General features: G+C 42.3%; 2 protein-coding genes and 1 pseudogene across 3 annotated transcripts; 2 read left to right on the top strand and 1 right to left on the bottom strand.

Moving 5' to 3' along the window:
• The first annotated feature begins 50,180 nt into the window (after positions 1–50,180).
• tmc2b (transmembrane channel-like 2b) lies at positions 50,181–112,996 on the top strand. Its single transcript, XM_080189790.1, has 19 exons — positions 50,181–50,280; positions 50,323–50,473; positions 56,609–56,755; positions 61,945–62,035; positions 63,432–63,513; positions 67,547–67,653; positions 71,422–71,520; positions 75,034–75,176; positions 75,436–75,583; positions 77,531–77,719; positions 79,583–79,762; positions 84,203–84,346; positions 85,038–85,166; positions 85,728–85,795; positions 95,778–96,017; positions 102,740–102,865; positions 106,010–106,088; positions 110,107–110,218; positions 112,779–112,996. Coding segments are annotated over exons 1-19 (2,454 nt in total). The 5' UTR covers positions 50,181–50,279.
• A 9,930-nt stretch (positions 112,997–122,926) lies between these two features.
• LOC145343078 (retinal dehydrogenase 2-like) lies at positions 122,927–195,858 on the bottom strand. Of its 2 annotated transcripts, XM_080188924.1 has the most exons (13): positions 195,633–195,858; positions 194,783–194,887; positions 179,814–179,954; positions 177,264–177,393; positions 167,268–167,329; positions 164,967–165,095; positions 159,998–160,111; positions 150,396–150,498; positions 147,831–148,015; positions 127,152–127,316; positions 125,712–125,869; positions 125,525–125,599; positions 122,927–123,354 (listed from the first exon to the last, which is right to left on the bottom strand). In XM_080188924.1, exons 1-13 carry the CDS (start codon positions 195,714–195,716, stop codon positions 123,282–123,284), a joined length of 1,524 nt encoding a protein of 507 aa, XP_080045050.1. In that variant the 5' UTR covers positions 195,717–195,858; the 3' UTR covers positions 122,927–123,281. The 2 variants fall into 2 exon arrangements, with proteins under 2 accessions (XP_080045050.1, XP_080045052.1); XM_080188926.1 differs by lacking the exons at positions 194,783–194,887; positions 195,633–195,858 and adding an exon at positions 182,699–183,372.
• Positions 195,859–242,961: 47,103 nt separating this feature from the next.
• Positions 242,962–243,073, top strand: LOC145343596 (U6atac minor spliceosomal RNA; annotated as a pseudogene).
• Positions 243,074–264,743: the final 21,670 nt, after the last annotated feature.

Here is a 264,743-nt window from a genome sequence, read left to right as displayed (position 1 = left end):
GCGTGGGTTTCCTCCGGGCGCTCCGGTTTCCTCCCACACCCCAAAGATGTGCTCTTAGGCTGATTGGTTTTACCAAATTGACACTATTCTCCCCTGAATCTGGCTAAGTTAGGGGTTCCATTCGTAGACATGCAGGGTAGAATAGGTGTAGGGTGATGCGGCGGCGTGGGCTCGTTGGGCCGAAGGGCCTGTTTCCCGTGCTGGGTTGTTCTTTGTTCTTTGTTCTTTGTAAACATACCAATTAAGAAGTAGGCCACTCGCCCCCTCAGCTTCTCCTGCACCATGCAGTAAGATCATGCTGATCTGATTTTAGTCTTAACTTCACATTCCTGCCTACCTGCAGTAACCTTCCACACTCTTGCTTATCAATATGCAAGTGCAAGCTCTTTACATAGAAAGTTGTGTCCGCAGGAAATTTTAACAATAGAAGTAGGTGCGGTGGATAAAAGAACAGAGGATAAATGAAAATAGAAATAGGAAGGGTAATTATGATTAGGTACATTTGCTTGCATGGAAGCAAATATCAAGTTTATTTATTAATGTCACAAGTAGGTTTATATTAACATTGCAATGAAGTTATTGTGAAAATCTCCCAGTTGCCAAATTCCAGATACACCAAGGGAGAATTTAGCATGGCCAATGAACCTAATTAACCTAATCACCATGGACTGGTTGAGCAGAAGGCCTGATTGCATGTTGCAGATTTCTATAAATGTTCAACAAATTCACTGACCACCTCTTTGAGGATTCAAGTCAAAATCCAAGCCAGGATCCAGTGTGGATCCCATTCCTATGATTTCTCTCTTCAGGAAGAAGTGTACCAGTGGTTGTGATTAACAATATGTTGGAAAAGATTCGTTATGTCTATAGCTTGTCAACTGGTTTTGTATTTGTACATCCCTATAGACAATAGAACCAACCATTAAAAGTGTGGTCTTTACCCTGCTTGGACTATTTACTGAATACAAGCACGTTTCTACAGGGCGATTCGTGTATCATCTTGATGGGTTTGATGTTTTTACAAGATTTAACTGCCTTCAGTAACATGGTCCTGTGGCAATGGTGGGGAGTGGAATCCTAGTCCAGGCCGACATGGGCTGCCCCCACTGCTGACTGAAAATCCCAATTGACACAGGATCCTTCTTCAGAACTGAAGAAGGAGAATTCAAAACGTTTGACAGAAATTTCCCAAAACCAGTGTACCATGAAGGGCTGGGGGTCATATGGGGAGCGGGTATCACGAAGAGGGGTGAGTCATGAAGGGGGGGTACATACCTGCATTAATCGGATCAATTTTCCCACATTTATTCATTTTTTTGTGACAGTGGCGAGTTTTGCACTGGTTCTAAGCGAGGCAGGCCCAAAACACTCTGGCAAGCCTGGCTTCACAGAAATCAGGTGACCCAATCTCAAAATGAAATTGATGACTTCCCTTCCCTCCCCCCCATGGACATCAGTGAACGCAAAACCCCCCAACTCCCCTCATTGAAGGTATGCGTATCCACTGCTCTCTCCAACAAAGATTGCTGGTGTTGGGTCAGTGGAGGCCACCTGATGGGTCCCCCTTCATGCCCCCCTTCTTGAACCTCACTTTATGACCTCCCCCTTAATGACCTACCCCTTCAGGCCCCAGCCCCTTGGCACTGCTTTCCCCATCCTGGCTGTGCCCACCTGACAGTGAAAGGGTGACGGTTGGCACTGCCAGGCTGGCACTGCCAGCTGAGAATTGCCTAGTCATGTCTCCAACTTCCCAGGACTTCAGTGATTTCTGCATCCCCCTTGTATGTTCATCATGCCCGGTCTCAGTTTGTGGAGACCAGGGAGACAATTCTCCCATCACGACCCACAACTTTTCTAGCAGGTTGGGGTGGGAGATGCATGTCGTTGGCCTTTTTCTGGGATTTGTGCATGCACCAGGAACGCATGCACCTCCCCCAGAGCCGGAGAACAGTCGGAGACCAGACCACGCTGGAAACTGGCAGGAAGGCAGGGAAGTTAGTTGAATTTATTTTTAATGTAGTTTAAATATGTTTTACATTTCATCATTGGGAACTTGCCGGTGCTAATTGAATCTCCCACCCCGTCAGGAGCGCTTCATTCTGGTGGGGTTCAGACTAGCTCCCCACATTCAGGAACTAGTGGGAGACCCCCTCCAGAATGAAGGGGTTGGACAGCAGGGGGGTGGTGCCCCCTGGGTATGGACACCCTGGCAGTGCCAGCCTGTGTCCCCTGGCACTGCCCAAGGGGCAAAGTGCCCATGCCCAGTGGGCACCTTGGCACTGCCCATTGGGCATTGGGCAAGGCGGTGGAGCGTATTGTGTGTGGGGCCCAGGGGTGATCAGTGGAGGTTGTGGGTCCCGCTGCCACCCTGCAGACAGGATCAGTCTGGGATGGAGGGAGGGCAGCGATTGGGACGGGTTGGGACGGGTGGTCTGCCGGGGGGGGGGGGTGTTTTGCCTTTGGAGGGGTCTGACCCCGGGGAGTTACCCTGCCCTAGATGCCCCGATGTCCAGCCCACTCCCCAGGGGGGTGGGCTGGGCATCGGGGCAATATGGGGCAGGGTGGGGGGCCAGGGCTAGCTTGGGAATTGTTGTGCGTGCCGTGATTGGGCTATGGGGCTGCTGGAGGGCAACACTGTCAGGGTACCAGTTGGCCAGAGATCGAGCTGGCCAGCAAACTGTAGTCTGACAGTTCGGGGCCACTGCACTTGTGCAGAGTTCCAGGACTGTCAGACTTCGGCGTGAATAGGCCCCATCCTCCCCCTGGATTTATAATGAGATTCATGATTGGGATCTCTGCAGTGCAGAGAATGGGGGTATTCGAATGTGAAGTTGAACTGAGAAAACAGTCATGATCTAGAACAGTTTTCCCACCAATTCAGTACTTTTGGAAGAATGCCCCCCCCACCCCCGCAGGATTCATGCCAGGATCCTGCTGCACCTGAGGAAGAACCCAGGGGTGGCACAGCAGTTAGCACTACTGCCTCACAGCACTAGGGATTCCCAGCTCGCGTCGCTGTCTGCGTGGAGTTTGTACATTATCCCCATGTTTCCTCCGAGTGCTCCAGTTTTTTTCTCACAGTCCAAAAGACACTCTGGTCAGGTGCATTGGCCATGTTAAATTCTCCCTCAGTGTACCCGAACAGGCACTGGATTGTGGCGATGAAAGGATTTTCAAAGTAACTTCATTGCAGTATTAATGTAAGTCTACTTGTGACTAATAAATAAACATTAAAAAGGAGCAGGGAAGATCCAGACTTGAATGGATTCATAGGGCAGGATTTTAAGGCCTCATTTGGACGAGATCAGAAATTCCCACCCGAGGCCAACAGAGACTATGTGGAGAGGGTGGACCATGCCAGTGTGGTGGGGGGAAGGGTTGTCTCGGTGTCCGTGGGTGGGAGTGGGGGGGATATATAACTTTACTTTGAGATCAGGGGGCCCCACTCTCTAAATCTGACTGGCAACTGCTAGCAATTTTAGCCCTGCCCCTCCAGCTGGCTGTGTGATTCTCGCCAGCACTTTGAGATTGCACAGAGTGCTGTTTGGACAGGCTAGAAAAGGCAGCTGTGAAAGCAGTCAGTGTCACACAGCTTTTCTTGCCTGCTCCAGCACTCTACAATTTTGGCAAATTGTAGGGCCAGGGAGATGGCATCTGCTGCGGATCTGTTGTGGTGATAGATGAACTGTAATGGATCCAGGCAATTTGGGAGACCGGAGTTGATGCTTTTGAAGCACTTCATAATGATGGATATCAGGTCTACCAGATGGTAGTTATTAATGCATGCTTACTGACTTTTCTTTGGGGGGATGATGGTCACCTTCTTGAAGCAGGTAGTGGCCTCAGATCGGTGTAAGAAGAAGTTAAAGTTATCTACAAATACCCCTGCCAGCTTGTTCGCTCAGGAGCTGAGTGCTTGTCCAGGTACTCCAACCAGGCCAGTCACTTTCTGTGGGTTAACTTTCAGGAAGACCAAACTGACGTCTGAGGTGGTGAGCTCCGATATCGGTTCAGCCGAGGCTTCTTGGGTGTAAGACATCCTCTTGCTGAAAACAGGCATAGAATTTGTTGAGCTAAGTGGGGAGGGTTGCTTTCTTCCCAGCAATTATACAAGCCTTCATCTTATAGTCTGTTACATCGTATAGACCTTGCCATAATTGGTATATGTTTGTACAACTAGCTTGGGACTCTAGCTTGGTCCAGTACTGTCTCTTGACATCTTTGATAGTTCTCCATAGGTTCCTTACATAGGTCAGGGCTGCCTGACTTGAAAGCCTCAAACCTGGACTTCAATAGCAGTGGATATCCCTGTTCATCCATGGTTTCTGGTTGGGAAACAAATGGATTTGCTTCTTAGGCACACAGTCATCTACAAACTTACTAATGAAGACTGTTACTGTTATTCAGGTTGATCACTGAGTTCTTAAATATTGACCAGTCTACAGACTCAAAACAGTCCCATAAGAGATCATCTGATTCCTCAGACCAACATTGCATAGCTTTCTTTATCAGATTTTCCAGCTTCAGTTTTTGCTTGTATGCTGGGAGCAGGAGCACAGCCTTGTGGTTTGATTTGCCAAAGTGTAGACAGGCAACAGAGGGGTAGGCATGTTTGCTGTTTGTGTAGCAATGTTTGAATTGGATGAATTCCTAAGGTAAACTTCCTGTGGACTAATATCCTGTGAATGAATATCCTGGAAATGAGTTCCCTTACAGAATTCTGAAGCTTTAGAAGCTCTGAAAATTCTGCCTTGATTTCTGTGCTGAAGGACAGCTCTCGTGGGAACAATATTTTTAGCTAGTGCTGAAGTATGGGAGTCAATTGACTTTCACCCCTGAAAGTAGATGTTATCAACTCTTTGGTGGAATGATCCAGTGAGGTGCTGTGAAGCTGCAGTACTATCCACTGTGCCACCATGACCTAAACAGCCTGTAGTTATATTATGTCCCCATTTCAAAACAGCATCTGTAGGGTTTGCACATTTAATTATTTTAGCAGTCATGAGTTTTCAAATAAAATTTTTCTTTATTAACAATTAATTGTTTTTAACATTATTAACATCAAACAGATTTATTCTATTTCACTTTCCCTTATAATTTCATAAACTTCAATCCCATATCCAAATGTCAGCTTGACCTTATATTAATTTTGTTTCATTTATTTTAATTTTGCTCTCCACGGGACCCATCTAAAATTGTTGCTTTGGTTATTTCTGTCCACGTTGTGTCATATTCAATTTACAGGGTGATGTTCATATGCATAATTAAGTTTGAAAGAGGGAAAAAAAACCCCACCAGATTTTAGCTTCATTCAATAACATTATGAAACAAGTTGCTGTGATTCTGAAGAGTGAGGGCTATATTTTTTTAAGCAGCAAAGGGCATTTTGTAAAGGGCACTCAGTGCTCACAGGACTCCTAAATAGAATGTCATTCGGAATCAGTATTCCTTTGCAGATAACAGACAGTGACCTGGATTTTCTTTACCACAGAATTTTCAGATGGCATTCTGGGAATTACAAGCCACCAGCAGCTTAAAAGGGTCATGCTAGGAAATAGTGGGGAAGAAATTTAGACCATTTGGTCTCTAATGTCTGAACTAAATTACAGCAGGCCACTCAGGGCTCTGAAGATCAGGTCAATGTTTTGTTTTATCACCACTATTATTATTATTAAAATACTGGCAAAACTGCCACCTTGCACCCTTCTCACCCACATCAGGGTGGCCTGCATCAGGATTTTGCCAACTTTGCATGCATGACTGACTGGTATCACTTATAGATGTTAGGCAGGATTTTCTGCCATCCCTCCCTGTGGTTTGTTTTGCGGCAGCATTGGTGGCCTGCCGTTGGCAGACAGCTGGATCTTCAGTTCCATCACTATCAATGGGGTTTCCTGTTGTTCTCACCCTCTGCTGTCAGGGTACCCCATGGTGGGAGAGGGGAGGGGTGGTCGCTGTCACTGACGTCAGTTCCGGAAGATCCTCCCTGGCGGAAATGGCTGGAAAAACCCTCTCCTGGTTTGAGGCCTAATTTATAGCAAACATCAGGTCTTCATATTTGGGGACATGTTGTAGTCTAATGCTCACTCCGCATAAATTTCTGAGATGAAACCATAAGAACATAAGAAATAAAGTCAGAGTAGACCATTTAACCCCCCCCCCCGAGCCTGCTCTCCATGCAATATCATCATGGCCTGAGAAACTCATGTTCAGGGACTGAGATAATTGACTTCCAATGACTAAAACCATCTTCTCTTGTGCTCAAAGTGATTCCAGCAAGTGGAGAATTTCCTTTATTCCTATTGACTTTAGTTTTACAAGGATTCCTTGATGCTAGACTTGGTCAAATGGTGCCTTGATGTCAAGGGCGGTCACTCTTCCTTCACCTCTGGAATTCATATTCTTTGCCTATGTTTTCGTCAGTGCTGTTTGGTGTCTGGAGCCAACTTGTTCTGACAGAACTCAAATGAGCATCAGTGAGCAGGTCATTGCCATTTGATAACATCTTCTGTCACTTTGATGATGATTGAGATGGGTGGTAACCAGCCAGATTAAACTTGATCTGTTTTTTGTGGGCAGGATATGCCTGGGATGTTTTGTCACGGCCCACAGCCTTTGCAATATCCAGTTCCTTTAATCATTCTTTAATATGATGTACTGAAACAATTTGGTTGAAGGCTGGCATCTGTGATGTTGGGGACCTCAGGAGAAAGCCAAGGTAGATAATCCACTTGACACTTTTGGCGTTAGGTGGTTGCAAATGCTTCAGCTATGCCTTTTGCACTGATGAGCTGGGCTCCCCCATCATTAAGAATGAAAATGTTTGTGGAGATTCCTCCTTCCTCCTATTTAAATTTCTACCACTATTCACAACTAGATATGACAGGGCTGCACAGCCTTAATCTGACCTGTTGTTTGAGGGACTCTTTACCTTCATTGACAGCATCCTACATTCCAATGGAGTTTCTTTTGGCCCTGAATTTTGAAAGACACTCTTGTAATCTCCAAGAGCTCGGGGTTCCCTGACCTGAACAACCCATGCTGGGGCCCACTTGTAATTTTCTAGAGGTCAGTATGCTTCGCCTTACTTTGTCTCCTGGCCTGATTCTTCTGTGCTGGAGAAGCAGGAACTTCCAATGCAGTGTGTCCCTTCCCCTGGCCTTCCCCCTCGCCTTATTCAGTCTCTGGTACACAACCAACTAAGAACTCCCACAGCTGAGTGGGGAGGTGGGGGAAGGGATAGTGGTGGAAGTGCAGAGGGTGCAGCCTCACTGCCAGTGGGACATGGACAAACCTCCACTGGAATTATGGTCCAAGTGCAGGGGAACTGGTGTGGGTATTCAGGACTGACAGAATTTGTTCAATGGAGGCGGAAAAGAACTTTTGGAAAAATAACACTTGACATTAAATGTAAATTCTGCAGTGAATTGGAGATAGCCAGGTAAATTATTAAGAAGCCACTTTCGTTTTCAAGTGACATAAAATCCAACACTTGTTTGTCATCTTGTTTAACTCATTAAAGCTAAATCAGGGTACTGAGAATTGGAATTATATTACAACCAATTGGAAATAAATCTGAAATCTATGGTTTGTTCTGTGCACAGTACTGTCAGCGAGACTTTACACTAGCAGGGAATCGAACTCTTAGGCCAGAAAGGAAAATGAAGACATTTGAACAAATTATTTGCAGGCGTTGAGCAAATTCTAAGGTAAGATGGAATGTTTTGACTTTCACGAGATTGAATAATACAACTACTTAATTGATGACATCCAATCTTTTGGTGATTACTCTAATTCCAAATGACTGTAAATATTTATTGTTTGTTTATTTAATGATCCTGTCCAATTTACGTATTTCAATTCACAGTGAGTTTAGGGAAAGATTACATTTCATGTATTTAAAGGGATTAGAAACGAGTCATGGATCCATTCTGAATTTATACATATATAAATATACATAAATTGAAATAAATGCAAGCTGGTATCTTACAAAATTGAAGGAAGTTGGAAAGGACTCAGACCCTGAACTGATTAAAGGCAATATGAGAAATATTAAAATTAGTAAAATGGAAGTCTTAAAGAAATGAAGTTAAACCAGGAAGTTAAATGGAGGAAGAATTATGTTGGAAATTGATGGGTTATATACAAAGAACTTGATGGAAAACAAGGAAAGAATGTTAGAAGGCCTAGAAATTATAATTCAATGTTCTATTACGATTGTACAATTGATATGTGCCAGATAACGATCAATATAATCAGTTTCTAACAAGATACAGAACTAACTAGGAACATTAGAAATCAGTTAGTAACACCTGTGATCGATAAAATGTTGGAATTTTGGCAGGTGGAATTTGATATTGGTAGTTTTGTAGCGGCATATTTAGCCAATGAAATCGACTGTTAATTATACTCCGAATAGGGGGAGTCTGGGTGATGTGGAATAGCAAAGTGATTATGAGGTTTTGGATCACAAGATCTTAAAAGCGGTACTTTGAGGAAATGGCGAGAAAGAAAATTAATGGAACATTGGGTTTTATGGAATAAAATAAGCAAATGGAGGTATATAATGGTTAATCTATATAAAAACATAGTAACATGGAAGTCGAAGGACTGTGTGCAATTTTAGGTTCCAGGAGGGAGCAGTCATTGAGGGAGTGATGAGGGATGGTTAATGGGGGAGAGGGTCAGTCAGGGAGAGGGTCAATGGTGGGTGTCAGTAGGGTGAAGTTGACCAGTGAGAGGTGGTCAGAATGGGAGGGGATGAGGGTTATAGGGAGCAGTTCATTGGGGTGGTGATCAAAGGGGAAAGGAGAGAGGGTAATGTAAAGGTGATGCAGGAGAGAGGGCAACAGGGATGGGCAATAAATGCTGGCTGGCCAGCAATGCCCATGTCCCACAAGTGAATAAAAAAAAGTACTGTACTCAGTCCCACATTAATCCTATATGTGTCAAACCCTTAGCCTATCCTCTCCCCAAGTCTCTACCCAATGTTTTTCAAATTATTCTAGCTTACCACATTTACATTGTTATTTACATGGTTATTACTACCCAATCCACACCTCCCAATCCCCACCCAGGCCACTTCCAAGTCTCTGAGGCATTTTGGAGGTCTGATAGTCTTGTTTAAGGTTATAATCTTGTACATCTGATATAATCTTGTTTGCAGTGCTGTTGTAGGTGCAATAGGCTCTGTCATTACAAATAAAAACAAAAGGGTGGCACGATGGCACAGTGGTTAGCATTGCTGCTGCTTCACAGTGCCAGGGATATGGGTTCAGTTCCCATCTTGGGTCACTGTCAGTGTGGAGTTTGCATGTTCTCCCCATGTCTGTGTGAGCTTCCTCTGGGAACTCCAGTTGCCTTTCACAATCTGAAGGATGTGCTGGTTAGGTGCATTGGCTATGCTAAATTCTCTCTCAGTGCACTCCAACAGGTGCTGGAGTGTGGCGGCTAGGAGAATTCACAGTAATTCATTGCAGTGTTAATGTAAGCCTTACTTGTAACTAATAAATAAATTTTACTTTAAACCCTGTTTATTTCAAAGTTTATTTATTCGTGTCACAATTAGACTTACATTAACACTGCAATGAAGTTACTGTGAAAATTCCCTAGTTGCCACAAGCCGCCACCTGTTTGGGTACACCAAGGGAGAATTTAGCATGGTTAGTACAGCTAACCAGCATGTCTTTCAGACTGGGGAGAAAACCAGGGCACCCAGAGGAAATCCATGCAGACACGGGGAGAACTGGCAAACTCTGCACAGACTGTGACCCAAGCCTGGAATCAAACCTGGGTGCCTGGTGCTGTGAGGGAACTGTGCTAACCATGATGCCACTCTGAGGTTGTCCTGGCATCTGGGTATTTGGTGTAAGCTGTTGCTGTGTCATAGTTATTCCACCTCTGGATCAGAAAGTTATAAGAACATAAGAACATAAGAAATAGGAGCAGGAGTAGGCCATCTAGCCCTTTGAGCCTGCCCCGCCATTCAATAAGATCATGGCTGATCTGAAGTGGCTCAGTTCCACTTTCCCACTTTCTTCCCATAACCCTTAATTCCCTTGACTGTCAAAAACCTATCTACATGTGACTTAAATATATTTAGTGAGGCAGCCTCCACCACTTCAACGGGCAGAGAATTCCAAAGATTCACCACCCTTTGAGTGAAGAAGTTCCTCCTCAACTCCATTCTAAACTGCACCCCCCTTATCTTGAGGCTGTGGCCTCTAGTCCTGCTGTCCTTTCTGAGCAGGAAGAATCTCTCTACCTCTACCCTATCCATCCCTTTCATTATCTTATATGTCTCTATAAGATCCCCCCTCATCCTTCTAAACTCCAACGAGTACAGACCCAGTCTATTTAGTCTCTCCTCATAGCTCAACCCCCTCATCTCCGGTATCAGCCTAGTGAACCTTCTCTGCACTCCTTCCAAGGCCAAAATATCCTTGTGCAAGTGCGGCGACCAAAACTGTACACAGTACTCCAGCTGCGGCCTCACCAGTGCCCTGTACAGTTGCAGCAAGACCTCCCTGCTTTTATATTCTATCCCCCTCGCTATAAAGGCCAGCATCCCATTCGCCTTCTTGATCACCTGCTGCACCTGCAGACTGGGTTTTTGCGACTCATGCACAAGGACCCCCAGGTCCCTCTGCACCGTAGCATGCTGCAGCTTTTCTCCCTTTAAATAGTAATCCCTCCTACTATTATTCCTGCTAAAGTGGATAACCTCACACTTGCTAACATTGTACTCCATCTGCCAGGTCCTCGCCCACTTGCTCAGCCTATCCAGATCCCTCTGCAGACTTTCCACACCCTCCGCGCAATTTGCTTTTCCACTCATCTTTGTGTCATCAGCAAATTTCGTCACCCTACACTCAGCCCCCTCCTCCAGATCATCTATATAAATGGTAAATAGCTGAGGCCCCAGCATCGATCCCTACGGCACTCCACTAGTCACCGACTGCCAATCAGAATAGCAGATTGTAGATTCAAGTCCCACGTCAGAGTCCTGAGCCCAAAATATAGGCTAACATTCCTGTGTAGTACTGAAGGAAAGCTGCATGGTCAGATGTGCCACCATCTTGCTCATAAAAGGATCAAGAATGAGAACCCACAGTTTTCCAAATTGCAAAACAAGCAAATGTGATGCGAGAAAAATCTTTTTCACACAACAAGTGGTTGGAGTCTGGAATTTGCTGCCTGAAAGTGTGATGGAGGTATGTTCAATCTGGACATTGAAGAAGGTATTAGATAATAATCTGAATAGAAAGAGTCCAGGGAAAAGGCAGGAGGGAATGGCACTAATCATAATACTTGATTGGAGAGCCAGTGTATACACAATGGGCCAAATGGCCTCTTTCTGTGTCATAACAATCTGTGATTTTCATCCTCCTTTTCCATTCCTTACTACTGAACAACTTTGTCGATTCGACAGTTGTGGTTCTTGTTCCATCTGGTGGTGGATGAACATGGTGCTCATCTCCATGTCATTTTTTCCTCTTTTTCCTTCATCGTGTAGGTTGCTGCAATTCCTCCTGTTTAATTATTATTTTCCCGTTTCTGGGAGTGAGCTCAGATGCCACATGTTAGAATGCCACTTGGGGGATTCTGGTTTGCCCGATGAAGTTGTTAAATGGCAATTTCTGACCACTAAATGATTTTAAACTTCCTCAAGTCTTTCTGTATCTTGGGATTAAAAAGCTTTAGATCACCCCTATTAAGTATGCTGACTTTGCACTCCAGGAATTGAAACAAGTCTTCAAAGAACTACTGTGGAGGCTCCTTGTCTTGCAGTGAGAAATTTTAAATTTCCGTTTTCTGCTTCCAAGCCTTTCTTTGGAGCTTCTTCCTGGTGATTTTTCTTTGCGAGTTTGTCTCTAAAGATTTTCTTCAGGTCAGAATGCACAATCTTTCTGTAATCTTGCAGGATTTCATTTTTCTGCGCATATTTTGTAAGGTTTCCAGTTTTTGCACTGGCCACTGTTAGGTTGTAAGCGGATATCGTTGAGTTGGTCTTAATGAAGTCTTACAATTTTAAGTAGGTTAATTTTATGTATTTATTAACTACAAGAACAATGAACATACAGAAAGAGTTCAAGCTAGGAGCTGTCTCCATGTTTGCTTGTGCACACGGTCTGTCACCTAGGGGAATGTCATATGTTATCTGTGCGTGCAATGCTGTATTCAGTCCCACTATAGAATCTCCTATAGTACAGAAGGAGGCCTTTTGGCCCATCGAGGCTGCGCCGACAACTATCCATGTAATGCGATGTATTTACCCTGCTAGTTTCCCTGGCACTAAAGGGCCATTTAGCACAGCCAATCCGCTGTGGGAGGAAAGCAGAGCACCTGGAGGAAACCTGCACAGACACGGGGAGAATATGCAAACTCCACACAGATAGTCACCCAAGGCCAGAATTGAACCTGGGTCTCTGGCACTATGAAGAAACATTGTTAACTGCCGTGCCACCCATGTTAATCTTATTTGTGTTAGACCGTTTATATTATCTATATGTGCATAAATAATTGAAGATGGCAGGACAGGTTGAAAGAGTGGTCAATAAAGCTTGCAGTATTCTAGGCCTTATTAATAGGGACATAGAGTACAATAACAGGAGGTTATTTTGACAGTAGTTCAGCCTCAGCTGGAGTATTGCATGCAGTTCTGTGTGTCACATTTTGGGGAAGATATGAAGACGTCGCAGAATGTGAGAGTATTTCCAGGGATGAGAAACTTCAGTTATGAAGATAGATTGGAAAAATTAGGACTGCTTTCCTTGCAGAAAAGAAGGCTGGGTGGAAGTATGATAGAAGTATTCAAGATTTTGAGGGTTCTGGACAGAATAGATAGGGAGAAACTGTTCCAACTCATTGAAGGATTGAGAACAAGAAGATGCAGCTTTCAAGTAATTGGCAAAAGAAGCAAAAGCAACATGAGTAAAAACTTTTCATGCAGTGAGTGGTTAAAGTCTGGAATGTACTGCCTGAGTGTGAATGGTACCTTCAACACATATTCAAAAGGGAATTAGACAGTTTTTTAAAATTCATTTGGGGGGACATGGATATCACTGGCTGGCCAGCATTTGTTGCCCATCCCTAGTTGCCCTTGAGAATGTAGTGGTGAGCTGCCTTCTTGAATCGCTGCAGTCCATATTCTGTGGGTTGACCCATAATGCCATTAAGAAGGGAATTCCAGGATTTTGACCCAGCAAAGGAACGGCAATATATTTCCAAGTCAGGATACTGAGTGGCTTGGAGGGTTACTTGCAGGTGGTGATGTCCCCTTGTATCTGCTGCCCTTGTCCTTTGAGATGGGTGTGGTCATGGGGTTGGGAGGTGCTGTCTAAGGATCTTTAGTGAATTGCTGCAGTGCATCTCGTAGATCGTACACACTGCTGCTACTGAGTGTCAGTGGTGGAGAGAGTGGATGTAGTGCCGATCAAGCGGGCTGCTTTGTCCTGCATGATGTCAAGCTATCTAGAAAGGAAAAATATGCAGGATTATGGAGAAAAGGTGGGATAATGGCACTTAAATGAATTGCTCATTGGAGGGCCAGTGCAGACATAATGGGCCCTCTTGTGTACTGTAATATTTCTGCATGTTCTGGTGTTTCTGAACATAATTAAGAGGGTTTACACAATGTCAGGATATGTTAATAAGTGCAACAATATAATTTGCAAAATTAACATTTCATTTCAACATTTTATGAATGCAAATGTTTGAAAACTGGTTGAAAAGGGGATGAAATATAAAATGTTGCCACTGGAGGGCACTATTGTTCTCCTGCAAGGTGTTCACGAGGGCAGAAATGAGTCTGGGAGTCTGGGTTGGCTTCAGGTCTAGACTCAGCAATGCAAGCACATTGATTACTGCTATGTTGTAGGCCATTCAGTTGGTCTAAACGAAGTCTTCATAATTTTAATTAGGATAATTGTATATATTACTAGAACTATTCTGTTCAAGCTACGAGCTATCTCCATGTTTGCTTGTGCACATGGATCTGTCTCCTTGGGGAATATGTCTTCTCTTACATAAATGTATGGGCAATGCTATACTCTCTCCCATGTTAATCTTCTTTGTGTTTCAGGCTTTACACTGTATATACATACATAAATAATTGAAGGTAGCAGCACAGATTGCGAGAGTGGGTAATAAAGCCAACATTATCCTAGGCCTTATTAATGAGGATGTAGAGTATATCAGGCCTAGACTCAGCAATGCACAAGCATTGAATACCTGCAACATACCAACATTGTGGGAGATGCAACTTCATCGCAGGAGATGCTGTATCAATATAAAATTAAGCCCCATTAACGAGGGCATTAAAATTTCAGAATTGTTGATAGGTTTTCAAAGTGAATCTTTCATAGTTCCTACTCCTCCCTCAGAAGTATCATGATTTACAGTAAAGCATTATATCTCCAACTGAACACTGAGAGGAATGCTTAATGATAGGAAGCAAAGATCTATACAGGTGAAACAGACATCTTGATTTGGTTTCTTTCAGTTCTGGTGGCCAAAATTAGTCTGGACATTTAATTTTAATGTATCCTCACACATGCACTGTTCTTCCCTTTGGGGAATAGAGGAAGGATTCCTGAGCTGATTATCAGCCCTTTGAACAGCATTAAGAATGCTCCTTCCTTGGCCAACAAGTCCTGGCAGTGGACTTGAACCGAGGGCTTCTGGTTAGAGATAGGGGTGCTACCCATTGTGTCATAAGACCTCCTCCGTATAGACTCACTGAGATTTAGAAATGTAGCAAGATAAATGTAAAGTAAAGGGTTAACTCTAACAATAGCTATGGAGCATGTGCATAAAATATTACATAATAATGTTGCTGCACAGGAGGGAATGAGGAAAATCTGAGAGATGAGCAATGACTCTGTCCCAGTGTTTTGTAATCCTGTACCTTTTTATTCATTTGTGGGACATAGGTGTTGCTGGCTGGCCAGCATTTGTTGCCCATCCCTGGCTGCCAGAGGGCAGTTGAGAGTCAACCATATTGCTGTGGTTCTGGAATCTGGAGGCCAGACCAGGTAAATAAAGGGCATTAGTGAAGTAAAGTATGTACATAAAGGTTATTTTTAAAAAGGATCTTTGCTTCCTGCCAGCGTCTTGCTAAGAGTAAGACACCCAACGTCTTCCAAGAAAACCCAACAACAGCAGACAACAGATGGAGGCAGTGGTGATCATCCCACAGAGAAGAAGCAAAAGAAAAACTGGGACACAGCCTGAGGAGAAACCCAGCAGTAGCAGAGAGCAATGGATGGTAATCAGGCCAGGGAAGGAAAGCATGAGGACAGTCTAGTGATTAAGATGGAAAGCACTGTGGGAAATGGGTACCTCAACCCTGGGTAAGCAACATCTACTTTCCCAGAATCACCCCACAAAGTAGAAGGCTCTGGACAGGCCAAGTAATGGCAACGCTGGAGAAAATGTTTCATTGGCTATTAATGCTCCCGGGCTTGTGAGTAAGATTAATAAGTGCCATCGGTAGCTCTGCAGGAACATGCTGGCCAGGCAGAAGGTGAACAAGGAGACAGCTGCCCACAAGTATGCCACTGGAGCCATTGACTCATATTTTAGCCTTCGTCAAAATATTATCATAAAAAGGGCAAAATTCAACCATCAACTCAAAGAGCTGGTGGAGGAACTGATTCACTTACAAATGACACCTGTCATTTGGCTGATCATTGTGAGTATAATTTAATAAGAGACAGAATAATCATTGGTGTTTTCAAAGAAATGCTGTCAGACTGTCTACAATTTAAAGAAGATCTGATGCTGAGCAAAGCAATGCCTCTAGCTAGGCAGGCCGAAGTGCTAAAGCAAAACTGAGCGTTTGTAAGGGGTGAGTGAGAAATCCCGTGCCATTCAGTTTGTTTGGTGCAAAACTGAAAGCTCATTGCAGCAGCAACCAGGGAAGCATTCTAAAGGAGCACCAACCATCATTTTAGAATTTGTGTTGTGTGAGGAAAGTCCTCATGTGCAAAAATGTCCCATCCAAATCGCAGAACATCATGGATGCGGCAAAGTCAGTCATCTCAAACAGAGTGCAGTTCAAACAACCTGTGCGTGCAAAGCAAACAAAAATCAATCCTTTAAAGGAAAATCTATCAAATAGTACAGGGGCCAGGGGACCAGGATATCACTTTTCCTGATGAAATCAAAAAGTACAAAATGCAATACTGGAGTGCTATCATTGAATCAATGGGCATCATACAGAATTTAAATTAGATACAGGAGCTGGAGTTTCAGTTCTATCTGATGGAGTTGAGTTACTGGAAAAGGCTACTCTGCAATGTTCATCAAACCAATTTCAAACTCCAGAGGGAATCAAATTAAAAGTCGAAGATCAGCTTGATGCAACATTAAGGTTTTGATTTGATTTGATTTATGATACACTGTCTTTTCATTGTTTGATATTCGACTCACTGCCGTGGTGTTGTCAACAAACTTGAAAATCAAATTAGAGGGAAATTTGGCCACACAATTGTAGATGTATAAGGAGTGTAGTAGAGGGTTGAGAACACAGCCTTGTGGGACACAGGTGTTGAGGATGATCGTGGAGGAGGTGTTGTTGCCTCTCCTTACTGATTGTGCTCTGTGAGTTAGGAAATTCAGGATCCAGTCGCAGAGGGAGGAGTTGAGGCCCAGGCCACGAAGTTTGAAGATGAGTCTCATAGGTATAATGGTGTTGAAGGCTGAGTTGTGGTCAATAAATAGGAGTCTGACATAGGTGTTTTTGTTATCTAGGTGTTCCAGGGTTGAGTGCAGGGCCAGGGACATGGCGTTTGCTGTGGACCTGTTGCAGCAGTAGGCAAACTGTAGTGGATCCAGGCAGTCCGAGAGGCTGGAATTGATTCATGCCATGACTAGCGTTTCGAAGCACTTCATAATGACGGATGTCAGAGTCACTGGCCAATAATCATTAAGGCACGCTGCTCTGTTTTTCTTAGGTATCAGGATGATGGTCGTCGTCTTGAAGCAGATAGGGACCTCAGGGCATCGTAAAGAGAGATCGATGATGTCTATGAATACCCCCGCTAGCTGATCCACACAGAATCTGAGTGCCCGCCTGGGTACCCCATCTGAGTCAGTCACTTTCCATGGGTTGACCTTCGAGAAAGCTGCTCTGACATCTGCAATGGTGACCTCAGATGCAGGTTCATCCAGAGCTTCCAGGATATGCTCTTCTTTTGCTTAAATTGGGAGCAGAATGCATTGAGTTCATCAGGGAGGGGTGCACTGGAGCCGACGATTTTATGTGCCTTCACCTTGTAGCCTGTTATGCCTTGCCATAGTCAGTGGGGTCTGCATGTCTAGCCTGGGACTGTAGCTTGGTCCAGTTTTGCCTTTTGATACCTTGGATGGATCTCCTTAGATTATATCTGGTTTTCTTGTATAGATCAGGGTCACTTGACTTGAATGTCTCAGACCTGGACTTCAGCAAGCAGCGGATGTCCCTGTTCATCCATGGTTTCTGGTTGGATTTGCTTCTTTAGCGCACAGTCTTCTACACACTTTCTAACGAAGTCAGTTACTGTAGTGGCGTACTTGTTCAGGCTGGTCACAGAATTTTTAAATACTGACCAGTCTACTAACTCTAAAAAGCCCCATAGGAGATCATCTAATTCCTCAGACCAACATTGCATGATTTTCTTTGACGGATTCTCCTGCTTCAGTTTTTGCTTATAAGCTGGGAGCAGGAACACAGCATTGTGGTCTCATTTGCCAAAGTGTGGGTGGGTAATAGAGCAGTAGGCATGTTAGATGTTTGTGTAGCAATAGTCTTGGATGTTTGGGCCTCTGGTGGAACAGGAGATGTGTTGGTGGTAACTTGGTACCATGCCCTTGAGCTTGGCCTGATTGAAGTCCCTGGCCATGATGAACAAGGCCTCGGGATGTTTCATCCCAAGGCTATTTGTCGTGATGTATATTTCTTCTGGCGTGATCTCCACATCTGGTACAAAGACAGAAAAGATTTGTGAGACAAGGAATGTTCCTTTTTAAGCAGCAAACCAAGAATAGGTCTGAACTTCATTCTAAGAACATAAGAACATAAGAAATAGGAGCAGGAGTAGGCCATCTAGCCCTTCGAGCCTGCCCCGCCATTCAATAAGATCATGGCTGATCTGTCACTGCTCAGTTCCACTTTCCCGCTTTCTCCCCATAACCCTTAATCCCCTCTCTTATCAAAAACCCATCAACCCGCGTCTTAAAAATATTTAGCGAGGCAGCCTCCACCACTTCAACGGGCAGAGAATTCCAGAGATTCACCACCCTTTGAGTGAAGAAGTTCCTCCTCAACTCCGTTTTAAACCGCCCCCCTTTTATCTTGAGGCTGTGCCCCCTAGTCCTACTGTCTTTTTTGAGTGGGAAGAGTCTCTCCACCTCTGTCCTATCCATCCCATTCATCATCTTATACGTCTCAATGAGATCTTCCCTCATTCTTCTAAACTCTAACGAGTACAAGCCCAGTTTATTCAGCCTCTCCTCATAGCTCAACCCCCTCAACTCTGGTATCAGCCTAGTAAACCTCCTCTGCACTCCCTCCAAGGCCAAAATATCTTTGCGCAGGTGCGGCGCCCAAAACTGCACACAGTACTCCAGCTGCGGCCTCACCAATGCCCTATACAGCCGTAGCAAGACCTCCCTACTTTTATATTCAATCCCCCTCGCTATGAAGGCCAGCATCCCATTCGCCTTCCTGACCACCTGCTGCACCTGCAGGCTGGGTTTTTGCGACTCATGCACAAGGACCCCGAGGTCCCTCTGCACCATCGCCTGCTGCAGTTTTCGCCCCGTAAGTAATAGTCCTTCCTACCATTCTTCCTACCAAAGTGGACCACCTCACACTTGCCAACATTAAATTCCATTTGCCATTTCCTGGCCCATTCGCCCAGCCTATCTAGATCCTTCCGCAGACTCTCCACACCCTCCGCACAATTTGCTGTTCCCCCAATCTTGGTGTCATCAGCAAATTTCGACACCCTACACTCGGTTCCCTCCTCCAGATCATCTATATAAATGGTAAAAAGCTGAGGCCCCAGCACCGACCCCTGGGGCACTCCACTAGTCACCATCCGCCAATCCGAATAGCACCCGTTGACCCCCACTCTCTGCCTCCTATTTGACAACCAATCCTCTATCCACGCTAACACCCTACCCCAACTCCATGTCCCTCCTGCGTTGCAACTTTATTACATAGCTCTTTATGCACATGCTCTGTATCTGTTGTTAGAATTGACCCTTTACTCTACCTCCCGCTCAAGTCATTATTTCTACATGCTATGTACACATCCTCCCTGCAGCCCCTCAGCAGTGGATTTTCCTGGAGTGGAGGCAGCTCGCCATCAGCCGCTGACAGAATCTTCTGGGCTGCAAAAGTCGATGGTAATTGCCTTTTTGAATAAATTACTCTAGTTACCCTCCAATCGTTAGAGAAGTTAGAGAACTCAATGACCAAGCACAAGACAATGGATTCAGAAAATAATTTACAATATTCTTCAGAGGTTTGGGAAAATTCAAAATTGTGTGCCAGATCATGCTTAAAGAGAGATGCAAAACCCATTTATCTGTTCACATCCAGGAAAGTCCGATCAGAAAGTAGTGGGCTCTAGAAGTTGTTTATTCCTGTTTGGTGCAAGAATGGTAAGGGAATTGTGGCCAAGCCATGGCTTACAAGGAAAATTAGAAATGGAGAAACAGATTCAAGGAGGAAACATACAAATTGGCAAGAAAAAACAATAGACCTAAGGATTGGGAGCATTTTAAAAGTCAGCAAAGGAGGACCAAGGGATTGATTAAGAAGGGAAATATAGAGTATGAAAGTAAACTAGTGGGGAACATAAAAACTGACTGTCGAAGTTTCTATAGACATGTAAAAAGATTGACAAAATGATTGGAGGATAACTAATGTAAGCCCATTACTCAAAAAGAGGATTGCCATCGACTTTGGCAGACTGGAAGATTCTGCTGGCAGCTGATGGCGAGCTGCCTCCAGTCCAGGAAAATCTACTGCTGGGGGGCTGCAGGAAGGTGTGGGAGGATGTGTACGCAGCGTGTAGAAATAATGGCTTCAGGGCGGAGGTAGAGTAAAGGGTCAATTCTAACAATAGATACAGAATTTGTGCATAAGAAGCTATGTAATAAAGTTGCAACACAGGCGAGAATGAGGGGAATCTGAGAGATGAGCAGTGGCTCTGTCCCAGTGCTTTTTAATCCTGTACATAGTTAAGTGTGCAATTGAAAGTTACTTTGTAAAGGGATCTTTGCCTCTAGCCAGATCTCTTGCTATGAGTAAGACACCCAACATCTTTGAAGATGATACAACAATAACAGATACATGACCACAAAAGTCCCTTTTGTTCACCTGGCTGGGTCCAGGTTTGTGTTGTGAATTTTCAAGTTTAAGATGTTTTAGGGCAGTAATTTATTGCTAATTTCTTGATTTTTGTGTTTGCAAATTGAATATGCAGTACGAAAAGTGTATTTATAATTGGCAGAGAGATTTTTATTGCAAAATTAGAAAAGTCCTGGAATACAGTTAAAGTAACATAAAATTTGATCTGCCTCATCATTTTCCTTTAAAGTTGCCTTTTCTGTATATTGTTCAAGAGGAGGGTTAACTATAAGAAGTATATTGGCTGAAATCACCCCCCCCCGCCCACCTCTTGCCCCACTGTGGTTTTCCTGGCAATGAGGGTACATTCAACGGGAAACCCCAATGACAATAGTGGTTCTATAAGATCCCACTGCCATCGAGAGGTGTGTTGCCTCCTACCGCTGTGAAACATCCCATGATGCGGGAGGAAAATCCTGCCCATTATGGAAAAAATGGTGTGAGGAATCAATCTATAATTGGAAAACATGAATTAGAATGCATTGCTCTGAGGCATAATTCTACTTCCATCATATGAGCCTCCTCGCTTATCCCATTTTATTCGGTTTAACCTTATCAGCATATCCTTCTCTTCATTTCTCTATCATGGATTGGGATTATGAGCTGGAGTGTGCTGCCTGAAAATGTAACAGAAACAGATTCAATGGTAACCTTCAAAAGGGAATTGATGAAATACTTGAAAAGGTAAACTGTCTTTCTAAGCACAAAGTTGGTCCCAAGCTCCCTAACTTCAAGGTGTTATATGTAGTGAGCACTTTATACAAGCAACTCATATAGATTTGAAGTGCTAGAAAGAGAAAGAGAAAAAAACTGAACAGGTTAACCTCCAATTTTGGGACCTATGTTCAAAATCAGAGTTGTCTATCTAGAGCTGCATTGGAAGTTGGTTTGCTTTGCCTTTAGATAGTTACAAACCAATTTCTAATGGACATGAATTCACATCAGTAAACCTCTCAATAACTCAGCACAAATTAGTATGAAACCATGTCTCACTTTGCTGGTCCAAAAAATGGAAACATTCTTTAAAACAATCAGGAGGGCTATCCCGAGATTGGTTTAAATTCTAATTTAGAGTAGAAGTTATTTTGCTCTGTATCTGGCTGTGCTGTGTCAGACTGGGGAGTTTAAAGTCAGCAAGAAACAAAAACAAGCAAGCGTTGGATTTCCCAGGTTAGCAATCTGTATCATGGGCAGCATAACATCTACTCCAATACCAGACCAGCGTTTGACCAACGTTTCACTTGTCACAGCAGCATGTTGTGCTGAGATGGCTAAGAAGGCAGGTGTTTAATGTGCTCCCAGGCCTTTGCCAGCAGCACTCACAGTCTGCAGTAAGAAGGCTCACTAGGCAGGCTGATAATGAACTTGCCTCAATTGTTTCACACCCAGCCATGAAGAAACTCACTGCCTCCCATTGCTAACATTACAAAGGTGGAAAATCACAGTTGTAAACCAATGGCCCAATCTACATTACATTGGGTATAGGAACACCACCATTGCATTTTCTTCTCTTTTCTCTCTTAATCTCATAGGACAGTACAACATAACATCCAATTTCATTTGCAACAATGTGAAATGGTAGGAAACATTAGCTATTTAATTTTAGCAAACCCCGGTGTTGCACTGACACCCAAGTATCAATTTATTAATGTGTGTATTCCCGTAACAGTGCAATAAATTTTGCATGATTAACAGCTATCAATTTTGCAGCACTCATGAAATATTTACGTAAGAAACTCAGCGAAGCAGATCCTATTCTTTTTGATACCAGGTAATTTTCTGCAATTAAAATGTACTGTACCTTAATCTTATTTTGAAACTTGCTGTAAAATATTTCATAAAGTCCTGCCTATAAATTCTGGAACAACCCTCCCTCTTACAAAGTGTTCAGCTTTAGATTTGCATTCATTGGCATTTTGCAGTGTATTTTACAACTGAACTCCTTTTTCTTCTCACGTTCTTTGCTGTTTCAGTTTACAGTGCTGATTATACAGTGCTATTGGAAATTTCAGATTGAGACACAAATTTTCTTTCAATTTAACTTTAGAAAATAATAGAATTACAGTAGAGTAAAACAAAAATTTGCATTGATAGGTTGTTAGATGCGTTAAAAAAACTTGCTAAATCAACAACCTAATGGAACAAACATTTTGGGGCAAATTTTACCATACTGCCCACCAAAGGAATTGGGGCAGGCGAGGGGCAAACCATGGAAAGGTCCGTTGACCTCAGGGGGGATTTTCTGGTTTCAGGCTGAGCGAGGCTGGAAAATCCCACCCTTCTTTTAAAACAGATTAAGGGCACGATTCTCCCAAAAAACAAAGTGTCATAACAATGATAAAACAGGAGTAATCCGAGCTGATCTTTCAAGCATGCTCCGTGCCGTAATTGTTTCATACTCTTATTGCTTTTTTGGGTGAGTGGTGAGTTGCGCACTAGTACTGGGGGGAGTGGGGCCTATACATGTGGGTGAGCCCAGCTTTGAAGCATTTGAGTTTCATTTTGCAAAAGCACCCTGACCTTAGAATGCATGGAAGACCTCCTCCCCCTGTGGATGTCAGGAGGATCCTCACTCATTTGAGACATGTTCCCCCAACCCACCCCTGACACAGGTCACCAACATAGGGACCTTCTTGATGTGTCCCCCATTATGATCCCTATTAGGACCCATGACATGGTCCACCCTTGCATATACACCCCCACATGATCCCTCCCTTGCATAGCCCTCTCGTCATAACGCCCCCTGCAGGGCCCTCTTGTCATAACTCTCCTGCCTAGCTCTCTTATCATAACACCCCTGCATGCCGGGAAACGTTAGATAGATTAAAAGCTAGCCTAACATTTGGATATCTGTACAACTGACCTCCAATCACTTCCCCTAGCTCTGTCTATTGTGTGCTGCTTTTGTTGTTTGAATAGCATGTAGTCCTGTCTTGTAGCCTTACAAAGTTACCATCTTATTTTAGGTATCCTTTGGCTGCACCTGGCATGCCCTCCTACATTCTTCATTGAACCACAGAACTGTCCCAAGTCTCTGAATCTTAACCAGAGCGAGGAACTTTCATTGAGGGCCCCAAGGATTAACGGTTTGCCTAAGGTTTGGGGAATTTCCATATAAGTCCATGTATCAGGACTTCCAAAGTTCCCAACCCACATCTTTAATTGTATGTCTGGTCTCCAACAATCCAGGCCCTGAAGATTTGACTTTTCTGACACAACGTGAATGAACCTGTTCTTGGAAGCCTATTCCCAGGAATCTAATGGATTACTTAACACATAGCCTGGGCAAAAATATAACGATCGCATTATTGGTCCTAAGATCGCAGTGGAAGAAATGTACTCGTCTGACAGTGGTTCAAGAAGGATTATTGAATTTTATAGGACTCACATGCTGCTTCGATTGTGGGGAACAGGTTAGTTCTTCATAGGAGAATATGCATTTTTTCCTTTACTTTTCATTGTTTGTCATTTGCTCACAGAAAATCATAAACATTTGCCCTGAAATTTTCTGATGCAATTATGAAAATTTGCCATAGCGCAGAATTTTCTGGAAACATTAATATGATTGACTCATGCCATTATTAATCTGCGACCAGCCAACTAATTGAGGCAAGGAAGAAATATCCCATGAACAACAATGATTTATTGGTTTATTTGCACTACTTCATTGATAGCTTTGGAAAAATGGTGGGCTGGATTGTCTGACCTCACCTGCAGCTGGGATCCTCCAGTCCCGCTGCAGTGAATGGAGATTTGGCTGAGCGCCAAATTCTCCATCCTTGCTGGCATTGGTGTGAAAGTCTCGAGAGTTCTGGCTGGCATGTCACGCTTCATCTCCACATGATTTTCATGAGCTTGCTGTATTTATTCATTAATTGCAAATTAAATGTGCCAGAAAAAGTTACGTTTAATAATTAACAGGATAAGTACCTTTTCAATGATGTGATATTTATTAATGTCTCTCACTCAACCTCTCTTGCACAGAAAGTGAAGCAATTAAAATACTGAACTCATTCCTTCAGGTGGAGGATTGTTATTGGAAATATAAGAAAGGTCGGATTTCAATTTATTTTATTTTTCTTTCTATCACTTTTTTGCCCCTCTTAATCTTTCTTTCCTTGTCATAAGACTGAATTTTGTTGGCCAGTGTTTCAGTGTGGGCAGCAGGTTAAGAGATCAGAAACTGCTGGCATGTTGAGAAGCTAGGACATACCTCTGTATCTGAATTTAGCAAATTCAACAGCACAGGAGGAAATCTTGTGGTGTAGCTGACATTTACACATACTTGAAGGTCATTAATTGGAATTTTAATCCTTGGAGTTCTAACTCCAAAACTTAAATAGCGTGGCCGAAACAGATTACAGGTAGTCATCATCATGCCCAACTGCCCTAATTGGTTGAGGAACCCAGAAGTCAGGTACAAATGGTGTGGTTCAGTTAAAAAGCCACACTCAATCATGCCATTAAAACATTTGTGTTCCTGATGCACTGCCAGCCATCTTATTGTGAGTGGTTCTGGCAATTAAAATTCAGCCCTTTATGTCTCTTTGTGTGTTTGGCATGACACTGAATTCTCCCACACAACTTCACTTTCCTCCTTAGTGCTCCCACTGGGTGGCACAGTGGCCCAGTGGTTAGCACTGCTGCCTTACAGCTCCAGAGACCTGGGTTCAGTTCCTAGCTTGGGTCATTGTCTGTGCACAGTTTGCACATTCTCTCTGTGTCTGTGTGGGTTTCCACTGGAGCTCTGATTTCCTTTCACAGTCCAAAGACATGCTGGTTAGTTGCATTGACCATGCCAAATTCTCTGTCAGTGTACCTGACCAGGCTTCAGACTGTGCTGACTAGGGGATTTCACAGTAACTTCATTACAGTGTTGATGCATGCCTAATTGTGACTAATACATAAACTTTACTTTGTTTATTTCTCAATTCTTTACCTCATTTATTGAGGAGATATACTGTATACCTTTTGTTCACCAAGACCCCTGATGCTTTATTGTCCTCACTGTGCCACTAGCAGCTTGCATTTTCAGCAACTTTGCAGGCAGTTTTTAAAAAAAGCTTAAATATGCCTGAAGAAGTCTGTATAGTCTATATGCATGCTATGAAATACCGTATCCAGAAATTTCTGGACCAGCCATGGGGATATTTGAAATGAGGAATTTTGGCATGTCAGCTACAACTCTGACCAACTTTTACAGATGCACCATAGAAAGTATTCTTTCTGGTTGTATCACACTTTGGTATGGCTCCTGCTCTGCCCAAGATCGCAAGGAACTACAAAAGGTTGTGAATGTAGCCCAATGTATCACGCAAACCAGCCTTCCATCCATTGACTTTGTCTACACTTCCCACTGCCTCAGCAAAGCAGCCAGCATAATTAAGGACCCCACATACCTAGACGTTCTCTCTCCCACCTTCTTTTGTCAGAAAAAGATACAAAAATCTGAGGTCACGTACCAACTGACTCAAGAACAGCTTCTTCCCTGCTGCTGTCAGACTTTTGAATGGACCTTGCAATAAGTTGATCTTTCTCTACACCTTAGTTGTGACTGTGACAGTACATTCTGCACTCTGTTTCCTTCTCTATGAATGATATGTCTTATCTGTATAGCATGCAAGAAACAATAGTTTTCACTGTATGTTAACGCATGTGACAATAATAAATCAAATCAAAATCAAGTTTGTTCATGTAACACTGCTTCTGGCAGCTGTACAGAGACTTAAGGCAATATCATCAATGAACAATGCACAGACAGCATAAGTAGCTACACGCTGTGCTGCATGATCTGGGGAATTGATGTCATCTACATGGTGCACTCGAAGCGAATATGTCTTCCATATTAAGTCCATCACTTACAGTCAACAAGGCCTGTACAGAACCTATCTGCATAGCCTATGAATCTTCTGGCCTCTGATCCCTAATGAGGGTAACCTGTCTTGGTAAATGCTCTCCTGTATTGTCTGGACGTCATGTTGAAAACTTTGTGGTGAGTTCTGCAACAGATGTTAAACCTCTGCATTTGCAAGTAGAAGTCTTCCTGCCTACTTCAGTCCCAGTGTACAATTGGTCTGGCCTGTATGACGCAGCCAACACGCCTCTCATTGCATCCAGAACCTGCTGGCCTGCATATGGCCTAAGCAGAGTCCTTTACAGAGCTACTGCACAAGGCTACCAAAAAGGTAAGATCAGAAGGTAAAATTTAAATTTTAAAAATGTTTAAAGACAGAGCATGACCTGAATGGTGGGATGTTCAGAAGGAGAAAATTCCCTCCTCATAGGAATCCCACAGTATAGAAGAGGCCCTTCACGTCTGCACCGACCACAATTCCACCCAGGCCCTACCCTCAATCTGTACATATTTTACCCACTAATCCTCACTAACCTATGCATCTACAGTCAATTTAGCATGGCCAATCAACCTAACCCACACTTCTTTGGACTGTGGGAGGAAACCGAGCACCTGGAGGAAATCCACACAGACACGAGGAGAATGTGCAAACTCCACACATACAGTGACCCAAGCTGGGAATTGAACGCAGGTCCCTGGAACTGTGAAGCAGCAGTGCTAACCACTGCAACCATGTCACCCTTGTTTTCTTGTTTTATTTCTTGATAATTCCCATTATATTACAGGGCCTCTAACAGTAGACATGTCCTCCCTGATGTTTTGCCAGAGTGTCTATGACCCATAGCCACTTCATCATTATTACATCACTCCAGAGCCATCAGCAATATTTTTATGCATTGCTGTGGAAATAGTGAAAACCATGTGAAAGCAAGTTTGCAAGTACGTTATAAGGAAGTTAATGAAATACAGAAATTTTAATTTTACAATTCATGACTACGGGTCCTATTTTACCATTTCGATTCTAAGTGCTGGGCGGACTTGAAACTGGGAGTGTTTCAGATCCGACTTTTAGACCTGTTCTCAGGCATCCCCTTATGCACCCTGCCTGCAAAAATATCAGCAATTCTGAATCGTGCTGCACAAGCTTGTGGGCAGGGCTTAATGTACCCGAAACCCTGCAGTTCCGTTGGGGCCTCCAACTGCGCATGTGCAGAAAAAAAATGCTGGAATAATATTGCCCTGCCACATCCTTCCCAGGCCGGAGAATGCCTCCCCTGAACCTCCACAAACATTGCCCCACCCCCACAACATTACTGACCCCCTTAAATTCCCCTACCCACTATTTGGACCAATCATGGGCCCCTCCCCCCCCCCCAACTGATCTCAGGCAGAGTGGCAGTGGACCCCCCTTCACACTCACCTATCTCAGGCAGAGAGAGATGTGCTCCCCTCCACCCTACAGATATCAGGCAGAGTGATTCCCCTCACACCCACCCCAGACCCTTCTGCACAAGGCCCCCATCTCCTCTGGACTCCAAAGGCTGTGTGACACTTCGCTCTCTCTCCCCTGTCCCCAGGCATTCAGGCATTGATCCACTACCTCCCCCCACCCCTCCCCATTAGCACACTTGCAAGTGCTCAGTTGCCTCTCCCTCAATGCTAACATACAAACTGTATGGAACTTGCTGGACTGCTCTGCCAAACTGCTTGCAGCTGATCTGCTCTAACAAGGGACAGCTCCATTAAAAACTCAAGAATGGACAGGCAGGCAGGCATTCCTAGGCAAAATGTGCACACAACCAGCCCCTTGATTTTCTGAGGGCGGCCTGGGGAGGCTACTGGATGCAGCAGTGGAGAGGTGGGACACCCTCTCCCCCCTAGGAGGACGCAGACCCAGAGGTTCTGATGGAAATGCAGTCTGGGAAGACGTTGCCACCTTGGTCAGTGCCAGGGCACTGAGGCCCCCCCCTTCCCCCCCACCCCCACCCCCCGAACTGGGAAGCGGTGCCGGAAAAATGTCAGTGACCTCATCCGTGCAACAAAGGTGAGTGCTGAGCCCCATCTTGCAATCCTTTCCCAAATCCACCCCCCCAAGATCCTCCCATCCCCAGCACCCTGCAGGTTTCCAGCTCCTGACCCGCAAGCATCTCCTTCCTATCCCCGCCATGAGCCTCACTGTGTTTGCCCTCTAAGGGCCACCACCTGATACTCTGCAGAAGTCACATCACCATTTTTTTCATGGCTCCTTCTGTCTGCATAGGAGAAGACTGACTATAGCGCCAGTGAGAGGACGAAGGTGGTGAGCCAGACCTCCAGGTGCTCACCTGCTTTGAGGAGCAGATACTGGAGCTCTTCAGAGAAAGGGAGATGCGGGCTCTCAGCAGCAGCACAGTCAGGCTGCTGTCATGACTTGTCATTCCTCTACTCACTTTGAGCCAACTTTTCATGGGCACGAGTTTTGAGTGCAAGATTTAAAGGAGATGTATGAGGCATGTTTATTTGCACAGAGAGGATAATGGGTGCTTGGAACTCGCTGCTGGGGGAGGTCACAGATAGTGGCATTTAAGGATTGTCTTTACAGCTATGTGAATGGGATGGGAATAGAGGCAAATGGTCCCTGGAAGGAAGGGGGTTACAAATCAGATGGGCAGCCTGGTCATTACAGGTTTGGAGGGCCTAAGGGCCTGTTCTTGTGATGTAATTTTCTTGGTGTTTTGTTCTATGCTCAATGGAGAAATGAGAATCATGTGTTTGGCATCCCGGATTCCTACCCCTCCTTTACACTTAACCATGTGTCGTGTATCGCAGGGACAGATCCGGATGCCCCAGGGCCTTCTCGACTCCAGGCTTGTACTGCAGCTCCCACCCATCCTGGTCCAGACAGCTCGGACGAATCCCCGGAAGATACGGATGAAGGGACCTCTGAGGGTGGCACCGTTTTGGCATCACCTTCCACCCCACAACTCACCATCCTGAATACTGACACGTCGGTGAGTCCAGTTTGTGGTGCTCCTTCTGGGTCACTGTCTGGTGAGCACGACACATCTGATAATGTACATCGGATGGAAGAGGGAATGTCTAAGGCCTCTGGTATACGGGGGCCTGCCAGGGGCAAGGACTCAGCTAGCCCCAGGCTACATGCCGGGCCTCTGAGATAACTTCTCCCTCACTGCTGGAGATTCAGCAACAGAGCCAGGGAATGCAGGAGGGGCTGACAGCCACACTGGACCGACTGCGAGGCTATTGGGAGGAGTCCCAAAGCTTTCAGGTGGACCAGCTATTGCCTGTCTTGCATAGTTCCCAGGTCAACACTACGAGGGTGGCATCTGCAGTGGAAAGCTTGAGGCAGGGAATCCTCCCCATGAGTGGCAGTCTCCAAGCGATGGCCGAGTCACAGAGGGCTGTGGCTGAGTCACAGCGGGCCACAGCTGAGGAACTGAACAGAATTTGTGAGGTTCTGTGGCCATGGCTGAGAGGCTTGAGAGCTTGCAGGAAACCCAACAGGACATCACTGAGACACAGCGGGCTATGGCAGCGGCATTTGAGAATGTGGCCCTCTTGTGAAGGATCACGGCTGAGGGGTTGCAGAGCATGGCCCAGTCTCAGAGGGTCATGGCTGAGGGGTTGCAGAGTGTGGCCCAGTCTCAGAGGGCACTTGCTGCGGCCATTTACAGGTGGCCCCCGACTCAAGTGGCCAGCGCAGAGGGCTCAACCACCATGGATAGGACGCAGGTGGTTCTTCAGGACTGGCAACGCCAGGTGATACTAGAGCTTCTGGAGCTCACCGCAGAAACACCGCCATCCCATGAAGTGACCCAGGAGCCCACGGAAACCCCAAGGGGGGAGGAAGGGTTCGAAGCCATGCCAGGGCCTTCCAGCCAGGAGATTTTGGTTGTGGCAACACCTTCTGATTGCCCCCTTCCTGATACCTGGGCATCTCAGGGGCAGCGGGATGAAGGGGGTGTCATGAAAATATCCCAGACACCTGGAAGCAGGCCAGGGTCCTCAAGATCCAGAGCCTCCAAAGGATGCTCACCACACGCATCACAGGCCACAGGCCGAGGTAGGCAGCTGGCCCCCTCCACCTCCGATGTCACTGAGACATAGTGGGAGGCCATATAAGGTTAGAAGTTGTAGTTGTACTGAGATGGCGCAGGTGAAGGGTTGCATTAGTTAGAAAGATACTTAAGCGCCTTAACGTTTTGTGTTCACAAGTTTTTATGTGAAAATATTTTATTTAAACACCTTTATTGCAATTAAATGTTTTTTCGCCATCCATCTGTGACTAATGTGCCTCAGATTTGTTTTGAATAGCTATCTTCTTCCATTGGTGATCGCTGGAGGGATGTTTCATGTAGGTGTCAGGTGGGGAGGTCCCTCAGTGATGTGTCACTGAGAAAAGGAAGCCATTGGTTCCCCAGACCCCACCAGTGATTCACTCCTGTCCCCCACTCTACCTGCCCAGGGCCCTGTATGGGGGTTTCAGATCCCTTACCCTCTACGCAGACAGGGGCCCAGGTGCCAGTGTGTATGCAAAGCTCAGGGCGGAGTCAGACTAGTTTGCACCAGGGCATCATCATAATGGTGCTTTGTGAGTCATCACCTTCCTGCCTGCTAAAAAAAACTCGCTAACACAGAGTTCCCAGATCCACCAGCCTGGTGTGACAATGTTGCAGGATATAGATGCAATTCTGGGAGGGGGATGGGGAGGGATGGAACCCACAGACACAAACCCCTAGTGAATGAACCATCTGGTGATCAGGGCCTCCCTTGCCACTCTCGCATCCTCATTCGAGCTGCCAAACCTCCAGTATCTGGGTGGTGTTCCTCCATGTGCTCTTCCTCTTCTTCCTCCTCCTCCTCTTCCTCCTCCTCCTGCTGGTCATCCTCCCCAGCGATGCCCGGCTGGTCAGCCTCCACATCCTCCTCCTCCTCCTCGTCCTCCAATATTTCACCTCTCTGTAGAGTCAGATTGTGCAAGGCACAGCATATGACCGCTACGCGGGAAGAGACCATTGGACTGTATTGAAGGGCCCCACCAGATCGGTCCGGGAATCACATTTTAAGGAGCCCAATGCACCTCTTCACAATCGCATAGGTGGCTCCATGGGCCTCACTATAGCAGGTCTCCACCTCAGACACAGGCCTCCGCACAGGCATCATCAGCCATGTCCGAAGAGGGTAACCCACATCACCCACAAGCCACCCCTGCGGCCTGGACTCCTCCTCAAATGCCTCCAGGATGTCCAAGCTCCTGACAATGGAGCTGTCGTGCACAATACCTGGGTGTCTTGCACAGACATGCATAATGTTCATGTTATGGTCGCACACGAGTTGAACATTCAGGGGGTGGAACACCTTTCTGTTGATGAATCTTTGCAGATTCTGACTTGAGGATGACGTGTGTGCTGTTAATGGCCCCCTGTATGTTAGGCATCCCTGCAATGGCTGTGAACCCTGCAGCCCGGGCTTCCTGATGGGTCTGGTCTGGGTTAAATTTGATGTACTGCCCAGCCCGGGCATACAGGGCTTCTGTGACCTGCTTGACACAGGTATGTGCAGCTGATTGGGAGATGCCACTAACACCTCCACTAAGGGTATGGAAGAAGCCAGTCACATAAAAATTCAGAGTGGCCGTCAATTTGACAGCCACTGAGTGTGGTAAAGTTGGACGCGCAGCCCACTAATTCAATTTAAATGCATTCAATTGCATTTAAAGGCTATCGTGCCTATTTCGGGCATGATCCTGATTGCCGCCATTTTCAGGCCTTGGTAAAGGAGGAATAGGCATGGAGGCGGGTGCGGATCACGCCCGACTTTACCAAGTTTTTGTGCCCGAAAATGGGCTCAACTTGATGGTAAAACTGGACTCTACATGTTTAATTCTTCAAATAACACTGAATCTACTCTCTTAGCTCCCTATAAACTGGGTAATGTTTTCTACAAATAATATTGCCAGTGCTTGTATTGTTTTGCTATACTAAGTATGTTTTCTACTGGTAACAGAAAGTAGCTTTATTTAAATTATTACTTAATTTTGACGACTATTCAAAACATGATATGAATAATGCAATTGATTTTGTTATGTTCTTCCTAATGCTTATGATGCACTCTATTGAGAAACGTGCTTGCAACAACAATCATGAAAATATTTGTTTTCTCATTTTAAAATTAGAACAGACCAACAGTTCTATCTCTAAAACATTTTTGAATTATAGAAAAGTTTAAAGACCTTTGTGCTTTGAAAAGTATTCATACAAACCATACAGAGGTTGCAATTTTATAAGCATCGGTTTTTTTTAACTATGATCCAAGCAGTTACATTCAAGAAACATAATCTTACACCTGACAAAAGAAACTTAAAACCTAATTAAAATTTAAAATGATTGCTCCATAATGCCTCTGCTATTTAGTTGCATGTGTCACAGAGGTAAAGTATTACTTAAATCTATGAAGTGTGAACAGTGAAGATGGGTAGGTGAGCAGGACAATGGATGAGACATACATTGCTTGCAGCTCAGTTTTTGAACTCTTAATAGGATCTTGTTTAAAAAAAAACTCTTCATGCAATGATATCCAGATGATCCTAATTGATATAGTTACAATGCACTAAAGGAACTGAGAAAGAATTGATCCCAAATTTGCTTTAGGTTTGGAAAGCAGACTTGTGTTGTCGCCTGCATCACCTGACCTAAGTTCTTTGGACCTAACAAGCTGAAATTGCTCGTTGGTTTTGTGGTGACATTATAACGCACAGCACATTCGTCAGAACATTTAAGTAATGTTTTCAGTGGTGTAAGAAACCTGCTTTAAAATTATTTGTACAAAAACATTTATTTCATGAATCAAGGTCTAATTTTGTATCAGTAAGAGGAGAATGTCTAAATGATGACGCTATTAATTGATGAGATTGTCACGTTACTGCCTTTTACATGATAGCTTGAACAGCCTGATTATATTACCTCCCTGAACCAAAAGCACAGAGACCTTCCTTCTTCACGCTATTATCTGTGATCTGCAGTTTAGAAGTTCAAGTTCTCTGTCTAGTTCATGGCAATTTGATATTACTACCACTAGTCAGTGTTCACATATCTTCTTTAAAGTCATGGTACAGTAGAAACTACATTGTTGCAATATGGAAGTTGGTGCATGAACGTAACTTAAACTGCATCTTTATACATCATTGTTCAATAATAGGCTGGACATTTTTCTCAGCAGTAAATGAACAACACCAGCGTTTCATTTGGCTTTTAATTGCTCATAGACTTTCTATGAAAATTGATGGTGGGACTTCGAGTACATTCAGTTTAGGCAGCCTGATCAGTATGGATGAGTTGGGCCAAAGGGCCTGTTTCCATGCTGTATATCTCAATGACTCAATGGGCAGCATTTTCCCACCACAGGAATTGTAGTGGATGGGACACAGACCATGCAAAGGTCCGTTGACCTCAGGCAGGATTTTCCAGTCGTGGGATAAGCACGGCTGGAGAATCCCATCCTGGGACTCTATGCAATGCCCTCCCCAGGGGATCTGGGACTTGTGCGAACATAGCAAGCAATTGGATTATTCCTTAACTTATGAGATTGAAGCATGGTTACTGAGCTATTTAGAGTCTTAACTAGGAAGTCTCAGTTAGAACATTTAATTCAATGTCACATTAGGTACAGAAAGTGAAATAAAGAGAAGGAAAGAAAGATAGAATAAAGAGAGAAATTAGATTCAGAGAGAGAGAGAAGAAATGAAACACAATGAGAAGTTGAAAAAAAAATACTTTTCATGAGACATGGGAGTTGCTAGCAGGACCATTATATGTTACCCATCCCTAATTGCTCTTAAGAAGGTGAGCCACAGTCTATCTGGTTCAGGTACACCCACAGTGCTGTTTGGAAGGCAGTTTGAATTTCGATCTACCAACAGTGAAGGAACAGTATTATAATTCTAAGTCAGGATAGTGTGTGGATTGGAGGTATCTGCTGCTCTTATCCTTCTAGGTTGTGGTGGTTGCATGTCTGGAAAGTACTGAGGAAGAAGATCTGATGAGTTGCTGCAGTACATCTTATATACAATATACAGTGTGCTGCCAGTGGATGTCAGTCATGGAGGAAGTATAGCGACGGGATAGCAATCAAGTAGGCTGCTTTTTTCTGGAAGTATTGAGCTACTTGAGTGTTTTCAGAGCCAGATTCTTTTAAGCAAGTGGAGAGTGTTTCATCATACTCTTGACTTGTGCTTTGTTGATGGCGGACAAACTTTGGGGAGGCAGGAGGTGACTTACCTGCCACAGCATTCCCAGTCTTGGACCTACCCTTTAAGCCATTGTATTCAAATGGCCAGTCCAGTCCAGTTTCTAGTCAATGATAATCCAGAATGTTGACAATGGGGGAATTTAATAATGGTAATGCCACTGAATGTCAAGGGGAAATGGTTCTATTCTCTCCTGTTGCAAATGTCATTGCCTGGAACTTCTATGGCATGAATGTTATTTGCCACATTTCAGCCTAAGCCTGAATGTTGTCAAGGTCTTGCTGCATATGGATATAGCTTGCTTCAGTGTCTCCCCTTATCCAGTCATTTCCAACCTAAATACGTGACTCCACCAATGCCCTACATCACTTCAACAGTTTCCAGTTTCCTGATTCTAACTTTTTCTCTTCACCATGGATGTCTGAACCCTCTACACCTCCAACCCCAACAGGGTGGTCTGAGTGTTCTCCACTTCTTACTTGACTGGAGACCCAATCAGTCCCATGCAGTACCCTACTCCTGCCTGCTGAACTTGTTCTCACATTGAATAACTTCTGCAGCTTCAATCATTTCCTCCAAACAAAAGGTGTTGATACCCACATTGTTCCTAGCTATGACTGCCTTTCTATGGGATGTGTGGAACATCCTTACCTAAAGACTACTCAGGTGCCCTCCCTCATCACTTTTTCCCATACATTGATGACGGTAACTGTGCCAATTCTTGCTCTCCCCAAAAACTGGGAAATTTCATTGATGTTGTTCCCAATTTCTACTTTTCTCTTACCTTCACCTGTTCCATCTCTGCCTCTTTCCTGCATTTCCTGTACTTCTCTGTCTCCATTTCTGTCAATAGGTTATTAATGTAGGGCAGCATGGTGGTACAGTGGTTAGCACTATTTCCTCACAGTGTCAGGGACTCAAGTTCAGGTGACTGTCCAGGTGACTGTGGAGTTTGCACATTTTCCCCATGTCTGTGTGGATTTCCTCCAGGTGCTATGGTTTCTTCCCATGGTCCAAAGATGTGCAGGTTAGGTGGATTTACCATGCTAAATTGTCCCTTAGTGTCAACAGGATAATCAGGATAAGTATCTGGGGTTGCAGGGATAGGGTAGGATTGTTGTCTGTGCAGACTCGATGGGCCGAATGGTCTCCCTCTGCATTATAGGGATTCTATTAACTAATATTCACTACAAGCCCATGGATTCCCACCACTTCCTTGACTACATAGCCTCTGAAATCCTGTAAGGATTCTGTTCCATTCTCCAATTTCTCCATCTCCATCACATCCTTTCCATGTGCACTCTTATATGTCTTCCCTTTTCCGCAACCTAGGATTCATCTCCCTGCTCCCCCTCCCCACAGCATGTTTCCCTCCAATGTGTCTGCTCTATTTCATATACTTCTGCAGTCACCCCCTCTCTCTCTCTTAGAATCAGAACAGGGTTCCTCAACATCCACCAAATCAGCCTCATATTCAATGGATCATCCTCCACCATTTTGGCCACCACCAAACACATTTTCTCCTGTCTTCCTGTCTCAAGATTCTAATGGGATAGTTCCTTCTGCCATATAATGGTCTACTCACCAGTTACCTCCAATAACCCCCTCCAATACCACCTTCCTTTCCTATTACACCTTTGCATGGAAGCAGAGGAGATACAAAAGCTGTGTCTTTACCCACCTCACTTCTCACCATTTAAGGCCCCAAACACTTTTTCCAAGTGAAGCAGCGATTTACTTGTATACTCTTTGCTGCTCACGATGCGGTCTCCCCTGCCCTGAAGAGACCAAATGCAGACTGGATGAGTGCTTTGTGGAACACCTCCGCGTAGTTTGCAAGTATGATCCTAAGATTCCTGTACTTGTTATTTTGGGTCTCCACCTTATCCCCACACTGACCTTTACTACTTTCCCTGCTGTAACGTTCCACTGAAGTTCAATGCAAGCTTGTGGAAAAAATATCTCGGCAATGATTTTCTGGTCCCCAGTGTGCCCTCCGCAGATTGTGTTGGGGTGGTGCGGGGTCAGAGAATCATGGCTGAGGGGTCTTGTGTGTGTAGTGTGATACAAAACCCCATGAAGGGGGGGGGTGTTCTTTTGGGTGATACAAAACCCTATTGGAAACCTCTCAGCCACTGTGCCCCGATGTAATCTGGTTCCTGCCCAGTGAGTCCTGGAACCAAATTAATTTTTTTTTAAATAAGCATTTGAATATGATTAGTTTGTTTGAAGCCAGATTCTCCTCGCTCCTGGGATTCTCTGACCCTTTGGCACAGCTGTAACCTGACAAGATCACCACTGGGCTCCACAAAAGGAGGCCTGCAAGGCGGCACTTGGAGGCTGTTGAAGCCCCCGGGCGGTTAGAGACATGATTGGGCAGTGCTCATCTGGCAGTGCCAGCCTGGCAATGGCACTTGGCACCTTGGCATTGTCAAGCTGGCACTGCCAGATGAGCATTGCCAGGGTGCTGGAGCAGTGCCAAGGGGGTGGGGCCTGAGGGTGGGGTGGGGCATGTAAGGGGTCATAAAATGGGGGAATGGGGGCCTCACTGGGAGACCTCAATTCTGGTGCTCTATGTTGAGGGTAGGATGTGGAGAAACATACCTTCAATGAGGGGAGAAAAATCCCAGTGAACATGGGGAAGGGAGAGGAGTCTTCAATTTCAATTTGAGATCAGGGCACCCTTTAAAAATAGTGCCTGATCTCTGTGAAGCTGGGCTTGCCAGCATGTTTAGGTCCTGCCTCTGTCAGAACTGATGCAAAATTCACTCCTCTCCCAAAATATTACTAAGTGTGGGAAGATTGCAATGTGATTCATGTCAGCATCACACCACCTTTCTTGCCCAAGATGACTTATTCACCCACATTTGTAGGCTGTCATGTTTACAAACATACAATATTTCAAGGTCATGCTTCCTATATAGTAAAAAATTGAGGTCCAGCATAATCGTGCAGTACCCCATCTCTAAAATGCATTAAACCTCAAAGAGATCACACTTGCATACATGGCATACAAAGAATTGTTGTTGACTCAGATTGTTTTCTTTATTTGTTCTCAGGTTGCATTTATTACCTTGAGAAGTGGGCAGCTCTGCTATCCTTGCTGCAGCATGTTCACTATGGAGTTCAAGAATACTTGCCCAGTAATAATGAATAAACAGCAATATACGTCCAAGACAGGATGGTATATGACTTGGGAAACAAATTCACATGCAACTGTTGCTATTGTCCTTGGTTGTAAAGGCTGCAGGTGAGAATTAGTTTTAATCTATAAGGTGATGTAATTTTTTACATTTACTACATAATTGGCAAATTTGGCTCAGAGTTAGTATTCTTGCCTCAGAGTCCAATGTAATGAGGTCAACACCCCTGCTAGAGATTTAGCCACACAATCTGTCACCTTGGCATATATAGCATTGTTATTGAGACACTGGGCTGAATTTTCACCACCAAGGCAGGATCAGGAGTTGGGACTGTTATCACAACAAAAACTTGTTGCTGGTGGGAAAATAATCAAATTAAGAAATGGAAGTGGGCCAGATGAAGTATAGGACTCATTTAGACTCCCCATGGCAGCCATCACTCAGGCTGCTGTTTGTTCTAAAATCTGATGATTCTAGCAAAGTCTTATATGGTGTCTTAGGACAGCATGGTGGCACAATGGTTAGCATGGTAGCCTCACAGTGCCAGAGACCTGGGTTCAATTCCCAGCCCAGGAGACTGTTGTGTGGAGTTTGCATGTTCTCCCCAAGTCTGTGTGGATTTCTTCCAGGTGCTCCAGTTTCCTCTCACAATCCAAAGATGTGTGGGTTATGTTGATTGGCCATGCTAAAAATTGCCCCTTAACGTCAGGGGGATTAGCAGGGTAAATACATGGAGTTACAGGGGGTAGGGCCTAGGTGGGTTGTTGTCGGTGCAGGCTTCATGGGCTGAATCGCCTCTTTCTGCACTGTAGGGATTCTATGATAGGTAGGCTCCTCATTCAAGGACAAGCCTAGCAGGTGCCAGTGGCTGGCTTGGTCCGGGGGTCCTGTGAAGCCTCCTCCACTGGTAAAGCATTGATCAGTGGAGCACAGGGCTGACAGTCAGCTATCCTATGACGGAGGTTTATGTCCAGAGTGATGAACTGCAGCTGGAGTCTTTTTTTTTAATGCAAACCTCTTTAGAGAGCATCTCATGGTGAAGGGGTCTCTGATTGGGTCTGCAGCCTCAGGATCCTGCCAATCATCCTTAGCTTCACTCTGGAGTCAGAAAATTAATAGGCCACCTCCTGAAAGATTGTGTTAATGAGCACATTACCAGCAAGTGTAGGGGTGGTACCTGGAAATGATTTCTCCTCATTGATTATTTTTAAAGTGGATAAGATTCTACCCCATTAATGCTACATTCCTGGCATCATCAGCTATACATTTCTGTATCAATCCTACTACTTCTTTGTGCTCTGCTCTGCTATCCAGCCCATTACCCAGACCTGCCCCTTCGCCATGTTGGCAATACATTCTTCTGCATCATATGGCAGAAAGCCTGTTGCTGCTAAATCAATCCAACCAATCCTCTTGACAGACCCATTCTTTTCATCTCGCACTAATTTAAAAATAAAATCTGGTCCACTGGATTGGTCCTAGCCCCAGTTTCTAAGCCCATCCCAGTACGATTCTGGAGGCCAAGCATTGACTCTGCTGCCCACGATTGGCCATCCTTCAAGGCTTGTTTCAATTACGATTCCTTTTCAAATTTCTGCTTCGGCATGGCAAAATCACAGAATTGTTACAGCACAGAAGAAGGCCTTCTGGCCCATCGTGTCTGCACTAGCTCTCCAAATGATCACCATGGCTTAGTGCCATCCTCCTGCCTTTTCCTCATACTTCTGCACATTGTTTCTGTTCAAGTAATCATCTAACGCCCTCTTGAATGCCTCCATTAAACCTACCTCCACCACATTTCCAGGCAGTGCATTCTAGAACCGCACCACTCGCTGTGTGAAATGATTTTTTCTCACATTGCATTTTCTTCTTTTGCAAATCATTTTAAATCCGTGCTCTCTCATTCTTGATCGTTTTATGAGTGGGAACAGTTTCTCCCTGTCTACTTGTCCAGCCCCCTCATGATTTTGAACATTTCTAGCAAATCTTCTCTTAGTCTTCCTCCTTCCAAGCAAAATAGTCTCAATCTCTCTGATCTATCTTCATAAATGAAGCTTTTCATCCCTGGAACCATTCATGTAAATCTCTTCTTCACTCTCTCCAATGTGTTCACATTCTTCCTATAGTGTCGCACTAAGAACTGTACACAATATTCCAGCTGAGATCTAACTAGTGTCTTGTATAGGTTCACAATAACCTCCTTGCTCTTGTACTCTGTACTGCTATGAATACAACTCAGAATATTATATGCTTTATTAAGTGTTCTCTCCACCTGCCTTGTCACTTTCAATGATCTATGCACATGTACACCCAGGTCCTGTTATATTCCAACTTTAAGAATTTTACCCCTCATTTTATATTATATACAGAACAACATAATGATCAAAGAATGAACACTGAAACTCAAATTGCCCTATCAAGGCAGAAATCAAGGCATGCCGAAAGGGACCGAAACACCACATGAATAGAACTAAAGGGAAGAAACATTAGCATTGCAGGGTTCCCACAAAGAATGCTTAGCAGGTAATATTCAGGACATCACATTTCTCTTGCTGTCAGTGTAACAAGATAGCGGAACTGGCAGTCAGATGCTGTCTGTGTAATCCATAAAAGACAACATGGTGCACAGGATATCTGTGTTATGGTGTGGACTGTCGACAAGGAACTGACAGTAAAGGCCATTGCTATGCATTAGCAGGTGATAAGAATGTAAAATGATATAATGGGATTTCAGAACAAGGACATTGAACTGTAAGGGATACTTGCCTTACTGAACAATATCAAAGGAGATCCTTTAGCAATTAATATTAATAAATGGAGCCAGACTTGGTCTTTAGGCCCCAATTCCTTTCTTGTGTCAGTCTTGGGGAGCTTTCTGCTGTGTTCCAATATAATATTGGCTAGGATTCAAAGAAAATGAGGAGAACTGTATGAAAGATATAGAGCAGGAGACATACTGAGAAGAGGAAACAAAGACATATGGGCTGGAATTTTACTGCCCCGCTCACCACAAGAATCAGAATGGGCGAGGGACAGACAATGGAATGAAGTGAAAATTGTCAAGAGCTTCAAGTGTCCAGGTGTTCGGATCATGAACAACCTGTCCTGGTGCCTCCATGCTGATGCTATAGTTAAGAAAGCCCATCAGTGCCTCACTATCTGAGGAGACTAAGGAAATTCGGCATGTCTACTACAACTCCTAACACTTTTTACAGATGTACCATAGAAAGCATTCTTTCTGGTTGTATCACAGCTTGGTATGGCTCCTGCTCTGCCCAAGACCACAAAAAACTACAAAGGGTCACAGATGAAGTCCAGTCTATCATGCAAATTAGCCTCCCATCCACTGACTCTGTCTACAGTTCATGCTGCCTCGGAAAAGCAGCAAACATAATCAAGCACCCTATGCACCCACAACATTCTCTCTTCCACCTCTTCCATTGGGAAAATTATACAAAAGTCTGAGCTCAAATACCAGCAGAGACAAGAACAGCTTCTTCCCTGCTGTCATTAAACTTCTGAATAGCCCCATCACATATTAAGCTGATCTTTCTCTATCCCTATCTGCAACGCTACATTTTGCACCCTATCCTTTCCTCCTCCCAGATGCGCGCTATGCGCAGTATGCTTTGCGCAAGAAAGCATACTTTTCACTGTATCCCAAAACATGTGACAATAATAAATCAATCAATCAACTACCGGATTTCTTTTTACTTCACCAACATCCTCGCAGTCCAGAAAACTATGGTCTCCTGTTTTAAAAAGAAAAGATCCATTGCGTGGGAAACGTTACAGATTAACTCAACATGGGGATGCTCAGCAAGAATGAAATATTAACCTAACACGCCTGCTATATGTGTGTGTGTGTCAAACCCAGGAAGATTTGGAGAGCATCCCCTTTGCCTGTTGCCAGGGTCACAGCCGATCCGGCTTGTTACAGAGCGTCAGCAGAACAGCAGGAATCGCCCTCTGATCCACCCCAATCCCATCTGATATTTGTGCAGCCGTCTTCACATCGGACCACACTCTTTTATTGAGAGGCACCTGAAACGTGTTGATCATGGTAAAGAAGACCAAGAGCAAAATTCATGACGATTTGGAAAAGGGTGAGTATTTTGGGCGCTGACAAGGCACATTTCCAAATAGTCTGCTGAGCAATCCTGTAGCGCCAAACGTTTAATTCAATCTTCTTCGGATTTCCTGAACAAGTTAACCTCTTGTTATATGGTTAGGCGATATTTATTCTCACTGTCCCCCGCAAATAGCAATAGTTTAAGCTGTCACTCTGGTAGGCTTGCAGGGATCCTGGCAGTATGGATATAGAGGAAGAGGGAACAAGCATATTTATCAGACTGCAGGGAGCAGTGTGCTGTTTCGCAGCGACGTTTGCAGATGGCAGGAAATAGAGTAAACAATAAGGAGGATAGCACCAGATTTCAGCTGGAATGTAAATTTTTTTTTGGTGCGAAGAATGTGAAGAGGCAGGAGAAATTGAATTATCGAATTTTCAAAAGTGATGCAAGGGTGGAGAGACCTGCGATGTCTGACAAGGTGCAAAAATGTATGGGATACTTGGCTTTGTCAATAGAGTGGATGGGGCTGAATATTCCCTGCCCTTTGGAGATGGACAAGGATGTGGGAGTGCTGGAAACATGGTGGGGAAGGTTTCTTCCCACTGCCTTATTAACAGTGGCGAGAACCTATCACCGTGACTCCCTGCAGTGCAGAAGGAGGCCATTTGGCCCACTGAATCTGCACAACACTCCGCAAGAGCATCTTACTCAGGACCCACCTCCAGCTCTGTGGCGCAAGTGCCCACCATGCAATGGATGAAATTAATTGCCCAATTATGGGCTACTTCTCATCTGATAAAGGGTCATCCAGACTCGAAATGCTGGCTCTATTCTCTCAGCGGATGATGTCAGACTTGCTGAGATGTTGTAGCATTTTCTGTTTTTGTTCCACATTTCACCACTGCTGGAGGAGCCCCCCCCTCCTCCTTCCCTACATTACAATAGTAACTACATGACAAAAATGACTTTATTGGCTGAAAAGCATTTTAAGATGCTCATTGGTTGTGAAAGCACTGAATAAATGCAAATGATCCTTTTTTCTTTTCTCTGAAATGGATAGCAACTTATGAAGTGTACAAATTGTTATAATTCAAGTCAGAAACTCCACAGCGTTTATGAAGTTGGTCTGGATCATAAGTTGTGCAATTTGAATTTGATCAGGGGTGAGCATCAGATGCTTCATTTCATGATTCAACGGACCCACTAGGGAGCTTTTATCAAACAAAGTTTATTTAAGAATACAGTTAACATGTATAAAAAGAAAATTAGCAAACACTTTTACCAAGTACAAACAAGAAACAAAAATAACCATGATATTGTACAATCCTTAACACCTAAATACCATTTCAACTAAACAAATCCCATAAACTAAACCCTTGCCACATGTTTAGCATAGAAAATACAAATGCTCACATGATTCTAGAACTTAGTCCTTTGCTTGGATGCTACAACTCTCTTGATAGATACACAGACAAGTTTGGAGTCAGAACAGCTTCCCAAAACACTAGGGGTGGGGGGGTGAGGGGGTGGGGAGAGAGAGAGAGGGAGAGAAAGGCTCCAGGTACTAACCAGCAAACCACTAACAATAGAATTTTCACTCCAGGAAGGCAAAAAGCCTTGCTTCCAGCTAGCCAGCAGAATTTCCAATATTAGAGAGAGAGAGAGAGAGAGAGACTGCTTTTCAGTCTGATGTCCACACCCCTTCTAACTAAATAGAGCTAGCAGCCAAAGTGAAAATGAAAAACTTGAATTCACTATGAAGAAAAAAGCTGTTCAAAAAAATGGCCTGCAACCCAGTCATAAATTCCAAGTCATTGCATGAGGCCCAGAATAAAAATAAACAAAATCCCAGTGAAACCATTGAAGTAGCAATAAAAAGACTTCTAACTACATCCCTGGGAACAATGAAAAAAATCCAAAACTGCTTAACAGCAGAGAACATGATTTTAAAAAAACCTTAACGGCCAATTGCAGAGGTAATCCAGAAATTACTGTCAGGTAACATCTCTTTAAAGGGTGTGCTTTGAAATTGCCTCAAATTGCAGTTAAGGAGAATTCCGACCAGACAGAATCCCAACTGGACAAAAACTTGTTCCTTTATGCTGTATGTTGTACTGTAAAATCTTTGAAAAAGCTGAACAGCATCACTGACTTGGGAAAAGGAATTTTATGTTTGTAGAATTTTCAAATCATTCTGTTTTCAAAAATATCACATTTAAAAAATAATAATTGTTTTTTAAAGGTTTGTTTTGATATTTCAACTTCTGTTTTAATCCTATGTACATATCCTGATCTTTTAATTCACCCTGTAAAAATTCAAAGGTGAAAAGTTCAGTACCTTTTTCCAAATTAAATGTGATTGGCTGCTTACCCTGCTTGAAGATTTCATTGTTGATGGACAGCTGGGAATGCCTAGATTCAGACTTAAATTGGGAAAGGGGAATCCACATCACAGACACTGCTAGATTTTTGTGAGCATCTTTCAGTGAGGTTAATGGCAAGTGCCCTCACTTTGCCCCCTGATTACAAAATACAGGTCATAATACTCCAAACATGAGACATGATGCCTGCAACCATGTTTTATGTTTAATGTGGGGAGCAGCCATTTTCCAGACTGGTAGAAGCAGCAATATAGAACACAGCTGCATCTTGCATAATTGGAAAACAAGTTCCAGGGTTAGAAGTCAATGAAGTACAGTTAATGAGACATCAACTTCATTTCGTATTGTAATTTGTGAAGAGAGTTGTAAGCATTAACATTTACTAAAGGTATTGCAAACTGTTAGGTTTTCTTCTGACAATGGATTTGGCGCAGCCAACATACTGAGGGGACTTACCCTGCTTTTGAATAGTGCCATTTATAGCGTACAGGTGCACATATAGCAATGCACTTTGGCTGGCTAACTGGGATGGTGACAAGTTCCTGTGCTGTGCCTCTTCTGTGGACTTATAATTGACCCCTTTCTTTCCTGCTAGTGGTCTATTTCCTCTCCATCTTCAATCTTGAGACAAGCTAGTGGAATCCTAAAAGTAATGCTCAGGAATGCTTTGAACAGGTAAGGTGGCTGGATGTTTTGAGATGCATCCTCAGAAAGAAATTATATTTCTGTGTGCCATTGTAGGAGGAATAAAATATTCAAGAACCTCACAAGTTAAAATTATCTGGCAGAATAACAAAATGGACAGAAGATCATCAATGTTGCATGAGGGGACAATGAGCTTATCTTTAAGAGCTCTTGGAAGCTGTGCATTAATAGCCCTCTCTGCTGCACTCTTTTTGGGCCTATCAGAATGGTACTGTGCAAATTCCAAAAAGTAACACCACATCTGAGCACGTAAGGACATCTACCCACTTTTACCCCCCACTGCCTATTCTCTCCAATCTCATCTCCCCCTCACAGTTTATATTCAATGAAACTCGTGCTATGGAGAACCACAAGCTTCTTGCATTCCTGAAGAAGACCTAGTGAAAACACAGTCCGACAGCTGAACAGGCCCAGGAGTGACTTTCCACAATTTCCATTCTGTCTGCGATCTATTGGTGCCACAAAGAAATACAAATTCCAGATACATGTTTGTCAAAGTTTACTTATGTTTTACTTTGCTGTTTATATGGATACAAAATAATAGGAGTTTATTAAAGTAAAGCAAAATTCCGGTAATGTTATGGTTTTGCATAATAATGAAAGCAACAAAAAAGCTTCTCCGAGTAACATCAAAATGTTATTTGCAGTTGGAATTGAGATTGATGCTGTTGAAATGACTGAGACAGAAGAAGAAGATGATGATGATGATGATGACGGTAAGCCAGAAGTAATTACCTTTTTTAATGATTGTCATCAGTATATCAACAATAGGCCTTCTAATCATGTAAAATCATTCTACCTAACAAAAACTTTCAAAAACTTATCTTTGCTCAAACATTGAAACAGTGAATCCCATTAACCTTAAGAAGATATCAGTCCTGGCTCAGTCTCAGTGCTTTTTGCTTCTCAGTCAGGAGGTTGTCATTTCAGATGGCAATCCAGAGACTTCAGTGTGTATTCTTGGCTAGCACTTCTGTGTTTTGGTGAGAGGCTGCTGCATCATTGGAGGTTTTGCCTTTGGAGGAGATCTCACTTTTAGTCATGTAGGTGATTTCACTTTTTTCTTAAATTTGGAGACCAATAATTATGGTTGATACAATTTCACAACTTTATTGAGAATTTGAAACAAAATGAATCATGCAATTCTCCTCCAGATGCTTAATCTGAGATGACAGTAAGTTGCTCAGGAAGGATCTTTGATTGAGATTTTTCACTGGCTATCTTCCCATCAATAAGTATCTTCAAGTTTTTAAGCTTATTTATTAGTGTCACAAGTAGGCTTACATTAACACTGTAATGAAATTACTTTGAAAGCCAGCCTTCATTCTTTCTCTGCTCCATATCAATATGTATCTTCTCTCTTCCTTTCTGAGTTCTCCTGGTATGAGACCTTTTCAGGAGTCTGCATATAGAATGCACTTTTCAAAAGAACTCCTGTGCAATCCTTTTCTGAATGTCGATTGGTTAGTTGGGTACTATTCAGCTGTTAGTTGGTTCACGCATCCTCACGTTGTCCTTAAGTTGGCTTAACCATATAAGAATGTCTGTACTGCTGTGATTGCGTCTGGTTTTAATTAATCTATTTAGCTATGAGGAGAGGCTGGATAAACTAGGCTTGTACTCGTTAGAGTTTAGAAGAATGAGGGGAGATCTCATTGAGATGTATAAGATGATGAATGGGATGGATAGGATAGAGGTGGAGAGACTCTTCCCGCTCAGAAAGGACAGTAGGACTAGAGGGCACAGCCTCAAGATAAAGGGGGGGTGGTTTAGAACGGAGTTGAGGAGGAACTTCTTCACTCAAAGGGTGGTGAATCTCTGGAATTCTCTGCCCGTTGAAGTGGTGGAGGCTACCTCGCTAAATATATTTAAGACGTGGGTAGATAGGTTTTTGGTAGGCAAGGGGATTAAGGGTTATGGGGAGAAAGCGGGAAAGTGGAACTGAGCCACTTCAGATCAGCCATGATCTTATTGAATGGCGGGGCAGGCTCGAGGGGCTAGATGGCCTACTCCTGCTCCTATTTCTTATGTTCTTAATTTCCACTGATTCAACCAGTTTGCTGCGATGAACTGTTCTATTCAATTCAAATTGTTCTATTTAATTCACTGAAAATAACAAGCATCCATGTAATGTCAGACCCATCCAGCTTGCACATAACAAACATTGGCTCTGAACTCATAGCCAGTCCGTTAATCTTTTTCTTACAGTTAAATCTGCCCTCTGTAGAATTATTTGATTAAGAGAAGGAGAGTTTCCCCAGTGCCCTATCCTTCATCCAACATCACTAAAACAAATAATCTGGCTACTTAACCACAAAGTCACTGTTGCACTTCCCTACATTTCAAAAGTACTTTGAAGTGCTTCACACTGCTCTAAGTATATGAAAGATGCTGTAAAAATGTAAATTATTTCTTTGTTCCATTGCATTTGAATTTATTACGCAGAATTTTACTCACTGTCAGATTGCCACTCTGCTCCTATTTTCTTACCTTCCACTGTAACTAATCTGCTAAATATATCAGAACCATCTGAAGTTGCTGGGTGGGATCTTGAGCGTGCACTATCCATCTGCGAGATCGCTGGTGGGGTCTCATGATCCAACAAAACTTGGAAATCATGAATCTCATTGGCGAGATCATGATCTCTGACTTTCATCACTCCTTGCGGGAAACGTAATCAGGCCAGAACCTGATTTCAATGCATTTAAATAAATGTAATTAAACACACCCTCATCAGATTTCCTTCCTCATTAGATTTTTGTAACCCGTGATGTAATGTCGGTGAGTTTTGCAACAGGTTCATCCAGACGTGAACCAGTTGAGGGGATCCTCCGGGGGGTGCAGCGGTCATTGTAGCCCCTGGGGGAGAGGGACTGTGGCAATGACCCTGGTACTGTCCCCTGGCATTTCCCTTGCCACGATTTGGCACTGGGCAGGCCCTAGGGGGAGCCTCTTGCACGGGGATTTGCAGGAGGGAGCCGAGTGTAAGGTGTCAAAATTTGCTGATGACACGAAGATAAGTGGAACAGCAAATTGTGCGGAGGGTGTGGAAAGTCTGCAGAGGGATCTTGGTAGGCTGAGCGAGTGGGCGAGGACCTGGCAGATGGAATACAATGTTGGCAAGTGTGAGGTTATCCACTTTGGCAGGAATAATAGTAGGAAGGACTACTACTTACAGGGCGAAAAGCTGCAGCATGCGACGGTGCAGAGGGACCTGGGGGTCCTTGTGCATGAGTTGCAAAAACCCAGCCTACAGGTGCAGCAGGTGGTCAGGAAGGCAAATGGGATGCTGGCCTTCATAGCGAGGGGGATTGAATATAAAAGTAGGGAGGTCTTGCTGCAATTGTACAGGGCACTGGTGAGGCCGCAGCTGGAGTACTCTGTGCAGTTTTGGTCGCCGCACTAGCGCAAGGATATTTTGGCCTTGGAGGGAGTGCAGAGGAGGTTCACTAGGCTGATACTGGAGTTAAGGGGGTTGAGCTATGAGGAGAGGCTGAATAGACTGGGCTTGTACTCGTTAGAGTTTAGAAGGATGAGGGGGGATCTTATTGAGACGTATAAGATGATGAAATGGATGGATAGGATAGAGGTGGAGAGGTTCTTCCTGCTCAGAAAGGACAGTAGGACTAGAGGGCACAGCCTCAAGATAAGGGGGGGTGCGGTTTAGAATGGAGTTGAGGAGGAACTTCTTCACTCAAAGGGTGGTGAATCTCTGGAATTCTCTGCCCGTTGAAGTGGTGGAGGCTACCTCGCTAAATATATGTAAGACGCGGGTAGATAGGTTTTTGGTAGACAAGGGAATTAAGGGTTATGGGGAGAAAGCGGGAAAGTGGAACTGAGCCACTTCAGATCAGCCATGATCTTATTGAATGGCGGGGCAGGCTCGAAGGGCTAGATGGCCTACTCCTGCTCCTATTTCTTATGTTCTTATGGATTCATCTATTTGTGGTGGGTGGTGGGGGGAGGGGTGTGGGGAGAGCAGAAACAGAGAGCAATGAGATGTCAGTGAAGATCAGTGGGAAAGTGGGGGCAATGCTGGTGGTGATCAGGGGCAGTGGGTGAAAGGAGGGTGATGCCAGCGATAATCACGGGGGTAGGGGGCAAAGGTCACAGATACATCCGTAGTGAAGTGGGGAAGGGAGTGCAGGCTGATTAATTTTTGTTTCAGCTATCTGGAGTCAGTTTCCGGTTCTAAAAGGCTCCGCTTCACCATACTGACAGCTCAAACTTTGTTGATTCCTTTTTCTTAGCCGTTAAAGTGACAAGACCTGGAGAGAAAACTGCCAGTGGATCTGGAGAGTTACATGCTAGTTTTCTCACCAGGACTGACAGTCTGCCAAATTCTCATAAGGTTTCACCCCCTGACTTTAAATCAGTGTTTCAGAAGATTGCAGAAGCAGGGTAATTGTCCAATATAAATTGAAACTTCCTGGGCAACTCCCATGCAATCCTTGCATGGGGAATACCGTGCGTGTCTTCTGGGGTATGACCATCCGTAGAGTGGAAGATCTGGGCCAAAATGTCTTGTGGTAAATATATATTCATTCAGAAAAAATAACTAAAATCATTTGCACATTACAGTTCAAAATTATTCGTCCCAAATAATCAAGCTGAAAAAAATTCATTCAAATCCATCATATTTACTTAAACTATGCTTCGGATATGAAACACAAATTGCGGTTTGAAATTTCACTAACATTATAGTTGCAGTAAAATATGGCCTTTTATCATTTTTTAAATTGTTTTAACATTTTGCAAAAAATGTGTTCATAATAAGTGTTCCTTTTGATTATTTTTGGGCTAATTATTTTTGCCTATAGGTGATTGGGCATCTTGTTCAAGCAGCTTTACCTCATCAGTAAACCTAGATACTGATTTGTTCCACTATGGAGCACATAACAGTGAAAACTGATATGGCACTCCCTGACATCTGCATGGCCACAAGTCCTATTGGGTAAGGCTGGATTGTGATCAGAAGAGGGAACCCTGGTTGATTTTCTGCTCTTTAACCCCAGGGAACTGAGGCAATTATAGCAACCAATATAGCCACCTTGATTGAAATCTGTTATTGTAGCACAGGTTGCAATCAAACTTGGGACTATGTGGTATGTATTTCTCAGTTACTCTGTCATTTCAGTCATTCGAGGAGTTTCAAAGTTTACATTTAATGTAATTTTCCTGTCAATTCAGAGAAAGAAGAAGATACAAAACAACCAGTGAAGAGTAGAAAGCAACAAAATACTCGAAAACCATCTCAAGCATCTAAGGATGTCGAGGATAGCTCGGAAGAAGATGCGAAACTCAAACGAAGGAACAACAGGAGGAGACCACGGGGTCAGAATGGGATAAGAAAGAACAACATGAATGATGAAGACGATGATGAAAGTGAAGAAGAAGCCAAAGGAACGACTAAAAATTCAAGAACCAGAACAAAAAGCGAAAAGAATCAAGAAGAAGAGGAAAGTGAGGATGACAGTGAAATCGGGGGAGAAAATAAGAAAAGAACAAAGAGCACAGTGCATAATAATAATAGAAATAATAGAGCCAATGCAAACAAAAAACTGAAGGATGAAGAAAATAAAAAGCAGAAACAAGCAAGTAATAAAAGTAACAAGAAAACTGAAAAGGGCAATAGTAAGGACCAGAGGAAGAGAGGAAAATCCTCCAGGTATTTAGTTTCTCTTTACTGTGCATGGTCATTTCCCAAGTATTATAGTAGGTATTGTGTTAATGCAAAAGAATCACTTGAACGTAAATGAGAGAGGTAAATGCTAACTGCCTGTGTTGTATTTGTTAAGCCAGAAAGATATGTGTAGGTGTGTTCTGTGTACTTACAGAAGGTTATTGCTTCTGTGAGATATCCCATCACTCTGTACATAGGGCATGACTGAGTATTTAATCAGAAGTGAATCAAACTAGAAGGATAGTGTATTCTATCTTTGGAGAAGGGAATGGGGAAATAAGAAGGAGGAGAACAAGTTGGCATATCTTGCGCTTTGCATTAAGCACTCAATTTGAGTATAAGGAGTCAGTCAATCAACAAAGTGTAAGTGATCTCCAACATCAAAGAGCAAAATATAAATCCTGTGACTTGCTTGCTTCCTGTACACATGTTAAGATAATCCCAATGTGGTGTATTTTTAGGGAGAGGCATTAGAGAGAGGGAACAGAAATTGGTTTTTACTCAATGATAGGAGTACAATTTTAAAATACATTAAGCAAAAATAGAAAATGTTGGAAATACACTCAAGGGGCAAATTCTCCCAACCATCCTGGGTTTAGTGGTTGCTGGGCATGGTGAATCTGGCAGGAACTTAAAGTCAGAAATCCACCAGAGTACAATCACGTTGCAACTCTCCCTGTGATTGGGGGGGTGGGGGGAAGGGGGTGTTAATGGTGGATCATCCTTCCCACTGGCAGGTTTCGCAAATGCTATTTACATTCATTTGCATCTCATGAATGCTGATTAAAACAGCTGCCGCCAGCATCCCATCAGGTCTTTCGATCTTGCTTCATGCAAGGGAATTTATGTTGGCGTCAAACGAATTGCTAATGAGTGGTATAAACAATGTGGTCCTCAGTTCACCAGAGACTTCAAGGTAAGTGCAACAACTTTCTGTCATAGTGCGATCCTGGTCTTGATGCGCTGTACACTACTCTGCAGGGGCAATTGATTCCTGCCCTCCATCTCCATGCTGAACTGGTCTTCATGGATAGCATCTTGCTGCTGGACCCATGAATCCTCCTGTGACAGAGAGTCAGATCAGTATTGCGCTGGGGTTGATGAATAAGATGAATGATGGAAGGCAGAAGGAAAACCAGATGTAGGGAAGCTGGATCCCAGCAAGGTTACATGAAAATCTGTCAAACAAGGGAGTCAAAAGGATACCACATCATTCACTGGAAGGGGTTGGATGCATACTCCAGATGTGATAGGTAGAAATCTAAGTGGGGCATAGATGCCTTGACAGGTGATAGGTTCATAGGGAGGGTAGTTGATTCAAGGAACAGATTTCCTTTGAGGCTGCTAGCTTTTTTCCTCTGGATTGCTGACATCCTGCGCAATCTGGTGAAGACAGGTGAGCTGATGGAGACAGTGATATTAGTGTGCTAGACTGGTATTTAAATATGGTGCTAGGACCTTTAAACTCGTCTACTGAGAGCAGGCGATGAATCAGCTGGTGGTTCACCAGTACTCACTGACTCTCACTAATGCTTAATTAAAGAACTTTGAAGTGTAGAATCTGGGGTAGGATCCTTCTATTCAGTCTGGCAGGACAGGTGCTGTCAGAGCTGCCTGCCACTGTACTTAGTCTCAAACTGGGGAAATTCTGCCCAATATCTGTCAATAACTGTTGTTTTGGATGTAACTTTTCATTAGCACTTTGGACAGTATTTTTAGTTCTTGCCTGCCCAGAGACTGGAAATTTCTGCCCGATGCCAATGGACTTTAAATGGTCCACACAATTTTCAGTCTCGCCTGCAATAATTCCCAAGGTGGGTAGGATCAAAATGATTACTCCATTGTAATCTGATTAAAGATCTTGATTCAGAGTATTAGACTGTTTTTCACTTTTCAAATGTTGACAGAAGTACTGTGAGTTTCCATTGTTTCCTATTTTTATTCCTGTTGTCCAGCAAATGTCTCAAAGGTTTAATTAATGAAAGGTATTTGTTTGCAACATATTGTTCATTTGAACTAGTCAATATTGCAAAACATTTTTGAATCAAGTGTTATAATGAAGGTGATGAAACTCCCAAGTGTTTTATGAAGTCTGCCTGGATCATAGGTTTTGCAATTTGAATTTGACTATGGTAAGCATGAGATGTTTCACTTCAGGTATGATTCAACTGACCCACTAGACAGCTTTTACCAAACAAAGTTTATTAAAGAGTACAGTTAACATGCATAGAAAGAAAATTAGCAATAACTTTTACCAGTTACAAACAAGAAACAAAACAACCATGATATTGTATAAACCTTAACAAGTATGAAATGTTTTCTTAAACAACACCCTTGTCACAGATTTAGCACAGAAATTACAAATGCTCATATGATGCTGGAACTTAGTCCTTTGGTTGCATGCTGCAATTCTCTTGAGACACACATACACAAGCTTGAAGTCAGATCAGCTTCCTAAAACACCAGGGAGAGAGGCTCTTTGTAGCAAAACCACCAATAACAGAGTTTTCACTCCAGGAAGGCAAGAAGCCTTGCTTCCAGCTAGCCAGCTGAATTTCCAATACCGGGGGAGAGAGTGAAAACTGCTTTTCAATCTGATGGCCATACTCCTTCTAACTAAACAGCAGCTAGCAGCCAAACTGAAAGAGAAACCTTGAATTCAGTGTGAAAAAAAACTGTCCAAAACACATGACCTGCCAACCAGTCTTCCTCCTAACAATGCAGGGTCAGAAAAACAAATCCCAGAAAGTACCTGAGGTCCAGAGTAAAAATAAACACAACTCCAATTAAACCATTGAAACAGCAATAAAAGAAGTTCTAGCCAGATAGCCCGGCAACAATGAAACCAAAAGGCCGGCTTACAACTGCAGAGAACACGATTTTAAAAAAAAATACATTTCTTAAAGGTCATATGAGATAGACTGCAAGAACACAACTGTTAAGTTTAAATAGTTTAATTGTAAGATACCCTGCATTTGAAAGGAATGGAAAGTACTTGCATTTGTATAACATCTTACAACCTCAGGCCATCCCAAAGGGCTGGCACGGTGGCACAGTGATTAGCACTGCTGCCTCACAATGCCAGGGACCCGGGTTCGATTCCTGGCTTGGGACACTGTGCGGAATCTGCATGTTCTCCCCATGTCTGCGTGGGTTTCTTCCCACAGTCCGAAAGATGTGCTGGTTAGGTGTACTGGCCATGCTAAATTCTCCCTCAATGTACTCAAACAGGTGCCGGAGTGAGACGAGTAGGGGATTTTCATTGCAGTGTTAAGGTAAGCCTTCTTGTGACACCAATAAATAAATTTTAAACTAAACAAAGCAGTTGATATCCAATGGAGTAATATGAAGTGTATATACACCATTCTGCTGTAGGGAAACAAAGCAGTCAATTTTCACACAGCAGGCCCCCACAAACAACAGTTTTTTTTTCAGTTACTTTTGCTGAGGATTAAAATTGGTTAAGAATTTGAGGAGTGTCTTGGGAACTATTACATCCATCTGAGTGGGCAGTCAGGACCTCAGTTCAATGTCTCATGAAAGACAGCATTCCTGATAGTGCAACCCATCCACTGACCTGTCAATATTAACCAGTGGAATAGGTAGAATTTTATGGCTTCGCTTGTCCTGAATCTGTAAAATGGTCCATCGTCTATCCCTCACCTGCTCCTAATCCCGTGGTGAGCGGGATGGTAAAATTCCAGCCTCTGTGCTCAAATTTCTTAGGGGTTTCTTGGGATTTATTCACTGAGCTAAGGCTGACCAGTCTTTAAAAAGTCTCACTTGTGACTTATATTTTCTTTGTTTTGACCGTTTCTCAGGTTGGTGCAGCTAGGAAAGTAATCATATATCAGACTGTCTTATATGAGTAGGTTGACAGTCTAGCCTGCCTGCAGTGAGGAAAATGATTGGCTTCAGCATTCAGCAAGTACCCATTTCTATTTGCCACTGGCACCACCACTTGCCACCTCACAGTTCTATTCTAGCAGTTTATTTTAATTCAAAAATACTTGGGAATATTGACTGGTTCAAGTTGTTACCCCACAGCAAGAAAGAAGAAAAATCACTTCCGGGAGTTTGGTGAGATATGTATGTCGCCTTATTTATATCATGGGATGTTACTAGGGGCACAGAAGTATGTAAGTTCTCTCAGTTTTTCACGGATTAATTTTACATTATCTTTTGTTGTCTGATTTAAGTATTGAAATTCTTGGTCCTGTGGAAAAGAAATGAGTGGTAAAAACCTGCCCTGTCTGACCTAGAAAGCTCATCAGTTTCCTATGTTATAGGCCGGTTAGTTTAACGTCTGTGGTAGGTAAAATGTTAGAATCTGTCATTAAGGAGGAAATTGCGAGGCATCTTGAAGGGAATTGCTTGATAGAGCAGACGTAGCACGGTTTCATTAAAGGGAAGTCGTGTCTGACAAATTTACTGGAGTTCTATGAGGATGTGTCTAGGGCGGTGGATAGAGGAGAGCCGGTGGATGTGGTCTTTCTAGATTTTCAGAAGGCGTTTGACAAAGTGCCTCACAAGAGGTTATTGCAGAAGGTCGAGGGACATGGAGTTGGGGGTAGGGTGTTAGCGTGGATAGAGGATTGGTTGTCAAATAGGAGGCAGAGAGTGGGGGTCAACGGGTGCTATTCGTATTGGCGGATGGTGACTAGTGGAGTGCCCCAGGGGTCGGTGCTGGGGCCTCAGCTTTTTACCATTTATATAGATGATCTGGAGGAGGGAACCGAGTGTAGAGTGTCGAAATTTGCTGATGACACCAAGATTGGGGGAACGGCAAATTGTGCGGAGGGTGTGGAGAGTCTGCAGAAGGATCTAGATAGGCTGGGCGAATGGGCCAGGAAATGGCAAATGGAATTTAATGTTGGCAAGTGTGAGGTGGTCCACTTTGGTAGGAATAATGGTAGGAAGGACTATTACTTACGGGGCGAAAAACTGCAGCAGGCGACGGTGCAGAGGGACCTCGGGGTCCTTGTGCATGAGTCGCAAAAACCCAGCTTGCAGGTGCAGCAGGTGGTCAGGAAGGCGAATGGGATGCTGGCCTTCATAGCGAAGGGGATTGAATATAAAAGTGGGGAGGTCTTGCTGCAGCTGTATAGGGCATTGGTGAGGCCGCAACTGGAGTACTGTGTGCATTTTTGGGCGCCGCATCTGCGCAAAGATATTTTGGCCTTGGAGGGAGTGCAGAGGAGGTTTACTAGGCTGATACCGGAGTTGAGGGGGTTGAGCTATGAGGAGAGGCTGAATAAACTGGGCTTGTACTCGTTAGAGTTTAGAAGAATGAGAGGAGATCTCATTGAGACGTATAAGATGATGAATGGGATGGATAGGATAGAGGTGGAAAGACTCTTCCCGCTCAAAAAAGACAATAGGACTAGGGGGCACAGCTTCAAGATAAAAGGGGGGCGGTTTAGAACGGAGTTGAGGAGGAACTTCTTCACTCAAAGGGTGGTGAATCTCTGGAATTCTCTGCCCGTTGAAGTGGTGGAGGCTGCCTCGATAAATATTTTTAAGACGCGGGTTGATGGGTTTTTGATAGGAGAGGGGATTAAGGGTTATGCGGAGAGGGCGGGAAAGTGGAACTGAGCAGCGACAGATCAGCCATGATCTTATTGAATGGCGGGGCAGGCTCGAAGGGCTGGATGGCCTACTCCTGCTCCTATTTCTTATGTTCTTATTATGTTCTTATGTTCACTGGATTATGCTTCATAACCTAAACAATGGTGAAATATTTAATTTATTACTAAATAAAAGTTTGTGTGATATTATTTAGACAATAGCCTACATAAAACCTGTGCACATTCTTTTCAGCAAATATAATGTCAAATTCTTACACCCATTTAATCAAATCAAAAATTATTTTATGCATGTGTGTCAGCAGTGGTTTCTTATAAGCTCTGATTTGTTGAAACGAATGGAAAGATAATGCAGCACATGATGTAAAAAGCATGTATAACTCTCAATCAGAGTTTCCTTCCTGTGGTCCACCCAGGTGATACTTTACACTCAGATAGTAAAGGTAAAAATCTACCCCAATAATTGGCCTGAGCTGCATCCAGGATGTGAGTTTCTTATAACTGGCACATCTATTTTCCTTGTATTTTGCAACAGCTCCTTCTCAGATTCATCAAACAGCGAAGATTCTTTGTCAGAGGGTGAACTTGCCAAGGTTTTGGAAGAAGTGGAAGAAAAGAAGAAACTAGTGGCAATCTTAAGGACCAAAGCCTGGCGTATGAAAAGGAAGCTTGCGACATTAAAGTAATTGATCTGTCATTTCTGCACAATCTTTCAGAGTTTTCTTCTTCACTTAAGTAATCTATGCACCAAAAACTACCTTTCAATGAATTTGAGATAATACAATCCATGTTTATTTAAAAAAAACACTACAAGGCAAAATCAGTTGCATCAATACGATCTCTCCTTAAGATTCCCTGAAGATCAATTCAACTTTCTATTTAGCCAAACCTTTTCATCAGACATACTTTGTGGCATTAACATATTTTTCAAGAAATAAATCTTGAAATTGCACTCAGTGAATTTTAGGGTATAATCAATGTGTGCAACATTCTTTTGTCCATTATTTTATACTTACTGAGAAATGAACCCTTTTTTTATAGGTTTATGCACTAACTAAAATAGCAGACTAAGGTATTTCATACAAACACGATCATATTTTGTATGCTAATATTTCTGCAATATAACAAAAATAATATTCAGAAAAAAATGTCACACTGCTGAAAATTACAACGGTTAAGCAGTCCACTGATTCATTCAGTTAGCAAAGGCATGAGGACACATTCATCATGTAAAGTACAGTTCAGCACTTTGGCTTCAAGAGATTGAATTTCCATGCTTGCATGCTGTTTTTGTCTCTCGGTAGCAATTAACTATTTTTGTCTTAAGTGTGGTCCATAGTCTAGTTGAGCTCAAAGTTCTCATCAACAACCTGAAGTTGTCCTACTATATCAGTTATTTTTAACTGAGTCCTTCGGAGCTGTATTACAATTCTCTGAGCTAGCTGTATTTCTGGCTAAGACTAGCTAGTATATGCATGACAGAGGAGTTAACTGCATTAGGGTTTCTGTTCATGGAGTTACAGATCATAAATTGATTACAATACAGAAGGAGGTCATTGAGTAGATTGTGTTCATGTCATCTTCCCATAAGAATAGCTCAGCTAGACTCACTCCCTCACCCCTTTTTCATAGCAGTATTTTCCTTCAGACAAAACACGGTTTTGTGAAGGGTAGGTCGTGCCTTACTAACCTTATTGAGTTTTTTGAGAAAGTGACCAAAGAGGTGGATGGGGGTAAGGCAGTTGACGTGGTATATATGGACTTTAGTAAGGCGTTTGATAAGGTTCACCATGGAAGGCTTCTGCAGAAAATGCAGATGTATGGGATTGAGGGTGATTTAGTTAATTGGATCAGGAATTGGCTAGCAGATAGGAGACAGAGGGTGGTGGTTGATGGTAAGTATTCGTCATGGAGTTCGGTTACAAGTGGTGTGCCTCAGGGATCTGTTTTGGGGCCACTGCTGTTTGTAATTTTTATAAATGATCTGGATGAGGGTATAGTTGGGTGGATCAGTAAATTTGCTGATGACACCAAAGTCGGAGGAGTGGTAGATAGTGAAGAGGGGTGTCATAGTTTACAGAGAGACTTGGACAAGTTGCAGAGCTGGGCCGAGAGGTGGCGGATGGAGTTTAATGCGGAAAAGTGTGAGGTAATTCACTTTGGCAGGAATAACAGATGTGTAGAGTTTAGGGCTAACGGTAGGACTCTGAATAGTGTTGATGAACAGAGGGATCTAGGTGTATGTGTACATAGATCCCTGAAAGTTGGGAATCAAGTAGATAAGGTTGTTAGGAAGGCATACGGTGGCTTGGCGTTTATTGGTAGGGGGATTGAATTTAGGAGCCGCAACGTCATGTTGCAACTGTACAAAACTCTGGTGCGTCTGCACTTGGAGTATTGTGTGCAGTTCTGGTCCCCACATTATAGGAAGGATGTGGAGGCATTGGAGAGGGTGCACAGGAGGTTTACCAGGATGTTGCCTGGTATGGAGGGAAGGTCCTATGAGGAGAGACTGAGGGATTTGAGGTTGTTTTCGTTTGAAAGAAGGCGGCTAAGAGGGGACCTTATTGAAACATACAAGATGATTAGAGGTTTAGATAGGGTGGACAGTGATAGCCTTTTTCCTCGGATGGAGAAAGCTAGCACGAGGGGGCATAGCTTTAAATTAAGGGGTGGTATTTATAGGACGGATGTCAGAGGTAGGTTCTTTACCCAGAGGGTGGTGAGGGATTGGAATGCCCTGCCTGCTGCAGTTGTAAATGCGCCTAGTTTGGGGGCGTTTAAGAGATCCGTGGATAGGTTTACGGATGGAAAGGGATTAGTTTAGGTTAGAGGGTCATTGCTTTTTTAATTGATCGGCGCAACATCATGGGCCGAAGGGCCTGTTCTGCGCTGTAATGTTCTATGTTCTATGTTCAGATGTTTATCCAATTGCACAGGTGTGGTGCAAAAACACAAACTTGCTGGGCCATTTGAAAACAGTGCTGCATTCAAACAAACCCCATTTTCGCTGTTCCAAGGGTCTTAACCCGCTGTGTGGGAACCATGGTTTTAAACATTTGTGAAGGACTGATTAAGGCTTGTGTAATTGCCATGAGCTGAAGTGGTTTAACTCTAAGAATGCCAAATTTCAAGCAATCACATTGATTTATACTACAGAAGAAAAAGGTGCTGATTTTTGACAAGTTGACTCTGATTGGCTGAGGACATTGCAATGAAGAAAGCAGTAGGGAACCATAGGCTCCCCAGACTCTTGGGGAATTCAGAAAGTGTACAAGGTTTGAAAATGTTGCTTTTGTTTGCAGAGAATGGGTCTCTGCATATGAATGTATGTTTTTTCTAGCAAGTGTAAATGTTATAAGTTTGACTGATTATTTTAAATTGGGTTTGTTCAGCAAGTGCTGTTCAGTTGCAGAGTCACAACTAACAGTAGATGTCTTGCACTGGGCTTTGCAGGTGTGGGCTGGTTGAACACAATCTGGACTCAACCCATTGCAAACAACCAAAGAACACGCTGTTTGATTGGTTAACTAATTGTTGAGGCATATAGCCTATGTACCTGACATCATGCCAGCACTTAAATCATACATGACGTTGCTATGTAGTAGGCAGAATGTCTTTTTGGACTGACAGCAGAATCCTGTTAGTTGAAAATACCAGACATGTAACCATTGTATAGTAGCAGCATGAACTAGCTTGCTTAACTCATTGTTCATATTTCTGAGCTACTTTGGCTTTCTGGGGTAAGTTGAAGTAGACCAGTTAATTTTCAGATCTGAAAATGGCAGTTGTGACTTATTTATAAATGTGCACAATATGCAGTGAACAATGAGCTGATCAGATCGTCACTGTTCCACAGCATAGTCTTGGTGCATTGCCAGGTACACATCCGAATGACTGACTGATCAAATCAGCACTATGTTCATTTAATTATTCACAATAGGCAGAGTACAGACCATATTCAAGCAGCCTGCACTTGAAAAGCCCCAAAACAAATGTCTACTGTTAGAAGTGATGCCATGATTGGGCAATACTTGCTGAATAACCCTGAGTGTGCAGATATGTACACTAACAGCCAATTTAAAATAATCAGTCAAGCTCATAACATGGTTCATTTATGCTTTTTAGAAATGGGATACATTCATACACAGGGATCTGTTTTCCACAAACAAAAGGGATATGTTCAAGTCCTGCACCTTTTCTGAATTATTTAGCTACCCTATAGTTCCCCATTGCTTTCTCCATGGAAATGGAGATGTAGGATGGGAATAGAGGGATATGGTCCTGGAAGGGTAGGGGGCTTTAGTTCAGTTGGGCAGCATGGTCAGTGCAGGCTTGGAGGGCCGAAGGGCCTGTTCTGTGCTTATAATTTTCTTTGCTCTTTGAAATGCCTTGGCTAATTACAGGTGATGCCAGAGTGTTACCCATAATTGATTCTGGTGAGATTTACCCATCCTGCTGCAGTGATCAGGGATTTAGCTTGGCACCAAATTCTCTGACCTCACTACAGCGGAAGTGTGGTGTGAACAGCCGGTTAGATTGCGCCAGACTTTCCAATCAATTGACATCCTTTTCTCCTGTAGTATAAATTGTTGTAGTCATCTGAATTTTGCCATTGTTGTTTGTTCTGATGAGTGCAAGATGAAAGGCTTTGGCACCATGTCACTCTTTTCAGCAATAGTTAAGTTCTGTACCACTAAGTGATTGTTTGATTTAAGTCTTTAGGAATATTATGGAATACTCTCCACCTGCCTGGATGAGGGCAGCACCAATACCATCCAGGACAAAACAGTCTGCTTTATTGGTATCCTATCCACTATCTTAACATTCACTTCCTCCATCACCAACTCACAGTGGCAGCATTATGTACCATCTACAAGATGCACTGCAGCAACTTGCCAAAGCTCCTTTGACAGCACTTTCCAAACCTGCAACCTCCAAAGAATGAAGAACAAAGAAACTTACAGCATAGGAACAGGCCCTTCAGCCCTCCAAATCTGCATCGACCATGCTGTCCAGCTAAACTAAAACCTCTTACTCTTCTGGGGACCATATCCCTCCATTCCTATCCTATTCATGTATTTGTAAAGATGGCCCTTAAAAGTTACTATTGTATCTGCTTCCACTACCTCCCCCAACAGCGAATTCCAGGTACCCACCACCCTCTGTGTGAACAAACTTGCCTCATACATCTACTTTAAATCTTGTCCCTCTCACCTTAAACCTATGCCCCCGTGTAATTGACCCTTCCAATCTGGGAAAAAGGTTCTGACTATCCACTCTGTCCATGCCTCTCATTATCTTTTAATTGACAGTTTATGAAGTTCTGAAGTGATTAGCTGAATTTGATGTGGCTAACAAAATCGATGTTTGTTTCTTTGACCATTTGAGAGGGTTTACACTTTTTGAATGAGTTTGAATGAATAGGAATTTTTTTTCTATAGCAACTGTGTTTGTGTGAGACCTCTATTAGATTGTTAGAAGTGTAAAATTTGTCACCACACTGTTCCTGAGCCCATAGTGGATATTGCGTGATGAGCTATGGAGAATACATGGGAGTTACGAAAGGAGCAAGAGGGTATTTGGACATGAAGGATGCATGTGGATATCAGGGGGTATGTTCTGTGTGAAAATTATGGCTAAGTGGTTAGTTCTGAGTGAAAATGAAACCGAATGACAGCAGGATGATTGCTTGTGAATGGAAGTGATATCAAATGATGGCAAAATGATTGCAATTGAGAACAGTTGCCACCAAATGATATTAAATATTTCAGGTAGAGTAGTGTTGAATAATCCCAGCCTCCTGAACATATAAAATGATTTGACAGGAGTTGCTGTTTTATTAACTCAGTTTTAACTTTTACTTATTAGGGAATCTCAGGCATTTATAGAGAAATTTGAAGGTGCTCTAGGGAAGGGAAAAGGTAGAAAGTTTTACGCCTACAAAGTGATGATGACAAAGGTTAGTATCTGCCATTCATCTTATTTTCACCAGAATTTATACATATTATTATGTGCTCTTTGTGCATTGGTACTGACCAGTAGCATATGTGATTGTGCCCTGCACCAGTGATTTGCAAAGATCTGTAATAGATGTTGTTGTATCCCCTAATGGTGACTGTATGTTCTCAGCTTCTTTAAGCCTTTTGTAGTTCCAGACCTGGATCTAGCTCCCCTCCACAATATAAGAAAATGGCAACTAGAATTGGGAGACTTGGGGGCAGAATTTTCGTGTGCATACGAGTTACCTCAGTTTGTGAAGACTCCAGAAGAATCTTTCCAGCCACCAACCTCACAACCTTTCGTAACTCAAGACACACCTTAAATTATTAACAGATTAGGAGGTAGAACAATTAAAGTAGCTAGCTTAAAGGGTAGACACAGTAAAAAGTCTGACAACACCAGGTTTAAGTCCAACCGATTTATTTGATAGTAAACTCATAAGCTTTTGGGGTTAGTCCCTTCGTCAGGTGAATGGAGAGTTCTGGCCTCAGACAGAGCATATAAAGCACAGACAGTTTACAGATCTTACTATCAGAGTTTACTATCAAATAAATCGGTTGGACTTAAACCTGGTGTTGTCAGACTTTTTACTGTGTTTACCTCAGTCCAACGCCGGCATATCCACATCATGACTTAAAGGGTAGATACAGTGGTAAGAAGCAATTGCAGTAATGATGACAGGATTAATCATAAATGTTTGGTGAATTTTGTTCTAAAAAGTAAACATGTTTGATCACATAGACCTCAGACTTAATTTCAACTCATCTTGGCTGATGAGCTGAGAGTGTGACTACTGTTTATGGCTATAATTTTCAGAATGCGCGTAATAGCAGAATCCTTTGGCTAGGATTTTCCATCCCCTCTCACACAGTGTGTTTGCTGGTGGTGGAGGTGATTTGCCTTTGGTTACTGATGGGAACTTCCGACGAGCTGACACCTATAATATTTTGCTTCGCATGACTGCCCCGCGACCACAGAGGATCACCTTCGGCTAGGCCAGAGGATCCCATCAGTGGGAAGGATTGTAAAATCCAACCATCATAGCATAACATATGGAAGCAACAAAGCAGTTTGCCACCATGCTGTGCTAACTAGAAACAGGATGAAGCAATTAAAGAAATATATAGGATGGTAAATCAGCTCTTAATTCATAATGACTTTGAAAACATCATAAAGTATTACTTTGATTTTACTGATATTTTATTTTCTGAAAGATTTATGCATAAAATAGAAGACACAAGTCTTAGTTTTTTGAAGAGAGGAGGATGGCTTAAAAGAACATTTGAGTACTTATTTATACAATTTTAGGACTAAGAAAGGCCAGCTATCATTTGAATATTTATTTAATATTTCAGAAATGGATCAAATTTAAGAGGGACTTTGAAAATTTTAAAACTTCCTGCATACCTTGGGAGATGAAAATAAAAGAGATTGAGAGTAAGTATGCCGCAGTAAATGAATCTATTGAAGACAAAATTCAGTTGTTGTGGTGTTTATCCCTTTAAGGATTCATCTGCAGACTACGAATATACATTCAGGCATCGGCCTGGAATGCATATTACGAATGCAGATCTGCTTAGTCACCTGCCTTTACCAGAGAGCGTAGTACTTCCCCCAGTACCACAGGAAATTGTTATGATGTTGAATTTTTTGGACACATTGCCTGTTTTGGTGCAGCAAATCAAGTATTGAACCAAGTATCGAGGGATCTGCTGTTGTCCACAATGCAGCACAGGATATTAATGGATTGGGCTGGTGAACCAATTTCTGAAGAGATTAAACTATTATTATAGATGGAAATATGTATTGAGTTGTGAAAATGTCCAGAGTAATTGTCCCTTTACCAGGATGGGAATTCCTCCTAGGCAAATTGTATAGTGCCCATCCAGGTACATTTAAGATGAAGAAGCTCACCAGGGTAATCCCCCATCTTGCTCCCCAACTGATTTGCCAAGTCATGTGACTCTTGTTCTGCAAGTGCATCCTTAAAGGGACAGTCACCAGAGGTGTGTAACCTCCAACCTAGAAGTTGTATTTCTGAATTAAAATGTTACATCCTAAAACATGAATTATGAACCAGATATGTGCAGTAGTTGCAAGTACTGTCTGCTCTTGACCAGAAGGAGGCTGATATGTAAAACTTCATAAGTGCATCCACCCTCAAAACCACTTACAAATCCTTCCTCTGCTCTGAGGTTGCAGTTTCAGTGAACATAGAACATAGAACATTACAATGCAGTACAGGCCCTTCGGCCCTCGATGTTGTGCCGACCTGTGAAGCCAATCTAAAGCCTATCTAACCTACACTATTCCAATATCATCCATATGTTTATCCAATGATATTTAAATGCCCTTACAGCCTTATAGTGAGGACATACTTAATGATGAAGAGGCATGTAACCCACCGATCCTCACTTCGGTTCCGGTAGAAGAATTGCCACTTGAATGGGTGGATAGGGCATCCTGCTGAAAACCCTCTCACCCGTCTCCTCCCTTTTCCAGCTGCTCTGCGTCACCTCTACTCATTCTCCCTGTCATGCTGAAGTTTATGTTGGATGCAAACTACTGGACTCATGTCTGAGAGCAACTGGCTTATGCAGAATTCTTGAAATCAGGCCAAAGTCCTGTAACACATGTCACCACTCACTGCAGACTTCAACAACTTTAAACAATGCTGGGAACAAACAAACAAATCTACAAATGTAGCAAGTGCCAGGAGAAATTAATCAACCCCTAACAGGAACGTAGCTGATGATTCCTTGAATAGTAAGGTTCTATTGGTCTTTCCTGCTGTGCGAGGTTACGGCTGTGATTTTCCAGCCCAACCTCGGCGCTAGGGGTTCCGCTGAAAGTCAGTGGACCTTTGACTGGGTCACTGAATCTCCTGGAGAGGATCCCGCCATGAGGTAAATGGAAATTCCTGACCTAAGACAGAGTTTCAGCGGCAAGTTCCAAAATGGCAGTGATGCCATCAAATCATGCTGATTGTTGCCAAGATCCGCCTACTGTGCATTTTTATGTTAAGTGCTCCCAATATCTGTGTTCATGCCTTCATCAAAATAGCATCTAATATGGCCAGCTACAGACATGTGAGTACTATAGTGGATGTGAAAGGCACCAAAATGAAGGGACACTATGGACCAAAGTATCACAGCAGATAACTTATATTAACATATATACTGCAGGATATATAAAATAATTGACATCTGTAAACTGTGAAACAATTAGTAAATGCTACAATAAGATCTTTCTCACTTAATTCAATGAAGACATGAACAAGATTTTCATACGTAATTATTAATTTCAATATTCAAGATCAGCTTGAAGCTGAATTCTTCAGCCTCCTTAAATTCTCCCACTCAACAGCATGATGTGAATCCCTCAAGAATCACTATTGGTGTTCAGTAATGGAGACCAGCTGTGATGACCATGCTGAGGGCTTATGAGGCCATTGTTGGTCAGGAACGTGGCTGGACAATACCCTGGCAGGGTCCCTGGCATCCTAGCAGTGCCAACTGGCAGTGCCAATCTGGGGCAGCAAATATATGGGAACACGCCATTGGTTAGTGGAGCGGCACGGTGCTTAGTACTGCTGCCTCACAGTGCCACGGATCCAGGTTTGATTCCCAGCTCGGGTCACTGTCTGGTGGAGTTTGCATGTTCTCCCCGTGTCTGCGTGGGTTTCCTCCCAGAATCCAAAAATGTGCTGGTTAGATGCATTGGCTATAGTAAATTCTCCCTCAGTGTACCTGAAGTGGTGTCGGAATGTGGCAACTAGGGGATTTCCACAGTAACTTAATTACAGTGTAAGCCTATTTGTGACACTAATAAATGAACTTTAACTTTAGTTCCTTTGAAGTCACCCACCATCCTGCCTTGACAATATATTACTTCACCATCCATCGGGTAAAAGTCCTGGAACCCCGCCCTCTCCAAAAGCGCCCAGGGTGTATGTGCATGAATTGCAGTGCTTCAAAAAAGCAGCTAACAATAACCTTGTCAATGTCAGTTGGGGTGGACAATAAATGCTGGCCCTGCTAATGATGCTCAGATCCCATGAATAATAAAAAGCAAACGTTGCAGGTAACAAGACAATACTTGATTCACCGTCTGCTGGGCAAGCTTAAAATCTTCTTTCACCAGAAATTCATTCTGATTGCTTCCTCAAACTAGACCAGAAAGTGCACAACCTTAATGCCATCCATGTCCTGAGCTGAGCCCTCATTCCCCATCTTTATAACATTGCCCACCTCTTCTGTAACTCAGCCACACTGCCACAGAAATCCTCACCTCAGCAATCATCACTCACACACTGCATTTCTCTAGTGTTGGTTTCACCTTACCTCAGGCTCGACGCTAAATGACCAGTAAGTCAATCAAACCTTCATTGTCAACACTCCCATCCACACTTTGTCCCATTTATGCATCACCAATTTATGCCTGAATTGATAGTTGTTCATTTCCTGCCTCTCAGTATGCTGGATTCAAAGTCCACCTCCTTACACCCTCATCCAGCTTATAAAGTCCAGTTTTTCGCACTCATTTCTTTTCTATATTCCCTCCTTTTCCTGTCTTCACAGAAGTGACCACTGCATTCTGGAATCATGTTCAAAAACTCCTCTGACTGACCAGGGCTGGAATTCGCGTAAAATGTGGAGTAACTCTCGTTGGTATTTTTAGTGGGATTTTCAAAATGAATCTCCCACACTCTGTGCACTGCAAAGTGCCTTAGGGAGCTTCACACTGAAAATCAGGGGACAGGGCCTATTTGTGTTGGAGAGGCTGGCAGCATAGTGCTGAGTGGGCCAGTGTGAATGTGCCAATCTGTCATAATGGAGATCAGCACATGCACAGCAGCCCTACACTGCTGGCTTCCCGATCGCCGGCCAGCTCAATCACTGACCAGCCCCACGACCCTGTATCATTAGCTGTGCGATATCTGCACCCCCCCCCGATCGCTGGCCTCTCGGACGTCTCCCGATGCCTCCAGCTCCCCTCGCCAGTCCTGATTTCCACGACTAACCCCCCCCAACTCCCACCTGTGAGTCCCAGCAGGGAGCCTGCTAAACGGCCTGCGCTGATGTCTCCTGGCCAGTTGTACTGCTGGAGCAGTGCAACAGGCTGGGAGATTCGCTGCCTAGATTTCTGTCAACCTACAATGACCTCCTCAAGACCTAACTTTACTCATGTCTTTAGTCACTTCCCTAATTCAAATCTTGATGTTTCTGTTCATTAATGCCTTCCCCTTTCCTTTTGTTGTGAAGTGATCTGGGACAATTTATTAGATTAAGGATGCAAAATAAGAACAATTTGTTGAATATTTAAACTTAATACTGTTATTCAGTCACTTATATTCTTAATGACGGTAGACAAATTGAATAGGAGAGTGAAGTTGTGCACATTTAATCTGCATGTTTACAGAAATCAATGTTAAACGATATGAGATTGATAGAAATTTTTTTTATAACAGGTCACTTTGGTTCTTCTGTAGCTTCATATTTCATTTTTCTACGGTGGCTGTATGGGATTAATCTGATTCTTTTTAGTTTAACTTTTGGCTTGGTTGTCATTCCAGAGGTAAGTCTCGAGTTCTTGATAATGCTTCTTGCCTAACTGTATAAAATTATTTGGAATTTTTAAAAAACTAGTTTTTGTGTCAAATGAAATTAAGGACAGTTAATTTTTTCAATTATCCTCACTCCTGGCAGAATCAAATCACCAAATTAGATTTTTTAAAAATGAGTGAAGTTTCTGACATTTGCTGCAACCCATGGTTTTTATTAATTCCTCATTTGACTATTCTAATGCACTTTTGGATGGTCTTCCACATTCTATTCTCTGTAAGATTGAAGTACTGGGTGGCACGGTAGTACAGTGGTTAGCACTGCTGCTTCACAGCTCCACGGACCTGGGGTTCGATCCCTGGCTTGGGTCACTGTCTGTTGTGTCATTGTCATTTTCCTCATGTCTGCATGGGTTTCCTCCGGGTGCTCCGGTTTCCTCCCACAGTCCAAAGATGTGTGGGTTAGGTTGATTGGTCATGCTAAAATTGCTGCTTGGTGTCCTGAGATGCATGGGTTAAAGGGATTAGCGGGTAAATATGTAGGATTGTGGTCGGTGCAGACTTGATGGGCCTAATGGCCTCTTTCTGCACTGTAGGGGTTCTATGATTCTCTATGATCCAAAGCTCTGCTGTCCATGTCCTAACTCGCACCATGCCTGTCACTGATCACCCCCGTGCTGAGTGATTTACGTTGGTATGCTTGAGGACCTGTAAAACAAGTGTTTAATCTTGTTTGATGCACTTCTGTGAGGTGCGTTGTGACATCTTACTATGGACTGTAACTTCCTGCCTTCCCAGGATTGGATTGGTAGGGAACCCCAAAGATAAGCTGGAGAATCCCTTTGGGAAGTTCCCAGGTAAGAGTTTACCTGGCAATTGTCCAGATGTGCTAACTTCCTCTGAATAATTGTGATGGGCTAGGAACCATCCAACAAAGTGATTTAAACTGTTAAGTTCGGATGGTTCTGCTAGCTTTGCACTTAATGTTATTCTGAAAAAGTTAGAAGGGAAAAAGGAATCTAACTTCAGCATAACTATTTTAAAGATCCCAGACAGAGTTCCCACACCAGCCCCCACTACCAACTAAGCACTCCCCACCTGCATGGGATTCCCCCCCTCCACCCCCCTGATCTGACCCTCTTACTGACCCAACAGGTCTGAGCCTGCAAAGGTAAGTGGTTACAGAGAGACAACCTGTGGCTGACTGCCACTCTGAGGAACCTACTGCTCAATATTAAAGGTGCTTTATAATTGTTGTTGTTATTGAATACCATGTAAGTGGACTCTTAAGAAAATACATGAACACAGTGGGAGCAATTGCAGTCAATGGAAATAAAAATCGGGAGAGAGTAAATGAGTTATCAATTAGTTATCACCCATTTACACCACCACAGGTAGTCAAAATTACCCTCAGTGAGCATTAATAGTTTGTAAGTAGGAAATATGTGTCTCCATTAATTACCAGCCTGAATGTTTAATTGGGAGCCAGAGAGTTGTACATGGTGAAAAATAAAGTATTTTATCTGGTAATTGTGAAATTAATCTTGACATTCCATGGAGATTATGTCCTTCAAAACCTAATTGGTGTTGTCCTGGTTGAAACAATTGCAATATGTTTGATTATTATGCAGTTAAATTGAATTAGTTTCTGTTGTTTTACTCTGTCTTTAGAATCATAGGACGGAATTTTCCTGTCCCGCCTGCACAAGACTCGTAGCGGGCAGGTCACTGACCATACAAAGGTTTGTTGACCTTGGGCTGGATTTTCAGGCCTTGAGGCGAGCGCAGCAAGAAACTCCCGCCCATAGAATCCCTACAGTGCAGAAGCAGACCATTCGACCCATCGAGCCTGCACCAACAACAATTCAACCTAGATCCAATCCCAGTAACCCCATGTATTTTCCCTCCTAATCTCTTGACAATGAGGGTCAACATAGCATGTCCAATTCAACTAATCTGCACACCTTTGGACTGTGGGAAGAAACTGGAGTACCCGGAGGAAACCCACACGGATACAGGGGAACATGCAAACTCCACACAGTCATTCAAGGTTGATTGGTGCTGTGAGGCAGCAGTGCTAACCACAGTATCACCATGCTGCCCCTGAATGGTCTGAGTATCTTGCAATCTTCCTTTCAAAGCTTGATGGAGCCCTATTTTATTTATTCCCGTATTCCTTCCAGTCTTCTGCAGTTAGCCTATTTATTTCCATGGTGGAAAGGTCAACTATAAGAGGGCACAGGTTTAAGGTGAGACGTGCGGGGAACGTTTTTCACACAGAGGGTTGTGAGTGCCTGGAGCACACTATCAGTGGAGGTGATGGAAGCAGGCACATTAGCAACATTCAAGGTGTATTTTGATAGACACATGAATGGGAGATGAACAAAGGAATAAAAACCACATATTGGCACAGGCTTGGGGGGCTGAATGGCCAGTTCCAGTGCTGAATTGTTTTTTGTTCTTCTTTGATACCATATTGGGTCTCTGCCATCATCTTCCTGATGTTGTTTCTCTTCATCCTGGGCTTTCCACATGAAGCCTTCCTAAATTCAGGTGGAAGAGAGAACAGTATGGTGGCTTTGTGTCAAAATTCTGCCCTCAGAAAAGCATTAGTTCCCTGTATTAATCCCAAGATGGCCAGGTGCTGCCCATCTTAAGCCCACTTTGCCACATGTAAATGAAGACAAATGGTATGTGGTTTTGTTGTCCTTGGGATTTCCTTTAGTTTCTGTTTGCTTCTATTCCCCCCCCACTCTGCTGCCTAGGAAAGAATCACTGCCATTTTCAAGCTGGGACAAGTATGATTTCTTAAAGTAGGAATACATAGTGGAGGCCATTACTTACACAGACCAGTAATTTCACTAGACAGGAGAACAAAGGTGGCACGGTGGCAAAGTTGTTAGCACTGCTGCCTCACAATGCCAGGTATCTTTGTTCAATTCTGGCCTCGGGTCACTGTCTTGGTGGAGTTTGCACATTCTCCCTGTGTCTGAGAGAATTTCCTCCTGGTGTTCCGATTTCTCCCACAGTCCAAAGATGTGGGGGTTAGCTTGATTGACCATACCAAATTGATCTTACTGTCGGGGGATTAGCAGGGTAAATATTTGGGAATAGGGCCTGGGTGGGATTGTGGTTGGTGCAGACTCGATGGCCTGAATGTGTCTTCTGCATCATAGGGATTCTATGATTCTATGAATATGGAACCAACTGCCAATAAAGAAGCCTGTTGAAATCTTGGGTATTAAAAGTTGTTGATAGACACTTCGAACATTTTACAAATGATTTTACTGTGGTGATGGATTTTTGTTTTGGAATTCCATTGTTCATGTGTTTTGATGAAGGGAATGAAGAGGACGTGGAGGAGAGGATGAAAGTGCAAAGAGTGCAGCAGCATTCCCACTTTGGAGAGGTAACAGATATGATAGTGGGGAATTTATAGTGATTGCGGAAATACATAGAATTTAGGAGAAAGGCTTAACTAGGGTTCACATCCAAGATTACTAGAGATGGTGAAGGTGGTGTGCAACTGGATTAAAAGTTGGTTAGAAAGAACGAAAAAAATAGTAGTTAAGGGCAGTTTTTCAAAGTGGATGGAAGTTGGCTATGGTGTCCCACAGGATTCAGTTCTGAAGCTATTTCTGTTCACTATGCATATCAATGATTTCAATACCCAGCTAGAAATGCCAACATTTTAGATGATACCAGAATAGGAGGTATAGCAAATTTGTTAGATGGACATAAAGAAATAGCCAAAAAATATTGACAACACTTTTATACTTCAGGTGCTAATGGGCCTTCAATATGGCAGCATACCGCGGAAGACTGTGCCAAGGAAAGAACAACCAACTGCTATGGATTTTTCAGTACTTTGGGAATTTGGGGTGAGCCTGTAGATATTCTCATAAGCTACTAATGAATAACTTTTCACCGCTGTAGCATCCAATTGTTTACTAAATTATTCCAATACTTTTGCCTCCATTGTTTTATCTATAGTTTTATTCCATACATTAAATACTCTTTGAAGAACAAAAACAAGGTTTGCATTTGTAGAGTGCTTAATGTGACAATTGGACCTCTCAAAGCACTTTCCAGCCAATGGAAAACTTTTGAATTATAGTCACTATTTCAATGATGGAAATGCGCAGCCATTTTGTGCGTAGCAAGCTCTCAGAAAGAGGAACATGATAATGACCAGTTAATCTGGCCGTGTGATATTGATTGAGGGATAAATATTGCCCCCAGGACACCAGAGATAAATCTCTTGCTCTTCTTCAGAAACAGTGTATTGGGATCTTTTACATCCACCTGAGAGGGCAGTTTGATTGAATGTTTCATCTGAAAAACAGTAGGTAGGACATTTTGACGTTTTTCCAGAATGTTGTGTTGGGTGGGGAAAGTGGAGTGCAGCTCGCTGGCTGCCTTGCCGGCTTTACACACCATATTTCCAAACTCTAAAAAAATGAAATGGTGGATCCCACATTATGCTGGAGTCCACCCTGCAGGCAAGTTAGGTTTTTGAAAGATTTAAGGGTAATTATAAAAAATTAAAATAAAATCACAAACATCCCACAGAGCTCCCCTCCCAAGGAATCCCACCCCATGGACATAGGACCACCCCCTCCTGAACAGACAGCCTCCTCCCCCAGGGAACCTCTCTTCACCCTGAACCTCCTCAATAGACGTTCCATCTCCCCAGAATTGTCAGGGTACTGCCCAGGCATGCCCCCTTCCAACTTTGTGGCATCACTCAAGGCAAATGAATTCCCTATGGGGGGAGATGATACAGTGGGGAAGTCCTGCTAAATATATGGTAATGTATTATAATGGGATCTCTGTCCTTGCATAGCTGTTACCCCATTATGCCACTGGTGGATGTTGGGGACAATCAAGTGGGGAATTCCCACCGGTGTGAAATCCATTTTGCGACTCCCTGTCTATTCTTTACCCCTGCTGCCATTCATGCCCACTGAAAACAGCGGGGGGTGGGGGGGGGGGCAGAAAATCTCTCACTACCTGACCCAGCCTAGCAGCTATCTGTTTTATGGATCCAGACAACTTGGTCTGTAATGGTGTTACCAAGCCCCCTTGGTGATGGACACTGAAGTCCCCCCACCCACAGTACACCTTGGCAACTCTCAGTGCTACCTCCAAATGATGTTCAATATGGAGGACAACTGATTCATCAGGTTTCCTTGCACATGTTTGATCTGATGCCATCAAGATTCATGGGATCCAGAGTTGATGTTGAAGACTCCCCATCACTGTGCCGCCACTGTTGGTAGTGATGGTGGTGTCTGGGATTTGTCTGTAAGGTATGATTTTATGAGTATGACTATGTCAGGCTGCTGCTGGCTAGTCTGTGAGACAGCTCTCCCAATTCTGGCACAAGCCCCCGGATTTTAGTAAGGAGGCTTTGCAGGATCGACAGGGCTGAGTTTGCCACTGCTACTTCTGGTGAATAGCTCGATGCCGGGCGGTCTGTCTGGTTTCATTCATAATCCAATCTTCAGTCATGATTTGATATAACAGAGGAATGATTTCAGAGGTAGTTAAAAATCAACCATTTTGCTGAAGGTCTGGAGTCAAATGTAGGCCAGATCAGGTAAGGTGGCAGATTTCCTTCCCTAAAGATCATTAGTGAACTAGATGAGTTTTTACGGCAATTGATTCATGATCATAGGACATTAGATTTTTCATATTGGGTTTTTATTCAATTCAAATATCACTATCTGCTGTGGTGGGATTTGAACCCCAGAGCATTACCCTGGATCTCTGGACAGAGCCACTACTCCATTCACGATAGTGTGAGGAAGAACGTCCTGAAATCAGCCCTAATGTGTTTTACTAATTTGAACCAATGTCCAGTAATTGCATTCCCCCAGTTTAATTAAACATAATATTCCAGGTTAATTCTGTATATTCTTATCAGCTTGCATACCCTTGTAAGTTTACCCTTGAAACTCTTCCTTCTCCGAATTCCCGGGAGTGTGGCTCTTCTCTATATTGCCTCTAGCATTTGAACTATTCGTTCTTGGTGCTCAGAATTGAATCCAGTATTTAAAGTGTTGTTTTATCAGAGGGCAATAACATTTGCTTGTCTTCTCCTCTGATTTGTTTTCTAACATTTTGCCTATGTAGCTCAACATCCTGTTACCTTTGTTGATTGTCATTTTGCATTGGTTGGACATATTAGGTGCCTATTCCAATTTCCAAGGTTGCTTTCAACATCCTTAATTACTTTGCTGCCATGCATGGAGTATGCATGTCATCTATTTTACCTTCCTATATGCAGTTCATCTCAACTGTTTGTGTTGAATTTCATCTGCATTGTCTGGGCCATGCACATTTTGTCCGACTGTTCTGTAATTTTGAGCTGCCTCTGCATATTCAATTACCTCTCCTACCTTACCATTACCTTCAAATCTGGCAATTTGACATTAAGTTTCTAAATCTGGGCTCTTTATGTAAATTAGGATGATGCTCATGCCCCGAGGTCACCCACTTATTAGTTTCCCATTTTAGTGTAGATCCTTGAAAGAGGTACTTGTTTCCCACTATTTTTGCAGTGTCTTATTCAATCCCATTGTCTTAAACCCCCACAGTTTTGACTTTAATTAAACATCTTTCATGTGGAACATTAAAGTACATCATCTCTTAAGGCTCCCTACAGTTCACTGAATGCCTGTTCATCAAATAATTTGACAAGGTGGATTAGCCAGGTTTCTTCTCTTGCTGTACAGATGATCTTGCGGCTTATACTTGATAATCAGTGAGACTTTTCTTGGACGCTATGGAAGTAATCTGCTTTTCTATTTTTACTATCCAAATTATATTCAATTTGCCACAATGATGAGCACTCACTTTTCCTGTCTATTTCTCTTTGCAGCCTCTTTGTGTCACAGCACAGCTGGCCATTGATCTAGCTTTGTACCTTTGAAAACTTGGAAACATTTCAGTTGGTCTCCTAGTCTAAGTCAGTAATTGTAAATAGCTTGAGTTTGTTTGACCATACTATAACTTTATAAGTGCATTAAAACTTCCTAATGATGTCCTGAAATTTAGTGGCAGTAAGGGTGTCATTGTGGCATCCTAAAAGAATTTTGTATTCCATCATTTATATGCAGAGGGATGATAAAATTTCTTTCAATATCTTGGATGTATTCTATGCAGTAAGATCAAGTCATAGGGTGCGATTTGTCATCTGTCCCAAAACTGGAAAATCTCGCCCGAGGTCAACAGACCTTTGCATGGTCTGCCCGCCCGCCTGCTACAATTCCCATGGCGGGCGGGATGGGAAAAACCCCTCCATGATTTCAGAACATTATGTAGAAAATGTTAGTATACCATGTTATGTTACATTATGACTTAAAAATAAATACTTTTGTATTTTACAGGGATATATAAAGTACTCAGCTCTTTTTTATGGATATTACAATAATGAACGGATGATTGGTGTTTTCAAGTATAGGTTACCATTGTCTTACTTCATGGTTGGTGTGGGCTCCTTTGGATATAGTCTCATGGTTGTAATTAGAACGTAAGTATTGAATAAACTGTGGAGAGAATATTTAAGTTTTTGCATAACTCTTCCCAGATCCATCTCAGAATAGACCTAAGCAGCCATTTCATAGAAACTAATTATAAGACAGTTTTAATCAGAAGGTTTATGTGATAAAAGCCCTGATCTTGAGATGTTTTTCACTGTGACTTAATTGCAAGCAAATTTCAGTGCAAATTTTAAACATACTTATATGTAGAAAATATTCCCATTTAATGACAATTTTGATCCTGTCTAGAATGGCAAGAAATGCAAAAGAAAGTGGAGTTGATGGAGATGATGGAGATTTCAACTTTAGCTGGAAAATGTTTACCAGTTGGGATTACCTAATTGGAAACCCTGAAACAGCTGATAACAAGTTTGCATCCATTACAACTAGCTTTAAGGTAAATTCAGAGCTCTGGCAAATGAACTCATTCTTATTCATATCCATTTTGAAATTTATATTCAGCATTCAGTTGTAAAAAATATTTCAAATTGAATGTTTCTATCTCCCACTAAGGTGGAAATTCAGGAAATTCTCAATTTTTGAGACTAAGTGCAGGGGCTCCGACAATATCTATCATAGATCAGAATAGCAAGATCCCACACCAGATACTGCACTTGGAAGTTCATTAATTAGCCACAGGCAAATTTGCCACCGACTCTCATATCACTCTCTTCAGCCCACTTGTCCTCACCGTTCCATTCCAATCATGCTGGAGATCAGCAACTCAGAGGGAAAAGGCTCGCAGTCTCAAGAGGAAGTCTGTTTCTTGATTCAACTACCTTCCCCGCGCCCATTGCCTTCAGGGCGCCCGTGCCCCACTTGCATCTGGAGTCTTCATTCATCCCCTTCCTGTAAACAATGTGATATCCCTTAAACCCCCTTGTTTGTGAGATTTTCATGTAGCATTGTCAGGGTCCAGCTTCCTTCCACTCGATCTCTCCTCTGCCTTCCATTGTTTGTTTTCTTCATCCATTGTCTTGCCCCTCTGCATGCCTTCATGAGCCTCCTCCTACTTGCACAGCCCTCCTTCCACACTGCCCTCCTTGTCTTCATTAAGCCATACCCACTTCACCTCCCAAACTCAACTTGCACTCCACCTCTGGTCAAAATTCAGATCTTTGTTGTGGTGGTACATGAGTCCTACAGCACAATGCTGACCAAATAAACATTGCTGTGTGATACCAGTCTGTTTAGTTAGAGTGGTGAACAGTGCACCAGGAGCAGCACAACACTACGGCAGAAAATTTTTGCGCACACCACCAAGTTTCTGGTGAACAGGGTCTTCTACATGCCACTTATTCCCAATTGGGTTTGATGACGGCGTAAATTCCTGCTGGATTAAAAGCCTGATGGGATGCTAGTGGGCAGCTATTTTAACAGGCATTCATGAAATGCAATTGAATGCAAATGGAGTTTGCACCATCTGCCAGCGGGAAGAGCAATCTGCTCTTAGGGAAGATTGCAACATGATTTAAGATTGGCAGATTTCTGACTTTGTATTTCCTGCTAGATTAATCGTGCGCACCTGCCACCAAACCCACTGTAGACTAGTTGGAAGAATTCTACCCATGATCTTTCTCCTTGATACATGATAGTGTGTGACTTGAAGGTGATTGTGTTGCATTGTATTGCTACTGTTGCCCATCTTGATGGTGGATATTACAGAGGGTGGAGTTTTTTTAAAGTAACATTGGTGAGGTTGTGCAGTACTTTTTGTACATACAGAACTGCAAGCAAAGGTGGAGCTGATTGCATATTGATTCTAGTGAAAGTGACAGCAGTCATGACAACTTGTTACATTTTTTTACCTTATGTTGCCTTTGCTTCTTTTGCTAATGATCTTATCTTTTGTTACTAATCCTTCTGGCATTAGAAACAGTTTTCTGTGTTTAATCAATCAAGACTCTTCAGGATTTTGATCACCTTTATTAGTTCCTTCCTTAGCCTTCTGTGCTCAAAGAGAACAACCTCAGCTTCTCTAGTCCCTCTGTGTCACTGATGTATTTCATTTCTGGTACCATTCTAGTATTTCTCTTCTTTAACTTCTTTTTTAATCTCTGCACTGTCTGCATCTTCCTGCCCTGCAGCTAGCCACCCACTTATTATTCCATCAAATACCCTTTGACTGTGGGGTGACCATCTCCTGTAACATGTGATGCAGGAAATTCTCAGACTACCCTATGTGCAGCAGTAACTCCAGCTTCTCCTCAAGCTCAGAAACCCTGCACTCAAAACTCTAGACGTACATGAATTATTACTTTAAAAAAGTAACCCATACAGTTTTAATAATGTTATCCCATTTGTAAGCAGTGATTTTGTATATTTGTTTATGTTGTTTTGTCAGGAATCCATTGTGGATGAAGAGGAAAACCAAAAAGATGAAAATATTCATTTAAGGAGATTCCTTATTGTTTTAGCTAATTTTCTTATATTTTGCTGTCTTGCTGGAAGTGGTTATCTCATATTTTATGTTGTGAAAAAGTCCCAGAAATATTCAGCATTGGAAACATTAACATGGTATCAGAAAAATGAGGTAAGTGATAAACTAACATCATAAAGTGCATCATAAACTGCACTGTGTACAGTTCTGGTCACCCTATTATAGAAATGATATTATTAAACTAAAAAGAGTGCAGAAAAGGTTTACTAGGATGCTACTGGGACTTTATGGCTTGCGGCTGGATAGATAGAGGCTGGGCGGCACGATAGCACAGTGGTCAGTACTGTTGCTTCACAGCTCCAGGGACCTGGGTTTGATTCCTGGCTTGGACCACTGATTGTGTGGAGTTTGCACTCTTCTTGTGTCTGCGTAGGTTTCCTCCCACTGTCCAAAGATGTGTGGGTTAGGTTGATTGGCCATGCTAAAATAGCCCCTTAGTGTCCTGAGATGTGTAGGTTGGAGGGTTAGAGGATAAATATTAAGGGATAAGGGGGGTAGGGCCTGGGTGGGATTGTGGTTGGTGCAGACTCGATGGCCAAATAGCCTCTTTCTGCGCTTGTAGGGTTTCTATGATTCTATGAGACAGGGACTTTTTTCTCCTGGAGTGTAGGAGGCTTAGGGGTGATCTTATAGAGGTCTATAAAATAATGAGTGGCATAAATAAGGTAGATAGTCAACACCTTTTCCCAAAGGTAGGGGAGTCTAAAACTAGAGGGCATAGGTTTAAAGCGAGAGGGGAGGGATATAAAAGGGTCCAGAGGGGCAATTTTTTCATACAGAGGGTGGTGAGTGTGTAGAATAAGCTGCCAGAGGCAATAATAGAGGGGGGTACAATTTTATCTTTTAAAAAGCATTTAGACAGTTACATGGATAAGACGGGTATAGAGGGATATGGGCCAAATGCAGGCAATTAGGACTAGCTTAATAGTAAAATCTGGGCAGCATGGGCAAGCTGGGCCAAATGGCCTGTTTCCATGCTGTTAACCTCTATAACTCTATGAATAATTGAAAAAACACAAAACTTGTGCTTTGTTCAAAAAATGTCATTATTATTACTTGAATTTTTTTGAACTTGTATTTTCACAAGAGAAGGTTGGCTCTATTCTCTCTCCACAGATGCTGTCAGGTCTGCTGAGATTTTCCAGCATTTTCTGTTTTTGTTTCAGATTCCAGCGTCCGCAGTAATTTGCTTTGTTAACAGATGATTATGCGTTGCTTGCATTTCCAATCATATGTCTAGTATTCATCTTTTCTATCATACTTTAGTATTGAGAAGAATATCCACAGTCAAGTCTTGTGTGATATTGTAAAGGAAAAAGGAAAGAATATGTTCACAATTTACCTTTTTCTAATGAACCTGTATTATCATTTCTCCCCTATTGCTTTTGCCTGTGTTTTTTTTTATCTTCTTTGCCCTCATCTCTGTTATCTTATAATCCTCTTCTGCCTCTTTCCTCCTGACTTCATTTTCCTGCCATTCCAAACTTTGAAGTGACCAGTTCGGTATTTTTAAAAAATGCTGTTTGGTTATTTAGCCAATTGAGTGCACAGTTCAGTGGCAAAATAAGGTCTACTGACCTTAAAGACATTTTGACCGAAACACTTATTGAACTTGACTAACCTGATTACAGTTTCAAGAACAATTTCTGCAACTGGGGCAATTATGATCACAGTTCCTGTGAGTGTAATGTCCCTCTGATGAGATCTTGACCTTGGCCACCTTCATTGCCATTCTTTAATTGTAATTTTGTAACAATTTATTTTAAATAGCAATTGGATATAATTTCATATCATTCTGCAATTTGTTCACTCATTTTGTGGATCAGTTTACCAGAGCTGTATGTTTATTGATTTGACTGTATTCAATATGAATTCCGCAATGCCTTTGCAATGCAGGTATATAAATAGTTGAACAAACAGAGCAATGACTATCTTTTCATGTTCTTCTTCTTGCAGGTTGATATAGTCATGGCATTGTTGGGAATGTTTGTTCCTCCATTGTTTGAAACCATTGCCACTCTGGAAAATTATCATCCTCGTATTGCGCTGAAATGGCAGCTGTGGCGAATGTTTGCTCTCTTCCTCGGCAATCTGTATACATTCCTGTTGGCTCTTATTGATCAAGTCAATGCACAAGTGAGCTGATCTCTTTGTTAGTATGTTATTTCTTTTGATATGTCTTCATTTCTGAGTGACTTTGAATTAGTTAGCCATGTTTTTCATTTCCATTAGCAGCCTTTTACTTTGGCTGAAGTGATAGGGATTAAGGAGCGATGGACAGAAGTGAATGGAAAGTCCTCTCTGTTGTAAAGCTATAGTTGATAATTAATATGCTGTAGATTGGCAGAAGCTGTGCTTATTGTTAGTATGCAGCAGTCAGACACTTGAGTCTGGATGTTGAACTGAAAAGGGTGGTACCTGGGTCTTTTTCATGTTGAAGGAGTTAAGACAGTTACCCAGAAATCGGGTACAGATCAGCAAAATTTACTTCATGTGGTTTCAGACTAGTTGGATATTCATCAACTGGAGTTCTTTTCTATTGAAGACTCTGGTCAGTTGGTTGGACATTGCCCTGTTGGCAACATGGATGCAATTGATGATCTTCTGGACCTGAGGAATTCTATCAATGGCTGCAATTGCCACTGCCCTCTATGTCTGCACTGGCCTCTTCGTGTCAAAATGGATGTATCCCCTGAATTCTTGAATAAGAAATCCGTGACTTGCCTAATGCCATGATGAGCTGCTGATTGGGAGATACCATCCAGATCTTCAACTGATCCCTGAAACAAACCGGAATTGAGGACAACGGGGACCTTGATGGCAGTTAGGAGATTGCTTGGAGAAAGTGAGGTCTCTGGTTACTGTGCACTATCGTGCAAATCTTTGAGACCATCAGCCTGGATAAGCCCAGCCTCCATTGGCACTGGTGCTCTGTCATGTGCAGGTAGCTGACTCTTGCGCTGTAAACTGGATGCTGTGGGTCACACCTTTTTCTCGTTGCATCCCCACTCTGTATTCCTCTTGCCTGCTGTCTAGAAGGATGCCTCAGCTGAGGCTCTTCCTCATTGTTCTGCCCAGTGCCAGACTAGCCTATTCTCATCTCCTGTCCTTGAGCTGCCAATGTTTGTTCAGCAGGGCTTCCTCAACCAGCCTATGCTGCCCAAGTGAAACCAACAGCCTGGCGGCCCACCCAGGACTTCAGTTAATCACTAACAAGCCTCTCAGCACCAGAAACAGTAACCCTATACATCTGGCTGAGCAACTGACCACAGTTGTCCATCTTTTAAATAAGCCAACCATTACCTCCATTAGACCTGATGGCCCCTCACTGTGTGCATGTGAACATAAGAACATAAGAACTAGGAGCAGGAGTGGGCCGTTTGGTCCCTCGAGCCTTTCCACACGTAACAAGTTCCTCATGCCTGCCACTTATATCAGCCATATAAATACTGTGGCTTCAAGAACAAGTCAGAGACTGAGAATTCTGTTTGAATAACTCACCTTTTGACTCCTCAAAGCCTGTCCACTAGCTGCAAAGTGCAAATTCAAGAATGGCATGGAATACTGTTCGCATGCCTGGATGGATGCAACTCCAACAACACTCAAGAAGCACAACACCACCCTGGACAATGCAGCCCGCATGATTGGCATCTTATTGCCACCTTTAACATTTACTCCCTCCACCATTGATGGACAGTAGCAGCAGTGTGTACCATCCAAACCCACTACCACTAGAAGGGCAAGCATGGCAGATGTATGGGAATATCACAACCTACAAATTTTCTTCCAAGCCACTTATCACCCTGACTTGGAACTTTCTGGCCATAACTTCACTGTCACTCGGTCAAAATCCTGGAACTCCCTTCCTAATAGTACTGTGGATGTTCCTTACAACACATGGCCTGCAGCAGTTCTAGGAGATGGCTTACTTCCATCTTTGCAAGGGCAATTGGGATGGGCAATAAAAGCTGGCCCAGCCAGCAAAACCCACATCCCATGGAGTATGAAAAAAACTGGACAGCAAATGCCAGCAATTGAAAATCTGGCCCCAGTTAGTTGCTGAATTTCTCTGCCATTTCCTTATTCCCCATTACAATTTTTTTCCTGTTTCTATCTGTAAAGGGACCCACATTTATTTTTGCTAATCTTATCCAATTTACATTCCTATGGCAGAATTTGTTTTTTTTTCACATTCTACTTTCTCTCTCTTTATTTGTTTTCTCAGCGAGTTTTGAAATCTTCTGGATCCTCATATTTATGGCTGTCTTTGGCAACGTTATAAACCTCTTCCTTTAATCATGAGTATCCTTTATCCATAAATCCAAAAATCAAACGCATTCAAAAACCGTGGTTTTCCTTAACCTCATGGACTTTTAGCACAGGAAGTCTAGTTGTTTGTCTGTACTATTTACTGTGTGATTTTTGTCAAAAAGAAACCTGTATTTATTATTCAGTGATATATTTTAGTCAGCTAACAATTCTATTTACTTTAGACTATAGCTAGCCTAGGCTTAGACTGTTGTAATGTAAGTTTTAATACGGTATCCAAAAAAAACAAAATGATCTGAAGTTCAAAATGCAATTGGCCCCCATGGTTTCAGAGAAGGATTTTCAAATTGCACTGTCTTTAATTTCTCTTGTTAGTCACTTTTGGATCGCTTTTCCCATCGAGTTTTTATTCCTTAACAGAATGTTCTATTTGTTATGAACTATTAATTAATAAACATCCTACAATAAGGAAAAATATATATAGAGAGGCAACATGGGAGCTGATGGACAGATGGAAACAAGCCACTCTCAATTATAACATTGCCCGTGATGGTTTATGGGTCTCTGAGTACAAAGTAATGAGGATATATACACCTGGGTGAGTGAGAAATTTCTTAGGAACTATTTTGTTGCTGCCTCATCTGACACATTTTTTCGCTGGGACCTGATGTTAGGTATGTTACCATCCAACCAAATGTGGGTGAATATTATAACTAGTGAATAATCATGAGAAAATTTCATACATATATCAATGTGTTTTTGTTCTCATGTGCTTTTAAAAAGCTGACCATGGTCCAACTCTATCTGCCTGGTATTCAGCCTTGTTTTTGAGCATGAAGGAGGGAATTTTAAACTGTAAGTCACCAAGAGAAGGGAGTTAAATCAAAGGCATTGTTCAGTTGCTTCAGAGACTGCCAGATATTGTGTGAGGCAGCAAGTTGTCATGCTTGGATTTGGTGTCTTCCCAAAATTATTTCAAGGACATTTATCCTGAAAGGAATGGGGCTGAACTTAAGTGACAGGCAGAAATTGCTGCAGCTGAACACAAAATCTAAGCTACATAGTACGCTAACCAAGTTTGAGTGGAATTTTTCACAAAAAGATAATTAAAAGTGTCATTTTGAGCAAGAAAACAGGTGTGATCTGGCACAATCATTCCACACTTAGTCATTTTTTGTGAGTGGTGAGTTTTGCACCAGTTCTGAGAGGGTTGGGGGCTAAACACTCTGGCAGTCTTGGCTTTACAGAGATCAGGCACCATTTTTACAGGGAACCGTGATCTCAAATTGAAATTGAAGATCCCTCCTCCCTCCCCATACGGATATCAGGGCCCCACCAAGCTGCTCTTGTTGAAGGGATATTTCTCCACCAGCCCTCCAACATTGCTGGCTGGCATTGGAGCATTCGCAATGCCCACCTTCATGACCCAGCTATCATTCTCTAGCACGCTCATTCCACAGCCCCCTCATGCCCCAGCCCCCTCATGCTCCCCTGGCAGTGCTAGGGTGCCAAACCTGGCAGTGGCAGGGTGGCACCTCCAGGTGGGTAATGCCCAGTCATGCCCCTGATCACCAAGGGCTTCACTGGCCTCCTGGTGTGGCCATCACACTTAAGTTTGTAACTGTTTCTGGATCTGGGATGGAATGTCAAAAACAAACCATAGAGCCTTTCAAGCAGAGTTACCCAGTGCAACATTAGTGGGCTTTGCAGTTGACATCAGAAGCAGTACTTCAAGGGCTTCTCAGCAGGCAGTAAGAATACTTGCCACATAAGCTCCAACCCAGCAGTGGGCTCCAACCTGCAGACCTCCAGTCTCACCAAGTACCACCCCCCCAATTCCTTGAAAGTCCCCACACCATGGTAGTGGCTGACTTGCCAGTTTGCACCCTGGAGGTCAGTGCTAAGCGGTACTCATCTCTTCACTCACCCTCACAATCTATCGCACCTGGATCATACTTCAAGGGACCAGTTATGATTTGTGCCCATGTGACTTCCCACTCAGGAGGTAGAAACATTCCGGGAGGAGGGAGTGATCATGTGCTAAACTTGCTAATGAGACTGAAACTAAGTCAGTCTCATGCTAATCAGCCTTGCGCCCTTTCAGGGTGAGATCCGGTTTGTGGCAACAGAAAAGGAGCGGGAAGTTTACCAACTATTTGGCGTTAGGCGCAAAACCCATCTTTCAGCTCACACGCAATTTTCCCAGATTAGCACAAACTGTGCCAGTGCAATGTGGCCGGAAAATTGCGGCTTAAATCTACAAGTATGTATTCATATCCTCAAAGTGTTTTCTTTGGTTTTGTTCAGTTGGCAGAGGAAGAAAGTATAAAGAACAAGACTTTAGCCATGGTGAATTCCTTCAATTCAACTAATTCAACCTCTGAAAGAATTCTGCCAATAGATCCTGCGGATTTTCCCAGAGGCCCTTGCTGGGAGACAGGTGTTGGATTGGTAAACTATTTGAATCTATACTGTAGAAGTGAACTTTGAATTATTTTATAGTATTCATTATTTCTCATATCCAGCAGAATATACTTTCTTAAATCAAAGAGGTTTCACTAGATTCAATATATGCTAATAGGGGGAACTCAATACTGCCCCCCTCTCCCAGAAATGGGCTGGGAGACAGGACAGTGCAGTGTAATCAGGAAGGACGGTGTGGGATGGAGAGCCTTTCAGCTTTCTACCTCACTCCGATAAATACAGAGCGGGAAGGGTCAAGAAAGGCCTTCTCTCCTCTAGGTAAATTGAGGAGAATCCATACCATGTTGGAGCCAACCCTATTATATCCGGGTAGCCTTTTCACTGACCACAGTGGGGGGAGGTGGAGGGGGAGGGGGGGGATGCAGCAGCACTCCATCCTGTAGAAAGGATTCCCCTTTCTTTCCCCCCAAAGCTGTAAGTGTGAGAAGACCCCTTACAGTGCCCCAAACTCTGAACAGCCAGCCGGGTTGGCCGGGGTGGGTCCTGCGATACGGTAGGAGAATACCACTACACTGCTCCTGCTAACACCAGGGAGAAACACTCCAGTACTTAGATTCAAAATGATTGAATTGTACCCACTATGCTGAAGTTAATGCTTAAGATTATTGAAATATTTGATCTTTGCTGAATAATGTATTACTTTTATTGCCTTTTGCAGGAATTTACAAAGCTTACTGTTTCTGATATTCTGGTAACTTATGGCAGTATATTGGTTGGAGATTTTCTACGTGCCTTGTTTGTCAGATTTATCAACTATTGCTGGTGTTGGGATCTAGAATATGGATTTGTAAGTATATTTTGTCAAAAGAAATGTGTTGAATGAATCAGTGATCACTATCAATAACATATGTTTTATTTGTTAATATAATATGACACAGGTGTTGTATATTTTACATCTATATAGAGATGATACTGGATTCTATGTGCATAAGTTTTACTCACCATGGTTTAAGATGTTACTTGGTGTTTTCTGCTTTCGCTTCCAGCTCTTTCTGCAATTTTGTTAATTTTTCCCTGAGTCTAAATTCAGGCTTAATCAATCAAGCACAGTAAGCACCAAATAGTAAATTGACTTATATAATCAAATGTAGAACAATTGAACACTAGAGGTGGGGATCCCCCTCCCCCCAGGCCAGAAGCAGGATCTTCTAGTCCCATCACTATCAATGGGATTTTCCCTGTAATCCAGCACATACCACTGGAAATACACAGCAGAGGTGTGCTGTTGGTGGGACCAGAAGATCCCACCGGTGGAAAGGGTGAGAAAGTCCCACTCTACATCTTAGGCATCTCTTGTCCTATTGCTTCACTTCTATTAACCTTGCTACTTTAACCCTTTACGTTTTAGCCTTCATATACTGAGTTTGACATCAGTGGAAATGTTCTAGGACTTATCTTCAATCAAGGAATGATATGGTAAGGAAGCTCTTTGTTAACAACTGTATGATTCATCACATTTTCTTTGAAACAGCAGAGCTGTCTAATCTTGCTGAATTGCTGAAATGACTCAGGAAGCCTGACTGGAAATGAATACAGTTTATTACAAAATATGTATATATAGTTTATTACAAAAATAAATTTAATTTAAAAAATTTATTACAAACTGCAAAGTAAAACCACTACCATGGTGTACACACATTAGTCCTTGTCCGGGATTATAGTTCAAAGCTCAGGTAATGAGTTCCACTGGGCTGGCCATTGCCTGTTGTTACCAGGGGAACTCATTTCCAAGAATGCCCACAGGGAGATCAATCAATGATTCCCCATGGACCTTGTGGGGGTTATCACAGTCCCCTAAAAAAGCGAGGTATTAAAAACCAAGCTCAAAAGTACATATAAACTGATGAAACTATGTATAGTTAAGTAATCATTTTATGTAAGGGATATCCATTGCATGTTTTGTGATTTCTTTGTGCAAGAGCAGTCACCTAATTAATTGACACATTAAGTGTTCAGAAATTCTAGCTGGAATTTTACCGGCCAATGCGCCATGGGGATCGGAGTGGGTGAGGGGCAGAGTATGAGAAGGTCTGTAGATCTGAGGTGGGATTTTACAGTTTCGGGATGAGCGAGACCATAAAATCCCACCCCCTGTGTAAAATCTAGAGCCCTTTAGAAAAGAGTTGCTTCGATTGGGACATTTTTGGTGTCCTTTCAGAATATCCACCTGGGAAATCTTCTTAGAGGCAGCCAATTAAGTGGCCATTCTTGGATCCACTGAGGGCTCCTGATACTGCTGGCCTGTTAGAGAGGACCTAAAGCCTTAGAATGACTGCAGTTTCTCCCTGAGAGGAGGACGCTGCTGCTGCAGGATGGGAACTGCGAGGGTGCCTGTATTTTGAAGCATTCTCTGGAGAGGTATCTAATTCAGTAAGATAAATGGTGGCTGTTATGGCCAGGCCATCCCCGTGATGGGGAGGGCCTGCTCAGGATGGTGTACAGCAGCAGCTGTGGGCCGAGAGGCAGGAATGAGTCAGCTCACTGACCTGGCACCAAGTTTTGTGAATTTCCTTCTGGTCTCATCTTCCAATTTGTCCCCACTGGACTGGGAAATTTCCACCCATGTAAGTTGATTACCAATGGCAAAGGAAGACCATAGGGACTGTAAATCATAGAATCCTACAGTGCAGAAGGAGGCCATTCAGCCCATCAAGTCTGCACTGACCACAATCCCACCCAGATCCTATCACCACAACCCATGCATTTACCCTAGCTAGTCCCCCTGACACTAAGGGACAATTTAGCATGGCCAGTACACCTAACCCACACATCTTTGGACTGTGGTAGAAGATGTTTGATTATTCTAGGCAGTTTAATTTAGGGCTGTAGCACAAGATTCTTTCAACTATTTTTTTCCCATTAAGATAGAAGTTCTTGAATGTGCAATAACCAGGAACAGTTAGTTGGTCATTTTGCTCTTTTTTCAAAGCATCTCTTAGGTTATCACTGCTGTCTCACAGCACCAAGGACATGGGTTGGATTCCTGGCTTGGGTCACTATCAGTGCGGAGTCTGCATGTTCTCCCCATGTCTGCGTGGGTTTTCTCCAGATGCTCCTGTTTCTTCCCATAGTCCAAAAGACATGTTGGTTAGGTGCATTGGCCATGCTAAGTTCTTCTTCAGTGTACCCAAACAGGTGCCAGAGTGTGACAACTTGGGGATTTTCACAGTAACTTCATTGCAGTGTTAATGTAAGTCTACTTGTGACACTAATAAATAAACTTGAATATCTTATATGTGCAGCACTCAGTGCCTCATTTTCATGTTGCTAAGGAATAGAGATAGTTTAAGTAAGCTATATTTGTATTTATGTATATTGGGCATAACCTCTAGCTTTAACCTTAATTTATATTTCTGTGTTAAATTTTAATTTCACTTTAAAAGATGCTTGCATTTTAATAAAGTTTTTAAAACGTGGAAACAAACATAGTGTATATAAAACTGAACTAATTGTAACCTAGCAACTAGGGGCCAAATAGGTAGCAAAAACAGTTTGAGTTCAACTGAAAGAATGTAACCTAGAAGTAAAGGGCTTTTCACAGAAATTGCTGGAATGCAGACATGAAGAGAGACTACAGAGAGCAGATCTCAAGCTAAAGAATAGAAGAAAGTCTTAAAATCAGGGAATCGGACAGAAGTAAGTTCCAGGAAGACTGTGAAGTCAAGAAACAAGGACAGGGATTGAAAACAGGTACTGTTCAGTGACGTTCAGAGTGAGGAGCAGATAGAGACTCCAAAAAGGCAAGACTGCAGAAAGCAGACGGAAAATGAAGTATGCTTGCGAAGAACCAGAGATCCAAAGTGGCCAGAAGGTTGGAGACTAATTTCAATGGGCCTGTGAAAGAATGGTGTTCTGTTGGCATGGCAGGGTATGTGAGAGAGCTTATGGAAAGCCAAACTGAATGTACATGGATCCAGGGTGGAATATCAAAAGGAGAAGTTAAAACTCTCAAAGTGAATCCTTGGTGATGACATCCGAGTGAAAGCATTGTTGAGAGAAGATTTCAAGATGTGTTCTTTGAGAGCGGAGGTTGGAAATCCTCATGTGAAAGACATAGTTCCAGTGAGACCAGTTGGCTTACAGTGTGAAGCATTTGGGAAGATTTGCTGAGAACCCATAGAAGTTGTTTTGGGTGAGATCTACCCCCACTTGATTTCAGGATGTCTGTTTAACTTATTGGTTTAAATGGACAATGAACATTAGAGTGTAAGATACACAAGATAAGAGTTTGTAACTTACATTATCCTTGGAATCTGTGGAGTCTGCAAATATCTGTAAAGCTTTGTGATGTCACAAGGGGCCAGGTTTGGAAGGATGGTATTTCCAATACTTGTTTCTCTATTTTATAGATCCCATCTGTTCCTCACTCAACATGGCTGCTGGGTACAGTGAGGCTTTGCACAAGATGCTTTCTAGCAATCCGAGAAGGAATTGGCGACCTTCAATCTTGAAGTGCTTCCGCTTCAATCTTGGCGATGAAGTTCAGTTGTAAATGCTTAGATAGCCTATATAAATAGATCACCAAACAATAGTAAATGGGTAGAACTTTTAGGGTGAAAGAAAGGGAGGGTTTGAATTTCTGTGTAGATTACTTGCTGTGTGCAATTTGCTTTGAGGATTATGACCAAGACCTGACAACAAACCACTTTACATAGAAACATACAAGATAGGAGCAGGAGGAGGCCATTTGGTCCTTCGAGCCTGCTCCTCCAATCATTACTATCATGGCTGATCATCCAACTCAATAGTCTAATCCTGCTTTTCCCCCATAATCCTTGGTTGTAGACTACCCCACCATCAGGAATACCCTCCTGCATCTACCCTGTCTAGACCTGTTAGAATTTTATACGTTTCTATGAGATTCTCCACAACACCTCCCCCCCCGCCACCCCAATTCATCTGAACTCCAACGAAAACAATCCTAACCTAGTCAATCTCTCTTCGTACATCAGTCCCGCCAACCCCAGAATCAGCCTGGTAAACCTTCGCTGCACTCCCTCGAGTGCAAGAACATCCTTCCTCAGAAAAGGAGACCAAAACTGCACACAGTACTCTAGGTGTAGCCTTACCAAAGCTCTGTATAATTGCAAAAACACATCCCTGCTCCTGTACGTGAAATTCTTGCAATGAAGGCCAATATCCCATTTGCCTTCTTTACCACCTACTGCACTTGCATGTTTACCTTCAGTGACTGGTGCACAAGGACAGCAGGTCCTGCTCCACGCTCCCTGCTCCCAATTTACAGCCATTCAGGTTGTAATCTGCCTTCTTGTTTTTGCTTCTAGCTTTGCAACCTGACCACGGATTGTGTGAGAACCTTTTTCTGTTTGTACAACTATGAACTCCACCATATCCCTTCACTTGTATTAATCAACAACTTGCTTATTGATTTGACTTGATCTTCTGATTATTTCATTTGTGTCTAAACCCCACCTATATCATCACCCCACCCCTTGCAAATTCACAGCTGGTGGAGAATATAGGCATAGGCTGTGTATTGGTGACAGAGATCAAAGTGACATTACCAAAGAATCCTGGGAGGAACAGCTGCATCCTCATTGCATGATCACTGAACATGTGGATCAGATAAGAACATGGATAAATGCATCCTCCCAATGGTGAAAGAACATGTGGAGAAAACTCAGGTGGCCCACACCATGGCTTACAACGAAGGTATCAAGGATGGCAATGCTGATGCCCTCGTAAGGATGCTTGCCACATGTGCACCAGCTTCCCCTGGGTGTATGCATCAGCCGAGGAGGAGGGTATGTGATGTCACAAGGGTGCTGGAGGGGGACAGTGTTTCCAATACTCGCTCTTCCACCATCTAGATCATGTCTGCGCTTCAGTCAACATGGCTGCTGAGTACAACACGACTATATCATAGAGTCATAAAGTCATAGAGTAATAGAGGTTTACAGCATGGAAACAGGCCCTTCAGCCCAACTTGTCCATGCCGCCTTTTCTTTAAACCCCTAAGCTAACCCCAATTGCCCGCATTTGGCCATTATCCTTCTATACCCATCGTACCCATGTAACTATCTAAATGCTTTTTAAAAAACAAAATTGTACCCGCCTCTACTACTACCTCTGGCAGCTTATTCCAGACACTCACCACCCTCTGTGTGAAAAAATTGCCCCTCTGGACATTTTTGTATTTCTCCCCTTTCACCTTAAACCTATGTCCTCTAGTTTTAGACTCCCATACCTTTGGGAAAAGATATTGACTATCTAGCTGATCTGTGCCCCTCATTATTTTATAGGCCTGTGTAAAATCATCTCAGAGAAAAAAGTCCCTGTCTATCCAGCCTCTCCTTATAACTTAATCCATCAAGTCCCAGTAGCATCCTAGTAAATCTTTTCTGCACTCTTCCTAGTTCAATAATATCCTTTCTATAATAGGGCGACCAGAAGTGCACACAGTTTTCCAAGTGTGGCCTTACCAATGCCTTGTACAACTTCAACAAGACATTCCAACTCCTGTATTCAATGTTCTGATCAATGAAACTAAGCATGCCGAATGCCTTTTTCACCGCTCTGTCCATCTGTGACTCCACTTTCAAGGAGCTATGAACATGTACCCCTAGATCTCTTTGTAACTCTCCCCAATGCCCTACCAGTAACTGAGTGAGTTCTACCCTAGTTCAATCTACCAAAATGCACCACCTCACATTTGCCTAAATTAAACGCCATCTGCCATTCGTCAGCAGACTGGCTCAATTGATCAAGATCCCGTTGCAATTGGAGATAATTTTCTTCACTGTCCACTATGCCACCAATCTTAGTGTCATCTGCAAACTTACTAACCATGCCATATCATTGCCTGACCCTTTGCAATGTTACAATGTAGTTGAGGTGAAGGAGTAGCGTATTATTGTTCATCTTTTATTGTTTAATAAATGTTTTATTCTTTTCTTAAAAGTTGATCAGCTGATTCTGGTGACTCTGTTCAGTAGCCACCCTCCATGCAGCTAGATAAGAGTTAAGATCTATCAAGCTGGGTTCCACCCTGGAACCTGATTTGTTCAGTAGTGACATCAACTGGGATCGTAACGATATCCATGTACTCTCGATATAAAAGATCTTTTTAAAGCACAAATTTAAATCTTATGGCTCTGCACAAGTTGAATTGCTGTGTATAAACAAATAGGATAATGGCATCTTTCTGTGATCCTCTCCATGCAGACATGGGAGAAAAGAACTGGGAATCGGTGGGTTGATATGGCTTGGGTACATGATTTGATCTAATCGATTTGTTTGTAATAACTATTTAATGGTGTCTCTATTCTCTCCTATTATTACACGCTCCATTTAGTTAATAGATGATTGCATTTGATTCTCTCATCTCAATAGCCACTCAGACCTCAAGATACTTCTGCCTACAGCTTCCATCTTACTGAAATGGGGAAACACTTTACACTTTTGCTTTTTGACTGTATTTGCAGTTATTGAGCTCTGTCGAGTGCTATTAATCAGCAAGTTGATTTCCTTGATTGCCTATTTTCACTGATAGAACACAATCAATCATTTATGAAAACAAATTTAGTCCAAGGATATAGTAACAAGATATCAACAGCAGATTTAGATTAACTGTTGGCCCTTCACTTAAAACAGCAACACTCATGAAAGTATTTTACAGCTACAGCTCTTAGGTGCTGTAAGAATGTGTAAAGAAAGAAAGAACTTTTGCTTGTTTAGTGCTTTGGAAGCCTTTGTTTTGCCATCAACTGCTGGCTGTCATTTTAACACTTTCCCTGAGTGGGGAGCACATGTGACATTTCCGCAAGATTGAAGCAGGCCTGAGGCTGATCACTGGTGAAAGAGGTCCCTGAGATAACTGTAGTTTTTTTTTCCCAGTTCCAAGAAATGCAGGAATGTTCTTCTCTGCCCCATAGGAAAGTATAGGAATTACCACCACCGAACGTCACTCTCCTTCCCAAATAGCTGTCTGCTCTGGAATCCTATCCTTCCTCTATTCTCCTTGGCCTTGGGCCAGAACAGTATCGTATAAAACGCACAATTTTAATCCTTCGACAGCCACTTCCAGTCGATTTTTCAGGTATTTTGCTCAGGAAATTGATCATCAACAGTTAAAATTAGACTCAATAATTTTTGGAGAATATTTAACATAGGACTGGAATAATATTTATTTATATAATCAATGCTTTTGTAAAATTTCTCAGACCTACCAGAAGTAAAGTTGGTTTATGTCAGGAATTAGAAGGTATATTAACATTGAAGAAAGTAGCTCTGCTGAGCTGATTTTTGCCAGTAGATGGAGTTGGCAGCAATGTTCCTTCTAATTTATTCAATCCATATGCAGAAAGAATTTTGTTATGTGCACCAGAATCGAGATAATGTGTGGATATGTGCCACCAGTAGAAATAAAAAAAATTATATAAAATATCCTTTTGAAAGTTAACATAGGAATGGAAGAAGAATATCACTTCCAGCCGTTGACACAATCACATGCTAGCCTACAAATGACCAGATTTACAGAATTCAATTTTAAATTTACTCTGGTAAATATTATGGAACACACAACCTCTAGGTTTTAAGTTTATTGTCATAACCATTTGTGTGGAACTGGTGAATGGGAGAGGTGGGGAGAGAACCAGAGAGTGGGAGCATCCAGGATATAATGGGAGGATGGGAGAATCAGGAGGGAATCGGAGAATGGGAGTGTCGAAGAAAGAATGGGAGAGTGGGAGGGTCAGGTAGGGAACTGGTGAGTTGGAGGGTTGAGGAGAGAACCAAAGAGTGGGAGAGTCGAGGAGGGAACTGGAGAATGGGAGGGTTGGAGAGGGGTCGAAAGAGTAGAAGAGCGATGGTTAGAATCTCTCATGTTGTAGATAATCATGGTCCGGCACTGGCGTGGTGTGAATATTACTTGCCACTTGTCAACCCAAGCCTGGATATTACCCAGGTCTTTGTGCATTTGGATGTGGACTGCCACAGTATCTAATGAGTTGTGAATAGTGTTCAACATTGTGTAATCATCAGAGAATATCTCCACTTCTGATCTTATAGTAGAAGGAAGGTCATTGATGAAGCAGCTGAAGACAGTTGAGACTAGGCCGCTACCCTGAGGAACTCCTGCAGTGATGTCCTGGAATTGAGATGACTGACTTCTAACAACCACAACCATCTTTCTTTGTGCTAGGTATGACTCCAACCAGTGGAGAATTTTCCCCTTGATTCCCATTGATTCCTTTCATCAAACTGCACCTGCCAAAAATTGCTATTGGCATCCAATTTTGTGAACATTGTGCTCTTGGACAGCTTAATCAACCTGTCATCCACTGAGGTCTGAAGGTGAAATTCCCTCGGCTTAATTAAGTCGAGTTCAGTCTTTTCAAATGCGAAGAGATCTTTTTGGTTTAGGAATTATTTCAAAGTCCCATTCTGTAGGCTTACTGATAGGAGAAATGATTTCCACACTGTTTATATCTTCTTGTTGTCTCTGGACCTGTTACATCTTCCTTGGTGTGAAAAGACAAACAAGGTTTGCACCAATTAACAGTGGTTTTACTATGTTTGGTCTCTAGTGTTCCAGACAAGTAATCAGCATTTGTAAACGCTTTTTAAAGTGAAACTTAGACACTTGTTGATTGATTTCCTCTACCTTTCTGACAAGATTGAGGTCTTCATAGGCTTTTGACTCAGAAGTGCAAATTCCTGATTGTGAAAAACATGTAATAAGATCATAAGATGTAGGAGTAGAAGTAAGCCATTTGGCCCATCAAGTTTGCTCTGTCATGACTGATCTGATATGATAATCCTCAACTCCACTTTCCCACTTTATCCCCATAACCCTTGATTCCCTTACTGATTAAATATGTCTGAATCGGCCTTGAGAATGTTTTCTGTAGCTGTTCTCCCTTGTACGGGAGCATAGCCTGCAACCTGCCCTATACTTGTAGTTTGATCCTGCCTGGACCATATAATAGGTTCAGTTGGCTTCAGGCATTACATTACCAACCATATTCTTTGTCCAATAAAACCATTACACTTGCTTCTGTATCCAGTTTGAAGTTGACATAAATATCTACATTCCAGAATGTGTACTTGGGTCTTTGATTTCCCTTGGGAAACATTTTTGGCCTCTTCCTGTTAAGATTCCTCAATTTCATTAATAGCCTGGTATGTGAAGACTTTCTCATTATCTTCCATAAATTTAGTGCTTTTAGTTTTGCATTTCTTCACAAAATTCTAAACCTTTTGCAGTGAAAGCATTTTGCAGTGCTTGCAGCACATTGTTCATGCCTGTGGGGCTTTTTGGCACCACACATGGTTTGATAGTGTCTTCTACTTATCCTCCACATGATGTCTTCTTCCCTGGAGTTTCTTTGCTATTCGTGAAGGTTTTCTGAGCCAAGGCTTTTGTCTACTTGTTAGAATTTCGCTATTCAGCTTACAAATGTCTGTTTGTCTCACTAGTTGTATTGCCTTTTCCAAAGTTAAATCTTCCTTGGTTTAAAGTAGAACTGATAGAGTATCATTGGTAACACCAACTACCATGCTTTTGGGGCTCCATATTTGCAACCTTCAGTCAATCTGTAAAGGTCATTAATAAATACGTTCTTTGTTCACCTGGTTTATGGATCCTTTTGTTTAGCTCTTTCTAGAGTATTTTGAAACATGACTCGAAAAATAACAAGTTATAATTATAGCATGCTTGGAAGTAACACATAACTTTGTACCGATGGCTCCCAAAGCTTGCCACCACTGGATATTTTCTTAGGTCACATTTGGGTCTGTTTCTAAGTAATTGATCGCGGTTGATTGCTATAAGTTGTCAATAACTCCATTGTCACAACATGCGATTACCAGGATGGTACGAGACAAAGAAGGTGGACCTTGGTATTATTTTGTCTTGCACTCATATGTTCCAAAGGATGGTGTAACTTACTATGAATACAAACTTAAAAAGAAATGGATTGAGTATTGTCTGTCTCAAATGCAATTTATGTCAAGTTGCTATCGAAGTGGTTATATGCTTGCAGTCTGAAGGAATCTGCATAGTATATTGTAACTAAGTCTTGTAAATAGAGAGAGGACGCAGAAAAAAATCAAATGAATCTATCAGTAAAGTTTGGGACGGTTTGCAATGTAAAGAACTTTGGTAAACTAATGGATTGGAACATTTTAGCAGTAAGTATGTAACGTTTGTGAATGGAATCGGGGGAAACAATTGACAGTGTCACATGTCCTAGTTACATATTGTTGAGGACTCATCAACAGAAATTTTAGACAACAGAACTACTTCACCAATAGAAAGCATCTGAAGATATTGGCCACTGCAAACAATGAAAGATATCAGGACAGTCTTTATGTTGTTTATACTTGAATGTATGATTTATTTTACATAACTGAAGAGTATTTTTATCTTTTTCAGGATGGGCACTTTCTATTCTCCTGGCTTAATTGGCATTAATATTCTTCGGCTGTTGACGTCAATGTACTTTCAGTGCTGGGCTGTGATGTGTTGCAATGTCCCTCAGTCAAGAGTTTTCAAGGCATCGGGATCTAATAATTTTTATATGTCATTGTTACTGTTGATCTTGTTCCTAAGTTTATTGCCTGTAGTCTACACCATAATGACATTTACCCCCTCATTTGATTGTGGGCCATTCAGGTAAACAATTTAATATATAGTATTATTTTGTAGAATGCATTCTTGTTCACTGTTATATGTTCAAATGACATGTATTAAGATCCTTTATATTTTATTCCTTTTTGTACTCCTTTATTCACTTACAGTGCCAACCTGGCAGTGCCAGCCTTTACAGGAGGCAGTGCCAGGAGACAGTGCCAGGGCATTGACTGGGCATGTCCCTCTCCCCTGCAGGCTATATCTATCTTTGTACCCCAGGGGATTCCCTCAACTGAATCTCATCTTTCAAAACCTGTTGTAAACCTTGCCAATGTGATGTCATTTCGATAAGGTTTGAATATTCAGTGAGAGGGTTTCATGTGACGAGGGGTAATTATATTCAAATGTTTTCAAATCCATTAAAATGAGGTTCTTACCGTTTGTGGGTGTGAACCTCGTTACGACACTGGCAAGGGGGTGGGGAAAATCAGGAAGCGCAATCTCCGTGAAGAAAATGGCATTTCCCGATTCTTTCTGGTTTTGTCGCCTACATCAATGATCCCGTGGCCGCTAACACAGACTGAAAATCACCCTCAGATGTTTTAAAGACAAAAATACAAATTTGTATCTAAATCTTTTGATCTCAGTAACCTCTTTTTTCAAAAGGTGGATCTACTGTGACTCTGTTCACCATGCATTGGAGGAGGTGTGGTTTAATAACAAAATGAGTGTTAGATTGTGTATTATGCACTAGGAAAACTTTGTGTCATTCAGGATTTTTTAGTACCTTTTATAATCCAACTACATAATACAATATCCTGAGGTATTGCCCATTGTAAGTTAGAGCATAAGCAGACTGATATTGATCAGCTGGAAGGTAGCCTAAAGAGGCTACCCTCACTCTTCCTTTCCCACTCTGATCCAGCATGATGGTATTTTTTCAACTTATCCCCATAGAAAAATATTCATAGGAAAATACTCATAGAAAAATATTCAGTCAGCTTGATGAGCAGAAGATAGGTAAGTTTCAGGTTCAGTTCATAGAATTCCATTTTTTCTGGGTGCAAATAAACATTGATTTATTGTGCCCAGTACCACTGTATTGGGTGGTACAGTGGTGTTACTGCTGCTTCAAAGTGCCAGGGACCCAGATTCAATTCCAAATTTGGGTCACTGTGTGTGTGGAGTTTGCACATTCCCCCTGTGTTTGAGTGCGTTTCCTCCAGGTGCTGTGGTTTCCTCCCATACTCTGAGGATGTGCAGGTTAGGTGGATTGGCCATGTTAAAATGACCCTTTGTGTTCTGGGAATTAGCAGGATAAATATGTGGGGTTACGGGGATAGGGCCTGGGTGGGGAGTGTTGTCGGTGCAGGCATGATGCGCTGAATGGCCTTCGTCTGCACTGTAGGGAATTCTATGATTAATTTGAATAATATGTATTTTAAAAATTCTTATGTTTGCACGCACTTCCTGTCATTTATTTTGTCAGCGTGCAGTTATATACTTTGCACTGCCATCTCTGCTGGGAAGGAATCATTACAACATGATTGAATGGAATGAAAATTCAGACAGGTTTTCTCACAGGTTTTTGATTTGACCTCCCAGATTACTGGCAATTGTGGTGGAGACAAATCTTTCTCGGTCCTTGTGTGCAATGCCATATGAGACCAGCTAGTATATGTCAACTTTAGATTTATCTGTCCATGATTTTGAATCGACAAAGTATAGCTAATGATTGGAATTGTTGATAGAAGAATGGAACTGATGATCTCTGCTAAAACTGATTATAGTTTGGAATATTCCTCAGATAAGTATGCTATGATTCACAGCTTATGATTTCCCTGTATGGAAAGGGGTTCTCAGATTTATATCAAATGCAATTTTTCTGATAGCCTGTGGGATTATTGTTATTGTCATGACATTAGAAGACCCAGAATTGGAGCTGTACAATCCTGCACAGGGCAGTCTTATTAAAGCAATGCTATAAATTGCACAAAAATATTTGCTGCCTAATGGCTGTCCATTTGTCAGCTATGAGGAGTTTTTCATTAGTGAATTCATTTGCAGTGTTACAAATTTCCCCGGGCAAAGTGACAGGGACATAACTTTAATGAATGTTTGTTAATGGAGATTCAAAATGTTGCAGTATCTGAATATAAGGTAGAAATTGATCATTGGTCTGTTATGAATTCATGTATCCATTGGACTAAAATACTGAAACAAAATTGAAAACTGATCTAAAGGTGACATTGACGGGTGATATATTTTGTGTGACTGCTAAACAGCGCCAGTAACACTTCTGATGAAGTTTGTGTCACCTAAAAAATGAGCTAAGTTTAAGAATGTGGTAGAGCTAATATTGACTGTAGTTTGATAGCTGTAAAATAATTGGTAAGCTATTGCTGCTTAGATTATAAAAGTGACCTTCAGAGAGTCAAAACACACAAATCTCTTTGGGGTCGTTATACACTTTCCATTGTCTATGTCAACCACAGGGCCATAGTTTGCTCTTGCCTACTAAAAATTGATGTAAATTCGATAGAAGTTCCTTACTTTCTACCATAACTTTAGCACATGATCAATGGAAACCCTGGAGAAATGGCATTAATAGATGTTTCTCCAGGGTTTCTAGTCCTCTTCTGTCAAAGTTAAAGTGAGAGGTCAGGAGAACCATTTGGAAATTCCAGGTGTGTGCATAATTCGAATGGTGCCAAGAACTTGTGGAAAAAGGACATTTGAGGGAAGTTTACCAATACCATGCTTCTGGTAGGAATTGTATTAAAGAGGAGCATATGTCAGCTTATGTCAACACAGATGTTCTGGATCTGTGTCCAAATTCCCTTTGAGTGTGTTCCCTTCTGTGAATCCAAGATTTCTGTATCTATATGTGTAATATCATGCAGACATTCCTTTGTGAATTTACAGATGCTGAAATATTTTGTCTGGGTTGCAGCATTGATGATAATTTATAATAATTTAAAATTTTCCTAAAAAGTGACTCAGAGTCAGAAGAATGAGAAAGCTGGAGCAATCCACACCATGCATCCAAAGAGATTAGGTGCCATTTTGATAGGGTGCCCTGATCTCAAAATGCACTGGAAGACCCCTGCCTTGCTGCTACGGACATGGTGCCCTCCCACCACGAACATCGCAACATTTTTCATCACCCCTCCCCGTCATAGGTCATTGGCGTTGGGACCGTCCCAAAGGATCCCACTTCATAACCCCCAGCATGCCCTCCCCTTCCTTCATGTTCCACTGCTTCTTGACACCCCCTTCATAGCCCCGACATGATCCCCCCTTCATGACCCTGACATGCCCTGCCCTTTCATGACCCCTACTCAGGCTCCACTCGTTAAGCGCGCTGTCAGTGCCAACCTGACAGTGCTGAACTGGCACGGCCAGTGTGCCAGGTGGGCAATGTCTGATGTCCCCAACCACCTGAAGGCTTCAATGGCCTTTGAACCCCCTGGCGTGGCCATCAACAGGAATCATTCTCATTAGGTTCTCGCCACTCTTAAGTGCCGGAAGATCTGGGAACTGGGAGAATCCGGCATTGATTGAGCTAAGTGTATTTAAATGCCACTTTATGCTAATCAGTCTTTTGCCCTTTCTGGGTGAGATCTGTTTTGTGTCAGTAGCAAGGGACTCGGATGATTGCAAACCATCTGGTGGCAGGCACAAAACCTGTTTTTAGCCCTGCAATTTTCTGTGATTGGCGCGATCTGCACCAGGCATGGCAAGGCCAGAAAATGGCGGCCTTTGTTTACTGTATAGTTGCACTGCAGTGTCACACAGTGCTTCAGTGTCAAATAACTATCTCCACTGCCATCCCAAGGGTACCACAGTGGCACAGTGGTTAGCACTGCTGCTGGGACAGTGGTTAGCACTGCTGCGTCCCAGTGACAGGGACCCAGCTTCCTGGCTTGGGTCACTGTCTGAGTGAAGTTTGCATGTTCTTCTTGTGTCTGCGTGGGTTTCTTCTGGGTGCTCCAGTTTCTTCCCACAGTCCAAAGATGTGTGAATTAGGTGGATTGGCCATGATAAATTGCCCATTTGTGCCAGGGAAATTAGCAGGGTAAATATATGGGGTTACAGGGATCATTGTTGGTGCAGCCTCGATGGGTCTCCTGCTGCACTATAGGGATTCTATGACTCTACTAATAAAAGCTGGAACCAATCTGTACATGAATGTGTATGGCTTTTATTTGACAAGTGATTTGCTGGTCGCATTCAACAGCCCAACTTGTCCCCTTGGTTATCAGGTCCTTGGAGAGGTTATATTAAAAAAAACATAATTGAAGCACAAACAGAATTTGAAATGTTATGGTGCAAGATGCAAGAACACTTTTAGTTCTTATCTAATACTTGTACAATCAAAAATCACAGAAACATAGAATTGTATTGGTGCAGAAGGAGGTTTTTGGGCTCAACATGTCGGTACTGAGTCTTCAAATGAGCATCATGACTTAGTGCCATTCCCCTGCCTTTCCCCTGCACATTGTTTCCATTCAAATAATTATGTAAAGAACTCTTGAATGCCTCAATTGAACCTACCAACACCATACTTCCAAGAAGTGCATCCCAGATCTGAACCAATCATTGTGTGAAGAAGTTCTTTCTCACATCACAATTGCCTCTTTTACAAATCATTTTAGATCTGTGCCCTCTCGTTCTTGACCTTTTATGAGCGGGAATTGTTTCTCCCTATCAACTCTGTTCAGCTCCCTCATAATTTTAAACATTTTTATCAAATGTTCTCTTAGCCTTCTTCTGTCCAAGGAGAACAGTTCCAACCTCATAACTGAAGTTTCTCATCCTTGGAACCATTCTTGTAAACTTCTTTTGCGTTCTTTCCAATGCATTCACATCCTTCCTATAGTGTGGCACCCAGAACTGCACACAATATTCCAGCTGAATCCTAATGAACATAAATTCAGCATAACCTCCTTGCTCTATTACTTGATACCCATCCTGATAAAGCCCAGAACACTATAATTCACCTCTCCATCTGTCCTGCCATCTTCAGTGATCTATGCACATGTACAGCTAGCTTCCATTGCTCCTGCACCCTTTTAATGTTTTACGTTTATGGAGATGTTTTGTAGTCATTAGTATTACAATATGCTATAAGCATTTGGTCTTGCTAGTAACATTAAAGCGTCTAATCTTGAAAATTTAGCTCCACCATTTATTTTCATATATTCTTCTCTTGACATGTGCCCTTATCAATAATGTTCTTAAATTGACACTTCTAGATACCCACCCCAGACCAGTTATCTAAGAAACTGGTAGCAACTTACATTACAACATCAATTTAAGGTTGGATTGAAGAATATGATCTGATGTAATCACGTTTAAGGATAGAAATCATCTAGTAGCGAGAGAAAACACTTCTTGAGTTCCCCCTTGCCTTTCATTGAAACATACCCGGATTGAAAATAGCAGCATAAACTCTAATAAGCTGTGTTAAAAAGAATATGTGTGCATGCTTAAGAAGACTAGGTGCTGACAATATTATTGCAAGGATGCTTAATATAAAAGTCATTTGTTAATACAGAATTTGAGTATTACTGAAAGAGACACATGCTATTGAATTTTTTTCAATTTTCATTCATTAGGACAATTCACAAGAATACCAAATTATAAAGGGAAGAATAATTTATACAGGGTAAAAGTCAGTTAATAGTTAACTGGGACATTCTCCATGACAACATCTCTGCCACCTCTTCTCAAGCAGTATAAATTGTTGTTGAAGCTATATCAGAGGAAGTAATTTATGTGTATACTTGCTTATCAAAAGACTAGTCTTTGCTTGATAACTAACAGTGCCATTAACAAAGGTGGATCTTGAAAAAAATAAAATGTTATATAGTAAAAGATTTCTCAGATAATTAATTTCAGAAAGAAGGCAAATCACAACATTGATTACTTAGTGATGAAACACCAGTTGTTCACTGTGATTTGTTATATGCACAGTATAATTTATATTGTTCATTGTTTTATTAGGTATCATTTAAAATGATTATCAAATGGTCATCAATGTTAGATGTTGCACCAAAAGAATGTTTTATGGTTTGTTTGCACCTCTCAGTAAATTGTTATTTGTAGCTCCATCACATTGGGAAAGGAGGAACAACCAGCTGAAGAAAATGATATTAAACATGGGGAAAGGGTTAGCTATCATCAAATTGGAACTTAATATGAAGTGAAGTGAAGGGAGGCAAGGAGATCCACAGTTTTGAATTCTTGCGAAAGAACAAGTTAGGGTAAGAAACTGTCCAGAGAGTCTTGATTTCAACACAGGCAAGATGCCCAGGGAGGAGAAACAGCTAATAGTCCAGCATAAGCTAATAGTCCAGCATATTTGAAGAACAAAATACCAGAAAGGAGAGATAAGAGAGGATTTGGCATTTTGACAGCAAGCTTTTTCCCCTGTATCCTGTGCAGGAATGAGATAGAAAGCTGCTGGGTAAATCTCTCCAAATATTTGGGTAGTATTCAAACATTGGAAAGATTTAGACTTAAAGTACTGTGAGACTTCCAATCTGTTATTTTAGGTGGAATTTTTAAAGGTTTTAACAAGATGGCACTTTTTGAATTGGACTAATATGACATGAAAACTCTATTATAATCTGTTTCTGGCTCGCAGGGGAAAATGAATTTATACTTTAACAAATCAAATCGATCACCTCTAATAGTCTTCAACGTAGACCTTTTTCTAAGTATTTAATTTTAATTAATCTCTTTTTTTTTAAACACAGTGGGAAAGCTAAAATGTTTGAAGTTATTATTGAAACAATCCAATATGATTTCCCAGCATTCATTGGAAAGCTCTTCAGTTATGCATCAAATCCAGGGCTGATTCTTCCTGGAATCCTACTCATGATGTAAGTGCATTAACTTCACTTTTACAAGAGAACATCTCTTCATCATTTGAATGATAGGTGTGCTTTAGCACCCTAAAAGATATGTTTCAATTATAAATCATTTCAGTGATTATATTAATCACTATAAATATCTGGATCTTTTTCCTGACTGGTCCAATGACTACATAAATTGTAGTAAAATCTCACAAACCTTAGAACAATTTCAGACACCTTTCTGGCCTCTCATGAGCGAACTCCTTTTTGGTTTTATCTGTGGCTTTACTAAACAGTACTCTGCTCTATATTCAGTTCTTCTTTGTTCCTTTCTTTGTTCACCTTCAGAGCACATTCTAAAGTTCAGTGGTGGCATGATGGCACAGTGGTTAGTGCTGCTACCTCACAGCGCCAGGGACTTGGGTTCAATTCCGGTCTAGGGTCACTGTCTGTGTGGAGTTTGCACATTATCCTCATGTCTGAGTGGGTTTCCTCCAGGCGCTCAGTTTCCTCCTACAGTCCAAAAATGTGCGGGTTAGGTGGATTAGCCATACAAAATTGCGCCTTAGTATCAGAGGGATTAGCTAGGGTGAATATATGGAGATAGAGCCTGGGTGGGATTGTGGTTGGTGCAGACTTGATAGCCAAATGGCCTCCTTCTGCACTGGAAGGATTTTATGATTCTACAATTCTCTCATTTTAGACTTCTGTTCATTTATATAGTTTCCTTAACTATCTGTTCTTTAATTTACTACATTGTTTTATTAACCAGCACTCCATGGTATGTCTTTTCTTCTAGCAAATCTGAAGAAATATTCCCTCTCTAGCCTTTTAAAACTAACTTCTATAAATTCAGCTAAAAATTATACTGAAAACGTCTTTTTATTGTAAAGGTGCCCCTGATTGCTAAGCAATAAGTTTTACTTCTCCCAGCTTGTTAGTTTTTCACACCATAAACCTCTCAAGGCACAATAGAACCACAGTTTGAACTGAAGCAAAAACCACCCAGATGAAAACACCTTTGTGTAACATGAATCTATCCTTCCTTACATGGGGGGTGGGTGGGGGAGAGGGGGGGTGTAGGAAGTGTAGTGATATTGTCATTGGACAGCTAATTCAGAGAACCAGAATAATTGATAATGTTCTGGGGACCTGAATTCAAATCCCACTGTGGCAGATGGTAACATTTAAATTTAATACAAATATGGAATTAAAACTGCAATGATAATCATGAAATCATTGTTGATTGTCATAAAAAAAATTCAATAATGTCGTTTTAGAGAAGGAAAACTGCTTGCCTATGTGTGACTCCAGACCAACAGAGATGTGGTTGACTTTCAAATGCCCTCTGAAATGGACTAGGACATCACTCAGTGCAAGGGTAATTAGAGGTGGGCAATAAATGCTGGCACAGCCAGCAACCACATCCCATGAATTAAAAAAAGACTCAGAAACACTAAATTACACCCACTTAAAATTATATCTTATTTCTAATATTTAACAATACAAATATAGATCAAGTGATCAAAACTATCCGTTTTCCTGACACATGATCCCTTTTTACAACATTAGTTTCTGTATTTTAGTAAATAATGAGTTAGACGTCCTGAAGCTGCTTTGAAAACAGTTATGGAGAGAAGGTAAGTGTGTAAAGAAATAGGGAAGGGGGGGGTAAGGTAAATGTGTACGGACGTAGGTAGATCGGGTAGCAGGTGGGTAGAGTTGTATCACGGGTGAATTGGATAGAATGGCACAAGTTTCATTCTATCCACTTGGTGAGTGGTGTGGCAGGTGGGCTAGGTGAGTAGGTATGTTGAGGTAGTTGAATTCGGTCACGGGCTAGTCAAATTGAGTTGGAGCAGTTGGTTACTGGGGGCTCATCAGGTTAGGTCTGGGGGAGTCAGAGGTTGGTGGGACATTTGGGGAAGGCACTATGGGGATTAGTTGGGGTGGGGTGGGGAGGATCAGTTGTATAGTTACCCAGGGATTTAATCACATTTTATCTCTTCAACATTTCCTGGATAACTATCCAGATAATTCAAAATTATCTTAAGTCTCCAAAGCTAACTCAGAGTAGGAGATATTTGGGGAGGTAGAAAGAAGGAGAATTGCCCATTAGAAGTTCAAACTTCCTGGGCAATTCATAGGAGTTCTTATGTTGGTATCTTAGATGTGTCCCATAATCCTCTGGAGTATGACTGGTCTCCAGCTATCCAGAGAATGGAATATTTGGATCTATATTTCAGACATGACTTGGGGATAACTTGCTAGAAATTCCCTTGGTCTAACTACCCTGTTGCTAAGTCCTCTGGTAGATCTACATCACCTCAAAGGGGCCATCTGACCTAGACTGGCATTAAAATTCAGACTTATGATTAATTTTCACCTCTTTCTAAAGGGTCCAGATTGGACAGGATCCAGTTTGACATAAATGCTGCATTTTGTCCCTTCCTGGGAAAGATGGGTGCTTGAGATAGACACTGAGTGACATAGTTCCTGCCAACTTTATTCATACTGGGAGTCTTTTAAAAAAAAAATTCCGGAGAGTAAGTAGTAGAGGCCATTACTGGTGTGACCCTGATATATGTTTCAGGATGGCTGTCCTGCATGTTTGCAGTCTTTTTACTTTACAAGAAAAGGTTTATAGGGTGAGATTGACTATATGAACAGGATAACATCAGTTTTGAAATCAATGTACAATTCATGCTTTATAAGTTTAAGTTTATTTATTAGTGTCACAGGTAGGCTTACATTAACACTCCAATGAAGTTACTATGAAGATCCCTATTGCCAAACTCCGATGCCTATTCGGGTACACTGCGGGAGAATTTAGCATGGTCAATGCACCTAACCAGCATGTCGTTTGGACTGTAAGAGTAAACTGGAGCATCTGGAGAAAACCCATGCAGACACAGGGAAAACGTGCAAACTCTACATAGACAGTGACGCAAGCCAGAAATAGAACCTGGGTCCCTGGCGCTGTGGGGCAACAGTGCTAACCACTGTGCCACTGTACAGCCCAAAAGCCTAACCCTGCAGCTGTCATCTTAATTGTTGCTCTGAAAAGCATTAATGAGAATTTTGAATGGATATAATGTGTGTTTTCAACTGAAAGCATTCCAGTTTGTCAAGTATTACAATGTCTGACATTTGAACTCTATTTAATTGCAGTTTAGCCATATACTATCTCAATGCCACTTCAAAAACATATGAAGCTGCTAATTTGGAGCTAAAAAAGAAGATGCAAATGGTATGTTCATGTTGAGAAATACATCTTGCATATGTAGTTACAAAGTAAATAGAACAAATGCATGTTGTTCTATGTTTATGATTTAAAAAAAAACTGAAATGTTGAGTCCTGAAATTCTGAGCATCTATGGGAAGGGTTTTTACCAGCTCTCTATTTTGATTTGATTTGATTTATTATTGTCACATATATTAACATATAGTGAAAAGTATTGTTTCTTGCATGCTATATAGACAAAACATACCATTCATAGAGAAGGAAACGAGAGAGTGCAGAATGTAGTGTTACCGTCATAGCTAGGGCGTAGACTTTGGGGTGAGATGGGTTGTGGGATGGGCTGGTAATATGGCATGAGAAGGTGGGAGGTGGACTGCTTATTAACTCCCTGCTGCCATGCCATTTTACCAGCGATGGGGACAGAGACCAACTGAACCACTTAAATAGCTAAATAAGGGTCTCTTCCTGTCATCACTGGCATTTTTACCAGCAGCACGTTGGCTCTCCATTGTGAGGGGAGACCTAGTGAACCCTGATGGCCTATTTCCATGCTCGATCAGACCTCCGATTCCAGCCATGAGGTGCCCTTGGTGGCAATGGCCACCCTTGCGGCAACATCCACTGCTCTCACCACCCTTCCTCTCTCCTTATCGGAGCCTGCTTGACTGGCCTTGGCACCCCCATACCCAACTTATTGGGCTCAGAGGATGACATACTGAATCTTTTTCTTCTCATCACAGTCCCAGCAGCAGCTACCACTCCTAGAAGCACTGCGATTACTGTTAATCTGCTGGCCTTTTGATCTGCTGGGAGCTCAAATAGCAACTAACTAATTAACTCCAGGAAAATGCTATCAGGGTCCCACAGACAGCCAAGTGATGCTGCTCCTGACTTCTGATAAGTCAACCTGATCTATAATAACATTCATCAGTTAAAGAGCATTTTCACTTGGCCTATTATTGAACACCTTCCCAAACAATGCCTCCTTTCCAACCCATCTTTTCCCATTATCCATCCTGTGTTATTCCTCCTTCTGCCCTTCCCCATCTTTTCCCATTGGTCCTCATGTTTCTTTCCTCCTTCCCCTTCCTCTCCAACACAACATTTGCCCATTATCCCCAATGTCTCCTTCCTCTATCCCCTCTACCTGATCAAACATCAGTCACAATGCTGGTTGTTGCCAGGTTTGCTCCCTTGTCTGAGCACCCAGGTAACATTCTCCAAGACAATGGAGGAACTCACTGGGGAGGGCAACCCTACGCTTCTACCAGTGTAATGTCTTATTGGCTTTGGTGAGAATCCATAGCAGTGCTCTTGCAGGTAGGCTTTGAATGTTGCAGTCATCTTGAAATCAGAAGCAAAGTGAGCATTTGCTGCAGACTGCTAATTTCTAAACATGATTCAGACTGGTCTAATTTCCTGCTAACATGCACTAATTTGGGAAGGGCTACATGGATCTGGTGAATAGATCCTGTACAATTGCAACAAGACATCCCTGCTCTTGTATTTGTATCCTCTTGTTATGAAGGCTGGCATACCATTGTCTTCTTCGCTACCTGCTGTACCTGATGCTTACTTTCAGTGACATGTATACAAGAAAATCAAGGTCTCATTGCACATTTCCCTCTCTCAACCTATAGTCATTTAGATAGTAAACTGCCTTCTTGTTTTTGCCATCGAAGTGGATAACCTCACATTAATCCACATTAGACTGCATCTGCCATGCATTTGCCCACTCACTCAATTTATTCATCTCTGCACTCTGCTCCCAGCACAACCAGCTTTGTATCATCTGCAAATTTGGAGACATTAGATTTAGTTCCCTCATTTCAATCAGTTCTATACATTGTGAATAGCTGGGATCCTAGCACTGATCCCTACAGCACCCCACTAGTCACAGCCTACCACTTGGAGAAAGATCTGTTTATTCCTATTCTTTGTTTCCTGCCGTTCAGTTTTCTATCCATCTCACTACACTACCTGCATATGTTTTACACACTAATCTCCAATGTGGAACATTGTTGAAAGCCTTCTGAAAATCTAAATAAACCACACTCACTGGCTTCCCCTCATCAACTCCACTAGTTACATCCTTGAAGAATTCCAGTAGATTTGTCAAACATGATGTCCTTTTTGTAAATCCATGCTGACTCTGTCCGATCCTGTCACTTTTTCCAAAAAATAGCCTTGTTATTACATCTTTAATAATACACTCAACATTTTCTCCACTGCTCCACTGATTTCCTGTATTCTCATAACCTCTCTTTTTAAATAGTGGGGAATACATTAGCTACCCTCCAACCTGCAGGAACTATTTCATGGTCTACAGAATCTTGGAAGATAACCACCAATGCATCCAATATTGCTAGGGCACTTCTGGGATATAGGTTCTCAGGCCCTGAAGATCTTTCAGCCATCAGTACCATCAATTTCCACAACACTATTTCCTACTAATACTGATTTCCTTCAGTTCTTCCCTCTCACTAAAACCTGTATTCCCCAACATTTCTGGAACATTATTTACATCCTCCTTTGTGAAGATGAAACCATAGCATATATTTATTTGGTAAGCTATTTCTTTATTCCCATTATAAATTCTTCCATTTCTAACTGCAATGGATCTTCATTTGTCTTTACCAGCTTTTTTTCTTTTACATACCTATAGAAGCTTTTAGAGTTAGTTTTTAAGTTTCACACAAGCTTACTTTTGTATACTGTTTTCCCCTCCTTAATCAAGCCCTTTGTCCTCCCATGCTGAATTCTAAACTGCTCCCAGTCCTCAGGTCTGTTGTTTTTCTCTGGCCAATTTGTGTGGCTCTTCCTTGGATCGAATTCGAGCTCTAATTTCCCTTTTAAGCCATGTTTGGTCATCTTTCCTGTGTTATTTTTGCACCAGACATAAATGAACAATTGTTGCAGCTCAGCTGTCTGCCTTTAGAGTGTTTGCCATTGCCTACCACTGTCATCCCTTTAAGTAATGTTCCCCAATCCTTCATAACCAACTCACACCTTCTACCATTGTCGTTTCCTTTATGTAGATTCAAGATCCTAATCTCAGAATAAACTTGATTTGTTCACACGGTTAAAAAAAATGCAAACTTCACTGCATTGTTCCTGAGCAAAAAAAACACTTGACTATTAGAGTCAATTAAAACACCTTTCTGTTAAAACTGATACTTGTAAGCAAAACATTGAATTCATTAAATAATCACAGGTGGATAGGGTCGTAAAGAGTGCTTTTGGTACATTGGCCTTTATAAATCGGAGTATCGAGTGTAAAAGTTGGAGTATAAGGAGTATAAGGTTGTATAAGGCATTGATGCGGCCAAATTTAGAGTATTGTGTACAGTTTTGGTCACCTAGTTACAGGAAGGATGTAAATATGGTTGAAAGAGTGCAGAGAAGGTTCATGAGGATGTTGCTGGGACTTGAGAAGCTGAGTTACAGAGAGAGATTGAATAGGTTAGGACTTTATTCCCTGGAGCGTAGAAGATTGAGGGGAGATTTGATAGAGGTGTATAAGATTTTGATGGGTATAGATAGAGTGAATGCAAACAGGCTGTTTCCACTGAGGCTAGGGGAGAAAAAATCCTGAGGGCATGGGTTAAGGGTGAAAGAGAAAAGTTTAAAGGGAATATTAGGGGGGGGCTTCTTCATGCAGAGAGTGGTGGGAGTGTGGAATGAGCTGCCGGATAAAGTGGTAAATGCAGGGTCACTTTTAACATTTAAGAAAAACTTGGATGAGTTCATGGATGAGAGGGGTGTGGAGGGATATGGTCCAAGTGCAGGTCAGTGGGACTAAGCAAAAAATGGTTCAGCACAGACAAAGAAAGGCCAAAAGGCCTGTTTCTGAGCAATAAATTTTCTATGGTTTCTAACTGCATTTTGTCACATTGGGAAGTGAGTTCCAACATAATAACATTACTCATGGAAACAGTGCCAGAATTTCTGTGTTACATATGAAGAAACTTGGGATTGTGTTTATTCTGTAAATTAAATATGTGATTTCTTTCTTGTATAAAAGTTACGTGATGAACAGAAGAACAGAAGGAACAACAAAAACACTGTTAATCCCATGTTGCAAGATTTGGAAGATCTTTTACCAAATAATGCAAATATGAGCAAAGCTGAGTTAGGTAAGAGTGGAAGTTTTATTCTATAAGCTGTTTTTACTGTGTGTTTTATCAAATTTTGATAAAAATAAATATCTAGCAAAGAAATTTAAGTATTTAGTAATTACATCGATGTTAGCAAAATAAAATTTCATTGAATTTTGGCAATAAAACTGCTGTTTAAGTATGAACTTGTAAAATGGGAATATTTGGTTGTATTCCATTAGGAAGCCAGCTCCTCAGTTTTAACAGAAAAATGCTGGGGAATCTCAGCAAGTCTGACAGCATGACTTAATGCTGAAGGGTCATCTAGATTCAAAACATTGGTCCTGACGAAGGGTCATCTAGACTCAAAATGTTGGCTCTACTCGCTCTCCATGGATGCTGACAGACCTGTTGAGATTTTCCAGCATTTTTCTGTTTTTGCATTTATCCTCAGTTTTAACTTCTGACTATCTTTGACAATTCCACGGAAAGGGTGTATTAATGAAATGCAACAATTCAAACTAAAAGATGTATTTACCCCTTGCCATTTGCAAAAGCAAATCCGTGAGAATTTTGTTTTTGCAATAGTTTATGTGGGTGTTGGGAAGCAATTGAACAATGTTTAAGACTCTGATGGATGCAATCTAATGGGGGGGATAATTTGAAAACAAGGCAGAGTCCAAATCTATAGGGTTTTCGCTTCATTTTTGATGCCCATATGAGTTCCAACCCAACTGGGGATTGGAAGGAAGTTCCTGCCTGTTGTATTTATATCCAGCAACTGCCTGGGATCATGGCTTCAGTTGTACCCAGATTTCCATGGCAATACCAGGAATGCCACCAAATAGATCCTCAATAAGCTCAGTGATATCTACATCTTCTTATAGCAGGCATTGGATCATTGTTCTTTGTTCTTTGCCTCTTAATATTGAAGTGACTCAGTATGGTGTTATGATGGAATGAGAGCCTGATAAAATCTCTGGTATAATAATTTCTTTAGGTTTGCAGCACTTAGCTTCGGATACTGACATGAACACCGATGCATCAGTTCTAAAACTACACAGTCATTACAATTAGCTTTATTAGCAGTTTCACAGATCCAGGGACCTGGGTTCGATTCCCAGCTTGGGTCACTGTCAGTGTGGAGTTTGCACATTCTCCTCATGTCTGCGTGGGTTTCCTCTGGGTGCTCTGGTTTCCTCCCACAGTCCAAAGATGTGCAGGTTAGGTTGGTTGGTCATGCTAAAAATTGCCCCTTAGTGTCCTGAGATGCATAGGTTAGAGGGATTAGTAGGTGTAATAGGTAGGGATATGGGGCTGAAGTTTTCCGCCTTCTTCAATGTTCAACTAGTCTGTGACTACAAGAGTTTCCTCCATGTGGGTATACTCTTGGCAATTGCCATGACTGCTTCATACATCAGTAGTCCAGGTTGCTTCAGGTTTTCATTCCAATCCCAAAATGTGTGAATGCATCCTATTGGACAAAGGAACTTCCTGAAACATACAAGATCCCGAGAGGACTTGGCAGAGTGGATGCTGAAAGGATGTTTTCCCTTGCGGGAGAGACCAGAACTAGGGGACACAGTTTAAAAATAAGGGATCTCCCATTTAAGATGGAGATGAGAATATGCTTTTCTCTCACAGGGTCGTGAATCTTTAAAATACTCCCCCTCAAAGAGTGATGAAGACTGGGTCAATGAATATTTAGGACAAAGGTAGATAGATTATTGACTAACAGGGAAGTCAAAGGTTATCAGGGATAGGTGGGATATGGGGTTGAGGCCACAATCAGATCAGCCATGATCTTACTGAATGGTGGAGCAGTTTGAGGGCCCAGATGGCCTCCTCCTACTCCTAATTTGTATGTTAGTGCATGCTTGAATCTGCAGTTAAAGATGAAAAGATTGCTCAGGAAAGAAATAAAGAGGGGACAAGTAAATAACTGTATTTTTCTACTAATGTAAATGATTAGTCAATTTTTACCCTTTAAAGAATCTTGGTGTAATTGTGAAAAGCAAAGTTCATGTTCTCTTCTAAGTGTAAAATGACTTCACCAGAATTAATTTGCTGGAATAATTAAGATTACAGTTGGAAGCAACTCAAAATATTGCGAGACAGATACAGTACAGAAGAAAATAATAAGCTTAAGTTTATTTATTAGTGTCACAAGTAGGCATACGTTAGCACTGCAATGAAGTTACTATGAAAATCCTCTCGTGGCCACCATCCTGCACCTATCCAGGTACACTGAGGGAGAATTTAGTATGGCCAATGCACCTAACTAGTGCGTCTTTTGGACTATGGGAGTCTATAGATGAAACCCATGCAGACATGGGAAGAACGTGCAGAGTCTGCACAGACAGTGACCCAAGACAGGAACCGAACCCAGCTTCCTGGTGCTGTGAAGCCGCAGTGTTAAGCATTATACCATCATGCTACCCACCTGAATGATTCAATCAAATGCAAATATTTTAACACTGGGTTCAAGAAGTCTATTTTAGCTTTCATATTTTCACAATTTTCATTCATTTCATACGTTCACTGATTAATCTATGAAATAATATTTAAGATGGACCTTTTTTTTGTGTTGAATGGGCAGATAAAGTAGTGGTTGAGAAACAACCCACTGTCACCAATGGAGTGACAAAAGCTAATGGAAAACATGGAAAAGAAATGGCTCTGATGCCACCACCTCCGAGAATGGTAGTGACAAAACCACCAAATCCAAGACAAGCGTCACACCCACTGGGACAACCAAGATCTGGAACTCCAAGTTCAGGTCCACGTAGACCTCCTCCTAGTCAACCAAGACGCTGAGCTTGTGACAGGAAAATATAAGCATCTTCAAGTGCAGTTAGTGTCAGCAGTATGGAATTGCTGTTGTAAATGTCTGATCAAAGTTAGACATCATTCTAGGCAACTTTTTAACCAAATTCTAAAACTGTCAAACCTATTATCAATAGACTTATTTAATTTAATTTTAAATTTGATAAATTACATTTTTCTTAAGCATTGAGATTTCTTACTAAATTTGTTTGAAATCATTATACTTTATACTCATTTGAGAACTGGTTTTGAAATAAACCTAATGTAGAGTTTTCTGTTGTCAACAAATTATCAGCATGTTAAAAGTTTGATATGTTGAAGTTGGTTCTGTATTGATGGTCATTAAGAATGTCAAAATTAAAACATAAGAAATTACTTATTGATCCTTACATTTATTACTGATTTAAGGTTTTGAATGCAGGTACATTGTAAATCATGTCAGCAGTAATTGTGTAGTTGCTTTGGGTAGTTATTTATTGTGTCACTGAAAATTAAAACTTGCTAAAATATAGGGCAATATGCCAAGGAATATTTAGAATGACTACGTTAGGAGTAGTTGCAAAATCAATTAGGCTAATTTCATACTATACTAAGGTGGATAAGATAGAAAGACTAATCTATTGATATTGAAATTAATCTCCTTCCATAACTTTGAGAGGGGACCAGCAAAACCTTTGGAGTAAGGGTGTAAGATATAGTTTATCTGCAAGTTCCCAACAGCCTTTAACATTACAGCTGGAAAATGACCATGGAAACTTTGGATCCACTTAGGCAATGTTTGGTCCAACTGAGAGCAGAATTTCCAGGAACAGATAAAACGTTAGACAGTGAAATCACTTGGGACATGATAGTGGCATGTTTTTTGTTTTAACATTCTATCACAAAGCAGGCAAGAACTGCTCCTCCCTGTCTAAAGTACTATTGTCATACTATGTCTTAGTTATTCACAAAAATGCAGTTTCGGTGAAGGTAGGAAAGGGGATGCGTAAAATGTTCTCCAGATACTTGATGATTTGACTCAAAACAACTCGATGACAACATCACCATGGCAGCATCTTTTCCATGCCAATTTCCTTTGTAATAAACATGACTTTGAAAATAAACATCTTAATTATTCTTTTGGCCTGACTTTCATGCCTGTTGGTTGCAATGGCTGGGAGGGTCCAGAATTGGACTTGGAATCCACTCCTGGGTGACATTGTATTAATGATGCAATTTTACATCGGCTGACTAATTACGGCCCACCCAGCGTTTATCGAGTCCCTTGAGTAGTTAGAACTTGAGGGTGGGGATGGGAGCTGGTCCAATGATAACATGGCAAGAGCTTTAAAATGTTGGCAGCTTCCTGAAGGATGGTTGCAGTTGGGGAGGAGCCTTAGGGTGCTGTCCAGAAGAAAATTTCTACCCTTACCTTTCTCAGCAGTCAGAGCCTCAGCACCTGGTGGGCACAGTACATGGGAGGGCAAGTCCCGTGTGAACTCTGTCTCCTCTTTTTTGGATGAATGCCTTGGAATACTGGTGGAGGAGGTCAGTGTCAGGCGGGACATTGCAATGCCACAGGATGGCAGAAGGAGGGTACTGCACCTGACCAGGAGGACCTGGGCAGAGGTAGCAGGTCATGAGGTGGTTGGACGCGCATAGCTCCAATGGCACTGTCAGTGAGGGGGAGGGGGGTTGTTTAAATCACTCTAAGTACAGAGGGACTTTTCATGGGTAACCTTCCATTCTGCTATTATTCGCTAAGTTGTTTACTTGTGACTGCTAACACCTTATAGTATTAAATTCATTGTCAGTGCCAAGAGCATATAAATATTTGCTTTTTCGTTAATGGCCTGTATGTACATCTTATGCTTTATTGGTGCTGGTGCACCTTTGTTTCATGCTGGACGGGCGATGCTGTAAAATTTATTGCACAGCTAATAAGTGAACTTGGGTTCAATGGAGTTGGCCACTGCAAATGTCTGGTAAAGGGGTAACACCCTGGCATGACGTGGAAGCAATGACTTGGCAACCTAACTGAAAGTGCATTGAATCAAGGCTTCCCTCGTGTCCCTACCTCCTTGAAGGTTCCAGGAATTTACCTCTATATCCTCACCTCATTCCTCCCTGACTCCCCCTTCTGATCCACCACTAGAGTCATCAGTGGCAGCCTGTGGAGCTTCCTCGATATCCTCAACTTTTAGTGGGCCCTTCTGTGCCAGAACCGGATTGTGAAGAGCACAGCATACAACAACTAAAAGAGACACACTTCCTGGTCCAAGGATCTGAATCTCTTCTTCAGTTGACCGATGGTCCTCTCTATCACTGCCCTAGTGGAGATATAACTCCTATTATACCTCTCCTCTACATCTGTCCTTGGATGTGGGAAAGGTTACTTTTTAAATGGATAGCTCTTGTAAAAGCAATGTAAAATCTCAGTCAATGAGCTTTTAAATGGCCTTAATTGGTCCTTTACTTGTCCACAGGTGTAGCTCTGATGCCCATCAGGCATGTGGCAAGACGTTGAGGCATAAAAATCAATGCCATTTTGCACAATTTTACATACATTGGTTTTGATTCTGGTCTACGAACATGCACATGCTACACTCATAGTTTTTATTCAGATCGATTTCGAGAGGTGGTCATTTTGCTGTGGCCAACAGCCACAGTGGTATTTGAATGGCAATAAGCATTGGCAGGCACTGTGTTCTAACATTCCATCACAAACCAGCTCAAATGCCATTTGTTGCATAGAACAGAACTAAAACCACACGCAAGGCAAAACTTTCTGTGCTGCATCCTTCATTATGTAGGCGCATTGGAAATGACAGAATGCCAGGTTGAAATAAGGCCACAGAATCAGGAGAATGCAGATGATCTATAGTTTAAAAAAAGAGTAGAAAGACTTGTCAACCAATAAATCAGAAACTTTCTAATACAAAAAACAAGAAAGGATGAAGATACAGACTAGGCCTATTATTATCTGTAAAGAGAAAATTACAGATTTATATTTTAAGTGGAACCCATCCTCACCTGAAAAATAAGCAAGCATTTTACTTACTGAGGTTGGAGAAGTTAATGACTTGTATGCAGCTCAGTATCAGATCAAAGTTGTCGATGTAGAGTTAACCGATGCTACAACAACAGATCACATCACAGCTCAGAAAGCCTGTCTCATCCAATCATGAATAGTGGTGGATAATTAAACAGGTAACTGGAGGAACTGGCAGGTGGTCTACAAATACCCCCATTGTCAGTGATGGGGGAGCCCAGCACATACTGCAAAAGCTGAAACATTTGTAACCATCTGCAGCTGGCAATGCATAGTGGATTATGTTGACGTGCTATCATGTGGCACTTACACAGCAATAACCTACTCACTGAAACTCAGCTGGGTTTTGCCACAGGGCTCCTAACTTCATTACAACCTTGACCCAAATATGAATAACAAATCTCAACTTGAGGTGAAAGAAAGTGATTGCCTGCATTTAACAGAAAGTGACATCAAGGAACCACAGAAAAATAGAAGGGGAAAGTTCTGTACTGTTTGGAGTCATAATTCACACAAAGGAAAATAGTGTGGTTGTTGGATGTCAATCATTTTACTCCCAGGAACTCACTGCAGGATAAAAGCAAAATACTGCGGCACTAGAATCTGAAACAAAAACAGAATCTCAAACATCTCAGTAGAGCTGACAGCATCTGTGGAGAGAGAATAGAGCTAATGCTTACATCAGGTCCTGAGCACAAAATGTTGGCTCTATTCTTTCTCCGCCGATGGTGTCAGACCTGCTAAAATCGTAGTGTCCCAGGTCCAAACACCTTCAGCTGCTTCATCAATAACTTTCCCTGCATCATAAGGTCAGAAGTGGGGATGTATGCTGATGGTTAAGCAATGTTCAGCACCATTCATGACTCCTCAGAAGCAGTCCATGTTGATATACAGCAAGATCTGAACAATATTTAGGCTTGGCCTGATAAGTGGCAAGTAATATTCCCATTACACAAGCGCCAGGCACTGACTATGCTGACATTCAATGGCATTACCATTATGGGTCATTCTCATTTGGGAAGTCTATAATCTGTGTAAACCCTAAGGCTGGATTTTCTGACTAAAAGGTTGGGGAGGTGTGGGGGGAGGGGAGGTGCTGAGGTGGGAGGGTGCCCATGATCCTGTTGGATCCCGTGTAGCAATGAAAGGCAAGGTAACGAAATTTGCTGATGACACGAAGATGAGTGGAAAAACAAATTGCGTGGAGGATGCAGAAAGTCTGCAGAGAGATCTGGATAGGCTGAGTGGACGAGGACCTGGCAGATGGAGTATAACGTTAGCAAATGTAAGGTTATCCACTTTGGTAGAAATAATAGTAAGAAAGAGTATTATTTAAAGGGTGAAAAGTTGCAGCATGCTACTGTGCAGAGGGATCTGGGGGTCCTTGTGCATGAATCGCAAAAACTCAGTCTACAGGTGCAGCAGGGGATCAAGAAGGCGAATGGAATGTTGGCCTTTATCACGAGGGGGATAGAATATAAAAGCAGGGAGGTCTTGTTGCAACTGTATAGGGCATTGGTGAGGTCGCAACTGAAGTACTGTGTGCAGTTTTGGTCCTCTTATTTGCGAAAGGTATATTGGCCTTGGAGGGAGTACAGAGGAGGTTCACCAGGCTGATACCGGAGAAGAGGGAGTTAGCTTATGAGGCGAGATTAAATAGACTGGGCCTGTACTCTTTGGAGTTTAGAAGGCTGAGGGGGGATCTTATAGAAACTTACAAGAGAATGAAGGGGCTAGATAGGGTAGAGGTAGAGAGATTCTTTCCGCTTAGAAAGGAAACCAGAATGAGAGGGCACAGCCTCAAAATAAGGCGGGGTCAGTTTAGAACAGAGTTGAGGAGGAACTTCTTTTCTCAGAGGGTGGTGAATCTCTGGAATTCTCTGCCCATTGAAGTTGTGGAGGCTAAGAACATAAGAACATAAGAAATAGGAGCAGGAGTAGGCCATCTAGCCCTTCGAGCCTGCCCCGCCATTCAATAAGATCATGGCTGATCTGTCATGGCTCAGTTCCACATTCCCGCCCTCTCCCCATAACCCTTAATCCCCTCGCTTATCAAAAACCCATCAACCCGCTTCTTAAAAATATTTAGCGAGGTAGCCTCCACCACTTCAATGGGCAGAGAATTCCAGAGATTCACCACCCTTTGAGTGGAGAAGTTCCTCCTCAACTCCGTTCTAAACCGCCTCCCCTTTATCTTGAGGCTGTGCCCCCTAGTCCTACTGTCTTTTTTGAGCGGGAAGAGTCTCTCCACCTCTATCCTATCCATCCCATTCATCATCTTATACGTCTCAATGAGATCTCCTCTCATTCTTCTAAACTCTAACGAGTACAAGCCTAGTTTATTCAGCCTCTCCTCATAGCTCAATCCCCTCAACTCCGGTATCAGCCTAGTAAACCTCCTCTGCACTCCCTCCAGGGCCAAAATATCCTTGCGCAGGTGCGGCGCCCAAAACTGCACACAGTACTCCAGCTGCGGCCTCACCAATGCCCTATACAGCTGCAGCAAGACCTCCCTACTTTTATATTCAATCCCCCTCGCTATGAAGGCCAGCATCCCATTCGCCTTCCTGACCACCTGCTGCACCTGCAAGCTGGGTTTTTGCGACTCATGCACAAGGACCCCGAGGTCCCTCTGCACCGTCGCCTGCTGCAGTTTTTCGCCCCGTAAGTAATAGTCCTTCCTACCATTCTTCCTACCAAAATGGACCACCTCACACTTGCCAACATTAAATTCCATTTGCCATTTCCTGGCCCATTCGCCCAGCCTATCTAGATCCTTCTGCAGACTCTCCACACCCTCCGCACAATTTGCCTTTCCCCCAGTCTTGGTGTCATCAGCAAATTTCGACACCCTGCACTCGGTTCCCTCCTCCAGATCATCTATATAAATGGTAAATAGCTGAGGCCCCCGCACCGACCCCGGGGCACCCCACTAGTCACCAACCGCCAATCCGAATAGCACCCATTGACCCCCACTCTCTGCCTCCTATTTGACAACCAATCCTCTATCCACGCTAACACCCTACCCCCAACTCCATGTCCCCTGACCTTCTGCAATAACCTCTTGTGAGGTACCTTGTCAAACGCCTTCTGAAAATCCAGAAAGACCACATCCACCGGCTCTCCTCTATCCACCGCCCTAGACACATCCTCATAGAACTCCAGTAAATTTGTCAGACACGACTTCCCTTTAATGAAACCGTGTTGCGTCTGCCCTATCAAGCAATTCCCTTCAAGATGCCTCGCAATTTCCTCCTTAATGACGAATTCTAACATTTTACCTACCACAGACGTTAAACTAACCGGCCTATAATTCCCCGTCTTTTGCCTGGCACCCTTCTTAAACAACGGCGTAACATTAGCCGTTTTCCAGTCTTCCGGCACTTCCCCGGAATCCAGCGACGTCTGGAAAATAACCACCAAGGCATCCACTATAACCTCCGCCATTTCTTTCAGAACCCTCGGATGCATTCCATCCGGTCCTGGGGACTTGTCCACAATCAGCCCCCCCCCCCTCCAGTCTGTCGAGCACCACCTCTCTAGTAACAGTAATGTCATTAAGACCCTCCAGTCCTACCACCTTTCCATCGCTAACACCCGGCAAATTATTCACGTCCTCCTCCGTGAAGACAGAAACAAAAAAGTTATTCAAGACCTCAGCCATTTCCCCATCCCCTACCACTAGCTCCCCTTTCTCATCCTTTAAAGGACCAACGTTCACCCTAGCCAGCCTCTTCCTTTTTATATATTTATAAAAACTCTTGCTATCCTTTTTTATATTAAGTGCTAGCCCAGCCTCATAGCTTCTCCTACCCTCCTTTATCAACTTCTTTGTCAATCTTTGTTGACATTTAAACTTTTCCCAATCCTCTTCTCGTCCACTGCTCTTAGCTACTCTAAATTCCTCCGCTTTTAATTTAACACTTTCCTTCACCTCCTTCGTTATCCACGGCTTATTACCTCTCTTCCTACTGTCCTTTTTGACCATCGGAATAAATTTCTGCTGAGCACCAAGAAAGATCTCCTTAAAGATCCTCCACTGCTCCTCAGCAGACCTACCTTCCAACGCGCTCCCCCAGTCCACATTCGCCAATTCTTCTCTCATCCTACCATACTCCCCTCTATTCAAACAAAGGACGCGTGTCCGGGAACCCACTTTCTCCTCCTCCATCTGCAACAGAAACTCCACCATGCAATGATCACTCTCTCCAAGAGGATCTTTCACCGCAAGGTCCCTAATTCTACCCGCCTCATTACATAGCACCAGATCCAAGATAGCTCGCTCCCTCGTCGGCTCCAACACACACTGTTCAAGGAAACTATCCCGGCAGCATTCCAAGAACTCCTCCTCGAGCCCACCTCGTCCAACATGGGTCGACCAATCAATATGCAGATTGAAATCTCCCATAACTACTGCCGTCCCATTCCTGCACGCCGCACTTATTTGCGCGTTAACAGCCCGCCCCACCTCCAGATCATTATTTGGGGGCCTATAGACGACACCCACCAGCGTCTTCCTCCCTTTGCTGTTCCTAATCTCCACCCACAACGATTCCACTTTCTGCTCTTTGGCTCCGATATCATCCCTTGCTACCACCTTGATACTATCCTTAATCAGCAGAGCTACGCCACCCCCTCTTTCCTCCTGCCTATCCTTCCTAAACACTTGATAGCCCTGTACATTCATCTCCCAGTCCCTGTCACCTTGCAGCCACGTCTCTGTAATGGCCACCAGATCGTATCCATTTGTGTCGATCTGCGCCACCAGCTCATCCACTTTATTCCGAATGCTTCGTGCATTCAGATAAAGCGCTTTCATCCCAGCCTTCACCTGGACCCTATTTGCCATAACGCCACCAATTGGGACATCCTCGGCCTCTTCCCTTACCTGTACCCTATCCTTAACTTTAGACCTCGTAGCGTCACCTACCCTCGCACCCTCCCCCCCTCCTAATTAGTTTAAAGCCCTGTCTACAGTCCTCTTTACTCGATTCGCCAACACTCTGGTCCCAGCACGGTTCAGACCAACCCCATCCCGCCCGAACAAGTCCCACCTACCCCAATACTGGTGCCAATGCCCCATAAATTCAAACCCATTCCTCCCACACCAATCCCTGAGCCACCCATTCACTTCCTTTATCCTGTCAACCCTACGCCCGTCTGCACTCGGTTCAGGCAGTAGCCCAGAGACGACCACCTTGTCGGTTCTACTTTTTAATTCCATTCCCAGCTTCTCATACTCCCTCCCCAGATCCTCAGTCCGCACTTTGCCTATGTCGCCGGCACCCACATGTACCACAACGACCGGATTCTCACCCTCCCACTCCAGATTCCTCTGCAGCCCAGCTGCGACATCCTGTACCCTCGTTAAATATATTTAAGTCACGGGTAGATAGATTTCTGATAGACAAGGGAATTAAGGGTTATGGGGAGAAGGCAGGAAAGTGGAACTGATCCACTTCAGATCAGCCATGATCTTATTGAATGGCGGGGCAGGCTCGAAGGGCTAGATGGCCTACTCCTGCTCCTATTTCTTATGTTCTTATGAAGAAAGACATTTTAAGCAAGTGATGTTAGGATCTGCAATGGACTGCCTGAGAGTGTGGTGGAGGTAGATTCAATCGTGTATTTCAAAACAGAATTGAATAAGCACCTGAAGAAAAAAAAATTGCAGAGTTCAGGGGAAAGGGCAGGGAAGTCAGACTTGCTAAGTTGGTCTTGAAAACAGCTGACCCAGTTGCAATGGGCCAAATAGCCTCCGTCTGTTCCATAACCATATTATGATTCCATAGGAAACAGCCTCACTCCAACTTCTAATGAGTATATAGGGCCTTGGCACCCAACATACATTTCTCAGTGGGATATTCCTTGGGGCTTTTCCCATTTCACTGACCGAAATTTTGGCAGAAACCCAAGCATTGGCTGCAGTGACAAAGCAGGGGACATCCCAAAGAAATTTCTAGTGCTCGTGTTTAGCTTTGTAAGAAGTTGATGCCATCTTACATTGGGACTAAATCTGCAGAGTGAATATATTGTAAAATAGTGCATTCATGATTATGTTCAAAAAGAAACCTTCATTAACTCATTTGCAATTTCTCGATGCAATGAGAAAAATTTTGGAATCCTGTAGTTCTGATTTCAATACAGGAAGGTGAAAGGGGGGAAAAAATCTGAAAAACAACGTGAAATGACTTGTAGTTATATTTCTATAGATTCTCTTGCAAACCAGCCAAGCTAATGTCTGTCATTAACATTAACATTGTTTACAACTGATTGACATATTCACTTTAGTAATCAATCTTCTAAAGTGTAATTTATTTTCCTTTTAATCACCTACATAAGTAGTCATTACATTTCAGAGAAATATATTTGTGCGTTCATATGCTTCTGGGAATTGTAATAAGTTGCTATATAAATGTAAGTATTTTCTTATGTGGGGTTTAAAACATTAGTGCAATCTCTTGCTTATAATGTGGTGAATTGCAGAGCTGACTCTCACCATTCTAACTGAGGGATTTCATGATGATCGTTAGAGTTGCTATGGCCCCTTAATTGTTTAGCTGTCCGAAACTAATGCATCTATCTTTTATTAAATCCATCCTGATGTCATGCACACTATTGACACAGTCTTTTATCTGTCGAAAAATGATTAGAAAAATAGTGGGAACACGTTTTAATGCTTTGTTTTACAACCTGCAGGATATGAACTGACATTTCAAATAAATGGATGATTAAATTAATTTCAGAGTAATTCTGACAGAGTTAGGTAAATATTACTGCATCAAATAAAAAATTGGAACCTTTGTCACTTTGACACAGTCAGATGAACTGAGCCTCTTAGTAAATAATTAAAACCCCAAACAGAAACAAAAAAAAATCCAAACGAGGCATTAGGAAAACCAAATTGTTTTTATCACTATTTTGCCGTGTAAACACTAACAGGTAAATACTATTCTGATATATTGGCTGGAACTCTGCCACCTCGCCTGCCATGGAATCCACGGTGGTCAGGGTCCAATAACGGAAATCTCTGTTGACCTCAGGCCGGAATTTCCAGTCTTGCCCAAGCAAGGCCGTAAAATCCTGCCCATTATTTATATTTCCGGGTCAAAGCAGCTCTCATTATTCTGAAACTACACAGATGAAACATGATGCATTACTTTTGACTTTAGATACAGCTCAATCTATGAGATTTTTAGTCTTTTTCTACTTCTTCAGGCATAATACATTTTAATTTAGAATATTTTAGCAATTCTTCTGTGGGATTTTGATAGTGATGGTCTTAATCTCGGTGTACTCCTGGAGGCCATATTCTCCCCTAGACAAAAAGAATAATATTCAGTCATTTTGCTCAGATGGTCACAATTTTGATTCATCTGTAGATCATTACATTGTTCAACATGTGTCTGTATTTGATCACTTTGGCTCCAATCTTCTGAGACAGCAAATTTGGGACTAGGCTCTCCTCTCAGCCCACAGTAAAAAGGGCAAGCTTGATTGAATTTAATGAGGCAAGCCCCTCTTCTTTGTAACAACTGGCTCTCTCCACATGGAATACATCCAGAGTGCAACTGGTTGCCAATTTATGAATTTCAGCTGTCTAACTGCACCCAAGGAGCTGTTGGCCCTTTTAATGAGGGGATAATTATAGGCATTGCAAACAAACTCTTTGTTGGAAAGGAATTTGTCTGTGGGCTAAGCTGATCCTTTCACTATCAGCGAAGTACCTATTGCAAGAGTTACGGCTATCCTTTTGGAGTAGGAAGCTGGTCCCTTGAAAAGCAATAGTTCGAGCTAAAGGGAGAGAGGTGGCAGAAACACTGATTGTAGTTTCCAAGCTCCATTGTACTTGGGAGTAACTGAGGAAGAAGTTTTCCAAAGTCCAGAAAAATACTAAGCTAAGCACACCCTTAATTGTATGAATTTGCTTTTTGTCAATTTATGGAAACACTTCTCTTCTGTTCCCTCAAGGAGAAAGTGCAAGAGAGAACCCTTTTATGTTGCATTCTTGCATACAACAGAAGATGGAGGATATAATTGCATCAAAGCACAGATGTATTTTGTGCATATCCAAATGCATATCCACCCACATAGCGGGAGGCTAAGCAAAAGCAGCCATGACAACTCTCAGACAAAGTCTTGGCCCGGGTGAGAGATTATTTGGGATTCCTTTCATCTTTTTTGTTGTGGTCAACTTAAAGTTCAGGCTGACACAAGTTCTGAATTAAGTTTTTGAATTAGTCTTCAATGTGTCCACCCTCATGAAAATCTGGACTTATTTCAGTTTCCTACTGGCGATGAGTTCCTGATCCTAGAATGAAACTGGTTCCTGTTTTTCATTTTGGATGTAAAAATTCAGCCCTCCATTACTGCCACTAAGATCCTCAAGGCAGAACTACTGTAACATAACTAGGCATGACTGGTGTTTGATAACATAGATCCATAAGTATTTACAGCAGTGTGTCTTTGGATTGAAAATTCCATTTCATGAGTGTGTCATTTTTCAGCCAAGTCATTGCAGCAGCATGGGAATGATCAAAAAGATTCTCATCAATTGCAACTTTGTTAAGTATATTTTGTATGACTGTAAAAATTGTGACAATTCCAGGAAAGTACATCTTACCAAACTGAAAGTTTCCACAAAATTATACAAAGAGAAAAATGACAGATTGTGAAATGCTCAATGACTAAGTGAAAAGCTCACTGACATAAATATAAACTACTGCACCCAGTGATAGCAACTGCAACCTGATATTAAGAGGGGCTGCAAAGCAGACAAAGTTTGTTTCCAACTCATACCGTAGGGGCAAGGTGTGGAACAATAGACAGAGTCACCAAACTCGCTGGATTCAATGTCAGACCTAATTTTCATAAATTTTTTTGAAATGAGGCTTGTGCATGACCGCAGCACAGTCTCCTTCTACTCAAAATAATCATGCATTAGAACATGCAACAAAGCAGTGAAGTGATGCTTCATTTCAGCAAGGCACTATAGCATACTCAAAGCCTCAGAAAATCTAGACTGTTCATCTGTTGCTGCTTGTAAAGTATGTAACTTAATCCCACACTGAGGGGAAATTCATTCACATACTAGTGGAAGTGTTGAGACTAATGTCAATTTACCTACTACCTGCACAGCCCAAGCAGCATTCTTCAATATTAAAGAAGAACGCGGGTCATGTCCTGTGAACCTGTTTGCCAAGTGAATCAGTGTAAGTCAGCAGCACCAATACACTTCTCCTACACAGGGCTTCCTGTTAAAATTGGTGCAATTATAATCCAAACTTTAATTCTTGAAACTACCAAGAAAAGAAAATCAAGTGTTTCTATCTTTCTGTGGACTCCTTGACTTTCTATAGTAGAAAATGTAATTCACATTCCTCCCTCCATCAATTATATAAATTTGCATATTTTTGCAATGCACAATAGCATTGAACTAGAAATGTGGACAAATATTAAGTTTTAAAAGATCTTTTCTCCATACTTACATTTCTCTACCATTTCCAGACATTTTAAATCCGCCAAAAGGACTCTGAACATGCATGGCATTGTAGCAATTAACCCTGTGGAAATATTAATGCATTTACCAATGCAATCAATGCATCAGAGGTTCAAGTTCATAGATTGTTCAGCTTAATGTTACTATATTCGGTAAATACTTAGTAAAATGCTTACCACACAGTTCCAGCTTGCAGAGCTGAAGCCACGGTGAATGCTTTATTAATATCTTTGGTAAAAACTGCAGCAACCAAGCCATAATGGGTGTTGTTGGCTCTTTTGATAACTTCATCTACTGTTTTAAACTTGATAATTTGTTGCACTGGCCCAAAAATCTATTTTTTTAATGTAAAGGAGGAAATACATTTTAAGGAACAAAGAATTAATACACAAATCATTCTATCAATCCTTATACACTGGTATACCATTAACTAACAGTATAAATGCACTGATCACATTTAAAGTATATTGATATCAGTTATGTCATTTTGTTTTCTTGCTTTTCTTTCTTTTAAAACTAAGTAATTCATTCAACACACTTGGGTGAAGTACTGTTCTGATCACTGTGAAATAACAAGTGTATTCAAGAAGAAACTGCATAATTTCACTATATCAATAGACATATAATCCTTATCCATTGTGGGTACTTCATAATTTTGGCAAGTAATGATTCTACTATGTGGTGTCACTAAACAGTATTCATCTGTCCTGTTGATTACTTCAGACACTATTGCCTCAGGTGAGGCAATATCAAGGTCTCATGGTCAAATTGCCTGCCAACATGTACTGTTAAAGTCTACACTTTATGGAATTAAGACGTGAAAAAGTATGGAACCCTACTGATGTCCATGGAGTCATATACAAAGAATCAATAGTTGAAATTCAAGGGAAAATAATCAGCAATGTTGTAAAATTGTTTGTTATGGCAAGGTAAAAACAAATTAAATCAAGATAATTCTGGAGGTTTTTGTTAATAATTATTGTAGGTGGCTCTATAAATATTGGCAATGACATTGACAGGTATTATTTGAAGAACAACCAGGATTAATTAGTATATAGTTCAATCAGCATGTTTTTAACATCATGTAAGTACAACATGTATTTGTATTGGAGACTAAGAACATAATGCAATTTTGAGATAGTGTAACTTTCTTCAAAAAAAAATCCAATTTTTCTTACAACGGTTCTATTTTTAAGTTAGTATTTAAGTTAAGTTTTTTGAAAAATCAGCTTGAATGATCGGGTCTGCAGTTATGTTATGGCTGCTTTAAGTGGTATTCTGGAACTAGTACCAGCATGTGTACTTCTGTTATGAGATAGGACAGTGCCAACCTCTCCTCCCCAACACTGAGCACTCCATCATAATGAAATTCTGCCTTTTATCAGCCTGTCTGACAGTTGGGGAAGTTTGCCCATTAAGGGTATATTGGAATCAAACACCAGTCAAGGCCAGCATTTTAACTGAGGCTGCAGTGCCAAACTAATGGCTTATGAAAGAGAATACTTCTTCCATGAAATGAAATAATCACGACCTTCCCTTTCCTTATGAATTATTTAAGAGTTTTGCTTCTGAAATGCACACTGCATTAGAATCTGGCTTGTGCAAAGCTACTTTACCTCTTCCTTGGCAATGCGCATTTCATCTGTAACCTCTGAGAAAACTGTTGGCTGTATGAAGAAGCCTTTATCTCCCCATGGCAAACCTCCACATTCCAGCTTGGCTCCTTCCTTCTTCCCACTCTCAATTAAACTGAGAATTTTATCGTACTGCTCTTTGTCAATCTGTCAAAATGTAATCACAAAAAATGAATGACTACATTTAGCATTCAGAGTATTATGATGATGATCGCATAAATGTCTGAAGATTTTTTATCCCTGATAATATTTTGCACAGCATTATTCTGTGCAAAAATATAGTTACTGTATCAATTTTGTGAAAGTTAAATTAAAACTATAATAATGTTTACCTTATTTGATCACTGTTTGTAGAAGTCCCATAATTCAAATATTTGATAGTTTTAAATATAAAGGGTTGGATTCTCCAATCTTATTCCCCACCCTGACTGCCAGTTAGAATGTAGAATTTGGCGCTCAGCCAAAACTCCATTCATTGCAGCAGAATTGGAGAATCCCACCTCAGGTGAGGTCAGAACTTCCAGCGAACATGTGTCAGTAGAGGCTGAGTCATTAGCAATCTCAAGTCTGAACCAGAAGATCATAGATTCAAGTTCTGCTGCTGGACTTGAGCCCAAAAACTAAGGTCAACACTCTAGAGCAGTTCTGAGGTATACTGTACTGCTGGAGCTGCTGTCTTTTGGATGAAGTTAAACTTGGTGCTATTTAAGAGCAGGAGAGTTGACCCATTGTTCTGGTCAATATTTATCCATCAGAGCAAGCTCAAGATGTCAAGTGGCCTACTCTTTCTCCTAAAATTTTATGTATGCTTCTACGTATCAATCAACACTACAGGAAGAGATTATCTGCACTGATAATTGTGGGAGCCCGCTGTTTATAAGTTGCAATCCCAAACCAATTGATGAAGCATGAAACAAACACAGAAAATGCTGGAAAATCTCAGCACGTCTGACAGCATCTGTGGAAAGAGAATAGAGCCAATGTTCTGAGTCTGGATGATCCTTCTTCAGAGCTAACTTTAAAGAAAATCAGGAAAGATTTATACTATGTAGGTGGTGGGGGCTGTATTAGGACAAAGGGAATGCAAATGAGAATAAAGACTGAGAGAGATGCTAGGAGTGTCCATTAAGTGATCAGAATGTGTGCATGGCAGAACAAAGGTAGAGATGGTTAAGACAGTTGCCCTAAAGGAGTGGGGTGGGGGAGGGGAGTGGTGGGAGGGGAGTGGGAATGGAGAAGTGGAAAAATGGAAGTGAGAAAGAAGGATGATAAAAATGGATGAATGAGATGAAAAGACGAAACAGAATGAAATAAAATAAATGGAAATGGGGTGAAGGTGGAGGGGAAAGTTCACGCCCTGAAGATTTTGAACTCATGTTCAGTCCGGAAGGCTGTAAAGTGCCCAACTGGAAGATGAGGTGCTGTTCCTCCGGTTTGCATTGGGGTTCGCTAGAACATTGCAGCAGGTCAGGGACAGACATGTGGACAGGAGAGCAGGATGGTGTGTTGAAATGGCAAGCGACAGGAACGTCTGGGTTCAGTTTGCAGACAGACCAAAGGTGGTCAGCAAAGCGGTCACCCAGTCTGCGTTTGGTCTCTCCAATGCACAGTAGACTGCATTGGGAGCAGTGAATGCAATAGACCAGATTGAAGGAGGCGCATGTGAAGCACTTCCTCACCTGAAAGGGGTGATTAGGATTTGGAATGGTGAGCAATGAGGAGGTAAAGGGGCAGGCATTGCACTTTCTACGATTGCATGGGAAGGTGCCTTGGGCAGGGGTGAGGTGTTGGATATGATGGAGGGGTGGATCAGGGTGTCCTAGAGGGAATGGTCCCTGCAGAATGCTGACAAGGGGAATGACGGGAGGATGTGGTGGAGTTGGCAGAAATGGCAGAGGATGATCCTTTGGGCGCACAGGCTGGTGGGGTGAAATGTGAGGATAAGGGGCACTCCATCCTGAGTCCTGAAGGAGGGGGTGAGAGGAGTGACCTGGGGGATGTGTTGGACGCTGTCAAAAGCTCTGTCAATCACAGTGGATGGAAAACTAAGAATGGAAAAAAGTAGCATTAATGGGAAAGGATCTATAGCTAGAGAACTGGCAGCCCTTAGAAGAAAACAAGATTTCTGTACTAACAAAGAACTTTGCTGTTGAAACTGATTTTACCTTGTGCGCCTTTCCTCCCCCAGAGTTTTATACCTCTCTCACCAACATTCCTTTCAAGCCACATAGCAACCTGGGCTGTGCACAAGTTGTTCCCTTTATATTGTGGCTGTGCAAAAATATTTAAAGGGGCTAGTCAATTAAACAAATTGCCTGCATATCTCAAAAAAAGGAAACTTTGCCTTCCACTACATATAGTTCTTTAGTTGTCAATCATTACATCAGATTTGGGGAGGTGATGGCGTAATGGTATTATCGTGAGATAGTGACCAAGAGATCCAGAGTAATGGCCTAGAGGCAAGGGTTTGAATCTCACCACAGCTGGTGACGAAATTTGAATTCAGTAGAAATCTGGAAGGAATGAAACCCTTGTTGATTGTAGTAAAAACTTATCTGGTTTATTAATGGCCTTTAGTGAAGTAAATCTGTCATCTTTACCTGGTCTGACCTACATGTGACTCCAGATTCATTCTTTAAATGCATTCCACTCAGTGGATGGCAATTAGTATGGGGCAATAAATGCTGGCCCACCCATGGCACCCACATCCTATGAATGAATCTTTGAAAATCACCCACAACTGATTCTAGTACTGCTTTTGGATAGGTGATTGAGGCAAGACTTTGCCAATGTTTACAGCAGCCAAGAAAGTGAGCACATGCTATGTTCTAAACATTTTCATTGGAAAAACCCACTTGATTCATTGAAGTCCTTTATGGAATTAATCTAAAATCTATCACTTTTTCATGCTCTGGCTTACATCTAATATCATCTTAATGATCTCTGAAGTAACTACTCAGTTATACAACCAACCATTCATCAAAAGAAATGGCCACCCATATCTCAAAAAATATTTTTGTGAAAGTTTTGGCACTCATTGCAAGTTACAGTGTCGTTACACCTTTAAGAAAGAGGATGGGAACTTTCTTAAAACTCTTCTTTCTCTGCTACTGTAACTGGCACTTATGGCATAGTTATGACAATACAGCTGATTCAGCACCAATGAATTTCCCTTTGGCATTACATCTGCCCAGAGGTCTCTAGAGAGAAATATATGGAAGCTTTTTGTATGCGCTCATTTGCACATCGATTGATGCCAGAATTGATTGTTGACAGATGCTAACAGCTACAAGGAGCTAAATGAATAGGAAACTTCGCTGCAGCCTGTGTGAATCAGCAAGAACTGAAGGGCAAGGAGGTAAGACAGGAACTCTGCATGTTTGTTTGAATTTGAAATAACTAGAGAAGGCATCAAACACTTCTTGAATTGAGTCAACTAGCAACTAACATTTAAGTAGTCAATGATCTCTCTAACTGATATAAAGTTGCCCAATGATTTGGCTGTCTGGAATACCTCAGCTGGAAGTTCACTGCATGTGCACTTATGGATGCAACAAGATGCCATCTGACGTCCTTTACCCCACAAATGTGGCTGCATATTTAGTTACTATTTTGGAGCTCTAAGGGCAGTAATAACCACAAAAAAGGATGCTAACTTGCTGTTCGTCTCTTTTCAAACCTCATGGCTGTTCAGCTCCCCTAACACACAAGTCCTGTATTGAGAGCCACTAAGCCTTCAATTTAACAGCCTCATGCCCCCATATCTCTTACTTCACCTCATCTATGCCCAATGGGCAGCAAACTCAGGTCAGGAGAGGCTCCCCCTTTTTTGTGGACCAGGTCAGGCATTGTTGTGGGGCAGCACGATATCCTTGATGTGGGAGACGGCGAGGTTGGTGGCACCTTGCCAACAGCAGCTAATTGACCTCTTCTGTCGTCCAGACTTCTCTCTGAAGCATTGTACACAGTCAGAATCTTTCAGTCACATCTCTCTCCTACATTGCAAAGGAATTGTGCTCATTTATTACAGGCTTCTATCCTTACTTTTTACAAATACAACGTAACACAAGAGAAGGAATATGATTGAATTGACAAGGACGGTGAGGTCCAAGTCCCCCAAGAGTTTCAACTGTACGATACAATCATTCATCGTCTTATTACAAGAGTCTAAATAAGCAGTTCTGATGAAAGTGATGCTTCAGTGCACATTAACACAGAACAGCATTATGAGAGTTTGTGATCTGAGTTTCCTTTGAATTTACTAATCAAAGCATTATGGGATGATGCCAAGTTCAGGTAAGCTGCCTATTTAAATACAGTACAGTAACTTTCTAATGCTACAGCTAAATCTGTTATGTCTCATTCTGAATCTTCCACTGTGATCTGAACATTGTAAGTTAAAGAAAAAGAGGTTTACTTATACAAGGAATTATTTCATCTTAGCAAAGAGCTAGGGGTTAAAATTGTTCCTGCCATAGCATTTATTATTCCAGCCCTGCTCTGGCGGGTTCCCCTGTGGCATATGTGGCGAGCTACACAAATGTTGGTTGACTTTGGTGGACCTAGAAGATTCCACAAGTGTAGCGACTGGAAAATTCTGCCTGCATAATTGGTTACAAAAATGGAATATTGTGCATGAACTGTATATTCCTCATTTTTGGAAAGACTTCAGAAAATGGCTGTCATTTGTTATGACCAACACAGAACCTATGCAAAACTGTGCACGTTTGAACATTCTTTATGATGTGTCGCAAATACAGATAAATCAAGTCACTAAAAAGACCAATAGAATTTTTTTTAGATAGGGATACAGAGAATAAGAATGAAGCAGTATTTATAAACTTATACTAGGCCACACTTAAGATTGCAGTTTCCTGCTTTAGGGGGGATTTTGCCATCCTGCCCGCCATGGGAATTGAAGTGGGCAGGAGGTGGAAGATGCAAAGGCTTGTTGACCTCGGGCGGGATTTTCTGGTTTTGGAACAAGTGTGGCTGGAAAATTCCATCCTTAATGTTTGTTAGAAAGGCTTGGATCAGCCAGGATGAATCTGGGATTAGAAAACATAACAATGAAGAGATGCATTTTTTGAAATTCCTTCGTTGGATGTAGGCATTGTTGGCAAGGCTGGCATTAATTGCTCATCCTTAATTGCCCTTGTGAAGGTGATGGTAAGCCACTTGTGCATTTCCTGTAGTAGAGATGCATCCACAGCATTACTAGGTAGAGAGTTCCAAGATTTTGATCCAGGGACAGTGAAGAAATGGTTGTACATTTCCAAGCCTGGATAGTTCATGAATTGGATCTGAGTGGTGTTCCCCTGAACCTGCTACACTTGTCCTCCTAGGTGTTAGAAGTCCCAGGTTTGGCAAGTGCTGTCAGCTTTGCAGCTCAACTGTAGATGGTATGTAAACATAGAAGATAGGAGTAGGACGAGGCCATTTGGGCCCTTCAAGCCTGCTCTGCCATTCACTATGATCATGGCTGATCATCCAATTCAATAGCTTAATCTGCTTTTTCCCCATAACCTTTGATCCCATTCACTCCAAGTGCTATATCCAGTTGCCTCTTGAATGCATTCAAAGTTTTGACATCAACTACTTCCTATGGTAATGAATTCTACAGGTTCGTCATTCCTTGGGTGAAGAAATGTCTCCTCAGTTCCATCCTAAATGGTCTACTCTGAATCCTCAGATTGTGACCCCTGGTTCCGGACACCCCATCATTGGGAACATTCTCCCTGTATCTGTTCTGTCTAGACCTGTTAGAATTTTATAAGTCTTTATGAGATTCCCCCTCATTTGTCTGAACTCCAGTGAAAACAATCCTAACTTAGTCAATCCATACATCCCCGGAAACAACCTGGTAAATCTTCACTGCACTCCCTCGAGAGCAAGAATATCCTTCCTCAGAAGAGCAGAGCAAAACTGCACCCAGTACTTTAGGTGTGGCCTCAACAAGGCCCTGCACAATTGCAACAAGACATCCCTGCTCCTGTACTCAAAACCTCTTGCAATGAAGGCCAACATTCCATTTGCCTTCTTTACAGCCTGCTGCACCTGCATGCTTACCGTCAGCGACTGGTGCACAAGGCCACCCAGGTCTCATTGCACACTCCCCTCTACCAATGTACAGCCAGTCAAGTAGTAACCTGCCTGCTTGTTTTTGCTTCCAAAGTGAAAAATCTCACATTTATCCAAATTATATTGAATCTGTTGTTGATTTGCCCACTCACCTAACCTGTCCAGATCATTCTGAAGGATCTCTGAATCCTCATTCACCCTTCCATCCAACTTGGTATCATCTGCAAACTTTGAGATGTTACATTTTGTTCCCTCATCAAAATAATTAATATATATAGTGAATAGCTGGGGTTCTAGCACCAATCCCTGTGGTACACCACTAGTTATTGCCTTCCAATTTGAAAGGCACCTATTAATTCCTACTCTTTGTTTCCTCTCTGCCAACCAGTTTGCTATCCATCTCAATACACTTCCTCCAATCTCATGCACTTTAATCTTGCATGATAATCTCTTGTGTGGGACTTTGTCAAACGCTTTCTGAAAGTCCAAATATACCATATTGACTGGTTCCCCCTTCAAATGGCTAGATGTAGCCATGCTGACCCTGTTTGATTAGATTATAATTTTCTAAGTGTGTTACTATTCCTTCCTTAATAATTGATTCCAACATTTTTCAAACAATAGTTGTTGGACTAATTGACATATAGTTACCTGCTTTTTACCTCCCACCTTTTTGAACAGGAGTGTCACATTGGCAGTTTTCCAATTCTTTGGTACTTCTCCAGATTCCAAGGACTTTTGGAAAATTACAACCAATGCATCCAATATCCTTGTAGCTACTTCATTTAGGATCTTAAGATGCAAGCCATCAGGGCCAGGAGACTTATCTGCCTTTAGCCCCATTAGTTTGTCTAATACTACTTCTTTAGTGATGGTGATGGTATTTAATTCCTTCCCCATATTCTTTAGTATTAATGGGATGTTTGAAGTATCTTCTACTGTAAAGACTAATGCAAAATATTTATTATCTATTATTGTCACAAGTAGGCTTACATTAACATTGCAATGAAGTTACCTTGAAAATCTCCTAGTTGCCACACTCCAGCGCCTGTTTGGGCACACTGAGTGAGAATTTAACATGGCCAATGCACCTAACCAGCATGTCGTTTGGACAGTGGGAGGAACCCAGAGCACCTGGAGCAAACCCACACAGACACGGGGAGAATGTGCAGATACCGCAGTGACCAAAGCTGAAATTGAACACGGGTCCCTGGTGCTGAAGACAACAATGCTAACCACTGCGCCACCGTGTCACTCATTTGTTTAACTTCTCTGTCATTTCCTTATTCTCCATAACTATCACTCCAGGTTCATTTTCTAACGAGCCTATGTTCACTTTGACCTCTCCTTTCTCTTTCTTTTTATATATTTAAAGAAGCTTTTATTGTCAATTTTTATATGCCTCACTAGTTTGCCCTCATAGTTTATTTTTCCTCTCTTTATTAACTTTTTGTCCTCCTTTGCTGGATTCTGAATTTATTCCCAGCTTCGGGGCTATCACTGACTTCTGCCTCCTTTATATGCTTTTTCTTTCAACTTAACATTTTCCTTAACTTCCTTGGTTAGCCATGGTTGTTTATTCCCTCTCTTATAATGGTATATTCTTACTGAGTGTCATGAATTATCTCCTTAAATGTCTGCCATTGTTTGCTTGCTATTTTATCAGATAACCTATCTGCCCAGTCCACATTTCATTGTAATTTCCTTTATTCAAATTCAATCCAGTTGCTTCAGACCCCAAGTCTGAATATTAAATTCTATCATGTTATGATCACTACTTGCTAGGGGATCTTTTATTCTAAGGTCATTTAATAAACCTGCCTCATAACCTATTATTAGATCCAAGATAACCTGTTCCCTGGTTGGCTCCATAGCTTATTGCACCAGGAAATTATCTTGAATGTGCTCTATGGATTTGTAGCTATCCTTTCCAACTTGATTAACCAATAACATAAAGATTAAAGTCACCCATAATTATTACCCTATTCTTTTTCATGTTCCTATTATTTGCTGATTTATACCCTTTCCTACAGCGTAACTACTCTTTGGCGGTCAAGACACTACTCCTACCAACGTCTTCTTTCCCTTGCTGTTTTTTACCTTCATCCAAATGGACTCTACACCATTCAAGCCTAGATTGTCTCTCAGAACTGATCCAATTTCATCTCTTAACAATGGTAACCCACCACCATTTCCTTCCTTTCCAACTTTCTGAAAGGTCAAATATCCCTAGATACATAGTTCCCAGTTCTGATCTCTTTTTAACTATATCTCCAAAACGGCTATGCCTCGATTTGTGCCATCAGTTTGTCTACCTTATTTCCAATGCTTTGTGCATTAAGATACAAAGCATTTAGGCTTGACTTTTTGTCATTCTGAATTATCCCAACTTTTCTTTGTACTGTGGTCCTACTTGCCTCTCACAATTGATTATCCTGTCTACAGTTTTTGCATTTTACAGTTCTTACTTTTATTACTGTCTTTGTTTCTCTTTCCCTTATCACTTTGCTTAGGTTCCCATCCCCCTGCCATTCTAGTTTAACACAGTAAGAAGTCTGACAACACCAGGTTTAAGTCCAACTGATTTATTTGATAGTAAACTCACAAGCTTTGTGAGTTTGCTATCAAATAAATCGTTTGGACTTAAACCTGGTGTTGTCAGACTTCTCACTATGTTTACCCCAGTCCAATGCTGGCATCTCCACATCATTCTAGTTTAAACCCTCCCTAACTACAAAAGCAAATACTCACCCAAGGACACCAGTCGTGGTCCTGCCCGGGTATAACCCATGTAATTTGTGTTGGCCCCATCTCCCCCAGGACCAGTCCTAATGAACCAGGAATCTGAAACCCTCCTTGCACTCTCTTTCCATCCACATATTCAGCTGATATATCTTGGTATTTCTACTCTGACTAGCACATGGCACTAGTAGTTATCCTGAAATCATTACCTTTTGATGTCTAACTTTTCAATATACTTCCTAACTCCCTACATTCAGCTTTTAGGACATCATCTTTTTTTTTCTCTATGTTTTGGGACTGATGTGTACCACAACCATTGGCTGTTCATCCTCCCCCTTCAGAATGTCCTGCAGCCATTCTGAGACATCCTTGATCCTAGCACCATGGAGGGAATATACCATCCTGGAATCTTATTTGTGGACACAGAAATGTCTATCTATTCCCCTTACAATTGAATCCCCTGTAACTATTGCATTTCCACACTTTCTCCTCTCCTGTGCAGCAGCACCAACCATGGTGTCATGAATTAGGCAGTTATTGTTTTCCCACGACAGGTTATTCCCCCCTAATAGTATCCAAGCAGAAGTTCTGAGAGAAACAAGATGGCTAAATCTTCAGGTCCCGACAATCTTCATTACGCACTTAAGGGAGTGGCTCTGGAAATAGTAGGTCCATTGGTGTTTTTTCCAAAATTCGTTGGATTCTGGATTGATTCCTACAGACTGGAGAGTAGCTAATGTAAGCCCACTATTCAAAATGGGAAGTAAACATGAGGGAAAATATAGAAACATAGAAGATAGGAGCAGGAGGAGGCCATTTGGCCTTTAAGCCTACTTTGTCATTTATCAGGATCGTGGCTGATCAACCACCTCAATAGCCTAATCTTGCTTTCTCCTCATAACTTTTGATCCCCCATTCGCCCCAAGTGCTACATTTAGCCACCTCTTGAATATATTCAAAGCTTTGGCATCAATTACTTCCTGTGATAATGAATTCTGCAGGCTCACCACTCTTTGGGTGAAGAAATATCTCTTTGTCTCCATCCTATATCCTCAGACTGTGACCCCTGGTTCTGGACACCCCCACCATCGGGAATATCCTTCTGCCATCTATCCCGTCTAGTCCAGTTAGAATTTTATAAGTCTCTGGGAACTACAGAATAGTGAACCTAACGTCGGTACTGGAGGAGTTGCCACAGTCCATTATCAAGGATTTCATAACTCAGTATTTGGAAAGCAGTGGTATAATCAGACAAAGTTAGCATAGATTTCCAAAAGGGAAATCATGCTAGATGAATCTATTGGAATTGGGCGGGCTGTGAGGAGGATGCAGAGATGCTTCAGTGTGATTTGGACAGGCTGAGTGCGTGAACATATGCATGGCATATGCAGTGTAATGTGGATAAATGTGACGTTATCCACTTTGGTAGCAATAATAGGAAGACATTATTACTTGAATGGGTGTAAATTGAGTGAGGTGGATACTCAGTGAGACCTTGGTGACCTTGTGTATCAGTCACTGAAAGTAAACACGCAGGTATAGCAGGGTACAAAGAAGGTAAATGGTATGTTGGCCTTCATAGCAAGAAGGATTGAATATAGAGATAGGGATCTTTTGCTGCAATGGCGTAGGGTGTTGGTGAGGCCACACCTGGAATAGTATGTGCAGTTTTGATGCCTTTATCTGAGGAAGGATGTCCTTGCATAGAGGGAGTACAGTGAAGGTTTACCAGACGGATTCCTGGGATGGCAAGTCCGTCATTTGAGAAGAGACTAAGTCGGCTAAGATTATATTCACTGGTGTTTAGAAGAGTGAGAAGGGAATTCATAGAAACTCACAAAATTCTAACAGTATTAGGCAGGGTAAATTCATAAAGAATGTTCCCAATGGTGAAGAGAATCCAGAACCAGGGGTCGTATTTGAGGATAAGGGATAAACCTTTTAGAACTGAGGTGAGGAGAAAGTTCTTCACCCAGAGGGAGGTGAATCTGTGGAACTCACAACCATTGAATGCAGTTGAGGCCAAAACATTGTCTGATTTCAAGAAGGAATTAAATATAGCTCTTGGGGCTAAAGAGACCAAGGGTTATGGGGGAAAAGAGGGATCAGGATATTGAATTTGATGATCAGCCATGATCAAAATGAATGGCAGAGCAGGCTCAAATGGCCAAATGGCCTACTTCTGCTTCTAGTTCTATGTTTCTATATTTATTCTGCAAGGGAATGGCCACAGAGGGTTCCTGCATTGCCTGCCAAGTCCTCTTGCTCTTTTTGGTAGTCACTCATTCCCTTTTTGTCTGAGGAGTTTTAGTCGGCAGTGTGACCACCTCTCTGTACTGATAATCTCAGCTTTGTGGATGCTCCACAGTGTACGCAGCTGCTGCTCAGCTCCAAAACCCAGACTTCCAGGAACTGCAGCTGGAGACACTTCCTGCACACAACACTAAAAATGTTCCTGGTTTCCCACAAGGAGCACAAGGCCTGCTCTTGTATCCACAGTATTTATATGGATTATAGAGCTGGCACAGTTAATTTTCTGGTCAACATTAATCCTCAGGGTATTGATGATGGGGATTCAGTAATGCTAATGTTATGGAATATTAATGAGAAATAGTTAGATTTGCCTTGATTGGAGATGACCATTGCCTGGTACTTACATGGTGTGAAAGTTATTTGCTTCTTATCAGTCCAAACTTTAATGTTGATCAGGCCTTTTGCATGTACACACTAACTGCTTCATTACCTTAGGAACTGTGAATCAACAAACTTCTCCACTTTTGATTTTATAATGGAATAAGATCATTGATGATACAGCTGAAGTCAGACAGACCTAGGATACTAGCCTGAGGAGCTCCTGCAACAATGTCCTGGGTCTCAATCAAAAACAACAACTTATTTTTGTAATCTTCAATCAGTGGAGTGTTTCCCTTGAGATTTCCACTGGCACAATTTTACTGGGGCTCTTTGATGCCATGTATTAAAATGCTGCCTTGCTGTCAAGGGCAGTCATTCTCACTTCACCTCTGACATTCTGCTATTTTGTCCATGTTTGGACCGATGTTGAAATGAGATCTGAAATTGTGTAGTCCTAGCAGAACACAACCTGATCATCAGTGAGCATGTTATTAATGAATAAGTGCTGCTTAATTGATAAGCACTATCAAAAACACATTCTTTCACTTTTAGAATAGATTGAGAGTACACTGGTGACTGGTAATTAGCCATTTAACTTTATTCAGAGTTTATCTGGAGTACATTATCTAGGATTTCAACAAAGCCTTTGACAAGGTCCCACCATGGAAGACTTGTAAAGAAGGTAAATTCTAATGGGATACAGGGCAATTTGACAAAGTGGACTCAAAATTTGCTCAGTTTGTAGGAGACAGAGGGTGATGACAGAAAACTGCTTTAGTTACTGGATGCCAGTGTCCAGGGGCATACCACATGGGTCCATATTGGATCCCCTATTATTCATCATTTATATAAATGTATTTGATGACTATGTGGGGGGATAGAATTAATAGGTTTGCAGATGACACAAAGATTGGATGGGTGGTTAACAGTGAGGCAGACTGTCTTGGGCTACAAGAAAGTCTAGACGGAATGGTCAAATGGGCAGATAAGTGGCAGATGGAATTTAATCCTGAAAAGTGTGAAGTGATACACTTTGGAAGGAATAATTTGACAAAAAAGCAGTCAATGAATGGTAGGACACTAGGAAGTTCTGTGGAACAAAGGGATTTGGCGTATTTGTCTATAAAAGTGGAAGGGCATGTTAGTAGAGGGGTGAAAAAGGCAAATGGGACACTTGCCTTTATCAATTGAGGCATAGGTTACAAAAGCAGGGAAGTCATGTTAGAGTTGTATAGAAGTTAGGTGAGACCACAGCTAGAGTACTGTGTGCAATTCTGGTCACCACATTATAGGAAGGATGTGATTGCACTGGAGCAGGTGCAGATAAGACTCACCAGGATACTGCCTGAGATGGAACATTTAAATTATGAAGGCATGTTGCATAGGCTTGGGTTGAGCAAAGAAGACTCAAAGGCAACCTGAGTGAGGTACACAAGATTATGAGAGATACGGACAGAGTGGATAAAGAGCAGCTGTTTCTCTTGGTTGCAGGATCAGTTTTAAGGGGACATAGATTCAAAGTGAGGGGTAGGAGGTTTGGGGGGATGAGAGGGAAAAGAGTTTTACCCAGAGGGTGGTGATGGTCTGGAAAGTGCTGCCTGGGAGGGTGTAGAGACAGGTTGGCTCACATTCTCTAAAAAGTATCTGGATGAGCACTTGGCATGTCATAACATTCAGGGCTATGGGCCAAGTGCTGCCAGGTGAGATTAGGTGGGAGTTCAGGTGTTTCTAATGTGTCGGTGTAGACTCTATGGACTGAAGGGTCTCTTCTGTGCTGTATATCAGGGGTCTTTTCCACTTGTTTTGTGTGGGTGCCAGTGTTGTAGCTATACTGTAATGGCTTGGCTAAAGGTACAGCTAGTTCTGGAGCACAAGCCTTCAGTAATAAAGCTGGGATATTGTCATGGCTCAAAACCTTTGTTGTATTCAGCGTGCTCAGCTATTACTTGACATCATGTGTAGTGAATTGAATCGGCTAAAGGCTGGGGACTTCAGCAGGAGGCTGAGAAGTATCATCCACCCAGCACTCCTGATTAAAGTGCTTCATCCTATTGTGCTGGGCTTCCCCCACTACTGATGATTGGCTATTCATGAAGCTTCCTCCACTGGTTAGCTTTTTAAATTGACCCCATTTTCTGCCCACCGATTCTGCCTGGTGCAGTGGGTGCTTTTGGCGTTTTGGCAATTTGAGATTTCCAGGATTTGCACTTTCGAATTTTTATTGTTTAATTATTAGTAAGTTAGTGCTCTGTGATATAATTTTAAGGTTGAATATGTTTAGTAATATGTGTCTTTCCTTATAATATCCCTTCACATTAGTTATTACTTCTTGTGACTGTCAGAATTGTCTCAGTCAAAATGATAATTCAGTAGACTTCCTGTAACTCAGTGTCTTGGGAAGACAATGTATTACAATTATTGCAATCTCTTTGCCAGATAATACTGCAATGCTGATGTAACCAAGTTTACTGTTACAGTATCATATTTAAACAGTGATAATAACCACTCCTACATTCCACAGCACATTCCACTGTCACGTTAAGTTAATGCTGTGATGCTGTACCGTTAACACAAAATAATGGGTCAGTGTGTACTATTTCTGTGAACTGGGATAGTTACAAAACCTATATCCTATATTTAACAGCTCAGTGAGATACTAAGTGATACTGCAATTGTGTTGTATTTGAATAAATGGCAATGATTAATCACTGAGTTGTGGTTAGAGAAAAGTTTGAAATGTACATGTATTCTGGGAATTAGTTAGCTCAGTGGGCTGAGTGGCCACAATGTGTTGCAGAAGATGTTGTGGTAATTCATGAAGGCCTGTCTCCTTGTCTTTCCGCTTGCTTGATGTGGAATGGTGTCCCTCAAGCTATGTAATCCATTGTCTCTCACTAATGGCGAGAGATACCTACGGTCCTTTGTAGATTAGTCCTGCAGTTAACAACAGCATTAAGCAATCTCATACCACAAATCCAAAATACCCTCTGATTTTATATCTGATTGGGATTAATAAAAATAAGTCAAATTCCTAATAGGTCCAGATGCCTATTCCTAATTGCCCTTGAACTGACTCTGCTAGGTTATTTCAGAGGACATGTAAGAGTGAACCACATTACTGTGAGTCTGGAGTCACAGATCAGTAAGGATGGCAGATTTCCATCCTTAAAGGACATTAGTGAACCGGATTGTTTTTTCAGAACATTCAACAATATTTTCACAGTCACCATTACTGTGACTAGCTTTATATTGCAACTTTATTAACTAATTTCAGATTCTATCAGCTGCCATGCTGGGATTTGAACCCATCTCCCCAGAGCTTTATCCAGGGTTTCTGCTTTACTAGTTCAGCGATATAACAACTAGGCCACTATTCCCCCTATAGTAAGGCATATTTTAATTCGAGACACACAATGGACAGTTGTTGAATAGGATATGTCCACTGTTAATGCCATGAAACCCAAGCTGTTTTGTGGTCCTGGCCTCACTTTGCTGCTGCTGAGCCCAATCCAGTGCACAGAGTATTCAACCAGCTTCTACATGGATACAATAGATAGTCAGAGTGGGGCATGGAGTGAAGTGTTGTTGATCATTAGCAGGCCTTGCATGAACCACAATTTAAAAGTTAAAGTTTAAAGAAAAAATTTCCCATATTCTGAGTAGTATCCAGAAGCCCCTTCAAAGGGATACATTGGGTAGTGCATGATTCGGATATATTCTACCTACTTGTATCTCAAAATTGTAATCTAATGTATGTCTCAGAACCTTGATTGTCACAGCAGTAAATCATTTAGCCCTTTGAGCCTATTTCCAGATTCAGTGAGATCATGGCTGATCTGTGACCTAACTCCAGGGAGGTCAGTGGATGTAGTTTACTTGGATTTTCAGAAAGGTTGTGAAAGTCTCCCACAGGAGGTTGATCAGCAGAATGTCACAGGAGGTAATATACTGGCAAGAGTTAAGGATTGGTTAATGGGCAGAAAACAGAAAGCAGGAATAAATGGGTCATTCCCGCATTAACAAGCCAAGACTAGTGAGGTACTGCAAGGATCAGTACTTGGGTCCCAGCTGTTCACAACATATATGAATGATTTGGATTTGGGGACCAAATATAATATCGGCAGATTTGTGGATGACTCAAAGCTAGCTGGGAATGTATGTTGTGAGTGTGGTATTTTTAAAGGATAGGTTTGCAGACCATGAAGGTACAGAGATCTTCACTGAAAAGGTCTTTACTCTACAGGAGGATAGACTGCCTGTTTGCCCATGCAAATGGCTGTTAGTCATCAATATGTCATGTGGTCAGACTCTTCTGGCCCGACTTTGCCATTGCGTCGCACCCATTTCCAGGTATTTGCATGGATTTGCAAGCATTTAAATTGAATTAATGAACTGCCCACCCAACTTTATCAGCATTTCCCCCTTTACCACCGCGTTCATCAATCTGGAATTGCACCGAAATAGACATGCTAAATAAAAGTCTGTTGCAGGCTGCTGAAGAGGTAAGTTCAGAGCTTCCAACGGTTCTCTGACTCAGGACTCAGATCGGTGGTGGTGGCGGTGGTGGTGCTGGAGGGTGGAGGGTGGAGGTGGGCGCAGGCCAGATCATTCTCTGGTGAGGGAGTGGAGAAAGAGGAGGAGACGGGTCAGATGTACCTCTGGGTGGAAGAGGGGGAAGGGATGCCAAATCATTCTCTGGTTTGGGGGGGAGAGGAGAGAGGCCAGGTCGTTCTCTGGTTTGGGAGAGGGTGGGGAGGAGAGAAGTGGGTAAGATGTATCTCTGGGGGGGCGCGGAGGGGAAGCCCGATTGCTCACTGGTGAGGGGGGCGGGGTGGCGGGCAAGAGGGCTCCATTGCCACTCTTCAAGTGATCAGTGAAGTGGGGTGGGGGTCAGAGGGTTGCAATCGGTTTGGGTAGTGGATGGGTGGGTAGATAAAGGGGACAGTGATGTCTATGGAGGATATTGCTACCGCTTTTCACTCCCCAGGCCGCTTTCTCTGCTTTTTGCGTCCCAGGAGCGATCTGACCTGGGCGCACTTTTTCAATTTTTTTCTAACTGTGTATACGCAGTTCAGAGCTCCAATCATTTGGGCGCGATAAACCCCGCCCACAGTGCGATTCAGACTGGTAATTTTTTTCCAGGCTAACTGCGTACGGGGGCGCCCGAGAGCAGATTTCCACGTTGGACCTGAATTGCACCCAGATTCAGCAGTTAGAATGAAAATGGTGAAATCAGGCCCTTAGAGTGACCTTATTCCAACAAGGAACTAACAGGAATACTCATTGCTTTCATCCCCCTTCTATATCAGAGATTACTGCGACGAAACACAATACAACATTATCAAAGGCTATTCACAATATTCAGCTAATTTCTTTAAAGTAGGTATGAATTGTGTGATTGGTTCACCTTCCTGCTTGTTACATTTATGGAAATGAACTTCTTGGTGATGAAGTTTGGTCGAGGAGTGGCCTGGCAATATGTCTTCAATCTCATCATAGGTTTTGAGCCTGGTTTTCCTGGCAGCACCAGACTTCGCAGGAGATGAATGTTTTTCCCTCATGATACCCAAAAGTTGGGATTGCAATGTCTGGTGCAATTTTATTTGCTTGGACATGAATCTTTCAGTATCTCTCAGTGCTTTTAACGTAGAGTCCCATGGTGGCAAAAGCTCTTGCCATTGTTACTGTGAGAAGAGCTTACACAATGTACCATGAAGTATTTAGCACTCCACACTTCATTTTCTTTCAAACAAGATAACCTGAGCACAGTCTGTTTCCTTCCAACTTTTGCAACAACCCCAACTTGAAATAATTGTTGCAGGGTTTTTTTTACTCACAATGCTTCCTGTACTGTTCCAGATCTTTCTGGGTAGAGCATGTGGTGAGCTTCTTTTAGATGCTGTTTTCTCCAAAATCTTTATTTAAATTTTGGCTTCTTCAATGGCTGCCACCGATATTTGGCACCCCTCCATTACCAACTTTGGTATACTGATTTCTTTATCTTCTTAATCCTTTTGGATGTCTGCAGCATGGATCATGATTTTTCTTATATTTGATTATCTCTCTGGGGAGTTTGCCAGCCTGGTTCAGACCTCCTCATCACCAGTTTTCTTTTGTGGTATTTTTAAAGTAGAGGCTTGCAGACAACTAAGGCACAAGCAAATAAGAGTGCTTGCTCTAAAGACTGTTAGAATAGACTGCCCATTTGCCCACACAAATGGCTGATGACAGCATCAATGTCATGCAATCAAACTCTTAAAGTGATCTTGTTCCAATGGGAACAAACATGAATACAACAGTGAGAAAGATACAAAGCGGTTTCAAGGGAATCAAAGTTTTTTTACAAATGGAAGGCCTAGACAAGGGGTTCGTAAACTGGGGTTGTGACCCCCCCCCAACCCCTTCCTTGTGTAGGGCCTCCAGAGGGTCCATGACACTCACAGCATTTGTGTCCTTCCTGTCAGTATGGTGACCAGAACTGCACATCAGTTGTTGCTTCACCACTGTTTTATATAATTCTAATATTATATCCTTATTTTTGTGTTCTTTACCTCCATCAGTGAAAGAGAACATTCCATCTGCCTTCTTTACAATGTTGTCTACTGGAACTGCTGCCTTTAGAGACCTGTGAACTTTACACCAAGACATTACACTCAATCTAAGTTTCTTAATATATTCTTGTTTATTAGTGTTCCTTGTAACTATTTGACCTTCCTAAATGCACAACCTCACACTTCTGTGTTAAAATCCTTCTGCCACTTTACCACCCACTTCACCAACCCATCGATATTGTTTTGGAGATTATAGCTATCCTCTACACTGTCCACTACTCGACCAATCTTTGGGTCACCCGCAAATTTTCCAATCGTGCTCCCCACGCTCACGTCAAAATTGTTCATATATAACACGAACAGCAAGGGTCCCAACACCAAATTCAATGGAACATCACTTGAAACAACTTTCTATTCACAAGAACATCCATTGACCATTAGCCTTTGTCTATTGTTACTCAGCCATTATTTGGCCAATCTGCCATGTGGGATCTTGTCAAACGCCTATCAAATTATCCATATGGAACTTCCATTGATCAAATTAAGCCATTGTCCTTTGATTAAATATCCTTCAGACTTTGGGCACAGTTTTTTTTATTTACTCTATCAAAACCATTTTGATTTCAAACATCATTAATTAAAATCTTCTTTGAGTTTGTTTTCTAAAGAACATAAGTGCAGCTTCTGCATTCTATAATGGGAATCATTTTGATAGGTCTTGCCTGTACCAATTCCTGAGATTGCATGCCCTTTCTAAAGAAAGCTGCCCAGAATTTGACACAATAATCCAGCTTTATTCAATCTAGTATCTAGAATAGTATACATGTCTTTGCTGTATTTTTGTGCCGCACAACATTTTGTTTGAATTTTTGTTCCTTTGAGTCCATGCCTCTATTTAACAAATAATATTGTTGCCAATAGATTCTCAAAGTCTGAGAACAATGACCTGTTCATGTTAGAGGCATAAATAAGTATTTCTCAATATCACAGGTGCACGTACAGCAACATATGCAAACAGAAGTCAAAAAGGCAGGAATCTGCAAGATTGTGTGTGGGTGAGAAAAAGGGATAAGTGTGGGAGGTGTGCGTGTGAATGAGAGACGCAAATGTGTTTGTGAGCAAATGAGGCGAGTGTGTGTGAGGAGAGGGAGGTGAGTGTATCCAATATGAGAATCAGCTTTCCAGCATCACTTGTCCTACCAAAAAGGACAAAACATAAAACCTTTCTTTTAATAAAGAACTTTTTATTATTAGCAGATTACCCATTGCTAAAGGGGGTACTGCTTCCGGAGGTTAATGTTAAGGGGCCACGGGTGGATGGCTCGGTCAGGGGGCCATGTAGTGGGTGAATGTATTTGTGACTGTGTGCTTCTTCTTAATTCCTAATCAATGCATAGATATAGCTAGAATAGACTTACTTACATTGGAATTCTGTGTTCACACCTATTTTGCAGCAAAAACAGTGGCGTTGACATTATGAGAATTCTTGGGGTTTGCTGATGCTCTTGGCGGGGTCAGTAGATGTTCTGCAGCTCAAAACGTTTGGGAACCCCTGGCCTAACCTCTATTCTTTGGCTTAGTTCCTTAAGTCGTAAAATCAAGTAAAAACTTCAATTAAGTCATTCATTATTTTCTAATTTCCAGTGAAGACAATCCTGGTTTGTGTTAGCTTTCTTCATAACTTAATCCCTGGAATGCATATAGATCATGCTGCTCTACTTTTAAGGCTGATATATCCTTGTCAAGATTAAGTGCCCAGAACTGCTGATGGTACTCTGGTTGTGGTCTGACCACAGCTTTGTGTAGCTGAAGCTTGACTTTTACCCATTGTATTCTAGTCTTCTGGATATTCCTTAAGATACAAAAGCAGTGTTCCAACAAGCTTTTTGAATTCTGTCTGTAGTGGTTCATGACATTTTAATAATGTGTACCTTTGGAGTCTTTTGGAGCTTTACTGTTTCTATCTTTTGCCATTTAGGGAGTAGCCTATATTGCCCTTTGTAGGCCTAAAGTGGAAGATATTTCCCTATATTGAAATCAACTTGCCAAAGTTCTTCTTATTCAATTAATCTGTCAATATTTCAGCAATTTTATGCTTCCATTCACACTGCTTATAATACAACCTATCTTTATGTCATTGGAAAAATTTGGATATGTGGCATTTCATCTCATAATTTAATGTGTAATGAATACAATGAATAGATCCAGTATAGATCCTTGTAGGATGACAGGACATGTCGACACTCTGTCACTTTATACTATTCTCTATCTCCTTCAACTCAGAATTTTCTAAGTCAGGCCGACAATTTGTCTTCTGTTACATCAATTTCAACTTTAATTATCTGCCTCTTATGAGAGACTTTTATCAAATGCCTTCCAGAAGACAAATTCTATGCTTTCAGGTGTTCTTGTAATCTAATAATTCTCAATATGTTCAGAAAGCCATCGTACAGATAGCAACAGGCTCCATTGCTGTAGCAGACTTCAATTGTTACTTTTTAAGTATAAAAAATAAACAATGGATATTGCATAACGCCAGACTGTCAGAGTTCAGAAATTGGCCACTTAAGAGCTTTTCTCTCATAGATTGGAGCATCATGTTAACTCTTTATTTTGTCTAATCACATTCTGCGCAAAATCTTTTCTCTGTTACCTGTGGCCCATGGGTGACTGCTACATGTAAAGGATTTCCGATAACACGCTTCTGTGCCAGTGAAATGCTCTTGCCGACAAATTCTTTGTAGACAGATTCTTCCACAAATATTCTGGATCCTGCTAAACAGCACTGACCTTGATTGAAGAAGAGACCGTGATGAGCTTGTTCAATGGCAAAGTCCACTGCAAAATATGAGTTATTTCATGTTCATTTATGTTTGAAAATTTGGACATCATTTTAAGAAATGTAATGCGGTTTAATTAATTAATTTCTCTAGAAACCCAAAAGTGATCATTAAGGTTGTAGTTAAAACAGCAAAACCACATGGCGTTTTACACCTATATTACATCAGCTAGATTAATTTATTAAGTATTAACATGCAGAGTTTACAAACTTCTATACTTTTGAAATAATTATGTGAAGTGCCATAATATATTTCCAATAATTTGATGTATGGAATTCAATATTAAAAAAGACTTAAAATATTAATAATCACTTAAAATGACTTAATCAGAATATTCTGGCATTTGTTGCATACTTTATTAATTTGGACAATTGGTCCTACTAAACAGTTTAATTTTTAAATCCAGTTTACCAGTTCTGAATTGTCTCACTTAAGATGATAGACATTCTGAGAGGTTACTCGTTGTCTGCTTTATATTCCATAAACAATATAATAGACTTCCTATTGTTTTATTTGATATTTCTTTAAAATGTCAGAAATATTGCTGCCACAGGGAACCTCAAGTTGGGTCCCTCTCATTGCCAGGCTGTGGTGGGGTATAAGCTTCATAGCAAACAACATCAACTTGAGAACAATGAGGCCCAAGGAGATCATACAATTGACAACTGAATATGATTGGAATGAGAGTAGTTCCTCAAATGCCAGGTCATGTAGTTAACATAGAAAAATGTACATTTTTGTTTTGGAAGTTTTATTACCAGTCTCCCTTGCATTAAATATTCTCAGTGAGCCATTCTGGTAGCGTAGTATTAAGCTCAGTTTTGGATTTATGAGATTTTGCAGCTGATATTACTGCACCTAAGTGAGATCTTGGCATAGTTTGTGAGCTACCATTGTATATCACACTGGGAAAGACAACAAATGGAGAACAGCAGGCTTGGACAACAAAGTGCAGTGGCCACTTTCTGAATAATGAATCATTATTTGAATTTTGGCCACAGTTAATCAATTACAACCGGACTTTTGAATAAACAGTTTTTATGCTGTATTCATTTCAAGAAACTAAGATTCATTGATTTAGCTGTGTCCACATTTATAAATGGTGGAACTTAAAGAAGTAATTATTGAGCAACTAGCTTTCAGATTATAACAATGAACAATATAACAGTTTTCTATAAAGGTTTACAATGCTTTGTCAAATTCCAATACAATAAAATGAAGCACACTACCTTTATATTCTAGTTTGATTATATTTCAACATCATAGGTAGTTATGTCTTTCACCAGTAGGTAATAAATTAATCATCACCTGATTGGCACTGCCTACTATTTACAAGCCTGATAATTAGGTAGGATGTCAGAGTGAGGTGGTTGAATTTGCCGCGGAGTAATGGGAATACAAACTTATTCCCAATGCACCTGAATTCAAAAACCAAATTGCCAACTCATTAATGTTAATTCTAAAACAAAACAAAGAGATTAAGATAAAGAGCCTACTCCACAAAGAAAAATGGAGCTGGCCAATATCCAGGCTTGGGTTTACAAGTGATATAACTTCTGCACATATAATGGGAGACAATGGATAGCTCCAGCAAGGAAAGGCCTTAACGCCTCTCTCGCCTTCAAGTCACCGGCTTTTGACTTTCCAGAATAGAGCAGTCTGCTTCATTGGTGCTCTTGTAACTGATCTCAATTTCCTTCCCTCTACCAGAAGCACAATGTCTCTGCAGTATATACGATCTAGAGGATGCACTACATCAACTCTGTAAAAAGCTTATTTTGCCAACACTTTCCAGCTGCTGCCATCTGCCACCAAGAAAGACAGGAGCACTACGGTAATGGAAAATGTATCAATTACAAATTCCACCAGAAGTCACACAGATTGTGAAGTGACGTTTATTGCTGATCTTTCTCTATTGCAGTGTCTAAGTCCACAGAACACCCCACCACCATTTTCTTGAAGGGCACAGTGGTTAGCACCGCTGACTCATGTCATCAGGGACCAGATTCAATTCCTGCTTTGGGTCATTATCTGTATGGAGTTTACACGCTCTCCTCGTGTCTGTGTGGGTTTACTCTGGGTGCTCCGGTTTTGTCCCAAATTCCAAAGATGTGTAGGTTAGGTAGATTAGCTATGGTAAATGTGCAGAGTAATGGGGATATGGTGGGGACATGGGCCTAGGTAAAATGCTCTTTGGAGAATCTGCACATCCCCGTCAAACCAAATGGCCTCCTTCTGCAATGTATGGATTCTATATAACTGAGCCTGGCAATACTATCACTTGCCAATATCACTCAAATCTCAATATCAAGTAAGAATAAACAGAAGAAACAGCTGATGGATTTAAACGGAATAAAATAATAACTTTTAATACTAACAGTCTGCATCGGCAAATATGATGTTTGGATTTTTCCCTCCAAGTTCCAGCGTTACTCTCTTTAGATTACTCTTGCCTGCTGCCTCCTGTATTAATTTACCAACCTGAGTGAAAAATGACAAATAGAATTGTGAATATTGTATTTACATAAATTAAATTCACTTTTACAATGCATAACAAATATTTCATGTACAGTTAATATATTTTGAAAGAAAAATATGGCAGTTATTTATTAATCCAGCAAGATCCCAGAATCTACAATACTTAGGAGACTGAACTGGGCCAGCCATTAAAGTACTGTGGCTGCAAATACTGTGTAACTACCTCTTGGCTCCCCAAAGCCTATCCATCATTTACAAGTCAGGAGTGTGATGGAATACTCTCTACTCGCCTGGATGAGTGCAGCTTCAACAACACTTGAGAATCTCAACACCATCCAGAAGAAAGTAGCTTGCTTGATCAGCACCCCATGCACCACTTTCAACATTCACTCCCTCAACCACTGACACTCAGTGGCAGCAATACGTACCATTTACAAGATGCCCTATAGCAATTCAGCCAGCCTTTTTCAACAGTACCTTCTAAAACCGTGACCTCTACCATCTAGAAGGCAAGTGCAGCTGCACACCAAACACCAATAATGACTTGGAAAACTTCTGCCACTCCTTCACTGTCACTGGGTTAAATCTGGGAATATTCTTCCTAACAACATTGTGAGTGTGTCTACACCACATGGACTGCATTTGGTTTAAGAAGGTGGCTCATCATCACCTTCTCCAAGGGCAATTAGAGGTGGGCACCATACACTGGCCTTGTCAGTGATGCTCACAAACCTGAATGATCAGTTTCTTATGGACACAGGCCGGCTGTACATCCAGCAAGTGGAGACCTTTACTGTTTATGTTTGCGGTGCCTGTTGCCAAAGGACTTTTATGGCCACATGAGTGCAGTTGCTAGCTCCCTGGACCTATGGAATCAGGAAATCACAGCACAGCACACTGCTCTGGCATCCTAGCTTGTTTGATCTCTGTCAAAGTTGACATAATTGCGGGCCTTGGTAAAATTGTCACCTCATGTATGTATTTGTGAGTGGACATTTGAGGTCCCCAAGAGAGCCCTGGAAGAAGCCACTCACAAAGAAGTTCAGCACAGCTGTTACTTTCACAGTTAGTGGCAGTGGATGCCCTCCCAGTCCCTGTGATGCCCATTCCTGGAGAATGTGGCAAGTTTGAGTCACCAGATCTTGAACACATGCAGGCGTCTGCAGATAAGAGATGCAAGTTCTATATATCTCTTGCGTGGTGCCTATGCACAATGTCACTGGAGCCTCATCCTCTGCATCCAGAGGGGGCCTTGCTGCTCTTGATCCTGAGGGATTAGCTTTTTACTTTGGTGAGCTTGGCTCCATCGTAATAATTTCCTCCTCTCTCTTGCCTGTTAGCAATAATGCAGGCAGTGATAAATCCAGGATTCATCTTCCTGAGGGCCTCCTTTCTGCACTGCCGATGAGAAACAGACATGATCCAGCACTAGTCTTGAAAGGACCTCTTTCAGTCACTGACTGGTTTGTGAATGTGGATTCAAAGCTTAGTTCCAGTGTCGAAAATTAATTGCTCAAAAAACCAGGCCAGCAGAGAATTTGTTTCAAGGCGCTTCTTTCTTTCCCCACTGCACACCTCCCCGCAACAAAAACTTTACAGGGCTGACTGTTTTGAGGTTGCTTTGTCCAGGCATTTAGATGTGCTGCTCTGAGTCTCATTGGCAGACTGTACTGTCCCTGTGAGTGTGCAAATCCCTTCCATTGTCCTGCAGAAGCTTAATTTTCAGGTTTCCCTCCCTCCAAGAATCTCTCAATCCTCCCACTGTATTCCTTGATTCCATCATGACTGTGATGGATACCCCTTTGTTATCCCCGGAACATGATGAGGTAGATGTATCTATGGCCCGTGTGAACTTCACCCCTCCCCATCTTGAGGACACTTGCACAATCTGACTTATACCTCCCTCTGGCACCCTTGAATGTAGTAAAAAGTCTGGCAACACAGGTTTAAGTCCAACCAATTTATTTGATAATAAACTCACAAGCTAGTGAGTTTACTATCAAATAAATCGGTTGGACTTAAACCTGGTGTTGCCAGACTTTTTACTGTGTTTACCCCAGTCCAATGCCGGTATATCCACATCATGACCCTTGAATGTCCCATTATATCTTTTCCCTATGTAAAAGCTGAAAATGCCTTCTCTGACGGAGTCTGCCACCTGTGGTCCAGTATGATGCCAGAAACGCCTCAGACCAATACACGTGATATTATGACAATGCCCTGTGCACAACATCTGTGGGCTTGACTGAGGCTGCCCAGATATGCCCTCCCGCTGCTTGGAATGGGACAAGTGCAGTCTTTGCAACCTCAACATCAAAGAGCTTCTTCACTCAGCAATCCCTCCATCTTGGCCCAAAGTTGCCAGACACTGAGTGCAAGTTTGGACAGAACGTGGAAGTTTGAAATTGGTTTCTGCTCTACAGGGGACAAGTGAGCTGTTGGTGAATATCCGATAAGTGGTCAATGACTATTTTTGAAAGGTTTAACTTTGCCCTGCAGCTCATGATAAGATCAGTTAATATCTAAGAGAAAAACTTGAATAAAAAAATTAAGCAATTAGTTAAAGCTCGTAAGTATGGTAGATGTGTTAAGGCTATAGCATGTGGGAAATCATGGACATTGGTGTTATCTAGAGCAAGCATGTCCACAGTGAGTATCTTGTGGTTGAAAGAGCTTCAAGCTCAGAGGCTGAGCAATGGACACTGCAACACACCAGGGACAGCATTACCTTGATGCTTTGTTTCAGGAGGCGGTCACACTCCTTAGAATATAATCTTCTGGTTTGGAAAGTGGTCAGAGATGGGAGAGGGTGACTGCAGCTGAAGCAAATAAGGGAAGCCAGAAGGCAGGAGTGTCAGACACTGCAATTGTCCAACAGGTGTGAGGTTCTTTCAGCTTATTTGGATGAGAGTACAGAGTGGATGAGCTGACTGACCGTGGCACTGTGTAATAGGTAGCAGTTCAAGAGGGGGGAACACATAAGAAAGTAGCGATAGTAGGGGACAGTATTATGAGGGAGATTGACACAATTCTCTGCAGCAATTAGCAAGATTCCAGATGGTTGTGTTACTTGCCCAGTGCCAGCGTTTGCAACATTTATTCCAGGCTGGAGAGGAACTTTCAGTGGGAGAGAATCCCGTAGTGATCCATATGGGTACCAACAATATAGGCAAAATGAGGAAAGAGGTTCTGCATAGAGTTTGACAAGCTAGGCACTATATTTAAAGAGGGAATTGTGGAGGCTGGATTGCTAAGTATGTTCAAAACTGAGATGGACAGTTTTTTAACCAGTGAGGGAATCAAGGGTTATTGGGATAAATTGGGAAAGTGGAGTTGAGGATTATATCAGATCAGTCATGATCTCATTGAATGGTGGAGCAGACTCCTATGATTATTGTCTTATGGTTTGGTTGCTTATGTCAGTCAGTAACTTGCTCTCTCCCCATCCTGACTGCCTCCCTCACCACTCATTCATGTGTCTGCATGCAACCTTCACCATTCTAACCCCTCCAAGCCCTTCCAGTTTATCTTTCTTTACCAGTTAAGTCCTTGCCCCTGCCTCAGGCCTAATTCCCCCTTTCCCCAGTATAAGCATTACCCTGCAGCACATTAAAAGCCTGACCGCTGGTTTGGTGGGTAGAATCTTGACTCTGACATCTCCCTGAAAGTGATGTGGTGCTGCTGAGTCTGCGTTGCTGCAAGCGCTGTGCGTTTCAAGGTAGTCAGACAGATCCTTGGTCATGAGTGAATATAGGTCGCCAGGTACATGGCGCTTATATATTGTTGTGAAACACATTAGTCTAATTGGACGCTAATGTGCCCTCTTGCTTCAGCGTGGAGTGATGATTCCATCAATCAGTCCTTATAATGTTATGTAAATGTATTAAAATGATGTTCACAATGTGCTACAGTCAGAAACGTGGCCAGCCATGGATGACTGGAGCAGACAATCCCAGGTTGCTTTTATAGTGGCAGTAATCTAATTTTTCCTATCTCATGGTATTTTTCGCTCCCACCCACCATGATGTCTATCGTAGACAAGGCCAGGAAATACCGCCCGTGGTTTCTTGATTCAGGTGTGTCTGAATCTGACAAACAAGCTATTAATAATCACCTAGCAATTGGAAATGAATGTCTACATCAGGATATACAGCCAAACAGCTAAAGGATCCACAAAAGTTTGATCTACATTGGAAGATCAATCCAGAATCAGATTAAACTAATACATCTGTCAGCTAGAATTCATGTTATTTCAACAACAGCCTGCAGAATCCATAGATCACCTCATCAGGAGATGCAGAGAAAAGGATACTGTGATTTTTTCAAATGCAGAGCTGACAAACAGAATTTTTGACCTGATGATCACATCCACTCCCACAGTCAAAGATGTGTGGGTTAGGTTGATTGCTAAATTGACCAAAGATTGCCAAAACTTGCTGCTGCTAAGTACAACCGCAAATTGTTGATGCACTCATTGGATTAGCCAAATCCAACAAGACACATAGAAAGCTTGGCCTTCTCCGTTACCAAGGAAATATCCAGCTTTTCATCAATTCTGCAAGGCATGTGTCAGACAAAGCCTTCAGAAAAGGGCCTGTCTGACACATATAGATATGTATAGCTACAAAAAGCCACATATTGATCCACACAGTGGGTACCTTCAAGTAGTAAGAATTACCATCTGTTATCCTGTCAGAAACAGATAAGATTGTTTAGAATCCCTACAGTGTAGAAGGAGGCCATTCAATTTATCAAGTCTGCTCCGACCGCAATCCCACCCAGGCCCAATTCCCGTAATCCCACACATTTACCCTGTTAATCCCCCTGACACTGGGTCAATTTAGCATGGCCAACCAACCTATCCTGCACATCCTTGGACTGTGGGAGGAAACCAGAGCACCCAAAGGAAACCCATGCAGACATGTGCAAACTCCACATAGACAGTGACCCAAGGCCAGAATTGAACCCGGGTCCGTGGCACTGTGAGGCAGCAGTGCTGATCACTGTGCCACTGTGCTGCCCCACCCCAACCCAGTGAAAACAGAAGATGTTTCCTTCGGTCTACAAATTGATTTAATGGACATCAAACTTGGTGATGTTCTTCAAATTAATCTGGTACATTTTGTGCAATTCAAATGCCAACAGCCACAAGAAGAAATGGTGAAAGATTCTGCACTATAGAAAACAACCATTGAAGGATAGTCTGACTCAATTCCACCTGTCCACAAATAAGATTGTTTTGGTCTTGTCAGGATCAATTAAGCATTTTTCAGGGAGATATTTCAAAGTGCAGGCAGGTCATCATAACAGAACCTTTGAGACCTGATATTCTTCAATGACTTCTTCACTCACACATGTGCCTAGGCTTGATGATCAGATTTGCAAGAGAGACAGACTGGGTATGGACAATGACATTGAAGTCATTGTCAAGGAGTGTGTGGCATATCAAGAAAATGTGCTAAGTCAGTGCAGAGCACCACTGATTCCACATGAAAGTCTTACCCATTCTTAGCCCAAAATCGCAAGACCTCTTTCCTGTCCAAGGCACTGACTGCATTGTCATCATCAATTACTTTACCAAATATCCGACTGGTCAACAATTTCACAATACGTCAAGCAAAACTCTGTGTGCACCCTTATTATTTGGTGTGCTCAGAGAGATAATTATGGATAATGGTCCAGATTTAAGGGTATGTGTGAGAAGTATAATATTGATCACATTGCTTGTTCTCCTCCATGACCCTAGAACTGATTGCCAAGCTAAATGAATGATTTGACATCCTTTATTCTCAAATGTAGACAGACCAAACAAGATCTACAAATTGCAATGTTTTATCTAAGAGCAACACCTTGCAGGGGTGGGGGTGGGGGTGGGGGGAAAATTTCACATAAGCCACCCACCACATGAAACAGAGTGGGCAGGGGCGGGGGGCATGGGGAGGCAGAACATGCAAAGGTTCGTTGACCTCAGGTGGGATTTTCTGGGCAAGTGCGGTAGAAAACCTTATATGCAACTATCCCATCACTGGCAGAGCTTATGTTTTGCAGACCAGCACGTACCAATTTACCTATCATTATACATTCTGCACTCTCAGAAGCTACAGAGCAACTTTTAAAACTACAAGCCCAGAACTTTATGTTCAACATTCAACTGCATGCCTTCCTTGGAATCACATGAAATTGCTTGAGAAGACCTTGGGGCATGCAGTCTGACATCTTTGCACAATGTGCAATTTTTGGTTGCTGGCATGCACATGAGTTGGCAGCATACCCACCGACAATCAAGAAGCCACTTTAAATCAATCAAACACCAACTGTTGGAATTCTACATTGCCCATCTGCCTTTACAGTTGGTGGTTGGGCTATTTAGGCTTTATGTTTAAGCTGTAACCTTGAACCATGGTGGGATGAAATGTTAGCGCTCAAATAATATTAACAAATAGGTACTGAGGTATGTTTATCATTGTGGTGCCTAGCCACTCGGGGCAGAGATTTTTTTCAACCAATGTTTACTTTTTCCGGGTTGGCAGTTCCCTGAGACAGCTCCGCATTCACTGTCCCCCTGAGACAGCACACTGGAAGCGCCAGTCCGCACCCTTCCTTTTCTTGGAGCTTCCCATTTTTCCACCTTCCCTGGCAATGCTTAGTCTCTCACACTGCACATTTCACGCTGGATGGTTGTTGATTGGGCAGCCAGTGTGAAATCACACTCAGGGCCAACCACAACCAGGAGCACATTTGGTGCCTGCTTTCGGGCCTACCAAATGCACTCATCCAACGGGTGAAAATGTTAGGCCCAAGAGATGACCAACATACATGATAAAAATGCAGGTACAAAATTGTCTAGTTTACATTTGGGACATGTTCACACCCAAAATCAGACATAAGGTACATGGTAACCAGCCAGGGGATAAGGTTTTGTTCAGAACTAAGGTCCACTGAAGTCAGTACACTGAAAGGTGTAATTGAGGACAAATCAGACCATTCCAATTCTTCAACCACAGATGTGATGGGAAGTCTTCTTTTACTCTTTCATGAGCTGTGAATTTCACTTGCAAGGCCAGCATTTGTTCTTTATCCCAAATTGTTCCTGAAAAGGCTGCTCTGATGAGCACATGAAATTTCTCCCTGCATTAGAGTATCAACCATCGTTTATTTCGTAGCACTCTCAACTCTGAGTCTCCAGGTTTGAGTCCCAGTCCAGGGCTTGAGTACAAAAGTCTACAGTGGCACTCCAGTACAGTTCTAAGGGAGTGCTGCACGGTTGGAGGCACTGTCTTTTGGATGAGATGTTAAACAGGTGCTCCATCTGCCTGCTTGAATGAATGCAAAAGATTCTATGGCACTATTTTGAACAAGAGAAGGGAACTTAACCCCTTGACCTGACCAATTCTTATCCCTCAATCGACATCACAAAAAAGGATTGTGTGGTCATTATCACATTACCATTTGTGGGAGTTTGCTGAGTTTACATTGACTGCTATTTCCCAAATTAAAACAGAGAAGAAATTCAAAAAAACTGGAAAGCACTTTGAGATTTCTGATGCTTGTGAAAAGTGATATAAATGCAAATTTTCATTTTGGCCATGTCCCAGGAACAATTTCATGATAGTGATCACTCAGCCGTTCCATTCCATTGCTGCAGGCTAATTCGCTGGAGCGAGGTAGCTTCTTGCGAGCTGTCCCCAGTATACCCTCTAATTCTATCTTATACTCTCATTCTATGCTTTCCGGACCCTCTCCTTCCTTCTCCCCTATGTACTCTATGAACAATATATTTTGTCTGTATAACACACAAGAAACAACACTTTTCACTGTATCCTAATACATGCAATAATAAGAAATCAAATCAAAATTTGATGAGAGACTTGGGGCAGAGGTTTGCTAAGGGCAGCAGGACCCCAGTGACAGGGCGAAATGGGGATTCTAAGCTCTCACGTACTGGCAGGGGCAGATGCTCAGCTATTCCTGGAGATGTCTAATTAGGAGGCTGTCTCCAGCTTGAATGACTGGGAATGCTGCTGAGCCATCCTAGTCAGAGTGCGGGCAGCTCTAGAGCCTCAGCAGTCCCAGACGCAGAGACAAGTCAATACGGCATCCCTAACACGGTGGCGTTTCAAAAAGGTAAAGTTTAAATTAAAGATGAGGGGAGCTATGTAGGCAAGTCTCCCCAGATGGCCCATTGAAGCTGCAGAGGTGACCCTTCCTGCCCATGGGTTCCTCTTTCAAACATGGTGCCTCCAGCTCTGTTGATCCCTCACTTTCACGAGACTGGTGGCCTCCCCAGTTGGCAAGTGGCCATTCTGCTGCTGGCAAAATGCTGATGACTCCGAAGAACTGATCTTAGATGAGTTGTTAATTATTTAAATTGACTGCCTGCCTCCCGAGAATGATTGGGTTTTTCACTCTTTTCCCATCCAGCCAGCCCAGCGCCATTTTCCACTGCAGACAAAAATGGTCCTCTGTCTGTAGTTCACCTGCTAGATGAGCAGTTCCATGGCTGCACTGAAGAAGTGAATTTTCCTCGATGACTCACTCTTCTCATCTAAAAAGATGCAGCTCACCTTTAAGGGGCTAGAGGCTGACTTTAAGCAGCACCCCACCTACTTTTCTGCCTTCCCAATCAGTCCACAGTCTATCAAGATTAATGTTAGCAGCTCACCCACTCATTGTAAATAAGGCCCAAACATGCAAATTGAATTGGCAATCTGCCAAACGCATTGGCCAGACAGCGCTGATGCCCGTCCACTGCATGCCCAATGTACACTGGAAATGAAAATCACCCCAGAAATTCTTATGATCCTGTGAGTATGGAAGAGACAAAATGACAAACATGCTTCCATAAACATGTAATCTAATTTTCCATTACCAGATAAATGATTCCTGCTGGGCATATGTCAGCAGAGAGATTAATCATTCTTCCATATGACTGATACGCATGGTGCTGCAGTCACAACTTAAAAAAGAGAATGTGCTGTTTATTATTAACTTGTATGGTCCTAGTTCAGTCCTTGATAGCTGAATTGGAAGAGGAAGAAGTGATCTGCCAGTAAGTATGCAGTTAATATGCAATGGGTGGAAGAAGTTCTCTGAACATCTATTACATTTGCTGGAGATTAAGGAACGTCACAGAATTTCCAGCCTTTTATGTCTAGCTCGCAAGTGATCATGGTGGATATTCAAAGATTCCCAGTACGCATGTGGATTCCTTAACAATTCCTCAAAAATGTGCTTCACGTTTGTCTGCTAAAGTTTTAGAGATTTTAAGTTTGAATTCTGGAACGCTGTTTTGATTTCCAGAATTTAGTGAAACGTTTATCCCCATATTGGATGATACAAGCATACTGTATTAGCACAAACCATTTCCAAATCCTGGAGACACAAATTATGGTTAAAGTCCTCTTGATATCTATGATTTGTCAAAAGCAATAATACAGACGTTATCTAAAATTGATTTGAGATCTGCAAGTTTTACAAAGGAATGGTGTTTCGTTCAAAGTACCTCCGTAGAACCAGTGAAGGCTACTTTATCTATGTCCATATGACTGGTTATAGTTGCTCCTGCTGTACATCCATATCCTGGAACAATATTCACCACTCCAGGAGGAAATCCTGCCTAAAGGGAAAGGCAATGAGTTAATATTCAAAAATCTTTAAGGTGCATTAGTTAAGAATGCATTGCATTCTTCAGTTTTTAAATTACTTCAAACAGTAATTTAAAAAGGTTATCTGACTGCTGCAGGCTACCAACATTGATAGGATGCTAAGGTTATATTTCTAATCATGAAAATGAAGGACAATTACACCTTTACTTACATATGGAGCTGTAATTATTCTTCAGTGCAATAAAAGAAGACATTACGAGTTTAAATCAGAATGAATGGGCACCGCGTGACATGCCATCAGTCTGCAGGTAAGTTGCATCCCTTTTTGCATGATAATTAGGTATTGGCCTGATCTTGTTCCTTTTGCCAGAAATGATTAACAATGAGGATCTTCTAGGAGAGTGGTTTATACTCTGCCCTGTTTTATTTCCTCTTATGGTGAGGAATATAGAAGCCTTGGAAAAGGATCAGAAAAGCGTCAGAGGGCTGATGTACCCAACTTAAAACCAGGTAGACTTAAAAATCTGCCTGGCAATCTAACAGATGTGTTTAAAATATAGATGTGAGTAAACTGTGTGTATATAGATAGATATAGGTCATTACATACAAAGTGTCCAAGAGTAGAACTAAGTCAAATGTCATCTATTTTTTCTTTCACAGAGAATTGCAGCTCTGAGTGGCAAGCTACCAGACCCTGTGCTAAGAGTTGATTCACTGCACTTGTCCAAAAGAGAACTGGATCAATTTCTAGCTGTAGCAGAGATCATGACATGGAGAAGACAGCTGGTGAATTAAGCAATATAAATCATTGTCAATGTAATTCCCTGAAGTAATTTTTGATCAAATCAAATCAAATCCAATCAAGTCAAACCAAATAGTTCTGATGGCCAAAACAAATCCGAGAGAAATTTTCCTGCTTTCCTGGATTGAAATTGAATGGAAACAGTCTTTTTAACTTCCATTTGATTGACACCTTAGTGGTTTTTACTCAGCATGCAGTTAGCTACGCAGCTACAGGCAACTTCAAAAGAGCCAAGTGCTTTTCAGTTCCACTTTTATGTAAAGGTTGCCATTACGAAGACCTGCAGCTTCCTGGACAGAGAAAGAGGAATCCCTTCTGCTAGACAGAGTGCTGGGTTGATCTGGAAGCCTTCCAGCTCTCCAGGGGAGAGGTGATTAAAGTGGCCAAGGAACTTCAAAGTTTTGGGGTGGCACAGTGGTTAGCACTGCTGCCTCAGTGGCTGGGACCTGGGTTTGATTCCAGCATGGGATGACTTTCTATGTGGAGTTTGCATGTCCCCCCCATGTCTGCATGGGTTTCCTTCAGGTACTTTGGTTCCCTCCCACAGTCCAGAAATCCACAGGTTAGGTAGATTGGCCATGGTAAGTGCATGGGAATAGGGCAGGGATGGGGGGAGGGGAGGGAGGTGTTGTTGGTTCAGGGCCTGGCTAAGAGTGTTTTTTCAGAGAGTTGACTTAATTGGCCAAATTGCTTCCTTCCGCACTGTCTGAATTCTATGGTTTTAGAGGACAGAGACAATAATAAGCATTTTATCCCAGGATGATTCTCCAGGCCAATGTGATCCCTAATGGGAATTAGCTGGCTTGGAGAATCATCCCACACTTACACAGTTCATTAAGTCCATGTTAATATATTTATGAGGGTGGTGCAATTGAAATGCAGTTATGTTAACTTCTTATAGCATTGGTGGGAAATATGCTTCTCTCATCACATTTAAATTTGTAAATGATTATTACAACAGGTACACAATGGACCATCAGAAGGCAGACTGCAAATGTGTCTCACCAATTATTATTGCCACATGGCCTGAGCTATCTTTAAGGCCAGTGTCTCATTAGTGTACAGACAATGAGCGGAGTGTCAAACTGATACTCTGAAGCAAGTTAGGTAGGGAGAAAATTGACTAACTTTCAATTTAGCTTTGAAAAATCTGTCTAAGCTTGCATGATGATTTGACTATTATTTGAAACAGAACTTAGTAAACAATAGAATCATAGAATCCCTACAGTGTAGAAGGAGGCCATTCGGCCTATTGAGTCTGCACTGACTCTCTGACAGAGTATTTTACCCAGGACCCTCTCCCACTCTTTCCCGTAAACTCACATATTTACCATAGCTAATCTATCTAACCTAGACATCTAGGGATACTGAGGGGAGGCAATAGCCTGGTGCTATTATCACTAGACTATTAATCCAGAAGTGAATGTTCTGGGGATCTGGGTTCGAATTCTGCTCTGGCAGATGGTGGAATTTGAATTCCAAAAAAATTACCTGGAATTAAGAATCTACTTATAATCCTGAAACCATTGTCGATTGTTGAAAAAACCAATTTGGTTCACTAATGTTCTTTAGGGAAAAAATCTGCTGTCCTTACTGGCCTGGTCTATATGTGACTCCAGATATTAGTCCAACCGATTTATTTGATAGTAAACGCACAAGCTTTCGGGGTTAGTCCCTTCGTCAGGTGAATATCAAATAAATCGGTTGGACTAAAACCTGGTGTTGTCAGACTTTTTACTGTGTTTACACCAGTCCAACGCTGGCATACCCACATTGTGACTCCAGAGCCAAAGCAATGTGGTTGACTCTCAACTGCCCTCTGAACAAGGGCAACTAGGGATGGGCAATAAATGCTGGCCAACCAGTGACACCCATGTCTCACAAATGAATAAAAGAAACACTCAAGGGAAAATTTTGCATGGCCAAATCCACTTAACCTGCACATATTTGGACTGTGGAGGAAACCAAAGCACTCAGAGGAAACCCACAGACACGGGGAGAATGTGCAAACTCCACACAGTCACCCACGGCCAGAATTGAATCCAAATCCCTGGCACTGTGAGGCAGCAGTGCTAACCACTATTCCACCGTGCCGCATCAATTGATAAGCATCAATCATGTTACAAAAGACAGATTTCTACAATTGTTATTCCTGAATGCAGAATAAACAAGAAAGGAAAACAAAACAGGAATCTCTTGCTGTTGGTGGGATCTTCTGAAGTCAATGGTGATTGTCATGTACTGTTGTCGGGGAACCCGGGGAGGGGGTCGACTTTACTGGGACCAGAAGATTTTGCCAGTAGGAAGGGCTGGAGAATTCTGCCCAATCTGCATGTGCAGAACTGACTTTAGAAATGCAAGTTCCAGATTGCTTAATGACATCTCGATTAACTAATTTTAAAAAATATGTTAAACCTTCTTTCAATTTGATGGTACTCTGTCCTCTGGGCCTCACCCCTCACCTAGATTTCTCAATGGAAATTGTATGCTTTTAAGGGCATTTGAAAAACTTTTAATGATCTGCAGAACTTTCAACTCAATATTTTCAGATTGGATAAAAAAGCAAAGAATACAACTGCTGTGGCCATTTGACTGATCTTGTCTAAAAAAAAATCAAAGCAGTTTTTCTGTGGAAGTTAATATTTAATTTTCAGTCGTAAGAAATACCAGCATGTCTGTCTCCCTATACCTTTACCAGAAGGAAACAATGTCAAAATTGCTTGCTAAAGTTGATCAGTAATAAGAAATTCAATGTTTCTTATATCCATGCTTAAAAGAATCTCAGCACAACTTAATAACAATGCTGAGTATTTTTATTTTAATAGCACCGTGCAACTGAACATTAATGCGTAGCTTCTGAAAAGTAGGTTTACCATAGATTAACAGTTGCATTTAAAAATCAGTAAAGCAGGAAATTTTGCATCCTTTATGATAGCTTTTTACTAAGTTGCCTAAGGATATCAACTCAAGCTTGACTTGACCTAGACCTTTAGTATGAAGTGAAGAAAAATGATCAACCAATTCCAGTTCGATGTCTAGAGTTCTAGTAAATAATTTACCTGCTGTGACTTATGAAAGCCACTTTACCAGCTAAATTTAACCATTTACAATCAAACAGACTTGTACCAGAAGATGAAAGCAGAAAGTGCTGGAAAAACTCAGCAGCATCTCTTCACAGACGCTGCTAGAATTGCTGAGTTTTTTCAGCATTTTCTGTTTTTATTTCAGATTTCCAGCATCTGAAGCATTTTGCTCTTATCATACCAGAAGATAAGTGAGCAAGAAAAGCTTATAAAAAAAACCTAGACTATGAATAACGGAGGGATTGGTATGATTTTTTTTTAATTGCAGTAATCACTCAAGTGTTTTTGTCAATATTTTAGACATTAATGCACCCCAAAAACAAAAGTCTTGAAACTAGATGGTGTCCACTAAGGGGTGATCTTGCACTCACTTACTCGGGCCCGAGACAGGAACGTGGCAAATTTTTTTTTTGGGAACATGGCAGATTGGTTCACAAACCTCATTAGTATAGTTGCGAGTTGCGTGGGCCCAGAGACAGCTTGCCAGTCATGAGGGTTAGCAAGCTCCGTTTGCTGAGACTTTGGTAGTGAACAGAAGAAGCTGGGGAAATCAGGAGAGGGTAGGCTGTGGGCAGCAGTCCCAGGTTTTAACGTAGAAGTGTTGCATTCTAGACAAATCAATTTCTGATGTGGATCCTCAAAAAAGTATTATGCTCATGATTTGAATATGTAAGGTGTCTAAAATATGTTGTAAGCAGCAAAAGGAAACACCTCCACGACACCTTAAATTGGACTTCTTTTCACTCATTTTATATCTGGAGGACAGGCACAATGAAGGCAATTTTCATTCCAACAGCCTTTTTATTTAGTTGGAGAGCCTTATTCAGATCAAACCTTTACAACAATTTTCTAAGAATCTATAACTCCTTCATCAGTTGGGGCTGGATGTCACTTTGGGACAGTTACAGGGGTAGATATGAATTTACTAGAGTTTACAGCTGCAGAAACAATTGATTCAGTAAGGAACATCAGCAGTGTTACCTCTTTGATTAAAGCTCCCATGTAGAGTGCGGTGAGTGGGGTCTGCTCGGCCGGTTTGATAACTACTGTGTTGCCACAGCACAGTGCAGGAGCAAGCTTCCAAGTAAACATCAGCAGTGGGAAGTTCCACTGTTGTGACAAAAAGTGTATCACATTAATGGCATCATATTTTATTAAAGATCATAGATTAGTGTTACAGAAATAATTATTTTTATCACAGCAATAATATTTGGAAGACATAATAGAATACGAATTCTCTGTTCATATGCATGGTGATAAATGAGTTTGTGAAATTGCCTATGCTTGGCATCTCCAGTAAAGATGTAATACATGGTTGTTAAATAAAGGCTCCTGCGCACACTGCACACAATTGAGCTGAAAGGAAATGTAGGTCAGAGACTGGGCTATAACACAGTTCTGTGTCCTGCACCCAATTTGGACTGAATTTTACAAGGTGCTAGATTCCCACCCCTGGCTGAATAGTAAGGATGAACACAGGGCGAACACAGAATTTGGGTAAATGGCTGGAGGTTTTACTAGCTGCCTTGGTATGTGGGGGTAAGGGGGGTCATTTGGATGGGGGAGAGCATGGAGTTTGAGGTCAAGAGGTGAAAGGCAAGTGTGGGGGTGGGGGTGGTGGATTAGAGGTAAAATCTTGTATCGGCCCTCTGAAGGGCCCAAGGAGCTGTTAAGCAGCTCCCTCCCACCTATCATCAGCCTGCACAGGGAGACACTCTGGGCTGGCTGCTTGGTATTGGCCCCTCCAGCTGCTGGTTAAATCGTTGCAGACGTGCAATGATCCCCAAAGTGGGAAATGATTGATGTTTAAGGACCTCAATTGGCTTAATGACCCAATACTACAACACTCCCCCCCACCCCCCGGCCCCACACTGGTATTACTGTGGTCGGGGCAAGATGGGCAACAGGCAGGCTGCCCAGTGGTTTAACAGGTCCAATCCTGACCTTCAAACCTGCCAATGAGTGGGTGTAAAATCCAACCCTTGCAATGCAGCTCCTTACAATGAATGTGGGTTTGTAGAATTTATTTGATGGTGTAAAAGAGGGTATTGCTGGAAATATTAAACAGACAAAATCTTCACAAACCAATTTTTATGTTGTCACACGCAATGGACAGTGATGTTTTATTTTAATGCGACTAAATGATTTATAAATGAAGGATCAACAGCATACCAGCAACCTTATAGGAACATAACTTGGAACAGGAACCTTCTAGCCAATGGTGTTCTTGGTCTTTATTTATCAGTAAGCCAATAATGAATTCAAATCAACCTGCACGTAATTCATGCAAATTAACTGTCCTATTCACTCAAAACTGATCATGCACAACTGCATGTTCAAATACAATTTACAAAATTCTTTGAAGTCTCAAGCATTAATTGTTAAAATGGTGACGACTCAACTCATTCATGCGTATCTTCAATTCTGTTGCCTGCCAGGCCATCTATAATATTATATAATTAAATGGTTATTGTGCAGGATACAAATTCAGATTTCATACTAAAGCATTTGATGAATGTTTTGCAATCATTTATTGATGAGGAACTGATTATAAATGGGAAAATCATTATACCTTGATAGAGTTCAGTACAAAATGAAGGTGCTTCATCTTCAATGTTTACTAATGTTGTAATAAAATTATGTGTAATACCACAGAGTTTATTTTCACCTATTACAGAAACTCCCTGATTTGCTCAATTCTGAACACTCATTGGTTAGCAATAAGCAAGAAAATGATAGCATTGTTCTAATCAATAGGGTTTTCTTCCTCGTTTGAATGAAAGAGACCCAAGGTTAAATTGAAGTCATTTTGTGTTTGGACTTGTGTCATGAAACTGCTCAAACTTATTTTGTTAGATCCATGAACAATCATGAGAGATATTAAGAGGAAGGAGAAAGGGGATTTCCACCTCAGCACTTAATGCCCCTAATGTCAGGAAAAATTCCCAGGAACATAATCAGTCATATATCAGGGCAAATGATTAGAAGTTTTATCAAAGGGCTAAATGTTAGGGTGACTGTAAAAACATGTGAGATAGCATATGGAATGTTTTTAGGGGGATTTCCAGGACTTAGAACCTAAAAGGTGATGCACAATTATCAAGTAATGTAGGCTAAAGTCGTAAACAGCTTCCAGAAGTAAAAGTAATTTTCTAAATGATGACACCAGCTAGTCCCCATGTTATAGTGTTATACACGGGTGACGGTTTTGTTAGCCAGATGTCAAACTCCTTACAATCTCTTTCTGGAATTTTGCTCAAAAAAGATAAAATGAGTACTTACAGGTATAATCTGTCCACACACTCCAATTGGTTCGTGTCGTGTAAATGTGAGATAATCTCCATCTAATAGAAAATATAAAATTAATTTCATCATGTGTCATAAGCAAATGTTTGCATGGTTTGGTCATTCAGTATATTATTTGAGTCAATATAGGCAATAGAAGTGTGTTAGACACAATACACATCAAAGCCAGAATTCTATGTACAAAGTTTAGGTGCGCATCTGACTTGGAATTGCGTGTACTCACACGAGAAGATATTGGACAAAATGTCCTAGTTATTGTCAGCAGGTGCCTGTGAGAGTCCGTGAGAGTCTGAAGTGTGCTAGCCAACAATCAAGAAGCTGCTCTAAATTAATTAAACACCAATTGTCCAGAATTTTACATTGCCCATTTGATTTTACAGTTAGCATGTGGACCAACTGGCAATGCTGCAACCTCGATCCAGTGCAGAAAGAAAGGTCAGGGCTCAAATAAAGGCAACAAATGTGTCTGGGGACTGAGGTTGTGTATGATTGTGCTGCCTAGATAGTTGTGGCAAAGATTTTCCATTGATATTTATTTTAACTGCTCAGTAATTCCGTGACACAGCTCCACACTGGCTGTTCAACTGAGAGAGTACATTGGAAATGCTGGCCCGTACCCACCCTTTGCTTGGAGCACACCCTTCTCCCATCCTCCCCCACATTGCACAATCTCTCACAGCATGCTGGATGGTCATTAATTGACCAGCTAGTATGAAATCTGGGACCAACCACATGCGGGACTGTATTTCCCAGACAGGTGCATGTTTCACGTCCGCCTTTGAGCCCGCCAAGTGCATGCACCCGATGGGTGAAAGATTCCAGCCAATAAGTATAATTAGATCAAGTGTCTGTACTAAATTCTTTGACCGAAATATTACCACCATTCATGCCAATGGGATTTTCCCTTCCCGCTGGAATGAATGGAGATTTGACTTGGCGCTAAATTCTCTGATCTTGCTACAGCAGGAGCGTGGCGTGAGCAGCGGGTAAAATCATGCCCAGAAGTTTAGAATTGATTCCTTGCGATTAGCATTTGAAAATTAAACAATCCTGACACATTTATCTGCTATTTTAACAATTAATCCAGTCACTAATATTACAAAAACCATTCAATATTGATCGGAAGCAAGATATTTAAAAAGGATATCCCTATTTTAAAATTGAAGTTCAAGCTCCATTTTACATGACAACATACGAACTTCAAAACAGCCTGTGCATAATGAGAAGGCTAGTGACCACTACTGTGGCCAATAAAAAACATTGCATGTATTGATTTTTAAGATTAAGGACAAACAGGAACATCAGCTTTCGTAAAACACTTAAAATTATTAAAAATGTTGACAAATTTTCAAGAATTCCTTTGCAATTTTTCAATATGGCCCTTGTCCAGACTAGAGTGCACTAACTTGGTGCAAAGATCTAATATTGGCTTTTGGAAGTAGTTCCAGCTTTCTGGCACTTAGAAAGCAAATCATTTACTTCAGTTAAATTGCAGAATTCTTACGGATGTGCATGAGAAATCACTCACCATCAAAATTAAAACAGATAACAATGATACAGTTGCAGTACACCAGCGTGAGGCAACATTTTGGACGCCTCAACATCAGGAGGAACATAATAAGGCCTTCACAAATATGGACGAACAGTGTGGATCCCTCAGTGTCTGAATGAAGAACAGTGTGGATCCCTCACCATCTGGAGGAGAAAAAGTCTGGATTCCTCACTGTCTGGAAGAGAAGCAGTGTGGATCCATCAATGTCTGCATGAGGAACAGTCTGGATCCCTCAGTGTCTGGATGAGGAACAGTGTGGATTCCTCACTGTCTGGACGAGGAACAGTGTGGATCCCTCACTGTCTGGATGAGGAACAGCGTGGATTCCTCACTGTCTGGACGAGGAACAGTCTGGATCCCTCACTGCCTGGATGAGGAACAGTGTGGATCCCTCACTGTCTGGATGAGGAACAGTCTGGATCCCTCACTGTCTGGACAAGGAACAGTGTGGGTCCCTCAGTGTCTGAATGAAGAACAGTGTGGATCCCTCACCATCTGGAGGAGAAAAAGTCTGGATTCCTCACTGTCTGGAAGAGAAGCAGTGTGGATCCATCAATGTCTGCATGAGGAACAGTGTGGATCCCTCACTGTCTGGACGAGGAACAGTCTGGATCCCTCACTGTCTGGACGAGGAACAGTCTGGATCCCTCACTGTCTGGACGAGGAACAGTCTGGATCCCTCACTGTCTGGACGAGGAACAGTCTGGATCCCTCACTGTCTGGACGAGGAACAGTCTGGATCCCTCACTGTCTGGATGAGGAACAGTCTGGATCCCTCACTGTCTGGAGGAGGAACAGTCTGGATCCCTTACTGACTGGACAAGGAAAAGTGTAGATCCCTCAGTGTCTGGACGAGAAATAGCATGGATCCCTCACTGTCTGGATGAGGAACAGTCTGGATCACTCACTGTCTGGATGAGGAACAGTCTGGATCCCTCACTGTCTGCACAAGGAACAGTCTGGATCCCTCACTGTCTGCACAAGGAACAGTCTGGATCCCTCACTGTCTGGAGGAGGAACAGTCTGGATCCCTCACTGTCTGGATAAGGGACAATGTGGATCCCTCACTATCTGGAGGAGGAACAGTCTAGATCCCTCACTGTCTGGACGAGGAGCAGTCTGGATTCCTCACTGTCTGGATGTGGACAGTCTGGATCCTTCAGTGTCTGGAGGAGGAACAGTCTGGATCCCTCACTGTCTGGACAAGGAACAGTGTGGATCCCTCACTGTCTGGAGGAGGAACAGTCTGGATCCCTCACTGTCTGGACAAGGAACAGTGTGGATCCCTCACTGTCTGGAGGAGGAACAGTCTGGATCACTCACTGTCTGGAGGAGGAACAGTCTGGATCACTCACTGTCTGGACAAGGAACAGTGTGGATCCCTCACTGTCTGGAGGAGGAACAGTCTGGATCACTCACTGTCTGGAGGAGGAACAGTCTGGATCCCTCACTGTCTGGAGGAGGAACAGTCTGGATCCCTCACTGTCTGGAGGAGGAACAGTGTGGATCCCTCACTGTCTGGAGGAGGAACAGTCTGGATCCCTCACTTAATGGAGGAGGAACAGTCTGGATCCCTCACTGTCTGGAGGAGGAACAGTCTGGATCCCTCACTGTCTGGAGGGGGAACAGTCTGGATCCCTCACTGTCTGGAGGAGGAACAGTCTGGATCTCTCACTGTCTGGAGGAGGAACAGTCTGGATCCCTCACTGTCTGGAGGAGGAACAGTCTGGATCCCTCACTGTCTGGAGGAGGAACAGTCTGGATCCCTCACTTAATGGAGGAGGAACAGTCTGGATCTCTCACTGTCTGGAGGAGGAACAGTCTGGATCTCTCACTGTCTGGAGGAGGAACAGTCTGGATCCCTCACTGTCTGGAGGAGGAACAGTCTGGATCCCTCACTGTCTGGAGGAGGAACAGTCTGGATCCCTCACTGTCTGGAGGAGGAGCAGTCTGGATCCCTCACTGTCTGGAGGAGGAACAGTCTGGATCCCTCACTGTCTGGAGGAGGAACAGTCTGGATCCCTCACTGTCTGGAGGAGGAACAGTCTGGATCCCTCACTGTCTGGAGGAGGAACAATCTGGATCCCTCACTGTCTGGATGAGGAACAGTCTGGATCCCTCACTGTCTGGAGGAGGAACAGTCTGGATCCCTCGCTGTCTGGAGGAGGAACAGTCTGGATCCCTCACTGTCTGGAGGAGGAACAGTCTGGATCCCTCACTGTCTGGAGGAGGAACAGTCTGGATCCCTCACTGTCTGGAGGAGGAGCAGTCTGGATCCCTCACTGTCTGGAGGAGGAACAGTCTGGATCCCTCACTGTCTGGAGGAGGAACAATCTGGATCCCTCACTGTCTGGATGAGGAACAGTCTGGATCCCTCACTGTCTGGATGAGGAACAGTCTGGATCCCTCACTGTCTGGAGGAGGAACAGTCTGGATCCCTCACTTAATGGAGGAGGAACAGTCTGGATCCCTCACTGTCTGGAGGAGGAACAGTCTGGATCCCTCACTGTCTGGAGGAGGAACAGTCTGGATCCCTCACTGTCTGGAGGAGGAACAGTCTGGATCTCTCACTGTCTGGATGAGGAACAGCGTGGATTCCTCACTGTCTGGACGAGGAACAGTCTGGATCCCTCACTGTCTGGACAAGGAACAGTGTGGGTCCCTCAGTGTCTGAATGAAGAACAGTGTGGATCCCTCACCATCTGGAGGAGAAAAAGTCTGGATTCCTCACTGTCTGGAAGAGAAGCAGTGTGGATCCATCAATGTCTGCATGAGGAACAGTCTGGATCCCTCAGTGTCTGGATGAGGAACAGTGTGGATTCCTCACTGTCTGGACGAGGAACAGTGTGGATCCCTCACTGTCTGGATGAGGAACAGCGTGGATTCCTCACTGTCTGGACGAGGAACAGTCTGGATCCCTCACTGTCTGGACAAGGAACAGTGTGGGTCCCTCAGTGTCTGAATGAAGAACAGTGTGGATCCCTCACCATCTGGAGGAGAAAAAGTCTGGATTCCTCACTGTCTGGAAGAGAAGCAGTGTGGATCCATCAATGTCTGCATGAGGAACAGTGTGGATCCCTCACTGTCTGGACGAGGAACAGTCTGGATCCCTCACTGTCTGGACGAGGAACAGTCTGGATCCCTCACTGTCTGGACGAGGAACAGTCTGGATCCCTCACTGTCTGGACGAGGAACAGTCTGGATCCCTCACTGTCTGGACGAGGAACAGTCTGGATCCCTCACTGTCTGGATGAGGAACAGTCTGGATCCCTCACTGTCTGGAGGAGGAACAGTCTGGATCCCTTACTGACTGGACAAGGAAAAGTGTAGATCCCTCAGTGTCTGGACGAGAAATAGCATGGATCCCTCACTGTCTGGATGAGGAACAGTCTGGATCACTCACTGTCTGGATGAGGAACAGTCTGGATCCCTCACTGTCTGCACAAGGAACAGTCTGGATCCCTCACTGTCTGCACAAGGAACAGTCTGGATCCCTCACTGTCTGGAGGAGGAACAGTCTGGATCCCTCACTGTCTGGATAAGGGACAATGTGGATCCCTCACTATCTGGAGGAGGAACAGTCTAGATCCCTCACTGTCTGGACGAGGAGCAGTCTGGATTCCTCACTGTCTGGATGTGGACAGTCTGGATCCTTCAGTGTCTGGAGGAGGAACAGTCTGGATCCCTCACTGTCTGGACAAGGAACAGTGTGGATCCCTCACTGTCTGGAGGAGGAACAGTCTGGATCCCTCACTGTCTGGACAAGGAACAGTGTGGATCCCTCACTGTCTGGAGGAGGAACAGTCTGGATCACTCACTGTCTGGAGGAGGAACAGTCTGGATCACTCACTGTCTGGACAAGGAACAGTGTGGATCCCTCACTGTCTGGAGGAGGAACAGTCTGGATCACTCACTGTCTGGAGGAGGAACAGTCTGGATCCCTCACTGTCTGGAGGAGGAACAGTCTGGATCCCTCACTGTCTGGAGGAGGAACAGTGTGGATCCCTCACTGTCTGGAGGAGGAACAGTCTGGATCCCTCACTTAATGGAGGAGGAACAGTCTGGATCCCTCACTGTCTGGAGGAGGAACAGTCTGGATCCCTCACTGTCTGGAGGGGGAACAGTCTGGATCCCTCACTGTCTGGAGGAGGAACAGTCTGGATCTCTCACTGTCTGGAGGAGGAACAGTCTGGATCCCTCACTGTCTGGAGGAGGAACAGTCTGGATCCCTCACTGTCTGGAGGAGGAACAGTCTGGATCCCTCACTTAATGGAGGAGGAACAGTCTGGATCTCTCACTGTCTGGAGGAGGAACAGTCTGGATCTCTCACTGTCTGGAGGAGGAACAGTCTGGATCCCTCACTGTCTGGAGGAGGAACAGTCTGGATCCCTCACTGTCTGGAGGAGGAACAGTCTGGATCCCTCACTGTCTGGAGGAGGAGCAGTCTGGATCCCTCACTGTCTGGAGGAGGAACAGTCTGGATCCCTCACTGTCTGGAGGAGGAACAGTCTGGATCCCTCACTGTCTGGAGGAGGAACAGTCTGGATCCCTCACTGTCTGGAGGAGGAACAATCTGGATCCCTCACTGTCTGGATGAGGAACAGTCTGGATCCCTCACTGTCTGGAGGAGGAACAGTCTGGATCCCTCGCTGTCTGGAGGAGGAACAGTCTGGATCCCTCACTGTCTGGAGGAGGAACAGTCTGGATCCCTCACTGTCTGGAGGAGGAACAGTCTGGATCCCTCACTGTCTGGAGGAGGAGCAGTCTGGATCCCTCACTGTCTGGAGGAGGAACAGTCTGGATCCCTCACTGTCTGGAGGAGGAACAATCTGGATCCCTCACTGTCTGGATGAGGAACAGTCTGGATCCCTCACTGTCTGGATGAGGAACAGTCTGGATCCCTCACTGTCTGGAGGAGGAACAGTCTGGATCCCTCACTTAATGGAGGAGGAACAGTCTGGATCCCTCACTGTCTGGAGGAGGAACAGTCTGGATCCCTCACTGTCTGGAGGAGGAACAGTCTGGATCCCTCACTGTCTGGAGGAGGAACAGTCTGGATCTCTCACTGTCTGGAGGAGGAACAGTCTGGATCCCTCACTGTCTGGGGGAGGAACAGTCTGGATCCCTCACTGTCTGGAGGAGGAACAGTCTGGATCTCTCACTGTCTGGAGGAGGAACAGTCTGGATCCCTCACTGTCTGGGGGAGGAACAGTCTGGATCCCTCACTGTCTGGATGAGGAACAGTCTGGATCCCTCACTGTCTGGAGCAGGAACAGTCTGGATCCCTCACTGTCTGGAGGAGGAACAGTCTGGATCCCTCACTGTCTGGATAAGGGACAATGTGGATCCCTCACTATCTGGAGGAGGAACAGTCTGGATCACTCACTGTCTGGACAAGGAACAGTCTGGATCCCTCACTGTCTGGATGTGGACAGTCTGGATCCTTCAGTGTCTGGAGGAGGAACAGTCTGGATCCCTCACTGTCTGGAGGAGGAACAGTCTGGATCCCTCACTTAATGGAGGAGGAACAGTCTGGATCTCTCACTGTCTGGAGGAGGAACAGTCTGGATCCCTCACTGTCTGGATGACGAACAGTCTGGATCCCTCACTGTCTGGATGAGGAACAGTCTGGATCCCTCACTGTCTGGAGGAGGAACAGTCTGGATCCCTCACTGTCTGGAGGAGGAACAGTCTGGATCCCTCACTGTCTGGAGGAGGAACAGTCTGGATCCCTCACTGTCTGGAGGAGGAACAGTCTGGATCACTCACTGTCTGGAGGAGGAACAGTCTGGATCACTTACTGTCTGGACAAGGAACAGTGTGGGTCCCTCACTGTCTGGAGGAGGAACAGTCTGGATCTCTCACTGTCTGGAGGAGGAACAGTCTGGATCCCTCACTGTCTGGAGGAGGAACAGTCTGGATCCCTCGCTGTCTGGAGGAGGAACAATCTGGATCCCTCACTGTCTGGAGGAGGAACAGTCTGGATCCCTCACTGTCTGGAGGAGGAACAGTCTGGATCCCTCACTGTCTGGATGAGGAACAGTCTGGATCCCTCACTGTCTGGAGGAGGAACAGTCTGGATCCCTCACTGTCTGGAGGAGGAACAGTCTGGATCCCTCACTGTATGGCACAAATTTCTGGATCCCTCACTTTATGGAAGAGGAGCAGTCTGGATCGGTCACTGTCTAAAGGAGGAACTGTCTGGATCCCTCACTGTCTGGAAGAGCAGTGTGGATCCCTCACTGTCTGGAGGAGGAACTGTCTGGATCCCTCATTGTATGGAGGAACACTGGATCTCTTGCTATGGTTAAAAATAATCTTTCCAACAATTTATTGCCTATTTTGTTCTAAAAGTTAAAACTTATTTTGCCAATGTATCTTTAAAAAAACAATGAAGCTGTTATTAATAACAAGAAGTAATTTACTAAGCTTGACTCTCTACAGGTCTGACTGAGTTGATTTATTTTCCATTCAAACAAGCACTGGAAACATTCTGTGGTTTCATTCCAGGGACTAGAAATTATTTGAAAGGTTGAAAGCATATATTTACTCGTTAAATTATATTTGATGCTTAATTTAGTTGTGCTTCCTTTTTTTCTGCCATTTGGCCTCTCTGGAAATGATCAGATTCCTCTGCAATGTATCTTTTCAAAGGTCTCATTCTGGAAATGGGAGGGAACGCTTTATCAATTTGTAATGCCATTTGACATTTTTAACGGTACTGTCATACTACAAGTACCAGGTTGGATTGATACCACTTTAGAACAGTGTTAAAACAAGTTTGCTGAAATTTTAGTATTAGTGAAATGGCAGTGGATGGGTCAGTTGGTTCTTTGCCAACATTAAACAACTTAGTTTAAAAATAAGATTAAGAAAAATATCTAGGGAACTAATTGCCTTGGAATTATTAAAAAGCTTTATTTGCAGCAGTTATAATTATACTGCAGCTGACAGGGACTGAAGGACTCGAGTAAGTCTTCACATTCTTGCCAAAATTCAGTAGAGTTTCCATCACTGCTGAGTAACCGAGTTACATTAATGTAACAAACTGTATAGTATATTTGATCTACAAGCCTAAAGTGATAGAAGTGTTAGAGCTCTTGAAGCCAAAGAAAGTGAGAGTGTACCATCCACAGTTGCAACTTGTGGTGATTGTCCCTTTGAGGAAAACACAGTAGGAGAGGGTCACCTGACTTGAGGGACCAATTGGAATGAGAGTCACTCAACAGGATGGAGTCCTCTCTTCGGCAGAAGACTTGTCGAAGACATCAAGGCACCATGGCATTTGGTGGGCTGCTACGGGGCAGTTGTGGGCCTGGGTGGGATTGTGTTTGGTGCAGACTCGATGGGCTGAAGGGCCTCTTTCTGCACTGTAGGGTTCTATGATCTATGATCTACTGGTCTCTGGACAGTTATTTTTATTAATAAATAATTTTTGTGTTTCTAATGCAGATTGTGAACATTAAATAACTTCAGATGTATATGTAACTCCAACTATCTTGTCAATTGGGTGCAAAACGCTGCCATGGAAACCTCCTGTTCTTAGGCAACTATTCGTAAATTACTAAATATATGAAAGAATTGGAAACCTATTTGCATGCTACTTATTGATAAGTCCTTTTGCCAATAGAATAACCAATAGGATAGACCAGTTGTCAGGGTGACAGGGAACACTACAATTTCTGGAGTTGTGGATGGCATAGTATCCAAATCATCCCTGCTGAAAAGTGCATTAGTAGTCAATTTTGCTAAATACAGAATTGGATTCCGCTGTGATGAAAAGTGAATAATTCTGCTCATGTTTACTATCTATGTTCACATATGAAAATGTGGAGATGCTGGCATTGGACTGAGATGGGTATAATAAGAAATCTCACAACACCAGGTTAATGTCCAACAGGTTTATTTAGAATCACAAGGTTTTGGAGTGCCCCTCCTTCATCAAGTTAGTCAGCTGGTGTTGTGAGGCTTCTTACTGTGCCCACATACGAAGAAGTACCATTTCCACCAGAGTTTAAATTGGTGCTTATGGTTCCATACATTTATAAGAAATCAATTGTCTATAATGAATTAGAAGGGAAGTAGCCAAAACTAAAGATCCAAAGCTATGAAGATAAATGTGCATTTTTGGGATAACTTGTTAATAGTTTACTTATAATTGTTTATTAATAAAATGAAAAAGCTTTTCTGTCTAACACAGCTGTTAAAGGATTAGTGAAGTTTAAGACCTGTACTGGGAGTAACAGACAAGATAATTTTGTTTCTCGTTCTGAAAAGCTTGAGATTAGAATAATTAAGCTAAAAATAAACACTCTTCATGAAAACATTCTTACATTATTAGAAAATTCCCACAGTGTTTATTTCAAGGTTAGATGAGAACATTAATTTAACACAATTAATGAACATAAATAAAACCTTACCCACAGGGATGGTACGTCCTTGGATTTTGTCAGCCCAGCCAGCATAGTAACGCAGTGTTTTAATTGAGCCATCTAAGTCTACAAAGTATGCATGGAGGAAGAGCTTTCCAGAGTCAATAGATTCTATTGTCTTAAATAAAATGAAAATTTTGCCAGTCAGTGATATTAGTTCTAACGAATTATAGCTAAATCAGCTCTAACTTTCCGAGAGTGCCTGCAGCTATCTCCAATAATTGAGAAGTTAAAAATTCATCTTAATTTAAGAATATACAAATGATGTAAAGACTTTTATTAAATAACCTATTGCAATGACCTTCAGTGTAATTGTACCATTCCATGAATCATGCCACACATTATTTTGTGATGATCACCTAACAGGGCCTGAGCTGGTTGAGTGTCTGGTCAAAATAGTTGATGAATATAGAATTTCTTCTCATTAACATTAAAGTAACAAAAAAAAATGCATTGAAACTTCTGTCAGTAACCTTTGGGTAAATACGTAGGACAACACAATTCTGTCTTTTCCTGACATTTAAGTATGCCCTCATGTTAATTTATTGAAATCATGTAACTGAAATGCTTAATAGAATGCACAGGCACTGCTATGAACCTGTGTGCGTGTGGAGGGAGGTGGGGGAGGGTGGAGAGAAACGGATTGTTGTCTGGAGGCTGCAATACAGATTTGAAAAGTGCAGCCATGATGATGATGGGCACATTTTCAAGTTTGAGAATCAAGGTGTATTTATACTGTACCTTTCCTCAGAAATTTAAGCATAGAAGTGAGTATGAGTTGGAGGGAGCTCAAATTCCAACTTTTGCTCCCTTCCATAGAGTCAATATCAACAACAACAATTGTGTTTATATAGTGCATTAAATTTAGTGAAACATCCCAAGTCATAAATTCGCATACTTGTTTTCAAATTCCTCCATGGCCTTGCCCCTCCCTAACTCTGTCATCTTATCCATTTCTACAATCTCTGTTATGTCTGCACACCTCCCACTCTGGCCTATTAAGCATCCCAGTTTTAATTCTTCTACCATTAACTGACATACTTTCAGCTGCCCAGGCTTTAAGCTTGGAATTTCTTGCTGAATCCTTCCACCTCCCTATTTCTCTTCCCTGCTTTAAAGAACTCCTTAAAACCTACCTCCATGGCTAAAGTTTTAGTCATGAATCTTCATATTTCCTTGTGTGGTTTGACAAATTTTGTTTGAAAATTGCTCTTGCGAAGCACATTGAGTTATTTTACTATGTTAAAGATGGTATAGAATTACAAATTGTTGCTTTTCAAGAATGACATCCACGTAGCAGTATGTGATCACTAAGAGTGAAATTTTACATTTTTTTCTCTAAGTGCTGGCTGTGTCGAGAAAACCAGTGTGCAGTTTCCCAAAATTGTGGATGGCGTGCCAATCAAGCATGCTGCTTCTTGTGGCTCAAACTTCTTGAATGTTTTTAGAGGTGCACCCATCCAAGCGAGGAGAGAATATTCTATCAAAGTCCTGACTTGTACCCTGTAGATGGTTAGGTGCATTGGCCATGCTAAATTCTTCTTCAGTGTGGCTGAACGGGCACTGGAGTGCGGCCACTAGGGGATTTTACAGTATCTTCATTGCAGTGTTAACGTAAGCCTACTTGTGATTAATAAGCAAACTTTATTTTAATTTTTAGATGCTGGACAGGCTTTGGGGAGTCAGGAGGTGAGTTACTAGCTGCAGTATTCCTAGCCTCTGGCCTGCTCTTGCAGCACAGTACTTATATGGCTAGTCCAGTTCAAATTCTGGTCAATAGTAACCCCCAGAATACCCCCAGATGTTGATAGTCAGGGATTCAGCAATGGGAACGCTATTGAATGTCAAGGGGCAAAAGCTCAAATCTCTCTTGTTGGAGGTGGTTATTGCCTAACACTTGCGTGGTGCAAATGTTATTTCTTACTTGTCAGCCCAAGCCTGGATATTGTCCAAGTTTTGCTGTATTTGGAAAGGACTGCTTCAGGTAACTGAGTTGTTGTGAACAGTGCTGAACATTGTGCAATCATCAGCAAACATCCTGACCACAATGGAAGGAAGGTCATTGGTGAAGCAGCTGAAGGTGGTTGGGTCTAGGATGCTGCCTTGAGGAATTCCTGAAGAGATGTCAGTGAGATCATTAATCTCTAACAACCGTACCATCTTTTTTAGTGCTATGTATAACTCCAATCAGCGGAGAGTTTTCCCTTGGTTCCCACTGACTCCAGATTTCTAGGGCTGTTTGATGCCACATGGGTCCACCACATTCCCAAGAACCAGTTCTAGCAGCGCCTCCTTTCACATTTGACTAGAAACATACTGATGTAGAAAATTGTCCTGAACACATTCGAGGAACGATTGCTCCTCCCTGCACTTTACACCACAACTATCCAAATCTATATTTAAATAACTAAAGTCTCCCTTAATAACTACTCTATAATATGTTGATCTGTAAGAAGCACTGGTAATACAAAAGCATATCATAACAGTAACATTGGAAGCTTCGCATGTATGATCTTGCAAATGTAAGATAAAACTCACACTTAATATAACACGATCTCGTTCCATCAAATCAGCAAGTTTATTCAGAAGCTTTCCTCTTTCAGAAGCATCCATCCTGCGCCATGGTGATCCAATCTGAAAAGCTTCCCTGGCAGCTTTTACTGCTTTGTCAACTTCCACCTGAAAGGGAATAGTTCACATGCAAAGCAGTCACACTGAGATTTCTTAATGGTTTAACAGTGCAGGCAACACTATCATAATTAGGCAGTAGGTAACAATACAGCAGTTAAAATTAAGACACCATAGGATGGAATATTAAGATCTGACCTGATCACTCGCTTTTCTACATATTACACATTAAAGCTTGAAGGAATGGTTACAAATATATCCACTTAGCCTTTCATATTCCGTTTTTCAATGCCAAGTATGGACACAAGAAGATTTCGTGATCAGTGATGTGATTGATGAAAAGAATTAAAATTAACGTACTTAAAAAGAAATAGGTCTAGTAATTCAGCCCACACAGATCCTGTTTTACAGGTACTAAATCATCTCCTAATCTTCCAACAGGAATGAACATGAAGACTGCGGTAAACTCCTGCCACATGGTGAAATTCAAAGGACCACTTGAAGCCTCCAGTACAAGATTAGTTTGGATTGAGACTGCCAGTTAGTGCTAGTTTTAGCTACATTCAGGAAAACCAGTTCTATGCAGCATAATAAATGGTCATAAAGAAACCACCAGCAGCAACCGGCAGAGTACATTTTTCAAAATTTATTTATTAATAAACTTAAAAAGTCTATTTATTAATATCATAAATAGGCTTACATTAACGTTGCAATGAAGTTACTTTGAAAATCCCGTAGTCGTTACTCTCTGGTGCCTGTTCAGGTATACTGAGGGAGAATTTAGCATGGCCAATGCAGCTAAGCAACACATCTTTTTGGACTGTGGGAGGAAACTGGAGGAAACCCATGCAGACAAGGCGAGAATGTGCAGACACTGCACAGATAGTGATCCAAGCCAGGAATCGAACCCTGGCACTGTGAGGCAGCTGTGCCTCTGTGCTGCTCGTGAAGTTCAAGAACAGGAGCATCCTTCTTATCCAATGCACCCCTTCTGACCTGATCACTTGCTTTTTGACCCAGTTGCGCCCCCATCCGTTTGTGCTTACAGGGAGCTGCTGTGATCACAGTTATTGTTACTATCAATAACTCGCTGGGTTTGTGAAAATTATGGCACAATCCAATATTAGGGCACTTTAGGCCTTACCATTTAGGATTGTACTCGGGGATGCCTGCACATTAAAAATGGATTTCCAACAAATAATATTTACATTGATGAGGCAAGGCAGTGGTGAATTTTATTTGGAATTGGTTTGGCTATGATTTAGAAAAATAAATGTAGCTGTTACCTTAGAATACTAACAGGAGTTGGCCACTCGGCTATTCAAGTCTGTCCCACTATTCAGTTAGACCCTGGCTGGTCTGTATTACAATTCTAATTAGCTCTCAGATTGTTATATAAATCCAACTAATGTCCTTTACAGAAGGGAACCTGTAATCCTTGTCTGGTTTATATGTGACTCCAGGTGTGCACCAAAATGGTTAATTCTTAACTGTCCTTGGAAGTGGCGACACTTAGTTGTATTAAATTGCCAAAGCAATCCAAGAAGAAGACTCACACTATCTTCCCAGTGTAACTAGAATGGACAATAAATCCCAACCTTGCCAGCATTGCCCATAACCCATAAATTAAAAAAAAGGAACTGGAAACAATTACTTATCAGGGATTGTCTATCTGTTTCCCAGCTATGTTATTAAAAACATAGATAAAGCTTAGGCAAAAAAATAGACAGTTCCAAAGCTAATAGGAGCGAAGATTTGTGAGAATGATCTAATATATAAAAGCTGAAACAATTTTCTTCTGGGTGCTGACTGACTATATGTGCAGTTCCAACATTTTCTGTTTTTAATATTCTCTGCTTTAGTTTATTCTTCATTATGCAATTCACAATATAAAGAGGAATGTAAAAAGAAAGGAAAAAATGGTTCTTTCTTTTGTCCCACTAAAAATGGCAAAAACAATGTCCGCAGCAACATAGCTTGTTGCCCTAGCAATTACTTATAGAAAAAGGCACCTGTGGGCATAATAGCATTATCCATTCTCTCATCTGTACATGGAAAATGAATGGCAGTGAAAAAGACCTTTAAGTGAGCTGTCAAAAAATGGATTGAGGTAATTCAATTACTGTTCATCTCGTAATTCCTGCCTGGTCAAATATCAGAGAAACTAAGAATGGTGGTAATCTAATCTTAAGTAAATCTATACTTTTTTATTCAGTGTAAACAGAATTCTACCTTTTAAATACCATAATTTAACTTATAGCCCGAACTTACACTTATCATTACATGTTTGGAAATTACTCCTCATGATTTAATCTTTAGAATTTAGAACAAAAGTCCAGTAAACTAACAAAAGTGAGGTTCAAAAAATATGATTCTTTCATGTTGTGCTATACTTAAATCTTTAAAGAAGGGTAAGTTTTCTTTTAATAAAATTTGCCTTTTTTTAACTTGACGTTTGTTCATTTCTCTGAATCTCTGGATGGCGTGTACAATTTTGTCTTATAAACAGTCTATTCCCAGGATTCTGTCGATAGATAATACTCGTTGGAGATATATAAAAGTCACTTGGATGATTACACTCTGACCTTCTTTCATCTTTCTTTGAAAGTGAGCCTGCAATGGCTGTGGAGAATCGTAAGATTCAACCTGTATCCTACCATTGCACAACATAACATCTTGGAGCATGAAAATGAAGATCCTGCGACAGTAACCTAAATAGTGAGAATAATATCAGACCTAAAAGGAATTACCAGTTTTTTGAAAACAATTTGGCTCATAATCTACAAGTGACTTACATAACAGTGTTACTTGATCCTGCATCGAAGGATATTTTTTAAACATCACTGGAAGTAGGTGCCTCCTGACTTCTGCCACCCATGATTGTTGGGCAGAAGCAGCTACTGCCTGTAGTCAGGCAAGCAGAGCCTAAAATGGCACTGGTATATGACTTGCCTCCTCTGACCGCAGTTCATCTGGTTCCAATGGGAGCTGGATCTGCCCAACAGAATTGAACTCCACTCAAGATTTGGATGAATGAAAACCTGACAATAAGTTGGCACTTCTAAGGGTCACAACATTTAGGTCCCTTCACCAACTGAGTTATTGCAAACAGAATGGCGCAACACAAAAAATGTCCTCATTGTGCAACAACATCACAGTTAAATTCTGATATAATTTGGAGGCTTTCCATAAGGATTGTGGGGCCCAATTCTCCCATCGTGACCTGTAACTTTTCTAGCAGGTCCAGTTGGGAGAATCGCAAATCAGCCATTTTCTGGGGTTTGGCATATGCCGTGAATGCACGTGTGTCTCCCAGAGCCAGAGAACAGTTTGCGGTTGACACCGTGCTGGAAAGTGGCGGGAAGAGAGGTTAAATAATTTGAACGCTTTTTTAATTTTAAATATATCTTGCATGTCATTATCGGGCCCGGCAAGTTCTGTGCCGGGTCCGATAGCAACTCCCACTCTGCCAGGAGTACTTCATTCCGGCTACTATAGAGTAGCTCCCCACGTTCGGGGAACAAGCAGGAGATCCCGCCGGAATGAAGCGGGGGGTGGGGGTGCAATTGGGGCCCCCAGGATATAGGATGGCGGGGTGATGCCCTCAGGCATGGGCATCCTGGCAGTGCCAGCCTGTGCCACCTGGCTGGCACTGCCTAATGCAGAGTGGGCAAAGTGCCCATGCTCATGGGGCAAGTTGGCACTGCCCACCAGACATTGGGCAGTGCCAAAGGGGGTGGGGTCTATTGTGGGCAGGGCTTAGAGGCAATTGGTGGGGGTGGGAGGTCCCACTGCCACTCTGCATTGGGATTGGTCTGGACTGAAGGGACGGCAGTGATTGGGGCAGGCTGGGGAGGTGGTGTTCTGCTGGAGTGGGGGGTCTGCCTTATGGGGGGTGTCTGCTGGGGTGAGGGGATCACCACTACTAGGGGGTGGGATCAAGGCTGGCCCGAGAATTATTGTGGGGGCCATGATCATTGGGGAGAGGAATGGAGGGGCAACACTGCGGAGTCTGGATTGGCCAGCGATCAAGCTGGCCAGCAACCGTGGAAATTGACAGATTGGGACCACTGCACATGTGCAGAGTTCCAGAACTGTCTTTTAAGGCAAAGGTAGATTTTTGAACAGTAAAGGAATTAAGAGTTATAGTGAGCGGCCGGATAAGTGGAGTTGAGAGCGCACGAAGATCAGCCATGATCTTATTAAATGGTAGAGCAGGATCAAAAGGCCAAATGGCCTATTTTTGCTCCCAGCTCTTATGGTCTTATGTTTTAATCTAGCAATGACCTAAAGTGGACACAGCCTAAAAGGGAAACTGTCAGACTGTGGCGTGATTAGGTCCCGTCCCCCAGGTTTTTAATGAGATTCCTGATTGTGACCTCCGCATTGCACAGAGTGGAGAGACTCGAGTGTGAAGCTGCACTGACAAAACAGTCGTGATCTAGAACAGTCATTTTCCCACTAAGTCAGCACGTTTGGGAGAATCGCCTCTGTGATTTCTGCATTCCACAAATTTTTCTTTTCTTGGGATATAGGTAACAAGAGCTGCGTTTTCTACTTGTCTCCAGTCAACCTGAGATGCAGGCCTTTTCTTTGAATCATTAAAATGTTAATTACTGTTCCCATGATGATCAAGTGGTGAGTTCCAGAAGATTGACCCAGCAATGATAAAGCAACAGCAATAACATCCATATTAGGATGGTGTAAGAAACTTAGCAAAGACAACACAGTTAAAATTCAGGGGAATATGATTGGAATATTTCTTGTTGGAGATGATTTTAATCTGGCACTTAGATGGCTCAAATGTTACATATTGTTTGCCAAACCAGGCCTGCATTGTCACTTAGGTCCTATGTGGTCAAGTAGGGCAACTTCATTATCGGAGGAGTTGTGTATAAAAATAAAAACTATTCAATCATTAGGAAACAACTCCATTCCTGACTCTATGGGAATAGGACTATAAAGATATTGGAAAGGTCATTGACAAAGTAGTTGAAGATCCTGCTCTGGTGAACTTCTCCTGGGTTTACCAATGGTTGGTTTTGAACAATAACCATCATCTTCCCCTGTGTAGTTAAAACTCCAGCTATTGAAAGCTTTCTGCACTTTTATCTATTGGCATCAGCTTTGTTAAGATCCTCAGTGCCTTAGTAGGTTAAATATTGTCTTGATATCAAAACCAGTGCATCTGGATTAAGAATGCCATGAGGTTTGGAGCCATATGATTCTGGCAGAAACCAAACTGAATACTGCTGAGCAGATTATTGGTGAATAGAAGTTGTATAATGACACGATTGATGAGTCCTTTCCACATTATGCTAATGATTGAGAAAATGTTAATGGGTGACAATTGGCCAGACTGGATTAGTCCCGTTTCTTGCAGGTAGGATGTACTTGGAAATCTTCCACATTGTTGGCACGTACCAATGTAATAACTGTCCTAGAACAACAAGGGAATCAGTAAATATATTTGTCCCACTAGCTATACTATTAACAAAAAAACCTTAGCAAACTATATTTCCCTTTTAGGCCGTGGCAACTTTAGGTCAATGCTAGGTTAAAGCATAAGACCATAAGAGCTGGGAGCAAAAATAGGCCATTTGGCCTCTTCAGCCCACTCTACCATTTAATAATATCATGGCTGATCTTTGTGTGGACTCAACTCCACTTATCCGGCCGCACACTATAACTCTTAATTCCTTTACTGTTCAAAAATCTACCTTTGCCTTAAAATTATTCATTGAGGTAGCCTCAGCTGCTTCACTGGGTAGGGAATTCCACAAATTCACAATCCTTTGAGTGAAGAAGTTCCTCCTCAATTCAATCCTAAATCTGCTCCTCCTTATTTTGAGACTATGTCCCCTAGTTTTAGTTGTCAGACTTCTTACTTAGTTTCACCCACCAATAGAAACTACCTCCCTGCTTCTATCTTATCTATTTCTTTCATAATTTTATAAGTCTCAATAAGATCCCACCTCATTCTTTTAAATTCCAATGAGTATAGTTCCAGTCTACTCAGTCTTTTCTCATAAGCCAAAATGTCGCAATGGCAGTTCTCTATTCCATTATTGATGAATCTACCAGTAAATAATATGTAATAAAAATAAACTTCACTACAGTCAACCATGAAGGCTAAAGACCATTAAAGGAAAACTTTTTGTAAGATGTATATGATTGCCTCCTAACAACACTGTTGGGAAATCAAAACAAATTATTTTATTATCATAAAAATTGCTGCTCAATTGGCTTTCTTTATTCTTCTTAGTAACTAAAATGGTAAATGTGTTAAAATTATGGAAATCATATAATTGTGACTATTTTCATATGAGAATGATATACAATAATTACAATGGACTGAAAATTGTCTCATACATAACTTACAAAAACTGCACAAACAATTTGGTTTCTACCAGCAGCTGCTGAAAAATAGTCCAGAATTGCTAGACAAGTAACTATGGGTGAATAAAAAATACCACTATTAATATGCAAATAGGCAGCAATTTATAGCGATGAAGAGATGCAATGCAGATTGTGGGCAATTTACAGCACTTCATCTTAGCCTTCGTGAATCAACATATTTCCCTTAATTTCCCTGTGATCTTCATATAGTTTCAGCATTTGTACATTAGTTGTTTATTAAATTCACCACGAAAGGTTAACTTCACTAATTAATAGTGTAAACATCGTTTCAATAGTGCGATGGTTGTAACTAACTGCTATCTTCTTCTTGCCCAGAAGTTAATCAATTACGAGTGCAGAGTTTGATTCCTACAGCCAGCGAATAATTGCTGGACTCTTTAAAAATGTAATTTTCCCTTAAATATGAATTTCCCTTTCTGTATCATTTCTCACAGTCTCTTAACTCAGTCTTTCTTTCCCTCTTTTGATTTCTCTTTCTGAAGCTGAATCACTCACTAATCCACCTTTCTTCTCAATCCTTCTTCTGTTCACCTTTCAATCTTAATCTAAATGGTTAACTGTTAGCTCCATTGTTTTCTAAGGTCTAAGATACCTTGTTGCCCTTATCACTTGCAGCCAAAACGCTTGAAATCAATGATGCAGGAACAAGTCTAACTTACAAGGCATGTCATGAAATGACCCATTGTAATAAGTTCTGGGCTACAGATGTATACACACATAGGGCAGAATTTTCCATCTTCGAAGCTAAGTGCAATGGCGAGTGGGTTCCATGGCACATTTCTCTGAAGTCAAAATGGTGGGAAATCTAGCTCGATTCTGTGCCATAGCGTTTGATTTTACCATTTTGATTCTGAGTGCTGGGTGGACTTGAATCTGGGAGGATTTCAGATCTGACTTTTAGACCTGTTCTCTAGTGCCCCCATACACAGCTTGCCTGCAAAAATATCAGTGATTCCGAACTGCGCTGCAAAGGCCTGTAGGTGGGGCTTATCATGCTCAAAACACTGTACTTCTGATCAGAACCTCCAATTACGCTTGCACAGTAAAAAAAATTGAAGAACGCTCCCCTGCCACATTGCTCCCTGGCCAGGTAATGCCTCCCTCTGGCCACCGCAGATATTACCCCACCTCCACAACATTACTGTCCCCTCTTATCTCCCTGCCCCCTGCCACCCAGACTGATCGTGACCCCCCCCAGCCCCCTTCCCCCCACCGATCATATGCATAATGATAGTGGACACCCCCTGCCCTGCCGCCCCCTCCTCCCACTAGAGAGCCATCTGACCCGCCTCCCTCCCAAGCCCTCCCACCACCAATCTGAGTCAGACAGCCCCTGTAAGCTCTGAACATACCTCCTTAGAAGCTGGAGCACCTGAATCGGATCTTTGCAGATCATATCCGTTTTGTGCCAAATCTGGGCGGGTGAACGCGGTGGTAAAGGGACAAGTGCTGGTAAGTTGGGTATCCAGCCCATTAATTCAATGTAAGTGCAGTTAAATTGCTGTCACACCCATTTCGCGTGTGGTTCTGATCGCTGCCATTTTCAGCCATTGGTAAAGGGGGAACAGTTGTGAAGACGATCATGGATCATACTACTCGCCTCACTCCTGACTTTACCAAGTTTTTGCGCCTGAAAACAGGCGCAACTTGATAGTAAAATTGGGCCCATAGAGTCATAAAGGTTTACAGCATGGAAACAGCCCTTCAGCCCAACTTGTCCATGCTTCCCAGTTTTTACCATTAAGCTAGTCCAATTGCTCGTGTTTGGCTCTGTCAGAATCTCATGAGTTATCCACATGCGAGCACATCTCTGATCATCTGATGGTTTGGGAACTGATTCATCAGCTCCACCATTGTTTAACAGGATCAAAGGTCTGTTTGCCATGTTTAAATGACACCTGAGCAAACACATTTCACTCTCCTTGCCCAGCTGTTTCCAGGAGACTCGCAGAGACAGCAACCATGCAGAAGAAGGCTGTACACTGCTTTGGGCATGACACCCTCTAGGCCTCGATCAGAGTAGTACAGCAGCAGAGGGAAGTCCTTTACCCCAGGGATGGATCAAAAAAACACACCAGCCTCACCTTTCTAGCTTAGGAGACCAGAGCAGTTTAGAGTAGCTGGCGCTTATACCCGGAATGTCATCCCACGCAGGAAGAGGATGAATGATCTCACCTGCCAGGGTAAATCAACATTTATCTGCCTCCAATATCAAACTCTCATCAAATTATCATGCCCCCAAAGAGCTACCCTCTTCAGGGATCTTGCACAACATTAGCGGGAACACATAACAGCACTTTCACATCCCCACCATCTCATTCATCATGCTGAACTCACTTCACACTCAGCCCCTTCTGGGGAGGGCCCACCACACATCAAGGACATGCATGTTTTAAAACCTCAGCTCCATCCCTTCTCATCACATTCCTTTCTTCCGTATGTATTCAGTCCAGGCTGGCCCACAACATAAGGGAATCATCCCAAGCTGCAGCCAAAATCACACCCCTCACCAGATTTGGGGAGGATGCCATTGAGCTGGCTGATGAGGATAGGATGACTCCTGTGAGGAAGGGAAGATTGGTTCTCCCAGCAACCTAGTACAGATGACACCTCCATGAGCCTTCTGTTATACCCGCCTGTGAACCGAAACAACCTTCTCTCTCTTTTAGGCACCAGCAGTTCTGGGCACAGGTAGAGAGCCTACATAAGCCCCAGCCATTAGACCACCTCAGAGGAGAAAGATGAGGAAGCCACTGAAGAAGAGCTGTCATTGCATTCACCTGCACCCTCCACCAGCACAGAATCACACACCTCGGTGGATCATTGTTTTATATTAGGCCCAGGATTATTTAGAAGAGAACACCTCATTGACATGTCTCCACAGCAGTCAGAGGCAGGGACATCCCAGAACTCAGAGGTCAGCCACCCCCTCAGTCCAAGTCAAATGATGAGCTTCAGCGATCAGTTGCTGACTCAATGTTAGAGATGCAATGACAGGTGGTGTAACATCAGGCAAAGATACATGCATCACTAAACTACAGCAAAGGATGGAGGAGTGCATTTGCATACTGCCTAACATTGTGACTGACGTGCCAACACCATGAGGTCAGCATGAGAAGACTGGCGACTGCGATAGAGACCTTGGTCCAGCAGGTTTTGCTGGATTTGTGTTCAGTCCTGGACACCAAGGCCACATATACTGGTGGGGACCATCAGTAGCTAGGCAAGAGGGGCAGGGGCACCTTGACATCCCTTCAGATGTTGTCAGACATACTGAGATTTTCCAGCATTTTCTGTTTTTGTTTCAGATTCCAGCAGTATTTTGCTTTTATCAATATGCTAATCCTACCTTCCCTCCCATATCGCTTGCTCCCTTTAGCCCCAGGAGCTATATCTAATTTCTCCTTGAAATCGCACATTTCGTTTCAACCACTTTCTGTAGTAGTGAATTCCACAGATTCACCACTCTCTGGGTGAAGGTGATGTGAAATCTGCTTCCTCCTGCAATCAGCTTCTGAACTCACATTCATGCTGGCCAATGTTTCCGGCAAGGGATGAAGAGGGGAGGCACCAGGGCCAACGTGGATGCAGGCAGGGGGTTTAATCATTGCTAGGTAGCCTCCTGAAGACTGACCATAAGTATTCAGGAGCTTCAGGATACTGCATTGACATTCACTGTATTGTACTACATTTGAATTCTGTCTGTATTATGGCATCTGGACCTGCAGCCCATGTCAGGTGGGGTGGAAATGCCTGTACCTAGTTTGCCCCCTCCCTGCCCCAGTTTTCAGATGGTTGCCTGTGGGTTCTTCTGGAGACAGTGAGATTTTGGTGCCATAAGAAGAAGAGAGGGGGCCAGTTCACCAAACCAAAAACTCTAGTTTAGTGATGCATGTACCTTTGCCAGATGTTTCATTGCTTGTCATTGCATCTCTAGCATTGAGTCAACAACCGCTCGCTGATGCTCATCATTTGACTTGGACTGTCATAGGTGGCAGACCAGATGATTGGACATGATGTTGCTCACCGGACATGGATCCAGTGCAGGAAAAGGTTCACTGACCTTCAGCTCTGCCAGGGTGAGTACTGAGTCCATCTGGAATTATAGGTAGATGTCTTTGTGGGATAGTAAGACCTGTTGATGCTCACAGCTATGAACTACAGAGTGTAAAATGGTACATATCCCCATTGCCTTAAAAGACTAATGAGGTTAGATGGCTGGTATGAGTGAAAAGGTGTGGAGGAGCAATGTGATGGGTACCTGGACTTGTGCCTTTAGGGGTGAGGTTGGAATGTTCTGGCATGTAGAGGGAACACTTACGAAAGCACTTTTGTCCTTACCAGAGAGCAGGAGAAGATGAAAGGTGGTGACGTGCCAAATCTTCTTATCTTAACTCAGGTAGAAGAGGGAGTTTGAGGTGGTGTGTGAGCATGGAGCCAGTTCCACTGGCCATGGAGAGGCTGGGGTTTCAGAGGAGGATGTTCTTATGTTCTTATGGATAAGTGGACAATGAAGAGATGAAGGGAGGATATAAGAGATGTAGGGGAGTAGTGTTAGACTAAGATGTGAAAACCAATTATCCCCATTGCTCACCCATTCAGAACACTTTTTTGAGGAATGTATCCACTGTGAGAAACAACCAGACTGCATGTGCTGTGACTTTGTAATGATGGTCACATCTGACATTTTCTCTTCCTCCCACAGATCCATCCACATGATGCTACAGAGAACCCGAGGACTCTCCCTTGACCTTGAGGAGGTGCAAATTCTCCCACTTTTTGTCAAGGAATGTGGCTATGTTTTGCTGGAAACATGATAATATAATGCAGGAATCATATCCTAATCAAACCCCAGAATTCAGTAGCTTCAAGAGATCTGTTTGAGTTCACACTAAGTGCACTAAGTGCAATGTCAACAAAATGAAGAAGATTGTCATTGACTTCAGGAAGGGTAAAGGAGAACATGCCCCTGTCTATATCAACAGGGATGAAGTAGAAACACTTGAGAGTTTCAGTTTTTCAAGTTTTCAGATCATCAACAACCTGTCCTGGTCCCCCCCATGCCGACACTATAGTTAAGAAAGCCCACTAGCACCTCTACTATCTCAGAAGACTAAGGAAATTTGGCATGTCAACTATGACTCTCACCAACTTTTACAGATGCACCATAGAAAGTATTCTTTTTGATTGTATCACAGCTTCGTACGACTCCTGCTCTACCCAAGACCGCAAGGAACTACAAAAGGTCATGAATATAGCCCAATCCATCATGCAAACCAGCCTCCCATCCATTGACTCTGTCTACACTTCCTGCTGCCTCAGCAAAGCAGCCAGCATAATTAAGGACCCCACATACCCTGGACGTTCTCTCTTCCAACTTCTTCCATTGGGAAAAGGATACAAAAGTCTGAGAACATGTACCAACTGACTCAAGAACAGCTTCTTCCCTGCTGCTGTCAGACTTTTGAATGGACCTACCTTGCATTAAATTGATCTTTATTTACACCCTAGCTATGACTGTAACATTACGTTCTGCACTCTTGTTTTCTTCTCTATGAACGGTATGCTTTGTCTGTACAGCGCACAAGAAACAATACTTTTCTTTGTATGTTAATACATGTGACAATAATAAATCAAATCAAATCAGTATAACTGTAGTATGATTCAATAATACATTTTAAAATTAGAAGCATTTTACTGCATCTCCTGCTCAGTTCATACACCACCTTTCAACTTTATAACAAGAACAGCAAGCCCTTCTTTCACATCATTAAATTTAACACACAAGTGAATTAAAGTTAGTCCATTGTGGCCTTCAGTGACACAGAGTCACTGAATTCCAATCTAGTAAGCGTTCTCAGATACTAATCTCAGATTATATTTGCAGACTACACCAAAAACTATGGTTACAATTTAGCAGCTGTGTTTGCCACACTGCCAGGGTAGCAATGTTAGGGTGGCAGTGTCAGGGATGGACTCTCTTGGGAACCCCAATGATGGAGGGGGCTTGGATCCCCCTTATGTGTTGGGGGGGAGGTGTTGGTGGAGAGTGTGCCAATGTTGTGGTGGGGAGGGAGGGGAACAATGTACCAATATCTTTGGGGTTGGGGGAGTGCCCTGATGACTTTGGGGAAGGATTTCCCTGGTGCTTGTGGCGGTGGAGGGGGGGGGTGCGGTGGTCACCCCAATGCTTGTGGGAGGGGCATGGGTCCTCCATGTCCATGAAGGGGGGGTTTATTTCTTGCACAGATTGGAACATCCTTTAAAGATGGCACCCCAATCTCTACAGAGCCAACCATGCCAGCTTTATTAGGCCCCACCCCTTCAACAGACAGTGCAAACCACACTCTAGATTCTCGGTGCACCAAGAACTACGTGCCGATTCTCAGCTGAAACCGACACTCTGACAAATTTTGGGGAAGTTTCACCCCATTACTGTAATCCTTGTTGTTTACTGCATTTCTGAATTTTATATCATCTGCAAACTTTGAAGTTATGCTTTGAAAGGCTACCATTCACCATTACTCTCTCCCTTAGACAATTTGAATCTTGTTGCCACCATACATTTAATCGCATGGGTTTTAATTTTGTTAACAAGTTCTATTATGTGGTGCTTTATCAAATGTCTTTTGAAAGGCTATTTACAAAACATCAACCCTCTCCAAAACTACACTGATTAATGGTGAATGGATGTCCTTCAGACTGATTGGGAGTTTAAAGTGGTGTTCTCTCAGTTTTAAGAACACTATATATTACTGGTATTCCAGAGTTGGGTACACGGAGCTACATCAAAGAACTCAACTGGGTTAGTCAAGCACTTTTCCTTTAATAAATGTGTGGTGCCTTTCATTTATTTGTTGATACTTAACCGAATGTCAATTAATTCTGGCCCAGATTATTGTCTCTGAAAGTTCTCCCACTCTACTATGAGGCAGACTGGCCATATTTTCAGGTTCATCCCTCTCTGTGTTTCCTTTCAAATAGATCTGGTAAAATTTGCACATATCATGCTTGAAGTTACTCAACACTGTATTCCAAAATGTTATTTTCTGAAAGATCAAGGCACCCTTCCATCATCAGTAATCATATGTTAAAAGAAGATTGGCAAAAGATGACCTGTTTTAGACTATTTTTTGAAGTTCCTGTGTTATTCTCTTTTGGTTTCTAATAGTGAAGTACAACTTTCACAGAAGAGAACCATCACATCATTATGTTGTAAGTTTGCATAATGATGAATGGGAGAAAATATATACTATGTTACAACAAGGCCACTTTTAAGTAAGTAATTAAAGGACATTTTTCCTTAATGTTTTGAATATGATATTTATAGATATTAACCAATAGAAAACCAACCTAGTTTATATTCAGTCTGGAGCATAGATATTACAAATGCTACAATGCAACTTCCTTAGCCTTCAAGTTACTGTTCAAGTTATTCTGAAATAAACACATTTCTTCACCCAGCTGTTGCGATCTTGTAGTGCTGGTTGTGGTATTTCAACCATATGAGCATTGGAGTTCACAGGAACTTCGCTGTTCTTCAATAACCACGGTTCCCTTACTATACTACTACCTACAATTCTTACCATCCCTACTATGGGGCAGCAAAGTGGCTAGCACTGCTGCCTCAGCCTCAGGGATCTGTGTTCAATTCCTGGCTTGGGTCACTGTCTGTGAGGAGTCTGCACGTTTTCCCCATGTCTGCATGGGTTTCCTCCGCGTGCTCCTGTTTCCTCCCACAGTCTGAAAGATGTGCTGGTTATGTGCATTGGCCATAATAAATTTTCCCTCAATGTACCCAAACCCAGGTGCTGGAGTGTGGCGACTGGGGGATATTCATAGTAACTTTATTGCAGTGTTAATGTAAGCCTACTTATGACACTTATAAATCAATATTCTTTTTAGAACTAAAGAATAAGAATTTTATTATGTACTCATTTCAATCACCAAACAGCATGTTTCTCTAATGATGCTTAAAGTCAATTCGTTTTGTCCTTCATAACGTTACTTCAGAGCCGCTATTCATTCAAAAATTGTAAAAAGAATAAAGGTACTAAATAAAGACCGTCTAGGTTTGACATGATTTTAACTTCAGAGTTAATGTATGTCTTATTATTCAAACCCAACCATCAAGAATGCAATCTCTCTTTGAGACTAGCAATAGATACTGATCTACAATTAATTAACGTGTTTAGCATATGGCTTCATCATTCATCCTTGAAATAAAAGTCAGATATGGCAAATCAATGAGCTCTGAATACTCTAATTAGGCATTCAGAGCAGACAAAGCAGCAGTGTTTAAGTACAAGCAGGGATTCAAATATAAGCTCATTTCAGTTGTTGTCCTCACGTGTGAGGCGACTGACCAAAAAACTTAGTAAGTACATAAAAAACCCCCGAAGCACACACGCCTGGGAATGGTTGAAAAAAAAATTGTTGAAATTATTAAATGAACCCACCTTGTCGCCTTCTTCCACGTCGCAGATCTTCTCTCCTGTAGCAGGGTTACAGGTAGCGAATTTCTTACCGCTGCTGGAGTTGTGCCACTCATTATTTATAAAAATCTACAATAAACCAACAAAATAAAAACACCTAAAACATTGGCAACGATTCAAAATAACACCGCCGGGAGATAGCTATCCCCAAAGTCCACTGCACAGCTCGCTAACTTTCTGTTCCCAGTTGAGTGCAGCTCTACTTTTACGGACACGGGGAGCGGGGGCGGGGTGGGGTGCAGCAATACCAATTTGTGTGAATCCTCTCTCTCTGAACATTAACAGGTTGGCCTGCTTCTCTACTTTATACAACAACACATGGGACAAGACTCCTCAGATTCATTTCTTTCATCCTCAGACGCTCCAAAACATGTTTTTTTTTAAAGTCATTGTTTGGGAACATGTTTTGTCTTAGTTGTCAAGAAATATTTTAATCTTCCTGATTATTGCACCGGTGAGATGAGGGTTCTTGCTGCCGGCTGCTCGCTACATCTCCGGCTGCAGCCTCCTACTTCTCCCGTAGCTCTGAGTAACACTGAATGGGAGCACGGCAAAAGCGATTGTTGTTTCAATAATAACACTGCACTGATAATCAACTCAGCAATAACTAATGTTTCCCCATCATTTACTCCGCGGTGCCGCGAACAATACCTCCTAAGCCTGCTAAAGAGTTTTGTTTTTTGGTTTACATTCCACGTCCAGGCATTGTTTTTAGTTTCAGATCTGCAACAATTGATGTTACAGCAGCGGGGGGAAAGCACAGGGCTGCAGTCGGGGAAGTTGTCAGTGCTCAGACTGAAATGAAAGCACTCACCTTGGTGTGTTTGATTTCCAACTCGGGAACTGGCACGGGCACATTGCGGGGTTCTGGCGCAGGACTTTCCTGGTCGGCACTCATGTTGTGCTTGTTTGCTTGTGTTCCTGGAATAGGCACAGTTCAAGTTCAGGCTTCCTTCCCTTTTCTTCCAAAAATAATAACTTACCAACAAAATCAGAAAAAAACAAGTTTGCAGCACTCAGCTCCTCTTGTCAGCCACAAGGTGTTGAAACAGAGTTATTAAACACTACTCACATTCGGAGAACCGATTGGCTGAAAACACGGTACAGTACATTGGCACGTCCAAAGGGCAAATCCCCACCCCTCAGCAACAGCATATAGAATAACCCAAGTCACGGCAGATTGAAAACCATATGTGATCGTTCCTAACAAGTTGATGATATAGCGCGGTGGTTATATATTTGATAAATACTATGTATAAGAAAGCCAAATCCATGAAAACCAAAGCTCCTAAACAATCTGGAAAGATCCGTGCTAAGAATTACTAGGTAGCTGGAAAGTTCATAACTTTAGTTTCCCCAATACACTTGAACTATGATACAGTTTTCATTCTTTGCAATCACATACATCTATAGAACCGGGGTAATCCAGAATGTCATTCCTCTCCCTACCTCACAGGGAATTTACAGTATCAGTTCTTTTGATTTCTTACTAAATTGCCTAAATTGAACAACTCATGAGATTTGCATATCTGTCAGATTTTTTATTCTTCTCGCACCTGCACTTAGACCAATGATAGCTCATTGCAAATGCAAGTAACCATTCATGAGATTTTTGGCTGCGCCAACTGATGTAACGATTGAATTTTCCTTCTTTGTTTTTGAACTCTTCCAGTTTGCCAACGTTCCCACAGCCTAGTTACTTTGCCATAAAACTTAATTGTTAGAAATTACATTTATGTGACTTTCATCACCTCAGAATGACCAGAAGCACTTTAGAGTCAATGAAAAAGTTTAAGTGTAGCAATTGTTGTAATGCAGGAAACATGTTTGTACACAGCTACCTCCTAAAGTAATTTGATAGTGATCAGATAATCTGTTGATTTGGACATGTTGGTTCAAGAAAAACTACTGACCAGGGGGAGAACTTCAAGATAGTGCCATGGGGCTTTTTACATCTATTTGAGAAGGCAAGCAAAAGTCCTGGTTTAGCTTCTCATCTGAAACACATAACCTCAATGTACTCAAGACTCCATATGAACCTCCATCCTCCTGACTCAGGGATTAGAGTGTTACCATTGAACCACAACAGGCACACAGTCTTGAGGCCCAGAACCTATTCCGCGATGCATTTACATAATAACTTAATTCTCATTTTACCCTTAATGGCAAAACTAAGCCTGTAGTACAAATCCAGATTCACATTCACACCTGATCCACAGATAAATGCTGAGAGATTCTGAAAAGAAATAATTTAATAAAGCATTGACACTGCATGAAATATATCACTAGTGGGGTGTCCACTTGAAATTCAAAATATTCCGGTTCATTGGACCTTGTGGATCTTTTTGTAAATCTATCTGGAGTTAATTTGAACATGTATTATGTGGATGCTCTCATAATTCAGCAATTCCACATATTTAAGAATTTCAATAGATGTGATTGATAATGTTTATTCTATGCTTGGGTTAAACAGAAGAACTATGTAACACAGAAATGTTGAGTTCAGTCCATATTTCAGTATGACCTTCACAACCAACTTACTTTGCAACTTTGTAGTGATGGCATGAAATCGTTGCCAGTAATGGGATACATTACATATTCCCATTTTACCTAGGGTCATTGAATCAAATTGCATTGAAGGAAGCCATTTTTGCCTGTCCCATCTCCATTTAGACCCATTCCACACAACCCCCATCCTGCCCCACACAACTTCCCCACAGCCCATAAATCTTCTGCGTTACCCTGAATAAAAATGAAATAAACAGTGCATTTGGGATTTCTGCTTTTGTGAAAAACATTTGGATTTTTTTCTATGTCTACGTGCTTTATAAATGAAAAGTAGTAGTATGAAACGTGGCTCTGTAGTGTCAAGTTTTTTGGTGCTGCTACAAGTGCCATTTTGCCTCAAAAATACACTTCTACAGTCACAACAAGAACCATTAGAAATCAAACAATCCAGCTGTGCCTGTACAAACACACCTGGGGCTTGCCTCACCAGATGCCATTTTGTTGAAGGCATTAGTGAGCACACAGAAAGAGTCCAGTGGAAGTATGCAGAGTAAGCAGATTGTGATATCAATAAGTGTGTAACACTGATGTATAGATCATAGAAATCATAAAATCTACAGTGCAGAAGGTGGCCATTTGGCCCATTGAGTCTGCACCGATACCAATCCCATCCCGGTCCTATCTCCGTAACCCCATATATTTATCCTCTTAATCTCCCTGACACTAAGAGGCAATTTATCATGGCCAATCAATCTAATTCACACATCTTTGGAATGTGGAAGGAAACCAGAGGAAACCCACGCAGACACGGGGAGAACGTGCAAACTCTACACAGTTGCCCAAGGTGGAACTCAAACCCAGGTCCCTGGCGCTAATCATTGCGCCACCTTGCTACCCAACAGCACTGCCATTTTGGAGCTTAACATTTCAGCTAATTCCCTCTTATAATCTCTTATAGCTAAACACGCATTCAGCAGCACAATACGTACGTCACCAGTGCTTTTTAAAGGAGCCATCAATTACTTATAGGTTGGTAGCTCTTTGATTTCCAATGGTTCTCACTGTGATTGTAGAAGAGCATCGGGGTTTCCAGAATTGCTTAAAGTTGCTAAAGTCTGCAGTGTATGGTGCATAAATCAGTTGTTGCCAGTCATGAGTGCAGTCATGGGCATTCACCTTGGACTACAACATGTTGCTGGCAGAGGAAGAAAAAGGAATGGGAGAAAGGCTCCATGCAGTGAGGAATTCTCTGACTCAAAGTTCAGCAAAGAACAATGTTTGTGATCGTTTCAATTCATGAAGGATATCTTTACTGAAATTTCCAACCTGCAACAGGAGCTGCAGTCTCAGAACAAGGTGAATTAACATTGATAATGAGTGTGAAGGTGACAGTAACCTTTCAATGATCACAGACCTGAACATTAGTTCTGTTTCTCTCTCCACAGGTATTGCCTAATTGGTTGAATATTTCCAGCATTTTTTGTTTTTATTTCACATTTCCAGCATCCACAGTATTCTGCTTTACAATATATGGCCCCTTCCAGAGTGGAGAAACATCACCCAGTTTGCTGTCCACTGTTGCACAAAGGTGGTCACTGCTCTGCATTCCAAAAGAGAATACTTTCTCGTGCCAGAGTGGAGTGAGTGTATGACTTTGTGAAGATTATAGAAACACCCACTGAATAGTTCCATGCAGCTTGACAAGTCAACTCTGAGTTGGGCTGCTGGATTCAATTTCCTAAACATCCAGCTGGTGCATATCTCAATGCATTGTATCATGTAGGTCAATGACAGGTATCCTGAAAGCAGTCATTATGCCTTCATTCTGTGGCAGTTCACTGTGCCATTTGCCTTTGATCATGAGAAACTAAAGGGTGTCTACTGGGCAACAAGGACTATATATTCATTAACAACATGATTCATGACTCCAGTGCATATCCATGTTACAATCTCTGTAGAGATTGATAACTTTTTTAAAAAAATTCCACCTTCCAGGTACTAACTGAAAGAATGACACAGCAAGATTTCAAGTTTTAAAACTTTTACTGTAACAATTTTTTAGAAGCACATTTTGTAGGCAACTTATATTCTATACTTACCACAGATTATATTCCCCATGGACTATTACAGTCTTTATAACAAGCAATCCACAGTTCCTTCAACTTCCAATGGATTCCCATATCCCAATTTCGCTAAGTAGAAAATTTGAATGACCATGTCTAGTGCTTTCCTCAATTTTCAGAGAGATTCTTTGTTCTACCATAGGCAATAATGCTTGTTCCAATGATTCTTCTTTCCCTTCCATGCCAGGAAAATCTCCTGGAATCTTTATAAAGCCCCAGAATGCATATCCTGGAGTAGAGACCATCTTCCTCCCACATCCATCTTTGGTAATTTGCAAAACTGAGCAGCCTCATCTCTCTGCTAACCACACAGAAATTGCTGTCTGTCTGTGATATTCATTGTTTTGTAGGAAAGCCTGTAACCTAATCTCAAAAATGGCTTCCTTTGCACAGTGACTGCATCTGAGCTGGTGTCTGCAAATGTAAGAGAGGGTATCTTTGTTCTTCATTGAGTTGCTCCTGCTTTTTTGCTTCTTGCTAAGTAACTACTGCTTGACCAGTTGCAGTTCATGAGTATTTGAAAGGAGAAAGGTGCAGGAGTAGGGCTGTGGTGATGGGAATGCAGGGAAATAGAATGCTTGTAAAATCAAAAGATGTTTTGGGGTGAGGAGGAAATGAGATGTGTGAATGAAGATTAGCTATGAAGATCATCTTCTATTGTTTCAACTATGTTGCTGGCATGGCCTCCATCATGGCCACTTTAATGATGGTAAACACTATCTCCTCCATCGAGGTGAGGATTTGTAGCTTTAGCTACCCTGCACTGCTTAAGTGCTGCTTCCTCCAGTTATGTGCCATTTAGTTCTGCAAGAGAGAGGGAAGTGTGCCAGTGAGTGTGCTTCACTTGGTTTGGGTGATGTAGCTCTAATGGCTGCAAGAAATGAGTGTAAGACTTGCAGTTGTGTCGAGCATATGAGGGTGAGATCAAGCAATGTACATTAGTTATGAGTTGCAATACAGATTGTTCATGGATGTGGGGCTCATTAAGCAGTGCACCAGGATAGTGACAGTTAGTGGAATATGGTATCTGAAGATATGTTAGCTGATCTTGACCATGTCTGTGAGGCCATTGAACTTCTGGCAGCACTGCGTACAGGTCCTCAGGGTTAGGCTCCTGGCATTGAGCACCAGGACTATCTGGTTCCAGTGCCTTTGCAATGTTTGCCTAGCTAGCCTCTTCTCCTCCTGTGAATAGGTTATCTCTCTCCTCCCCCTACACCAACATCTCCAGGATTTTTCAACCCCATTCTCTGCTATCATATGCCATTCCGGTCTCTTCCCGAGGTCAGAAACAGTTGCAAAATGAATTTCAGCACCTGCTCCAGTCACAATGTACTTCCTCTTTAAGAGATGTAGACAGGTTTTAAGTTGTGCAGTCTAGCTTTAACTCATACTAGCCTTTCACAATATTGCACCCTGCTCATGTGTTCAGGCGCTCAGCAATGTGCTCGGTGCAGATTGCACACTATTATCATTTAAAATAATTGGGAGCATAACATTTGTGCTGTCTGCATCGGAAGCAACAGGTGTTGGTTAATTGCACATCATGATTCTCATGCCTGTTTTCAGCGGTTATCAAATTTCAAGGCCAATGTCATTGTCTGTGTTCATGTCACTGTATTAATCTACTTTATTAAACACCTTTGTAAACCCTTCATCCTGCTTGCAAATTATGACTTATGGGACACATCAAATGCCTCATTGGCTGATGCTGATCAAATTCTATTGTATTTGAATTCTTTGCACTTTCACATTATCCCCTCATGCCCACTTTCTCTTTTCGAATAAAGGATTTAATGCTTTGGCTTTGTGTCAGACTGAGTTCAGTCCTAGCATTTTTATTTGTGCCAATAATTCCACAGGGCTGGACTTAATACTGCCTCCACCAGCAGGTTTGAAGGCAGAGGGGCTCATGACATCCAAGAGTTGGCTTTCCCGCTGATTAGCTCCCCCAACTTTTGAACAGGGGATAGAGAAGACACACTTACTCTTGGCCACTTAAGGGTCTCATAAGAATGGAAAAAAAGCAGGAATAGACCACATGGTCATTGGGCTTGCTCCACCTTTCAATATGGTTGTGGCATCAGCTCCATTTTCCCAATTCTTCCCATATCCTTTAATTTCCTGAGAGACGAAAACTCTGTCCATCCCAGCCTTAAATGATGGGCACCCCATAATCCTCTGAGATAGAGAATTCCAAAGATTCACAACTCTGAGTGAAGAAATCACTCTTCTGCTCAGTCCAAAATGATTGGGCCTTTATCTTGAGATTGCGTCCCTATGTTTTAGGTTCTCTGGCCAGAAGGAACAATCTCTCAATATCTATCCTATCAAACACCTTCATAATGTAGTAGGTTTCAATGAGATTGCCTCACTTTCTTCAAAATTCCAGAGAATATAAGCCCACAGTCTCAGTCTCTAATCATAGAACAACCCCCTCATCTCAGGGACCAATTTAGTGAACCTTTCTCAACTATATCCTTTCTCAAATGCTGAGGTAAATACAGCACACAGTGCTCCAGACACAGTCTCACCAAAACCCAACACAACTGCAGCAAGGCTGTCTTATTTTTCTTCTCCAATCCCCTTTAAATTAAAGCCAACATACAATTTGCCTTCCTAATTGCTTGCAGCACCTGCATGCTAATTTATTGCATTTCTTGTGTGAGCACACCAAAGTGTCTTTGAACAACAAGACTTACAGGTTTCTCACCTTTAAAAAAAATCTGCCTTTTTATTATGATCAAAGTAAATAACTTCATTCTTCCCTATATTATACTCCATTTATCATTTTATTGCTGACCCACTTAACTGCCTATATCTCTTTGCAACCTTTCTGTGTCCTCTCCACAATTTACCTTTCCACCTAGTTTGTTATCAGCAAACTGAGATACATCATTCTTTGTCCCTTCATCAAAGTCATTAATATAGATTGTAAATAGATAATGCCCCAGCACTAATCCATGTGACAAACCAATATTCACTGCCTGCCAACTTGAAAAAGCCCTGGCCTGGATGTTACACTCCACTCAGTGGGTTATTAGGACAAGGGAACGGGGGAGTGTGAGATTGAAGGGATGGGTTTCCCTCCTGGATCCTTCCTGTCTTGACTACACAGCAAAATTTAACACCAGGGTAGGCAAGGTCTCAGATGCGAAGTCTACTCTTGCTCCAGTTGAGGTCTTTAATTGGCCATTTAATGGCCAATTCGAGCCCAGCCTCAATTTGTAGTTTGATGGGAGGATTGAACTTCCAGTGGCAGGGGGGGTGGTTAGTCTGAAAAAGAACCGAGTTACATCTCGGGCAGAAAGTGGGGGAAAGGGTGCCTCTATCTGAAGCTGGACAATTCCCCCCCCAATCCCCGCCACCCCAGTAAGAGCTGGGGGCCTCCGTCCCTCTCTGCCTTCATTTCCCTGAGACCTTGGTTACTCCCTTCATGCCCTCCTAGGCCTTTCTGAGCCTCCCTGTCCTGAGACCCCTTGGACTTATCTGGGCCTCTGGTTCCAGGACTTAGGCTCCAATGTCCTCCTGAATTGTTTCTTCTGTCCACCGGGAAATGGAGAGCTGCCAGCCAATTAGATTGACCAGTAGCTCTCTAAGGCAGAACCATCTTTGGAACGAGGGGAAAAGTCCTACCTGAAGCCACTTAATGCTCGTTCAAGTTAAAATGATAGTAGGGCACTTAAAATCAACAGGAATGTATTCCCCACCTACTATTGGATGACGGAAGCAAGATCTGGCCATCCAAAAAATTCAGGTTCCCATTTATGCCCACTCTTTATATTTTATATGCATTCCATAATCCATGCGAATACATTACGCCCTGCTGTATGAGCCCTTATTTAGTCTGATAACCCTTCGTGCACAACCTAATCAAATGCCTTTTGGAAAGCAAAAGTTGGAAATATTAAATCTACATGTTCTCCTTAATCTACACTACTAGCTACATCCTCAAAAAAACCCTCTAATTTCTGAAACAGGATTTCCCTTTGGTAAAACCATATTGATTTGTTCTAATCATACTGAATTTTCTCTGTGTATTGTTAAGACTTCCTGAACAATAGGTTCCAACATTTTCCAATAACAGATGCTAAGCTAACTGGCCTGTAGTTAATTGTTTTATTTCTGACACCTTTCTTGGAAAGTGGTGTAACATTTGCCAAATTCCAGTTGACTGGGATCAATCCTGAATCTAAGGAATTTTGGAAAATCATAGCTAGCACATTCATTATTTCTGAAGCTATCTCTTTTAGAATTGGAGGCTCTAGGCTATTAGGTCCTGGGCACTTGTAGGACTTTAGTCCTTTAAGTTTCTTCAATACTTTATCTCTGCTGAAATTAATTCCTTTAATTTCCTCACTCACTCGGCCATTAGTTTATCATCTATTTCAGGTATCTAACTTATGTCTTCTATTGTGAAGACAGACACAACATACTCATTCAATGCCTTTGCCATTTCCTAATTCCCCACGATAATTTCTCTTGTCTTTTTCTAAGGGGCCAACGTTTACTTTAGCTACTCTCTTCCTTTCAATATAGTTATAAAAGTACATACAATCTGTTTTTACATTCTTAGCTAGTTTATTCTCATGTTCCATATTTTTTCCTTTTTATTAAGTTTTTGGTGGGTCTTTAATGGTTTCTAACTCATTCTGAATCCTCAGATTTGCTACTGTTCATTGTCAGAGTGTATCCTCTTTTAATCTCATACTATCCTTAGCCTTCTGAATGAATAAAAGATGAGTCCTTCTGGCTGAGATTTTATACTTTAATGGAATGTAATTTTGTTGAACTTTTTGAATTGCTTCTTTAAATGTTTCCCAATGTTCATTCGCCTCTATATCTTTCAGTCCATTTGCCAAATTAATCTCAACCAGCCACCTCATATCTATTTAATTGGCTTTGTTTAAGTTTAAAATATTTGTTTGCAATTGGAATATGTCGCTTTCAAACTTAACATGGACTGGAATGATGTTAAGATCACTATTTCTCAGTGGATCTTTTACTATGACATTACAGACACTGCTTCATTACACAACACTAAATCAAAGCTCTAGATCATTTTGATCAAGGAAATTGAAACAAAATCATTCTACAAATGCATCCTTTGGACCTTTCTTATAAATCTGATTATCCCGTTCTATATGATGATTAAAGTCACCATAATTATTAAATTCCTTATTGTTACAGGCTCCAATAAAATCTTGTTTAATACGTAGAAATATACATAGAAAATAGAAGCAGAAGCAGGCCATTCAGCCCTTTGAGTCTGCTCTGCGATTCATTGTGACCATGACTGATCATCAAATTATACACCTTGATCCTACCTCCCCCTCATATGCCTTGATCCCTTTAGTCACAAGGGCTATATCTAATTCTTTTTGGTCTCAACTATTTTCTGTGGCAGTGAATTCAAATCCTCTGGTTACGAAAGCCAACATACCATTTGCCTTTTTTACTGCCTGCTGTACCTGCATGCTTCCTTTCAATGGCCGATGCACAAATACACCAGGATCTCGCTGAATATGTGCTTCTTTCAAGTTACACCCATTCAAATAATAATCTGCCTTCCTATTTTTGCTACTAAAGTGGATAACTTCATTTATCCATATTATACTGCATCTGCCATGCATTTGCCCACTCGCTCAGCCTGTTCATATCATGCTGAAGGCATCCTCTTCACAGTTCACCCCCTCACCCAACTTTGTATCACCTGAAAATTTGGAAATAATACTTTAGTTTCCTCGTCCAAATCATTAATATATAATGTTAACAGTCGGGGTTCTAGCACTGATCCCTGCGAAACCCCCCTAGTCACTACCTGCCAATTGGGAAAAGAATCATTTATTCCAACTCTTTGTTTCCTGTTGCTAACTAGCTTTCTATCCATCTCAAGACACTAAACATTCTGCATAATGATGTAATTACTGTTGTGAAGCATATAATCTACTCCCACTAATGTTTTCTGACTCCTGCTTTTCCTAATTTCTACACATATTGATTCTCAGAGGTTAGATTGTTTCTCATTATTGTTCTCATGTCATTCTTCATTATGAAGGCTCTCCCTTCTCTGCCATGCTGTCTGTCTTTCTGAAATATATGTATGGAATATCTATCTCCCAACCTGGGTCTTTTGTAACCATGGGGGCGATTGTCCCAGAAGTGCTGAATTAGTGGGAAAACTGCTCTAGATCATGACTGTTTTTCCAGTGGGAGTTCAGACCTGAATCTCCCCATTTTGTGCAATGCAGAGGTCACAATCGTGAATAGCATTAAAACCCAGGGGGGCGGGGCCTATTCGCACCAGAGTCTGACAGTTCTAGAACTTTGTTAGTCTCCCCATTTGCTGGTCAGCTCAAGCACTGGCCAGCCAGGACTCCCGCCATGCTGCCCCCTGCAGCGCCCCCCTCCCCTACAGCCTGATCATGATTCCCAAAACAATTCCCAAGCCAACCCTGACCACCCCCCTGCCCCGGAGTCCCCCGATGTCCAGCCCACCCCTCCCTCCCAGCAGTGGTGATACCCCCAACCTCTCAACCCGGCAGCCCCCCTCCCCACCCCACCCCACCCCACTGACGCCTCCCCTCCTGGGAGGCAGGTACCCCCTCGGCAAACCACACCGCCCCCCCCCACCCCCCCACCCTGTCCCGATCTCTGGCCTCCTGCCAGCCTAGACAAATCTCAATGCAGAGTAGCAGTGGGACCCTCCAAGCGTATCAATCATCTTTAGGCCCACAATAGGCCCCACCCCCTTGGCACTGCCTAATGCCTGGTGGGCAGTGCCAGGGTGCCCTCTGGGCAACGACACTTTGCCCCTTGGGCAGTGCTGGGGGCACAAGCTGACACTGCCAGGGTGCTCATGCCCAGGGAGCACCACCCCCTCCTCCCGATCCCCGGGGGTGGGGGGGGGGTGGTGCCCTGATTGCCCCTCCTACAGTCTGGCGGGGTCTCCCGCTAGCTCCCTGAATGTGGGGAGCTACTTTATATCCCACCAGAATGAAGTACTCCTGGTGGGGTGGGAAATGCTATTGGACCTGGCAAGTTCTGTGCTGGACCCAATAGCTGCATTTAAAATACAGCTAAAATATATGTAAAACATATTCAAATGACTTACCTCACGTCCTGCCGGACTTCTGTGCTTTCCCAGCAACGCCATTTTTTTCCAGGTGGGAGATGCGCACAAGTCATATAAGCTTGCAGGGAACCCATGAAATGGCTGACACACATATCTCCCGACCTGATCTGCCAGAAAAGTTGCGGGTCGCAATAGGAAAATCAAGCCCCATGTTTCTGTAATGGTGGTTAGGTCTCAATCATTTACTTCTATTTGTGCTACTAATTTATCCATCTTATTGCAGATGCCTCATGCATTCAAGTAAATAACCTTAAATTTCTTTTTTTTAACTTCCATTCCCTGCAATGACTAAATTTGCTGATGTGCATTTTTTGATAAGCTCTCTGTCTTGCCTGTTCCACTTGCTTGCCATTTCCACAGCATTATAGTGTTCTGAAACCTCAAACTATTTCTTCCTTCATCTGCACCTTTTGCCCACTTCTCAACACTCATTGCTATTTTACCAATGTTGGTGGGATGCCCAAGTCAGGCAGATAGCCCAGGAGCTTCAACATCAGGGGATGGTGTTGGGCAAGAGAGAGGGACATGTTGTATGTGTCCCCTGAGCCCATTGGAGGCTTTCCTCACTCCCCAAGGTCATACTTTTCCCTTCACTCCCCTCCCTGGCCCCAGCAATTCAATCATATGCCCACCTTGCTGAGGTCTATCACCCCCCCTTTACCTTAGTGTCTAGCTCTAGCAAAGACCTCCACTGGAATCTATCTATATTCCCAGCAGTGGCTACTGCTCCCTCGTGGCACAACTGGGACTACAGAACTATCTTCCATTTGGACAACAGCACTCTGAGGCAGGGCTTCCTGTCTCTGTAGCACGGTGGAGGAGGGGTGGAAACCATCTCCAGTCCATTGATCCAAATTGCCTGTTAAATGACAGCAGGGCAATCATTTTATTCATTGGCAAACTCTCCACCAACCTGTTAGTCGTTAATGGGGCATTCGGACCATGGTGCATACCCAAAGGAAACATCTGTACATGGAAATGAAAGGTACACATAAAACTTATCTGAATTGGCCTTGTATAACTTTAAATGGAAATCCAACATTACTGGTGCCAGTATTACAGATGGGATTTAAACACTTTGAACTAATTTTTGACGTAGCCCTCACTGGTAATTCTAGAGCTCGCAGATAGTAAGCATCATGGTACTTACATTCTTGCTGAGATGGGGAGAGATGGGGAGTCCTTTATGGAGATGATATTAATGTAAAACCGCACACATAGGGCAGAATGTTTGGTTAGTGATGAGGGACTTACCTGCCAGTTGTGGAGCTGGAGAGAGACCAGTACTGCCTCTTCTTTGGAAGACCTGCCAGAAATTATTATGCCAATCAGGCAGATCCGAGGATACCAAGGGGCCTTTCTCTGAAAGCAGAAGTCCCATCTGCTAAGAGGTGTTGACCAACAGGAGGACCCAGCTCCCATGTTCGATAGTGCCATGGAGGAGGTTGTGGCAGCAGCAACCTCCTGGAGTCCCAGGATCTGGATTCTCAGAAAGGTAAGGATTTGGGAATGAGGTGGGAATTCCTTAGGATGGGCCTTCCAGGGAAAGAAGAGACAGGATGGTTGGAAGCAAGGGCAGAATGGTGGTTCTCAGTGGATACCCCCCTGGCTGATGCACATGGTCTCGATCAAGCAGTGAGTGCCTTTGATCGATGGATCCCCCATCCATCCTTCAGGTGACAGATAGCTGTGCTCTTTTACCAGTTGTGCAGGTCCACATTGGGAGGATGACCTGGAGCTGCTCTCAGCCAAGCAGCACTGGGAAGAAGCCCTTAAGTGATCATTAATTGGCCATTGAAGCATCTTAATTGGCAGCACTGCGGGAAGGTCAATGATGGCTTTCCTGCCCAGAATTTAATTCTGGCACAGCAGGGAAGGTGTTTAGGTGTGGCATCATGCTGCCTGATTAAATTGCCTTCCTGCCTTCCAGCCTGCCACCTCCAGGAGCAGAAAATTCCACCGAGGGTTGTCTTTTGAAACAATAAGTGTGGAACCCATTCATCTCAATATAACAGGCTTCAATGTTCTCAGGATGTTTAAGATCACTTTATAAAAGTGCATCGTCATTGTCAATTTTGGAAAATCTATGCTGGTGTGACGCAATGTTCATGAATTGGCATCTGGTTCCCGATTTGACTGGGATTCTGATATTAAGAACCAATTCGTATTTTTCAAAACAGCAGGAGTCTGTTCATCAGCTCAACTCTTATGGATGAAATCAACTGCTTGTTCCATCTTACTTCATCTATTCAAACCAATCCACATTCCCTGCTTTGATGTTCCTAATTGTTTCTTAAATGTTTCCACAAAATTTGGGTGGGATTCTTCCAAAAGGATTTCAAGTGCCAAATTTGCGTAAAAACTGGAGTAAATCACGTTACTTTGTTCAGTGGGACTTCAAAATGAATCTCCCACACTCTGGGAATTGCAGAGAGCCCCAGTACGAATCACGCTAAAACTTGGGGGCAGAACCTATTCCCGCTGGAGAGGCCGGCAGCATAGTGCTGAGTGGGCCACTCAGCATGCACCGATCTGTCAGTGCTGAGATTGGTGCATGCGCAGTAGCCTCGTACTGCCAGCTGTCCAATCTTTGGCTAACTTGATTGCTGGCCAGCCCCGCAACCCCACATCGCTGGCCATGTGACCCCCCCCCCCCATCGCTGGCTTCCTGCACATGTCCAGGCAACCAGGCCAGCCTCGAACACCCCCCATCCTCCCGGCCAGCTCTATCTCCCTCCCATCAACCCCAGGCAGTCCCAACATCTCCCCCCCCCAACCCCACAGTCCTGACCCCCTCCCGTCTCCGTAGTTCCCACCAGCCCAGCAGGCTGACACCCACCCCGATGGCCAGCCCTGATCGCTGACCTTCCTCCTTCTGCCTATGATACCAAATGCTGAGTGGCAGCAGGTGCCCGTTCCCCCCCATCCCCACCACCACTGATCTCCTCCCCAGGGGACCAGTCCTATGGGCTCCACCCCCACTCTGGCCCTTCCCTGTTGGTACTGCCTCCATGGCCCCTCTTCACTCCAGCGGAGTTGGGGCACCAACTCCCTGCTAGTGGGGAGCCATTGTAATCCCTGCTGGATTGAAACACTCCTGGTTGGGGGTGGGGAGAATAGGCTATTGGACTTGAAGGCTTCAGTCCTGGGCCTGCTAATAGGATGCAAATAATCATTTAAATAATTTATTCAGCTCCGCTCCAATTTCTAGTGCGGAGATGACAACACTGGAAATCTCATGGCCGAAGGCATGTGGAGGCCATGGCGCCCAGGGAGAAGCCTGCTACATGGTCTCCACTGATGTCTCCCAGCCCACTGCACTGGAAGAATTGCCTGCTTTATTTCTACTTGTCTGCGCAGAATTGAATTGGAAGTATTAATCACTCTTTGTGCTTTGAACTTACTGATATTAGTCCTGAAGTTACTTTTTACCAATACAATTCCAAGAATGTAAAAACAAAAGGTCCAGGAACAGAAGTAGGCCATACAGCCTCTACAGTTTGCTCCAGCAATCTGTAAAACCATGGCTGATTCTCAGCTCCACCTTCCTGCTCACAGCATTCTGAGTGAAGAAATTTCTCTTCCCCTCAGCCCTAAAAGGCCAATATCCTGAGACTTTGAACCCTAATTCTAGACTCTCCAGCTATTATGAATCTGTTCAAAATTTAATCACATTCTCTGGATTTGGAAAAATGCAATAACTTGAAGATTCTAGTCAAAGGAAGAACAAAAATCGAGCACTGCTGCCTTGTACTCCGGACAATTTGGAAAAGGTTCAATAAACAGACTACTAGGAAGGATTAATGGATAACAATTGAAGTACGTTATTGGAATCCATTCAATAAAACCTTCCTGAAGTCTGAAACAAAACTCTTACGAGGTGAAAGACAACTAAAAATGAGTAAGTTTATTCGAAGAATTGAATGTGCTCTGTGAGAAGAATTCAAGTTGCAAGTTGTTTTTTATGCATACGACAGCAATGCAAAATGCATCTTTCAGATTCCCTCTGTGGAGATGTGTTTCATTATTTGAGGTTCATTTATTTACTTTTGGCTCATTATTTTGTTTAAATAATATTCTAACTATCATGTTAGGTCTCTACATATTTCAATAAAGACATGACGTCCCACATCCTTTTCTATACATTAAAACTAAATACTTAATGACAGGGACTTTAATATCGTATTGTCATCCACAGCAGTGAAAACCTTCTTTCATTATTATATACATCAACAAAAGAACAGATCTAAACTTAAATCCAATATAGCTATGCCCTCAGAGACTGAGGTTGGAATGTGCATCATATCAACAGTTTAAATTTCCTTCAAGGGCTTTAAATGATAATAGGAGTCAATAGGTCAGATACTCTAAAAACTCACTACTTTAAAAGAAAATAATTCAATGTAAGTAAAGCAGAAAGGTTCAAATGTGGGATCGGGTACGGACAGCAGAGTTTTGGATGAGTTAAAATTTATTGACAGAGAAGCTGTCCAGGAGAGCATTGGGAGTGGTTGAATTCATAAGGCATAGCATGGTCGAGGGTTTCCAGCAGCATAGCCTTTAGTGTTCTCACCGATCTGAGTAGTTTGGGATCAATGGGAACCTTGGCTTTTTGAACGGAGGCATAGAGTACAAAACTAAGGAAGCTGGCATTATTTTCCTGAGATCAAAGAAGATAGATATAATTGAGGTGCTCAAAATCTTGCAGAGTTTTAATAAAGTTTTCTTTTTATTCTTTGATGGGATGCATTGCTGGCTGGGCCAGCATTTACTGCTCATCTCTAATTGCTCTTGAACTGAGCAGCTTACCAGTTAAGAGCTGTGGATCTGGAATCACATGTAGGCCAGACTGAGTAAGGAAGGCAGATTTCCTTCCCTAAAAGAACATTCGTGAACCAGATGGGTTTTTATTGAATTCAAAGTTTATTTCTACCACAGTGGGATTTGAACCTGGGTCGCCAGAGCATTACCCTGGATCTCTAGACTACCAGTTCACTGGTAACACCACAATGCCATTGCCTCCCCAGAGAGAAGGCAAAGCTGTTTCCAGTGATGCATTGATGAAACTGTTTCCAGAAGGTGTCTCCTTAAAATAATTTAAATAATTTAATAATTTAACTCATTAAAATTATTTAAAAAATCAACTGAAAAACAGAAATACGGTAAAGAGCAGTGACCCCTTTCCCTGCCCACTCCCATGATAGGTGACATTGTTAACAGCTCTCTCTCATCAGGTTATGTTCATCATCATCGACAACAACTAACTTTTGACCCTTTGTTTGCAAACCAACAAATTATCTCCAAGCCCCTTTTCCTCTCCAATGTCCATGAACATTGTTGCCCTCCAAATCATATTCACCTTTCCCAGAATTCCACATTTGAATTTCTCCAATCAGGTTTCTGCCCCTTTCATAGTACGGAATGGTTCTTCCCAAAGTCACAAATGACATTGTGTGTGATTGTGTCAAAGGCAAAATATCCCTCCTCATTCTCCTTGACCTGTCTGCAGTCTTTGACATGGTTGACCACTTCATCCTCCACCATCTCTCCATTGTCCATCAGCTGGTCAGACTGCACTCACCTGGTTCCATTCTTATCTATCAAATCACAGTCAGAAAATCACCATCAATGGCTTCTCTTCCTATTCCTGCACCATTACTTCTGGTGTCCCCAGAGAATCTATCCTCACCCTCTCTTCTATTTGCCATACACTTGCTGTACCTCAGTGATATTAAACGAAAAAACAATGCCATTCTCTACATGTAGACAACCAGCTCTACTTCGTCTCCACCTATCTGACATTTATACTGGATGAGCAGAAATATCTAATATTGGGAAGACTGAAGTTTTTCTCCCACCACCAATTTCAACCCTCCTCTTGGCAACTACCTAAGGCTGAAGCAGATTGTTTTCAACCTCTGTGTCATATGGACATCAAACGGGCTTCCAACCACATATCTGTGCCTTCAATAACACCACCTATATCCACCTGTGCAACATCGCCTGTCCCTGCTTCAATATGAGGAGAGATTGATTTGATTAAGATTATATTTTCTAGAGTTTAGAACAATAGAAGCTTATAAAGTTCTAGTAGGACTGGACTGGGTAGATGCAAAAAGGATGTTCCCGATGGTTGGGGAGTCCAGAACTAAGGGTCACAGCCCAATGATCAGGATAAACTATTTAGGATTGAGATGAGAAGAATATTCTTCACCCACAGAGTGGTAAGCCTATGGAATTCTCCACCACAGAAAGCAGTTGATGTCAAACTGTACATATTGAAGGAATTGGATATAGCTCTTGGGTCTAAAGGGATCAAAGTATATGGGGCGAAAGTGGGAATAGATCACTGAGTTGGATGATCAACCATGATCATAATGAATGATGGAACAAGCTCAAAGGACCAAATGGCCTAATCCTGCTCTTACTTTCTATGTTTCTATGTCTATGAATAATGAAGTTATATTTGCTTTCTTGCAATCTAATGGGACTGTCCCCATATGTAAGGAGTTTTGGAAAATTAAAACTAATGCATCAACTATCTCATTAAATACTTCTTTTAACGACCTAGGATGAAATTTATCAGGACTCGGGATCCTGTCAGCCCAACAAGTTACTCAGTACCACTTCTCTGATGAAGATAATTTTCCTAAGATCCTCAGTTCCATTTCTTGATTCATAGCTGCTTCTGGGATTGCACCCTCTGTAGAGAAGATTGATGTAAAATAACTGTGCATTTCAGCTGCCATCTCCTTGTTTTCCATTATCCATTCTCCAAATTCACAGCCAGGATTCTCCCAAAAAAATTCTAAGTCCTCAATTTGTGAGAAAATGGGAGTAACCCCCGCTGTTTGTTTTCATTGTGATTTCCAGAGCAAATTTCCGATACTCTGTGCATCACAGATGCCCTAGTGGGATTCCCTCTGAAAATCAGGGGCAGGGCTTATTCCTGCTGGAGAGCATAGTGTTGAGTGCGCATGTACCGACTTGTCAGAGTGGAGATCAGTGCATGTGCTGTTGCCCTGCATTGCTGGCTTTCCAATCGCTGGCCAGCCACAGGCATGTGAGCCAAGTGGCCTTCTTTTGTACAATACAAAGGAAGTTGTTTTCCTCACAAAATGCAGCGTAGATCTGGAAATTTCTCCAAGTTGTATATGTTGAGCTAAGGGAAATTTTTAAGACGGAGATTGATAAGATTATTTTCATGTAAGGGTATAAAAGGAAATGAAGCAAAGTCAGGTAAAGGAATATATAGACCGGTAATGATCTAATTGAACGGCAGAATAGGCTAGAGAAATTGAATGTCACCTCCTGTTTCTATCTTGTATGTTCCTCAATATCTCAGAAAATGTGTTTTGTGAGCTCACACATAACATCTCGATGTGCACCCAAACTATTCCATAGAGCTGAATGGTCTTCTCGCACTTATAACATGTTCCATATGCACCATGCAAACAGATCGACAAATGAGTGGCAGCCAATCATTTACTATCCTTTCCGGAGACTTCTCTGTTTCTGATGCCGGAGTTGAGGGGGTTGAGCTATGAGGAGAGGCTGAATAAATTAGGCTTGTACTCATTAGAGTTTAGAAGAATGAGGGGAGATCTCATTGAGACGTATAAGATGATGAATGGGATGGATAGGATAGAGGTGGAGAGACTCTTCCCGCTCAAAAAAGACAGTAGGACTAGGGGGCACAGCCTCAAGATAAAGGGGGGGCAGTTTACAACGGAGTTGAGGAGGAACTTCTTCACTCAAAGGGTGGTGAATCTCAGGAATTCTCTGCCCGTCGAAGTGGTGGAGGCTACCTCGCTAAATATTTTTAAGACGCGGGTTGATGGGTTTTTGATAAGAGAGGGGATTAAGGGTTATGGGGAGAGTGCGGGAATGTGGAACTGAGCCACGACAGATCAGCCATGATCTTATTGAATGGCGGGGCAGGCTCGAAGGGCTAGATGGCCTACTCCTGCTCCTATTTCTTATGTTCTTATGTTCTTATGTTGTATTTCTATCACCAGACAAAATGTACTCTTGCTGAAAATCTGAGGTGCCTGTGCTCTCTGGGCTGTATGAATTGCGGTGTATAAGTGAGAGTTGTGTCTATGTTCTTCCATACTGGCCTTTTGTTATGTTGCCATGTCACCTGCATCTGTTGAGAGAGCACAAGGGTAAACATAAATAAAAGCAAAATACTGCAGGTGCTGGAAATCCATGGTAAATGTTAACTTAAGCACACATGGTGCAATATATATGCAGCCACAACATCACTGATATTGGGGTGATGTCAGCATGCTTTTAAATGCTGAGTACATCTATTGTTCTCCTGTCACATATCATTGCTTGACAAACGTGTACTGCTGAATACCATTCAGTACCGTCAACTTGCTTAATTTTAAATTTCTATGGCTACATTTATAACGGAAATGTCTTTTGTCAACAGATAATGTTATAATTACACTTTTTTGCCTGTGGTGGCACTGTAACACCTTGGCTTTGCTCATCTCTGCGGCTCCTCAGCCAATTGTGCAGAAACCCTGAAGTTCCAACCAACTGGACTTTCCTGCTTCTCAAAGTGTAGTAATCTTCGTTATTTTACTATCACTAATAGAAAATCAAAGTGATATCTGAAAATAATAACAGGATATATTATTTTTAAAAAGAACTGAATTGTATCTGCACTATATGGTACAATAATAATGTTCTTTTTTCTTTTCATTCACAGGTTTTAAGTTGGTCTGCCTTGTGTCCAACGAGGGGCGTACATGCGATGGGTCGTACTTGGGCTGCTCTTGGTTGTTTGAGATTGGCCTGGTGCTTCATGTTGTTAGTGTGAGCCTAGACTGGACCAGATACTGAGCAAGACGACAGCTCAGTGACTATCACTGATTGCTGTGCAGACACATGGATTTGGGCCAGTGTCTGTGGGAGTTTGCGCATTCTCTCCGTGCTTGTGTGGGTTTTCTCTGGGTGCTCCGGTTTCCTCCCACACCCCAAAGATGTGCTGTTAGGCTGATTGGCAGTAATAAATTGTCCCTAAATTAGTTTCCCTCAATGTGGATGGCCATAAAACATTAGACAAGGTTCATGGGTGGAGGGGGGTACTGGTGGAGTTGGGATGGTGGCGTGGGCTCGTTGGGCCGAAGGGCCTGTTTCCTGGGCTGTTTTTGTTCTTTGTTCTTTGTTTTATATATTCAGTGTTTCACCTGAAGATTATAATTTGAATTTGATTCCTAATGTGCAAGGCAACATAACATTTATTCAATAAGTTTTTTTGATATTTGATTTCTCAGAAATTGATTTTCTGATGCTTTTTTTTCATAGATGGAAGAAAATTGCTATGAACGTATAGGATAACCCTAATGGATAAAGTTATTGGCAGAGAGATTTCTTTATTTACGTCACTGTAAGTTTATTTAGATATTGGGGCTGATGAAGATAACTGAATCATAAAACACATTGATCAGAGTAGTCTAAATAATGGCAATCAAAAGATCTAAATGAAGAAGGGATCATTAGATCCAAAAATGTGAGTCATTATGGTATATATATTAGGACAGACAGGTTCAAATTTCACATTTGTTTAGTTACATTTTTCTAATTTTCCTGACTAGTTTGTAATTTCTTAGATGGCTTCATTTTGCCACACAAACATACTGGAATAAATGAGTTGCCCTTTAACAAAGTTATGTATGCTCATATATGTCCAATGTGCATGTATTCTCATAGAAAATACAATCACATTATTGAATGATAAAACTATATCTTTGTATGATATGGTTTTGAGATGATAGCTTCACTCATTTTTCCCCTCCTTTAAGCATGGCAATAACATTAGGATTAACATTGTGATCAGGAATGTTTTGGAACTTTAAAGGTGATATACACATATAAATATTACAGGGCGAATTTTACGGCCCGGGGATAATGGGCGAGGAGCGGGCCATGGAAAGGTCCGTTGACCATGGGCGGGATTTTCCAGTTTTGGGGCGAGGGCAATCAGCAAGATGTCATATTCCTGCTCAGAAAACATCACTGTCCAATAGGCTGTGGAACAAACAGCCATGTTTACTTTGGAATTGCTTACCTTTGTAAGTTTTTAATTTCCACATTCCTTTCAACTGTCTTTCTTGATGGGGGAACAACTTTGATGCTTTAGGCTTCTCCTCTCGAGCATAAAGTTAACAGGTCTTGGTGGAGATGGAATCCAAAAGGACCTACCAGGGAGCCAGCACTGAATCCACTAAGAAAGTAACAGTGCGATACATAAGTTACATGTTCCTTTTAAAAGAGCCTCAACACTAATGTCCAAATCACGACTCTTCATGATTGAGTGTGAGGTCATGGCCAGTTAAATGTCAATTATTCGGCCTGTTAGTTAATTAATAGATATACAAAGCATCCAGGTGGTCCTTGGATTTTGCCCCCTGCCAGAGTTGGATAGTGAGAATTATACAAATAAGTCAGCAGAGGCCATGCCTAATGTAGACTCACTCTGTTAATTTCTAATTTATTTTATCATGAGCAGAATTCTGTTGGTTCTTCCAAAAGCAGAGATATTTCTCCCTGGCCTAGATTTTCCAGTGAAAACATAGATCAGTAAGGATAGGCTACAATACCCGCTACTATACTCCTTATACACCTATGGTTGTGTGGCCAAATTCCCCAATTTGATTTTCAAGTTTGCTGACAACACTACCATAGTGGAACAGATCTCAAACAACGATGAGCAAAAGTACAAGAATGAGATAGAGAATCTGGTGAACTTGTGCGACAACAATAATCTCTCCCTCAATGTCAACAAAACGAAGAAGATTGTCATTGATTTCAGCAACCGTAAAGAAGAACATGCCCCTGTCTACATCAACAGGGACGAAGTAGAAAGGGTTGAGAGCTTCAAGTTTTTAGGTGTCCAGATCACCAACAACCTGTCTTGGTCCCCCCATGCTGACACTATTGGCCTTGGAGGGAGTGCAGAGGAGGTTTACTAGGCTGATACCCGAGTTGAGGGGGTTGAACTATGAGGACAGGCTGAATAAACTAGGCTTGTACTTGTTACAGTTTAGAAGAATGAGGGGAGATCTCATTGAGACATATAAGATGATGAATGGGATGGATAGGATAGAGGTGGAGAGGCTCTTCCCGCTCAGAAAGGACAGTAGGACTAGAGGGCACAGCATCAAGATAAAGGGGGGGGGCGGTTTAGAACAGAGTTGAGGAGGAACTTCTTCACTCAAAGGGTGGTGAATTTCTGGAATTCTCTGCCCGTTGAAGTGGTGGAGGCTGCCTCGCTACATATATTTAAGACGCGGGTTGATGGGTTTTTGATAAGCGAGGGGATTAAGGGTTATGGGGAGAGGGCGGGAAAGTGGAACTGAGCCACGACAGATCAGCCATGATCTTCCTGAATGGCGGGGCAGGCTTGAAGGGCTAGATGGCCTACTCCTGCTCCTATTTCTTATGTTCTTATATTGTTAAGAAAGCCCACCAATATATCTGCTTTCTCAGAAGATTAAAGAAATTTGGCAAGTCAGCCAAGACTTTCTTCAACTTCTACAGATGCACCATAGAAAGCATTCTTTCTGGTTGTATCACAGCTTGGTATGGCTCCTGCTCTGCCCAAGATGGCAAGGAAATACAAGAGGTCATGAATGTAGCCCAATCCATCACATAAACCAGCCTCCCATCCATTGACTCTGTCTACACTTCCTACTGCCTCAGCAAAGCAGCCAGCATAATTAAGGATCCCACACACCCTGGTCATTCTTCTTCCACCTTCTTCCATCTGAAAACAGATATAGAAGTCTGAGGTCACATACCAGCCGACTCAAGAACAGCTTCTTCCCTGCTGCTGTCAGACTTTTGAATGGACTTACCTTGCATTAAGTTGATCTTTCTGTACACCATAGCTATGACTGTAACACTACATTTTGCATTCTCTCATTTCCTTCTCTATGAATGGTATGCTTTATCTGTATAGCATGCAAGAAACAATATTTTTCACTATGTGTTAATACATGTGACAATCATAAATCAAATCAAATTAACAGATAGATACAAATGAGGAAGGATATTTGTCTCATCTCAGGTCATTCTTTCTAAATACTTCACAATTTCCCTATCAGAATGCCAACTACTTCTTAAATGTTTTGAAGGTTTTCATTGTACTCATCTGTCTGGAAGTCCACTTCTTGTATTGATTCCGTGATGACGTTTGACCCAGAAGTGGTACAGTCAGGAAAATGTGTAATTTCTTTAAAGTATTTACAGAAACATTAATTGTTTATAGAATGTTTAAAATGACTTTTTAAGAGTTTGCATCGCTTGTAAATAGATCAATTGTAATTTTTTCAGATTAGAACAAACACTGGTCCATATGACCATGCAAACCTTGACCTGGGAGCAGTACCAATAGGAAGGATATGCAGATGGAAGGATATTTATTGGTTGGTCATAAAGTTACAGAGGTTTACAGCATGGAAACAGGCCCTTCGGCCCAACTTGTCCATGCTGCCTTTTTTTTAAACCCCTAAACTAGTCCCAATTGCCCACATTTGGCCCATATCCCTCTATACCCATCTTATCCATGTAACTGTCTAAGTGATTTTTAAAGGACAAAATTGTAACCGCCTCTACTACAACCTCTGGCAGCTTGTTCCAGACACTCATCACTCTCTGTGTGAAACAAATTGCTCCTCTGGACCCTTTTGTATCTTTCCCCTCTCACCATAAATCTATGCCCTCTAGTTTTAGACTCCCTTACCTTTGGGAAAAGATATTGACTATCAAGCTGATTTATGCCCTTCATTATTTTATAGACCTCTATAAGATCACCCCTCAGCCTTCTATGCTCCAGAGAAAAACGTCCAAGTCTATCCAACCTCTCTTTATAACTCAAACCATCAAGTCCTGGAAGCATCCTAGTAAATCTTCTCTGCACTCTTTCTAGTTTAATAATATTCTTCTATAATAGGGTGTCTAGAACTGTATACAGTATTCCAAGTGTGGCCTTACCAATGTCTTGTACAACTTCAACAAGACGTCCCAACTTCAGCATTCAATGTTCTGACCAATGAAACCAAGCATGCTGAATGCCTTCTTCACCACTCTGTTCACCTGTGACTCCACTTTCAAGGAGCTATGAACGTGTACCCCTAGATCTCTTTGTTCTGTAACTCTCCCCAGTGCCCTACCATTAATTACCATTTGACACCAAGATTGATGGAATAGTAGATGAGGTGGAGGGCTGTTGCAAAGAGACATTGATAGGATGCAGAGCTGGGCCGAAAAATGGCAGATGGAGTTTAACCCTGATAAGTGCAAGGTGATTCATTTTGGTAGGACAAACTTGAATGCGGATTACAGAGTCAATGGCAGGGTTCTGAGGAATGTAGAGGAACAGAGAGATCTTGGGGTTTAAAGCCACAGATCTCTGAAGGTTACCACTCAAGTGGATAGAGCCGTGAAGAAGACTTATCGTGTGTTAGCGTTTATTAACAGGGCGTTTGAGTTTAAGAGCTGTGGGGTTATGCTGCAACTGTACAGGACCCTGGTGAGACCACATTCGGAATATTGTGTGCAGTTCTGGTCACCTCACTATAAGAAGGATGTGGAAGCATTGGACAGAATGCAGAAGAGATTTACCAGGATGTTGCCTGGTTTGGAGGGTAGGTCTTATGAGGAAAGGTTGAGGGTGCTGGGGCTTTTCTCTTTAGAGCAGAGGAAGATGAGAGGTGACTTAATACAAGTTTATAAGATGAGGGGGACAGATAGAGTGGATGTGCAGAGACTATTTCCCCAGGTGGATATAGCTGTAACTAGGGGTCATAACTATAAAGTTCATGGTGGGAGGTATAGGAGGGATGTCCAAGGTAGATTCCTTACTCAGAGAGTGGTTGGGGTGTGGAATGCACTGCCTGCTGTGATAGTGGAGTCGGACACTTTAGGAACTTTCAAGTACTTATTGGATAGGCACATGGAGCACACCAGAATGATAGGGATGGGATAGCTTGATCTTGGGTTCGGAATGGCTTGGCACAACATCGAGGGCCGAAGGGCCTGTACTGTGCTGTACTGTCCTATGTTCTATTAATTGAGTAAGTTCTGCCCTGGTTCATTCTACCAAAATGCATCATCTCACATTTATGTGAATTAAACTCCATCTACCATTTGCCAGCCCCCTGGCCCAATTGTTCAAGATAGTCAATTGAAAAGGAACTCTGGAAAGCTGCACTATCAGCCTGTCAAGATCTAAGGCAGGGCGTGTCCATGGAAGTATGATAATATGCTGCTGATAATCAAATCTCAAAAACACAGATATTGTCAGATAGGAGTCCTGATACCTGAGAGTCAATCACATTGCTGCGGCTCTGAAGTCACATCAAGGTCAGATCAGGTAAGGACAGCAGATTTTCTTCCCTAAAGGACATTAGTGAACCAGTGGGGTTTTTTTAAATGACAACTGACAATGGTTTCGTGGTCATAAGTAGATTCTCAATTCCAGATTTTTGTTTTACTGGATTCAAATTCCACCATCTGCCATGGCAGGATTTGAATCAGGTTTCCAGAACATTAGCTGAGTTTCTGTATTGTTTGTGTATGATGTGGGAACTGGCAGACCCCAGGGTCCTTCCCAGTGACCATGTCTGCAGTAAGTGCAGGTTGCTGGAGGAGCTCCAGCTCAAGGTGGATGAGCTGGCCTCTGAGCTACAGACACTGAGGCTCATCAGGGGGAGAGAGGGAGCCCCTAGACTGGCTAAATCTAAGGGTCAGGGACAAAAGGGGGCTGCTGGGAGGAGGAGGAAGGGGGGTGAGGAGCGGAGGCCTCAGCCTCTTAATCTGCATAACAGGTTTGAGGTTCTTGCTTCCACTCTGGAAGAGGACGAGGCAGGTGAGGTTGGTGAGCAAACTGCACACGGTACAGTGATGCAGCAGGACATAGGCAAAGAGAAGGGGAAAAGGAACGTAGTAGTGATTGGAGATAGTGGGGTGAAGAGTATTGACACTGTCCTTTGTCACAATGACAAAGTGCACAGAAGGGTGTGTTGTCTGCCTGGTGCTCGGGTACAGGATGTCACAGCTGGGCTGCAGAGGAACCTGGAGTGGGAGGGTGAGAACCCGGTCGTTGTAGTACATGTGGGTGCCGGCGACGTAGGCAAAGTGCGGACTGAGGATCTGCGGAGGGAGTATGAGAAGCTGGGAATGGAATTAAAAAGTAGAACCGACAAGGTGGTCGTCTCTGGGCTACTGCCTGAACTGAGTGCAGACGGGTGTAGGGTTGACAGGATAAAGGAAGTGAATGGGTGGCTCAGGGATTGGTGTGGGAGGAATGGGTTCGAATTTATGGGGCATTGGCACCAGTATTGGGGTAGGTGGGACTTGTTCGGGCGGGATGGGGTTGGTCTGAATCGTGCTGGGACCAGAGTGTTGGCGAATCGAGTAAAGAGGACTGTAGACAGGGCTTTAAACTAATTAGGGGGGGGGAGGGTGCGAGGGTAGGTGACGCTACGAGGTCTAAAGTTAAGGATAGGGTACAGGTTAGGGAAGAGGCCGAGAATGTCCCAATTGGTGGCGTTACGGCAAATAGGGTCCAGGTGAAGGCTGGGATGAAAGTGCTTTATCTGAATGCACGAAGCATTCGGAATAAAGTGGATGAGCTGGTGGCGCAGATCGACACAAATGGATACGATCTGGTGGCCATTACAGAGACGTGGCTGCAAGGTGGCAGGGACTGGGAGATGAATGTACAGGGCTATCAAGTGTATAGGAAGGATAGGCAGGAGGAAAGAGGGGGTGGCGTAGCTCTGCTGATTAAGGATAGTATCAAGGTGGTAGCAAGGGATGATATCGGAGCCAAAGAGCAGAACGTGGAATCGTTGTGGGTGGAGATTAGGAACAACAAAGGGAGGAAGACGCTGGTGGGTGTCGTCTATAGGCCCCCGAACAATGATCTGGAGGTGGGGCGGGCTGTTAACACGCAAATAAGTGCGGCGTGCAGGAATGGGACGGCAGTAGTTATGGGAGATTTCAATCTGCATATTGATTGGTCGACCCATGTTGGACGAGGTGGGCTCGAGGAGGAGTTCTTGGAATGCTGCCGGGATAATTTCCTTGAACAGTGTGTGTTGGAGCCGACGAGGGAGCAAGCTATCTTGGATCTGGTGCTATGTAATGAGGCGGGTAGAATTAGGGACCTTGCGGTGAAGGATCCTCTTGGAGAGAGTGATCATTGTATGGTGGAGTTTCTGGTGCAGATGGAGGAGGAGAAAGTGGGTTCCCGGACACGCGTCCTTTGTTTGAATAGAGGGGAGTATGGTAGGATGAGAGAAGAATTGGCGAATGTGGACTGGGGGAATGTGTTGGAAGGTAGGTCTGCTGAGGAGCAGTGGAGGATCTTTAAGGAGATCTTTCTTGGTGCTCAGCAGAAATTTATTCCGATGGTTAAAAAGGACAGCAGGAAGAGAGGTAATAAGCCGTGGATAACGAAGGAGGTGAAGGAAAGTGTTAAATTAAAAGCGGAGGAATTTAGAGTAGCTAAGAGCAGTGGGCGAGAAGAGGATTGGGAAAGGTTTAAATGTCAACAAAGATTGACAAAGAAGTTGATAAAGGAGGGTAGGAGAAGCTATGAGGCTGGGCTAGCACTTAATATAAAAAAGGATAGCAAGAGTTTTTATAAATATATAAAAAGGAAGAGGCTGGCTAGGGTGAACGTTGGTCCTTTAGAGGATGAGAAAGGGGAGCTAGTGGTAGGGGATGGGGATATGGCGAAGGTCTTGAATAACGTTTTTGTTTCTGTCTTCACGGAGGAGGACGTGAATAATTTGCCGGGTGTTAGCGATGGAAAGGTGGTAGGAATGGAGGGTCTTAATGACATTACTGTTACTAGAGAGGTGGTGCTCGACAGACTGGAGGGGCTGATTGTGGACAAGTCCCCAGGACCGGATGGAATGCATCCGAGGGTTCTGAAAGAAATGGCGGAGGTGATAGTGGATGCCTTGGTGGTTATTTTCCAGACGTCGCTGGATTCCGGGGAAGTGCCGGAAGATTGGAAAACGGCTAATGTTACGCCGTTGTTTAAGAAGGGTGCCAGGCAAAAGGCGGGGAATTATAGGCCGGTTAGTTTAACGTCTGTGGTAGGTAAAATGTTAGAATCCATCATTAAGCAGGAAATTGCGAGGCATCTTGAAGGGAATTGCTTGATAGGGCGGACGCAACACGGTTTCATTAAAGGGAAGTCGTGTCTGACAAATTTACTGGAGTTCTATGAGGATGTGTCTAGGGCAGTGGATAGAGGAGAGCCGGTGGATGTGGTCTTTCTGGATTTTCAGAAGGCGTTTGACAAGGTACCTCACAAGAGGTTATTGCAGAAGGTCAGGGGACATGGAGTTGGGGGTAGGGTGTTAGCGTGGATAGAGGATTGGTTGTCAAATAGGAGGCAGAGAGTGGGGGTCAATGGGTGCTATTCGGATTGGCGGATGGTGACTAGTGGGGTGCCCCAGGGGTCGGTGCTGGGGCCTCAGCTATTTACCATTTATATAGATGATCTGGAGGAGGGAACCGAGTGCAGGGTGTCGAAATTTGCTGATGACACCAAGATTGGGGGAACGGCAAATTGTGCGGAGGGTGTGGAGAGTCTGCAGAAGGATCTAGATAGGCTGGGCGAATGGGCCAGGAAATGGCAAATGGAATTTAATGTTGGCAAGTGTGAGGTGGTCCACTTTGGTAGGAAGAATGGTAGGAAGGACTATTACTTACGTGGCGAAAAACTGCAGCAGGCGACGGTGCAGAGGGACCTCGGGGTCCTTGTGCATGAATCGCAAAAACCCAGCTTGCAGGTGCAGCAGGTGGTCAGGAAGGCGAATGGGATGCTGGCCTTCATAGCGAGGGGGATTGAATATAAAAGTAGGGAGGTCTTGCTGCAGCTGTATAGGGCATTGGTGAGGCCGCAGCTGGAGTACTGTGTGCAGTTTTGGGCGCCGCACCTGCGCAAGGATATTTTGGCCCTGGAGGGAGTGCAGAGGAGGTTTACTAGGCTGATACCGGAGTTGAGGGGATTGAGCTATGAGGAGAGGCTGAATAAACTAGGCTTGTACTCGTTAGAGTTTAGAAGAATGAGGGGAGATCTCATTGAGACGTATAAGATGATGAATGGGATGGATAGGATAGAGGTGGAGAGACTCTTCCCGCTCAAAAAAGACAGTAGGACTAGGGGGCACAGCCTCAAGATAAAGGGGAGGCGGTTTAGAACGGAGTTGAGGAGGAACTTCTTCACTCAAAGGGTGGTGAATCTCTGGAATTCTCTGCCCGTTGAAGTGGTGGAGGCTGCCTCGCTAAATATTTTTAAGAAGCGGGTTGATGGGTTTTTGATAAGAGAAGGGATTAAGGGTTATGGGGAGAGGGCGGGAAAGTGGAACTGAGCCACGACAGATCAGCCATGATCTTATTGAATGGCGGGGCAGGCTCGAAGGGCTAGATGGCCTACTCCTGCTCCTATTTCTTATGTTCTTATGTTCTTATTAGTAATACCACTAGGCCATTGCCTCTCCATGTTCAGATTTGTGTTAAAATAAAAATTACAATAACATGAAATCTTGTTGGTGTGCTTTTGCCACAAGTAAGGGAGTGTGAAGGATGAATGTTGATAATTAAAAAGCAAATCTGTGACACTAATACGGTTGCACTTTTCTCCTTCAGAAAATAAAACTGTCCCAATGGTTAAAACCTATGACAAACAGATTATTTCTCTTATACTTAATGATAAAGTGAATAAGGTTACAGACACATTGTTAGTTTTCTGGTTGACGGTAAAGTGTCTGCTCATTTGTCCGGTGAGTCAGGCAAGCCAGTTGTTATCCAACTATCATTGACATTGGCCAATGAAAACATATTGCCCCCAGATAGCTCAACAGGTTCCAAAGTATTGTGTTGGGAATCAGTGGAAGCTATTTCCACATGACTCTGCATAGAGTTAATTTAAAATGTGCCTTAATTAACGGTCTTATAGTTGTTGGTGTTGTATCTCATTTGCCTATTGATGGTGTAGGTTTGATTTAAGGAAATAACTTGGCTGAGGAGAAGGTATTGATATTCATAGATTTGGCAAAGTCATAGAGTCATAGAGGTTTACAGCATGGAAATAGGCCTTCGGCCCAACTTGTCCACGTCACCCTTTTTTTAAAACTCCTAAGCTAATCACGATTGTTCGCATTTGATCCATATCCCTCTATACCCATTGTACCTATGCAACTAATAGAGTTAGGAGCAGCATTCTATCTTTTCTTTTTCCGTGTATGCACAGTTGGAGGCGCCAATCAGAGCTGCAGGGTTTTGGGCACATTAAGCCCCAACCACAGGCTTGTGCAGTGCAATTAGAACTCGCTGATATTTTTTCAGGCAGACAGCACCTCAGAATGGGTCTAAAAGTTGGATCTGAAACACTTCCGGTTTCAAGTCCGCCCAGCACTTAGAATCAAAATGGTAAAATAGGGCCAGTATCTCCTGTTCTATTTAGATAATTTTAGAATTATATGTGTTCCACTTTCTGTCTGCTTTCTCTTTGTGCTGGCCAACTTCACCCTCCAGCTTCTCTCTTGTAGATCTTCTTTGTGGCTGTAACTCTGCCTTGTGTCTGGCAGTCACACAGTTTCTGTCTTAACTTCCTTCCTGTTGGCATTGCTTCAAAATCAAGGGTTGCCAGGACACATGGGTCAGTATTTCTTATTATCCAATAAAATTATAATTGATCCCTTTACAAATAATGCAAAGACTTACTCATTTTCAAATTTTCACCTTCATAGTTAGTTGATTAGCCATGCTAAATTGCCCCTTAGTGTCAGAAGGATTAGAAGGGTAAATACGTGGGTTATAGGGAAAGGGCCTGAGTGGGATTGTTGTCGATGAAGGCTCAATAGGCTGAATGGTCTCCTTCTGCACTGTATATTCTATAATTCTATTCTTAAACAATTATACATTGCAGAGATATTTTACAGAAATTACAAATTTTTCTTACTGTACTGCATTTGGATCAAAGGTTGTCATGTTGTCCATCAGCTTTCCCCGCCCCCCCCCGAAACCACCCTCCCACCCACCCCCACCCCAACCCGCTCTCTGCCTCCAGCTCCTTGGAATAAAAGAAAACTTTACTAAAGTTTTCTTTACAATAATGTTCAAAATACAGCAAGTTCTCAACATTATAAATACTTAACTAGTATATTCAATGTTATATGGGTAACAACAATGATACATTGTATTTAGAAAAATGCTTAATTATAGTGTTATTGCACTATTTTATGGGGCCTGCAACCAATCTCAAGTCCTACACTGCCTGAGATGCTGCCTCCATCCTAACCCCACCCTGGCCAGACCGATTGCACCTCCTCTTCCCTGATCCAATGCTGTTAGAGAATGGCAGCAGCCCTCCTCTGATCTGAGCCTAATTGCAGAATGGCAGTGGGACCCCCTACGGCCGGGCCATCCTCTTCATGCCCACCCCTGTGCGGTGGGCGGTGCCAAGGTGCCTAGTAGGTAATGCCCAGTTGACAGGCTGGCAGCACCATGGTGACAGGCTGGCACAGCCCTCGGCTTCCCCGGGAGGCTAGATGGCCTTCAGTTGGTGAGGCCAACATGACTGTTCCTGGGGAGAAGTTGTTTTCCTCACTGGAGAGAACATATCCTGGCGAGACGGTAAAGGCAAAAAAACCCGGACAAGTGAACGCCAGGCTCGCTAAACATGTGCAAATTCAAATTTAAACATATTTTAAAAAAATTATTCAGCTTCTTGCCCATTTCTGGTGAGAAGCTGAGCATGCTGGAAATCTGTCTCTCCTAAAATTGTGAGAGTCAAGAAATTGGGCATGATCATGATTTCTCGGCTCTCGCATGATTTTACCAGCCCATTCCGCCCATCGATGGATGGGGCGAGCCGGTAAAATTCCACCCTGTATGTTTCTTTATCAGAAAATGTATTCGACTTTGTACAGTCAAGACCATAGATTGCCATTTTTGAGGGTGCAAAGGCTTCCAATTTTTTTGGTCTGGTTAATTTTGTCAAGAACAATGTTGTTAATTTCTGGAAAACATCTGGCTTCTGCAGCTTTACAGAAAACCATGGATTCTTTTAAGCCACTCAGCTTTTCCTGTAAAATTCAATTTCAACAACCTCAAAGGACTCTATTAGTTAGAATGCTGCTCCCTTACCACATCTATCCTGGGCCGGATAACGCCCCACCCTCACATTACTGACCCCTTTATCTTCCTGCCACCCAGACCGATCGTGGCCCCACCCCCCCCCTTTACCCCCACTGATCTCAGACAGAGTGGCAGCAGACCACCCCCACCTTCCCTCCACTGATCTCAGGCAGAGTGGCAGTGGATCCCCATTCCTCGTCCCCCCATCTCCCAATCTCAAGCAGAGAAACGTTGGATGCCCAGCACTCTCAGCACTTATCTCCTCACTAACTGGAGCACTTGAATCGGACTTTTGTGGAGCATGTCTGTTTCATGCCGATTCTGGATGGGTGAACACGATGGTAAAGGGGGAGGTGCCAGTAAAGTTGGACGTGCAGCCCAGTAAGTCAATTTAAATGCATGTCCCAATTGTGGCCATTTTCAGGCCTTGGTAAAGAGGGAACTGGCATGGAGGCGGGCGCTGATTGTGCCACTCACCTCACACCTGACTTTACCAAGGTTTCATGCCTGAAAATGGGCACAACATGATGGAAAAAAAAATCGGGCCCACTGTGTAAGCTAACCAAAAAGGTCTAAAACATGGAAAGCTGTGTGAACAGCCGAGAGATGCTAAAAACTGGATGTTTTTCTAGAAGTGGCCTAACACTGAACTCAAATGTTTATTGGTTGGTTGATTGAAAAGGAACTGTGGAAAGCTATACCATCAGAACTGTTGAGAGCTGAGGGAGAGAGGATTCAAAAAAGTGTCTTGCCAATGATAATTATACCCAAAACTTGAAAATGAAAGCTGTTGTTGGCTAGGAATTGTCTTAACTTGCATGAATAAAGAACAGCATATTATACAGGTGTGTAACTGTATAATGCCATATTTGTGTGGTGAATGATGTATCTTTGTGGTATTGCAACATTCAAAATGAAATATATCTTTTTAATCTGAAATATCATTTGTCTATTAATTAAAATGCAAAGTGTATTTTTTCTGATTTGCGTTAAAAACAAAAGCTAACACAAGGTGAAACCTATTGGTAATTCTTCATCTGGGGATCATTTGGTAAATTTGTTTATTTTGGTATACATTTCCCCCAGAGGGATCAGAACAATTCAAATAAAAACACCAGGAGAAGTCAATGGAAAAATAATGGATAGCTACCTAGAAGAAACAGAGCAGTGAGAAATGTAAATTTGTATTAAATGTCAACTATGTGAAGGTACAATAGAACTAATGTTGCATTTTGTACGGGTTCTGGTGTTCACAGAGCTTATTAGATCTTATGAGGTGCAGTTAGGGTGAAGTGGCATGTCTGTCATAAGATACAAAGTCAGATGTATTTTTCTTGGAAGCAATGAAGTCGGCATGAAGACTGGGAAAATGCAGTAAAGTAAGCCCTTTTAATCTGAAACCAAAGAATTTGCTTGGCAGTCAGGATGGCAACCTCCTCAAAGTCAATATCCTCGTAATGCTGCGTTCCAGATATCTGAACATCTATAGTAGCTGGATCTCCCTTCTTCACAGATTCCATTTACTTTTTTTTTAAATAGCAAATTTGTGCTGAACATCCATGCCAACATGTGGCTGTCTTCTCTGCATATTGCTCAGAAGTTAGAGTTTCGCATAACGTGAACATTATGCCAAATGTCCAAAAATATGGCATTGACATGGAGAAATAATTTCTGCTGGCCAAAAACAATATGGAAATTCAGGAGAGGAGTTCCTTTCTAATCAGGAAATCAGTGGTAGCATCCACAATGTTAAATGGATTGTCATCTATTGCCCCCATAAGCTTAAAGGAACCAAGACCTGGATAAGGTTGAATGGCCTTTGCTGCTATGATGTAACCCCAAATTGGATCAATTTTCCTGTTCTCTGAGTGAATGTAGAATTGGATAGTATCCAAGGTGATCTTGCTGAAGGCTCCATTTGCAGCAAGAATGAGCCAAAGGTACAACAGTTGACAATTACTAGCAAAGTCAAATAGGCCCTTTTTCTGGGCTATAAATTGTTGAATGGAATCTGGTGCACTTCATTCAGAAGTACCTTTCTAAACCCAAGTCTGCAAAGAGACAACTCCTCAATTAAATCTTCATAGGGCTTCCTGGACACATAGAAACATATTGAGGGGATTAGGGTACTTAAGTATTGGCTGGATCATTCTTTGATGCTTCCAACATCACTGTTCTGTCATTCACATCTCCACTTCTTTGAATGGAATATACATGTGTCGGGGTACATATGCTGGTCAATAATATCCATCACAATGAATAGGATCATAAAATTGCAGATAATCAATAAGTTCCTCAAGGAACTTATTTTTGTTTTGGTTTGATTTATTATTGTCACATGTATTAGCACACAGTGAATAGTATTGTTTCTCACGCATTGTACAAAGCATACCATTCATAGAGAAGGAAACGAGAGAGTGCAGAATGTAGTGTTACAGTCATAGCTAGAATGTAGAGAAAAATCAACTTAATGCAAGGTAAGTCCATTCAAAAGTCTGACAGCAGCAGGGAAGAAGCTGTTCTTGAATTCATTGGTACGTGACCTCAGACTTTTGTATCTTTTTCCTGACAGAAGAAGGTGGAAGAGAGAATGTCTGAGTGTATGGGGTCCTTAATTATGCTGGCTGCTTTGCCAAGAAGTAGGAAGTGTAGACAGAGTCAATGGATGGGAGGCTGGTTTGTGTGTTAGACTGGGCTACATTCACAATCTTTTGTAGTTTCTAATGGTCTTGGGCAAAGCAGGAGCCATACCAAGCTGTGATACAGCCAGAAAGAATGCTTTCTACGGTGCATCTGCAAAACTTGGTGAGAGTTATAGCTAATATGCCAAATTTCCTCAGTCTTCTGAGAAAGCAGATGTGTGGGTAGGCTTTCTTGACAATAGTGTCAGCATGGGGGTACCAGAACAGGTTGTTGGTGATCTGGACACCTAAAAACATGAAGCTCTCAATGGTTTTTAAGCTGTTCAAGAAAGGAAATAGGAATGACCCTGGTAATTGTAGGCCAGTTAGTCTTACTTCGGTGATCGGTAAGTTAATGGAAAGGGTCCTGAGAGATAGGTTTTATGACCATTTGGAAAGATGCAGTTTAATCCGGGATAGTCAGCATGGTTTCATGAAGGGTAAGTCCTGAAGAAAGTGAAGGAGGTGTAGCATAGAAGGAAATTTGGCCGTTTGGATAAGTAACTGGCTGTCTCATAGAAGACAGAGGGTAGTGGTGGAGGGAAAATTTTCAGACTGGAGGCAGTTACAGTGGTGTACCACAGGGATCAGTGCTGGGTCCTCTGCTATTTGTGATTTTTTTCAAGGGGGCTGAAGGGTGGGTTAGTAAATTTGCTGATGACATCAAGATTAGTGGAGTAGTGGATGAGGTGGAGGGCTCTTGTAGGCTGCAAAGAGACATTGATAGGATGCAGAGCTGGGCCAAAAAGTGGCTGATGGATTTTAACCCTGATAAGTGGAAGGTGATTCATTTTGGTAGGACAAACTTGAATGTGGATTACAGGGTCAACAGCAGAGTTCTGAGGAATGTGGAGGAGCAGAGAGATCTTGGGGTTCATATCCACAGATCTCTGAAGGTTGCCACTCAAGTGGATAGAGCCATGAAGAAGGCTTATAGTGTATTAATGTTTATTAACAGGGGGTTTGAGTTTAAGAGCCATGGGGTTATGCTGCAACTATACTGGACCTTGGTGAGACCACATTTGGAATATTGTGTGCAGTGCTGGTCACCTCACTATAAGAAGGATTTGGAAGCATTGGAGAGAGTGCAGAGGAGATTTACCAGGATGCTGCCTGGTTTGGAGGGTGGGTCTTATGAGGAAAGGTTGAGGGAGCTGGGACTTTTCTCTTTACAGCGGAAGAGGATGAGAGGCAACTTAATAGAGGTTTATAAGATGATGAGGGGGATAGATAGAGTGGATGTGCAGAGGCTATTTCCTAGGGTGGATGTTGCTGTTACTAGGGTGCATAACTATAAGGTTCATGGTGGGAGATGTAGGAGGGATGACCAAGGTAGATTCTTTACTTAGAGAGTGGTTGGGGTGTGGAATGCACTGCCTGCTGTGATAGTGAAGTCGGACACTTTAGGAACATTCAAGCGGTTATTGGATAGGCACATAGAGCACACCAGAATAATAGGGAGTGGGATAGCTTGGTCTTGGGTGTTTGGACATAGATTGGCACAACATCGAAGGCCAAAGAGCCTGTTACTGTGCTGTACTGTTCTATGTTTCTATGTTTCTACTTTCAGCAGCCGAAGGTGCACAGCGGCCATGGCACCCATTGGGAAGCCCACTATATGGCATCCACATGAGACTCCCAGATGGGAGAATCATCCCTAATGTTTTTCTCAATCAACTGTATCATAATGTTTCATCATCTCAAAATCTTCAATCAGGTTATCTGTTAACTTTTTCTGTTCTAACAGGAACATCCCTATCTTTTCTAACCTCTCTTCATTGCTGAAATATTTCAGTCCTTGTAACATCCTGGTAGCGGGCCCCCCCCCACCCCCCACCCACCCCCAACACACACACATACCTTGTATCTTATCGAAGGCTACCCAGGTACACAACTTCACACTTCTCTACACTGAACTCCATCAGCCATGTTTCTGCCCATTCCATATCCTGCCTGTAACTATATCAATCACTATTTACTGTTCCATCAGGTTTTGTACAATCTGCAAATCTTACAATGCAGCTCCCTACACAGAATTTATAAGAAGTTGAGAAAAGCGCTAAATCCAAAACTGACCCTTGGGGGAAAGCACTCAAAACTGTCTTCCAGTCTGGAGATCATCATCCACCATTCTTTGCTGATGGTCATGGAGCCAATTCTGTATGTAGACCCACACATTCTCCCCAATGCACGGGCTTCCATCCTCCAAAGGTCTATATATACAGCTTCTACAATACGACCTTGATCAACTTTCTTCAGTATCTCAAAGTATTTGATCAAATTAGGCAGGCATAATTGGCCTTTTACAAATGCATATTGTTTTTGCTTGATTTAACTCATATCTTTTCAAATTAAACTCCATTTTGTCCCTGTATAGTAAAGAATGTTTTCTCTCTCTCTCTTGCAATCTGATCCATAACTGCTCTCTGCTATTTTAGTGCAGACTTCACATCATCAGGTTCCTTTGTGAAGTTAGATACATTTTATATTTTCATTTTATATTTTAATAATTTCTCTGCCTGAAGATAATGATTTTTCATTGGATCCTTAATAGACTCATCTTTTCATAGCTATCAAGACAAAATACTGCAGAAGCTGGAACTGTGAAATAAAAGTGGAAACTGCTGGAAATGCTCAATTAATCTGATAGGACCCATTGAGAGAGAAATAGTTAATGTTCCAAATCAATGACCTTTTATCAGGACTGGAGGGATCAGAATGTTTTAAATAAGTGACAGCGATGGTTTTTTGAACTGGAGAGATAGGATATTCCAAAGGGGTCAAGGATGAAATCTTCCTGGCTAGAAGTAAGGAATGCAAAAGGTGCAATAACATTGATTGGTAGAGGATAAAGACCACCAATCAGTCGAAGAGATGTAGAGAAGCAATTTTTAAAGGAAATTACAGAGAAGTGCAAGAATTATTGAGTAATGATAATGGTGAACTTAATTATCCAAATGTAGACTGGGATAAGAATACTGCAATGGGACAAGAAGGGCCTAAGTTCCTGGAATGTGTTTAAGATAATTTTCTGCAGCATATATTTCTAGTACAATGGGAGGGCAGGCATTGTTGGACCTGGTTCTGGGGACAGAGTTAGCCCAAGAGGATCAAATATCAGAGAGTGTGTTTAGGCAACAGTGATCATTGCATCATAAGGTTTAGGTTGACTATGGAAAAAGGCAAGAAGCAATCCAGAGCCGGGATAATTAACTGAGGAAAGGACAACTTTGATGGGATGAGAATGCATCAGAGTCGAGTGAGTTGGAGTCAAATGTTGGCAGAAAAGACGGTGGCTGGACAATGTGTATCTTAAAAGAGATATGATTGCAGGCAATGTCAAAGTTTATTCCCCTGAAGAGGAGAGGTAGGACAAATAAATCTACAGCACCCTGGATGACAAGAGAGGTAGAGGTGAAGTTGAAGAAGTAAGAATTTGACATATCTCTGGTAGAAAATACAATAGAGAATCAGACTCAATATAGAACAACCAGAGGGGAAGAGAAAAAACTAAGAAAAGCATGAAGGGAGCATGAACAGAAATTATCAGCTAACATAAAAGGAATCTCAAACTTTTCTATATGCCTATAAATAATAAAAGGGCGGTAAAAAAAAGAGTAAGGTTGATTAGGGATAAAAAGGAGACTTGCATGTGGAGGCAGGAGAACTAGTGAAGGCATTAAATGAATACTTTGCATCTGTCTTTTCAAAGATGAGACATGAGGTAACTGGTACACTCAAGAAATTTACAGTTGATAAGGAGGAGGTGTTGAGTTTTATTTGCTTATAAAACTCATCTGGGCAAGAGGAAACAGAGTATAGATAAATGGCTGGTTTTAAGCTTAGAGGAAGGACTATAATGGAGTTCCCCAAGGATCAATGCTGGGACCTTTGTTCTTCCTGATATATATTAATGACCCAGACTGTAGTGTGCAATGCATGATTTCAAAATTTGCAGATGAAATGAAGACTGGAAGCATTGTTAACTGCAGTGAGAATAGTCTTGAACTTCAAAAGTACACAGACATATTGCTGGATCAGACAAGCAGGTGGCAGATGAAATTCAATGTAGAGAACAGTAAAATAATTCATTTTGGCAGAAAGAACGTGAAGGTACTGTTCAAATAAAGAGAGATACTCTTAAGGAGGTACAGGGACAAAGGAACCTCAGTGTATATGTACATATCATTGACTGTGACAGGACATGTTGTGAAAGCAGTTAATAAGACATATGGCATCATAAATTTTGTTAATAGGGGCATTGAGTAAAGAGTAAGGAGGTCATGTTGAACTTGTATAAGACACTAATCAGGTTTCATCGGAATACTGCATCCAGTTCTGGATGCCATACTTGAAGAAGGGTGTGAGGCATTGTGAGAGAGTACTGAGAATGTTTTCAGGGATAAACAATGCTGTGAGGAAAGATTGGGAAGGTTGAGTATGTTTTCCTCAGAGAAAAGGCTGAGAGGAGACCTAATGAAGTTATTCAACATCCTGAAGGGTATGGACAGGGTAAATAGTAAGATACTGTTCACTGTCAAGGGGACACAGATTCAAATTAATGTGCAAAGGAGTAAAAGTGATGTGAGGAAATATGTTTTCACCCAGAGAGTGGTTGGAGTCTGGAATGACATTCCTGAGAGAGCAGTGCTGGCAGATTTGATCGAGATATTCAAAAGAGAATTGGATTGAAAAGAAATAACATGCAAGGTTAAGGTACAGGCAGGGGAGTGGAATTAGATAGAATGCTCTTTTAGAGAGCCAGAGCAGATTCAACGGACTGAATGGCCTCCTTTGCACTGCAGAAAGGCAAGGGAATGGGGAAGGGGGTAAAGGACAAAAGGGGAGGTAAATAAGAATACACGACATGGAGTAAGTCTATTTTTGAGTCTTTGTTATAAAAGTGCATAGCTAAAGGTAAAGAACCACTGGGACCACATTTATTTATTTCAATTTTGTTGATGGGCTCCTGTATGAATTTCTATCTGCATTCAGGAGCTTATCACCAGTGAAGAGCAGCAATGCACTTGTGTTGCTGGAATCACCATGGCTGACAAGGAATGTGTACAGTCAAATTAGATTGAAGGCAAAAGTATTTTCTAAGAATAAGCTTAAAGAATTTAACTCACAGGGGAAAAGGAACAAATGTGTGCAACTGGGGGAGACAAAAATAGTTAGGATATCTCTGTAAAATAAAGTGGTGCACATTTGTGGCAGGAAAGAAACAGCCTTTTCTACTCCTTCAGGAGTGATAAAACCATTAAAGATCTTGTAGGGCCACTGAATGACGCTTCAGGAGCGATTCAAACTGATTCTCAAGTATGGCAGTGCAGTTAAATAAATATTTTATGTCAAGCCGGTTTCCAGAAAAGATATTTATGAAGAAGTTATTTGGTTAGTGAATGAAAGACATCCAGTTGATATGATCCATCTGGACCTTTGGAAAACTTTGTGGGTGATACTCACAGTCCAGCTGTGGAGTGGTTGGTGTTAAATAACTTAATGAACATTAAAATATAAAATGTATCTTGGATAGAATAGGTAATCACAATACCAATGGGGGGGGGGGGACACTGGATACAGAAGTGATTCACCCAGCTTTCTAAAGGGGTAAGAGGCCTTCTTGCTCATATCATCCATAACTCAATGGAGTTAAAGATAATTTGTTAAGAGCAGAATTTTACAGTACTCCACAGGCTGGTTTAAAGGCAAGAGTGCTCATGAATTGCAGCATGTGGCCAGTCCACTGCCTACCGCTCTGTCCGACCTGTATCCCATTTTTATGGGGTGGTTGCAGGTGTCAGTGTTGAGGCCCTTACATGGCCAACTAATTGTCACTTACACACCTAATCCCACCACCGCAACTATTTTACCCATGGCAGGGGCGAGGCCCATGCTATGCAGGAAGCTTTGCACCTTTACCTACATCAGTTGATTTTGGGCAAGGGAGAGGAATATCACCTTGGGTTCACCTATGCCCATTGGACGCATATGCCCCCAAGGTCAAATACACTATAACCCTCCTGCCCTGACTTCCCAAGCCAGGCTATCCTATCCCCTCCCTCCTTTTGCTGGGGTCTACCAGTCAGGTCTCACCAATATTGTCCAGTCTCCACTAGCTCTTCTTCTTCTCAAACTGGCTGCAGTCTCACCTGTGGCCATCACTCAAAACATGGCACTGCTGGGACTATAGAGTTGCCAGTTAATTGGACAGCTGGCAACTCTCTAATGTGGGGTGCAAGTCTCATCCTTAGCCAATTAACTCTCTGCCGAAAACTGGCCACCGGCAGCCTCCAGCTGTAAAGGTACATTCCCTGGTGACTCTTCAGTAAGCGGAATAGGAAACACCGTCATCTGAAAAATTTCTTAAGCTTAATGATAACGTATTTAGGCCCAGCAGCCTGTCCTTTCTCAATTGTAAGATACTTGGAGGGATCATATGAATTGCCCTTGATGATCAATTGGTAAAAAGGGGGCCACTTTCGAGGTCATGAATGAGGGATATCCTGTTAATATTACCTATCTGGATTTTCAAAAAACTTAACGCTAAGTTATTTCGCAAGGAAATTATATGGTAGCAGTGGGAATTTGATATGATGAATTATGATGCTGGTTCCAATGCTGGGCCAAAAAAAATTGTTTCAACAATTATAGGTCAACCTGGAGACATATTATTCATAGTGATCCCCAGGCACCAATCTTAGATGCACTACTCTTCACTGTTTTTATTAATGGCCTAAATAATGCCTCTAGCAGGAATGGTCAATAATTAAGAAAATACTAAAAATTGTGTACTGGCTTAAAGATAAGAGTACAAAATAAGAGTACAATCTAGCATACTTGTGACACTAAAATATTTATAGGACGAAGAGAAACAATCTAATGCATGGAAAGTGACTTAGATGCACTCAAAAAATAGACCAAATAATGGCAAATGGTATTTAATCTAGGTAAATGCAATGCCATGCGTACAAGTAAGCCCAACACAAAATACACATCTTTAATTGTATGATACTGCAACAAATTGAGAGAGAAAAACTGCAATCAATTGAGAGAGAAAATATGTTATTTTGGACAGATCATGACCAATGGAGAGAAGCTGCAGCTAAAGCAAATAACATATTGGATTATATTAGTAGAACTGTTTGATACAAATTAAAAGACATCATTCTGTAGTTATATAGTCTTTTGGTCAATTTTATCTAAAATATGTCTCCCAGTTTGGTCACGCATAAAGTGGGTGTTACAATGGCTTTGAAATTGTTTCAGAGCAAAGCTCAAAGCATGGTTCCTAAGCAAAAGCACCATAGTTACATATCTTGATAGTGTTGAGATAGCTAATTTTATCTAGAACACTGTTCGGTGTACTTGCCACTATTCACTGATACCCACTGAATAATGTGTTCAGATTTGGTAAAAGATTTGCACTAGATCTAATTAGCCACAGTGAAGTAAATTCTACTTTGATTGATTCCTTCAAAATAAATAAATAGCATCACTATAGAAGAATAAATAATTAAATATGTTGACTTATCATACTACACCTACATAAATAAGTTGATCTCAGCATGTAATATGAGGGAGCAGCTCTTTTGGTCCATGACTTTATAGTGATGCTGAGAAATCCTATAATTTCAGAAAATATTGAACTTGCATACTCCCTTCTTTATAAATTAATAACCAAAAATGGTTGCAACAATAATGTATTCTCAATAAAATGATGGTTACACTGAGAATTTTTATTCAGAATTGCCTAAAACTTGAAATGAACTTAGTTCTTTCTGATCTTGCTATTAGGTATCAGAATAATTGGGACAGTGTTTGAGCTGGCCCAATATTTGGTGCCTGCACACCAGGACTACCCAGAAAAAGTTAGGTTGGGTACCTGTCTGTGGGAAGAGAAGGATGCCCTGAATAAATCATGGTTCAGGCTATTTTGTGCAATATTCCCTCAAAACTGAATACTTACTTCTGGGCTCCTCTTTGGTTAGATGACGAGCCTAAACCTGGGATGATATTGCTACGGTATCACAGCAAACATTACAATCTGTTAGGTCCTAAAATATTAACTGACACTCTATACAGGTCATAGGATTCTGACTTATTTATTTAAAAGGTCTACCGCCTGAAAAAGGCAAGTACTTCAGTCCCCTGAATTAAACCCTTTAAAGGTGGTGATGATGGCTGGAGTAAATGAGATATTGAGCCATAATTGGGCTATTATTGCCCTATTTACATTGAGTAGACTGAGTTTAAAATCTCATTTACTTTCATTTAGTTGTTTGTGAGTTCTGTAAAATAATGAAATTAAACAAATGTAGCTGTAATGTTGTGAATAGATTAACATGACACCCATTTCTTGGACAATAATATTCGAGTGGTTGTGATTGTGACTTTGCACTCTACTATTGGAGAACTGAATGCAAAATAATTTGAGAATTTGTGGTCTTGTGCCAGATAGCTTCAGGTGATTACAAAATCTCAGAAGAGTCATTAATCACCTTCCTGGAGTGATCTGCCACCCCTCCCATCAATACAATCAGTCTTTATTTCACAACAGATAGTCCAATTGATAGACCATGAATACAGCTTCTGGATTCAATGTATATATCTAGACACTGATTTACAAGTATTTAGAAGGTTTCTGTCCAAGGGTAGCTGGAAGTATCAGCCGCCCTAAATACTTCAGATTTTTGCTTCCCTTCTGTCTGGCTTGTTGCATCCTTATTGATGCCACCAGCCTACTCCTCCCATTCAGATAACTCACGCAACAGATAACCCAACACTTTGGCAGGTTAAAGTGGTTGGTGAAGCTGCCTTATAAACGTGGCAATGCCAGTGATTCTATGATAGGTCTGAACAATTAGCTCAGTTCTTAGCACAGTCCATTGGTCAACAGCATACATATTTCCTGGGGTCAATCACAATCTGGTGATCTCACTCAACCAGGCAAGAAGAATGATATGTCAAATTAAAGTGACATATTGTGTCAACAGCATTAGTCCATCAGGTTGCACCTTTGATATATTGTTGAGAAAAATGGAATTTTGCCTGCCAGTGTTTAGTACTAACGTTGGCATATCTTTGAGCAAGCATTCTTCATTCTTTCTAATCTCTCATTTAAATTTGACATTTTGTTCACAGGTTTATCACCAATTATGTTACTCAATTTCCCAATGCAAATCATTAGTTTACAATTGGAAATACAAAAGCAAAGCACCGCTAACCAATCATCAACTTGCAGACTATGAGAAATGTATTGAGTGGCTTTTCCTTGTGTCAATAGCACCAAGTTTAGCCTGTGCTGTTTGCTCAAAGATTAGGATTGAGCAAACAGACACACATAAAAGTGCCTGACTGAAATGAAAACTTATGCCTTGACCTCTATTTTAAAGCCAAGAAAAATTTCAAAGCTTATTTTAACATCATAAAGGGCCACCATTAAATGATTGATGTTTTGATATTTTTGATAAAATTACATTTTCCTAAGTATTAGAATGTGTGCAAAACTTAGTGATGTGTATTTGTTAGTTATTAATCATCAACTTTCTGCACTATGGTAACATTAAGCGTTTGAGGTATTTGTTCGTTTTGACATTTGCACAATGATTAATCTAAGCATTTGATTTTACAGATATTTGTTTGTTTCTGTAGATGTTGGTGGCCTATGGGGAGGGAAGATTGGCTATATGTTATTGCATTTTGTGAAACTTGAGGGAATTCTTACGACTATGCTAAAATTATAAGCAATGTATTCAGTTTTGATATTGCACTTTGTATATTTCTATAATGAACACCCTCGTTTGATGTAAAAAAAATCCCTAACTTTCTTTCCCTTGCTCTAGTTGCCTCCCACACACATTCATCTCTCTGCATCTCTCCTGGTTTTATCCCTGAATGTGCAATTGGTATCATTAAGATACGGATAAAACAGCAAATGATTCATCTAAGGATATCTATTCAAGCAAAATAGACAGAAAATTGTACTGGTATTAGAACGTGGTCTGGTCTACAAATGCTGTCAGAATTGTTCTGGCTGATCTTTATGCCAATATATAAGTCAGCAAAACGGGTAAAGTTGCTCCAATTTAGGATTCGAAGTCATAATTAAGTGCACGACTTAACAGAGCTATTGAACAGCTTGCTTCGAGCAATCTAATGCTAACTAATACACACGTTTCCGAAATTAAATCATTATTACCTGTCCATGGTCGAATAGCTGGATTTTGATTCAAACACACGGGGCGCTTATATATTAGAGCACTTAAAACTGTTTCAACTGTTCGCATTGACTTAGATGGCAGGACAAAACAAATGCCCTCTAATTCTTTCACTCTGGTGATATTTGATTTGAAAAAAGAATAATTGGTCTATAGGAACCCTGGTTATCTCATTATAAATGTTGGCGACAATTATGTCACAATTTATAAAATATAATTGGCCAGGTCAACGAAAAAGAAACAGAGCAATAAATAATATACAAAATCCATTGTACTTGTTAGCAGCATTTTCTGGCAATATTGTAGAGCCCTTTATTTGACTGAGATTACAAATGGAAGAAAGTTAGGAGTTTTAGGATTTGGATTGTTTTCACAGTTTATAGAAAATCGATTTAGGAATTCGATACTTCAATAAATCAGTGCACAGGACGTCCATATGTACATGGTGTATAACAAAATAAACTTTATTCTCAAAGTACTGCAGTGATTATAAAAGAAATACAGATATTTACCATTATTCTTCGCACACATTAATGAGCCTTCTTCATGCTTGAACGATAATTTCCCTTTGAATACTGTACTCGGGCCATCATTAATCGTGTAAAAATGGAAATTTACCGTGTAGCCTAGAATACAATAAATATTGACCCGTGCGTGTAGCTTCTCCAAGACAGACTGCGAACTCAACGCTGGTTTAGATATTACACTCGATACCCAATGCCATAATTAACCCATTCACCAAGTGACTGGGGCTCAGGAACTGAGAAGTGCCACAAAAAAACCGTACTCACTAATTTGCCAATAAGGTTTCTGCTTCTAATTCAAGAAGCTTATTGTAGATCATTTCACTGTAGGTCATTTCACCGTGTCGTTTCAACGTATTTTACTTTGGACTATCGTAAATGTGGGCGGCAGATTCAGCGAGGTGAGCGTCATCTTATTTTTCAAAGATTTTCTGTGCTTCTTTCAGAATCCCAGTGTTGAGTCGCCGCTCGGGCAATTCCAAATACAGATTATTTGTTATGCAACCAGTGTATATTGCTATCCAACTTTTCCGCACTTGGCATTTCACAATAGCGTAAGTACAAAAATAAGCAACTGTAACTAAGAGGACCCGATCGATTTCCCAACATCGCTTGAACTGACAGCGTTAAAAGCAAAAGACAACAATCTCTGCAATGGCAAATTTAGATTGATTCTATATTATTATTGTGGGCAGTCTTAGGATTCGGGAGATTTATAACAGTAATTCATGCTCCAAAACCTGAAAACATGAAAATGAGAGACTGCTCTATTACATTCCGTGAAGTTCAAAACATCCAATGAAAATATCTTCTGGTGTGCCCTTGCACATAATTTTAAACTCGCTACCATGTGCCGCAACAAATATCTGTTAAAAATATACCACCTCGAATACTGCTTCAGGATACATGTCCGCAATAATATGGCCCACAATCACGAATAACTTCTCCCGATGGGCAATAATTTCAGGTACTGTAAGGAAGTAGGAGCAAAATTGGCCCTTAATCTCAAATGTACGTCTTTCTTTAATCTGAAATTGCTTTTTAGAGGATTATAATGATTAAGAGATGGTACAGTGGTTAGCCGGGGACCCCGGTTCGATTCCAAGCTTGGGTCACTATACCGAGTTTGCAAGTTCTCCCCGTGTCTGACGTTCCAGTTTCCTTCCACAGTCAGAAAGATGTGCTGGTTAGGTGCGTAGGCCATGCTAAATTCTCCCTCAGTAACCAAATAGATATCAGAGTGGCGCCTAGGGGATTTTCACAGTAACATCATCGCAGTGTTAATGTAAGCCTATTTGTGACTAACAAATAAACTAAAAAAAATGTTGTTTTACTTTTCTATGTTATAGGTAGAAGTATAAGTTACATGTCTCTTCCCTTAACTTTTCTTCAGCATAAAAGCACATTTTAAAATTAATGTTGTTTAAGTAGCACAATAATAATATTTGATGAGTTTGGCTAGCAAGAGACTCCTACATAATTGGAAACACTTCTGTCTTTACAATCCAAGAATGGGATTACAAATTATTTTATTTCTTAGATACACATAATGCACAATAAATAATAAGTATATGGGCACATATAAATGGTGAACCTGTTGCATTGCTGACACTCCTCTCTCGGGATGTGACCAGCTGCTCCTTCCGCCCTACTCATTTATTTTTCACTCACTAGCTTGCAGCTCTAACTGCCACAACTCACCTAGTACAACAACGCAATCATAAAATATTTCTACAAGAAATCAACTCTGTCACTTAGGCTTCCACCTTCTGTTGTATGAGAGGAGAGAAGGTTAGTACTCCCCTTGATAAGGGTGGAAGGGGCCCTGGTGGTCTTACAAGAAGTCTCATAACACTGGGTTAAAGTCCAACAGGTTTATTTAGTACCAAATAAACCTGTTGGACTTTAACCTGGTATTGTGAGACTTCTTACTATGTTTATCCCAGTCCAACACCGGCATCTCCACATCAGGTCTTACAAGACACATGATTAAAGCATTGCCATCTATTTAGTGGAATCTAACCTTTTTTATAGTTGTTTCTGTGGTATAGTGGTTATCACATTTGCCTAACATATGAAAAGTCCTGGTTTTGAAACTGTGCAGAAGCATTAACAAAACTTTTTCATTTACACACCTTCCACTATTGTGTCCTCGCCCATCATTGCAACCTGGCGATGGAGGTCCCTTGATGGAGGGAGCCTCCCACAATACATTGGGGACCTGGGTTGGAGGCTAGTATATGCAGGAGTTCCATGCAACTGTAAATTGTACCATTTCACGGGCTCCCAAAAAACCTGCCATTTTTGTGGTCTTCTGGAGTCTGTGGACAATGTGTATGTTCACTGTTTTAGGCTGCATTCCCTTTTTGTTACCTGAAGAATATTTTTTTGATGGTTTGTTTGCACTTTAGTCCCATGCTCCTGATTTACAGGCACTTGGTCTTGGGCAGGGTGGGTGGGGAGGAGAGACGGAGGACCTCCTGGTCCTCCTCAGGAGAGACTTGGGGACCATCCCCCAGACTGGGAATAGAGGGATACAAACGAATGATTTAGTTGGGCTCATGAGCGGCACAGGCTTGGAGGGCCAAAGGGTCTGTTCCTGTGCTATATCGTTCATTGTTCTTTATTTGGTAACCTGCTTCTGAGCCTGGCCAGGCTTGCCACATAAGAAGTCTCACAACACCAGGTTAAAGTCCAACAGGTTTATTTGGTAGCAAATGCCACTAGCTTTCTGGGCTTTGCCCCTTCGTCAGGTGAGTGGGGAGTTCTGATCATAAACAGGGCATATAAAAGAACACACTCAGTTTACAGAACACTGATTAGAATGCAAATCTTTACAGCTAATCAAGTCTTAAAGGTGCACAGAATGTGAGTGGAGATAGCATTAAGCATAGGTTAAAGGGATGTGTCCTATTCTGTAAACTGAGTGTGTGCCTTTATATGCCCTGTTTGTGATCAGAATTCCCCACTCACCTAACAAATGGGCAGAGTCCCGAAAGCTAGTGGCATTTGCTACCAAATAAACCTGTTGGACTTTAACCTGGTATTGTGAGACTTCTCACTGTGTTTATCCCAGTCCAACGCTAGCATCTCCAAATCAAGGCTTGCCATAAACAGGTCCAGGCGGCGGACGACTGAGGGGATCTCTAACCCGACTATCTGTGCCTCCATCGCGGCTACATTCGCGACCATGTGTCCCTGGAGAGGGAGCATATGGAATCCAGGGGCACCATTGAGGCCTTCCGTGCCCATTGGGCCCTGCAGGGGCTGGGGTGGATGATTGGTCACATTTTGATTTAATGTTTTAAGTTTCCTTTATACTTTGGTTTCTTTTGCTTTGGGCAGTTCCTCCTCTTTTTAAGGGACCGCCACTTTTACCTTGTCTCTCGGTTTATTTGATTTCATTTAATTGGTTCGCCAAAAAGATTTCGAGCGTTCTCGTAGTGCAAAATCGATCAAGGTCAATTCATAAGAGAGAGACAGTAAAAACATCCTTGAGAAATATTCTCCCTCTGTGTCTGTGGGTGGGACAGTTTTGAGATAGTCCCAGCAAACTACCTACGTGATTTCTTCAGTCAAAAATAGACTTTGGTTGTTTTGTGCCTAACCTCACGCAGGCCTTGGAATACCCATTTGATCTAACACTTACCCTCGCTGTCGTTTGAAAGTTAAAGCACAAAATGAGACTGGAACTCACTAAAAATTTGAATGCAGAAACTCGTTTGATGTCAGTAGCTACCGAAGCAAATCTAATCCGCATACAAAACACATTTTACAGTTTTTCGGGAAATTCCGTTCTATTTTAAGAACACTAACGCACCACAGAGGGACAGCAGTCAGGCACAATTCACTACAAAAGTAAATTAAGAACCAATGTCTTTACCGCTACAAACAGGCATTGCATTTCCAGGTCCGTTGGTTTCAACCTCTACCGCTGACATTTGATGCTCTTTCTGGGCGAAGTTTTTAACTCGCATGTGTACACAAATCCTATATATATACGTTTTCTTGTGATTCGGTGTACAAACGGTATTACTCATGCAAGGAGATGCTTCGAGCCCGCAGTTAATTAGAATCAATTCTCGGATTCACTTTTAAAAAGAGCGTATTGCAGATAGCTATTGAAATCACCCGCAGCTATCGCACGTATCATTTATTCTTTTAACCATGTAATATGCATTGTCATTTTGACATGCCAACCATTTCATTTCTGATCGCACCTCCACATCACTCCAATTCATTCATGTTTGCCCTGAGGTAATTGCAGAGACTAGAGGTTAGCGGTAAGATCAGCATCTGACTCCACTGTGAAGATGGCGAAAGTTGTAATTGTAAAGATGTTGGGCTTTGATAAGGGAGGCCCCACTGGCTTGCTGTCTCCCCCAAAACAATACAATTTAGCCTCGTCTGGGACTAGTTTTTTAATTGTTAAACTTTTTTTTCAAAAGTTATCGTAAAATTGTTTTCCACTTTAGCTCTGCTTAATTAATGAGTTTGAGTTAAGTAATTACATTTTGGCAAAGCTTATTGTTTTTAATTGAGTTGACACACATTTATAGTTCAATTATTTACATAGCGTGTTGTTTCTGCCGCAATATCCTTCCAAAGCCACGTTTAAAGTGTTAGAATGAAAACTGAGTACAAAAGAAGAATACTTCTTTTTCCACAACCAGTCAAAGCTCCAATCATTTTAAAATGCGCCCACATTAACATCCTTCCATTATTTAGCACTTGATGTGGACAGTCAGATCAATAAACAGGTTCAGTCTGCAAGAGAAATTATACGCTGCGTTGCCACCATTATGGCATTAATCTACCCACCCTTCCTCCGCACCCAGCATCAACTCGCAGGGAAGGAAAAAAGGGAGACAGACCGTGTGTTTCCCGAATGCTTTATTCTGCATTGCTGTCCTGGCGCACTTTCTTAACATTACGAAAATATATTTGTTGTTAAACATGCGCGAAGGAGAATTAAAAGTGCAAAAGAGGCAAGCAACTAGAACGAAGAATTCAGAAGCAATTGCAAATACAAATTAACCACATTGGCACAAGTGTGCCGATGTTTCCAACAAGTAGAGAAGTTTCAGCACAGAGGACAGCTCTTGTAATTTAATTAAATCATCGTCCCCAACGACTGACTGTTTCATTAATAAATTATTTAAGGGAGACTACCACCCCTACCCTCCAAATGTGAAGTGTGATTATCTGCTCTCCTACATATCTGCTGAAATCTGATTGTCATGATCTGTATTTGTCCCACTGGGGTAACGAATTTAACTTTATCTAAATTAAAAGTCACAACTAGGAAATATTCATTAAATTATGAATTGATAAAATATCCTGCTTCTAAGCTTCAACATTGCTCTGATGTGGATTGGAAAGATGTCCTTGTGAACATGTGAGCCTCTCTGAAAACAAACTTTTCACGACAAAGCAACACTACGGTAGCTGCAGCAATGAGCGACAGGCAATACATAGCCAGCGACTCCCGTGAACGAGTGAGAAAGGAATGAAGGAAATTCAATACGTATACATGAAGTGGAATTACCTACAATTAACAACGGGAAAGCATAACTTTTTCGTCCCCAGGCAGGTAAATTCCCCAATGCCCTGTTCACTAACCAATCGTGCTTTGGCAATGACTACTTTCCTGCGCATCTTGCTACATTTTCAGTACTGATCTATACAGTGGCTAATTTGAAACCTCCGTCCTTATTTCATTCGAATTTCTTGATCTGATCAGCTTAGCCAGTTATGATCTATTCTAAATCAAGAATTTCGAATTCCAAAGAAAGGCTTTGATTGAAATCTTGAATTAAATATGTTTGTTGAAATATTAAGAGAGGTGTGCATTGACTCAGTCATTAACCTGGGAAACTAACGTTTTGTTTTCTAGGAATAAAGTAAGTTACATTTGATATTCCTCCTGATATTCCTGGGACTCAAGTCACAATCCAAGACTGGGTGCTAATGCAACAGAATATATTGGAGCATTTAGCAGTAATCAATTCGCTCTGGTCTCCATTCATTCATGATGTCGCTCTATTTTTCACCGGCTATTGCGATGGATCCTGGAATTCCCTTCCTGAACAGTTAGGAACTTGATTTTGCATCGATCTCAGCTCAGAGTTCCACAATTACAGCTGATTTCCGCATATATTTCGCCTTTACTGAGCAAGACGGCTCCTTAAGCAGAAACAGTTTACAGCTCCTACCAGGTACTTCCTAAATTGGGAGATGTTAAGCTTCACAATGCTATTAACTGAGACTGACTTTATGAAATTAAGGCAATCTGCATGGGCAAAACTTTGAAAGTTTGAAAACTCTGGGAACTTCATTTTATTTGGCATACTTGGACAAGGATAACGAGAAAGTAATATGTAGAGATGGTGAACAAAGTTCAGCATATTGGAGGAGAACTGTTTATGCCTATCTGTGCCCATGTCAACCATAAAAGCTATCCATTAAGTTTGGATTAATGAATTATTTTACATAATGATGCCCTTCCATTAATGGTCCTCCTAAGCATCTTTACCAGATCATTGAAGCAAAAGGCCTTGCCACAGTAATGAACTATATTCTTCAACTACCAACTATGCACATCATCTAAGATTCCTACCACACTAACAATGCAAATGAAGTGCAACAATGTTTTTTAGATTTCTTTACATTTCATCTGAGCCTCAAATGTCTTCTTTCCCAATATCTCTCCTTGGTGTCTAATGCTGTGTTGTTATCTATGATAATATGCTGCTAGAAGGTGCTCACCAGTAGCTGACACATAAGGATGGCTAGCTAATATGTTTAAGTTAGTTCCTGAGATGATAGTTGTTATTGACTTCTGTGAGTGAAGTTGCAGACTCTATCTCCCTGATCACTGCAGAGACCGCCTGATCTTACAGGCATTTAGGCACTTATATTGTCATTCATATAGTCATTCAATGAAGAGTTGCACTAAGGTACAGAGATATTTCCATTCAGGAATCAGCAAAATCATCTATACCTATTCTATGCCTATCTGTGTCTAAGCAGATTCATGATCTATATGAATAAAAATTCAAGGAGTGCACTGAAATCTCTGAAGCTCCTGCTCATGTAAGGAAGGGAAAAGAATAACTATCATATTGTAACACTGTAAGGCTTGTTTATGGGGCTTTTTGATTGAGACAGTTCCAGCAGCAGTGTATGCTTTTTTTGTGAACTGCAGAATTCCCAATCCAAGATGGAATGGCACTAACATTTGAGTTATTGAAGCCTCCACAATAGTCTTCATGCCCTGAAATATCCTGGAAACACTATCCAATGACTGCAACAATCTGTTTCCCCAGCTCATCCGCTGCTTAAGCTGTTATCCATATCTTTGTTATCTGTAGATTCAAATATTCCAATGACCTTCTGGCCAGCTTGCCATTTTCCAACATAGATAACACTGAGTTCATCCAGATCTCTGCTGTCCGGATCCTAACTGGCACCAAGTCCTATAGATCCTTCATCCCAGTGTTTGTGGATCTAGCTTGTCTTCCCATTGAGCAATACCTTGGTTTTAAAATTCTCCTCATTGTTTTGAAATCTTTTCTTGGGCCTTGTCCCTCACTATGCCTGTAATCTCTGCCAGCCCTACAAGCTTTCAAGAAATCTGTGCTCCTCCTATTCAAACTTGCTTTAAATCTAAATTTTAATTGCTCATCGCTGGCTACTGTGCGTTCAACTGTTTAGGCATAAAGCTCCAAAATTCCATCCTCAAGTAGCTCAAGTTCTTTACTGAACTTCTTTAAGATGCGTCTTAAGACCTATCTCTTTGACTAAGCTTCCTGTCTCCTGATGTAGTTCAGTGTCAAGTTTTTGACCATCTGTCCAAAATATCTTCTTTTGTGGCTCCTTACAGGTTCCGTTGATAACACTCCAGTGAAGCATTTTAAGATGTTTTACTACATTAAAGAAGATGCAAATTATTGTTGTTGTTATTCTTAGATTTTTCTCAAAAACATTGAGCCTCTGGTATGTATCAATGCTGTCTTCAACAAAGAATGAAAATGATTTGAATTTTAGGCTCTGATTTGATTTTCTTTTCCTTGCTACTTTAACCTACACCTTTTCACTTGCTAACAGTATACTACTCACTGAAATTGCAACTTCATTGGGAGTGGGGATGTTTGCCAATGATTGCACAATGTTTAGCACCATTCGTGGCTCCTCAGACATTGCAACAGTCCATGTTCAAATGCAACAAGATCTGGACAATATCCAGGTTTGGGCTGATAAGTGGCAAGTAACATTCACACCACAAAAATGCCAGGCAATGATCATCACCAAAAAGAGATACTCGAACCACTGCCCCTTGACATTCAATGGTGTTACCCACTATCAGCATCCTTGGGGTTACAATTGACCAGAAACTCAACACAACTACTTCTATCTAGAAGGATAAGGGCAGCGGACAAATGGCAACACCACACCTGCAAGTTCCCCTCCAAGCCACTCACCATCCTGACTTGAAAATATATTGCCATTCCTTCACAGCAGCTGGGTCAAAACCTGGAATTCCCTCCCTAACGACATTGTGGGTCAACCCACAGCACATGGGCTGCAACAATTCAAGAACGCAGCTCACCATTACCTTCTCAAGGGCAACTAGGGGCTCACTACATTAACACAGTGACTACAACAACAGGTCAGAGGCTAGGAATACTGTAGCAAGTAACTCACCTCCTGACTCCCCAAAGCCTATCCACAATTTACAAGGCATAAATCAAGAGTGTGATGGAATTTTCTCCACTTGCCTAAATGGGTGCAGCTCCAACAACACTCAAGGAGCTTGACACCATCCAGGACAAAGCAGCCCATTTCATTAGTACTACATCTACAAACATCCACTCGCTCCATCACCAACGCTCAATAGCAGCAGTCTGTACTATCTACAAGATGCACTGCAGCAATTCACCAAAGATCCTTCAGCAGCACCTTCCAAACTCACGACCACTTTCATTTAGAAGGACAAGGGCAGCAGACAAATGGGAACAGCACCACCTGCAAGTTCCCCTCTAAGCCACTCACCATCCTAACTTGGAGATATATTGCTATTCCTTCACAGCCGGAAATCCTGGAATTTTCTCCCTAACGACATTGTGGGTCAACCCACAGCACATAGACTGCAACAATTCAAGAAGGCAGCTCACCATTACCTTGTCAAGGGCAACCAGGAATGGGCAATAAATTCTAACTGGCCAGTGATGCCCATCTCCCACAAATGAATTAAAAAATATATATTTAAGTTCTGAGTTGATGTCAGGGGACGTGAGGTATGAATGATGATTCAAATTGAGATGCTTTTTCCACAATCGTAAGTCAGGACCCATACTTCCAGTCATTTGATAAAATCTAGAGAAGGTGAAGAGGATCAATAGCAAGGAATTTTCTTGACAATTACAACTCAATTTACTTTCCAAACAATGACCAACAAGGCACTAATATTTATTTCATCATCTGATTGTAGAAGGCCAATGAATAAGTGAAGGACACCACAACCTTAACCTAGGGCTTGACCTTCTGCTTTCTTGTTTCTTCCACATTGTCACTGCCTGAATCTTTTAAAATTATCCTCCATAGAACCATAGAAAATTATAGCTCGGAAACAGGCCTTTTGGTCCTTCTTGTCTGTGCCGAACTATTTTTTGCCTAGTCCCACTGACCTGCACTTGAACCATATCCGTCCACACCCCTCTCATCCATGAACCCATCCAAGCTTTTCTTAAATGTTAAAAGTGACCCCGCATTTACCACTTTATCCGGCAGCTCATTCCACACTCCCACCACTCACTGCGTGAAGAAGCCCTCCCTTAATATTCCCTTTAAACTTTTCTCCTTTCACCCTTAACCCATGCCCTCTGGTTTTTTTCTCCCCTAGCTTCAGTGGAAAAAGCCTGTTTGCATTCAGTCTATCTATACCCATCAAAATCTTAAAAACTTCTATCAAATCTCCCCTCATTCTTCTACGCTCCAGGGAATAAAGTCCTAACCTATTCAATCTCTGTCTGTAACTCAGCTTCTCAAGCCCCGGCAACATCCTTGTGAATCTTCTCTGCACTCTTTCAACTTTATTTACATCCTTCCTGTAACTAGGTGAGCAAAACTGTACACAATACTCTAAATTCGGCCTCATCAACGCCTTATATAACCTTACCATAACTTACCATAAAAATTTATTTTCAGGGAGCCTTTTGCAATGAGATTCTCTTAATATGGCTGGTCTTTTCATGCAAGAAAGGTTGAGGGTATTAAATAATTGAGATTGGCATGGGCCACAATCATTTTGCAGCCTTTTGACCATATAGTGTAAGGAGGACACATTGCCTTCGTACTATGGATAGAATAGGGAAAAATCTTCTTTGCTGCAATGGGAAAACCTGGGAAGCACCTGCCATAATGTCTTCATCAAGAAAGTCACACAGGCAACATCAAACTAATTTTTAGGTCATTTTTTGTGTTTATATTGGAGAAGGAATGTTTGCCAGCACATTGAGAGAGATTTGCTAATGCCTTTCCCAATCAAACTATTAAAAAGTCACAACTAAGCCTAATCCTACTCTGAGTTAATGTGCATATGTCTACTAAGGGATATTGAATAACGAGCAGAAGCAGAAACCTTGGTCTTTTCTTCCATCTAATCAAAACCATCAACAACTATTACAGCATCACTACTGTGACTCTGGCTGAAATCAACCATTTCAGTACAGATCAGGGATTGCAACTAAATTATTCGTTGCTGATATGGGTTATCTAACTTGAATAGACTATAAATCCAGGATAAATTCACTGAACAAAATTAGAGACTGGTAGCTTTCTTGGAACTGCACGTAGTTATTGTAACTGCAGAAATGATTTTTATTCTATAACTCTTCCAATCCTAATATGAAGAAACATATTATGATCTATTCCTAGTATAAGCTATCCAGGGTTTTACTTTCCATTTATGGAATGTTATATTCATAGCTCCAATAATTTTACTGAACACTCATGAATCTTTCTTTGATTGTACAATGCCTCCAAAATCAGTAAGTATATTGTCTCTTATCAAATAGTTTACTTGCATTCCTTTTTGCCAGATCCAACTTAAATTACATCTGAGTCACCTTTATGATGGCCATTGCACTTCAATCTTTGTTACCTGGTATATGTGGCTGCTGAATTTATATCTTCAAATATCCTTTAATGTACAATTTTAAATTATGTGGTCTGTTTTGGGACAATGAAAATAGATCCTGAGAAGCTCAAAGCTAAATTGTGCCCTCACTATTGCCACCATGGCTTTGCCCTTCCTGTTGCTTGTCAGCCAGTCAATCCAAACCACTGATGCCCATACTGAAGTGCTGCACGCCTTCCAGGTGCAGAGCTCACTTGAGAGTATCCTGCAAGGCCATCTGCCGTCTTCCTGACTGAAAGGCAGCAGCTTTTCACCAATTATATTGCAGCCTTCTATGTTGCTGAAAGAACAGCAGGTCAGTTAAAGGAATTTGCTGGATAGGCACATAAGAAAATGGAGAAGGATGATTATTGAGATTGATATGAAATTTTGGCAAATAAAGCTGGTATGAAATGGTTGTTTTGTGGTGATTTTTATTTCAGAATTGTGGCCAAGATGATAGCCAGTAACAGAGTGATGTTAAAAGATGAAAATGTTGAACCATGGGTATTGAGTTTGTAATAATGGGAGCAGGAGTCAAATGGGATGGTGTTGGACAGTCATCAGAATGTTGAAGAATAAATTGGTCAATCCCATAGTTCCAATAAGGAAATAGGATTATGCCATTGGAGCATCAGGCCTCTAATGCACAGTCCCTTGAAGTTCAGCCATCCACTGAATGCATGTTTGATGAATGAAGTCTTATACCAGAATCTAATTACAAGAGGCATTACATAATTTTGTACATGCTAATGTTTGGATATAATCATTGATTTTATATAACAAAGGGCATCTGTTTTCAATATAACAGAATGCCCTGCTTTTCCAGAGAAAACAAAAAATGAAGAGAAGAAAAAGATAATTTCAAACATTGCAAAATGCTTGCTCAATGATTGAACTTGAAGCCATATTAACAACATTACCAATCAATACATTTTGACAGTTCTTTATGGGGTTTATGAAGGTACCAAGTTCTGATAACACAGTCTCATGTCAGTGTGCAACTAGTATTGCTCAGAGGAAACTGCAGCATTCACATGTGTTCTTACAGTTAGAATTTTCAGGAATTTGTTTGAAATGATACCAAATGATTTGCCCCCATTCCCGAACTCAGTAAAAATATGATGATCCCCTTACCTTCCCAATCATTGAGGTCTTATTTCTGTCAGAGATGGTGATGGTGCCCTGATCATTAGGATTCATTCTTCCCATCTGACCAGACACTAAAATTGTTCTCACTCACACAAAGATACTATCCTGCCCCCTCATCTCTCACAGAAACATTGTTGCATTTCATCCATTCACATAGACATCTACTGTTCCTTTCTCACAAAACACAAAGGTTTTCTCTCGCTACTTCTCTCTCTCACGCACGTATATTGAACATTTGTTCCCTCTTTCATAGAGGGAAACTAATGTTATTACCTTTCCCACAGACAGGCTTTCCTCTGTCACGGAAGAAACTTGATTTCAAACATAGCTATGGAAATTGATCCTTTTAGGTACTGATATTATTTTAACTACTAAATGTGGCAGAGCAGCAGTTTAAAAAGTTGCAGCAATCGTTTAAAATTTAAATATATATTTATTTTGAAACATAAATCAATTTCCTTTTATAAAGGCTTCATTGGAACATTGGATTGTCCAGTCGCTTGTCAATTCAATTCAAAATCTTGTTCTTAAGCTCACATTTCCATCCTTGGCCTGCTGTAGTGTTCCAGTGAAATCCAGTGTAAACTGGAGGAACAGCACCTCATTTACAGATTAGGCACTTTGCAACCTTCCGGACTTAACAACTTCATTGTTATTGACAACAACATTGAGTTCAACAACTTCAGACCATGAACTTCAGACCAGGCACAGAGAAGATGTCAGGGGTAAGTTTTTCACTCAGAGGGTGGTGAGTGAGTGGAATCGGCTGCCGCCGGTGGTGGTAGAGGCGAACTCGCTGGGTCTTTTAAGAGACTTCTGGATGAGTATATGGGATTTAATGGGTTTGAGAGTTATAGATAGGCCTGGTAGGTATGGATATGATCGGTGCAACTTGTGGGCCAAAGGGCCTGTTTGTGCTATAGTGTTCTATGTTCTATGTTCTAACTCTGTCCTCCATTTTGATTATTTTTCCAACTCCCTCCCCTTGCTCCCACCTCAAATGTTTTTTGTTCAGAAAGCATTAAACCTTGTCCTGCTATTAACACATTTTGCTTTCTGACCTTTATGGCATTATTAACACTTGCTTTAATCATTAACAGTATCATAGAGTCATAGAGGGTTACAGCATAGAAGCAGGCCCTTCAGCCCAAATTATCCATGTCGCCCAGTTTTTATCATTAAACTAGACCCAATTGCCCATGTTTGGCCTATATCCCAGTATACCAATCTTACCCATGCAACTATCTAAATGCTTTTTAAAAGTCCCACCTCTATTACTACCTCTGGCAACTCATTCCAGACACTCACCATTCTCTGTGTGAAAACAAATGCCCCCCTGGACCCTTTTGTATCTCTCCCCTTTCACCTTAAATCTATGCCCTCTAGTTTTATGCTCCACAACTTTGGGAAATTATGTTGACTATCTACCTTATCCATGCCCTACATTATTTTATAGATCTCTGTAAGATCATCCCTAAGCCTCCTTCACTCCAAGGAAAAGAATCCCAGTCTATCCAGCATCTCCTCATAATTCAAGCCAACAAGTCCTGGTAGCATCCTAGTAAATCTTTTCTGCATTCTTTCTAGTTTAATAATATCCTTTCTATAAAAGGGTGACCAGAACTGTACACAGTATTCAAGTGTGGCCTTATTAGTGTCTTGTACAACTTCAACAAGACGACCTAACTTCTGTATTTAATATTCTGACCAATGAAACCAAGCATGCAGAATGCCTTCTTCACCACTCTGTCCACCTGTGACTCCACTTTCAAGGAGCTTTGAACTAGTACCCCTAGATCTCTTTGTTCTATAACTCTCTCGAACACCCTAATATTAACTAAGTCCTGCCCTGGTCCAATCTACCAAAAATCATTACCTCACATTTATCTTAATTAACTCCATCTGCCATTCATCAGTCCACTGACCCAATTGATCAAGATCCAACTACAATCCTTGATAACTTTCTTCACTGTCCACTATGCAGCCAATCTTGGTGTCTTCTGCAAACTTACTAACCATGCCTCCTAAATTCTCATCCAAATCATTAATGTAAATGACAAATAACAGCGGACCCGGCATAGATCCCTGAGGCACACTGTTGGCCAAAGGCCTCCAGTTTGAAAAACAACCCTCTACAACCCCCCCTCTGGCTTCTGTCATCAAACCAATTTTGTATCCAATTGACTACCTCACCCTGGATCCTGTGAGATTTAACCTTATGAGACAATCTACTATGCGATACCTTGTCAAAGGCCTTGCTAAGTCCACATAGACAACATCAACTGCACTGCCTTCATCTACCTTCCTGGTTACCCCTTTAGAAAACTCAATCAAATTTGTGAGACATGATTTTCCACTCACAAAACCATGCTGACTGTCCCTAACCAGTCCTTGTCTCTCTAAATGCCTGTAGATCCTGTCTCTCAGAATACCTTCAAACAACTTAACCACCACAGATGTGAGGCTCACCGGCTTGTAGTTCCCAGGCTATTCCCTGCAGCCTTTCTTAAACAAAGGCACAACATTTGCCACCCTCCAATCTTCAGCTACTGCACCTATGGCTGTTGATGATTCAAATATCTCGGCTAGGGGACCCACAATTTCCTCCCTAGCATCCCTTATGTCCAAGGATGCACTTCATCAGGTCCCTGGGATTTATCTACCTTAAGACTTCCAGAACCTCCTTCTCTGTAATATGTACACTCCTCAAGACATCATTATTTATTTCCCCAAGTTCCCTAACATCCATGCCTTTCTCAACAAAAAATACTAATGAGAAATATTCATGTAGAATCCCATCCGTCTCTTGCGGATTCACACATAGATGATCTTGTTGATCCTTAAGAGGCCCTACTCTCTCCCTTGTTACTCTTTTGCCCTTTATGTATTTGTAGAAGATCTTTGGATTTTCCTTTTCCTTATCTGCCAAAGTGATCTTGTGTCCCCTTTTTGTCCTCCTGATTTATCTCTTAACTCTGCTCTGACAATCTCTATACTCTTCAAGGTATCTACTTGATCCTAGCTGTCTATGAATGTCATGTGCCTCCTTCTTCTTCGTGACAAGGGCCTCAATATCCCGAGTCACTCAGGGTTCCCTACTTCTACTAGCCTTGCCCTTCATTCTAAAAGGAAATTGTTTACCCTAAACCTTGGTTAACATTCTTTTGAAAGCCTGCCACTTACCAGAGGTCCCTTTGCCTCCCCAATAGACTCCCCCAATCAACTTTTGAATATTACTGTCCAATGCCATCAAAATTGGCCTTGCCTCAATTTAGAATTTTTACTTTTGGGTTTGACCTAAATTCTCCATAGCTATCTTAAAACTAATTGAATAATGGTCACTGGTCCCAAAGTGATCCCTCACTAATACTTCTGTCACCTGCCTTTCCTTACTTCATAAGAGGATCTTTGTCCTCTCTCTAGTCAGGCCATCCACATACTGAATGAACAATTCCTCCTGAATACACTCAACAAATTTCTCTCCATCCATGCCCCTAATAAAATGGCTGTCCCAGCCAGTGTTGGGAAAGTTAAAGTCCCCCACTATTTACTAATGTAGTTGTTTCTTTTGTCTTGTGTCTTTGATATCTTTATCATTTTATTTCTCCTGATCTCTAACCTGTCCTTGACCTTCTACTTTGCTCCACTTATTTCACCTTCCACCCCCTCTCAGCCCCACCCCTGTAAGCAACATCAATTCCATGATTTTTCTACCTTGCTTTAGCTCTGAGGAAGATCAGACTCAAAATGTTTACTCTATTTCTCTCTCCACAGATACTAACAGATGTGCTGAGTTTTTCTGGCATTTCCTGTTTTTATTTCAGGTTCTTTAAGAGCCTTATTAAGGGCCATTAAATGAGAATGTTGTAGCTATGGCCCAGATCCCAGTGTGACTTTGGGGAGGGGGTGAGTGGGGGTGGTGCAGTTCAGTTGCCTGGAGGTGAACATCTAGCAGCAAACTGGGGTACCAGCATTTGAGACAGGCCTACAGACCCTGGCTGCAATTCTCCTGGCAGGGAGCATCGATATGCGGGATCTGCACATGTGTTCGCACTGTAATAGCGTCTCCCAGTGGCGGGGCCTAGGGGGAGATCGGTGGGGGTGGGGGATCCGACTGCCACTCTGCAGTTGGGATCGATGAAGGAAGAAGGGAGGCCAGTAATTGGAATGGGCTGGTGGTGGAGGGAAATCAGCTGGGGGGTGGGGGGCAGTGGAGGGTTGGCACTGTGGGTGGAGGTGTCAGGACTGCAGGGGGGAATAACTGTTGATGGGGGAGGGAGCTGGTGATTGGGTCAGGCCCAGGGGGGAGGGGAGGGGTGGTGCTGGGCCCAGGAATAGTCAGAGGCCCAGTGACCAGGCTGGGGGGGAGTGTGGTGGAGTGGACAGCCGGCATTCCAGGGGCTGAGGGACTGGACAGCATTTGAGCTGGCCAACAATTGGGAAGCCGTCAATGCAGGGCCACTGCGCATGCGCTAATCTTGGCAATGACAGATTAACATATGCGCAGTGGCCTGCTCAGAAAGCTGATTTCTGCTTCTCTAGCCAGATAGGCCACACCCCCTAGATTTTAATAATATTCACGCTGGTGGCCTCTGCAGTGCACAAGATTCTTCTCTGAACTCCCACTGAAAAACAAAACAGCATGAATTACTCCAGTTTTCACACAAATTCAGCACATAGAATTTTTTTTGGGAGAATTCAGGCCCCTATCTGCCTGCCAGGGTATGGCTGCAACACATCTTGAGCTAAGAGAAAGGATGTGTGTTAGATTGCACCTGTGGGCGGTGGGTGAACAGTGATAACTCGGTCCCCCTGCTAGTGGTCTGTGCCTGCCGGATGTTGTATGATAGCTTATCCGGCCATCATTTTATATCCTCTTTGAAAATGGTCAAGGTCTATTTCCAAGTTATAATAAAATTCAGTTGCAAAATAACAATTTCTTCTACGTAAATCTGATGTTATTTGCTTCAATTTGACTTGCTATACTTTGCAGTTCTGCCAATTCTGATTAAACCAGAGCTGAAGTAGTGATGCTATTAAGTCTGTAAGTATGGAATTGGAAAAAGCTTGTTATTTTGATTGTCTTCTGAAAGCAATTACATAGCTTTTGCCACTATAGCAGTTTAGTATATAGGTGTGTTTACATTTTTAGAAAAAATGCTTCCAAGTTCATCAGATTCCATGGATTTCCAATACATTTGTCTCTGATGGCTATTTCCTGAAAATGGAATCACAATACCCTGGTCTTTTTGGAAGTACCATCTATCTGAAATAGGACATTGAGTACATTTCTATATTAATGGCAAGCATAATTGACTTATTGAAGCTGTGCCATCATTTTGTTTCTTTATAACAGCTTTTTTTTGAGGAATGCCTCATTGGAAGAACCTCTCGTTCTTATTTTGATATTAAAATAAATGTTTCATGGCATTGTTACAGGACTTTTTTCCTCTGCTTTTTTGGCTCAAGAAATATTTGCAAATTCCAGGCACATTATACAAGATGGTTTAGCGCTACCTCCTCAAGGGCATTTACAGATGGACAGCAAATGTTAATTTTACAAGTGCCACCAACACCCCAGAAAATAACTTAAAACAAATATTGAGGCTTAACATTTGACTTTTTGTATTAATTCAGAGAGAAAGTGCAATGCAACTTATTCATTTTGAATTCAGCAAAACAATGATTTCTGCTGGAAAAGTATGAGATGCCCTATTGAATCAGACACTTGAAGGGCATCAATGACATCACTGGTCACAAGCTCAGACGTTATTTAGTTATAATGGTGAAAGTACTGCACTTGCCTTAGGGACATTTTAAAAAATTGGTATCCATGCACACCTCAACTGTCATTTCCTTAAATCATGCAGCCAGTCACAATGGGAATAATCAGTAAGCAGCTTTCCACAAGCCGTATTTAAACAGTTCCCACTCCCATCAAAAAAATTTGCTACTTAACCATTTAGGAACATAAAAACATATGTATTAGCTCTCTGAGCTCATTCCACCATTCAAGTAACATGTGGCTCATCCATACCTCAACCATTTTTGTTCACGTTGACTTAGTATCCCCAGCTCCCCTTACCGAACACAAATCTGTTGATCTCAATCTCACAAGCTTCAATTGATCCGACATCTGCAACATTTGGCAGAGAGAATTCTAGATTTCCGTACCCTTTGTATGCAGAAGTGCTTTCTGAATAATCTGCATCTAATTTTATGATTACACCACTCAATCTCCTGCCCCTGGCCTGTCTTGATCTCCCCCCCGCCTCTACAATCTCCTGCCTCTGGCCTGCCTCGATCTCCTCCTTCTCCCCACCACCACAGCCCCAATCTCCCGATCCCCCCCCCACCAGCAACACCAACACCCCCCACTACAGTTCCAACTGCCACCCCTTCCTCCATAGCCCCAAGTGCCCCAGGTGGTTGACACCCCCCTCCACCCACCCCCCAACCTCCCCCCCCCAACCCCCCCCCCCCCCCACCCCAACCCCCTACCCCCCCTATCCTGATGCCCAGCCCTGAACACTGGCTTGCCTCCCTCTGAATCTCAGCCCGAGTGCAGCGTGGTAGCGGGATCTCCTCCACCCCCACCGATTGTTCCCCGCCCAGAGTCCCCTGCACCCCAGTAGGCCTCACTCCCATTAGGTCAAATCCCCTTGGCACTGCTGTATGACCAGTGGACAGTGCCAAGGTACCTCCTGGTCATTGGCACTTTGTCCTTTATGCAGTGTCAGGGCCTAGGCAGACACTGCCAGCTGGTAATGCACAGAGGGCACCCCCCCACGCCTGACCCTTTGGGCAGTTTTGATTGCTTCCCTTCGCTCCAGTGAGGTCGGGCAGCCAGCTTCCCACAAATGGGGAGCTATTGTGAACCCACTGGAGTGAACCACCCCTGGCGGGGGGAGGGGGGGGAGTGGGGTGGGTGGGTGGTGGGGGGCTAACAGGCCCGAAAATTTCAATCCCAGGTCCACTAATGAAATGTAAAATAGACGGTAATGAATATTTGTTAATTAATTCAGCTCCGTGCCAATTTCTGGTGCAAAGCAGATGGCACCAGAAAACTGCCTGCTAGAGATTCGCAGAGGCCGTGGTGCCCAGCGGGGTGCCTGTGAAACGGCCTCTGCTCAAGTTTCCTAGTCCGCTGCGCTACAAAAGCAGCAGGATGGAAGAATCACCCCCAAGGATTTATCCAGATAGACGGCATGGATTTGTTGATGGGAGATCCTGTCTAACTAACTTAATTGAGTTTTTTGAAACGATAACTAAATATATTGATGAGGATAGTGTAGTTGATATGGTTTACATGGAACTCAGTAACCACCTAGGTATCCTGTGCAAGAATGACAAGGAGTTGGTTTGCAGGTGCAGCAGGTAATTAAGAAGGCAAATGGAATTTGCTAGAAGGATGGAGTTTAAAAACAGTGAGGTTATGTTGCAGCTGTATATGGTGCTGGTGAGGCCACACCTGGAGTACTGTGTACAGTTTTAGTCTCCTTACTTGAGAAAAGATATACTGGCACTGGAAGGGGTGCAGAGGGGATTCACTGGGTTGATTCTAGAGATGATGTGGGTATGCCGGCGTTGGACTGGCGTAAACACAGTAAAAAGTCTGACAACACCAGGTTTTAGTCCAACCTATTTATTTGATAATATACTCACTAGCTTTCGGGGTTACCCTCTTCGTCAGGTGAATGGAGAGTTCTGGCCTCAGACAGAGCATATAAAGCACAGACAGTTTAGAGATTACTGATTAAAATGCGAATCCTTACACCTAACCTGCTGTTCAAGACCTGAAGTGGCTGATAATGTGAGTACTCACATTATCAGCCACTTCAGGTCTTGAACAGCAGGTTAGGTGTAAGGATTCACATTTTAATCAGTAATCTCTAAACTGTCTGTGCTTTATATGCTCTGTCTGAGGCCAGAACTCTCCATTCACCTGACGAAGAGGGTAACCCCGAAAGCTAGTGAGTATATTATCAAATAAATAGGTTGGACTAAAACCTGGTGTTGTCAGACTTTTTACTTGATTCTAGAGTTCAGAGTGTTGGCTTATCAGGAGTAGACTGGGGCTATACTCATTGGAATTCAGAAGAAAGAGAAGAGATCTTATGGAAAAATATAAGATTATGAAGGGAATAGATAAGAAAGAAGCAGGGAAGTTGTTTCCACTGGCGGGTGAAACTAGAACTAGGGGACATGGCCTCAAAATAAGGGGAAGCAGATTTAGAACTGAGTTGAGGAGCAACTTCTTCACACAAAGTGTTGTGAATCTATGGAATTCCCTGACCAGTGAAACAATTGAGGCTACTTCATTGAATGTTTTTAAAGTAAGGATAGATAACTTTTTGAACAGTAAAGGACTTAAGGGTTATGGTGAGCAGGCAGGTAAGTGGAGCTGAGTCCTCAAAAAGGTCAGCCATGATCTTATTGAATGGTGGAGCAGAGTCGAGGCACCAGATGGCCTACACCTGCTCCTAGTTCTTATGTTCGAAGGTCTTTGATAAATTCCTACTGGCAGGCTAGTACAAAGGGTTAGAGCTCATGGGATCCAAGGCAAGTTGGCAAATTGGATCCAAAATTGGCTCACCTCTTTAGCATTGCCAAATTGTGAATGTCACAACAAAGTGTAACCATGCAGGAAACCCTCTCCGCTGCAGAGAGCCACCTGAATCACATCTTTAGAAGTCATGTGATCTACTCTATGAGGGAGTGTGTTGAGCTGTGAACAGTGTAGTACTTCACCTTGGCACGAGTTTGAGGTGACGCACCAGAGACTCAATCACTGTTTAAGAGGGTAGCCCTTATTCGCTATCAACGATCTGTAATGCTCTAACTATGTTAGAGGTTGTGGGTTTTAACAGCAGAAGTTTGCACACATAGGTTCAAAGAAACACGCAGTAGGTTTTGTTGAAGAGCTGCTCTTTGTGCTGTATCAGAATACAAAACTGAAGTTCGAACAGCAGCCTGACATCACCATTAAATCATGCAATCAGTTCTTAAAGCAACCTTGCAACCCTTTTAAAATCATAACATCCTTCTCTCTTTACTTCTGTAGTCAAATTACTATGATGTTATAAGAGGATCAATAATACTCTAGACACAGTACTATGCATTTGGTTGGGCCTAGGGACTCCTGCAGAGGTGTCCTGGAGCTGAGGTGACTGACTATCTGCACCACAAACATTTTCCTATGTGCCAGGTATGACTCCAACCAGCACAGAGTTTGCTCCCTGATATCCATTGATTCAGTTTTGCTCAGGCTCCTTGATGCCACACTTAGTCGAATGTGGCCCTGATGTCAAGGGCTTTCACTCTTGCCTCACCTCTGGAATTCAGCTCTTTTGTCCATGTTTGAACCAAGACTTTATGGGATCAGGAGCTAAGTGACCCTGGCAAAACCCAAACTGGGTATCACTAAGAAGGTTATTACTAAGCAGGTGCTGCTTCATAGCACTGTTGATGACCTCTTCCATCAGTTTATTGATGATTGAGATTGGACTGATTGGGCGCAATTGGCTGGGTTGGATTTGTCCTGTTTTTTGTGTGCAGGATATACCTGGGCAATTTTCCACATTGCCAGGTAGCTGCCAGTCTTGTAATTGTACTGGAAAAGCTTGGCAAAGGAAGCGGCAAGTCCTGGAACACAAATCTAGAGTACTAAGACTGCAAGTTTACATGGGAGACTGGCAGAGCTGTATTGAAATTGTCAAGTCGAGAGGTAACAAAGACATTGCTAAGGATTTCAGCAGTGGATGAGGCAAGGTAGGGATGGAATCAGGGAAGGTTATGGAGGTGAAAATAGTTTGTCTTAGCTCAGGAAACAATCTCTCAGCATTCAACCTGTCAAGTGTTCTGAGAATGTTATATACTTTCTCCGCAAAGAGTAGTTTCTCACTGAAATGTTTAGTCATTGGGAATGGTAAAATGTTCATTTAAATGTTACCCATTACTTCTCTACTCTTGCAACTTTTAATTGAATCTATCTTAGCCAACTCATACCTATGAATTTGATTTAATTTAAATGTATTAATTTATGTCACCTTCAAACATAATAGGAACACTGTTGCCACGGCACAGAATTATATGCTCCCTCTAGACTGATTCTGAAGGAGGAGGGAGGGGAGCATAAATCTGAAATGATGGGATTCCCCTGGGAACAAATCCAAGCATACCCAGGTGCAATTTCATTCTTGGGCGGACAGGGCTGGGGCAGGGGATGGGGAGGGGGAAACGGGAGTCGGGGTTTTACACTAACCTTGTAGCTAAATTCCCTCATCCCTGGAACCGTTCTGGTAATTCCTTTCTGCACCCTCTCAAGGACCCTCTTATCCTTCCTAAAGTATGATGATCATAACTTGATGCAGTTCCGCAGTTGTGACCAACCAGAGCTTTATAAAGGTTCAGCACAATGGAGCTACTTTTGTACCCAATACCTCTATTTATGAAGCACAAGATCCCATATGCTTTGCTAAGTGCTCTCTCAATATGTTGTGCCACCTTGAAAAGTCTATGCGCATGAAACCTCCAAGTCCTGCTGTTGTTGCACACACTCAGAAGTGCGCCATTAAGTCCACACTGCCTCTTCCTATCCTTTCTGCTAAAATGCATCACTTCACACTTCTCTGTATTCAATGCCATCTGCAACTTGTCTGCCCATTCTGCTAGCCTCTCTAGCAGAAGTTGGGATCATAAGAACATAAGAAATAGGAGCAGGAGTAGGCCATCTAGCCCTTCGAGCCTGCCCCACCATTCAATAAGATCATGGCTGATCTGTCGTGGCTCAGTTCCACTTTCCCGCCCTCTCCCCATAACCCTTAATCCCCTCTCTTATCAAGAACCCATCAACCTGCTTCTTAAAAATATTTAGCGAGGCAGCCTCCACCACTTCAACGGGCAGAGAATTCCAGAGATTCACCACCCTTTGAGTGAAGAAGTTCCTCCTCAACTCCGTTCTAAACCGCCTCCCCTTTATCTTGAGGCTGTGTCCCCTAGTCCTACTGTCTTTTTTGAGCGGGAAGAGTCTCTCCACCTCTATCCTATCCATCCCATTCATCATCTTATACGTCTCAATGAGATCTCCCCTCATTCTTCTAAACTCTAACGAGTACAAGCCTAGTTTATTCAGCCTCTCCTCATAGCTCAATCCCCTCAACTCCGGTATCAGCCTAGTAAACCTCCTCTGCACTCCCTCCAGGGCCAAAATATCCTTGT

Source organism: Carcharhinus amblyrhynchos, chromosome 5 (genome assembly GCF_965287045.1).
Source record: "Carcharhinus amblyrhynchos chromosome 5, sCarAmb.v2.hapA, whole genome shotgun sequence".
NCBI lineage: Eukaryota > Metazoa > Chordata > Chondrichthyes > Carcharhiniformes > Carcharhinidae > Carcharhinus > Carcharhinus amblyrhynchos.
The sequence above is the reverse complement of the archived record's forward strand: the minus strand, read 5'-3'. Positions and strand labels throughout refer to the sequence as shown.

Excerpts from the sequence above, each read along its gene's own strand:
- tmc2b (XM_080189790.1), top strand. Across the intron at positions 71,521-75,033 it reads CAGTACTTTGGGAATTTGGG|GGATATATAAAGTACTCAGC; the intron begins GTGAGCCTGTAG and ends TGTATTTTACAG. Across the intron at positions 96,018-102,739 it reads TTTGATTGTGGGCCATTCAG|TGGGAAAGCTAAAATGTTTG; the intron begins GTAAACAATTTA and ends TTTTAAACACAG.
- LOC145343078 (XM_080188924.1), bottom strand. The coding sequence starts at position 195,716 with ATGAGTGCCGACCAGGAAAGTCCTGCGCCAGAACCCCGCAATGTGCCC. Across the intron at positions 194,888-195,632 it reads TGGAAATCAAACACACCAAG|ATTTTTATAAATAATGAGTG; the intron begins GTGAGTGCTTTC and ends GGTTTATTGTAG. Across the intron at positions 179,955-194,782 it reads ACGTGGAAGAAGGCGACAAG|GTGGAAGTTGACAAAGCAGT; the intron begins GTGGGTTCATTT and ends ATTCCCTTTCAG.